Source organism: Sphaerodactylus townsendi, unplaced genomic scaffold, assembly GCF_021028975.2.
Source record: "Sphaerodactylus townsendi isolate TG3544 unplaced genomic scaffold, MPM_Stown_v2.3 scaffold_24, whole genome shotgun sequence".
NCBI classification, from domain to species: domain Eukaryota; kingdom Metazoa; phylum Chordata; class Lepidosauria; order Squamata; family Sphaerodactylidae; genus Sphaerodactylus; species Sphaerodactylus townsendi.
The window spans coordinates 735228-1018072 of record NW_025950407.1 but is presented as its reverse complement, the minus strand read 5'-3'; the positions used below and the strand labels follow the sequence as shown (position 1 = coordinate 1018072).

The following is a 282845-nucleotide window of genomic DNA, read 5'->3' as shown; positions in this document are numbered from 1 at the left end:
CCCATACTTTATAAAAAGGATTTTTTGTGAATTAAAGTTGTCAGTTTGTCCGCTGTTCTGTAATCTTGAACCTTTAACAACCATTCATCATATGATGGCAATTCTTGTGTCTTCCAATATCTGGCTATCACTACTCTTGCTGCTGTCGTTAAATAATAAAGAAGTGTTTTGAGTCTTTGTAGAATAACATCATTAGAGTCCCAGATCGATAGAAGGTATAGGTCAGGTCGTTTCTCAAACTTGTAATTTAATATGAATTCTATGATGTTGTGTATTGTGTCCCAAAATCGTGAGATTTTCGAGCAAGTCCACCAACAGTGGAAGAAGGTGCCATCTCTCTCTGCACACTTCCAACAGGGGCGAACAGTGTTGGTACATCTTGGATAATTGTGAAGGAGTTAGATGCCACCTGTAAAACATTTTCACGTTATCTTCTTTGATTTCAGTAGAAAGTGTCAATTTGATGTTGTTTCTCCAGAGTTTTCCCCAGGTCTCCATTTATATGGTTTTACTGAGATTCCTCGCCCAGAGTATCATATTATCCTTCACTAAATTTGACTCTTGTCTTAGATTCTAAAAGTAGGTTGTATGTTTTCCTGATAGCCATCTTATTTGGTGATTTCTATATAAGGTCCAAAGTCGTGTCTCTTTCTAGAAATGTCCAGCGTTTTTTTTCTTTTTGCAGATATTTTTCTAGATGATAGTAAACGTCCAGTTGAAAGGGAGAATCATTTATCGGTATTTCTAATCTTGGTTTAAGTGTGTAAGTATCCTCTTTCAAAAAAATCCTCTTTCAAAGCAGACGAGAACACTATTAAGTGGCTGATGATTGCCCCTGAGTGGAGGAGGTTACACCTATTGGAAAATACAACTCCAGATCCTCCAATTAGCATTTACCATTTGGAATTGAAGTAAAGCACGGCAAAGACTCCTGCTTGGTTGAAAGCAGATCTCTGGGAAGATGACTGAACAATGATCTCTGCGGAAGGAAGTAGTTTAAATCAAAGTCTTGGAGGTGCCCTTCCAGAGGAGTAGGAACATTGGAAGATCCAGAGCACTGGCATCAATGGTATTAGATTGTTATTCTGTGCATTCTACATTTACAAACCTCTGTTTACACAACAGACACAAAAGAATGCCCAGGGAAGGGAGGGAGTGCTTGCTTCAATCTAGCTGGAGAGGTTCAGGGATGGGTCAGAAACCTTGCCATCTGCCCTGGAAGCCAGCCCAGCCTCTTAATTATAGCTGTGGGGGTGGGCAGCATGGTGTGGAAAGGGTGTTCAGCATGTACTCAGAGATGCTGCTCACAGGCTGATATTGTTCCTATGGCTGCCACTCAATTCGAGGCTCCTTGGCTCACCAATCATATCACCCTCATCAACTCCGGCCTCTGATGAGAAATTTCCTCTTCTTTCATGCCCTCCCCCTGCAAGAGGAAACCTGTCTCCTAATATGATACCCTCTGTAATACATGCAGGGACCACCTAAATTGGGGGAGTGGAAGATCTCCCAGGATTACAGCTGAACTCCAGATGGCAGAGATGAGTTCCCCGGAAGAGTTTGGATTTATACCCCGCCTTTCTCAACCACAAGGAGTCTCAAAGCGGCTTGCAAACTCCTTCCCTTCCTCTCCCCACAACAGGCACCTTGTCAGGTAGGTGGGACTGAGAGAGTTCAAAGAGAACTGTGACTAGGTCAAGGTCACCCAGCAGGATTCGTGTGGAGGAGTGGAGAGTCAAACCCAGTTCTCCAGATTAGAGACCACCCTGGCTGAATGACAAGGCATTTTATCTCACGGTTTCCCCCGCAAAAAAAACACTGCTGTTTTCAGGTGCCATGGCTGAATCTCCGGGAATTTTCCACTTCAGAGTTAGCAACCCTCCTTCCCCCAGATTCATCTACTGAAATCAGTGTCGTGGCGAAGAACTGAAAACCATAATCAGGAAAACTGGGTTTGATTCCCCACTCCTCCTACGAGCAGCAGGCTCTCCTGGTGAACTAAGTTTGTTTCCCCACTCCTACTGGGTGAACCTGGAGCAGTCACAGTTCTTTCGGAACTCTCAGCCCCACCTACCCCACAAAGTGTCTGCTGTGGGGAAAGGAAGGGAAGGAGTTTGTCAGCTGCCGTGAGACTCTTTGTGGCTGAGAAAAGTGGGAGATAAATCTAATTTCTTTTTCAGATTCATTCTGCTCAAGTCAGCTTGGGATTTTTCCTGGATCCAGGGCTGCTGTTGGAGAAACAGATGGCCCCAAATGCTCTTTCCTCACAACCTGTAGTTCAGAAGATGACTCCCAATTGCAAGACCTGAGCAAGGCTGTGTTGAGCCATCTCGGAGGTCATTCATTCACGGGGTTCACCTTCAGCCGGAAGAGGCTCGATGGCACTGAACACGCAAACAGTGGCCTTCAGTGAATTGCCCTACCATTCAAGCCCTCCATGACCTTCCTGGGCCCACATACAGGAGAGGACTGGCTTCCTCCTCAGATTCCCACCTGGCACTTGTGTTCTTCTCAGCATGGTCTGTTCTCAGTCTCCACCTTTTTGAAAACATGTTCTGCCACAATCTGGAATCGAGCCTTTTTGTTGGCTGCCTCCTGCCTCTGCAACGGCCTCCTGGAAGAGGCTGGGGGACTCCAGCCCTCCTGGCTTTCCAGTGAGTCTAAAAACTAGAAATGTTCCAAAAAAGCTTTGTGGGCAGTCTGAGCCTGGGCAAAGTGCAGCACCCGCTGTTGGAAAGCATAAGGTCTTTTAAGTCTGGTTTTAGTGGGATTTTATCCCTGGTTTATAATGGTTGTCTTATGAAATCCTTTTATATTGTTGATTTTTTTCAAAATTGACTTACTGAACGTGGAGAACTTTGACCTCCCAAGTATCTCCTCCCCCCCCCCCCCATTCCATTTGGGTGGACAACCCAGAAAAAGCTGTTGAAGACGAATAATGGGAGGGGCAAAGGTCCATGCAGGAGTAGGGACAGGTGCCATATTCTCGGTCCTGCCCTGCCTTTGTAGATTTTAGTAGCCATTTCCCATTTTCTTCCAAGTAAAAGAAAGAATTGTTTTTCACAGCCATGATCAACCGGACATTGTGGGTTTTCTGAGTTGTGTGGGCATTCCAGGGGTGTGACAGGGTTAGGGTGTTTCGGAGCATTCCAGGGACGTTCCAGGGCAGGGCGGGGGCATGGCAGGGGCGCAGGGTGCACGCATGCCCTGGACAGAGTTTCCCCTTGCTCCGTCCTTGGCACTCAGTCTCTAAAAGGTTCGCCATCACTGCCTTATAGCATTGAATTATTTTGGCTTCTGAGTGTATTGCGCATGTGGTACTTTTTATTGCCAGTTTTTAATTCTTACCTTTAAGCAGGGAAGGGACTTTTCCACATATACCTTTTAATATAATTATTCAGTTTATAAACCATTCTGGGGGTGGGGCACAATGCAGTGTACAACAATATATACAATTAATACAATAAAATATAAAGATTTAAATCTACAATTCCCACAGTATGGCACCCTTACCTTTTTAACCCCTGGAGTAAGATTAATAACATATAAAATATCAATAAAGAGCTGAAACTGTAAAAAGAACGCAAAAGCTTGCGAAACATTTCTTAAACCTCTCTTCCATGAATCTGTCTAATCCCCCTTGAGAGTTAGCATGTTGCAGTGGTTAAGAGTAGTGAACGGTAACATCGGTTTGATTCCCCACTCTTCCACATGAGCAGTGAACTCTTATCTGGTGAACTGGATTCTATGGCTACCCGTCTTGATCCTCCTTGATCTGAGATTGCAAATGCCTTAGCAGACCAGGTGCTCGGGAGCAGCAGCAGCAGAAGGCCATTGCTTTCACCTCCTGCACGTGAGCTCCCAAAGGCACCTGGTGGGCCACTGCGAGTAGCAGAGTGCTGGACTAGATGATCCAGCAGGCTTTTTCTTATGTTCTTATGTGAGTTGGTTGAAGCAGATGGATTTGGCTGAGGAGGACAGAGTTGACTTCTCAATCTTTTAAAAATTATCTTTTGCCAATCATCTTTTAAATTATCTTCTGTACTTAAAGAAGGGAGGTTTTGCAGGGTCATCCCTGAGGGTACATCTGGCTGTTTTGTCAGCATTTCATCAGGGAATTGTGGGCAAGTCTTTCTTTTCACGTGACTTGTCCAAGAGGTTTTTAAAGGGAATGAACAATTTTAATCCTCTTACTTCGGTTCTTACCACAGTGATCATTGCCATTTGTTTCGGCCCATTTGATGACTAAACCATCTGAACCAATAGCTTCAACATCTGTTACCTTTCTGTGAAGCCATGCTTTTAATGGGCATTACCTTGTCTCAAAGAGTCAGTGAATTGGCAGAATTGGGCGTCAACCCACCATTTCTCAAAATATTTGACGAGAGGGTCGTGCTAAGGCCTAGTCTCCCTTTTTTTGCCGAAGTTGGGTGTCCAAGTTTCATTTGTAGTGTTACCTGTTTTTTCCCTAGGCCACAATCAGAGGCAGAAAGAATTTTGCATAGTTTGGATATGAGACGAGCTCTGATCTTTCATTTAGATCAGACTAAATGTTTTGAAAAAGAAGGTCTTCATTTGTTGCTTGTGGAGGCCCCAGCAAGAGATCCGAAGCACCATCTCAGACATTATCAAGGTGGACAACACACAGAGGCGGGGAGGTGGTATCCATAACAGGTGTGGGCGCATTCAACTAGGGCCCAAGCAGCATTTTTGGCATTCCACAGAGGTGTATCGATCCATGACATCTACAGAGCAGCAACACAGCCATCGGCTTTGTGAATAACGCAAACATGAAAAGATCAAAGGTTAATAAGAGAGATACATCTGACCAGATGATTGAAAATGTGTTTTTCTATATTTTAATGAACACTGAAATGATAATGAGATATATACACAACATGTATTCTACTGGAATCACATATTGCCAAAATCATTTTTAACCTGAATGTATGTGAAATCTTTCACCCTGTGAAAGGGAGCTTTCTGATTCTGACCCACCCTCAGGAATGTTAGGAAACGGCTATCTTGATTGAAAACCAGAAAAGCAGAATTCAGTTTATTGCCCTGCCTATGGGAGGGACAAACACAGAAGCCAAAGAGCAGAGGAAAATCCCAGCTTTTGGGTAAGGAAGGGGCAGACTAGCCAGTTATAGACACACACACACACACATAAAAACAACACACAAGCATAGCAAATGAATTTGCTGGGAATAGTCTGTGTGTTTTTGGTGCATCTTTAAGTACACCAAGTAGGCACAAAATGTTGGCGTCAAGTGCAGAACTGAGCTTCATGAGAACCTCAGCTTTAATTCTCTGAAGATAAGATTTTGTAAGGAAGTCTTGCCTGGAGAATAGGATGTATTCCCCACTGTCCTGGGCGATTCACATCAACTAATGCAGGAAGGTGTTTCAGTCATTGGTTCACCTTAGTCTCAGGTGGGGAGCTGTGCTGCTGAAGCGGTAGAAGAAAATCTGAGCCTAGAAGCACATTAAAGCCCAACTAAATATCCCAAGATATTAGCTTCCATGAGCCAAAGCTCACTTCATAAGAACATTAGAAGAGCCCGGCCAGATAAGACCAGTGAGGGTCAATCTAGTGTCTTTTTCTAGTCCTTCATCCTGTCTCACACAGGGCATAGCATCTGAGGCCTTTCCCTAGGATTGTCTTCTGGCACTGTTGTTCATAGGATGACTGCCTCTGAATGAAGTAACAAAAGTAAAATACGGTCCAGAAGCTTTTGCAACTGGCCAAAGTTTTCTGGTTTTAACATAGTTCAGGCAAGAGATACACACACCAAAATAATTAAAGAACCCAGTTGATGTACACCCTTTTGTTTCTGTCTGATAGATAATTTCTCTAAGGAAAGGAGATTAAAATACCAGGTGCAAGCTGTTAGCTTTTTGTAACAAGGTCTGATATAATGTTTAAGGGAGTTGATGAATTTTGCTGAAGGTGTATTAAAATAGATTTAAATAGGTTATAAACAGGTTGTTTAAATAGGTTGTATATTAGGCTTAAAACGGTTTTAGAGAACAGCTATTCAATGTACAGTTTAATAAATATATTAATGGAATGTATATAATATATTCTTCATTATGAATAGAGAAAACTGTGTTCTTTGTGCCTTTAAAAGTTTATAAGTCTCTGGTTCACACAATGTTTTAGAAAGAGCCAAGTTGCCCAGGAAGAATTGGCTTCCTATCTCTCCCAGTCCGACCTGGCCACTGTGATCCATGCGACGGTCACCTCGAGGCTGGATTACTGTAACTCGCTCTACGCGGGCCTTCCCTTGCGACTGATCCGGAAGTTGAAGCTGGTCCAGAATGCAGCGGCACGGCTCTTAACAGGTGGTGGTTATTCAGATCATATCACCCCTGTGCTGTGCCGGCTGCACTGGCTCCCGGTGGAGTTCCGGATCGTTTTCAAGGTGCTGGTACAAACCTTTAAGGCCTTACGCGGCATGGGGCCCACATACCTACGGGACCGCATCACCCCTTATGTCCCACATAGACCGCTGCGCTCGACAACAGCTGAGTTACTGGTGACCCCTGGTCCCGGGACGATACGGCCGGCCTCAACCCGGGCCAGAGCCTTTACGGCTCTGGCCCCTGCCTGGTGGAATGCCTTGCCTCCGGCGGTGCGGGCCCTGCGGGACCTTAACGAGTTCCGCAGGGCCTGCAAGACGGAGCTATTCCACCGGGCCTTTGGGGGGGCCGGCCGCGGATCCACTGCCCCCTACTGAAACTGAAATTGTATTTAAAACCGAAAGTGAGACTGCCATTCCATCTTGCTATGGCCGGGCCTTATTTATTTATGATTCCATCATAGGCCCTGCCTACTTCTTCCCTCCTTTCCCTTTGGCCTTTGATTGGGCGCCTGTTTCAACAATTTTACCCATAAATCGGGCTGTTTAATTTATAGCTTTTATTGTTGTAAACTGCTGCTTAGGTTTTAATGATTTTAGTGTTTATGTGTTGATTTGCTGTTTGATTTAACAGCCATGCTGTGAGCCGCCTTGAGCCCTTCGGGGATAAGGCGGCCTATAAGTTTAATAAAATAAATAAATAAAATAAACCTGCCTGAAGACGCCCACCGAGATTCAGCCACAGTCCCTAAACTCAATATATTACATAAGGTTGAGATGGCCAGAATGGAAGAGAACTCTTAGACGTTTAATTGGAAGTGCGATTGTAACCCCCATGCCCAGAATGGGTTGGCCCAGAATGGGTTGACCCAGTAAGGGGGTGGAGACTCGGAGCAGCAGAGAGGTTGCAAGAGCTCTTTTGCAGAGGACAAGGCTACCAGACTCGGACCTTGATTTCTATAAGCCCTTAACACCTTGTTAAGGTAATTGCAATATTGTTGGGAACTACTGGGAAGGTAGTTGTTGTTTTGCTGTGTTGTAAATGTTGGAGTTTATTGTTTCAGGGTTTTCTTTTGTGGTTGTAATGGGTGAGAGTTCTCCTGGAGACCTTCATCATGTTGCAACCTGTTCATCAAGCCCTTGGAGTCTTCAGGAGCCAGCCAACTTGCAAAGGAGAATTTGGACTTGGCAATATCAGTAGACTGTAAATAGAAGGACTTGAAATGCAACCTGAACAGGACCTTGAATCAGAGGCGTAGCTACCATGGGGACATCCGGGGACAAGCGCCCCGGGCGCCACCTTGTGGTGGGCGCAAAAATTGCAGGTTCGTTAGTGGCTTTTTCTATTTTTCAGGGTTTTTCCCATTTTTGGCCTGCAGGGGGTGCAGTTTTTAGGCTAGCAGCACCAAACTATCAGACTATTATCAGGTGACTCTCCTGATGATACCAGCCAAGTTTGGTGCAGTTTGGTTCGGGGGGTCCAAAGCTATGGACCCCCAAAATGGGTGACCCCATACTCCATTATTTCCAATGGGAGCTAATAGTAAACGGGGCTACCATTTTGAGGGTCCATAACTTTGGATCCCCTGAATCAAACTTCACTAAACCTAGGTGGTATCATAAGGATAGTCTCCTGCTGATACCACCCAGGTTTGGTGCAGTTTGGTTCAGGGGGTCCAAAGTTATGGACCCCCAAAAGGGGTGCTCCATCCTCCATTGTTTCCAATGGGAGCTAATGGTAGATGGGGCTACCCTTTTGAGGGTCCATAACTTTGGGCTTCCTGAACCAAACTTCACTAAACCTGGGTGGTTTAATCAGGAGAGTCTTCTGAAGATAACCTAAAAGTTTGGTACTGTTAGCTTAAACATTGCTCCCCTGACAGGCACCCTCAAATTTTCCCCAGGTTCTCTCTTTAAATCCACCTCCTTTGGAGTGGATTTAAAGGGAGAATCTGGGCTCCCTAGATTAAAAAAAACATTAAAAGTATTGTTGAAGGCTTTCAAAAACCAGATTCAACTGGTAGTTGTGAGTTTTACAGGCTGTGTAGCCGTGGTCTGATAGATCTTGTTCCTAACATTTCGCCTGCATCTGTGGCTGGCATCTTCAGAAGTGTATCACAGAGAGAAGTCTGTTATAAGAGAAGGCTGGACACAGTGTATAATAGACTTCTCTCTGTGATACACCTCTGAAAATACCAGCCACAGATGCAGGTGAAACATTAGGAACAAGATACACCAGACCACGGCCACACAGCCCAGAAAACCCACAATAACCAACATTGAAAATGATGCTGTTTGGGGTGGGGAATCTACCCTGAAACAGCATCACTTTCAATGTTGTTTAAACTAGGGAGCCCAGAGTATCCCCTTAAGGTGGATTTAAAAGGAGAATCTGGGCTTTGTAGTTTAAACAACATTAAAAGTGATGCTGTTTCAGGGTGGATTCCCTGCCTTCAAAAAATAGCATCACTTTCAATGTTGTTTAAACTAGGGAGCCCTGGGTGTGTTCAGATTTGTGTGTTGGGCCATGTTCTATAATGCAATGGTGACTTTGAGATGACCTGGTGCAAAAAATGTTGTTTGGTCGTGGTGGGGGAGGGATGCTGCCCAAATGGGGGGGGGGGGCGCAAAACTCAGATTTTGCCCCGGGCTCCATTTACCCTAGCTACACCCCTGCCTTGAATTGTAACGTTAAATGTTGATGTTTTAAAAGTGTTAATTGTAAAGAAAAGTAAACCATTTTGTTGTTTAAAAATTGTTGTTGCAACTCATTCCAAGTACTGCCCCACAGAACCCACAGTTAGAGGTTACACGATACTGCAGTGTAAAGTTGCCTCATCGTGACGGATGTGAGACTGATGGTTTTGTTTTGAGCAGTGATGTATTCTTAGTCCTTTTCTTATAGAAAAAAGGGACTTTCTTTGCCAGTCCAGCCCTCTCCTGTTTGCTACTAGATTCATCTCTGACGAATAAAATTGATTGTCTCCAGCCTCTTGGCTCCTGGCATGCCTCCCCCCTCCCCTTGCCGGGAGTAAAAGGTAGACTGCAGGTGGCTTCTTGGAGCAACATGAACGCAGAGGCTCCATTGATAGACCTCTCCTCCATGAACCTGTCCCATCCCCCTTGGGAGCTAAGATGGTGCAGTGGTTAACAGCAGTTGGATGCTAACGTGGAGGACTGGGTTTAAGTCCCCTCTCTTGCGCATGAGCAGTGAGCTCTTATCTGGTGAACTGGATTTGCGTTGGGCAGATTCTGAGTAGCTTTTTATATGGGAGCTTGACACGCGTGCATATATTCTTTTTAGACAGTATTTAACATGTGTGGAAGAGCGGGGGGGGGGACGATTAAAACAGCAGCACCCCTGCAGGGAAAGGGACATCTCTGCGGGTCTCCCAGGCGCCCCCAGGCCCCCTCCCAGCTGCTCCCCCTCCCGACCACCTCAGCGGCCCTCGGAGGGTTAAAGGGAGAGAGAGACGCAGTCCCAGAGAGGCCGCGGAGGGAGGGGGAGCCACACTTCCTGCCCCTCCCGGAAGTCTCCTCTGCTCCTCCCCGGATGCCGTTAGAATGGCCGGGCGGGAGGCCGGTGAGCTGGAGGCTGCGGGATGGGGGGGGAGGGGCTGCAAGGCGAGGCCCGCGGCAGAGGTGGGGGTCGGGGGGGGGTCCCTTGGCCCCCGCGGAGGTTTGGGGGGCGGGATCCGAACTCGGAGGGGCTGGGGGTCCCCGTGGCGCTTTTCGGATGGGGGGGGGAGGGGCGACCACAGGGGAGTCTTGGGGGGGGGGGGCGTGTTGAGCGAAGGACCCAGAGAGGTGGGACCGGGGTGGTGGTGGTGGAGGATCAAGAGGGGGAGGCGGGCTCTGGATCATCCAACCGTGGGGGAGACTCCCGTGTGGAAGGGGGCCCCGTTGCTTCTGGAGTGTGCCTGCAAAACAGCCACAGTGGGAGACCACACCAGTCTTTCTGTCTCCTCCACCCCCGTTTCGTTCTCCTTCTCCTTCGCTCTTGTCAGTTTCCTACTGTTTGGGGGCTCTTTTTTCTACTCTGCTGCAGATTCATGGGGAGGACCTTTTATTTCCAGGCCTTGCTAACATAAATGTGCGGCATTGCTTAATGGATGACAGAGATGTGACATATTTAGCTCTTGCTCTGTAGCTTGGCTGTATTCCAAGAGAGCGGGGGCGGGGGGGGGGGAGCATACAGCTGCCTTTGTGGGATAAAAAAAGGTGATGCTTAGAATCCCTCAGTCTTTCCTGGATTTTGTCCACATGTCAAGTTCTCACAGAGACTAACATGGTGGAGGGGACGGGGAAAACATCAGGGCCTTCCTATCTGCTTTTTCCACATATGGATTGAAGGGAGCTTCACCTGAGACTGCGGATAGAGCAGGGGTAGGGAACCTGAGGCTCTCCAGATGTTCAGGAACTACAATTCCCATCAGCCCCTACCAGCATGGCCAATTGGCCATGCTGACAGAGGCTGATGGGAATTGTAGTTCCTGAACATCTGGAGAGCCGCAGGTTCCCTACCCCTGGGATAGAGGAATGCATTTCCCCTTCTGTTAAAATTTCCCTGCCACAGAAACGCATCATGGCCAGTCGAGGTAGGGAGGGCAAGAACTATTTCCTTGGATGGCTAGTTTTCTGTGTGCAGGGAGATAGTCACTCCTAGCTGGCATCTGTCACCTGCAACTTTACGTCAAGCAGTCCATCCTATCTCTCAGGACGCTGCCTGCTCAAAACCAGCATAGCCCCCTGAATGTCTTGGCTACTCTGAGTGCGGGGAGGGTGTGGGGTAGTTTCAGGCATGTCACGGACTCTTTGCCCCAGAGAGGATGTGCAGTGGTTGTGTATGAATATGAGACCACCTCCAATAAACAATGGCTTAGTGGGAGAAAGATGATGGGTCAAACACTCCGGATCCTTCCTAGATCAAAGGTGGTCCCCTCAGTTGTGACCAAAGCCGTTATGCAGAGAGGGTCATTCAAAGAACTGGCACAGGAAATGTGTTTGTAGTGCAAAAAAGGAATTCCCCACCCCTTTTATTTCTCACCCTCCCAGGCAAGAGTGAAAAGTCGTACTTGATGCCTTCTCCACCATCTCCTGCTCTTGGCGGAAGTAAGAGAGCCACCATGCAGTCAGCTCAGGTAAAGGGGGGGAGGGGCCGGGGGCGGGTTACTGGTCAAAAATGCAGGAGAGGGCAGGGATGGTTCAAAACTGGACCATGAATGAAACCAGAGGCCTTTGTAAAGATAGGCGTGAGCGGTTGTTCCCATATTGCAGGGGCAGCGCTTGATGGAATACTGGACAGCACAGAACAGTTACTAACCATATTGTCAGGTGGCCCTCTCCTTCAAAGGAACTGCCAAAGGAACATTCACACCTTCAGTGGGAAAGGGGCACAGATTGGGATATGCTACTGGATCTTTCTCTCACTGCTCTTCCTTTGAGTTTCTTTGATGCTAACTGGGCAAGGACCCTGGCGCTGTCTCCAAAGGGGAGACACTCGCTCTTCTGGTCTTGGGACACTCAGCTCCCTAACGGGCCTTCCTATTCTTTGTTTCTTTCACATTCCTGGGAAAGGGGCAGGGGGAGGGTGATGAGCCTGTGGGAATAAAATCTGTTCCCTGGGCAGGGGTGGCTAGAACTGGCTTTAGCAAAGCCGGGTGCATTCTGCTGCATCAATCGTCTTCTGAGCCCAGAATCCAGAGCCTTGTATTGACTTCAGACATAGAACTTGCCATAAATTCTAAAAGGTCCACCATGTCGTCTTCTCTTCCAGCCGTCACGTTGAACAAGCCATTTTTTATGCTTTTCAAAATTGCAAATCTCGTAAATGAGGGCATAAACTAGAATGTTTAAAAAGACTGAGTTTAATTCTTCGAATATATTTTCTGCATTCATTATTGAGCCAGGTATTTTGTCAGACGGTCCTAGAAGTCACTGTCAGTTTTGTACAGACTGGCTTAAAAACATCCAAAATACCAAACTACATTCCTACCGTTCCGACAGTATTCTTCTGTTTCATAAACCCAATGAGCAGGAGCTTGCAGTCCCCGGAATACATAAAATTCATTGCTGCAGGGATTCTCTCTGGGAAGTATTCAAGTCGCCTCCGGCTTTTTCTCCCTGCAGCAACTGAATTGTAAGGCCAGGCAGCAGGAAGCAAAAGAGCAAATTGCAAAGGAAAATGATCATCTCCAAAATAATCAGCCACATCCTGATCCATTGGGGTGGGTGGGGGTGGGGTGGGGACCAATAGCATGGGCTCAAGACCAGAAGAAAGATGCTTATGAGTTGCTAAAAAAAGGCAGTGATTTCTTGACCCTATCAGAAAGCAGGGCAGGAGGGGGAGAGGAAAGGGGCCACATCAAACCTTCAGAAGATTGTGCAGGTCTCTCTCTTCATATTTAGTTTTAGTTTCACCTGGTTGTTGAACTGTGGAATTCCAGAAGGATCTCTGGAATTTGACCCCCAAATTAACAGAGTCGGAACAATGTGCAAGCACGTGTGTCGGGATGGAGATTGAGATAGAATTGCAGAAGAAAATGCTCATAATGAAAAGGACCAGGTGTTTGTTTAACCCACCTAGGGTCAGTAGAAAATGGACTAGTTTAAGAAAGCAAGCAAGATGTTTGCTAGCTGGATTTTCCTTGGTAAGGGAAAATATTTACAGCCATATAATTTGGCTTATAAATTAAATAAGCAAACCCATTGTTCCTTCTATCAGGAGAAGATTGAAATGTCCATTCAGGCCTCAGACCCGGCTGTCTCTGCTTTTGACTTTTCCGCCCACAGATCAGCTTTCCACTGATGTAAAGAAATGTTTCCTACTCTTCCTCGTTGCAGGGTAGGGTGTCGTTTGAAGAGGTGGCCGTGCATTTCACCAAGGAGGAATGGGCCCTGCTGCGGCCCACCCAAAGGGCGCTGTACAAGGAAGTGATGCTGGAGAACTTTTGGAATGTGTCTTCTCTGGGTGAGGATCCTTTTCTTCTGGACTGATTCCAGTGGCTGATCTTAGCCAACCTCCATTGTTCTTCCTCTGATTTGGGAGGTCTTTTGGGTTTACATTGCAGAGAACCAACCCCTCCCTGGCAATCCTTTTGCTCAATGAGCTGAGATGACATCAGAAGAGGTTAAAGAGAAGGTGCCCCTCCGGTCTTGCCTTACCTGGACTGAGAGGTTGCTGTGGAGGGAACATTGCCAATTATTTAGTTTACAGCTGGCATTTTCTTTTCAGTTTGGCAGGGAGCGCCAAAAAACTGCCAGTTCTGGATGGATGATTCTTGGCTCTCTACTGTCTTCCATTCCTAATACTTGTCTGTTGTGTATTTCTGGATGTGTTGTCAACCTTACTTGGGGAATTTATTTGCACTCAGGATAATTTTGGTGGTGGTTGTTTTTTTCCCTCCTGATCACAAGGTCCTCTGATTGCTAAGCCTGAGCTGATAGCCCATCTAGAAGAGGAAGACGAAGGGTTTCTCAGGATCTTCGATGAAGCGGAGGAACTACCAGGTAGCTACTATATGTTCCTTGGGCCTGTACTTTGCGTGTGCTTCCTTTGAAGAGCAGGTGGATTTTTATGTGGCTTATCCTCACTGTTTGACTTTCCTCAGAGATTGAATGAGGTGTAAATGTGAAGGTGGTGGCTGTAGATCTGGAACCTATGAAAACAGCCTGCTTCCTTGTACCAAGTCAGATCACTTGTTCACTGTCCACCCTGAGTGGCTCTCTGGCAGGGCTGTTTCTCAGGCACCTGACACCCTTTTAGATGGAGATTGCAGGCACTGATCTGGGGGAATCTGTGGACTTTGTGGGAGGCTGCAGTCTGTATCCTTCTGAGATGATACATGATTGAGAACAGCTGCTCTTTCTGATGATGTTTCAACTGAAAGGGAAGGAATGGTGAAGTTATTTCCAAGATTGGACATCCTTTGAATGTAAACGTCTAATTTCTCTAATCCATTTCTGTAATTATTTTCCATTCCTATTTTTTCCCCAGGTTTAGCTGAAATAAAAAAGAGAGAGGGAGAGAGAGAAGGTGTAGTAGTAGCCTTTGAGGGGACTGCTGCTCCTTCATTTTAATAAAAAGCTGGGGGAGAGAATGTGGCTTACACAACTTCGGGGGTGCCTTTCTGAGAATACGAGGGCGATTCATTCATGCTCTGGCCAGGGGGACATTTATGAGTCAAACAACACAAAAATTCCCACAAGAGCCCCAGTTCCATGAACCCTCACTGACCTGGGAACAGAAATCAATTAAGCATTTTTCACTGACTAAGAACAAAATAACATGCCTGTGGCTACATTTGGGGGCTGGTGTTTTGATTTCCAGTTTAGGACAGAGAAGGATCTCTTAGCCAGTAACTTCCCCAATGAAATCCTATGCTACTTTTAATTGACACCAACTAAAGATCAGTCTATATCATGTGGTTTTTCACAGGACCAGATTGCCATCCAGGATTCTGGAAATGGTTTTTAGACACCGGGCGCTCCAGTTCTTGCATGCTGTACAGCAAGTAATTCAGTTCAGTCTCGAACATTCAAACCGTGGGGGTTTTTATACCACAGTTCATACCACAGTTCTCTTCTCTTTCCGCAGGAGATGTGGAGTCAGGGAATGAAATGAAAGAGCATTGTAAGAAGGAAAAACAAGATATATATTCAGATGGAAAAGACAGCACTGAATATTGTGATGCCCTGAAAAAGGAGAGCCCATATAAATATCTGGAGTGTGGTAAAGACTTCAGTGAGAGTGGACACTTTATCTCCCATCAAATCTTTCACACAGGGGAGAAACCTTACAAATGCCTGGAGTGTGGAAAAGGCTTCCACACGAAGGCACACCTCACTTCCCATCAAAGAATGAAATGTGGAAAAGGTTTCAGTAGGAGTGGAAGCCTAACTTCTCATCAAAGAATTCACTCACAGGAAAAGCCATATAAATGCCAGGAGTGTGGAAAAGGCTTATGTCAGAGTGGAAACCTTTTTTCCCATCAAAGAACTCACACAGGGGAGAAACCATACAAATGCCTGGAGTGTGGAAAAAGCTTCCGTCAGAGTGGATCCCTTACTTCCCATCAAGGTATTCACAAAGGGGGAAAACCCCATAAATGCTTCGAGGGTGGAGCAGCCTTTAAGCACGGTGCCAGCCTCAATTATCATCAAATAAGACACACAGGGGAGAAACCATACAAATGCCTGGTCTGTGGAAAAAACTTCCGTCAGAATGGACATCTTACTTCCCATCAAAGAATTCACACAGGGGAGAAACCATACAAATGCCTGGAGTGTGGAAAAGCCTTCAGTCACTGCAAAAGACTTACTTTTCATAAAAGCATTCACACAGGGGAGAAACCATACAAATGCCTGGTCTATGGAAAAAACTTCCGTCAGAATGGACATCTTACTTCACATCAAAGAATTCACACAGGGGAGAAACCATACAAATGCCTGGAGTGTGGAAAAGCCTTCAGTCACTGCAAAAGACTTACTTTTCATCAAAGAATTCACACAGGGGAGAAACCATACAGATGCCTGGAGTGTGGAAAAGGGTTCAATAGGAGTGACAACCTTACTACCCATCAAAAAATTCACACAGGGGAGAAACCATACAAATGCCAGGAGTGTGGAAAAGCCTTCAGTCGCTGCAAAAGTCTTACTTTTCATCAAGGAATTCACACAGGGGAGAAACCATACAAATGCCTGGAGTGTGGAAAAGGCTTTTGTCACAACAAAAGTCTTACTTCTCACCAAAGAACTCACACAGCAGAGAAACCTTACAAATGTCTGGAGTGTGGAAAAGGATTCAGTAGGAGTGATAACCTTACTTCCCATCAAAGAATTCACACAGGGGAGAAACCATACAAATGCCTGGTCTGTGGAAAAAACTTCCGTCAGAATGGACATCTTACTTCCCATCAAAGAATTCACACAGGGGAGAAACCATACAAATGTCTGGCATGTGGACAAGGATTTAATAGGAGTTACAGCCTTACTTTCCATGAAAGAATTCACACAGGGGAGAAACCATACAAATGCCTGGAGTGTGGAAAAGCCTTCAGTCGGAGTGACAACCTGACTTCCCATCAAAGAATTCATACGGGGAGAAACCATAAAAATGCTTGGAGTGTGAACAAGGATTCAATAGGAGTGACAGCCTTACTTCCCATTAAAGAATCCACACGGGGAGAAAACAGACAAATGCCTGGAGTGTCGAAAAGGGTTCAATAGGAGTGACAACCTTACTACCCATCAAAGAATCCACACAGGAGAGAACCCATACAAATGCTTGGAGTGTGGAAAAGCCTTTAGTCACTGTAAAAGTCTTACTTCACATCACAGAATTCACATGGGAGAAACCATACAAATGCCTTGACTGTGTAAAAAGCTTCTGTAAGAGTGTTCCCATCAAAGAATCCATACAATTCCCATCAGAGTGTTCCCATCAAAGAATCCTAAGTTCCCATCAAGGAATCCATAAAGGAGAAACCATATAAGGGCCTGGAGTGTGGAAAAGGGTTCAGTCGGAATGGAAGCCTTACTTCACATCCAAGAATCCACATAGGATAGAAGCCATATAAATGCCTGATGTGTGGAAAATATTTCAGTTGGAGATTAAATCTTACTTTCCATCAAAGTATTCACATATCTTGTTTTACTGTTTGTTGTTAATGTTGGACACTGCCCTGAGCCCTCCGGGGGAGGGCGGTATAAAAATGCAATAATAAATAAAATAAATAAAAAAGAGGGGAGAAAACATATAAATGCCTGTCATGTGGAAGATACTTCAGTCAGAGGGTAAATCTATTTAGAAATGGTCAGTAGCCTTCAAGATAATAAGGGCAAAGACAAATGCATATAAGAATGCAAAGTTCTGAGGAAGACTTTTCGAAAACGCTGTTCATGTACGGAGCTTTCCATCATCTTTTCATTCCAGCATCTTGTCACTGTATCTTTAAGAGCCCATGTGAAACGGGCTGCAGCATGGAACCGTGATTACTCAATTTGTTGGATATCAGTCTTTTCACGTTACTCATGTAATTTATCAACATGTTATTTGAATGTTTATGTGGCAACGTTGCTTTTCATGATGTTATATAAAACTGTATAAGGATTCAAGTCCTAAGAGTAATTTGATTCTTCTACTTTCATTGCCCCAGCCTGGGTGCGACGCATTGTTTTTTCTGTATAGTAAATCTTACTTCCCATCGAAGTATTGACACGGGAGAAACCAAACAAGTGCCTGAAGTGTGGAAATGGTTTGAGCTGGCTTTCACACCTTACTTATCAAAGAAATCACATGGGAGAAATCATAGTAAATACAGCTAATCAGTCTTCATTCTCTGCTGCAATCTCCCTGATAGCATTTGGCTCAGACACTCCTTATTGATGACTGATCCTTTTTTCTGATGAACCCACCCCATGCTCTACATGGGGCTGCCCTTGGAGACAGTCTGGAAACTGCAGCTGGTACACAATGCTGCAGCCCATTTGTTCTCACATGGTGTTAGGGTCGAATTGAAGACACTGATTCTTACCATTCCAGCCCTTCATGACCCTCCTGGGCCCTCATACAGGAGAGGACAGGCTTCCTCTGCAGATTCCCAGCTGGCGCTTGAGTTACATAAGAACATAAGAAAGAGCCTGCTGGAACAGACCAGAGTCCATCTAGTCCAGCACTCTACTACTTGCAGTGGCCTACCAGGTGCCTTTGGGAGCTGAGATGCAGGATGTGAAAGCAATGGCCCTCTGCTGCTGCTGCTCCTGAGCACCTGGTCTGCTAAGGCATTTTCAATCTCAGATTAAGGAGGATCAAATTGTATAGGGTGGTGAGAACTGCAAAGGATTGCGAAGAGCTCCAAGCAGACCTTGATGAATGACCCCTACTTCTAGGTCATTTATGAATAGGTTAAAGAGCACTGGTCCCAAAACAGATCCTTGGGGGACACCACTCCCTACATCTCTCCATTGTGAGAACTTCTCATTTACACCCACTCTTTGCTTTCTGTCCCTCAACCAGTTTTTAATCCATAGGAGGACTTCCCCTCTTTTTCCTTCATTGGTGAGTTTTTTCAATAGTCTCTGGTGCGGAACTTTGTCAAAAGCCTTTTGGAAATCCAAGTAGACAATGTCCACTGGTTCCCCCTTATCCACATGCCTGTTTACACCCTTAAATAACTCTTGCAAGTTTGTAAGACAGGACTTGCCTCTGCAAAAGCCATGCTGATTCTTCCTCAGCAGGTCTTGCTTTTCTACATGTTTTATAATTTTATCTTTAATGATAGATTCTACTAATTTACCAGGAATAGGTGTCAAACTGACTGGTCTATAATTTCCTGGGTCCCCCCTAGATCCTTTCTTAAAGATTGGCCATCTTCCAGTCTTCAGGAATGGAGGTTGATTTCAGGGATGAGTTGCATATTAAAGTGAGAAGATCAGCAATAGCATGCTTGAGCTCTTTAAGAACTCTTGGGTGAATGCAATCTGGCCCAGGAGATTCGGTTGCATTTAGTTTATCAATGGCTGCCATAACTTCTTCCTTGTCTACCACTATCTTCACTAGTTCCTCAGATTCACCTCCTAAGAAGCTTGGGTTCAGGTGCAGGAATTTTCCTCCCCTCCTCTTGGGTGAAGACAGATGCAAAGAATTCATTCAGCTTCTCTGCAATCTCCCTGTCATCTTTTAGTACACCCTTTGTCATCTAACGGGCCTACCGCTTCCCTAGCTGGCTTCCTACTTTTGATGTACTTGAAGAAATGTTTGTTTCCTACTATGACCTGAACGTGCATTTTTCCAGTTTATGTGGGGATAATTGAAATCACCCATTCCCACTACGTTTTTGCTTTTGTTGGCCTCTCTAATTTCTTTTTCCATCTCAGAATCCTCCTGTGCGCTTTGGTCAGGGGGACAATAATATATTCCTAATATTAAACTATCCTTCACACCTGGTATTGATGTCCACAGTGATTCTATAGGGGAATCAGCTCCCCTTGCATTGTCTATTTTATGTGACACTATGCTCTCTTTGATGTAGAGGGCAACCCCACCCCCAATGCGCCCTGCCCTATCCTTCATGTAACCTGGGATAACAGCATCCCACTGGTTCTCCTCATGAATTCTTCCCAGCACAGTCTGTTCTCAGTCTCCATCTTGTCCAAGATGTGTTCTGCCACAGTGTGGACTCTGAGTTTTTTCATTGGCTGCACCCTGCCTGCAACGGCTTCCCAGAGGGAAGAGGGTGGGGGCTCCTGCCCTCCTGGCTTTCCAGTGAGGCTAAAAACCAGATATGTTCCAAAAAAGATTGGTGGGCAATCTGAGTCCGGGCAAGGGATGAGAAGCATAAAGTCTTTTTAGACTGGTTTTAATGGGATTTTATTCCTGGCTTTTAACGGTTTTTATGAAATCATTTTATATTGTTGATAAAAATAGTTGGCTGTCTGAATGTGTGGAGAACTTTGATCTCCCTGTTGACATCCGTATGCGCAGTGTAGCCAGCTACCCAAACTTCTGGTATATCAGGAAGCAACAGTAGGCATGAAAGAACCACACAGAAACACCATGTCTCGTTCCAAACAAAGGAAGGTTTTATCTTCAGTTGCCAAGAGCAAGAACACTGTGCTGTCCAAAGCATTTCTCCCAGTAGAACAGTATTTCCACATAACTCACACTCCATTATAATGCAGGGGTGGAGCCAGGGGGAACTGTGTTTGCCCTGTGCCCCCGCCACGCCCCTGGAACACCCATGCCACACCCCCACACCAGTGCGAGCTTGGCACATCACCCCCTCCCTCCAAGGCAGACAGTGGCGAAGTACCAAGAGGGTGGGGTGTGATACACCAGGTGTGCGCCTGCGTGGGAGAATGGTGGGGACATTCTGGGTGTGGCAGGGGGGCAGGACGCAGGCATGCCCCAGGTGCAGTTCCCCCTCGCCCCCCCTGTTGTGGGGAGAGGAAGGGAAGGAGTTTGAACGCTGCTTTCAGACTCCTTGCCATTGAGAAAAGCAGGGTATAAATCCAAACTACTCCTCCACATGAAGCCTGCTGGTGACCTTGGGTCTAGGCTCAATTCCCATAGAACTCTTCTAGCCCCACGAACCCCACAAGGTGTCTGTTGTGTGGAGAGGAAAGGAAGGAGTTTGCACTGACTACTGACTCCTCACTGAGTGGTTGGAGGGCACATTGTTTACGCTGTTCTGTACAAGGTGGATGATGTAATTTGCAGAAGAGTCTTCTTATACATTTGTTACAGCTGAGAGCAGTCAGACTGGAAGGGAAACTGAATGGATGTGAGGAAGTCACCTTGAGTAATTATCCCGATTAAGATTGAAGAATTGTAATCTGAAGAAGAATCTATCGAAAACGGTTACAGTAGCGCAACCCGTTTATTGACAGACTTGGCTCAGACCGGTCCGCATCATCATATAGACTTACTTCTACTGACTTGAATGCAGTATATGCAGCTATTGATTAGTTATTTCTTATCTTCAAAGAAGCGGTCCAATCCAAGTACCTATAATGGGATCGGGCTATTACAGGACCGAAAGTGAAGAAGACATCGTTTAGTCACCCTTTGACTATGTTGTAGGGTGATGTGATATGTGTAGTACTGTAAAAGTCTAGACTCTGATGTTTGCACTTTTCACTGGTTGCACTTTATGTATTGCACTTCTTTAAGTATGTGGGCTTAGCGAATCTCGATAAAGCAGCTGCTGATGCAGCTGCGCTTGTTAAGTTTTGTAGGAGCAATCAGACTGGCCTTACTTGGTTTACAGGTATACTTTGAGGAAAGAGAGTGTTGATAGGACAATCAGAGGCAGAGAGAAGATTGCATAGTTTGGATGTGAGGCGAGCTCTTCTCTTTCGTTTAGATCGGACTAAAGAGTTTCGGAAAAGTAGGTCTTTATTTGTTGCGTATGGAGGCCCCATCTCGGACATCATCAAGGGTGCATTCAACTAGGAAGGGCTCAAGCAGCATCTATGGCATTCCACAGAGGTGTATCGATCTATGAGATCTGCAGAGCAGCAACACGGTCATCAGCAGATACATTCGTGAGGCGTTATGCGTTAGAGCTGCAAGCAAGAACTGAAGCAGCAGTTGGGAAAGCAGATTTACATTCCACTTTTTAATGTAATGTAAATGTAATGTAAATTTTAATGTAATGTAAATTTTAATGTAATGTAAATGTAAATGTAATGTAATGTAAATTACATTTACATTCCACTCCAAGAAGAAGAAGAGAAGAAGAGTTTGGATTTATATCCCCCCTTTCTCTCCTGCAGGAGACTCAAAGGGGCTTAATAACTTCCCTTTTGCTCCCTTCCCTTCACAACAAACACCCTGTGGAGTGTAGGTGGGGCTGAGAGAGCTTCCTGAGGAAGCTGTGACTAGCCCAAGGTCACCCAGCTGGCATGTGTGGGAGTGCACAGGCTAATCTGAATTCCCCAGATAAGCCTCCACAGCTCAGGCGGCAGAGCGGGGAATCAAACCCGGTTCCTCCAGATTAGATACACGAGCTCTTAACCTCCTACACCACTGCTGCTCCTAATAAGGTTGGTTGAGAAGGAGGCCGTCTCTTCCTGTGTGTCCCTGAGTGTCAACTACTGTTTTCAGACCCTCTGCTGGTTCCTCCTGCACTTGCGCTGGGCATGTCTGGAATCCACAAGAGCCCGGGGCCTTTTCTGTAGTGGCTCCCGGCAGATCTTCAGAAGATGCTGCATGATTTGTTTGTGGGGCGATGAACAGCAGGCATTTTCTGGGGGGGGGGGGAGTTTGGGGTTTTGTTCTTTTGTTTTGGTTTTAACTTGTCATTTTTTTTAACCGCTGGAAGCCGCCTTGAGCCGCCAAGAGGAAAGGAAAGCCAGGAATATCGTAATCGCTACATGCATAAATGATGAAGCCTGCTCCTGTCTGCCTCAGGGTATATCCCATAATAGGCCAGCACAGGGGGGCACAAGAAAGAGGTGAAGAACTGATGCGTTTGCATGCAAGGGAGAGAAAAGAGCTGGAAAATGGAAGAAATAAGCACATTTCAAAGAAACTGGGCAGAATATTAAATAGCAGAAAATGCAGACCCTTTTTGCCTGGCCTTCCAGCCGTGGCTGACACTGGAGGAGGAGGAGGAGGAGGAAGAGAATCCCAGTAATTCCATTAAACCTCCAGTCTTCAGTTTAGCGGGGAGGTTATTCCGTTTCATTTGGACGCATTAAACACGGCAGCAGTCTTAGGCGCAACAGCTGGCCTCTTATCCGCCCCAATATATACATATATTCCATTTATGTGTATTTAGTGCATGTGGAAGAGCGGGGGGAACGATTACAACAGCAACACCCCTGCAGGGAAAGGGACGTTTCTGCCGGTCTCCCAGGCGCCCCCAGACCCACTCGCAACCGCTCCCCCGCCCCGGCCCTCGGAGGGTTAAAGGGAGAGAGAGACGCAGTCCTAGAGAGGGCGCCGTTGAGAGGGGCGCCGGAGGGTGGGGGGCACTTCCTGTCCCTACCGGATGCCGCTGAAATGGCCAGCTGGGACACTTCCTGTCCCTACCGGATGCCGCTGAAATGGCCAGCTGGGACGCCGGTGAGCTGCAGGGGGCGGGGGCTGCAGTGCAAGACCCGAAGCGCCCCTTTCCCCCTTTGGGCGGAGGAGGAGCTGCAGGGCGGGATCCGAACTCGGCGCCCGGGGAGGCTGGACGGTTGCGGGGGTCCCAGAGGCGCCTTTCGGAAGGAGACGCAGGAAAGGAGGGAGGGAGGGGGGGGGGAGCCTCTGGGTTGTTCGGTGTCGCCCCCCAGATGAGGCCGGCGCTGCTGGGCTGTGGGGTGGGGGAGGCGTCTCTGGCGCCCGGAGCAGGAAGGGGAAAAGGGCAGGGGGGGGGTCCCACGCCCTCCCCCAAGATACAGGGCAGGGGCCAGGGGGCCAGCTGACATCCCAGCATATTTTCACCGGACCTGATCCCGCCCCCTTTTGTCTTTGGGGAACCAGAGCAGGGACCGGAGACCCCTCTGCACAGGGGGTTGCCCAAAAGGGGAGGCTTCTGGGAAGTGTCCTTTCTTCCTCCCTTCCCCACGTGGTTGTGGAGCATCGGGGCGCCTCCTCTGATCTCTTGCTTTCCTGCCAAGCTGGAGTCTGCAACTGAGCCGCTTCAGGGCCTCTTTAAAACGCCCCCTGGGGTGGCTTCAGGCAGGGTCAGAAACTCTTTGCCCTGGAGTGGGTGTGCAGAGCCTGGAAGGAGGGGGTATGAATGCGGGACCACCCCCAAATAGAGTGGCTCAATGGGGGAAAGATGATGGATCAAACACTCCGGAGCCTTCCTAGATCAAAGGTAGCCCCCTCAGTTGTGTCCCAAAGCCGTTATGGAGAGGGGGTCATTCAGGGAACTGGCACAGGAAACGTGCTTGTAGTGCAAAAAAGGAATTCCCCACCCCTTTTATTTCTCCCCCTCTCAGGCAAGAGTGAAAAGACACACTTGATGCCTTCTCCACCATCTCCTGCACTTGGCAAAATGAAGAGAGCCACCATGCAGCCAGCTCAGGTAAAGGGAGGTTACTGGTCAGACAAAGGGCAGTGATGGTTCCCTCTGTTCCAGGGCTCAGATTATCAGGATCCTTGCCTTTGGGTCAGGTGATGCTAGATTTCAAGATTTCCCCCCTTCCCTTGTCTAGCACTGCAGGAGCGAAGAAGCCCAAGCAGGAACTATGAAACAAAACTGAGCCACGAATTTCCCATGTCAGTTACCATGTGGACATCAGTGGTCTCTTCCTCACAAGGCAGCTAGTCCCCTGCCAGAGAAGACAGCCCCTCTGGCTCCAGGAGGCCCCCAAAGAGGGGTGGGGGTGGGGGACCAACTGTCTCCCCAGGGCTCTGCTCCCCTATTCTTTCTACAGCTGTTCCACTATTGATTAGCTGTCTCTTAATATTAATCTCATGTGACCACAATTCAGGATATTGACAAGCTGGAGCATGTCCAGAGGGAGGCAACCGAAAGGGCCTAGAATCCATGCCCTGTGAGGAGAGGCTTAGGGGGCTGGGTATGTTTAGTAATTTAACCCCAAAATTAACAAAGTTGGAACAATGAGCTAACACAAGTGTCAGGATCGAGATAGAATAGAATTGCAGAAGAAAACGCTCTTAATGAAAAGGACCAGGTATTTGTTTGACCCAAACCGAGGTCAGTAGAAAATGGGCTACTTTTAAGAAAGCAAGCAAGATGTTTGCTAGCTGGACCAGTTAATGAGCCTTCCTTGAGAAGGGGAAATATTTACAGCCACATAATTTGTCTTATGAATTAAATGAGCAAATCCATTGTTCCTTCTTTCAGGAGCAGATTGAAATTCAGGCCTCAGACCTGGCTGTGTCTGCTTTTGACTTTTCCACCCACAGATCAGCTTTCCACTGATTTCAACAAATGTTTCCTTCTTTTTGCAGGATGGAGTATCCTTTGAAGAGGTGGCCGTGCTTTTCACCAAGGAGGAATGGGCCCTGCTGCGGTCCCCCCAAAGGGCGCTGTACAAGGAAGTGATGCTGGAGAACTTTTGGAATGTGTCTTCTCTGGGTGAGGATCCTTTTCTTCTGGACTGATTCCAGTGGCTGATCTCAGCTACTTTCCATGGTCCTTCCTCTGATTTGGGGGTCTTTTGGGTTTACATTGCAGAGAGCCAACCCCTCCCTGGCAATCCTTTTGCTCGACCACCTGAGAGGACATCACAAGAGGTTAAAGAGAAGGTGCCCCTCTGGTCTGGGTCTTGCCTTACCTGGACTGAGAGGTTGCTGTGGAGGGAACTTTGCCAGTGACTTAGTTTACTGCTAACATTTTCATCTCAGTTTGGCAGGGAACGGCAAAAAACTGCCAATTCTGGATGGAGGATTCTTGGCTCTGTACTGTCTTCCATCCCATTCCTAATACTTGTCTGTTGTGTATTTCTTGATGGGTTGTCAAACTCACTGGGGGAATTTATTTGTACTCAGGATAATTTTGGTGGTTGTTGTTTTTTTTCCTCCTGATTACAAGATCCTCTGATTGCTAAGCCTGAGCTGATAGCCCATCTAGAAGAGGAAGAAGAGGTGTTTCTCAGGGTCTTCGATGAAGCGGAGGAACTGACAGGTAGCCACTACATGTCTCTTGGGACTGTACTTTGCCTGTGCTTCCTTTTAAGAGCAGGTGGATTTCTATAAAGAGCAGGCTTGACTTTCCTCAGAGATTGAATGAGATGTGAATGTGGAGATGGTGGCTGTAGATCTGGAACCTATGAAAACAGCCTGCTTCCTTGTACCAAGTCAGATCACTTATTCCCTGTCCACTCTGAGTGGCATTGGCTCTCTGACAGGGCTGTTTCTCAGGCACCTGACACCCCTTTAGATGGAGATGCCAGGCACTGATCTGGGGGAATCTGTGGACTTTGTGGGAGGCTGCAGTCTGGACCCTTCTGAGATGATACATGATGGACAACAGCTGCTCTTTCTGATGATGTTTCAACTGAAAGGGAAAGAATGGTGAAGTTGTTTCCAAGATTGGACATTCCTTGAATGTAAACGAGACTCTCTAATTTCTCCAATTCATTTCTATAATTATTTTGCATTCCCTTTTTCTTCCCTGGTTTAGCTGAAATAAAAAAGGGACAGGAAGAGAGAGAAAGCGGTGTTGTAGCCTTTGAGGGGACTGCTGCTCCTTTATTGTATTAAAAAACTGGGGGAGAGAATGTGGCTTAAAACAACTTCTGGGGTGGTTGTGGTGGGCTTTCTGGGCTGTGTGGCTGGGGATGGGGCGGTATAAAAATCGAATAAAATAAATAAATAAATAAATACATACATACATACATACATACATACATACATACATACATACATACATACATACATACATACATACATACATACATACTGATTGGCTCCCCATCCGGGGACATGACAATTTCTACCCCACTAAAACATTCCCTTCTGACTGGACACAGTGTGTAACATACTTCCCTCTGTGTTATACCTCTGAAGATGCCAGACACAGATGCAGGCAAAACATTAGGAACAAGATCCACCAGACCACGGCCACACAGCCCAGAAAACGCACCACAACCAGTTGAATCCAGCCATGAAAGCCTTTGACAACTTCTGGGGTGCATTTCTGAGAATAGGAAGACAGGTCATTTATGTTCTGGCCAGGGGGACATTTGTAAGTCAAACACCACGAACAAAACATTCCCAAGAGAGCCCCAGTTCCATGAACCCTCACTGACCTGGGAACATAAATCAATAAAGCAATCAGAGACCTTCATCACTGCGAAACAAAATTTGAGGGCTGGTGTTTTGATTTCATTGCAATCCAGGATTTTGGAAATGGTTTTTAGACACATGCTGCATCAGTTCTTGCATGGTGTACAGCAAGTAATTCGGTTCAGTCTCTAATATTCAAACCGGGGCTTTTTTAATAGTATTCATACCACAGTTCTTCTTTCTTTCTACAGGAGAACTTGAGTCAGTGAATGAAATGAAAGAGCATTGTGTGAAGGAAAAACAAGATACATATTCAGAGGGAACGGATGGCACTGAATACTGTGATGCCCTGAAAAAGGAGAACCCGTGTAAATATCTGAAGTGTGGCAAAGACTTCAGTGAGAGTGGACATCTTATCGCCCATCAAAGAATTCACATCATGGAGAAACCATATAAATGTCAGGAGTATGGAGTAGGCATCAGTCGTAGTAGAAGCCTCACTTCCCATCAAATCATTCACACAGGGGAGAAACCATACAAATGCCATGAGTGTGGAAAAAGTTTCAGTCAAAGTGGGACCCTTATTTTCCATCAAGGAATTCACATGGGGGAGAAACCATACCAATGCCTAGAATGTGGAAAAAGCTTCAGTCATAGTGGAAACCTTACTACCCATCAAAGAATTCACACGGGGGAGAAACCATATAAATGCCAGGAGTGTGGAAAAGGCTTCAATCGGAGGGGAAACCTTATTTTACATCAAAGAATTCACACAGGAGAGAAACCATACAAATGCCTGGAGTGTGGAAAATGTTTCAGTTACAATGCAAGCCTTACTTCGCATCGAAGAATTCACACAGGGGCAAAAGCATATCAATGCCAGGTGTGTGGAGCAGCCTTCAGGCACAGTAGAAACCTCACTTCCCATCAAATAATTCACACAGGGGAAAAACCATACAAATGCCTGGATTGTGGAAAATGCTTCATTTACAACACAAGCCTTACTTCTCATAAAAAAATTCACACAGGAGAAAAACCATATAAATGCCTGGAGTGTGGAAAAGGCTTCCGTGAGAGTGCACACCTCATTTCCCACCGAAGAATTCACACAGGCGAGAAACCATATAAATGTCTGGAGTGTGGAAAAGACTTCAGTGAGAGTGGAAACCTTACTTCCCATCAAAGAATACACACAGGGGAGAAACCATATAAATGCCTGGTGTGTGGAAAAGGCTTCATTCAGAGTGGAAGCCTTACTACCCATCATAGAATTCACACAGGAGAGAAGCCATATAAATGCCAGGAGTGTGGAAAAGGCTTCATTCAGAGTGGAAGCCTTACTACCCATCAAAGAATTCATACAGGAGAGAAGCCATATAAATGCCAGGAGTGTGGAAAATGCTTCAGTCAAAGTGGAACCCTTATTTTCCATCAAAGAATTCACACAGGGGAGGAACCATACAAATGTCTGGAGTGTGGAAAAGGCTTCCGTGAGAGTGCACACCTCACTTCCCACCGAAGAATTCACACAGGCGAGAAACCATATAAATGTCTGGAGTGTGGAAAAGACTTCAGAGAAAGTGGAAACCTTACTTCCCATCGAAGAATACACACAGGGGAGAAACCATATAAATGCCAGGAGTGTGGGAAAAGCTTCAGTCGGAGTGGAAGCCTTACTTCTCATCAAATAATTCACACAGGGGAGAAACCATATAAATGCCAGGAGTGTGGGAAAGGCTTCATTCAGAGTGGAAGCCTTACTTCCCATCAAAGAATTCACACAGGGGAGAAGCCATATAAATGCCAGGAGTGTGGGAAAGGTTTCGGTTACAATGCAAGCCTTACTTCGCATCGAAGAATTCACACAGGGGCAGAAACCGTACAAATACCAGGAGTGTGAAGCAACATTCAGGCACAGTAGAAACCTCACTTCCCATCAAATAATTGACACGGGCAATATTAATGCAAATGCCTGGATTGTGGAAAATGCTTCGGTTACAGTACAAACCTTACTTCTCATAGAAAAATTCACACAGGAGAAAAACCATATAAATGCCTGGAGTGTGGGAAACACTTCAGTGAGAGTGGAAGCCTTATTTCCCATCGGAGAATTCACACAGGAGAGAAACCATATAAATGCTTGGAGTGTGGGAAAGCCTCCAGTCAGAGTAAAAATCTTACTTCCCATCAAATAATTCATACAGGGCAGAAACCGTACAAATGCCAGGAGTGTGAAATAGCCTTCAGGCACAATAAAAGCCTCATAATCCGATCAAGGAATACACATGGGAGAATACATATAAACTCCTTGAATGTGGAAAAGGGTTCAGTGACAGGAGAAGGCTTCCTTCCCATCAAAGAATTTACATGGTGAGAAATGGTGTAAATGTCTGGAGTTAAGTGAAAGCTGCTGTGAGAGTGGAAACTACCCATCCAAATTTTCACACCTTACATGGAGAAACAATATAATGCCTGGAGCATGGAAAAAGGTCTCAGTTGGACTTTGCATGTCAGATATCAAATAATTCACACAGGGATGAGATCATAGTAAATACAGCTGACCAGTCTCCATCTTCAGCTGCAATCTCCGATAAAATTTTCCTCAGGCATTCCTGGATGAATGTATCAAAAAATTCATAACTGCCTCTGAACCTGGCAGTTCATTAGTTCACCTGAAGATTTACAGCTCAATCTAGGACTGATGTGGAGGGGGCCAGCGCTATTCCACCTGCTCCACAGCAGGGTTTTTTAATTTAAAAAAGTCCAACTCCCCCATAGGGGAGAAAAGGAATACATCACAGAAATCGTGGTGTATCTCCAGCAGCAGCTCCACTAGGATACGGGGCCAAGAGGGGTCTGGAGGCCAGCTAAGGTCAATCCCACTGCCTTAAAGGCTGGTGTAGCTGGGGGTGGTGTGCAAGTGCCGGTGCAGCTGGGCATCACCCGTATAAGTGCCCCCCCAAGAGGGCATTTATGCCAGCAGAAGCCCACACTGCATCCAGAGGGGGATTCACACACACACTCCCAGATCGCACTGCCGTTACTCTTTAGTATCAAGCAAGTGCTGTTAAAGACATTCAAGAGAGATGTATTTGTCTTTCAGTCCCTTCACTCTAATAAGTGACATATAAGGGTCTGATCAGACTTTCTGCTGGAGGAGGATTCCAGTTGAAGAAGATATTGCGTTGTGTTTAGCAACGTTTTGAGAAATGCTGGAAAACCTGGGTTTTGTGGCATGATTTTTCTGCACTTGAAGCTGAATTTTGCACTTAAGCATAATTTTCACCTATTTATATTAGTTTTTACCTAATAAAAAGAGTTCTGTTTTATTTTAAATGAAATCATTAGTCTTCTGTTTCTTCTGTTGACCAGTGGTCTGACATCTGACTGATATTATTGCAATCCAAATCATAATCCTTTTTGAAAATATTTTCCTTAAACATTACTGCAATGCCCACTCCTATTTCTTTGCACACACACACACACACATGTCTGTCTGTCTGTCTGTCTGTCTGTCTGTCTGTCTGTCTGTCTGTCTAGTAGATATAGATACAAACACATACACACAAGAAAGATGAGGAAAAGGAAGGAAGGAAAAGGAAAGAAAAAATGTAATGAAATAAAAAAGAAGGGAAAAAAGAAAGGAAGGAGGTGAACAAAGTGGTGCCATGGTCTGTGGTTTCATGAAGAGGGACTGCTGGCAAGGGATGGGTTACACCTCATGCCTGTAGGAAGAAACATCTTTGTCAGGAGGCCCGCAAACCTAATCAAAAGGACTTTAAACTGAGTTCAACAAATGATAGTGATAATAGTCAAAAGGTTATAGAGAGAACTGAGCGAACAGGTCAAGAAGGCAACAGCGGGAGGGCAAAATCCTTAAAGAAGCAGCCAGAGGAAATGCACCATGGCCTTTGATGTCTCTACACCAATGCACAGGGAATGGGAAATAAACAAGACAAACTCTTAACACAGCAAAACAAATATAGGCATCACTGAAACCTGGTGGGATGAGTCTCATGAGAATTGAAGGGTATAATCTATTTTAGAGAAACAGATCAAATAGGAAAGGAGGAAGAGTAGCATACGTACAAGATTGTTACAGCTGTGAGCAGGTCCATGGCTTAAATCCTGCAAGCCAGGTTGACAGCATTTGGGTAAAAATTAAGGGGGAAAGAAACAACACTGATCTTATTGTGGGGATCTCATTGAGCACAAAGGAGAGAAGTAGTAGTAATGGGAGATTTCAATTATCCGGATATTTGCCGGGAGTCAAACTCTTCCAGGAAAATCAGGTCCAACAAATGTCTCACTTGCCTTGCAGACAATTTCATGGTCCAGAAGGTGGAAGAAGCAACAAAGGGAATAGCTGTTTTAGATCAGCTCCTAACCAATAATGATGACCTGATTAGTGGAGTGAAAGTGGTAGAATTCTTAGGTGGGACTGATCATGTTCTCCTGGAGTTTGTTATACAGTGGAAAAAGGGATGCTAAGCAAAGCCATGCACACATTCTAGACTTTAAGAAAGAAGATTTCAGTAAGCTTAGGAATCTACTGGGTGCGATCCCGTGATCAAAAATACTAAAAGAGAAAGGAGTGCATGATGGCTGGGAGTTTCTTAGAAGTGAGATCTTGAGGGCACAATTCCAAACAGCTCGAGGAGGAAAAATCGGAGGTGTCTCAGGAAACCAGGACGGCAGTCTAAAGAACTTTCAATTGACCTAAGATTTGAAAAGGACATATATAAGAAATGGAAAAGGGGGGAAATTACCAAAGAGGAATTCAAACAAATAAGCAGGATGTGTAGGGAGAAAGTCAGAAAAGCTAAAGCTCACAATGAACTGAGGCTTGCCAGAGAGGTTGAAAAAAAAAGGCTTTTTTGGTTATGTCCGTAGCAAAAGGAAGAAAATGATAGGATGGAGGAGATGGCAAAATACTAATGGGATGGAGAAAAGACAGAACTACTCAACACCTTCTTTGCCTCAGTCTTTTCCCAAAAAGGAGACACTGCACATCCAGGAAAAATGAAACAGAAGATGCAGCAAGAGAAATTCAACACAAAATAAATAAAGAGGTAGTGCAGGAATACCTGGCAACTTTAAATGAATTCAGATCTCCAGGGCCTGATGAACTACGTCCCAGGATATTAAAAGAACTAGCAGAAGTAATCTCAGAACCACTGAAAAACAAGTCATGCCAGACCAATGTTCTTTTTTTTTAATATAGAATGACAAGCTTGGTAGACGAAGGAGATGCTGTGGATGTAGCATACCTTAATTTTAGTAAAGTTTTTGCCCCATAAAATTATTTCAAGTAAGCTAGTGAAATGTAGACTAAACAATGCTATTATTAGATGGATTCCTAATTGGTTGACTGACCAAACTCAAAGGATGCTCATCAATGGCTCATCTTCATCCTGGAAAGAAGTGACGAGTGGGGTGCCCACAGGGTTCTGTCCTGGGCCCAGTGCTATTCAATATTTTTATCAACAACTTGGATAATAGAATAGAGGGCACGCTGATAAAATTTGCAGATGACACCAAATTAGGAGGAGTAGCTCATACCCCAGAGGACAGAGTCAGAATTCAACATTACCAGGGCACTGGTTAAAGAGCTGGGCCAAAACACACAATATGAATTTCAAGAGAGATAAATGTAAGATACTACACTTAGGCAGAAAAAATGAAAAGCACAGATATAGGATGGGTGACACCTGGCTTGACAACACCACATGTGCAAGGGATCTGGGAGTCTTAGTAGGCCACAAACTAAACATGAGTCAGCAGTGTGATGTGGCGGCCAAGAAAGCCAATGCAATTTTCGGCTGTATCCATAGGAGTATAGGGTCAAGATCAAGGGATGCATTCTGCATTGGTCAGACCTCACCTGGAGTATTGTGTACAGTTCTGGGCACCACAATTCAAGAAGGATATTGACAAGCTGGAACAGGTCCAGAGGAGGGCGACCAAAATGGACAAAGGTCTGGAATCCATGCCCTATGAAGAGAGACTTCGGGAGCTGGGGATGTTTAGTCTGGAGAAGCGAAGGTTAAGAGGTGACATGATAGCCACGTTTAGATATTTGCAGGGATGTCAGATTTAGATTTCTTCACTTGGCAAGAAGAAGCCCATGAGGCCAAGTTTCCACCATATAGAAAACCAGGTTGTCAATGTTCCACCTAGCTTTCTCCCTAATATTGTAGCTTTCTATGAAAAGGGAATTCATAATGTTGATGGGGGACCATCTGTTATGCAACTTGGCAGTGTTTCTTGGAAACACAAAAGATGAGTTGGATTTTTATCCCCCCTTTCTTTCGTATAGGAGACTCAGTAGCTTGCACACTCCTTTCCCTCCACCCCCTCACAACAAACACCCTGTGAGGTAGGTGGGCTGACAGAGCTCAGAAGAACTGTGACTAGCCCAAGGTCACCCAGCTGGCCTGTGTTGGAGTGCACAAGCTAATCTGAATTCCCCAGATAAGCCTCCACAGCTCAGGCGGCAGAGCTGGAAGGGATCTCAAGGGTCAGCTAGTCCAACTTCCTACACAACAGAGGAAATTTATAACTACCTTTCCCAATGACTCCTGAACTGGCCCTCCGCTTCCTACGGGGAAAACCCACTCTGAACTCTGATTGGCAACCAAGTTAGCAAATCCCTCTGTTATTTTCCCAGGTTTCGCCCATCAAGGTGCTTGTTGAGAACTGGGAAAAGAGGCAGGACCCAATACTGTCCTTTCACTGCCAACAGCTCCCTAAGCCAAAAAAAATCTTGGGATTCTTGAATGGGAGGTGCTAGGAGTGGAAACTGCAAAGCCACTGTGAGCGGGGGGGGGGGGGGGAGTATAAGTATCAACCAACAAACAAGAAAGGTTGCCAACTTTGGTTTGGGAGATTCCTAGAGATTAGGGGCTGAATCATTGAAAGGGTGGGGTTTGGGGAGGGACCTTGGTGGGAGGAAGAGAGAGAGGAGGAAGAAGAAGAAGAAGAAAGAAAAAGAAGAAGAAGAAGAAAGAAGAAGAAGAAGAAGAAAAAAGAAAAGAAGAAGAAGAGTTTGGATTTATATCCCCCCTTTCTCTCCTATAGGAGACTCAAAGGGGCTGACAATCTCCTTGCCCTTCCCCCCTCACAACAAACACCCTGTGAGGTGGGTGGGGCTGAGAGAGCTCCAAGGGACTGTTACTTGCCCAAGGTCACCCAGCTGGCGTGTGTGGGAGTGCACAGGCTAATCTGAATTCCCCAGATAAGCCTCCACAACTCAAGTGGCAGAGCGGGGAATCAAACCCGGTTCCTCCAGATTAGAATGCACCTGCTCTTAGCCACTATGCGAAGAAGAAGAGGAGGAAGAGTAGTAGTAGTAGTAGTGGTGGTGGTGGTAGTAGTAGTAGTAGTAGTTTGGATTTATATTGCCCTTTCTCTCCTGACTCAAAGGGGCTTACAATCTTCTTGCCCTCCCCCCCCAACAAACACCCCATGAGATAGGTGGGGCTGAGAGAGCTCCGAAGAACTATAATTAGCCCAAGGCCACCCAGCTGGCATGTGTTGGAGTGTGCATAAGCTAATCTAGTTCACCAGATAAGCCTCCACAGCTCAGGTGGCAGAGCGGGGAATCAAACCTGGTTCTCCAGATTCGAGTGCACCTGCTCCTAACCACTACACCACGCTGGTAATGTCCACCCTGCATAGCAGGCATCTTCTCTGGGGGAACTGCTCTCTGTCGTCTGGAGATCAGCTGTGGTTGCAGGAGATCTCCAGATCCCATTTGGAGGCCAGGAATCCTAGGTGCTCGACCACTGCATCATGGACTGTCTCCAAATTCCCTTATCCCAAATTAGACCATTTTATCCAGCTATGTGTCATTTAGTGACGGATGTTCCGGTTCTCCGTGGTCTGGTGCTGAGGAGAATCTTTTCAGACCCCCACTAATTGCAGGTTTGAGGATTAAACCAGACAACAAGAGTCGGCTCAGACAAAAAGAAACACTTCTTTCTGCAATGAGCGATCGAATGACGAAGTTCACAGGGGGCCGTCACAAAAGCCACAAGCACAGATGGCTTGAAAGGCGATGAGATAGCTGGGGAGGAAGGTTTCAAGCAATGGCTGCTAGCTGGGGTGACAAAATGGAACCTCCGTGCTCAGAGGCAGTCAACCTCTGAAACCCAGTACAAGAAAGAAGTATCAACAAAGGCCTTGGCCTCTGTGCCTTGTTTATTGCCTCTCTGGGACTCAATGATATGTACCTCTAGACAGCAGATGGAAATCTATGTTCATTGATGTTAGCTATTTATTGTAATGTACTTATTGTCATTGATACTGCTGTTTATGCTATTGTTGTACAACACTCAGAGCCCTTCCGGGGACGGCGGGATACAAATCGAATCAATCAATCAATCAATCAATCAACTGGTGAATGCAATGCAATATTTATCTCTGACTCTGGTCACTGAATAATCTTCTTTTCTCTAATCGAATGTTGCAAAGTCAACTCATCTTCAGAAGGTTTGACGTCTTGGAACTAACCAAGCTCCTTCTCTGTGGATGAAATAAAACTATGAAGAATAAGGGTCACATTACCGGAGTTGGATATTAACATTGGATTACACTCACCTGTTGAATTTCTGACTCCAGCTCATTACTAATTGTTTTTTATTTTTCTTGCATTTTTTTTCTTTTAGGTTAGGTATAGAGTATGAGAGTGGGCAGGTTACCTCCTGAGACAGATTGGACACTGAAATTGCATTATATTAACCTGTTGGATTTCCGACTGTAATTCACAATATGAAAAACATTTTTCTTGGTAATTATTTTTTTTGTACATATTCACTTTCATTAAATTGTATTGGCTCACACTGTTGTATTTCATGTTGGTGGGAATTGTAATACGTTATATTATTGAATATTGTTTTTACTTTTCTGTATTATTTTATGTTTTCACAAGGTCGATTAGCCACCTTACCATTCTCACCTTCATTATCCATGTCAGTTAAAGCCAAGAAGCGGTTCACAGTAGGAACTTGGATGTTATAAAAGTCACAAATTTTGAGTTGTTTGGCTGTTGGGAGAGTATTTTCCTCCGCATCTCTCTGGCTTCCTTTGCCCCATATTCAGTCACTTAAATACTCCTTAATAGCTGCAGTAGATATTTGGGGAGTTGTTTTTACTTAAAAGGCTTTAAAATATGTTTTTAAAGGAAGTTTTATTTATTTATTTATTTATTTATTTATTAATTAAACTTTTATACCGCCCCATCCTCTATTCATTTTAAAATGAATTTATCTGGACTGGAACAGAGCTCATCACTGAGGATTTGCAGACTGGGAGACAAACGGACCTTATGAAGTCACCTGAATTTCTACCACCAGAACATCTAAGATGGCAAGTAATTATAGCACCATATCTGTTCTTCCTTGACAACAATAATATGATAAGATTGTTCACTTTGGCTGGATGCAATTCTCTTCCCCCTTGCTGTTAGAGGGCAAATATAAGAAAATTCCATATGAAAAGACGATTTGCCCCAGTCCCCTTGGTGAAATAGATTCCCGAGAATATATGTTTTTTAGATGTCCTATTTATGAAAAGTTTCATAAGGATATCCTCAGTCCAGTCCTACCAGGCCTGGCTGGCATAAATGACAAAGATATACTGGACTACTATGTTTCCCTGAAAATAAGACAGGGTCTTATATTAATTTTTGCTCCAAAAGATGCGTTAGGATTTATTTTCAGAAAATGTCTCCCCCCCGCCCCCGTGACCAGATCAGCTGCGCAAGGGAATCTGTAACTAGGGCTTATTTTTGGAGAAGGGCTTATATTTCAAGCATCCTCAAAAAAATCCCAAAAAATCATGCTAGGTCTTATTTCCAGGGTAGGTCTTATTTTCGGGGAAACAGGGTACATGCTAATGGGTAGGGATAATAAAATCACATGTGCAATGGCTCTTTTGTTCATTAATTTGTAAACATAAAAAGAGACACCTGACAGTCACACAGTAAAGGATGGGATGCTCTTAAATACGATACAGTTTTAATGTTTAGATTAATATGCTGAAAGTCAGAGTTTTAAGTAGGGCTAACATATCTCTTTTTAAAAAATATTTTATTTTTGCATTTTTAAAATATGATGAACTTTACAAATACTGTCTTGCAAAGTATAACAAAACAAATTTTAACATAGTTGTCTTAGCTAGACTTTCCACATTGTCCAATCTTGATACCATTATTCTTAATCATATTATTACTTATTATTTATTATTATTATAACTTATTGTCCTCAATAGTATCATATCTACATCTAAATTATCAAGAATTTCATTATCGTATATTGTATTTACAAGTTTATCTTTAGCGTATACAAGAAAAAGATGGAAGAGAAAAAAAGAAGAAAAACAGAAGAGAGCAAAGAAAAAAGAGTAAAGAAGAGAATGAAGAAAGAAAAAGGTATATATAGTAATCCAGACGACTTCCCCCATCCTCCTGTACCTTAATTCTTATACAATATAATCTATGTACAAGCAATGTTGTTGTAGACTCACATTTACTTGTTATCTTTTTCAAAAAAAAGAAGAAAAAGAAATTTGCATCTTGTCAGAGTGTCTCAACAATTCATTATTGTAATTCATATCTATTTTTAATAAATAGATCCCAGTTCTCCCATATTGTTTTCTGGCATTTTACTTTGCTAGAATCTTTACTATTAACCTTAATAAAATATGAAATTAGATCAGCTGTGCTTAACTCCTGTACTTTGTGAACCCATTCTTCAATTGTAGGGATTTCTGACGATCTCCACTTTGCTGCTAGAAGTGTTCTCGCTGCCATGGTCAAATAGAAAAATAATCGTTGGTTATTTAGCAGAAAGGAGATGTCTGCCATTGTCGGACTTAGAAGGTAAGTTTCCATTTTAATCTGAAATTTAATTTTTATTATCTTCTGTACATGCACATGTATTTTTTTCCAGAATTTGGCAACTTTTTTGCATGTCACCACATATGTGTGGACATGCCCAGTTTTCCCCCACATTTCCAGCAATCTGGACTGTAGTCTTTGAACATCTTGGATAGTTTGATTGGAGTGAGATACCACCGGTAAAATATTTTAATACTATTTTCACGCATTGCAGTAGATGGTGTAAATGAATATAGATTTTTCCAATATAACGTCCATTTGTCCAATGGTATGGGTCTACCTATATTTTCCGCCCAGGTTATCATGATTTGTTTAACTTGTTCGGGGTATGTTTTAATCTGAAGAAGAACCTTGTAAAAATTACTTCTTTTTGGTCTTAAATATAATTTTGTCAATTGGTGTTTCTTTTAAGTCAAAATCCCAAGTTGATTTGTCTTTTTTGTAGAAACTTAATATCTGGTTGTGTATATATACCATTGGCACTGTTTATCATTAACGATAATTGATTCCCTTTTTTTAAACTGATAAATGGTCTCTTATGAGTATGTCTTTGTATCTTAATATTACTTGGTTTTGTGTAACTGTCTGTAGCTGCAATGACTTTCTTGACACCCAGCCTGGTATTCTAATATATTTTATTTTCTGGTATTTTTGCCACACTTTTATCAACTTTTTCCTTATTAAATGTGTTTTGACTACGCTGGTTCTACTAACTTTCTTAGTTGGGTCTGGCCACAACTGGTTGTGCCAGCCCGATGGCATTCCGTGTCCTTCAATTGTTAGTAATTCCTTATCATTTAACCGTATCCAGTCCCCGAGCCATTCAATTGTGCAAGTGTCGTGGTACAAGTTTAAATCAGGAAGGGAGAGCCGTCCTCTTTGTCTCTTGTCAATCATGTGTATTGCTTTTATTCGTGGTTTTCTCCCATTCCAGATAAAACTGGACAGTTCTTTGTTCCATTCCTCAAAGGGTTTTTTAGTTTCAATTAAAGGTATCTTTTGGAATAGATATACCATTTTTGGCAGAACATTTGTTTTTATTAAGGAGATTTTTCCTAACAGGGATAGATTCAAGTGTTTCCATTTTTGTAAATTACTTTTTATTTCATTCCAAAGAGAGTTATAGTTGTTTTGAAACAAATTATAATTATTATTGGTAAGATAAAGGCCAAGGTATTTTACTTTTTTCTCTATTGTAAACTTTGATAACTTTTGGAGTTCATTTCTCTGATTCTCAGTCATATTTTTAGTAAGCATCTTTGTTTTCTTGGTATTTATAGTATACCCTGCTACCTTCCCAAATTCTGTAATTTTTTGTAATAGGGAATCTATTGTCTCCAAAAGGTTTCCGATAAAAAAACCCATATAATCTGCGAAGGCTTTGTATTTGTAACTTAATCCTTTATATTTCATCCCTTCAATTTGGTTGTCCTCTCTAATTTTCCTCAGCAGAATTTCTGTAATCCAAATAAATAACAATGGGCCCTTGTGCCCTTATGTAAACTGATTTCTTTAGAAAAATTTGAGTTTATTTTTAATTTGGCAGTCTGTTTACTATAAATGGCGGCTATAGCACTCTTAAATTGTTCTGTTACACCAATCTTGGTCAATGCTTCTAACAAAAAAGACCAGTTAACTTGATTGAAGGCTTTATAAATATCTAAGAACAGTAATGAAGCAGGGATGTCTGGTTTATGGTCCAAGAATTCGATGACATTTATTACTGTCCTGACATTTTGTTTAGTTGATCTTCCTGGGAGGAAGCCTGCTTGGTCTTTATGTATTATTTTGTTTAAAATTATTTTCAGTCTGTTGGCCAGAATTATTGCAAAGATTTTATAATCTATATTAAGTAATGATATTGGCCTATATTCGTCTGGCTGTAACACAGAATCTTTGTTTTTAGGTATTAATACTATGGTGGCTTCCTGCCAGGTAGCAGGTAATGAGTTGTCTTCCATAATTCCATTTATTGTTTCTAATAGATATTTGCCAAGGTCTGGAGCAAAAGTTTTATAGTAAGCCGCAGAAAACCCATCCGGGCCCGGCGCTTTATTGTTTTTAAGCTTATTAATAGCTTCTGTAAGTTCCCTATCTGATATTCGCTGGTTAAGTTTGTTTAAATCTTCAGGTGGCAGGGGATGTCTTATTTTTGGGAAAACAGGGGTATATACGCAAGTGTGTGTAAAGAAATAAGAGTGGGCAACCCAGCAATGTTTACAGAAAATATTTTCAAAAAAGATTATGATTTGGATGGCAATAATATCAGTCAGATGTCAGACAACTGGTCAACAGAAGACTTCTTGTTAATGATTTCATCTATATATATAAAAAGCTAACAGTGACTTTGTTAGTCACGCCCTAACACCGAAACGGCTGGACAGATCGCCCCCAAATTTTCACATGACGTCCCTCCCTGTTGCGGGCAGGTAACTGGACCTTCAAATTGCCGAAAGTCCATACCAGAGCCAGGTAAAACGTCTTTTTCCTGGTGCACCAGGCCATGAAGCTGGCTGTGTTTAACTGTCACCCTTAGAATATTTGTGCAGCATGCCTGTGACCTGAGGGCTTGGTATGCCCTTAGAATGTTCGCGCAGATGGGCAGAGATGAGCAGTTAAAACAGTAAATAGGTAATACTGTCAGGTAATACGAGTGGAAGTGAAACACATACACACTTTGCCGTGTGAGACGTCAGGTGGGGTTCCCCCCCCCCCATGCAGGTAGCCATCACTCTCTGTGCCTCACCCACTGCTACCACACAACACACATATTCTCATATACATTCAGCTCATTCTCACATACCTCACTCTGCCCTCCCTCACATCCAACCAACCACCGCGGCACCATGATGTCCAGCTGCACCGTCACTTGCACACCACCCCCAGCTACACCAGCCTTTCAGGCGGTGGGATTGACCTTAGCTGGCCTCCACATCCCTCTTGGCCCCGTATCCTAATGGAGCTGCTGGGGGAGATACACCACGAATTTTGTGATGTATTCCTGTTCACCCCTATGGGGGAGTTGGATGGTTTTTTTAAAAAAACAAAACACCTGCTGTGGAACAAGGGGAATAGAGCTGCCCCACTTCAGATGTGAGGCATTGACTGTGCCTGAAGGGTATTACACACTCCTGGTATTTGTACAGTTTCTGCCCTGTATACATTCTTTGATGGGAAGTAAGATTTCCACTCTGAATGAAAGCTTTTCCACATACCAGGCATTTATAAGTTTTTTCTCCTGTGTGAATATTTTTTATGAGAAGTAAGGTTTGCATTGTAACTGAAACCTTTCCCACACTCCAGGCATTTTTATGGTTCCTCCCATGTGATTTCAACTGAAGACTTTTCCACACTCCTGGCATTTATAAGGTTTCTTCCCTGTGTGAATTCATTGATGGGAAGTTAGGCTTCCACTCGTACTGAAACCTTTTCCACATTCCAAGCATTTATATGGTTTCTCCACCATGTGAATGCCTTGATGGGAAGTAAGGTGTCCACTCTCACTGAAGTCTTTTCCACACTCCAGACATTGATATGGTTCCTTCCGTGTGTATTCTTTGATGGGAAGTTAGGCTTCCACTCATACTGAAACCTTTTCTACACTATAGACGTCAATGTTTTACTGCCTGTGTGAATTCTTTGGTGGCAAGTGAGTTGTGCACTCTCACGGAAGACTTTTCCACACTGCAGGCATTTGTATGGTTGTTCCCCTGAGTGAATTCTTTGATGGGAATTAAGGCTTGCATTGTAACTGAAACCTTTCCCACACTGCAGGCATTTGTATGGTTTCTCCCGTGTGAATTCTTTGATGGAAAATTAGATTTCCCCTCCGATTGAAGTCTTTTCCACACACCAGGCATTTATATGGTTTCTCCCCTGTGTGTATTCTTTGATGGGAAGTTAGGCTTCCACTGGTACTGAAACCTTTTCCACATTCCAGGCATTTATATGGTTTCTCACCCATATGAATTCCTTGATGGGAAGTAAGGGTTTCCACTCTCACTGAAGTCTTTTCCACACTCCAGACATTTATAGGGTTTCTCCCCTGTGTGAATTCTTTGATGGGAAGTTAGGCTTCCACTCGTCCTGAAACCTTTTCCACATTCCAGACATTTATATGGTTTCTCGCCTGTGTGAATTCTTCGGTGGGAAGTGAGGTGTGCACTCTCACGGAAGCCTTTTCCACACTCAAGGCATTTGTATGGTTTCTCCCCTGTGTGAATTATTTGATGGGAAGTAAGGCTTCCACTATGACTGAAGCTTTTTCCACACTCCAGGCATTTATATGGCTTCTCCCCTGTGTGAACTCTTCGGTGTCGAGTGAGGTGTGCACTCTCACGGAAGCCTTTTCCACACTCCAGACATTTATATGGTTTCTCGCCTGTGTGAATTCTTTGGTGGGAAGTCAAATGTGCACTCTCACGGAAGCCTTTTCCACACTCCAGACATTTATATGGTTTCTCGCCTGTGTGAATTCTTTGGTGGGAAGTGAGGTGTGCACTCTCAAGGAAGCCATTTCCACACACAAGGCATGTATATGGTTTCTCTACTGTGTGAATTATTTGATGGGAAATAAGGTTTCCACTATGACTGAAGCTTTTTCCACACTCCAGGCATGTATATGGTTTCTCACCTGTGTGAATTCTTTGGTGGGAAGTGAGGTGTGCACTCTCACGGAAACCTTTTCCACACTCCAGACATTTATATGGTGTCTCGCCTGTGTGAATTCTTCGGTGGGAAGTGAGGTGTGTACTCTCACGGAAGTCTTTTCCACATTCAAGGCATTTGTATGGTTTCTCCCCTGTGTGAATTCTTCGATGGCAAGTAAGGCTTCCACTCTCACTGAAACTTTTTCCACACTCCAGACATTTATATGGTTTCTCCCCTGTGTGAATTCTTTGATGGGAGGTAAGGCTTCCACTCCTACTGAAGCCTTTTCCACACACCAGGCATTTATATGGCTTCTCCCCTGTGTGAATTCTTTGATGGGCAGTAAGGCTTCCACTCCTACTGAAACTTTTTCCACATACCAGGCATTTATATGGGTTCTCCGCTGTGTGTATTCTTTGATGGGAAGTAAGGTTTCCACGCTCACTGAAGTCTTTTCCACACTCAAGACATTTATATGGTTTCTCCCCTGTGTGTATTCTTTGATGGGAAGTAAGGCTTCCACTTGTACTGAAACCTTTTCCACATTCCAGGCATTTATATGGTTTCTCTGCCATGTGAATTACTTGATGGGAAGTAAGGTGTCCACTCCTACTGAAGCCTTTTCCACACTCCTGGCATTTATATGGCTTCTCCCCTGTGTGTATTCTTTGATGGGAAGTAAGGTTTCCACTCTCAGTGAAGTCTTTTCCACATTCCAGACATTTATATGGTTTCTCGCCTGTGTGTATTCTTTGATGGGAAGTTAGGCTTCCACTCGTCCTGAAACCTTTTCCACACTCCAGACATTTATATGGTTTCTCCCCTGTGTGAATTCTTCGGTGGCAAGTGAGTTGTGCACTCTCACGGAAGCCTTTTCCACACTCCAGACATTTATATGGTTTCTCCCCTGTGTGTATTCTTTGATGGGAAGTTAGGGTTCCATTCTTACTGAAACCTTTTCCACACTCCAGGCATTTGTATGGTTTCTCCCCCGTGTGTATGATTTGATAGGTGAGGTGTCCAGTCTCACTGAAGTCTTTGCCGCACTGCAGATATTTACATGGGTTCTCCTTTTTCAGGGCATCGCAGTATTCAGTGCCACGTGTTCCCTCTGAATATGTATCTTGTTTTTCCTTCACACAATGCTCTTTTATTTCATTCACTGACTCAAGTTCTCCTGTAGAAAGAGAGAAGAACTGTGGTATGAACACTATAAAAAAGGTTTGAATATTAGTGACTGAACCGAATTACTTGCTCTACAGCATGCAAGAACTGATGCACCAGGTGTCTAAAAACCATTTCCAGAATCCAGGATGGCAATGAAATCAAAACACCAGCCCTCAAATATAGCCACAGGCCTGTTGCTTTGTTGTTATGCAGTGCTGAAGGTCTCTGATGGAACTGAGGCTCTCATGGGAATGTTCAATTCGTGGTGTTTGTCCCCCTGGCCAGAGCATGAATGAATCGCCCTCCTATTCTCAGAAAGGCACCCCTGCAGTTGTTTAAGCCACATTCTCTCCCCCAGCTTTTTAGTAAAATGAAGGAGCAGCCATCCCCTCAAAGGCTCTAACTCCACTTTCCCTCTCTTTCTGTCACTTTTTTATTTCAGCTAAACCAAGGAAGAAAACGAGGAATGCAAAATAATCCTACTGCTGATTTTTCAGGATGGTTAAGCCGACAGTGTCTTTCATGCTGCTTAATATGAGTCTGAATGCTGCGTTTTGTGGTTCCTATGTAGACCTTTCCACAGCTGCAGGGTATGCGATACTCCTGCAGAAGTGAGGGGGTCTAGCACATGGAAGCCATTGAAATTCACAAAAAGACTTCCCTCCATGATACACCTCTGAAGATGCCAGCCACAGATGAAGGCGAAACGTTGGGAACAAGATCCACCAGACCACGGCCACACAGCCCAGAAAACCCACCACAACCACCCCAGAAGTTGTTTTAAGCCACATTCTCTCCCCCAGTTTTTTTAATACAATGAAGGAGCAGCAGACCCCTCAAAGGCTCTAACTCCACTTTCTCCCTCTCTCTTTTTTATTTCAGCTAAACCAGGGAAGAAAACAGGAATGGAAAATAATTATAGAAATGGATTGGAGAAATTAGAGAGTCTCATTTACATTCAAAGGATGTCCAATCTTGGAAACAACTTCACCATTCTTTCTCTTTGAGTTGAAACACCATCAGAAAGAGCAGCTGTTCTCAACCATGTATCATCTCAGAAGGACTGCAGCCTCCCACAAAGTCCACAGATTCCCCCAGATCTCCATCTAAAAGGATGTCAGGGGCCTGGGAAGCAGCCCTGCTAGAGAGCCACTGCCACTCAGGGTGGGCAGTGAACAAGTGATCTGACTTGGTAGAAGGAAGCAGGCTGTTTTCATAGGTTTCAGATCTACAGCTACCATTTCCACATTCACATCTCATTCAATCTCTGAGGAAGAGGTCAAACTGTGACGATAATCCTCATAAAAATCCACCCGCGCTTAAAAGGAAGCACAGGCAAAGTACAATCCCAAGAGACATGTAGTAGCTACCTGCCAGTTCCTCCTCTTCATCAAAGATCCCGATAAACACCTCTTCTTCCTCTTCTAGTTGGGCAATGAGCTCAGGCTTAGTGATCGGAGGACCTGGTAATCAGGAGAAAAAAACCCCAACCACCACCAAAATTATCCTGAGTGCAAATAAATTCCCCAAGTGAGGTTGACAACACATCCAGAAATACACAACGGGAAAGTAAGGAATGGAATGGAAGACAGTACAGGACCAAGAATCATCCATCCAGAATTAGCATTTTTTGGCACTCCCTGCCAAACTGAGATGAAAATGCCAGCTGTAAACTAAAGAATTGGTAAAGTTCCCTGTACAGCAACCTGTCAGTCCAGGTAAGGCAAGACCCAGACCGGACATTTCCTTGACACCTCTTCTGATGTCCTCTCAAGTGGTCCAACAAAAGGATTGCCAGGGAGGGGCTGGCTCTCTGCAATGTAAACCCAAAAGACCTCCCAAATCGGAGGATGGATAATGGAGGGTAGCTGAGATCAGCCATTGGAATCAGTCCAGAAGAAAAGGATCCTCACCCAGAGAAGACACATTCCAAAAGTTCTCCAGCATCACTTCCTTGTACAGCGCCCTTTGGGCGGGCCGCAGCAGGGCCCATTCCTCCTTGGTGAAATGCATGGCCACCTCTTCAAAGGATACTCCATTCAGCAAAAAGAAGGAAACATTTCTTTGCATCACTGGAAAGCTGATCTGTGGGTGGAAAAGTCAGAAGCAGACACAGCCGGGTCTGAGGCCTGAATGGACATTTCAATCTGCTTCTGATAGAAGGAACAATGGATTTGCTTATAGTGAAATTATATGGCTGTAAATATTTCCCCTTATCAAGGAAGATTTATTAACTGGTCCAGCTAGCAAACATCTTACTTGCTTTCTTAAAAGTAGGCCATTTTCTACTGACCTTAGGTGGGTCAATCAAATAACTGGTCCATTTAATTAAGAGTGTTTTCCTCTGCAATGCTATTCTACCTTGATCCCAACATGCTCATTGTCCTGACTTTGTTAATTTTGGGGTTAAATGACTAAACATACCCAGCCCCCTAAGGCTCTCCTTACAGGGCGTGGATTCTAGACCCTTTCGGTTGCCTCCCTCTGGACACACTCCATCTTGTCAATATCCTTCCTGAATTGTGGTCACATGAAATTAATATTAAGAGACAGTTAATTAATAGTGGAACAGTTGCACAAAGAGGAGGGGAGCAGAGCCCTGTGGAGACATTTGGTCCCCCACCCCCATCCCTCGTTGGGGGCCTCCTGGAGCCAGAGGGACTGTCTTCACTGGCAGGGGGCTAGCTGCTTTGTGACGGAGAGACCACTGATGTCCACATGGTAACTGACATGGGAAATTCATGCTCCAGTTTTGTTTCATAGTTCCGGCTTGGCCTTCTCTCTACTGCCAGTCTAGACAAGGGAACAGGCAGGGGGGATCTTGAAATCTGGGCAGTCTTGAAATCTGGCAGCACCAGAACCAAGGGCAAGGAGCCCGATCCTCTGAGCCCTGGAACAGAAGGAACCATCCCTGCCCTCTCATGCATTTCTGACCAGTAACCTCCCCCGCCCTTTACCTGAGCAGGTAGCATGGCAGCTCTTGTCTTTTTGCCAAGTGCAGGAGAGGGCGGAGGAGGCATCAAGTGTGTCTTTTCACTCTTGCCTGGCAGAGGGAGAAATAAAAGGGGTGGGGAATTCCTTTTTTGCGCTACAAGCACATTTCCTGTGCCAGTCCCTTGAATGACCCGCCCTCCATAACTGCTTCAGGGCAAAACTGAGAGGACCACCTTTGATCTAGGAAGGCTCCGGAGTGTTTGACCCATCATCTTTCTCCCACTGAGCCACTCTATTTGTGGATGGTCCCGCATTCGTACCCCCTCCTTTTAAGCTCTGCGCACCCACTCAGAGACCCTAAAGCGGCTCAGTTGCAGCCTCCAGCTTGGCAGGAAAGCAGGAGATCAGAGGAGGCGCCCTGATGCTCCACAACCACGTGGGGAGGGGAGGGAAAAAGCCCACAAGCCCCTTCTCAGAAGCCTCCCCGCTTGGGCAAACCCCCTGTGCAGAGGGGTCTCCGGTCCCTGCTCTGGTTCCCCAAAGACAAAAGGGGGCGGGATCAGGTCCTGGGAAAATCTGCTGGGATGTCAGCTGGCCCCCTGGCCTGTATCTTGGGGGAGGGCGAGGGACCCTCCCCCCTGCCCTCTTCCTGCTCCGGGCGCCAGAGACGCCTCCCCCACCCCACAGACCAGCAGCGCCGGCCTCATCTGGGGGGGCGACACCGACCAACCCAAAGGCTCCTCCCTCCCTCCTTTCCTGCGTCTCCTTCCGAAAAGCGCCTCCCGCCTCCCTGGGCTCCGAGTTCGGATCCCGCCCTGCAGCCCTCCTCGTGGCTCCTCCTGCGCACAAAGGGGGAAAGGGGCGCTTCGGGTCTTGCACTGCAGCCCCCTCCCCCTCCCCCCCGCAGCAGCTCACCGGCGTCCCGCCTGGCCATGCAAGCGGCATCCCGGGGGAGGGGATCAGAGGCTGCTTCCGGGAGGGACAGGAAGTGGCTCCCCCCACCCTCCGGCGCCCCTCTCGCCGCGGCCCCTCTAGGATTGCGTCTCTCTCTCCCTTTAACCCTCCGAGGGCCGGGGCGGGGAAGCGGTTGCGAGTGGGTCTGGGAGAGCAGCAGAAATGTCCCTTTCTCTGCAGGGGTGTTGCTGTTTTTATCGTTCTCCCCGCTCTTCCACATGCACTAAATACACATAAATGGAATATATGTATATATCTATACATATAGGGGCAGATGAGAGGCCAGCTGTTGCGCCTCGAGATGATCACAAACGGCATAATCTGCCCACTTCTCTGAAGACTGGAGGTTTAATGGAATTACTGGGAGTCTCTTCCGCCTCCTCCTCCTCCTCCTCCTCCTCCTGTGTCAGCCAAGGCACCAAAGGGTCTGCATTTTCTGCTATTTAATATTCTGCCCAGTTTCGTTGAAATGTGCTTATTCCTCCATTTTCCAGCTCTTTTCTCTCTCTTGCATGCAAACGCATCAGTTCTTCACCTCTTTCTTGTGCCCCCCTGTGCTGGTCTATTATGGGATGCCCTGAAGGCAGACAGGAGCAGGCTTCAGGCCAGCTGGCAGCTTCATCATTTATGCATGTAGCTATTACAATATTCCTGGCTTTCCTTTCCTCTTGGCGGCTCAAGGCGGCTTACAGCGGTTAAAAAAATTACAAGTTAAAACCAAACAAAACCCCAAACTCCCCCACCCAGAAAATGCCTGCTGAGGAATTATAGCAACGCTGCAAGTGACCACCCCTCAATGAAACAGTCATTTAAAAAAATCTGTCCTTTTCCCATACTTGGAGATTTTGCAGTGGATGATCACTTAGTTCTGCATGGGGAACAGTTATTATATTTTAAAATGTTTGCTTCACCATTACAGGATAGTTAGGAGAGACATGGAAGAATATCTGACCACCACCTAAAGGCTGACTGGCGTGTAAAGAACCTGCAGAAGTAGGACAGAGTCAGAATTCAAAACGACCTGGACAGATTAGAGAGCTGGGCCAAAGCAAACATGAATGTCAACAGAGGTAAATGGAAGATTCTACATTTAGGCAGAAAAAAATGAAATGCACAGATTGTCAAATCCCCAGATCTGAACCTGTAAAACACTCGAGGTGGTCCACAGGATTTTATTGGCAGGACTCAAGGATACAGGAAAGAAGACAGTTCTGAGGAAAAGAGCGCCAAAACCCCAATAATATGAGTCCCACTCCCCACCCCTACATGAGAGCATAGCCATAGAAAGAAGAAGAGTTGGATTTATATGCCCCCTTTCTCTCCTGTAAGGAGACTCAAAGGGACTGACAATCTCCTTTCCCTTCCCCCCCACAACAAACACCCTGTGGGGTAGGTGGGGCTGAGAGAGCTCCAAGGGACTGTGATTCGCCCAAGGTCACCCAGCTGGCATGTGTTGGAGTGTACAAGCGAATCTGAATTCCCCATATAAGCCTCCACAGCTCAAGCAGCAGAGCGGGGAATCAAACCCGGTTCCTCCAGATTCGAGTACACCTGCTCTTAACCACTATGCCACTGCGTAGATGTGAGCTCTGTGCCAGCACCAGAAACTCAAGGCCAGACTGTAGATAGCCGCACACCTGCAAAAGCAAAAGTTAAGCCTGAACATTCTCTACCTCCCCCCACTCAGCACGCAGACAGGCCCACGCCTCCACCACCCCACAGATGATCCGGGTAGGTGGCATGAAAAGCCTTGATGAGCCGCGGAGCTCTCACCTGACGGGCATCAACCCATTCATTTTGGCTAGGTGGAAAAGGAGTCCAGGACACTAAATATTGCAAGAGTTTGCAGAATGCTCTGGAGTCCAGAAATTTTTTCCAAGAACAACAGTGTACATTTATTCTTGAACAAAAAAATCACGTGACCAGGACAGCCATGCCAGGAAATCTGTAAAATTCCAAAAAATCATGCTAGGTATTGTCGAAGGCTTTCACGGCCGGAATCACTGGGGTGCTGTCTGGTTTCCGGGCTGTATGGCCATTTTCTAGCAGCATTCTCTCCTGACGTTTCGCCTGCATCTGTGGCTGGCATCCTCAGAGGATTTGAGATCCTCTGAAGATCTTCAGATCCTCTGAAGATGCCAGCCATAGATGCAGGCGAAACGTCAGGAGAGAATGCTGCTAGAACACGGCCATACAGCCCGGAAACCAGACAGACCCCCATCATGCTAGGGCTTAGTTTCAGGGTAAGTTTAATTTTCGAGGGATAGATATACACACACACATATATATACATATGTGTGTCTGTGTGTCAAGAAACAAGAGTGGGCATCGCAGCAATGTTTAAAGAAAATATTTTCAAAAAGGATTATGATTTGGATTGCAATAATATCAGTCAGATATCAGACCACTGGTCAACAGAAGAAACAGAAGACTTCTTATTGTTATTGATTTCATTTAAAACAAAGCAGAACTGTCTTAAGCTTCAAGTGCAGAAAAATCATGCAACAAAACCCAGGTTTTCCAGCATTTCTCAAACTTTGCTAAACACAATGCAATATCTTCTTCAACTGGAATCATCCAGCAGAAAGTCTGATCAGACCTTTATATGTCACTTATTAGAGTGAAGGGACTACAAGACAAATACATCTCTCTTGAACGTCTTTAACAGCACTTGCTTGATACCAAAGAGTAACGGCAGTGCGATCCAGGAGTGTGTGTGTGAATCCTCCTCTGGAAGTGGTATGGCCTTCTGCTGGCATAAATGGCCGTTTGGGGGCACTTATATGGGTGATGCCCAGCTGCACCGTCACTTGCACACCACCCCCAGCTACACCCGCCTTTCAGGCGGTGGGATTGACCTTAGCTGGCCTTCAGACCCCTCTTAGTCCCATATGCTGGGGCAGCTGCTGCTGGAGATACACCATGAATTTTGTGAAGTATTCCTTTTCTCCCCTATGGGGGAGTTGGACTTTTAAAAAAAAAATCCTGCATGGAGCAGGTGGAATAGCGCTGCCCCTCTTAAGATGTGAGACTTTTACTGTGCCTGACGGGAATTCCACACTCCGGGTATTTGTACAGCTTCTGCCCTATATGAATTCTTTCATGGGAAGAAAGATTTCCACTCTGAATGAAGGCTTTTCCACACCCCAGGGATTTTTATGGTTTCTCTCCTGAGTGAATTCTTTGATGGGAAGTTAGGCTTCCATTTTCACTGAAGCTTTTTCCACACTCCGGGCATTTATATGGTTTCACTCCTGTGTGAATTTTTTTATGAGAAGCAAGGTTTGTATTGGAACGGAAGCATTTCCCACAATCCAGGCATTTGTATGGTTTTTCTCCTGTGTGAATTCTTTGATGGAAAATAAGGGTTCCACTCCGACTGAAGGATTTTCCACACTCCTGGCATTTATATGGTTTCTCCCCTGTGTGAACTCTTCGGTGGCAAGTGAGGTATGCATTCTCACGGAAGCCTTTCCCACACTCCAGACACTTATATGGTTTCTCCCCTGTGTGAATCCTTTGGTGGGAAGAGAGGTGTGCTCTCTCATGGAAGCCTTTTCCACACTCCAGACATTTATATGGTTTCTCGCCTGTGTGAATTCTTCGGTGGGAAGTGAGGTGTGCACTCTCAAGGAAGCCTTTTCCGCACTCCAGGCATTCATATGGTTTCTCCGCTGTGTGAATGATTTGATGGGAAATAAGGTTTCCACTATGACTGAAGCTTTTCCCACACTCCAGGCATGTATATGGTTTCTCACCTGTGTGAATTCTTTGGTGGGAAGTGAGCGGTGCACTGTCATGGAAACCTTTTCCACACTCCAGACATTTATATGGTGTCTCACCTGTGTGAATTCTTCGATGGGAAGTGAGGTGTGCACTGTCACGAAAGCCTTTTCCACACTCCAGGCATTTGTATGGTTTCTCCCCTGTGTGAATTCTTCGATGGCAAGTAAGGCTTCCACTCTCACTGAAACCTTTTCCACACACCAGGCATTTATATGGCTTCTCCCCTGTGTGAATTCTTTGATGGGAATTACGGTTTCCACTCCTACTGAAGCCCTTTCCACACACCAGGCATTTATATGGCTTCTCCCCTGTGTGAATTCTTTGATGGGAAGTAAGGCTTCCACTCCTACTGAAGCCTTTTCCACACACCAGGCATTTATATGGGTTCTCCGCTGTGTGTATTCTTTCATGGGAAGTAAGGTTTCCACGCTCACTGAAGTCTTTTCCACACTCCAGACATTTATACGGTTTCTCCCCTGTGTGTATTCTTTGATGGGAAGTTAGGCTTCCACTCGTACTGAAACCTTTTCCACATTCCAGGCATTTATATGGTTTCTCCCCCATGTGAATTACTTGATGGTAAGTAAGGTTAACACTCCTACTGAAGCCTTTTCCACACACCAGGCATTTATATGGCTTCTCCCCTGTGTGTACCCTTTGATGGGAAGTAAGGTTTCCACTCTCAGTGAAGTCTTTTCCACACTCCAGACATTTATATGGTTTCTCCCCTGTGTGTATTCTTTGATGGGAAGTTAGGCTTCCACTCATCCTGAAACATTTTCCACACTCCAGACATTTATATGGTTTCTCCCCTGTGTGTATTCTTTGATGGGAAGTTAGGCTTCCACTTGTCCTGAAATCTTTTCCACACTCCAGACATTTATATGGTTTCTCCCCTGTATGTATTCTTCGATGGGAAGTTAGGTTTCCATTCTTACTGAAACCTTTTCCACACTCCAGGCATTTGTATGGTTTCTCCCCAGTGTGAATGATTTGATGAGATGTGAGGCTTCTATTACCACTGAAGGCTACTCCATACCCCTGGCATTTATAAGGTTTCTGCATGATGTGAATTCTTTCATGGGTGATAAGGTAACCACTCTCACTGAAGTCTTTGCCACACTCCAGATATTTACATGGGTTCTTCTTTTTCAGGGCATCATAGTATTCAGTGCCATCTGAATACGTATCTCGTTTTTCCTTCACACAATGCTCTTTCATTTCATTCGCTGACTCCACTTCTCCTGTAGCAAGAGAGAAGAACTGTGGTTTGAACACTGTAAAAAAGCCAGTTTGAATATTAGAGACTGAACCGAATTTCTTGCTGTACAGCATGCAAGAACTGAAACACCAGATGTCTGAAAATCATTTCCAGAATCCTGGATGGCAATGAAAGCGAAACATCAGTCCTCAAATGTAGCCACAGGCCTGTTGCTTCGTTGTTACACGGTGATGAAGGTCTCTGATTGCTTTAGTGATTTATGTTCCCAGGACAGTGAGGGTTGATGGAAAACTGGGGCTTTCATGGGAATGTTCTGTTCGTGGTGTTTGACTCAGAAAGGTCCCCCTGGCCAGAACATAAACGACCCATCTTCCTATTCTCAGAAAGGCACCCCAGAAATGGTTTAAAGCCACATTATCTCCCCCAGCTTTTTAATACAATGAAGGAGCAGCAGTCCCCTCAAAGGCTACAACTCCGTTTTCTCTCTCCTCCTGTCCCTTTTTTATTTCAGCTAAACCAAGGAAGAAAACAGGAATGCAAAATAATTATGGAAATGGATTGGAGAAATTAGAGAATCTCATTTACATTCAAAGGATGTCCAATCTTGGAAATGACTTCACCAATTTTTCCCTTTTGGTTGAAACATCATCAGAAAGAGCAGCTGTTCTCAATCATGTATCATCTCAGAAGGATCCAGACTGCAGCCTCCCACAAAGTCCACAGATTCCCCCAGATCAATGCCTGGCATTTCCATCTAAAAGGGTGCCGGGTGCCTGAGAAGCAGCCCTGTCAGAGAGCCAATGCCACTCAGGGTGGGCAGTGAACAAGTGATCTGACTTGGTACAAGGAAGCAGGCTGTTTTCATAGGGTCCAGATCTACAGCCACCATCCCCACATTCATCTCTCATTCAACCTCTAAGGAAGAGAAGGTCAAACTGGTCAAACTTCCACCCACTCTTAAAAGGAAGCACAGGGAAAGTACAGTCCCAAGGAACGCATAGTAGCTACCTGCCAGTTCCTTCTCTTCATCAAAGATCCCAAGAAACACCTCTTCTTCCTCTTCAAGCTGGGATATGAGCTCAGGCTTAGCAATCAGAGGACCTTGTAATCAGGGGGAAAAAACAACCGCCACCAAAATTATAACTCTCCTCAGTGCAAACTACTAAAGTGCAAACTACTAAAGTGTACATCGCAAACTACTAAAGTGCAAACTACTAAAGTGTACACCGCCCAGAGGGGATAGGGCAGTATAGAAAACGAAACAATCAATCAATCAATCAATCAATTCATTCCTTCATTCATTCTTTGGTCCCAAGGGAGGTTGACAGCCCATCCAAAAATACACAAGAAGTAAGCATTAGGAATGGGATGAGGAACAGTAGAGCCAAGAATTCTCCATCCAGAATTGGAAGTTTTTGGTGCTCCCTGCCAAACTGAGAGGAAAATGCCAGCTGTAAACTAAATAATTGGCAAAGTTCCCTTCACAGCAACCTCTCAGTCCAGGTAAGGGAAGACCCAGACTGGAGGGCCCCCTTCTCTTTAACCTCTTCTGATGTCCTCTCAGGAGGTCCAACGAAAGGATTGCCGGGAGGGGCTGGCTCTTTGCGTAACGTAAACCCAAAAGACCTCCCAAATCAGAGGAAGAATGGAGGTTGGGATCAGCCACCGGAATCAGTCCAGAAGAAAAGGATCCTCACCCAGAGAAGACACATTCCAAAAGTTCTCCAGCATCACTTCCTTGTACAGCGCCCTTTGGGCGGGCCGCAGCAGGTCCCATTCCTCCTTGGTAAAATGCACGGCCACCTCTTCAAAGGATACTCCATCCTGCAAGGAGGAGGAGGAAACATTTCTTTACATCAGTGGAAAGCTGATCTGTGGGCAGAAAAGTCAGAAGCAGAGACAGCCGGGTCTGAGGCCTGAACGGACAATTCAATCTACTCCTGAAAGAAGGAACAATGGGTTTGCTTATTTAATTCATAAGCAAATTATGTGGCTGTAAATATTTCCCCTTATCAAGGAAGGTTTATTAACCGGTCCAGCTAGCAAACATCTTGCTTGCTTGCTTAAAAGCAGTCCATTTTCTACTGACTTGATTGGGTCAAATGAATACCTGGTCCTTTTCATTGAGAGTGTTTTCTTCTGCAATTCTATTCTATCTCGATCCTGACACCTGTGTTTGCTCATTGTCCCGACTTTGTTAATTTTGGGGTTAAATGACTAAACATACCCAGCCCCCTAAGCCTCTACTCAGAGGCCATGCATTCTAGACCCTTTCCGTTGCCTCCCTCTGGACACGCTCCATCTTGTCAATATCCTTCCTGAATTGTGGTCACATGAGATTAATATTAAGAGACAGTTAATCAATAGTGGAACAGCTGTAGAAAGAATAGGGGAGCAGAGCCCTGTGGAGACATTTGGTCCCCCACCCCTCTTTGGGGGCCTCCTGGAGCCAGAGCGGCTGTCTTCACTGGCAGGGGGCTAGCTGCCTTGTGAGGAAGAGACCACTGATGTCCACATGGTAACTGACATGGGAAATTCATGGCCCAGTTTTGTTTCATAGTTCCTGCTTGGCCTTCTTCGCTCCTGCCGTACTAGACAAGGGAAGAAGGGGGTGTCACCATGGGCAGTCTTGAAATCTGGCAGCACCAGAACCAAGGGCAAGGAGCCCGATCCTCCGAGCCCTGGAAAAGAAGAAAAAAATCCCTGCCCTCTCGTGCATGTCTGACCAGTAACGCCCCCCCCCCCCACTTTTACCTGAGCTGGTAGCATGGCAGCTCTCTTCCTTTTGCCAAGCGCATGAGAGGGCGGAGAAGGCATCAAGTGTGTCTTTTCATTCTTGCCTGGAAGGGGGAGAAATAAAAGGGGCGGGGAATTCCTTTTTTGCACTACAAACACGTTTCCTGTGTCAGTCCCTGGAATCACCCTCTCTCCATAACAGCTTCAGGGCACAACTGAGGGGACCACCTTTGATGTAGGAAGGGTCCGGAGCAGTGGCGTATTTACCTAGGGAACATGGGGTACCCTATGTCCCTTGGTGCCCCCTAGTGGGGGGGTGCGCACAAAAATTTCAGGTTCATTTCTGTGTTTATTGTATTTTTTAGTTTTTCAGTTTTCAGCTGGCAGGGGGCACAGTTTTTAGGCTAGCAACACCAAAATTTCAGGGTCTCTCCTGATGATACCAGCCAAGTTAGGTGAGGTTTGGTTCAGGGGGTCCAAATTTATGGACTCCCCAAAGGGGTGCCCCCATCCCCCATTGTTTCCAATGGGAGCTGATAGGAGATGGGGGCTACACCTTTGAGGGTCCAGAAAACGAAACTTCGCCAAACCTGGGTGGTATCATCAGGAGAGTCTCCTAAAGATACCCTGAAATTTTGGTGCTGTTTGCTTAACAATTGCACCCCTGACAGCCGCACCCCCCAAATTGCCCCAAATTCTCCTTTGAAATCCACCCCCTTTGGCATGGAATGTGAGGTCCCCAGTTTAAAGATTGAAAGTGATGCTGTTTGGGAGTGGATTCCACTGGAGGCGTTTTGTGAGACATGATGCTGACATTTGTTTGGTAAATGTTTTGCTGGGGGCGATTTGGGAGAGATTTAGATGCTTGATACCCACTTGCACTGGCTTGGAGTTGTTTCTCAGGCTAATAACCTACCTCATAGGGTTGGTGTGAGGACAAAATTAGGAAATAGAATTGGTGGGTAGAGAGCCATGCATGTTTTACTGGGGGTGGGAGGTGTTTTGTGAGCTGGTGCAAAAAATCATTGTTTGGTCGTGGTGGGGGAGGGTGGCCACCCATATGGGAGCCCCCCCCCTGGCCAAACTCAGGGTTTGTCCCCAAGCTCCAGTTTGCCTAGATACGCCTCTGGTCCGGAGTGTTTGACCCAACATCTTTCTCCCACTGAGCCACTGTAGTTGGGGGTGGCCCTGCATTCATACCCCCTCCTTCCAACCTCTGCACACCCACTCCGGGGCAAAGAGTTCCTGACCCTGCCAGAAGCCACCCCAGAGGGGTTCAAAATGGCAGCCCCCTGAAGCAGCTCAGTTGCAGACTCCAGCTTAGCAGGAAAGAAAGGAGGCGCCCTGATGCTCCACAACCACGTGGGGAAGGGAAAAGCCCACAAGCCCCTTCCAAGAAGCCTCCCCCCTTGGGCAAACCCCCTGTGCAGAGGGATCTCTGGTCCCTGCTCTTGTTCCTCAAAGACAAAAGGGGGCGGGATCAGGTCCTGGGAAAATCTGCTGGGATGTCAACTGGCCCCCTGGCTCCTTCCCTGGATCATGGGGGTGGGGCGTGGGACCCCCCCTGCCCTTTCCCCCTTCCTGCTCTGGGCGCCTCCTCCCCCACAGCCCAGCAGCGCCGGCCCCATCTGGGGGGCGACCCTGAAGCTCTGCCTGACCCCCTCGCTGTTCCCCCCCACTCCAAGCTGGGATTCCCGGGGGGGGGGGAGGGAGGTCGGGGAGCCTTAAGCCCGAAACGCCCCTTTGCATTGCTGCTGCAGGCTCTGCGCCCACCTGCAAGAACCTGAACTCTGCCCACCGGGGTGGGTGGGGGTTAGAGCCTGACCCGGGGCTGGTGGGGGGGGGGGGAGGATGAGGAGGTGGTCTCCTTCTTTCGCGGGTCCAGCGCCCCGCAGCCCGCCTCCCCCACTTGATCTACCCCACCCCCCGGTCCTTTGGTCACTCCCCCGCCCGCCCAACCCAAAGGCTCCCCCTTCCCTCCTTTCCGGCGTCTCCTTCCGAAAGGCGCCTCTGGGACCCCCGACCCCTCCAGCCTCCCTGGGCGCCGAGTTCGGATCCCGCCCTGCAGCCCTCCTCGTGGCTCCTCCTGCGCACAAAGGGGGAAAGGGGCGCTTCGGGTCTTGCACTGCAGCCCGCCCCCCCACCCCCACCCCCCGCAGCAGCTCACCGGCGTCCCGCCTGGCCATGCAAGCGGCATCCCGGGGGAGGGGATCAGAGGCTGCTTCCGGGAGGGACAGGAAGTGGCTCCCCCCACCCTCCGGCGCCCCTCTCGCCGCGGCCTCTCTAGGATTGCGTCTCTCTCTCCCTTTAACCCTCCGAGGGCCGGGGCGGGGAAGCGGTTGCGAGTGGGTCTGGGAGACCAGCAGAAATGTCCCTTTCTCTGCAGGGGTGTTGCTGTTTTAATCGTTCTCCCCGCTCTTCCACATGCACTAAATACACATAGAATATATCTATATCTATAAACGCGAAATACCACTGACTGACTCATCAAAAGAACTCAAAAACCACCGAACCTACAAAGTTGAAATTTGGCACACCGGTTCATTATGTGGCTTAGGTGCTCACTAAGAAAGGATTTTTCAAAATATTCAGTTTTACTTGAGTTACTACACATTTACTGTTGAACTCTGGCCATCTGCGTTACTGTTGAACTCTGGCACAAGCATTCTAAAGGTGACAGTTAAAAGCCTGCTTGCCCAGCTGAAGGATGCAGTACAGGGAGTAAAAATGATTCGTTTCACAGGAGATTTTAATGAAGGGCACTTTGACACTCTACTTCCATGTGTCGAATCGACAAGGTCTGATAATGCCCACCAAACAACAAGCACAATTGAGCCAATAGTGGCCCAACTGGATTCTACCACCGACCTCCTCAACACATACGAACCCGTTCCTTCTGTTGAACCAGCTAAAGGGAGGAGAGGGATTAAACGCAGAAAGCGCTTTACAGATTCGATTAAAAAAGACAAGTAAGGGAAGCTGCTGCAAAATATGCAAAAAACAACCCAGAAGTTCACAGACAGGCTATGATAAGGTATGCTGAATGTCACCCCGAAGTTAATAGAGAGGTTATGATGAAGTATGCTGAATGTCACCCCGAAGTTCACAGACACGCTGTGATGTTGAATGTCACCCTGAAAATCATAGAGAGCCTGTGATGAAGTATGCGTAGCGAAGCACGGGTGCCCTGCTAGTATATACATATAGGGGCAGACGAGAGGCCAGCTGTTGCACCTAAAACTGCTGCCGTGTTTAACGTGTCCAAATGAAACGCCTTGCGATGATCACAAATGGAATAATCTCCCCGCTAAACTGAAGACTTGAGGTTTAATGGAATTACTGGGAGTCTCTTCTTCTTCCTCCTCCTCCTCCTCCTCCTCCTCCTCCTCTTCCTCCTCCTCCTCCTCCTGTGTCAGCTAAGGCACCAAGGCCAGGCAAAAAGGGTCTGCATTTTCTGCTATTTAATATTCTGCCCAGTTTCTTTGAAATGTGCTTATTTCTCCATTTTCCAGCTCTTTTCTCTCTCTTGCATGCAAACGCATCAGTTCTTCACCTCTTTCTTGTGCTCCCTCTGCTGGTCTATTATGGGATACCCTGCGGCAGACAGGAGCAGGCTTCAGGCCAGCTGGCAGCTTCATGATTTATGCATGTAGCTATTACAATATTCCTGGCTTTCCTTTCCTCTTGGCGGCTCAAGGTGGCTTACAGTGGTTAAAAAAATTACAAGTTAAAACCAAAACAAAACAACAAAACCCCAAACTCCCCGACCCAGAAAATGCCTGCTGTTCATCAGCCACAGAAAGCCCTGGCAAACAAATTACAAATCATGCATCTTCTGAAGATCTGCCACAACAAGGATACCTTCCTCGTCACTTTAGACAGCTCCTACTGGACGGGAGCCACCACAGAATAGCCCCCAGGGCTCTGGTGGATTCCAGGCATGCCCAGCACAAGCGGGGGAGGAAACAGCAGTTGACACCCGAGGACATACAGGAAGAGATGGCCCTCCTTGGGCCCTCCTTCTCAACAGTGGCGGAGCTACAAGGGGACATTGTTGAACATGGTACTTTGAAACTGTATTTATTTATGCATTGATTATGTGGCATTTATGCCAAAATGCGTTTTTACTTTCAAACCAATGGGGGAAGCAGGGCTAGGAGGGACTAGGACCCATGCAGAGCATTCTACAATAAAAAAGGTCCGGCATGCTTTGTTCTGTGGCGGAGGAATATACAATCCACTAACATCTTTATGCAAAACAGGGTGTAACAAAGGTGGTTTGCCATTGCCCGCCTCCACACAGCAACCCTGGACTTCCTTGATGGTCTCCCGTTCAAGTGCTAACCCTGCCTAGATTTTATCGGACTCTGAACTTTGAAAGATTTTTTAAAATCCTCATGAAAGTAACCCAGATTATTTAAAAAACACACCTCCTGGAGCAGATTATCGTGTTCTTGTTCATTAGCGTGTCTGCTCTCACTTATTTTATTTATTTATTAGATTTGTTAATCACCCCTCCCCCGTTTGGCTTGGGGTGATGTACGATCAACAGTGTAATACATAAGAGCTGTTTCAACTAGAACAGTGGTTCTCAACCTTCCTAATGCCGCGACCCTTTAATACAGTTCCTCACGTTGTGGTGACCCCCAACCATAAAATTGGTATATATAAAATATAAAAAGACCGTTTTCTGATGGTTTTAGGCGATCCCCGTGAAAGGGTCATTCGACCCCCAAAGGGGTCGCGACCCCCAGGTTGAGAACCACTGGACTAGAACCCATGATTTATAAACGAAACAGTACCCAATTAATAAGATAAAATAGCCATAGTCCATAAAATCAGACGTTAAAAACTGGACTATACTAAAAGCTGTAAAAACTGAAAAGAGAAAAAAAAACCCACCTAGTTATAGGCTAAGGAAACACATAGCCCCAGGGGAGACTGGCAATCAAAAATCGGCCTCAACAAAATGCCTGGCGGAACAGTTCCGTTTTGCAGGCCCTGCGGAACTCCGTGAAATCCCGCAGGGCCCTGATCTCCTCTGGGAGACGGTTCCACCAGGAAGGGGCCAAGGCCGAAAAGGCCCTGGCCTGCACTGAGGCCAAACGGACCTCCCATGAGCCAGGAGTAATAAAGAGTCCCTTGGCTCCAGATCTTAAAGTCCACCGGGGGTTATAATGGTCACGCGGAGGTTATCAGATTTGGCGTGACAAAGAGGTGCCAGGATCAAAGGTTGAAGTCAGATAAGGCAATGCCCTCCCTTTCTGAATAAATCAGAATACTTCCTGATCAATACAAATAGATAAAAAATACCATTGATGGCTTCTGGTAAACAAGGCTGTTCACCTGGCTGCAGGTTGTTCTCTAGGCCAGAAGGTGGCAGCAGTAGTCCAGATCAGAGGTGGGATCCAGCAGGTTCTCACAGGTTCCCGAGAGCGGGTTACTGATTATTTGTGTGTGCCGAGAGGGGGTTACTAATTGGTGATTTTGCCACCTGATTTTTGCCTTAGTTACGCCCCTCCTCTCAGCAGTAGCGCGCAGAACTTGAAGCAGTCTAGCAGGAGGGGCACCGGTGATCGCGCGGCAGCAGCCTGCGCCTTCGCGTGCATTCATTCCCTTAAAGGATCGAGCGCCCGAGTGGCTGCGTCCTTGCCACAGCCAACCGCCCAGGAATGCCCCACCCCGGAATGCCTTCCGGCCACGCCTCTGCTCGTGGCTCCCACCCATCCCCATTGGCTGCTACTTATACAGTTTGAATCCTAATGCACTCATGGGAACCTGTTACTAAAATTTTTGGATACCACCACTGGTCCAGATCATAGAAGAAGCCCTGGATCGGTACCCCCTGTCGAAACTTTGCCTCGGGTTCAACGGCGGAAAGAACTGCACACCCTTGTTGCATCTCTTCCTTGCGGCTGTGCAGAGGTACGTTCTCCCCCCTCCCTCTGTGTCTGTCCAATTACCTGGCAATTCCTGGTAACTTCCAAACTGCTCAAGACAGCTGTCGGAACGGAATAAAGGTCAACCATTCATTTGAAGTGAAGGATGAGATGGGATAGGCATCTCTTTGGCACACCAACCTGCTTCCTATCATTTTGTCTCACCGGGACACACCTCTGAAGATGCCAGATGTCGATGTGGGTGAAATGTTGCGAGCAAAAGCCAGTGTGGTGTAGTGGTTAAGAGTAGGCGAATTATAATCTGGAGAACTGGGTTTGATTCCCCATTCCCCTACCTGAGTGGCAGAGGCTTATCTGGTGAACCAGATGTGTTTCTGCACTCCTATGTTTCTGCTGGGTGTCCTTGGGCCAGTCACAGTTCTCTCAGGACTCTCTCAGCCCCACCTGCTTCACAAGGGGTCTGTTGTGGGGAGAGGAAGGGAAAGGAGCTTGTAAGTCACCTTGAGTCTCCTTACAGGAAAGAAAGGTGAGATATAAATCAAAACTCTTCTTCTTCTTCTACCAGGTCACGGCTGCACAGCCTGGAAAACCCACAACGGCCCCATGCCTCCTATTCATTAAAAATGTTCCAGGGAGCTCACAATGATGGCCAAACACTAGTATCTGCAGTTCTGTTGTTCCGGGGTGCGCTCGGGTGTGGGAAACAGACTCTCTTCCCTTTGGGGACAGGGAAACAAAACAAGTTTGGACAGATTCTCGTGGGGCGTGAATGACTGGGCCCTGTGAGCTCGTGGACAATACAGAAGCTTCCAGCAAAGTCGCATAGAGGCAGGGATAGCATCGCAGACCAGCCAGAGATCAGTCCCGAGCTGAAATCCCAGCAACAATGTACTTTCTGCAGAGGTTTGCAGGGCCACGTCCCTGGGCCACCGCAGGCCCAGTCCCACGTCTCTGGTCCGCGGCGGCCCCTCTGGGTCGCTACAGCCCGTGGCGGCCCGCGCGAGGCACAGCACTACCCTACTACAAGAGCAATGTGCCGTCCAGCCTTAGCTACTGGTTCCTGGAAACGCTCCGAGAGTGCGCCTACATTTTTCTCTGCTGTTGGTGCCTGAAAGAACTGTTTGACTAGAGGACCTCGCGGTGGCCCGCGGTCGTGTGCTGTGCCATGTCGTCCCTCCCAGCCCTGGTCCTGCCTGCCTCAGTGGGGAGGTCTTTGTGTGTTGTGTTTCTCTTCCTCTCCATCCCCCACTGCTGGAGATACCAAGTAAGTCACAAAGATCTCTTCGTTGTCTGGTGAAGAGCTTGTTGTTTGGGGGACAGAAGCAAGAGAGGGGAGAGGATCGCTCCTATTTCATGCCTCGATGATTCCATAATTTTTTTTTCTGTGTTCCATTTCTGGAATCCCGGTTTGACTAGGAAAATGTCTCAAATGGATTCCGGCAAAGGAGCATGTCCAGTTTTTCTTCAGGTTTCGGTGCCTTCCCTTTATCTACACCTTTTCTCTTCCGGCCAACGTGGTGTCGTGGTTAAGAGCGGTGGACTCTAATCTGGAGGAACCGGGTTTGATTCCCCACTCATCCACCTGAGCGGTGGACTCTTATGGATTTAGTTTCCCCCCTCCTACACGAGAAGCCTGCTGAGCAACCTCGGGCTAGTCACAGTTCTCTCAGAACTCTCTCTGCCCCACCTGCCTCTCAAGGTGTCTGTTGTGGGGAAAGGAAGGGAAAGGAGTTTGTAAGCCATCTTGAGACTCCTTACAGATGATGAAGGCGGGATATAAATCCAAACCCTTCTTCCTCCACCTACCGATGCTAATACGTGCAGATGTGTCGATCCAACACTCACACACAACCACGCCCCAGTTGGCCATGACTGTACCCATAATTGCATTAAGAGAAGAAGAAGAAGTAGAAGTAGAAGAAGAAGAAGAAGAAGAAGAAGAAGAAGAAGAAGAAGAAGAAGAAGAAGAAGAGTAGTAGGAGGAGGAGTAGGAGGAGTTTGGATATATATCCCCCCTTTCTCTCCTGTAGGAGACTCAAAGGGGCTCACAAACTTCTTTCCCTTCCCCACTCACAACAAACACCCTGTGAGGTGGGTGGGGCTGAGAGAGCTCCGAAAAGCTGTGACTAGCCCAAGGTCACCCAGCTGGCGTGTGTGGGAGTGCACAGGCTAATCTGGTTCACCAGATAAGCCTCCACAGCTCAGGCGGTAGAGTGGGGAATCAAACCCGGTTTCTCCAGATTAGAATGCACCTGCTCTTAATCTCTATGCCACTGCTGCTCCTTGTTTCCAGCACTGATTGTTTTGTGTGTAGTGTTATACTGTGTGTTTGTGTGTGGTGTTATACTGTGTGTTTGTGTGTGGTGTTATACTGTGTGTTTGTGTGTGGTGTTATACTGATGCACATGTGCTTTCCTGGGCACTAGGGATTTTATTTGATTTATTTTAAACATTTTTATGCCACCTTTCCATCAATCTGGCAGGCACACACAAAAACATTTGAACAGTTAACAACAAATTAAAAAAAAAATTCAAATGATAAAACAATTCAGTCAAAACACATTAACAATCAACACCGGAAACAAGGTGGAGTAAATGTCTCAGACGTGACACAAATGTGCAAATGCGTCAAGATTGTTTTGTATGTGAATCAGTGGTACACAGTAGGAGAAAATATCAGAATTAACTAGAGAGAACTTAAAGCTGTGAGAAACTGCATAACCACAAAGTTCGATTCTAAATTTGGAAATAAACATGGGACGTGGGGGTGGGGGACGGCTTCGGCAAATTGTGCACATATAGAGCTTGGAAGTCAAAAGGAAACAGAGAGAGATGAAAAGTGGCAAACTGCACCCACGAGGCTCTCTACTCAGTACCGAAAATCTGGTGAAGTTGCATTGAATTTTGGAAGCATCACTGTTCAGAATGCAATGAGAAAATGTGTGTTTTATCCACAATATAGAAGAAGAAGAAGAGTTTGGATTTATATCCCCCCTTTCTCTCCTGTAGGAGACTCAAAGGGGCTTACAATCTCCTTGCCCTTCCCCCCTCACAACAAACACCCTGTGAGGTGGGTGGGGCTGAGAGAGCTCCATAGAGCTGTGACTAGCCCAAGGTCACCCAGCTTGCGTGTGTGGGAGTGCACAGGCTAATCTGAATTCCTCAGATAAGCCTCCACAACTCAAGTGGCAGAGCTGGGAATCAAACCCAGTTCCTCCAGATCAGAGTGCACCTGCTCTTAGCCACTGCTCTTAGCCACTGTGGTAGAGGGCCCCGTGCTGTGGTAGAGGGCCCCGTGCTATGGAGGAAGCCCAAACTGGGGTGTAAAATGAATAATCGAGTGTCATATGTCAATAAATATTTGTGCAAGGTTTTCATTTCACTGTGGAATGACAAGGTTTCAAGTGGAGCCAGATACCAAAAAGTTTGTTCAGAGGCTTAGTGAGGGCAGCGGGCCAAGCGCTGTTGCCGCTTTGCCTTCGGCCCAACTCAGAACAGCCTGTTAAGGCACTCACTCTTGGGAAAGGGGAAAAAGTAGAGGTGTATGACCCTCGGAAGCGACTGCCATCAAGTGTTTTTGCAGCATGGCCTATGAGCAGGCGCAGTCTACCTGAACTGTGAAAAATCAGGACGATTTCTCTCAGTCTTGCCAGCTTAGCAACCTCGTTGATATTTCATTTCAGCCCTCCACGACATGAAATTCCAGCGTTCCCAAGGACTGTGACGACCATTTTGGAAAGCACCGCCAAAGGAATTGTGCTCGCCGTTGGGGAAAGAAGGGAGCTCGTGAGAATAGCCACAGGCAAGCTGGATTTTCATCGGTTGCCGGTCTAGACATTTCCAACAACAGCCCTCCGGAGACCTTTGGCCTTGAAATTGAAATTCTGGACTTCTCCTGCAGGTTTAAGAAAACCATCTGCATGTCCAAACATAGAATCTGTTGTGTGGTCCTACTGAAAACAGTTTCACTTTAGAATTGGAGGGGTGGGGGGTGGTGTTGGCAGAAGCAAGGGGTTACACCTTAGACAATCTTAGAATCATAGAGTTGGAAGAGGCCCCCAAGGGCCATCAAGTCCAATCCACCTGCCATGCAGGAACACACAATCAAAGCACTCCCGACAGATAGCCATCCAGCCTCTCTTTAAAAACCCCCCAAAGGAGATTCCACCCCACTCCAAGGTCCACTGTCGAACAGCCCTGACAGTCAGGAAGTTTTTTCCCCCTGATGTTTAGGTGGAATCTCTTGTCCTTCACCTTGAACCCATTACTTCTAGTCCTAGTCTCTGGAGCAGCAGAAAACAAGCTTGCTCCCTCCCCAACATGACATCCCTTCAAATATCTGAACATGCCTGTCATGTCATCCCCTAACCTTCGCTTCTCCAGACTAAACATCCCCAGCTCCCTAAGTCTCTCCTCATAGGGCATAGATTCCAGACCTTTGTCCATTTTGGTCGCTCTCCTCTGGACCCGTTCCAGCTTGTCAATATCCTTCTTGAATTGCGATGCCCAGAACTGCACACAATATTCCAGGTCAGGTCTAACCAGTGCAGAATAGAGAGGTATAATTACATCCCTCGATCTAGACACTATGCTCTTTATTGACACAGCTTAGAATCGCATTGGCTTTCTTGGCTGCCGCATCACATCGTCAAAGGCATAATAATAGCAACGACAAGTTTTCATATGGGGGGGAGAGAGAGAGAGAGAGAAGTTTCAATTCTCTACTTAATACAACTCTACACAAAGACCTATTCTTCTTTTATGCCCCATCATTCCTTTAGCAGAACGACTGCTTCTTGTGTGTAGAAAGCTAGCTCCCCAAGGAGGAGATTCAGTTAGAACTCTTGAGCCCAGTTTTCTTCATGTGAGTAACTTTTTTTTTTAAGGATGGAGGAACATTAGGTGATGGGATTGGGGAGGCCCAGGTTGGCTTCAACCCTCTGCAGCTGTGCTTTTAGCAGTAGCTGAGCTAAATAAACTTTATTGATTTTGATGCCGTGGTATCCCACCCTCAAAGGTGGCGTATGGGGCTCCATCCTCCTTTAATCTTGCCACAGTTCTGTGAGGTTTGTGAGGCTGAGACAGTGAGTGATAGCACAGTAGGTCCCCTCCCTCATTGGCCACCAGCAGGAGATAAGGTTGCCAGATCGAGGCTGGGAAACTGCTGGAGCTTTGAGAATGGAGCCCGGAGAGGGCAGAGACCTCAGCGGGGTACAATGCTGTAGAGCCTCCCCCCCCCAAAGCAGGCGTTTTCTCCAGGGGAACTGGTCTCTGAAGTCTGGAGGTGAGCTGCAATTCCGAGGTGGTGGTGGTGGTGGTCCCCAGGCTGGCACCCCTGAAGAATATGGCTGCTTTGGACTCTTTTATACCCTGCTGAGGTCTCTCCCCTCTAAATCCCAGCCCTCGCCGGGCTCCACTCCAAAACCCTCCGGTTTCTTCCCAACCCTCAGCTGGCAACCCTATTAGCCCTGCATTCCTTCTGCGCTTGACCCTGTCTGCTTTTTCTGAGGTTGTCACTTGGGCTTTCCTGTGCTACACTGAGTGCCTCTTCCCGCAGCACCAGCATGAATGTGCTTTGGTTCTGCTGTGTGGTTTTCAGATGTGCCTTTTTGGGATCTGTGGGCACATAACACTCTTCTGCAAGAAGAAGCCAAGGGAGCGCGACACTCCTGCGTGCTCCTTTAAGTCCCATCAGCATGAATGTGCTTTGGTTCTGCCAAGCGCCTCTCCCAGCATTCAAAAGGAACCTCTGGGCCAAGCTCCCATTGAGAGTCAGTGTGGTGTAGTGGTTAAGAGCAGGTGGATTCTAATCTGGAGTACCGGGTTTGATTCCCCGCTCCTCCACCTGAGTGGTTGATGCTTACCTGGTGAACCGGATGTGTTTCCGCACTCCTACATTCCTGCTGGGTGGCCTTGGGCTAGTCCCAGTTCTCTCTGAACTCTCTCAGCCCCACCTGCCTCATGGTCTTTGGCCTCCCTCAGCCCCGCCCACGTTGTTGTCGGGGCTATGTGGGGGGTGGAGCTATTCAGGGGCGGGGTTAACAACCATCTTGTCACGTAGGGGACTGATTTTACGCCCCCCCCCCCACATGACCAGTTTAGTTACACCCAGGGATACGCCAAAAATTTTAGTAACAGATTCCCATGGTGGTGGGATTCAAACTGTGGCGTAGCGCCAATGGGGCTGGGCGGGGCACGATGGGGGCGTGACCGGGCATTCCAGGGGCGGGGCATTCCTGGGCGGGGCTTTGGCAAGGACGCAGCCACTTCGCCGGTCCTTGGGCGGGAAACGAATGCACGCAGGCGCAGGCTGCCCCGCATGCCGGGGCACCTCCTGCTAGACTGCTTCAAGTTCTGCACGCTACTGCTGAGAGGAGGGGCGTAACTAAGGCAAAAATCACGTGGTAAAATCACCAATTAGTAACCCCCTCTCGGCCCACACAAATAATTAGTAACCTACTCTCAGGAATCTGTGAGAACCTGCTGGATCCCACCTCTGGGGTATGTTCTCCTTGCCCAGTTCACTTCCCCCAGTCCCAACTGAGCTCACCCGCACCCATTACGGAGACAGTTCCCTCTCAACGGCCCACGTTTAATGTCCTTCCAAACTTCTGGCCCTTCCTGTGAACGTTTTGAAATGCTAATTAAAAAAAAAAATCTTCGGATTGGGGTGTGTGTGTCTTTAATCGAGTCCTGTCTTTTTGCGAGGGAGCGTTTGGCCAAAGGTTCAGGGGTGAAGCAATGAACGTTCTTCGTCACAGAATGCTTATGGAACTCCCTGTCACAAGATAAGGCCACAACCGGCACTTGTTTAAGCCGCTTTTAAAAAGAGGTCAGGGGAAAGGGTATGTCTGTGGGTGTCTACTAGTCCCAGTGGCTGAAGGAAACCGTCATTTACAGGGGGCACTTTACAGTCAGAGACCGAATAGGCCCGTGAGTTTCCAGAGGTGTCTGGCTGACTATTGCATGAAACAGGGAGCAGGACTAGACAGTATTCAGTTTCTTATGGGGGACAGGCTAAGTGAAAGTAGTGTAGTAGTTAAGAGCAGGTGCACTCTAATCTGGAGAACCGGGTTTGATTCCCCACTCCTCCACCTGAGTGGCAGAGGCTTGTCTGGTGGACCAGATGTGTTTCCACACTCCTACATTCCTGCTGGTGGACCTTGGGCTAATCACAGTTCTCTCAGAACTCTCTCAGCCCCACTGACCTCACAAGGTGTCTGTTGTGGGGAGAGGAAGGGAAAGGAGCTTGTCAGCCACCTTGAGTCTTCTTACAGAAGAGAAAGGGGGGAATATAATCATCATCATCATCATCATCATCATCATCATCATCATCATCATCATCATCTATATATATAAAAATCTAACAGTGTGTTTGTCTCTGATGGTCTCCCTCAGAAGCTGCTGGACGGATTGCCCCCAAATTTTCACAGGACGTCCCTCCCTTTTGTGGGTAGGTACTCGGACCTTCAAATCACTGAAAGTCCATACCTGAGCCAGGTAAAACGTCTTTTTCCTGGCGCACCAGGCCATGAAGCTGCCTCTGTTTAACTGTCACCCTTAGAATGTTCGTGCAGCCTGTCTGTCTGTGGCCTGAAGGCTTGGAATGAGGGCTCAGAATGTTCTCAGAGATGACCAGAGATGAGCAGTGAAAACAGTAAACAGGTAATACTGGTAGGTAATACAAGTGGAAGTGAAACACATACACACTTTGCCATGTGAGACATCAGGTGGGGTTCCCCCCCCCTCACACACAGGTAACTTTCACTCTCTGTGCCTCACCCACTGCTATCACACAACACACATCCAGCTCTTCCTCACACACCTCACTCTGCCCTCCCTCACATCCAACCACCACTTACCCACTTCCTCACCCATATTCGCCACAGCTCTCTTTTACTAAAAGTGAGCTGCAGTTTGCCTTTTTCTTCTAAGAAAATCCACGGTGTGGGGGGCGAACCAACACTTCTTTTGCGCTTCTTTTGCACGTGGCCCTTTAAGAACCCAGGGAGCTGGCCTCGATCTGAGCACCTCACCACCCTGCCTCTGCTGCCTGACTGGGATAGCCTCCTTGCCCCAGTTCTGCCTTACCCAAGCCAGGACAGTGCGTGTCAACCAGCCTCATGGACAGCGGGATTCGCACTCTGGACAGTTCTGTTGCGGAATGGAAAGGGTTACTTTATACTAAAAAAACAAGACAGCACCATATAACGATGTGCATTGAAAAGGGAAAGAGGGATTCCATTTGACCACCCCAAAAGGCTATGCTGGGGATCATTGGACATGCATGGACATCTGTGTGGGTTGCGGACTGTGATGAGAAGGACAATTGCCACAGCAATGCATGGCTGGGCCCGCTAGTAATAATAATAATAAGCCTTTATTTGGCATAACAATAATCATAACACAATAAAAAACCTGAGATAAAAGGTACACAAATACAAAGGTTTAAGATAGAATATAAATTATTGATTGTGCATCACATCCAGTAAAAAATCGTGCTACCAATTCACAAGTTTCATTGTCGGAATTGTCCAGAAGGAAAGGGAGTCTACCTGATTCTCCCATTTCACTAGGTATCCTAGAAAGAATATTGGAATATTTTGATCTGATATGAAAGGGGGGATATCAATCCAAACTCCTCTTCTTCTTCTTCCAAAGCAGTGTGCCTTTAAATCCAGAGACAGGGTACTAGCAACAGGCTTTGCAGTTATTTACAGGAAGCAGGACTGGGCAGGTCCAGTAAGGCCACCCCTTTACTCTTAAGGAGTCCTGGATGCAGACAGAAATCCCCCATCCCTACCGCTGCGCTAACCACTTCCCCATTCTTGCCCGGGGTCCGGCCTCCGGCATGTCTCCAACTCTCCTCCAGACCGTTTCCTGCCTCCTCCGATAAGATCCTCTCTCTGCACAGGGCCCAGACTGGCTGGAGCTCCCCAAAGGTCACTGGCTGGCCAGGCCGCAGCCGGGCTGAGAATGCCACCAGCCGGTGGGCACTGCCCTCAGAAACCAGGCTGGCATTCCTGGTTGGCAAACAGTGCCAGTGCTAAGGAAGATCTGTGTCAGGCCTTCTTGTTGCAAGTCCCCCTGTGTGTCTTTATACCTGGGTGTCCTAGGGGTCCCAATCCCCTGGTGGTTCTGATCTGGAAGGAGGGGGTAAGCTTGGGTACCAGGGCGCCACCTGACACCTAGGATCCGTATCATGAGATGGTCTTGTTTGAAGGGGATAGAGGGGGCAGCCGTGGCGCCGGCCAAATCGCTCTTATCTTTCTTATCTTTCGGGGAAGTTGGAATAGGAAATGCAAATGTCGGTGGGCTTTGCGCCATCGAAGGGGCCTCTCTCTGTTCTTAAAGGGGCAGCCCGGATGTATCCGGGACGATTGGCATCTCCCCCCCCCCCTTCACTCTTTGGCAGACTTCCTGGGTTTTAAAACAAGATGGAAATCCAGCCATCAGGTTTCCACCCCGCTTTTATTCCCCAGCCTAAGGCAGCGTGTGAAGGCTATACCTGCTGAATTTTTGCCTGTGTGAAGGCTTTACCTGCTGAATTTTTGCCTGTAAGACAAGAGTTCTACCCGGGCACTGTTGCCCCTGCTTGCTCATTGGAGAATGCAGAGTGCTGGCATGCTTCCCAAAGAGTGAGGAAAGAAGAAGAAGAGGAGGAGTTTGGATTCATATCCCCCCTTTCTCTCCTGCAGGAGACTCAAAGGGGCTGACAATCTCCTTGCCCTTCCCCCCTCACAACAAACACCCTGTGAGGTAGGTGGGGCTGAGAGAGCTCCGAGAAGCTGTGACTAGCCCAAGGTCACCCAGCTGGCGTGCGTGGGAGTGCACAGGCTAATCTGAATTCCCCAGATAAGCCTCCACAGCTCAGGCGGCAGAGCTGGGAATCAAACCCGGTTCCTCCAGATCAGATACATGAGCTCTTGACCTCCTACGCCACTGCTGCTCTCTAGAGCAGCACTTATACAACTCTTAGCACAATGTAAAGCAGCAAATTTGTTTTAATTATTTATTTTGTTTATACGTGACCTTTAACGCTTGGCCTGGGAAAGAAGAAGAGAAGAAGAATAGAATTTGGATTTATATCCTCCCTTTCTCTTCTGTAAGGAGACTCAAAGGGGGTTACAAATACCTTTCCCTTCCCTCCCCTCACAACAAACACCCTGTGAGGTAGGTGAGGCTGAGAGAGCTCCGAAGAACTGTGACTAGCCCAAGGTCACCCAGCTGGCATGTGTTGGAGTGCACAAGCTAATCTGGTTCCCCAGATAAGCCTCCACGGGTCAAGTGGCAGAGCGGGGAATCAAACCGGGTTCTCCAGATTAGAGTGCACCTGCTCTTAACTTCCGCTGTTGGTCACCTGATTCTTTTCACAGCACCATGAGAACAAAAGAGGGCTTTGAAGAACCTGTGCTCCAAGATTGCCTTATAAGAGGATGAGCCAGGAGCTCGGGGGTCACGCACTGACTTTGAATGTGGAAGGTCCCAGGTTCAAGACCCAGCAGCTCCAGTCTAAAAATACAGGTGCTGATAGTGGCCGGGGAGAGCCCCAGCTGGTCACCAAGGGTTGGACCCACGGCTTTACTGAGTTGTATTCTCAGACGTTCCTCACCGGGATGGCCCAGGCTAGTCTGATCTTGTTGGAAGCTAACCAGGGAACCGGAGAGGGCTAATAAGAGACCCAGCGTGGTGTAGTGGTTAAGAGCAGGTGCACTCTAATCTGGAGAACCAGATTCCCTGCTCTACCACTTGAGCTGTGGAGGCTTATCTGGGGAATCAGATTATCTTGTGTGCTCCAACACACGCCAGCTGGGTGACCTTGGGCTAGTCACAGTTCTTCGGAGCTCTCTCAGCCCCACCTACCTCACAGGGTGTTTGTTGTGGGGTGGGGGAAAGGAAATTGTAAGCCCCTTTGAGTCTGCTTACAGGAGAGAAAGGGGGAATATTGAGAGAAAGGGGGGATATAAATCCAAACTCCTCCTGCTCTTCTTCTTCTTCTTCTTCTTCTTCTTCTTCTTCTTCTTCTTCTTCTTCTTCTTCTTCTTCTTCTTCTTCTTCTCCTTCTCCTTCTCCTTCTCCTTCTCCTTCTCCTTCTCCTTCTCCTTCTCCTTCTCCTCCTTCTCCTCCTCCTCCTCCTCCTCTCTTCTTCTCCTTCTCCTTCTCCTTCTCCTTCTCCTTCTCCTTCTCCTTCTCCTTCTCCTTCTCCTTCTCCTTCTCCTTCTCCTCCTCCTCCTCCTCCTTCTATTGTCCCCATCTTCAAAGAGAGGGAGGGAAAGGGCCCAAACAATTACTGCCCAGTCATCCTGACATCAACGCCAGGAAAGATTCTGAAGCAGATCATTAAACAGACAGTCCGTAAGCGGCTAAGCGCTTAGAAGGGAATGTTGTGACCACTGAAGATCAACCTGGGTTTCTCAAAAACAAGTCATGCTAGACTAATCTTATCTGTTTTCCTGATAGACTGACAAGCTTGGCGGACGAAGGGAAGGCTGTGGACGTAGCATACCTTGATTTTAGTAAAGCTTTTGACAAGGTGCCCCATAATAAGAGCCCCTTGGGGATTGGGCGGTCTATAAATGTAAATAATAAATAAATAAATAAAAATATTCTCGCAAGTAAGCTGGTGAAATGTGGACTAGACAAGGCTACTGTTAGATGGATTAGTAATTGGTTGATTGATCGAACTCAAGAGTGCTCATTAATGGCTCATCTTCATCCTGGAGAGAAGTGACTAGTGGGGTACCACGGCGTTCTGTCCTGGGCCCAGTGCTATTCAATATTTTTATCAAGGACTTGGATGATGGAATAGAGGGCATGCTAATCAAATTTGGAGATGACACCAAATTAGGAGGAGTAGCTAACACCCCAGAGGACAGAGTCAGAATTCAAAATGGTCTAGACAGATTAAAGAGCTGGGCCAAAACAAACAAAACGAGTTTCAACAGAGATACATGTAAGATACTACACTTAGGCAAAAAAAATGAAATGCACAGATATAGGATGGGGGACACCTGGCTTGACAACACTACATGCAAATGGGATCTGGGAGTCTTAGACCACAAACTGAACATGAGTCAGCAGTGTGATGTAGCGGCAAAGAAAGCCAATGTGATTCTGAGCCTAGTGTCTAGATCAGTGGCTCTCAACCTGGGGGTCGGGACTCCTTTGGGGGTCGAACGACCCTTTCACAGGGGTCGCCTAAGACTCTCTGCATCAGTGTTCTCCATCTGTAAAATGGATAAATGTTAGGGCTGGGGGTCACCACAACATGAGGAACTGTATTAAAGGGTCGTGGCATTAGGAAGGTTGAGAACCACTGGTCTGGATCGAGGGATGTAATACTACCTCTCTACTCTGCATTGATCAGACCTCACCTGCAATACAGTGTCCAGTTCTGGGCACCACAATTCAAGAAGGATATTGACAAGCTGGAACGGGTCCAGAGGAGGCCAACCAAAATGGTCAAAGGTTTGGAGTCCATGCCCTACGAGGAGAGACTTAGGGAGCTGGGGATGTTTAGACTGAAGAAGCAAAGGTTGGGGGGGGGGGCACGATAGCCATGTTTAAATATTCAAAGCATCTTACAAACACCTTTCCTTCCTCTCCCCACAACAGACATCTTGTGAGGCAGGTGGAGCTGAGAGAGTTCTGAGAGAACTGTGACTGGCCCAAGATCACCTAGTAGGCTTCATGTGGAGGAGTAGGGAAACGAATCCAGTTCACCAGATAAGAGTCCAGGTTTGTTTTCCTGCTTCTACCCATGAATTCATTACTCCGTGTCTGAGTCTCTGAGGCAGCAGAAAACAAGCGTGCTCCCTCTTCGACATGACATCCCTTCAAATATCTAAACATGGCTATCATGTCACCTCTTCACCTTCTCTTCACCAAAGTAAACATCCCCAACTCCCTAAGTCTCTCCTTGTAAGGCAGTGGTGGCGAACCTATGGCATGGGTTCCAGAGGTGGCACTCGGAGCCCTTTCTGTGGGCACGCGCAAACAGAGTGTCCCCCCCCCCCCACATCTAGGCTGGCCTGGGCCGTCGGGATCGATTATTAGCATTAAACCTAAGACCTAGTTGTGGGAAAGCAGTGTAGGTAACCCTGTTAAGTGCTGTTAAACCCCACTGATTTTCATGCAAAGAACTAAAGCACAATCGTTTACCTGGGAGTAAGCTCGGTTGCTGGCAATGGGGCTTGCTTCTGAGTCAACCCTCCTAGGGGCGTGATTCACCCGTTGGAAGAGTTGCACAGTTGCTCCAAAGCAAAGCCACCGACTACCCCCAAGCTTACTCCCGAGTAACGCACGCCTCGGAACCCACCGTTTTTTCTAAACTAAAACCTCAGTATTCAAGTTAAATTCCCGTGTTGACACTTTGCGATAAATAAGTGGGTTTGGGGTTGCAATTTGGGCACTCGGTTTTGAAAAGGTTCGCCGTCACTGTTGTAAGGCTCGGACTCCAGACCTTTGACCATTTTGGTTGCCCTCCTCTGGACCCGTTCCAGCTTGTCAATACCCTTCTTGAATTGCGGAGCCCAGAACTGTACACAATATTCCAGGTGAGGTCTGACCAATGCAGAGTAGAGGGGTACAATTTACTTCCCTCGATGAGGGGGAATAGGCTGAGATTCTGTGACTGGTCCAAAGCCCCCCAGTGAGTTTCCATGGTACGGCAGGGATTCGAACTTGGTTTCTCTCAGATCCTAGTCCCACGTTCTAATCTCTCCACCGCACCTGGACTGGGTGAAAGAAAGACATTTTTTTGCCGGAACACTTTTCTTCCATGGGTCCCACGCCTTGCGGGACAGGGTGCTGGGTCGGGAATCTCAGCCCCCAAACTGTCCCCTCTACCCAGCTGCCTGTTCACAGTTGTCCCCAACGCCACTCCCGCCTGCAGCCTCCAAACCAAGGTTTTTCCAGCCCCCCCACCGTCTTCCTCCTCCAACTATTGACTCCCAGACAGAGAGGCTGGACCGGGGAAGGGAGGGGAGGGGAGGGGAGGGGACAGCCCAAGAGAAAAAGGCCCGTCTGAGAGTCTGTGAGCCGAGCCGTCCAGTCTCCTGGCGGGTTCGCGCACGACGGGTGCATCCGCCCACCCCTTGCTTCCACAGTGAGTGAGTCTTCAGATTTGGTGTATTGTTGAAGGCTTTCGTGGCCGGATTCGACTGGTTGTGGTGGGTTTTCCAGGCTGCGTGGCCGTGATCTGGTGGATCTTGTTCCTCACGTTTCTCCTGCATCTGTGGCCGGCATCTTCAGAGGTGTATCGCAGAGGGAAGTGTGTTACAGAGCATAGGAACTCTGGACACAGTGCGTAACACACTTCTCTCTGTGATACACCTCTGAAGATGCTTGTCACAGGAGCAGGCGAAACGTTAGGAACAAGATCTACCAGACCACGGCCACACAGCCCGGAAAACCCACCACAACCGCTTCAGATTTGGCTTTGCGTGGGCTCCCTTACCCATGCGCCGTCACTGGTTATTGGGGTGCGTTGATGCGTTTGCATGTGGTCACTGCACAAGGGAGTGTCTTTGGGGCCCTGATGTGTGTGATTTGCTTGTGTGTATGTGTGTGCGTGGTTGGCCTATCTCTGCGCTTGTTGCGCCAAGGTGGCTCACCAAATAGAGGGGTGTGAGGACAGCTGTAATAGTGTAACCACAATGGGTCTTGAAAAAGACAATAATTGCAAGACAAAAACAATACTCAACTGGTAAACCGTACAGACGGCTAGAGCATGGGGCCTCTCAGCTCAACTATCCGTCTGTATGGTTTACCAATTTATTGTTTAGATCATTAAATTATTTGTGTTTTTCAAGGCTCATCCTATATTGTTCAAATGTTTGTGTTGATTCATCTTTGCTGAACAGCGTGTTTTTTTAATGTTTGAACACCGATTTGCTTGGAAGTACCAATAAATGTTCGTTTAATTTTATTGGCCATTTACATTTTTATTCATGGGAGTGGTTGTGTAGATAAGGGCTTTGGTCAATTGCTTTGCCCAGGGGGCCCTATAATGCTGTTAAGAAAGCCCTGCTTTTCACACATTCCTGAAGGTCCATCTCTCAGCAGTTCAATGCAAGGACTTGGCTGCACGAGAACCAGAGAAATAGTGGGTGTAATGGTCCGTTGGGTAACTATCTCTTTTCTTCCCAGACTCGTAATGCTGAAGATCAGCCAAAAACAATTTGCCTTCTTTTAGCCACAGCTACATTGATTAGCTGCCTCTGCTAGGTGTTATCACAAAATAGAACCTCCATGTTCAGACACAGTCTACCTTTGAATATTAATTGGCTAAAAGAATATTAATTTGCTGGGGAGAGAGGCTACTTTTGTGCCTTCTCAAAGACCCTGGAAGGAAACAGGATGCTGGACTAGGTGGACTTTGGTTCTGATCCAGCAGCGCTTTTCTGATGTTCCAGAATGAATCTCTCTTTTATTCCTGCCGCTAGTGAGACTAAGAGATAGATTTTAAAACGGACTTGCATATACTAGCTGGGAAGGTGACCCCCAAGGGTGAGGGAGTTCCTAGGCTCCGACAAGCTCCGACATCGCCCACTGCTGATAACGGTATGTCTATCGGCACGTTTACCGCTCATGCAAACAAATCTATGTGCGTACCCAGAACCGTTCTGCTGAATTTGCTTATTGCGCTACTCAAGGTACAATCGAGGGATGTAATTGTACATCTCTAGTCTATATTGGTTAGACCTCACCTGGAATATTGTGTACAGTTCTGGGCACCGCAATTCAAGAAGGATATTGACAAGCTGGAACGGGTCCAGAGGAGGGCCACCAAAATGGTCAAAGGTTTGGAATCTATTCCCTACGAGGAGAGACTTAGGGAGCTGGGGATGTTTAGTGAAGAGAAGGTCAAGAGGTGACATGATAGCCATGTTTAGATATTTGAAGGGATGTCATGTTGGTGAGGGAGCAAGCTTGTTTTCTGCTGCTCCAGAGACTAGGACCAGGAGTCATGGGTTCAAGGTGAAGGAAAAGAGATTCCACTGAAACATCAGGAAGAACTTCCTGACAGTAAGGGCTGTTCGACGGTGGAGCGCACTGCCTCGGAGAGTAGTGGAGTCTCCTTCTTTGGAGGTTTTTAAAGGGAGGCTGGATGGCCATCTGTCAGGAGTGCTTGGATTGTGTGTTCCGGCTTTGCAGGGGGTTGGACTGGATGGCCGTTGGGGTCTCTTCCAACTCTATGGTTCTGTGATTCTATGGCCTAAACCCAGTTTGTGAAAGACTGACGTCTGCCTCTTACAAGATGTGCCAGTTGGCAAAAGGTGCCCTTGCATATCACTGAACATGTATCCGACTTCAGACAGATTTTGTGCACCCTTGCTTTCAGATCCCATTTTGTGCGCAAGGGCATGCTTGGGGGCGATTGCCAACATTCCTATCTTTCTGTCCATTTGGGATGTTCACAGCCTTCCCCCTCCTTTCTCAGGATGGCAAGAAGGGGACAGCAGGTATCTCACTTTTATCTGCCCAACAGCCCTGAAAGGTAGACTAGGCTTTATTTCTTCCACTCCTTTGATGATTTATATCCTACCCAAACATGGCTTTGTGGAACTTTCAGAACATCTAGCAGCAGTGGCGTAGGAGGTTAAGAGCTTGTGTATCTAATCTGGAGGAACTGGGTTTGATTCCCAGCTCTGCCGCCTGAGCTGTGGAGGTTTATCTGGGGAATTCAGATTAGCCTGTACACTCCCACACACGCCAGCTGGGTGACCTTGGGCTAGTCACAGCTTCCCGGAGCTCTCTCAGCCCCACCTACCTCACAGGGTGTTTGTTGTGAGGGGGGAAGGGCAAGGAGATTGTAAGCCCCTTTGAGTCTCCTGCAGGAGAGAAAGGGGGGATATAAATCCAAACTCTTCTTCTTCTTCTTCAGCATAATAAACAATGAGTATAAAAGGAAAAGGTTTAGATCCCGCAGATTTGATTTGGTAATTTGATTTGGTAATTTTGGTATTAGTGCTTTGATTGGGTGTTCCTGCATTGCAGGGGGTTGGACTTGATAGCCCTTGGGGTCTCTTCCAACTCTAGGATTCTATGACCCCTTTCTCCATGCAAAGAAAGGGGAAGTATTCAAAGGTATAGTGTGTCTAAACATGGAGGTTCTATTTTACAATCATGTCTAGTGAAGGCAGCTAATCAGTATGAAAGACAGTGATACCCACTTAAAACACGAATCTGCAGGGAATGTCCAAATGAGAGTTACTTTACCCAGTACACAAAGTATGGTTCTCAGAAGTCCTGGCTAACCCACGGGGAAGGGGAATCTCCCATTTTCTAATACACTCTGGATCAGCTAATACAATGGACCCAAGCAGTATGACTTCACCCAATGCTTAATCATGGAGATGGTGAAGGCCACTTTGCAGGGTTGTTGCAGAGAGCCAGAGTGGTGTAGTGGTTGAGAGCGGTGGACTCTTATCTGGGGAACCGGGTTGGTTTCCCCAGTTCCACATGAGTGGCAGCGTCTTATCCGGTGAACCAGATTTGTTTCCATGCTCCTACATTCCTGCTGGGTGACCTTGGGCTTGGGCCAGTTCTCTCAGTACTCTCTCAGCCCCACCGACCTCACAAGGTGTCTGTTGAGGGGCGAGGAAGGGAAAGGAGTTTGTAAATCACCTTGGAGTCTCCTCACAGGAGAGAAAGGGCAGGTATAAGTCCAAATTCTTCTTCTTCACTCCGCCACACGAAGCCTTCTTGGACCTGTCCCAGTTCTCTCAGAACTCTCTCAGACCCCACTGACCTCACAAGGTGTCTGTTGTGGGGAGAGGAAGGGAAGAAGTTTGAGACTCCTTATGGTTGAGGAAAGCGGGATATAAAAAAATCCAAACTCCTCCTCCTCCTCCTCCTCCTCCGTCTTTGTCTTTGTCTTGTTCGTCTTGTTCGTCTTCTTGTTCGTCGTCTTCTTGTTCGTCGTCGTCGTCGTCGTCGTCGTCGTCTTCTTCTTCTTCTTCTTCTTCTTCTTCTTCTTCTTCTTCTTCTTCTTCTTCTTCTTCTTCTTCTTCTTCTTCTTCTTCTTCTTCTTCTTCTTCTTCTTCTTCGAACAGATGTGTAAAGATAAAGCCATTCCCCTTCCACCCATCTCTAGGCAAATTCACAGAGGCGGAGAATAAGTGTATTAATGGCCAATAAGTTTGACAGCTAAAGGGAATCTTCATACTAATACTGCTTCCATCCCTGACTGGGCTAGCTGATGTCATCAGATTTATCTATCTATCTATCTATCTATCTATCTATCTATCTATCTATCTATCTATCTATCTATCTATCTATCTATCTATCTATCTATCTATCTATCTATCTATCTATCTATCTATCTATCTATCCTAACTTCTATCTATCATCTATCTATCTATCTATTATCTATCTATCATCTATCTGTCTGTCTGTCTGTCTGTGTCTCGTCTCTGTCTGGTTCATTGTCTGTCTGTCTGTCTCATCTGTCTGTCTGTCTGTCTGTCATAATCTGTCTCAGTCTGTCTGTCTGTCTGTCTGTCTCGTCTTCGTCTGTCCCTGTCTGTCTGTCTGTCTGTCTGTCTGCCAATGCTGTCTGTTCACTTACTTACTGTCTACTGTCTACTTACTTACTTGCCTTCTACCTTCTACTTACTCTACTATATTTCCAAAATACCACCCACCCACCCCTGAAGGGCTCTTGGAAGGTCTCGGAAGCTAACCAGGTTAACCCTGGTTAGTACTTGGATGGGAACCAGCAAGGAAGTCCAGGGTTGCTACTCTGAGGCAGGTCATGGCAAACCACCTCAGTTTACCTCTTACCTTTAAAAAACCCTATAGGTTTCCATAAGCAAGCTGCAACTTGACTGCACTTTATAGAAGCACTCCTTCCAGGGTTGGGTGGGGGAGAACGACATCCTGAAATCAAAACCATCTGTCTGGTTACTGTTGGAAACAGGATGCTGATTTAGAAGGATCTCTGTTCTGAGCCAGACAGACAGTTGTGGTTAGCCGTGACAGGTCTTCCATATTCAGCTTCCATATTCAGAGGCAGTATACCCTTTAATATCACCTGCTGGTGAATCTAGTTCACCAGATAAACCTCCACATCTCGAGTGGCAAAGGTGGGAATCAAACCTGGTTTTCGAGATTAGAGGGAATGCCTCTTCAAATGCCATTTTTAGGAGAGGCATTCCCCGGTGTGTCACACATTACAGGAAAGACCCCTTTCAAGACGGCACTTGGCATCTACATTGTTTATCACAGGCTGTGTTAGAAGAAGAAGAAGAAGAAGAGTTTGGATTTATATCCCCCCTTTCTCTCCTGCAGGAGACTCAAAGGGGCTGACAATCTCCTTGCCCTTCCCCCCCTCACAACAAACACCCTGTGAGGTAGGTGGGGCTGAGAGAGCTCCGAGAAGCTGTGACTAGCCCAAGGTCACCCAGCTGGCGTGTGTGGGAGTGTACAGGCTAATCTGAATTCCCCAGAGAAGCCTCCACAGCTCAGGCGGCAGTGCTGGGAATCAAACCCGGTTCCTCCAGATTAGATACACGAGCTCTTAACCTCCTGCGCCACTGCTGCTCCTTAACCTCCTGTTAGTTTTGCTGTTAGTTTTGTAAAACCTCAGCCACTCAAGGGCAGGCCCAACAGTGTCTCCAAACGCACGTTTTCAAAGACCACACAAAGGTGTGCGGCGCTTCGAACGGGCCGTCTAAATGCCGACCAATGATTTGTCTTGTTATTGCGATTCCAGCCTCATGTTCCGATCGCGACGAGCCGGCTTAATACAGCGGCTCTGGAGGCTTCGCTGTGCAACGCCCGGCCCGGACGACAGCCACGGGGCCCTGAAGCCGGCCGCCCATGCCCTCTTCAAGAAGCTCAAGGACACCGAACTGGAGCTGCTCTTGCGGGCAGTGGAGGGCAGAGGGGCGGGCCAGTCGGGCTGCATCTGGGTGGAGCCGCGAGGGCCGAAGCCCGGCCTGCCAGCCTCGGTGCTCCTGTGCCGCCTCTACCGCTGGCCGGACTTGCGCCACACGCATGAACTCAAGCGCCTGAGCTGCTGCAGGAGTCCCGGGGGTGAAGGCACCGTCCACTGCTGCAACCCGCACCATCTCAGCCGGCTCGCTACACCTGGTGAGTGAAATTGAGGGGGTGATTGGCCAGCGCCAGTGTCTGGTTTCAGGTGGACTCTACCATAGGGTTTCCCAGCATGGGGCATGTGGGTGCTATGATGCCCACCAACACATTTCCTAGTGCCTGTGTAACCTCTATCTGTGGGTTCTGTGGGGCAGAACATGGAAGGAGTTGCAAAGAACTAAATTTAAAACAAAATGGTTTACTTCCTTAACAAATAACATTTTTTACATTAACATTTAACATTAACAATGTACAGTCCTTTTAGGTTGCATTTTCAAGTCCTTCTATTTACAATCTACTGATAAATGCCAAGTCCAATTCTTCCTGCTGGTGGTTGGCTTATGAAGACTTCAGAGGCTTGGTGAACGGGATCCAAGATGATGAAGGTCCGCAAAAGAACTCCCAACAACTACATACATAGCAAGCCCTGAAACAATAAATTCTAACATTTACAATATAGCAAAAATAAACAACTCCCTTCCCACTAGTTCCCAACAACTTTGCAGTTACCTTAAACAAGGTGTTAATGTAACCCCCATGCCCAGAATGGGTTGGCCCAGAATGGGTTGACCCAGTAAGGGGGTGGAGACTCAGAGCAGCAGAAAGGCTGAAAGAGCTCTTTGCAGAAGACAAGGGTACCAGACTCGGACCTTGATTTCTATAAGCCCTTAACACCTTGTTAAGGTAATTGAAATATTGTTGGGAACTACTAGGAATTCAGTTGCAGTTGTTACTTTGCTATTTTGTTGTAAATGTTGGAGTTTATTGTTTCAGGGTTTTCTTTTGTGGTTGTAATGGGTGAGAGTTCTCCTGGAGACCTTCATCATGTTGCAACCTGTTCATCAAGCGCTTGGAGTCTTCAGGAGCCAGCCAACTTGCAAAGAAGAATTTGGACTTGGCAATATCAGTAGACTGTAAATAGAAGGACTTGAAATGCAACCTGAACAGGACCTTGAATTGTAACGTTAAATGTTGATGTTTTAAAAGTGTTAATTGTAAAGAAAAGTAAACCATTTTGTTGTTTAAAAATTGTTGTTGCAACTCATTCCAAGTACTGCCCCACAGAACCCACAAGCTGAGGTTACATTAAGAGCTTACAAAGAATTAAATCAAGGTCCCAGCCTGGTAGCCTCAGAGCTTCCTCCAACTTCACCAGTTTTTGCAGCCTTCTGCTGCTTTGAGTTTCCACCCCTTTCTGGGTCAACCCATTCTGAACAGAGGGGTTACACCTGCCAATTTTTAAAAAAACGTTGCATTGGAAGCAGCTGCCAGCAGGACACAAGGATCTTCACTGCATGACTGAAGTTGTGGCAGCCATATTGTGATGATGTCGTGATTAAGAGTAGGTGCACGTTAATCTGGAGAACTGGGTTTGATTCCCCACTGTGCCACTTGAACTGTGGAGGCTTACCTGGTGAACCAGATTAGCTTGTGCGCTCCGACACATGCCAGCCGGGTGACCTTGGGCTAGTCACAGTTCTTCAGAGCTCTCTCGGCCCCACCTACCTCACAGGGTGTTTGTTGTGAGGAGGGGAAGGGAAAGGAGTTTGTAAGCTCCTTTGAGTCTCCTTACAAGAGAGAAAGGGGGGGATATAAATCCAACTTCTTCTTCTGTGCTTGCCATTTTGCGCTGATTCTGCCTTCTGTGGCCGCTGTTTTGTGGTTGGCCCCACCTCCTGTGGCAGCCATTTTGCGGCCTCCATGCTGTGTCAGAATTCCAGATGTGCCCTTGGGTTCGAAAAGGTTGTGAACCCCTGCCAAAGCCTAGATTTTCATAGATTTTCAATGTCGGGGGTTTAACCCGCCCTCTCCTCCAAATCTGAACGGGAGCCTTCTTTTTAAAATGTATTTACGTTATTTACAGTGCATCATTCCCACTGAGACTCCAGGCATATTACACAGTGTGAGTCAACAACATGATCAGGATGAAACATCTGAGAAATGATGCAACAGCATTTGGATTGTAGTAATCTGGAGCCAACCATAAATCTCAAAACAGAATTGAAAACAAAGCATAAACATAATAGAATGAACCTGCAATACGAACTATACACGTGTACCTCCAACCCTTTCCCCAAGTATCTTTCTGAACCATTTATTACAGTACTTATGTACAAGAGAGCTAGCATGGTGCAGTGGTTAAGAGCAGGTGAATTATAATCTGCAGAACCGGGTTTGATTCCCCACTCATCCACCTGAGTGGCAGAGGCTTATCTGGTGAACCAGATGTGCCTCTGTAACCTCTATCTGTGGGTTCTGTGGGGCAGAACTTGGAATGAGTTTGCAACAACAAATTTTAAAAAACAAAATGGTTTACTTTCTTAACATATAACATATAACATCAACATTTAACATCACACTTCAAGGTCCAGTTCAGGTTGCATTTTCAAGTCCTTATATTTACAGTCTACTGATACTGTCAAGTCCAATTCTTCTTTGCAAGTGGGTTGGCTCCTGAAGACTCCAAGGGCTTGATGAACAGGATTCAACATGATGAAGGTTTCCAGGAGAACTCTCACCCATTACAACCACAAAAAAGAAACCCTGAAACAATAAACTCCAACATTTACAACATAGCAAAAATAAACAACTACCTTCCCAGTAGTTCCCAACAACGTTGCAGTTACCTTAACAAGGTGTTAAGGGCTTGTACAAACTAAGGTCCGAGTCTGGTAGCCTTGTCTCCTCCAAACTACATAAGGTCTGCAGCCTTCTGCTGCTTTGAGTCTCCACCCTTTCTCGGTCAACCCATTCTGAGCATGGGGGTTACGCCTCCATACTCTTACATCCCTGTGGGGTGACCTTGGGCTAGTCACAGTTCTCTCTGAACTCTCTCAGCCCCACCTGCCTCACAAGGTGTTAGTTGTGGGGAGAGGAAGGGAAAGGAGCTTGTAAGCCACCTTGAATCTCCTTACTGGAGAGAAAGGTGGGGTATAAATCCAAACTCTTCTTCTCCTACCTACCAAAACCCTCTCGAATAATTCAGTTTTGCACTTTGTGCGAAAAACCAAGACAGTGTCCAGACAGGTTGTTGGGTGGCTGAGCATATGCGGCTCAGGGACAAGATCCCTGATGTAGTCATTGGCATGTACCCATGAAAGGATTTGCTGGTGGTCACAACAACTGAATGGGCCAGTGATACTGTAACCCACCATGCTCAGAATGGGTTGACCCAGTAAGGGGTGGAGACTCAAAGCAGCAAGAGGCTGCAGAGCTCATGTAGTTTGGAGGAGACAAGGCTACCAGACTTGGACCTTGATTTGTATAAGCCCTTAACACCTTGTTAAGGGTTCTTTTTGTGGCTGTAATGGGTGAGAGTTCTCCTGGAAACCTTCATCATGTTGAATCCTGTTCACCAAGCCCTTGGAGTCTTCAGGAGCCAACCCACTTGCAAAGAAGAATTGGACTTGGCAGTATCAGTAGACTGTAAATATAAGGACTTGAAAATGCAACCTGAACAGGACCTTGAAGTGTGATGTTAAATGTTATATGTTATATGTTAAGAAAGTAAACCATTTTGTTTTTAAAATTTGTTGTTGCAAACTCATTCCAAGTTCTGCCCCACAGAACCCACAGATAGAGGTTACAATACCAAGCAGCCTTTCTGTTTTGGAAGGGCTCCGTGGCGGAACCCCTGTTTTATGAGCAAAAAGTTTCCAGCTTCAATTAAAGGATCTCAAATAGTAGGTGCTGGAACAATCGCCAGTCAGCAGACAATATTGAGTTTGCTAAGCCCAAGGGTCCAACCAGCTATGTGTTAGGTCTTGAACCTTGAAGCGATAAATGGACTCTGTGTTGCTGATCAGCAGAGTTTATTGGTAGGCATTGAAGCACCCAGCTGGACAAAGCCAGATCTGGTGAACCTGGCGTTTGCTATCACCTTTATTCAGAAGTAAATCCCCTCTCCCATTTCCCCAAAGAATGTGAGAAAGAATTATTTTGGAGCTGAGGTGCCCCGAGGTCGGCGACAGATAGAGATAAAACCACCTGACCTCCTGCCCCCACAGGACAAGAGAAACACCCCGTTTCCCATGGGACCAGAAGTGTCAGGGGTAAGCCTAGTTATCTACTCAGCATATGAAGCCATAAAATAAGATCCTTGTTTATATGTTATATTATGTTGATTTAGATATCAATTAGACTCGGTTGGGTTTTTTAAAATTTAGGTTTCTCCTTAATTACTCACTGGGTGGTGAATATGATGTATTAGAGTGCCAGGGAAATTGTTATTTGTAGTTTTTAATGCATAAGAATTTGGAACGTGTAATATTTGAGACTGTTAGCTGCCCTGAGCTGACCACATTTGTGAGAAGGTGGGATGGTTAGCTAGCTAGCTAGCTAGCTAGCTAGCGGTAGGTAGGTAGGTAGGTAGATAGATAGATAGATAGATAGATAGATAGATAGATAGATAGATAGATAGATAGATAGATAGATAGATAGATAGATAGATAGATAGATAGATAGATAGATAGATAGATAGATAGATAGGTAGGTAGGTAGGTAGGTAGGTAGGTAGGTAGGTAGGTAGGTAGGTAGGTAGGTAGGTAGGTAGGTGGTGTTTGCATTTTGTGGGAAATAAAAAGTGAGAATGTGCATGTTTGAATCCTCAGCCCCCCTGTTTGCAGGATCTTGGGAATGAAATGGTCCCATGGAGCCCATCTGCTTCCAAGCAGCGCCATAAAGCTGTGCCACAGCTCTTCCATGGCAGAGACAGGCTGAGAATTCACACCTATTGCTTGTTTTCCCTTCCAGAGACTCCTCCGCCCCCATACTACAAGATCTCCCCGTTTGGCCTCCCCTTGAAGTGCCCCAGCACCTTGGAGAACAAGCGCAAAGTCTGGCAAGGTAAGGTGGATGCAGGGGAATCATGTAGTTCTTTGCAAGGGAGGGGGGGGGGGGAAACTGTCCCTGGGGCCAATCCAAAGTCTGTTTCCCAGGCTGAAGAAAGTGGACCCGTGAAACGGCCTCCTACTGAATCAGTCAAGTGTTTCATCCAGGGGGAGTATTGCCTAACTTGAGTGGTATCATCAGGAGAGTCCCCTGAAAACTCCCTGAAATTTTGATGCTGCTAGCCTACAAACTGCGCCCACTGCAGGCCAAAAACTGAAAAACACTAAAAAAAATACAAAAAACAAACCTGAAAATTTTGCTGCTCCCCCAGGCGCACCCCTGGTGCAATTTGCACCCCCCCCAGTCCCCTTGCAGTTACGCCTCTGCCTGGCTCTCTTTAATGTTGGTACAAATCCACTGCCAGGGTGGCCTCATGGTAGAGCCAGGTAAAGTTTTGGGGCAACCCTATCTCTTTGCCTTGTGGTCGAGAGCTGTATATGGTGAAACCGCTGGCATCTACCTAGGGTAGCCAACTTTGGGGTGGGAAATACCTGGGGAGTGACCCTGAGGAGGGACTTCAATGGGGTAAAATGCCACAGAGCCCACTGTCTTACGTAACCAAGGGAATTTATCTCAGTTGTCTGGAAATCAGCAGTAATTTTAGGTGCTTTCCAGAGAGGGCTGCCGGCTCTGGGTTCGGAAACACTGGGAGATTTTGAGGGTGGGGCCTGGGAAGGGTTTGGAGGGGGGGGGGTGACATTAGCAGGGTATAATGCCACAAAGCCCACCCTCCAGAAGAGCCATTTTCTCCAGGGGGAACCGATCTTGGTCACCTGGAGATTAATTACAATAGTTGGAGAGCCGAACCAAAACAAACGAAATGAATTTCAGCAAAGATAAATGTACAATACCACACTTAGGCAGAAAAAAAATTGAAATGCACAGATATAGGATGGGGGACACCTGGCTTGACAACACTACATGGGAAAGGGATCTGGGAGTCTTAGTAGACCACAAACTGAACATGAGTCAGCAGTGCGATGCGGTGGCCAAGAAAGCCAATGCGATTCTGGGCTGTATCAATAGGAGTACAGTGTCTAGATCGAGGGCTGTAATTGTACCTCTCTGTTCTGCACTGGTTAGACCTCACCTGGAATATTGTGTCCAGTTTTGGGCACTGCAATTCAACAAGGATATTGACAAGCTGGAACGGGTCCAAAGGAGGGCAACCAAAATGGTGAAAGGTCTGGAATCCATACGAGGAGAGACTTAGGGAGCTGGGGATGTTTAGTTTGGTGAAGAGAAGGTGAAGAGGTGACATGATAGCCATGTTTAGATATTTGAAGGGATGTCGCGTTGGTGGGGGAGCAAGCTTGTTTTCTGCGGCTCCAGAGACGAGGACCAGGAGTCATGGGTTCAAGGTGAAGGAAAAGAGGTTCCACCTAAACATCAGGAAAAACTTCCTGACTGTCAGGGCTGTTCGACAGTGGAATGCACTCCCTCGGAGAGTTCTGGAGTCTCCTTCTTTGGAGGTTTTTTAAGAGAGGTTGGATGGCCATTGGTCAGGAGTCCTTTGAGTATGTGTTCCTGAATTTCAGGGGGTTGGACTCAATGGCCCTTGGGGTCTCTTCCAACTCTATGATTCTATGAGATCTCTGGGTGCCACCTGGAGTTTGGCAACAGTACACCCGGCAAACCTCCGAACAAAACTGAGCGTGTGTCCTGCATGGATGTCTGCAGTGGGTTGTCCTGTGACTCAACACCCCCCCCTCCCAGAAGGAGGAAAAGCCATAAGGGAGGAGGGCGGCAAGAGGCCTTCCTGAGAAGAAGGGGGAGAGAATAAACGGCCGCCCCGGGTTATTTCTGGTTCTCGCCCGCTCAGAGGAAGTGCAGCCCACAGAGCCGCAGACAATGCGCCTTGAAGTATCCAGTGGAGCTGGACGCTGGCACCGGGCCACCCCGCCACATCTGAGCAGCGCCGGCGCCTGCTGGCTCGGCTTTTCCTCCGGCCCGGCTGACGATGTGGCCCCGGCGTGGCGTCCGAGGCCTACGTGCCGCCTCACAGCTCTGCCTTGCAGGCCAGGCTCTCGTGGGAATCCCCGATTCCTTTGTCCCAGGATGTTTTATTTTAGAGCAGCCCTGCTCCCCCCCACCGCCATACACAGGCTTCTGCTGGCGTCTGTGCCCGAGGGTCTGTCTTTGTCCAGATTTCTCTTGGGAAGATTCGATTCAAGAGGGATTTTTTAAAAAGCGTGTTTATGTGCACGCGGCTGACGTCTCGTGCTCGCCCCGACGAGGAAAAAGGACCTCTGGGCTGGTGTGGGAAGAAGAAGAGTTGGATTTATATCCCCTCTTTCTCTCCTGTAACGAGACTCAAAGGGGCTTACAAACTCGTTTCCCATCCCCCCCAACAGGTGGGTGGGGCTGAGAGAGCTCTGAAGAGCTGTGGCTAGCTCAAGGTCACCCAGCTGGCGTGTGTTGGAGTGCGTAAGCTAATCTGGTCCACCAGATAAGCCTCCACAGCTCAAGTGTCAGAGCGGGGAATCAAACTCGGTTCTCCAGATTAGAGCGCACCTGCTCTTAACCACTACACCACGCTGGCTCTCTAGTATGTAGCTTGGGCAGGTGGGCAGAGACCTCAGTGGGTACAATCAGAGGTGGGATCCAGCAGGTTCTCACAGGTTCCTGAGAGTAGGTTACTCATTATTTGTGTGTGCCGAGAGGGGGTTACTAATTGGTGATTTTGCCACGTGATTTTTGCCTTAGTTACGCCCCTCCTCTCAGCAGTAGCGGGCAGAACTTGAAGCAGTCTAGCAGGAGGTGCACTGGCGTGCGTGGCAGCCTGCGCCTGCGTGCATTCATTTCCCGCCCAAGGACCGGTGCAGCGGCTGCGTCCTTGCCACAGCCCTGTCCAGGAATGCCCCACCCCCAGAATGCCCGACCACGCCCCCGTCGTGCCCCGCCCATCCCCATTGGCGCTACGCCACAGTTTGAATCCCACCACCATGGGAACCTGTTACTAAAATTTTTGGATCCCACCACTGGGTACAATACCACACAATCCACCCTCTCCCCCAAAGCATTCATTTTCTCCAAGGTAAATGATATCCGTAGTGCTAAGGGGGAACCAGGCCTCAGTTTTGTATACACGATTTGAAATTGTGAAGGGATAAATTATGAAGGTTGTTTGTAGGGAAAGGGTCTTTATGGTGCCTGCCTGCTGTGTTGTGTGCACCTAGATTCAGGTGGTCCTCAATTTTCCTTCCACAGACACCAGCCTCTCCCAACACTCTCTGAAAGATGGCTACTGGTGCAAACTGGCCTACTGGGAGTACCGTTTGCGGGTGGGGAGACTCTACCCCGTCCATGAAGACTCCGTCGACATCTTCTCGGACCTCCCAGCAGGCAACGGCTTCTGCGTGGCTCAGCTGGCGTCCCGGAATCGCAGCCAGGCTGTCCAGCGCACCCGGGGCAAGATCGGGCGAGGCTTGACTCTCAGCAGGGAAGGGGGCAACGTCTGGGCCTACAACCGCAGCGACCACCCTGTGTTTATCAGCTCTCCCACCCTCGGCCTGGTGGTCCACAAGGTTCTTCCCGGCTACTCCATCAAGGCCTTTGAATACGAACCGGAGAGCAACCTGGACGGGTGGCGGGACCCAAGCGACGGGCCGTACGAAACCCATGCTGTTCGGATCAGCTTTGCCAAAGGCTGGGGGCCCAGCTACTCCCGCCGGTTCATCACCTCTTGCCCCTGCTGGCTGGAAGTCCTGTTGAGCACGCATGGATGAAAAAGCACGGGAGATGCTGGGGAAAGGGTGAAATGGTGGCTTCGGTTCCTGGCCCAGCATCTTTCGAAGGAGAGAGCGAGAGACCTCAGGAGCCTTAATAAATAACTGTTTTTTCCATAAATATATAGACTAAGAAGGTAGCTTTTAGGGTTTTATAGGATGAGAAGGTAGGGTAGATAGATTGAGAAGGTAGCATTTAGGTCATACAGGATGAGAAGGTAGGATAGATACATTGAGAAGGTAGCATTTAGGTCATACAGGATGAGAAGGGTAGGATAGAAGGTAGGGTGTGAATGGTGTGAGGAAGGGTGGGGTAGATGGGTTGAGGGAAGGGTAGCATTTAGTCATACAGGACTGAGAAGGTGGGGTGAATAGATTGAGAGGGTGCATTTAAGGTCGCAAGGGATGAGAGAGAAGGTAGGATAGATAGATTGAGAAGGTAGCATTTAGGTCATACAGGATGAGAAGGGTAGGATAGAAGGTAGGGTAGATAGATTGAGGAAGGGTAGGGTAGATAGATTGAGAAGGTAGCATTTAGGTCATACAGGATGAGAAGGGTAGGATAGAAGGTAGGGTAGATAGATTGAGGAAGGGTAGGGTAGATAGATTGAGAAGGTAGCATTTAGGTCATACAGGATGAGAAGGTAGGGTAGATAGATTGAGAAGGTAGCATTTAGGTCATACAGGATGAGAACGTAGGATAGATAGATTAAGAAGGTAGTGTTAGTAGTTAGTTGTAGATGCAAGGCGAAACTAGACCAGAATCCAACGTGCTCAGGAAACACTAGACGACTAGTAGCTACGTAATGGGTGCAAACAAGGTGTATGCTTTTCAAACCGGTGTAACAGTCCTGTTAGAGGAAGCCTGGGGGCAGAAAATGGGACCTGGATTTCTTCCTACAACAAGGTCCCCAACCCTTTTGAGCGTGAGGGCTCTTTAGAATTCTGACTCAAGATGGTGGGTGCAACCACAAAATGGCTGCCGAAAGAGCCGGAACCAACCACAACGTGTCAGGGAGTGAGGTCACAGAATAGCCACTGGGGGAGGTGGAGCCACATACACAGTGCCAGGACAAGAGGAATTGGTTCAGAGCTTCAATAGGAGAAAAAGTTATGCAACGGCCAAAGCTTTTAAATTTGGAGCCAAAAACAAGAGGGTATCTAAGGCCCCTTCCGCACACGCGGAATAATGCACTTTCAATCCACTTTCAATGCACTTTGCAGCTGGATTTGACTGTGCGGAATAGCAACATCCACTTGCAAACGATTGTGAAAGTGGGTTGAAAGTGCATTATTCTGCATGTGCAGATGCGGCCTAAGTAGCTACGTGTTCAAGATTTGTAACATTATGAATGAGATAGAGGAGGGAGACTGGCATGCAGTGCCAGATGTAGATGGAGAGAGGCCTTTGGCGTATTCTGCTTGTGAGCCCCCCCCCCCCCCCAATCCTCCACCCTCACGACTAGAGGAAAATGCGGCCCACTTCAGTGAAGTCCTGAAAGGACAAAATCAATACAGAAATCAATAGGCTACTGTTGAGTTATCAGCTCAAAACAGTATTACTCTGAAATGGAGTGCCGGGAATAATCACTGAAGGGTTGTTTAGAGGCTGCAGTATGTTCTGGCAGCAGGGGTGTAAGAAAGGCCTCAGACAGCCGCCGAAAAATATAGCTATACCACCTTGGTCGAGGATGCCCCTAGGATTTTTTGAAATGAGCTTAGGCTTCGGCCTGCCAAGCCCACCATCTTTCCCTGAAAACAAGACAGGGTCTTATATTAATGTTTGCTCCGAAAGTTGCGGCCCTTTCCGCACACGCAGAATAATGCGTTTTCAAACCACTTTCACAACTATTTGCAAGTGGATTTTGCTATTCCTCGCTTCAGCTTCCCAAAAGAGCACTGGAAAGCGGTTTGAAAGTGCATTGTATATCTTGAAACCTCGTTGGAATATTATGCGAGCTCCATTGGGCCGGCTGGATCACACTTCTGGGCTGCTGTGCGGTTTCGAATATGGCCGGGATATTCCTAGCAACATTCTCTCTATACAGAACGCTTTCGATGCCTGCATCTGTGACTGGCAGAGGATCCTCTGAAAGATGTAACTGGTACAGTATGGCGAAACGCCAGTAGATAATGTTGCTAGAACAAGGCCATAACAGCTCAAGTCCGCCACAGCACCCAAGTTGCGTTAGGGCTTATTTTCAAGGGATGTCTTATTTTTTTCCATGATTTTGCATCCCCCACGTGACCAGGTCAGCTGCACCAGGGAATCTGTAACTAGGGCTTATTTTTTGGAGTAGGGCTTATATTTCAAGCATCCTCCAAAAATCCTGAAAAATCACGCTAGGGCTTATTTTCAGGGCAGGTCTTATTTTCGGGGAAACAGGGTAGAGGTACATTTGGTACTTCTGGGGGGTCATCGTACCAAGTTCCCCAAGAGGTGTAAGCCCCCCCTCCACACAAAAAAACAGAGAACAGGCTTTCACATATGATGCATATAGATAACTCATGGGTTTCACCACCAGAAGTTACGGGGTGAGTCAAGGACGTAAGGGAGCAGCAGTGGCATAGTGGTTAAGAGCAGGTGCATTCTAATCTGGAGGAACTGGGTTTGAGTCCCTGCTCTGCCACCTGAGCTGTGGAGGCTTCTCTGGGGAGTTCAGATTAGCCTGTGCACTCCCACACACGCCAGCTGGGTGACCTTGGGCTAGTCACAGCTTCTCAGAGCTCTCTCAGCCCCACCTACCTCACAGGGTGTTTGTTGTGAGGGGGGAAGGGCAAGGAGATTGTCAGCCCCTTTGAGTCTCCTGCAGGAGAGAAAGGGGGGATATAAATCCAAACTCCTATTCCTCCTCCTCCTATTCCTGTTACTCCCTCCTCTATTCTCTCCTCCCTCCCTCCCTCCCTCCCTCCCTCCCTCCCTCCCTCCTCCTCCTTCTTCTCTTTCTCTCTTCTTCTTCTTCTTCTTCTTCTTCTTCTTCTTCTTCTTCTTCTTCTTCTTCTTCTTCTTCTTCTTCATATCAGAATAAAGAAAATTGTGGAGTCTATCAGCGTCTAGTAATTTCTTCTTCTTCTTCTTCTTCTTCTTCTTCTTCTTCTTCTTCTTCTTCTTCTTCTTCTTCTTCTTCTTCTTCTTCTTCTTCTTCTTCTTCTTCATATCAGAATAAAGAAAATTGTGGAGTCTATCAGCGTCTAGTAACTAAATAGCTGAATAGAACCCCTATGTATACAGGCAATATAGTATCGTAGCATAGTATTGTATGCTCAATTATAGCCAGCGTGGCGATTAAGAGGTTAAGACTCTAAACTGGAGAACCGGGTTTGATTCCCCACTCCTCCACATGAGTGGCGGACTCTTATCAGCTGAGATGGATTTGTGTCCCCGCTCCTCCACATGAAGCCTGCTGGGTGACCTTGGGCCAGTCACAGTTCTCTCAGAAGTCTCTGAGTCTCACCTAACTCACGGGATGTCTGTTGCGGGGGGTGGGGTGGGGAGCGGGGAAGAGAAGGAATTTGTCAATCACTCTGAGACGCCTTGCAGTTGAGGAAAGCAGGGGATAATCCAAATTCTTCTGAAGACAGTTGGGAGAAGATGGGTTGCTTGGGTTGCCAACTACAGGATGTCCTGTCTCTTTAAGAGAGCCTTAATGTGTGAAAATGGTCGGCAGAAGCTTTTCATGAGATAGAGATACATAACATCTCTTGATGAATAACATCTTGTTAAGCCTCTATTAATAATGGCAAACCGTCTCTGCTTCTCACTTACCTTGGAAGCCCTTTTGTGGGGCTGTCATATATATATATATATACCGTGTTTCCCCGAAAATAAGACAGTGTCTTATATTAATTTTTGCTCCCAAAGATGCACTATGTCTTATTTTCAGGGGATGTCTTATATTTCTGTGTTCCGTTTGTCAGGCATGCTTCCAAACAAAAACTTTGCTACGTCTTACTTTTGGGGGATGCCTTATATTTCGCACTTCAGCCTTATATTTCGCACTCCAGGGATGTCTTATATTCGGGGAAACAGGGTATAAGTCACTTCTGACTTCTGGCTTTCCCCCAATTTTTCTTGCTTCTAAGTTCTTGTTTCTTTGTGTTGTGCTCCCTCTAGTGGCCAATTCTATGTCAAACAAGTTTATATGCCTGCTGTTTAAATCTTCCGGGGGGATACTCTGGATGTAAACCTATAGCGGGGTGTGGTGGTTAAGAGTGATGGATTCTAATCTGGAGAATCGGGTTTGACTCCCTACTCCTCCACATGAGTGGCAGATTCTAATCTGGTGAACCAGATTTGTTTCGCCACTCCTCCGCATGAAGCCTTCTGGGTGACCTTGGGCCAGTCACAGTTCTCTCAGAAGTCTCACAGCCTCACCTATCTCACAAGGTGTGTATTGTAGGGAAGGAATTGTTATTCTTCTTCCCGTCACATCAACCAGTAGAGAGATCAAAACACACGCAGAACTACTCCCCCCCCCCCCAAGAAACAGGAATTTAGAAACACAGAAAATGAGAATAATCTCTAAAACATCCTATCGCCAATAGCGTGGCAAATTGAAAGCCGTTACTTCCTTTATGGAGTCAATCCTTCTCACGTTTGGTTTCCCCTTTTTCCTGTTGCCTTCCACTTTTCCTAGCATTATTGTATTTTCCAATTATTCCTGTCTTCTCGTGATGTGACCCAAGTACAATAGCTTCAGTGTAGTCTTTTTAGCATTCTAGGGAGAGTTCAGGCTTGATTTGACCTACAATCCCCTTATCTTTTTGACCATCCGCAGTACCCATAAAAATCTCCTCCAACATCACGTATCAAATGGAGCAGCCTTCTTCCTGTAGGCCTCTGTTAAAGAGGCAGAGCATTTTATTTCATGCCTGTTAGGCAATCCTACAAGAGAGACATCCCGAGGCGATGGGGAAAAATTGTGCCAGGTGTAGGGCTCAGAAGGTCAAGGGGGTATGTTGCCCGGAATGGTACAATTAGATGGGTAAACCAATTCCTTTTCTAGCAGCAGCAAAATATCAGCAGGTCAGGATATAATGTTGGGGAAGGGGATGGAAAAGCTGGGAAAAGAATTCAGCCAAGATGGGTCACCCAGAATGCTGTGGGAAGATGTGAGTTTGTCCTCAGTGAAAATAACAATTCTCTTGTTGCTCAAAAATACCACATCAGAAAGCAAGAGTTCTTCCAGAGCTTGGGAGATATGTTGGGGGCAGTCGAAGGTGAGGGAGGGAATAGAAAACCCTGCTTGTGGCTGTGTTTAAAATTAAACTGCAGATAAGCGATATCCTGTTGTTGTTTTTTAAATGTCTGTGGTTCTTTTTAAAAACTCTGTTCTCAACACAATCTTGCAAACGTACTTTAAAAACAAACAAACAAACAAGGGATTTGTGCGTTTGATTTGCAGAGCATGTACCCAACTGAACGCTTTGTTTACAGAGTTGTTTGGGGTATAGAACCAGTATGTTGGCTAAGTTGGAGCAGCAGTGGCATAGGAGGTTAAGAGCTCATGTATCCAATCTGGAGGAACCGGGTTTGATTCCCAGCTCTGCCACCTGAGCTGTGGAGGCTTATCTGGGAAATTCAGATTAGCCTGGGCGCTCCCACACACGCCAGCTGGGTGACCTTGGGCTAGTCACAGCTTCTAGGAGCTCTCTCAGCCCCACTCACCTCACAAGGTGTTTGTTGTGAGGGGGGAAGGGCAAGGAGATTGTAAGCCCCTTTGAGTCTCCTGCAGGAGAGAAAGGGGGGATATAGATCCTCCTCCTCCTCCTCCTCCTCTCTTCTTCTTCTTCTTCTTCTTCTTCTTCTTCTTCTCCTCCTCCTCCTCCTCCTCCTCCTCCTCCTCCTCCTCCTCCTCCTCCTCCTCCTCCCCCCCCTCCTCCTCCTCCTCCTTCTTCTTCTTCGTAGAAAGAGAGCAATTTAGTATCTGATTTCTCCCTGGACCTTCATCTAAGGAGCTCAGGCACATGTTAGGATATTATTCAAGAACAACCCTGCGAGGGAGGCTGGCTGAGACAGGTCTTTCAGTGAGTTTTGTGGTTGAGCGGGAAACTGAACACAGGTATCCTCAGCCTTGATTGCATTTAGCCTCAAATTAAGGACGGGTCACAGATCCTAAGCAGCAGCAGCATTTCTTGAAAAGGTAAACAATGATAACACAGAAAAATACATTATCTTGTTGCACCAGAGAAGTTTGGTTCATTCACACATTCATACCGATCGCCTGCTTGCTGGTCGTAAGAACATCAGAAGAGGCCTGCTGAATCAGAGCAGAAATGGAAATTGGTTTCCGATAGCTGACTCAGAGGTCGAATCCCCACTACCGTCTTAGCCAGGTTTCAGAACACAAACGACCTCAAACCTGGTTAGTTTGTGTTCTGAAACCTGGCTAAGACGGTAGTGGGGATTTGACCAGAGTTGACTCAACCTTCTACCCTTCTGAGGTCAGTAAAAAGAGGACCCAGCTTCTAGGGGATAGAGACCCTTTCCGCCGGGCCAATAAATACGTGTTAAATGCAGGAGAAAACCAGGGGTTTTTTTTGAGGGGGGGACTTTGCACGGATCCTGCTCCTAATGCGGATCCACTCCACGTTTCCCCCTCACACCTGGATTATTCAAGAATTGTGATTTTCACAATTCTTTTGTTTTAAAGCGCCTAGCAGCTCTGGCCAACGGAACAGTCGGGCAGGAGGCGTGTTAAAACAAAAGAATCTCGGGTGTGTTTCGTGTTCCCCGGCTCCCGTCTGTGCACCCACAAAGGTACACAGGGCCTTATTGTGGCTCTGGGGGATCGGCCATGCCTGTTTGTGGAGCAACGCATCGGAGGCAGGTAAGAGTCCCCTCAAAAGACACACCTCCATGCAGAGGGACGCGCGCCCTGGCCAATACACTCGCTGTCCACGGGACAGCCAGCTATGCGAATGGGCCGGGCCAGGGACGGGTTCATGTAGCCTGCCTTTCACCTGTGTTTTTTGTCCTGTGCGGAAAGGGCCAAAGTGTAGGCTGGGGAAGGCAATGGCAAACCACCCTCTAAACAGTCTGCCTACCAAACGTCATGATGCACTATCACCCTAGGGGTCAGTAATGAACCAGTGCTTGTACAACCAATGTTAGAACTCCCAGTTAGCCATGGGATTGGGCTACTGGGAGACCTAGTAATAGTCCTTTGCAAAGGGGACTTTGTATATTTCACAAATGATGCAATGAGCCCACCTTGCCTGATGTAAGAAGTATATCCTAGATTGGAGGACATACTTATGTGTGTGCCAATATAAATTGCAAAAAGCAGAGCTTTTGTTACAAATACCTTCCTCCCCACCCCCATCTCACAGTCACGGTGTGGCAGATCCCATAATCTCCGCTGTTTGTGAGAGCGGGCAAAGAGTGACCTTTCCCCTTGCTTCACAGAGAAGGTGAACGAAATGGCCCTGTGTCATTCTTTGCTTTGGGCTTTTTGGCTCCACCACACCTCCCCTACTCTACTTTTGGCCTCCCCGATGATTGGGAAGGTTTTGTGGAACTTGGTTTCGGCTTCAAGCATTTTTACCCTTATTAGATCTATTGAAACCATGATAAATCTAATATTGAAATACCAAGGAATATCAAAATAACAAGTCTCTCTGTCCTCCTATAGCAGTAGCAGCCGCAGGAAGAGAGAGAGAGAGAGAGTGTGTGTAAGGGAGGGAGAGAGAGAGAATATCAGGTCTAGAACATGGTCCCTTTCTTCAACAGAGTGTGGATCAGGGAATTACTTTCCTTGTGTGTGGGGGAGGGTTACAATATTGATATACAGTATTGGAAAGGGGCTACAATATTGATATAACTGCAATAGCAGCAATATTGATGTAACCGCAATTTAAAGGGCTTTCAGAAAGCTAGCAATCTTGTGACTATTTTGTTTGATGAGATCTGTGCCTTTAAGAATGAGTTGATGGGCAAATTTAAGAGAACCCGAAAAGCGGGGACCTGAGAGAGCTCAGCAGGCAAGCCCGCAGAAGTCAGTGGGGTGCCTCCTTGTGGGTAAACGTAGAAACACAAGGAGACCCCACGACAACACCACTCCGCAGCAGAGTCCCGAGGTAAGTGTTCCATGCATAATGGGCCAATCTCAGCAAAATCATTCCAGAACATCGAAATGTTTCTCACTCCAGCACCACTACATAACCCAATTTGCCCTGCTTTTGTGCTCGGAAAAGGTACTAGGGTACACAGAAAGCAATTTCTTACAGAGTCACCTAGTAGAGATCTATTGTGACATGTTTTTTGAGCCCACCTTGCCTGATGTAAGAAGTATATCCTAGATTGGAGGACATACTTATGTGTGTGCCAATATAAAATTACGAGGTTCAACACACGGCTACAGGGTGACATATTTGAGAAGCCCAGGTTGTGAAAATGGAGTAGACATGGAAGGCATTTTTGGCAGGCACAACTGGTCTAAAAAGAGGGAGGAAATTGCTCCAACGGTTTTTACATCATAGTGATGGTTTCGGTCGATACAAGCAATTGCCCCAATTGCTGCAGTCACAATAGACAACGGTAGTTTGAATACTGAATTATTCTACCCTCTGCCAAAAGGATTGCAGCAATATTTGTCGAAGCCACGGCAAAAGGTCCTCTTTTTCTGGTGAACTGTAGGCAAAACCAGATTGATCGCAAACGTCGTACCCAATCTATCTCCTAGGTCGGGACCCAAAACTGTTTCCATTTTAGCCTGACAACAATCCTAAGAGGTAGGTCTGGCTGAGAGGGCGTCCCCCAGCAACCTCCCACGGTGGATTGGAAAACGAGTATTGGAGACCCACGACAGGTTGCTTAACAGCGATCTTATTGCACGTTGCCTATCGTGAAGATAATCTGGTTCACGGTGTTCCAATTCCCTTCATTTTTGGCACCACAGTTCCAGAGTTGCTGGCCAGTTTCCAGCCACATAGCATTATTTTCTGAAGTGCTCGGCCTGCCACCAACAGACACTCTTGGCTTCCATTGTAAATAGCACAGGGAGGGTTGCCTGGAAATTATCTGGGCCAGAATATTCCCATGCGTTTCATTTTTGTCCCTAGAACCCCAATAATCACCCTGAAGCTGGTGGCTAATTTTGAGCTTCCAAGATTTATTTTCCAATGAGTTACGTCCAGTGGTGGGATCCAAAAAATTTAGTAACAGGTTCCCATGGTGGTGGGATTCAAACTGTGGCGTAGCGCCAATGGGGATGGGCGGGGCACAACGGGGGCGTGGCCGGGCATTCTGGGGGTGGGGCATTCCTGGGCGGGGCTGTGGCAAGGACGCAGCCGCTGTGCCGGTCCTTGGGTGGGAAACGAATGCACGCAGGCGCAGGCTGCCACGCACGCCGGTGCACCTCCTGCTAGACTGCTCCAAGTTCTGCGCGCTACTGCTGAGAGGAGGGGCGTAACTAAGGCAAAAATTATGTGGCAAAATCACCCATTAGTAACCCCCTCTCGGCACACACAAATAATCAGTAACCTACTCTCGGGAACCTGTGAGAACCTGCTGGATCCCACCTCTGGTTATGTCTGCCAGAAATGGACAGGGGGATGAACAGGGCTACAGTGGCACCTGGTAATTCTGCAGGATTGCAATCCATCTTCAGACTACAGAGATCACTTCCGAAGAAGAAGAAGAAGGAGAAGGAGAAGGAGAAGGAGAAGGAGAAGGAGAGGAGGAGGAGGAGTTTGGACTTATATCCCACCTTCCTCTCCTGTAAGGAGATTCAAGGTGGCTTACAAGCTCCTTTCCCTTCCTCTCCCCACAACAGACACCTTGTGAGGTAGGTGGGGCTGAGAGAGTCCTGAGAGAACTGTGGCTGGCCCAAGGTCACCCAGCAGGAATGGAGGAGTGCGGAAACACTGGGGGGAAGGGAGGCACCCAGGGTCACACAGGGAGCTGGTGGCAGAGGAGGCCCTTATCTCATCCATAGATCCAGGAGTCCCTCGTGGGGTTCTAGGTGTTGCTCCATAAGAGAGCGAGGGAAGACATTGGGTGGTATCCCATGGGCTTTTCCATCGCTGAAAGGGGACGAAGGCAGTGGCTTCAAGAAGAGAAGAAGAAGAGGAGTAGAAGTAGGAGGAGTTTGGATTAATATCCCACCTTCCTCTCCTGCAAGGAGACTCAAGGTGGCTGATAAGCTCCTTTCCCCTCCTCTCCCCACAACAGACACCTTGTGAGGCAGGTGGGGCTAAGAGAGTTCAGAGAGAACTGTGACCAGCCCAAGGTCACCCAGCAGGAATGCAGGAGTGCGGAAACACATCTGGTTCACCAGATAAGCCTCTGCCCCTCAGGTGAAGGAGTGGGGAACCAAACCCGGTTCTCCAGATTAGAATCCACCTTCTCTTAACCACTGCCCCACACTGGCTCCATCTTTCTCGCTGGAGAAAATGGCTGCTTTGGAGGAGGATTTTGTGGTATTTATACTCACCTGAGATCCTTTCCTGCCAATCGCTGCCCTCCTTGGATTTCGCCCCCCAAATTTCCAGATATTTCCACACATGGAGCTAATATCCATACATAAAATCTTACTTACAGCCCAGAATAGGTCAATAATTTAATGGCGTTCCCACAAATCCCGGAGGTTTATACTGCGAGTTCTATAAGCTTCAAATTTATCAAGGAGCTTTTCAAAAAGGCACCACTTTGCAGACTCAACTATGACTGCCCAAAAGTATGTCAAAGAGACAACGATGACTAAAATTGTTCCCTGCAAAATGGGTGACACCTGGCTTGATAACACTACACAAAGAAGGGATCTGGGAGTCTTAGTAGACCACAAACTGAACATGAGTCAGCAGTGTGATGCAGCGGTCAAGAAAGCCAATGCGATTTGGGCTGCTTCAATAAGAGCATAGTATCTAGATCGAGGGATGTAATTGTACCTCCATTCTGCTTTGGTTAGACCTCACCTGGAATATTGTGTACAGTTCTGGGCACCACAATTCAAGTAGGATATTGACAACCTGGAACGGGTCCAGAACAGGGCGACCAAAATGGTCAAAGGTCTGGAACCTATGCCCTACAAGGAGGAGAGACTTAGGGAGCTGGGGATGTTTAGTCTGGAGGAGAGAAGGTTAAGAGGTGACATGATGGCCACGTTTAGATATCTGAAGGGCTGTCCCGTTGGTGAGGGAGCAAGCTTGTTTTCTGCTGCTCCAGAGACTAGGACCAGCAGAAATGAGTTCAAGGTGAAGGAAAAGAGATTCCACCTAAACATCAGGAAAAACTTCCTGACTGTCAGGGCTGTTCGACAGTGGAATGGACTTCCTTGGAGTTTGATGGAGTCTCCTTCTTTGGAGGTTTTTAAAGACAGGCTATATGGGCATCTGTCAGGAGTGCTTTGATTGTGTGTTCCTGTTTCCGCACTACCAGGGTAACTTTAATGCTTTCAGTGTGATTTCAGCTCTCGGTAGCGCGGAGGAACAGAAATCGGGACTCAACACAGCGAGTATAGTAAACAATAAAGATTCTTTATTGTGATGCTGACCTAAGTGTCAGCACTTTCGTTCCACAGCAACTGCCCTGCCTAGCAGCTTTACAAGGCATTTTAAACACTTTCGCCCGCCAGGAAAACCGGGAGACCACGATACAACCTACCACCATTCATTAACAAAAAGAAGAACCAATCACATTCCAGAGGGCAGTCTCTTCTTGAATTTCCCAGTGGATCCAGAGCGAGGCGCTGACATAGGCGCAGTCAAGTGCAAGGCGGGAAAAATACAAGAGATTTGCTGGGTGACGAGATCAAGAAACGAAACCTAAGGGTGCAGCACCCCTTATCTGCTGGGTGATGAGATTAAGGCAGGCCGATGTCTGTCTTCCGGGGTTTCCTTTTGTTACAAGTCTGGTCTCAGTTTTGTGAATGAAAAGGACATACCAAGGTGGGGCAGGGCTGGGCTATCACCAGCATTTCTGCCTCGAGGAGAAGAGAGTTTATTCAATCACAGAACAAATCCTATCTTCTATCTAGTACAGAAACTATTTCTACCTAAACTACAGAAAAATAAAATAAAGTTTCGTTTTATTTGGAAACTAAGGCCACTTCCGCACACGCAAAATAATGTGTTTTCAATCCACTTTCACAACTGTTTGCAAGTGGATTTTGCCATTCCGCACAGCTTCAAAGAGCACCGAAAGCAGTTTGAAAGTACATTATTCTGCATGTGCGGAATGAGCCAAAGATCAGAAATGGATTTCTTTATTTCTGACACCGCTATCATTCCTGCATTGCAGAGGGAGTTTGACTTGATGGCCCTTGCGGTCTCTTCCAACTCTAGGATTCTATGGAAATGCCCTCCTTTTCAAAACTCATCAATGGCTAATCAAAGTGGAGTTCTTGTAATTGCCAGCAGGGGGCAGTCTTTACACAGTCCCCACACCTGCTCTCTCTATCCAGACTTTCTCACATGGCAGCCTAAGATACACTTTCCAATAGGCCAGGATCACACACAAAAAAGGGCTTTTTAATGCATAGCATTGAGGTAAAAAGCCACCCTGGTTGAATAGCATCTCTTCAGGGCACTGTTAAGGGAATAGGACACTTTCTTCTCTGGGCATGTGGCAATCCTAGCCCAGAACTGCATATGGTTGCCGCCTTCTACTTCCCTTCCTGACCCCGGCTGCTGTCTCGGGATATCCTGTTTTCACATTTTCAGCTGCACGCCTCTGGGAAGCTCACACGCAGAGCAGGAAGGTCCTTGGCCTTCCCTGTTATTTAGTGCCGGTAGCCGTCATTCGGAGATAGACTGCCTCTGAACATGAAGGTTCCACCTTACTATTGTGGCTCATGAACTTTTTTTACATTGCTTGTTGCACATGCACAGCGACAGAATGGAGGTGAAAACCGATTGGGTGTGTTGTTGATTTCCTTCTGCTGCTTTTCAGAGCCAGCGTGGCGTAGTGGTTAAGAGTAGGTGCACTCTGCTCTGGAGAACCGGGTTTGATTCCCTGCTCTGCCACTTGAGCTATGGAGGCTTATCTGGGGAACCACATTAGCTTGTGCACTCCAACACATTACATAAGAACGTAAGAACAAGCCAGCTGGATCAGACCAGAGTCCATCTAGTCCAGCTCTCTGCTACTCGCAGTGGCCCACCAGGTGCCTTTGGGAGCTCACATGCAGGATGGGAAAGCAATGGCCTTCTGCGGCTGCTGTTGCTCCCGAGCACCTGGTCTGCTAAAGCATTTGCAATCTCAGATCAAAGAGGATCAAGATTGGTAGCCATAGATTGACTTCTCCTCCATAAATCTCTCCAAGCCCCTTTTAAGGTGATCCAGGTGAGTGGCCATCACCTCCTGTGGCAGCATATTCCAAACAGCAATCACACGTTGCGTGAAGAAGTGTTTCCTTTTATTAGTCCTAATTCTTCCCCCCAGCATTTTCAATGGATGCCCCCTGGTTCTAGTATTGTGAGAAAGAGAGAAAAATTTCTCTCCGTCGACATTTTCTACCCCATGCATAATTTTATAGACTTCAATCATATCCCCCCTCAGACGTCTCCTGTCCAAACTAAAGAGTCCCAAACGCTGCAGCCTCTCCTCATAAGGAAGGTGCTCCTGCTTGGTTACATTCCTGCTTGGTGACCTTGGACTAGCTAGCCACAGTTCTCTCAGGATTCTTTCAGCCCCACCTACATCACAAAATGTGTTGTGGGGAGAAGAAGGGATAGGAGATTGTAGCCCCCTTGAGTGTCCTTACAGGAGAGAAAGGAGGGATCCAAACTCCTCCTCCTCCTCCTCCTCCTCCTCCTCCTCCTCCTTCTTCTTCTTCTTCTTCTTCTTCTTCTTCTTCTTCTTCTTCTTCTTCTTCTTCTTCTTCTTCTTCTTCTTCTTCTTCTTCTTCTTCAGTTGTTTTCCTCCAGCGAATTTCTGCAGCTATTAACAAAGCATATTTATTCACTTATTTATGTACTTCATTCATACCCTGCTTTTCTCCCCTAATGGGGCCCAACATTATTTTCCGCTCCTCTATTTTATTCTCACAACAACTGTGTGAGATAGGTTGGGTTGAGAGAGTGTGACTGGCCCAAGATCACCAGTGTGGGGATTCGAATCCGGGTCTCCCAGATGCTAACCACTGCACCATCCAGCACAATGCATTTCCTTCCTAACATACTTCCTTCCTAACATACTTCCTAACATACTCTCTTTCTGCATCTGTCCTCGGAAATGACACCCATATTAAATTGCATCATTCCTGTTACTAGCGCCACTCTCGTTTTTTTAAAAATGTTTTGCTTATTTTAAGATTTTTAAAAATTTGTTTATTGTATCATTTGAATTTTACAGTTTATAATAATTTCCTTCTTCTTATATTTTCAAACAATACATTTCCCCCCTTTTCTCCCTCCCCCCGTTTCATCTTTCTCATAGTTTTGTCACACAAACAGCAGTAAGTTCATTCTCTGTAGCCTCTTCTCCCATATTTCTGCATTGACTCGAGCGTCTTTCATCCAGTCCACGTATATTATCCATATCTTCAAATATTTAAAGATATTTATTTGCGGCATTTGCTGGGGTGGAGGAAACCTGAAGAACATTTCAAAAACATCATCTGAACTTGTTTACAGCAACACACCAGTAGATTTTTCCACAGTTTCCACAGCTAGAGATACAGCATCTTCCCCTAGATTAAAAAATAGATTGCACTTTAAAGTAGGGACATACAATACCGCTTCCTTGTCATACATCTCTGGGCTTAGGCCAAATCTGAGTGTTTGTAGGGTATTGTGGGTTTTCCGGGTTGTATGGCCGTGTTGCAGTAGGATTTTCTCCTGACGTTTCGCCTGCATCTTGAAGATGCCAGCCACAGATGCAGGCAAAACGTCAGGAGAAAATCCCTGTATGACTTGGCTCGATTGTTGCCCGGCCATGAAAGCCTTCGACAATACACTGAGTGTTTGTGTTTGTGCGAGAGAGATGGTTTCGTTCCTAGACTACCATATGAGGGGAAATGACGGCTTCCTCCCCAGTTGACTTCCCACCCCCAACCCACACGGTGACTGTTGCGCCTTCAGAGAAACCAACCAATTTAAAAGAAAGCAGGGGTGGGTGGGGGCAGTGGGTGGGTGGGGGGAACAGTCTGGTTCGAGTGAGTTTCTCAGCAGCACCCCATGGCTAAGCAGGAGGGCGAAACTGTGAGGGCCCAGCTGGAAGGCAGGCCCATGTATTACTGCAACAGTGTTAGCCAAACGCCCGGTGGCTGAATCACACGCCCCGCCAGGCCCAAACTGAAGTCCAAGGGTGCTACATCTTTATTTCTATTACTTATTACCAGCCTGTGCTTCTGATTAAGTCACTGCCCTGTGCGCCTCTGTATGAGTCACCGTTCTGGGAATAATTACCAGCCCTCGAAGGAATCCCCTCCCCTGCATTTCTACAGGGGGTTGTCAGCTCTGAGTTGAAGGGATGTCACGTTGATGTCACGTTGGTGAGGGAGCAAGCTTGTTTTCTGCTGCTCCAGAGACTAGGACCAGGAGTCATGGGTTCAAGGTGAAGGAAAAGAGATTCCACCTAAACATCAGGGAAAACTTCCTGACTGTCAGGGCTGTTCGACAGTGGAATCAGAGGTGGGATCCAGCAGGTTCTCACCAGTTCCCAAGAGTAGGTTACTAATTATTTGTGTGTGCCGAGAGCGGGTTACTAATTGGGTCTGCTTTTCCGTTAGAAATTCCATTAGGTCCAAAAATCATAAAGTCCTGTTGTTTCCTATATGGCTGGTTAGCAAAGGTAGAAAACGGGATAATTCTCCCTGTTGGGCTGTTTTAAAAACATGTTTTAGAAATATGGTCAAGTGCCTTGTTTAAGGAAAGTATCCTCCTTTTGATTTCTAGAAATCAAAATTAAGTATTTGAAAGTATTAAGTATTTGACAGGCAGTCAATTAGAGGAGAAGTAGTTGTTTCTGTTGGCAGTAGACGATAGGACTTGCTAGAATGAGTTTAAATGATGGACAGAAAGAGACCAGCTGGAAATGAGGAACTTTTTTTTTACAGTAAGAGTTTTTTACAGTAACAGAGAAATTATGAATGCCCCGCCTCTGGAATGCCCGGCCACGCCCCCCGTCGTGCCCCGCTCAGCCCTATTGGCGCTACGCCACTGTTTGAATCCCAACCACCATGGGAACCTGTTGCTAAAATTTTTGGATCCCACCACTGAGTGGAATGCACTACCTCAGAGTGTGGTGGAGTCTCCTTCTTGGGAGGTATTTAAAGGGAGGCTGCTTTCTGATTTGTTACAGAAAGAGATGAACGATGGGGGTACTATCTATCCTAACACTCTTGGGACCAAACTCAACTTCAGGATTTTTCATATGTGGGCGCAGCCGGATTTACCTGTCGGCTTGGCAGACAGGGCCTCAAAATCTAGGGGGCCTCCAGCCAAGGTGTGTAATATTTTTGACATGTCCTTGTGTCAGGGGGGGATGCTATTTAGGTGACTGAGGTGCATTCCCGAAACTGGGCCACTGCTTAAAATAACAAATTGCTACTTCTAGAAAGATATATGTAACCAGCCTGCTATATATATCCACTGCCATCTGTGCATTCTTTCCTTGATCTTTGCTTTATGGCTTCACATGCTTTATGGCTTCACATGCTTTGTAGACAACTAGACTTCCCCTGATACTCCTGTCTCGTGGGAACTGCAATCTAATTTTAATGGGGTTGTTTATATGGGTTATTGTACACTGTGTAGAGGAAGTTATGTTAAGCATAAGCATAAGCATTTTATTGTCATTGTGCACGTGTAACCCCCATGCCCAGAATGGGTTGGCCCACAATGGGTTGACCCAGTAAGGGGGTGGAGACTCGGAGCAGAGCGGCTGAAAGAGCTCTTTGGAGAAGACAAGGGTACCAGACTCGGACCTTGATTTCTATAAGCCCTTAACACCTTGTTAAGGTAATTTGCAATATTGTTGGGAACTACTGGGAAGGTAGTTGTTGTTTTGCTGTGTTGTAAATGTTGGAGTTTATTGTTTCAGGGTTTTCTTTTGTGGTTGTAATGGGTGAGAGTTCTCCTGGAGACCTTCATCATGTTGCAACCTGTTCATCAAGCCCTTGGAGTCTTCAGGAGCCAGCCAACTTGCAAAGAAGATTTGGACTTGGCAATATCAGTAGACTGTAAATAGAAGGACTTGAAATGCAACCTGAACAGGACCTTGAATTGTAACGTTAAAATGTTGATGTTTTAAAAGTGTAGAATTGTAAGAAAAGTAAACCATTTTGTTGTTTAAAAGGTGTTGTTGCAACTCATCTCAAGTACTGCCCCACAGAACCCACAAGCTGAGGGTTACACACGCACAACGAAATTTACAGCAGCAGTCCACCGATGCACACAATTTCAGACTCATACATCATCCTCACTTTCCCCTTCCTCCACCCATCCCTACACAGCCCCAAATACATCAGTATGAAGCAGCGGAGGTTTGCATAGCCACAGCTCTCTAGAGTAGAAGCTGTCTCTAAGCCTCTTTGTCCTAGTTCTGAGGGCCCTGTAATGGCCCAGGTCTGCCAGATGGTAACAGTTTAAAAAGAGAGTGTTGCTGGATGAGGCCGGGTCCACACCCTCAACAGAATATTTTAGCGGGCTTTATTTGAGGCTTAGGGAATTATAGATTTCTTCCAAGGAGGGAAGAGGGCAGCCGATAATCCTTTGTGCAGTAGTGATCACTTGCTGGAGGCGCCTTCTATTAGCCACTGTGCAACTGGAGAACCATACAGATGCAGTAGGTTGGGACATCTCTCTATAACACAGCGGTAAGGACACCAGAAGTTTTCCATCTAGTTATTGCTTCCTTAAAAGTCTCAGAAAGTACAGTCTTTGCTGGGCTTTCTTAACCACCTTGAGCAGTCTATGCAGCTGGAGTCAAGTCCTCTTCTTAATCATAGCGTATGAAATTTAAAACTAGCTACCCGCTCCACTTGATCTCCATTTATACTCAAGGGCTGAATTTCTGAGCTATTCCTTCTATAGTCCACTATGAGCTTATGTTGTACACCGCTCAGAGCCCTCCGGGGGTAGAGCGGTATAAAAACCCCATAAATGAATAAATAAATAAATAAATGAACGAACGAACGAATGAACGAACGAATTACAGACATCCATTATCTTGTAAGGCAGGAAGCCAGGTGGCTTTCTCTTGCTATCTGCCGCAGAGCTTGGGGCATCTCAGCTCCAGAGACTGTTTTCCACAAACTCTTGGGGAAAACGGGAGGGGGGGTGCTCTACGGGGGATAAAGGGAACAGTGAATGCCAGTTTTATCAGACCTGGCTTTGCCAATTGTGGCGTTTCGATGCCTATTCAATAAACGCTCTGATCAGTACTTATGAGTCTGTTGATTGGCTTAAGGTTACGAGACCTAACACCGTCCAGGCCTTTCTTCCACATGCTGTCATAATTCACTGCCGTCTCTAAACAACCCTTCAGTAATTTCCCTCGCACTCCATTTCAAAACAATAGTGTCTTAAGCCAACAAAGCGACACGAGCATTGATTTCTGTATTGATTTTGTCCTTTGCTGAAGAGGGCTCCATTTTGCGGACTCCTCTAGTCGTGAGGGTGGGGGGTTGGGAGGGGTCTCGCAAGTGGAAGAGCCCACGGTCTCTCTTCATCTAAATCCGGCACTTCGTTTGGGGATCATTAGGAAAGGAATTGAGAATAAAACTGCAAAGATTGTCATGCCCTTATATAAAGCAGCAATGCGACTGCACTTGGAGTCCTGTGTCCAGTTCTGGTCGCTGCATCTCAAGAAGGATATTGAGGAGATAGAAAAAGTGCAGAGAAGGGCAACGAGGATGATTGAGGAACTGGAGCACCTTCCCTATGAGGAGAGGCTGCAGCGTTTGGGACTCTTTAGTTTGGAGAGGAGGCGTCTGAGGGGGGATATGATTGAAGTCTATCAAATTATGCATGGGGTAGAAAATGTTGACAGAGAGAAATTGTTCTCTCTTTCTCACAATACTAGAACCAGGGGGCATGCATTGAAAATGCTGGGGAAGAATTAGGACTAAAAAAAGGAAACCCTTCTTCACGCAACGTGTGATTGGTGTTTGGAATATGCTGCCACAGGAGGTGTGTGATGTGGGAGGCCACCTCACCTGGATGATAGCTTCTTTAAAAGGGGCTTTGGACAAGGATTCTATGGAGGGAGAAGTCGATCTATGGCTGCACCAATCTTGATCCTCTTTGATCTGAGGCTGTGTTGCAAAGGCCTTAGCAGTGACCAGGTGCTCAGGGGGCAACAGCACTAGAAAGGCCATTGCTTTCACCTCCTGCACGTGAGCTCCCAAAGGCACCTGGTGGGCCACTGCGAGTAGCAGAGAGCTGGACTAGATGGACTCTGGTCTGATCCAGCAGGCTCGTTCTTATGTTCTTATGTTCTTAACTTGACCCTCAGACAACAGGTTCCACAGCATTTTGTGGGAATCCAGTTTGCAACCACATAGCGGCTTGGTTTGTTTCTGAGCTAAAACACAGGAGGAGAGCGTCCTTCTTCCTCCAGAACGGCAGCCGTGCTTATATGGCATTCCCTCCGTGACTCCCTTCCCGTCCCATGTTTTGAATGGCCGTTTTTCTCTTTTTGCACGCAAGGTTAGCTCTGATTTTCTTTGTTTTAATAGTGCGGAGGGGGTCTGCAAATCATTTTTAAGATGCGGTTTTATTGTGTGTGTTGTGTTAGCTGCCTGGGGGGGGGGGTTGCAATGCAGGCAGAAAGGGGGGGTATAAATGTTGCAAAATGAACAAATAAATATGGGAATGGGAATTACAGCTGCCAACTCCAGTCTAGGAAATTCCTGGAGATTTCAGGGATTGAACCCGGAGTGGGCAATGTTTGGGGAGCTCAGTAGAGTACTAGGCCCTACAGTACACTAGAGCAGTGGTGGTGAACCTTTGGCACTCCAGATGTTATGGACTACGATTCCCATCAGCCCCTGCCAATTGGCCATACTGTCAGGGGCTGATGGGAATTGTAGTCCATAACATCTGGAGTGCCAAAGGTTCGCCACCACGGCACTAGAGCAACCATTTACTCTAGAGCAACCATTTACTTTAGAGCAACCATGTACTCTAGAGCAAAGGTGTCAAACTCGCGGCCCTCCAGAAGTTCATGAACTACAATTCCCATCAGTCCCTCCCAACATGAGCCTTGGCTATACTGGCAAGGGCTGATGGGAATTGTAGTTCGTGAACATCTGGAGGGCCGCGAGTTGGACACCCGTGCTCTAGAGCAACCATTTACTCCTGAGGAGCTGCTCTCCATTACCTGGAGACAGTTGGATTTCTTGGAGATATTAGGGCTGGGGTTGCCAGGTTGGACTTCAATGGGGTATAATCAGTGGTGGGATTCAATTAATTTATCTAACGGTTCGCCCGGCTGCTGCTTGCCCCCCTGCCCCTGCCCACTTACCTGGCTGCTGCGGAGGAACGTGGCTGGCTCAGCTGGGGCCATTTCCTCCACGAGGGAAAGCGGTGGCTGCGGCCAGCCTCGGAGGGAGCAAGGGGATGGTGAGGGGGCTTTCTGAGCCCCCTCGCTCGCCCTTGCAAGGGGGCTTTCAGAGCCCCGGAGAAGCCTGGTGCCTTTTCACCAAGCTTCTCTTTTAGAGCCCCCTCCCTCGCCCTCCTCTAGGGTGCTGGGCAGTGGTGGGATCCAAAAATTTTAGTAACAGGTTCCCATGGTGGTGAGAGATTCCAAACTGAATGGTATGTAGCGCCAATGGGGCTTCAGAGAGGGGCATGACATTGAGGCGTGGCGGGCATTCCGTGAGCGGGGCATTCCTGAAGGGCTGTGGCAAGGGCCTGGCTTAGCCTAAACCTCTGCGCCCGATCGCAGGCGAGGAAAGCGAGATGCACGCAGGGCCGAGGCCTGCGCATACGCCGAGTGCACCTCCTGCTAGACTGCTTCAAGTTCTGCGCGCTACGAAGTTCCTGAGGAGGAGGGGCGTAACTAAGGCAAAAATCACGGGGCAAAATCACCAATTAGTAACTCCCTCTCGGCACACACAAATAATTAGTAACCTACTCTCGGGAACCTGAAAGAACCTGCTGGATCCCACCTCTGGTGCTGGGATTCAGCCGGTTCGGCGAGCCCAACGAAAATGTAGCTACCGGTTCTGTCGAACCAGTGTGAACTGGCTCAATCCCGCCACTGGGTATAATGCCAATAGAGTTCACTTTCCAAATCCTCCATTTTCTCCTGGCGAACCGCTCTCTGTCACCTGGGGATCACCTGAAATATTAGGAGATCTCTTGAAAATAACAATGGAAAAAAGCCTGAAGTTTTCTATTGGGAGTAATGGGAGATGACATCCCAAATCAATATGGACTGCTTTTCATGTATTTGTGTACAGCAGCAGTGGCGTAGGAGGTTAAGAGCTCATGTATCTAATCTGGAGGAACTGGGTTTGATTCCCCACTCTGCCGCCTGAGCTGCGGAGGCTTATCTGGGGAATTAAGATTAGCCTGTGCACTCCCACACACACCAGCTGGGTGATCTTGGGCTAGTCACAGCTTCTGGGAGCTCTGTCAGCCCCACCTACCTCACAGGGTGTTTGTTGTGAGGGGGGAAGGGCAAGGAGATTGTAGGCCCCTTTGAGTCTCCTGCAGGAGAGAAAGGGGGGATATAAATCCAAACTCTTCTTCTTCTTCTACAGATGCAAGGATGTCGTATGCGCAGAAATGGAGAGATGAAAAAATACCGGCAAAGGAAGATTGGATACAAAAGGTCACGGAATATCCAGAAGTAGCAAAAATAACAACTATACTGAGGGACAGTAAGACAGTAAGTTTGCAGAAAACTGGAAACCTTTTACAGACTTTTATGATCCTCTGAAGATGCCAGCCACAGATGCAGGCGAAACGTCAGGAGAAAATGCTACCAGAACACGGCCATACAGCCCGGAAACCACACAGCACCCCAGCTTTTATGGACTATCTATTGAAAAAATACGGTAGAGAAGAAATAATTGCAGGATTTGAGATTTTTTTTTTTTAAAAACCCAGCTGATTGAAATAGAATATTAGAAATGATAAAATGTGTAACTGATAAATTGTTCCATTTTAAATAGATGCAGGAACTTAAGAATAGATTAGAATTCGACAATGAAATAGCAGGAAGTCATTATTTGTGGCTATGGTGTGTAGTTTAGTCAGTTATAATAGGCTGAGTCTAGTTATTGTAGGAGTTATGTTTTAATTCCTTTGTGTGTGTTTGTTTTTCTTTTCTGTATTTCCTATTTTTGTTTTGTGTTGATGTGGTGGCGGCGTGAAAATGGGTTTTCCTGTATGCTGAGAAAATAAAAAAAAATTAAAAATAAATATCTGGGTAGATGGAGACCCTGGGGGTCAGCAAGCCTAGTGGGAAATTCACACTGAGAAGTTTCATGGGGAAGATTATTGTGGGGAGGAGTTGAAGCAAAGAAATTATTCCTTTCTTTCTCAAGCTCTCCCTCATAATTATGGTTGCCAGCCTCCAGGGGGTGGCTGGAGATCTGCTGGGATCATGAATGAACTCTGGGTGACAGAGATCACTTCGCCTGTACAAAATGGCTGCTTTGGAAGGAGAACTCTATGGCAGTGATGGCGAACCTTTTTGAGACCAAGTGCCCAAATTGCAACCCCAAAACCCACTTATTTATTGCAAAGTGCCATCACAGCAATTTAACCTGAATACTGAGGTTTTAGTATAGAAAAAAATTTGGCTCCGAGACATGCTTTACTCGGGAGTAAGCTTGGTGGTAGTCGGTGGCTTTGCTTTGAAGCAACTGTGCAAGTCTTCCAACAGGTGAATCACAACCCTAGGAGGGTTTACTCGGAAGCAAGCCCCATTGCCAGCAACTGAGCTTACTCCCAGGGAAAGGATTATGCTTTAGTTCTTCGCAGGAAAATTAGTGGGGTTTAACAGTGTTTAATAGGGTTACCTACACTGGTTCCCCAAAACTCGGTCTTAGATTTAAGGCTAATAATTGAGCCCAGCGGCCCAGGCCAGCCTAGATGTGTGTGTGGGGGGGCACTCTGTTTGCGCGTGCCCACAGAGAGGGCTCTGAGTGCCACCTCTGGCACCCGTGCCATAGGTTCACCACCACTGCTCTATGGCATTGTATCACATTAAAGCCCCGCCCCCTGCCCAATCCCCACCCACCTCAGGCTCCGCCCCCCACAAATCTCCAGATATTTCCCACCCCAGAGCTGGCAGTCCTATCCATAATATTCTCAATAAGATTTCCCAATATGGCCATTTCTGCACAGTCCAAATATCCCAGGATGGGCAAATGAAATATCCCGGTTCGTGCAAATTACCCGCACAGTTCTTGGTGCTAAAGCGGGTCTGCCCAGGTGTTGCCCCGCAATATTTCCCTTAGCCCGGGATTTTCAAAAACCGTCAAATTGGCAATTGTTTTCAAATATCCCAGGGCGATCCCACTGCTATGCGAACACCACGAGAGCAGAAACGGTTTATTTTTCCCGCCTCGCCACTCTCGACCAAGCAAGAGGTTTGCACACGCAGGGATGCACTTGCAGTGTAAATACAAAAGACCTGGGCTCGTGCGGAACAAACTGGAGTATTACCTCCCGATTCGAACTCGGCTCCTGGAAAGAAACGGGCGGCTGTGCGGAGAGGACACTGGGATAAAATAGACCCAGGTTTTTTAAAAAAACCCGGTGGTACACAGGTATACGTTTGCCGTGCAGAAACGACTGATGATTTCCCTTCACATATCCAAAGAAATGACTCACAAAAACTCATAAGAACATAAGAACAAGCCAGCTGGATCAGACCAGAGTCCCTCTAGTCCAGCTCTCTGCTACTCGCAGTGGCCCACCAGGTGCATTTCGGAGCTCATATGCAGGATGTGAAAGCAATGGCCTTCTGCGGCTGTTGCTCCCGAGCGCCTGGACTGTTAAGGCATTTGCAATCTCAGATCAAGGGAAATCAAGATTGGTAGCCATACATCGACTTCTCCTCCGTAAATCTCTCCAAGCCCCTTTTAAAGCTATCTAGGTTAGCGGCCATCACCACCTCCTGTGGCAGCATATTCCAAACACCAATCACACGTTGCGTGAAGAAGTGTTTCCTTTTATTAGTCCTAATTCTTCCCCCCAGCTCATCTGGAAATAAACGGGGTGAGTCTCTAAGGTGCCCCTGGCCCCATGTTTCCTTTAGGACTGCATCCACCCCCTTCAAACGTGGCCCTCTTGCCAGAGCTAAGTGGAGATTCGAATGCAGGCCCTCTTGGCTTCCCATCTCTTTCTCTCCCCTTGCTCACGACACAGGTGGAGGGTGAGGCCACGGCTGGGGGAGAAAAATCGAGAGTAGGAAGCCAGGGGTCTCCTTGCCTTCCCCATTTGACAGTAACCATTTCCCTCCCAGAGATCCAAAATTAGCAGTCAGGTGGTGGGCTTGGGTTTTGCTGCCTGCCAGCCTGGGGTGGCGCAGAGCGGTTTCTGACACAGAGCGTGTTGGCTTTCGTGCCCTCTTCCCCCTTTCTCTCCCGGCCCCTCTGAAGTGGTTGACACAGGAAGGCCTCCCCCTTGGCTGATGCCCCCAAAGCCAGCGCAGCGAGAACATCTGTCTGCTCGGGAAGCCGCAAGGTGTTCTTCGCCTGGTGGTGAGGAGACGTTTCAATCAGTGCGCCCCAGAAATGTGTCATGATGCTTCCAGCACCCGCAAGCCGCAGGTCTTGACATACAACTAGCAGGAGTGATTAGCTTCGCCATTCCAAGAGATCCCCCCACTGCCTTGGCCCATAACCCCTTAAAGTCTGGCCCTTCCGGTTTTCTCTCACTGCTCTCTGGACGCAACCTGTGGCACAAGCAAGGTGGAGCGGGGGGGGGGGGGGGGAGCTGGAAAGCCAAGATGTCCTGAGTTCGAATTCCCATTCAACTCGGGAGCAGCAGTGGCATAGGAGGTTAAGAGCTCGTGTATCTAATCTGGAGGAACCGGGTTTGATACCCAGCTCTGCCACCTGAGCTGTGGAGGCTTATCTGGGGAATTCAGATTAGCCTGTACACTCCCACACACACCAGCTGGGTGACCTTGGGCTAGTCACAGCTTCTCGGAGCTCTCTCAGCCCCACCTACCTCGCAGGGTGTTTGTTGTGAGGGGGGAAGGGCAAGGAGATTGTCAGCCCCTTTGAGTCTCCTGCAGGAGAGAAAGGGGGGATATAAATCCACCCTCCTCCTCCTCCTCCTCCTCCTCCTCCTCCTCCTCCTCCTCCTCTTCTTCTTCTTCTTCTTCTTCTTCTTCTTCTTCTTCTTCTTCTTCTTCTTCTTCTTCTTCTTCTTCTTCTTCTTCTTCTTCCACCACAAACAAACTGTATGCCCTTAGTCAAGTCTCCAGCAGCTCTGTCTGAGCACGTGCAAAGGGAGAAGAGGACTGTGTCGGCCTGCCTTACAGGTGTGTCAGTCAGGATTGCTGAACTAATACATGGGAGCGATCTAAATGGGTTTTGTGCCGTTGGTTCATATTAAATGGCAGTCATTGGCCAGTCCCGTGCTGGAAGGAATACAGCCCCAAATTTTATGAAATGTATTAGGCAGATGAGATTCCAGGAAAGGTACAACAGGAGATTATTATTCGTTTCGTTTTCCTAACTGGAGCAGCTCGCTTGAGGCCGGTGTCATCAAAATTGGGTTGTCAACTCCTGCACATTTGGGGGGTGGAGCTTCGGGAAGGCGGGGCTTGGGGAGGGATCATCTCAGCGGGGTATAATGCCATCATGCCAACCCTATGAATTTATCCAGGGAGCCGATCTCTGATGTCTGGGGATCATTTGTCATTCCAGGAGATCTCCAGGCAGCGGCATATCAACAGAAAGTGGAGCCCGGGGCAAGAATTGAGTTTTCCACACCCCCCCCCAAACCTTCTCAAACCGGCCCAAGCTGCCTCTGGGGGGGGGGAGGGCAGGGGAGAGGAGGGGAGGCCAGCTGAGAGCACGCCGAAGCCTTCTCCACCAAAGCCAGGAAGGTCACAGTGGGCTGGGAGAGTCCGGAGGGGGCCGCTACAGCCGGCAGCAGAGGGGGGAGTGCCGGGCAGGGGCGCCTCTCTGCCAGAGGGGTGTGAGGAGCGATTCCTCCCCCGTGATTAAACAGGTGCCACCTGGGGATATTTGCCCCCAAATGTCCCTCTGGGCGGTACACCCCTGTCTCCAGGCCTCGATCCAAATTAAAAATCAACGGGAGCCTGAACTTGAGAGGACAAAATTTGCCGATCTAATTAATTTCACTCTCAAAGGTGTACAGGTCTATCTACACCACAGGTGTCAAACTCGCGGCCCTCCAGATGTTATGGACTACAGTTCCCACCATCCCCTGCCAGCACCATGCTGGCAGGGGATGATGGGAACTGTAGTCCAGATGGGGGGGGGTGGGGGGGGGGGGGGGTGAGGGGGGGGGGGGGTGGGGGGGGGGGGGGGTGGGGGGGGGGGGGGGTGGGGGGGGGGGGGGGTGGGGGGGGGGGGGGGTGGGGGGGGGGGGGGGTGGGGGGGGGGGGGGGTGGGGGGGGGGGGGGGTGGGGGGGGGGGGGGGTGGGGGGGGGGGGGGGTGGGGGGGGGGGGGGGTGGGGGGGGGGGGGGGTGGGGGGGGGGGGGGGTGGGGGGGGGGGGGGGTGGGGGGGGGGGGGGGTGGGGGGGGGGGGGGGTGGGGGGGGGGGGGGGTGGGGGGGGGGGGGGGTGGGGGGGGGGGGGGGTGGGGGGGGGGGGGGGTGGGGGGGGGGGGGGGTGGGGGGGGGGGGGGGTGGGGGGGGGGGGGGGTGGGGGGGGGGGGGGGTGGGGGGGGGGGGGGGTGGGGGGGGGGGGGGGTGGGGGGGGGGGGGGGTGGGGGGGGGGGGGGGTGGGGGGGGGGGGGGGTGGGGGGGGGGGGGGGTGGGGGGGGGGGGGGGTGGGGGGGGGGGGGGGTGGGGGGGGGGGGGGGTGGGGGGGGGGGGGGGTGGGGGGGGGGGGGGGTGGGGGGGGGGGGGGGTGGGGGGGGGGGGGGGTGGGGGGGGGGGGGGGTGGGGGGGGGGGGGGGTGGGGGGGGGGGGGGGTGGGGGGGGGGGGGGGTGGGGGGGGGGGGGGGTGGGGGGGGGGGGGGGTGGGGGGGGGGGGGGGTGGGGGGGGGGGGGGGTGGGGGGGGGGGGGGGTGGGGGGGGGGGGGGGTGGGGGGGGGGGGGGGTGGGGGGGGGGGGGGGTGGGGGGGGGGGGGGGTGGGGGGGGGGGGGGGTGGGGGGGGGGGGGGGTGGGGGGGGGGGGGGGTGGGGGGGGGGGGGGGTGGGGGGGGGGGGGGGTGGGGGGGGGGGGGGGTGGGGGGGGGGGGGGGTGGGGGGGGGGGGGGGTGGGGGGGGGGGGGGGTGGGGGGGGGGGGGGGTGGGGGGGGGGGGGGGTGGGGGGGGGGGGGGGTGGGGGGGGGGGGGGGTGGGGGGGGGGGGGGGTGGGGGGGGGGGGGGGTGGGGGGGGGGGGGGGTGGGGGGGGGGGGGGGTGGGGGGGGGGGGGGGTGGGGGGGGGGGGGGGTGGGGGGGGGGGGGGGTGGGGGGGGGGGGGGGTGGGGGGGGGGGGGGGTGGGGGGGGGGGGGGGTGGGGGGGGGGGGGGGTGGGGGGGGGGGGGGGTGGGGGGGGGGGGGGGTGGGGGGGGGGGGGGGTGGGGGGGGGGGGGGGTGGGGGGGGGGGGGGGTGGGGGGGGGGGGGGGTGGGGGGGGGGGGGGGTGGGGGGGGGGGGGGGTGGGGGGGGGGGGGGGTGGGGGGGGGGGGGGGTGGGGGGGGGGGGGGGTGGGGGGGGGGGGGGGTGGGGGGGGGGGGGGGTGGGGGGGGGGGGGGGTGGGGGGGGGGGGGGGTGGGGGGGGGGGGGGGTGGGGGGGGGGGGGGGTGGGGGGGGGGGGGGGTGGGGGGGGGGGGGGGTGGGGGGGGGGGGGGGTGGGGGGGGGGGGGGGTGGGGGGGGGGGGGGGTGGGGGGGGGGGGGGGTGGGGGGGGGGGGGGGTGGGGGGGGGGGGGGGTGGGGGGGGGGGGGGGTGGGGGGGGGGGGGGGTGGGGGGGGGGGGGGGTGGGGGGGGGGGGGGGTGGGGGGGGGGGGGGGTGGGGGGGGGGGGGGGTGGGGGGGGGGGGGGGTGGGGGGGGGGGGGGGTGGGGGGGGGGGGGGGTGGGGGGGGGGGGGGGTGGGGGGGGGGGGGGGTGGGGGGGGGGGGGGGTGGGGGGGGGGGGGGGTGGGGGGGGGGGGGGGTGGGGGGGGGGGGGGGTGGGGGGGGGGGGGGGTGGGGGGGGGGGGGGGTGGGGGGGGGGGGGGGTGGGGGGGGGGGGGGGTGGGGGGGGGGGGGGGTGGGGGGGGGGGGGGGTGGGGGGGGGGGGGGGTGGGGGGGGGGGGGGGTGGGGGGGGGGGGGGGTGGGGGGGGGGGGGGGTGGGGGGGGGGGGGGGTGGGGGGGGGGGGGGGTGGGGGGGGGGGGGGGTGGGGGGGGGGGGGGGTGGGGGGGGGGGGGGGTGGGGGGGGGGGGGGGTGGGGGGGGGGGGGGGTGGGGGGGGGGGGGGGTGGGGGGGGGGGGGGGTGGGGGGGGGGGGGGGTGGGGGGGGGGGGGGGTGGGGGGGGGGGGGGGTGGGGGGGGGGGGGGGTGGGGGGGGGGGGGGGTGGGGGGGGGGGGGGGTGGGGGGGGGGGGGGGTGGGGGGGGGGGGGGGTGGGGGGGGGGGGGGGTGGGGGGGGGGGGGGGTGGGGGGGGGGGGGGGTGGGGGGGGGGGGGGGTGGGGGGGGGGGGGGGTGGGGGGGGGGGGGGGTGGGGGGGGGGGGGGGTGGGGGGGGGGGGGGGTGGGGGGGGGGGGGGGTGGGGGGGGGGGGGGGTGGGGGGGGGGGGGGGTGGGGGGGGGGGGGGGTGGGGGGGGGGGGGGGTGGGGGGGGGGGGGGGTGGGGGGGGGGGGGGGTGGGGGGGGGGGGGGGTGGGGGGGGGGGGGGGTGGGGGGGGGGGGGGGTGGGGGGGGGGGGGGGTGGGGGGGGGGGGGGGTGGGGGGGGGGGGGGGTGGGGGGGGGGGGGGGTGGGGGGGGGGGGGGGTGGGGGGGGGGGGGGGTGGGGGGGGGGGGGGGTGGGGGGGGGGGGGGGTGGGGGGGGGGGGGGGTGGGGGGGGGGGGGGGTGGGGGGGGGGGGGGGTGGGGGGGGGGGGGGGTGGGGGGGGGGGGGGGTGGGGGGGGGGGGGGGTGGGGGGGGGGGGGGGTGGGGGGGGGGGGGGGTGGGGGGGGGGGGGGGTGGGGGGGGGGGGGGGTGGGGGGGGGGGGGGGTGGGGGGGGGGGGGGGTGGGGGGGGGGGGGGGTGGGGGGGGGGGGGGGTGGGGGGGGGGGGGGGTGGGGGGGGGGGGGGGTGGGGGGGGGGGGGGGTGGGGGGGGGGGGGGGTGGGGGGGGGGGGGGGTGGGGGGGGGGGGGGGTGGGGGGGGGGGGGGGTGGGGGGGGGGGGGGGTGGGGGGGGGGGGGGGTGGGGGGGGGGGGGGGTGGGGGGGGGGGGGGGTGGGGGGGGGGGGGGGTGGGGGGGGGGGGGGGTGGGGGGGGGGGGGGGTGGGGGGGGGGGGGGGTGGGGGGGGGGGGGGGTGGGGGGGGGGGGGGGTGGGGGGGGGGGGGGGTGGGGGGGGGGGGGGGTGGGGGGGGGGGGGGGTGGGGGGGGGGGGGGGTGGGGGGGGGGGGGGGTGGGGGGGGGGGGGGGTGGGGGGGGGGGGGGGTGGGGGGGGGGGGGGGTGGGGGGGGGGGGGGGTGGGGGGGGGGGGGGGTGGGGGGGGGGGGGGGTGGGGGGGGGGGGGGGTGGGGGGGGGGGGGGGTGGGGGGGGGGGGGGGTGGGGGGGGGGGGGGGTGGGGGGGGGGGGGGGTGGGGGGGGGGGGGGGTGGGGGGGGGGGGGGGTGGGGGGGGGGGGGGGTGGGGGGGGGGGGGGGTGGGGGGGGGGGGGGGTGGGGGGGGGGGGGGGTGGGGGGGGGGGGGGGTGGGGGGGGGGGGGGGTGGGGGGGGGGGGGGGTGGGGGGGGGGGGGGGTGGGGGGGGGGGGGGGTGGGGGGGGGGGGGGGTGGGGGGGGGGGGGGGTGGGGGGGGGGGGGGGTGGGGGGGGGGGGGGGTGGGGGGGGGGGGGGGTGGGGGGGGGGGGGGGTGGGGGGGGGGGGGGGTGGGGGGGGGGGGGGGTGGGGGGGGGGGGGGGTGGGGGGGGGGGGGGGTGGGGGGGGGGGGGGGTGGGGGGGGGGGGGGGTGGGGGGGGGGGGGGGTGGGGGGGGGGGGGGGTGGGGGGGGGGGGGGGTGGGGGGGGGGGGGGGTGGGGGGGGGGGGGGGTGGGGGGGGGGGGGGGTGGGGGGGGGGGGGGGTGGGGGGGGGGGGGGGTGGGGGGGGGGGGGGGTGGGGGGGGGGGGGGGTGGGGGGGGGGGGGGGTGGGGGGGGGGGGGGGTGGGGGGGGGGGGGGGTGGGGGGGGGGGGGGGTGGGGGGGGGGGGGGGTGGGGGGGGGGGGGGGTGGGGGGGGGGGGGGGTGGGGGGGGGGGGGGGTGGGGGGGGGGGGGGGTGGGGGGGGGGGGGGGTGGGGGGGGGGGGGGGTGGGGGGGGGGGGGGGTGGGGGGGGGGGGGGGTGGGGGGGGGGGGGGGTGGGGGGGGGGGGGGGTGGGGGGGGGGGGGGGTGGGGGGGGGGGGGGGTGGGGGGGGGGGGGGGTGGGGGGGGGGGGGGGTGGGGGGGGGGGGGGGTGGGGGGGGGGGGGGGTGGGGGGGGGGGGGGGTGGGGGGGGGGGGGGGTGGGGGGGGGGGGGGGTGGGGGGGGGGGGGGGTGGGGGGGGGGGGGGGTGGGGGGGGGGGGGGGTGGGGGGGGGGGGGGGTGGGGGGGGGGGGGGGTGGGGGGGGGGGGGGGTGGGGGGGGGGGGGGGTGGGGGGGGGGGGGGGTGGGGGGGGGGGGGGGTGGGGGGGGGGGGGGGTGGGGGGGGGGGGGGGTGGGGGGGGGGGGGGGTGGGGGGGGGGGGGGGTGGGGGGGGGGGGGGGTGGGGGGGGGGGGGGGTGGGGGGGGGGGGGGGTGGGGGGGGGGGGGGGTGGGGGGGGGGGGGGGTGGGGGGGGGGGGGGGTGGGGGGGGGGGGGGGAGGGGGGGGGGGGGCGTGGGGGGGGGGGGGGGAGGGGGGGGGGGGGGGTGGGGGGGGGGGGGGGTGGGGGGGGGGGGGGGGGGGGGGGGGGGGGGGTGGGGGGGGGAGGGGGGGGAGGGGCGGGGGGCGGGGGGAGGGGGGCGGGGGGGGGAGGGGGGGGTGGGGGGGGGGGGGGGGGGGGCGGGGGGGGCGGGGGGGGGGGGGCGGGGGGGGGGGGGGGGGGGGGGGGGGGGGGCGGGGGGGGGGGGGGGGGGGGGGGGGGGGGGGGGGGGGGGGGGGGGGGGGGGCGGCGGGGGGGGTTGGGGGCGGGGGGGCCAGCTCTCTGCTACTCGCAGTGGCCCACCAGGTGCCTTTGGGAGCTCACATGTAGGATGTGAACGCAATGGCCTTCTGCGGCTGTTGCTCCCGATCACCTGGTCTGTTAAGGCATTTGCAATCTCAGATCAAAGAGGATCAAGATTGGTAGCCATAAATCGACCTCTCCTCCATAAATCTGTCCAAGCCCCTTTTAAAGCTATCCAGGTTAGTGGCCATCACCACCTCCTGTGGCAGCATATTCCAAACACCAATCACACGTTGCGTGAAGAAGTGTTTCCTTTTATTAGTCCTAATTCTTCCCCCCAGCATTTTCAATGAATGCCCCCTGGTTCTAGTATTGTGAGAAAGAGAGAAAAATTTCTCTCTGTCAACATTTTCTACCCCATGCATAATTTTATAGACTTCAATCATATCCCCCCTTAGCCGCCTCCTCTCCAAACTAAAGAGTCCCAAACGCTGCAGCCTCTCCTCATAGGGAAGGTGCTCCAGTCCCTCAATCATCCTTGTTGCCCTTCTCTGCACTTTTTCTATCTCCTCAATATCCTTTTTGAGATGCGGCGACCAGAACTGGACACAGTACTCCAAGTGCGGTCGCACCACTGCTTTATATAAGGGCATGACAATCTTTGCAGTTTTATTATCAATTCCTTTCCTAATGATCCCCAGCACAGAGTTTGCCTTTTTCACAGCTGCCATGCATTGAGTTGACATTCCCATGGAACTATCAACTAAGACGCCCAAATCCCTTTCCTGGTCTGTGACTGATAGCACTGACCCCTGTAGCGTGTATGTGAAGTTTGGATTTTTTGCCCCTGTGTGCATCACTTTACATTTTGCTACATTGAACTGCATTTGCCATTTCTGAGCCCATTTCTGTATTCCAGGGCTAACTTCCTTGTCCCTTAATATCAGCTTCCACAGGCTACTGCTTTTACTAACAAAACACAAATATCTAAAATAACATTTCTAAACTTAAACATTGGGGAAAACCTTAAGACATAAACACATATGCTTATAGGCAAGAGTCTCCTAAATTAACAATAACAAAACCTTAAACTAGCTGGAGAACCTAGCTGGAGTATAACCTTAAATAGTGGGCAAATCATAAATTCAACACAAAAGGGGCTTTCCTTATATCCAAAAGGGGCAAAGGCAAGAGGGAAACCATATAACATTGGCATAATCCTACATATACAACCTTTGTGAACCTCGTGGAGGCTTCTGAACCACACAAGTCTCTGCGTCCTGACATGGAGTCAGTGTATCCATATAACTTGACTCAAGAAAATATTTTGGCTATTTTCTTGGGCGGTAACAGAAACACACCTGGTTCACCGGATAAGCCTCAGCCACTCAGGTGGAGGAGTGGGGAATCAAACCTGGTTCTCCAGATTAGAATCCACCTGCTCTTAACCACACTGGCTCTCATATACACCACACTGTGTCACCACACTGGCTCTCATATAGCATGCTTAGGAGCATGCTGTAAAGTGAGCCAGCGTGGTGTAGTGGTTAAGAGTGGGGAACTCTAATCTGGAGAACCGGGTTTGATTCCCCACTCCTCCACGTGAGCAGAGGACTCTAAGCTTGCGAACTGGGTTTATTTCCCCACTCCTCTACATCAGCAGCAGATTCTAATCTGGAGAATCAGGTTTGATTCCCCACCCCTCCTCGTGAGCAGCAGACTCTTATCTGGTGAACTGGATTTGTTTCCTCGCTCCTGCACGTGAAGCCTGCTGGGTGACCTCGGGCTAGTGGTCACGGTTCTCTCAGAACTCTTTCAGCCCCACCAACCTAAGAAGGTTTCTTGTGGGGAGAGGGTAGGAAAGGAGTTTGTAACCCCATTAGAATCTCCTCACAGAAAAGAAAGGCAGGGTATAAATGCAAACTACTACTCCTCTTTCTTTTCACTCCAAGGAATGGCACACATGGTTTCCTCTTGTTTGTAGTCATTGTGTAGTGGTTAAGAGCAGGTGGATTCTAATCTGGAGAACTAGGTTCGATTCCCCAATCCTCATCATGAGTGGCCAACTCTTATCGGGTGAACTGGATTTGTTTCCCTGTTCCTATACATGAAGCCGGCTGGGTGACCTTGGGCTAGTCATGGTTCTCTCTGAATTATCTCAGTCCCACCTGCCTCACAAGGTGTCTATTGTGGAGAGGGGAAGGGAAGAAAGTTGTAAGTTGCTTTGAGACTTCTTATAGGAGAGAAAAGCAGGGCATAAATCAAAAGTGTTCCTCTCGTCAGCCTCCAGGTGGGGTATAGAACAATATAACGAAATATAGGAATCGTAATGAAATAATCTATGTCTCTCTTATCACCAAGTCAATTTTAGTAGGATATAGTAATGATATATAAAGTATCGCTACCATAAACCAAAATACCATAAACCAGTGTGGTACATAATGGCACTCTGAGAACAAATCAGATTAATTCTCAGTCAATGATGCAGGAATATACAGGGTGCCTATTAGCACTCTAACAATACATAAACTACCCTGTTTCCCCGAATATAAGACATCCCCGAAAAATAAGACATAGTAGAGGTTTTGCTGAAGTGCGAAACATAAGGCATCCCCCGAAAGTAAGACATAGCAAAGTTTTTGTTTGGAAGCATGCCCGACGAACAGAACACAGGAAAAATAAGACATTCCCTGAAAATAAGACATGGCACATCTTTGGGAGCAAAAATTAATATAAGACACTGTCTTATATTCGGGGAAACACGGTAGTAGGATATAGTAATGATACATAAAGTATCACTACCATAAACCAAGATACCATAAACCAGTGTGGCACATAATTGCACTCTGAGAACAAATCGGATTAATTCTCAGTCAATGATGCAGGAATATACAGGGTGCATATTAGCACTCTAACAATACATAAACTATACATTCAAACATCCAAAGTTTATTTACCGGACAAATTCTTTGTTTCCAAATCATCCAGGAAGATTATAAAAATCCTCCTAAAAAGAAGACGATTTCTTTTTTTAATGCACCACATCTAGCATTTGGGATTATAGTAGTGATACTTTATATATTAAAATTGACTTAATGAGAAATAGCCAATTTCATTACGATGCCTATATTTTATTTTATTTTATATTATATTCTGCCCTCCCTGGCCTTAGCTGGTTATATGAAATGTTAAATTACATAAAAATACTTAATACAAACAACAATTTTTAAAAACATATCGTAAAAACCCTGATGACGATTTAAATCGAAATCATTTGATCATGTAAGTTCTGACTACCCAGCTCTTATTTGGGGTCAGGAAGAGTAAATTTTGGGGCCAACAGACTTCACAAAATTTTATCTTGGCTTCAGTTGTATGCCTGATGGAATAGTTTGGTTTAGCAAGCTCAGTGAAATGGTTGAGTTAGAAGAGACCCCAAGGGCCATCTAGTCCATCCCCCTGTCTCTAGTGTCTCAATATGTCTCTAGTGCTTTGATGAATTTTTCTTTGTGTTTTTGCTGATGTACTAATCCAATTCATCAAAGCACTAGAGACATATTTCATAAAGAACTTCAACCCCCTCTTATTGACGATTTTTGAATGCTGCGGAGCAATGGCAGTGCTGCGGGGCGGCAGAGGGGCAACAACGGGGCAGACACGCAGCAGCAACGGGGGGGGGGGGGATGCAAAACTCCCAATTGCATCGGGGCATTCCCAGTGCCAACAGAGGGGCAATTTTGGCGTGCAAAAACAGTTTCTTCAGCACTGAGTATTAACAGTGAAAGTAATTTTTTACCATTCAGTCATTAACCACCTAGAAGAATAAGAGTTTGGATTTATATCACCCCTTTCTCTCCTGCAAGGAGACTCAAAGGGGCTTACAATCTCCTTGCCCTTCCCCACTCACAACAAACACCCTGTGAGGTGTGTGGGGCTGAGAGAGCTCCGAGAAGCTGTGACTAGCCCAAGGTCACCCAGCTGGCGTGTGTTGGGAGTGCACAGGCTAATCTGAATTCCCCAGATAAGCCTCCACAGCTCAGGTAGCAGAGCTGGGAATCAAACCCGGTTCCTCCAGGTTAGATACACGAGCTCTTAACCTCCTACGCCACCTAGGTCAAACTGGATCTGTAGAACTACTACTAATTTTAAAAATCTCACTTTTCTCTATTGGTTGTTATTTTAACAATCCTTAAACTTCAAAATCACTCATCATCAAAAAATGTTTTCCTACTTTATCCAAATACTCTTCTTGAGTCTGTGGGCGGGAGCTGGGTTTCACATAATTCTTCATAGCGGCTCAGCAAATTTGTTCGCAGAAGTTCAGCTAACAGGGTGCCTTTATTTGTTTATATTTATTTATATATATATGCTGGGCAAAACTCCCACCTGGCCCTGCCAACTTTCTCAAAACGTTTGCCAGGATCCAGGAAAAGATGACCTTGGGTAGGCTGACCAGACGTCCCGCTTTTGGCGGGACAGTCCCGCCTTAAAACAATTTGTCCCGCGTCTCGCGGGTTTTTTCAAGTGTCCCGATTTTTGGAAGGCTGCCGCACTGCCTTCTGGGGCGCAAGGCAGTGCGGCAGCCTCCCGCGCACGTGGCCGCAGGAGCACTGCCTTCTGGGGCACTCCTGTTTCCCGCCCTGTCACAGGGCGGGAAACAGGAGCGCCCCAGAAGGCAGTGCGCTCCTGTGGCTGCACGCGCAGCCGCCCACCTACCCACCCATTTCGGTTTACAAAGGTGACCATCTGGTCACCTTATCCTTGGGGCATGGTACTTACAGGCCTCATGTTGGGGAACTATGAATATCATGACACTCTCAGCCTAACCTACCTTGTAAGGTTGTTGTGAGGACAAAATGGGAGAGGAAGCCACATATCCCACCCACCCCCCGCTCCCAGGAGGAAATGTGAGATCAAAATAGACAAACTGACAGGGGGGTGGGGGGAATCTGCTACCGGAACAAAGCTGAAACACGTCACTGTAATAGGCGTGGCCTCCTCACGCTTATCTCCACCCTTGACAGGATTTATGGCAAACTTTAGATTGTAAGTGCCTCGGGGCAGTGACTTGTCTTTGTGTGCTGTGTAAAATGCCTACCACTCTGACGGCGTCATAATAAATTCAGGGGAAAAGGTGGCGGACCTCGTGTTTGTCTCGACTGCACCATCCCAGAGTCTGATGTGTGATTGTGGTTTGAGGGCTGGCTTTGGCAGACTCGCATTCAGTTCCCTGGCCAGGCTACGAAACGCACTTGGGCCAGCCTCACCTTCCTCACAGGGTTGTTGTTAGTGGGAAAAAAAGAGACCCAGAGTTTCTTGGAAGATGGATACAATGAACAATCGGGGGAAGCCCTCTTTCTGTCGCGTTAGGATGTTCTGGGTTTACTGAGCCATTTGTGAAACGCACTCTGCTCCTGCTCAGGGGAACTCTCCTCCCTTCTCAGCTTTGACAAAGCTTTCGCCCTCAGCATGATCTGCACGGGACTGCGTCAACACAGAGACCAATTCTTCTCAGAAAATCGCTTCGACCTCTCTCTCCCTCCCTGTTGTCCTCCCCCTTGCATTGAAAGGAAAACTGTAAGTTCCTCAGGGCAGGGAGTTGCCCCTTGTTTATGTCGCTGTGTGCACCCCGGTGGTGCAACGTGGCATTGCTCTTTGGCAGCATGCGTCGACTCAGAGGGCATTGCTTGTTTGCCGGCTCTCAACCCCTCTGTCCTTTACCCCAGGAGAGTTATATAACCGGGTTACTCCCTTCCTGTCTACCTCCCACCTCTTTCTCCCATAATTGAAACGTGCAATGTAAGCTCTTTGGGGCAGGGAACTGTTTTTCATTATTGCTTTCTGTGACTATGGGAAGCAGGCTGTGTACTGAAGGAGCATTGTGTGGGGCTGTTTTCCCACACTGAGTCTTTCCTCCACCCCGCACTACGCCAGTGTGCCTGGCACTGGAGGAAGCAAATATGCTCAGTTAACTTTCTCAAACTACTACAAGACTAACAAGGTCCCTTGAAGAAGCCTCTTGGTGAAACACCTGGGGCGTAGGAGGTTAAGAGCTCATGTATCTAATCTGGAGGAACCGGGTTTGATTCTCCGCTCTGCCGCCTGAGCTGTGGAGGCTTATCTGGGGAATTCAGATTAGCCTGTGCACTCCCACACACGCCAGCTGGGTGACCTTGGGCTAGTCACAGCCTCTTGGAGCTCTCTCAGCCCCGCCCACCTCACAGGGTGTTTGTTGTGGGGGGGGAAAGGCAAGGAGATTGTAAGCCCCTTTGAGTCTCCTGCAGGAGAGAAAGGGGGCATATAAAACTTTTTTTTACATTGCTTGTTGCGAATGCACAGAGGTAGCAAGGAGGCGAACACCGATTGGGTGCGTTGCTGATTTCCTTCTGCTGCTTTTCAGAGCCAGCGTGGTGTAGTGGTTAACAGCAGGTGCACTCTGCTCTGGAGAACCGGGTTTGATTCCCTGCTCTGCCACTTGAGCTGTGGAGGCTTATCTGGGGAACCAGATTTGCTTGGGCACTCCAACACATTCCTGCTTGGTGACCTTGGACTAGCTAGCCACAGTTCTCTCAGGATTCTCTCAGCCCCACCTACATCACAAAATGTCTTGTGGGGAGAAGAAGGGATAGGAGATTGTAGCCCCTTTGAGTGTCCTTACAGGAGAGAAAGGGGGGGGGTCCAAACTCCTCCTCCTCTTCCTCCTCCTCCTCCTCCTCCTCCTCCTTCTTCATTTTGTACCATCGGTTTTGCTTTTTAATCTCCTGCGGCTGATGCAGCTCTTTTATTTCTCCTTGGAGATTCAGGGGAACCGATTCTGGGAAATTCCTGGACTGGGGCCCAGGGAAGCAGAGGCGGAGCTTCAACGGGGCCAGCTGGGGACAAGTACCCCAGGCCCTCGATCACACGGGGAGCGGAAAATCACCTCCACGCCCCTCCTCCTCCCCCCCATGCCAGGTTGCTCCTTCAGCCAGGCCGAGGGGCGCCCAGTGGAAGCTCGGCCAGCTGAAGGAACAGCCTGGTGGGGCCACTGCAGGGCGCCCTTTGGCCCGGCCTGGCTGCCCAGGACTGAGGAAAGTGGGGCGCGGCCCCCCCCCCCAGAGCAGGCGTTGCCCTGGGCACCATTTTCCCTCCCTCTGTAGAGAAGACTGGGTTTGAGAAGGAGAGGACCCTCACCAGGGTATAATGCCATGGAACCCACCCTCCAAAGCCGCCATTTTCTCAAGGGGGAAGGATCTCTGGGACTAGTTGGAATTCTGGGAACTCTCCAGGCACAACCTGGAGGTTGGCAACACCACAGAGCTTTGTCTTGGCCCCTCTTTGTCTTGCTTCGCCAGCAAGGAAGTTCCCTGGCCAGGCCATGAAATGCACTTAGGCCCGCCTCACCTTCCTCACAGGGTCGGCGTTAGTGGGGGGGAAAAGAGACCACTAACAGTGTCTGGGAGATCCGGATTCGAATCCCCACTTGACATGGAAGTTTGCTGGGTGACCTTCCGTCAGACATCCCCTCTCAGACTAGCCAACCTGGCAGGGTTGTTGTAAGGGAGACACGGAAGAGAGGAGAGCTATGAAAGCCGCTTTGGACTGCAAGGAATTAGTACAAGTTAATAAATAAAATAAATAAAACGAACGCTGCCTTGGCCTGTTGCTAAGAGCCTGGGTGGCATGCATACAATGTAAGCTCCTTGGGGCAGGGGGCTGTTTGCCTTGGCCGGGGGGCACCGGACACCCTTTCCCTTTCCGCCCCGCTAAAAATTGACTTGTGGGTTGCTTCTTTGAGCTATGTAAGGAGGGGGGATAAGAGGGAGCTAGGATGAGGGAGGGGGGAAACGAGGACTCTTGCTTAAGCTAGGTGGGGAGGGAGGGTCCCTGAAGGTGAGGCCAGGTGAACGCGAAGCTTGGAACGTGGCGCTCCGTTCCCACCCGTCAGGCTCAGCCGAACAGGTTGTACCTGTGACCCCACCCAAGTCACCTGCGTGAGGGGGAGTAGGAACAGCCAGCAACCCCACCCTGCTCGGCACAGGCGGGACTCTCCTGCCAGCCGGCTGCTCAGCCGAGTCTCTGCGCTGGCATCCAAATCCGCACCCCCCCCGTCCCGTCTGCCTCCACCTGTGGGGCCGAGGGCAGAGTTTCGTGCCAGGCTTGGCCTCCAGAAACTCCCATGAGGAAGGACGCGGCGCAGGATGTGCATGACAAGATCCCATCAGCGCACGATGAGTCAAATGCGCCCTCACAAACCAGCTGCCAAACCTCTGTGATTTGGGGCGCGCGGTTTCTGGGTCAGCCGGGCCTGGCAACTTTTCCAGAAATCCTGCACCGTCGCTTTGCGCCGAATGCCTCTCTGCATGTGGGAGAAATAACTCAATTCATAACAAACTGTGTGTCAGGGCGCAGTGTTTTCAGTGGTTAAGAAGAGCAGGTGCACTCTAACCTGGAAGAACCAGGTTTTGATTCCCCGCTCAGCCGCTTGAGCTGTGGAGCCTTATCTGGTGAACCAGATTAGCTTGTGCGCTCCAACACACGCCAGCTTGGTCTTGTCACAGTTCTTCGGAGCTCTCTCAGCCCCACCTACCTCGCTGGGTGTTTGTTGTGAGGGGAGAAGGGAAAGGAGTTTGTAGGCCCCTTTGAGTCTCCTTACAGGTGAGAAAGGGGGGGGGGATATAAATCCAACTCTTCTTCTTCTTGTGTTCAAAACACATCACACGGATTCTCGGCTTTTATTCCTGCCAGGCTCCGCACGCCCCAGAAATGCCCTCCCATTCCCAGTTCCTGAACAGGTTGAGAAGTAACCCTGGGTGTGTGTGAAAAGCATACATTTCCCTTCCCATCCCAGGAATGCGCTGGAATCAAAACGAATGTGATTAAAAGGGAATATTCAAGTTTAGATCTGGATACCAGGATCGGAGTTCCGGGAATTGGGCATTATTTCCCACCTGCTCCACACCCCCTCTATCTGCTAAGCTTCGTTCAGCGCCCTCAGGGGAAATGAATTATGCGCACTGCCTTCCCTAGCAATTCCTGATACAGGTAATGGAACCAAACAAATTCCTACTTGGGGGGTGAGACGCAAATGGCATATTCCAAGCGCCCGTTCTCTCTCCCTCTTTCTCGGCGTTGCAAAACACCAGGCCGAGCTCCCTTCACCAAAATGTAAGTCGGATCTGGGAATCTTGCTTTGCTCTCCTGTGTTCCCAGGTATTTTGTTCTTTCCCCCGATGCACCACACTCCTGTGGTTTGCTGCTTGGCTCTTACAAGTCCCATGGGAATGAGGAAGCCGGAAGGGGGGCAGCTGAATGGCGTTTGCCACATCTCATTCCTGGGATGTCTCCCTAATAAACCTCTCTCCTGCTGTTTTGCCTAGGGGGAAAAGAAGCCTTGTTAACATTCTGCAAAGGTGAATTGCTGGCGCGGCCTTTTTTAGAGACTCCAGCGGTCTCCACGGCGTCTCCGAAACCCCATCTGGGAGCGAAGAATGGACTTTGGCTGTACACGGGGGCTGATTCACGCACACGAGCGCTAGAATACCACATAACCTCCATCCAGCCATTTCACACTGGGCAGCCGTGGAGGTATATATTCTTTGATACGAAGAGTTGGATTTAGGAGCAGCAGTGGCGTAGGAGGTTAAGAGCTCGTGTATCTAATCTGGAGGAACCGGGTTTGATTCCCCGCTCTGCCGCTTGAGCTGTGGAGGCTTATCTGGGGTATTCAGATTAGCCTGTACACTCCCACACATGCCAGCTGGGTGACCTTGGGCTAGTCACAGCTTCTCGGAGCTCTCTCAGCCCCACCTACCTCACAGGGTGTTTGTTGTTGGGGGGAAAGGAAAGGAGTTTGTAAGCCCCTTTGAGTCTCCTGCAGGAGAGAAAGGGGGGATATAAATCCAAACTCTTCCTCCTCCTCCTCTTCTTCTTCTTCTTCTATCCCCCCCTTTCTCTCCTGTAAGGAGACTCAAAGGGGCTTACAAACTCCTTTCCCTTCCCCCCAACAACAAACACCCTGTGAGGTGGGTGGGGCTGTGAGAACTCTGAAGAACTGTGACTAGCCCAAGGTCACCCAGCTGGCGTGTATTGGAGCACACAAGGTAATCTGGTTCACCAGATAAGCCTCCACAGCTCAAGTGGCAGAGCAGGGAATCAAACCTGGTTCTCCAGATTAGAGTGCACCCAGTACACCACGCTGGCTCAGGCCCTCTATGCATCGATGACATCAAATACAAAAATCAACGATAACGAATAAGAACATTTTTGTTTCGCACAGCCCCAATAACTATCCCTGGCCCCGTTCCCGAGTTAGGGTGCAATGTGTGTTTATATGTTTTTACTGAATTCATTTATTTGTCTGCATGCGTGCCATTAAACCGCTTTTGATTTCAGGCTACCCAATGAATTAAGGCCTTCTAAAAAAATCCTAACTTTAGCAGCCTTGCTCAGGTTTGGGCGACTAAAGGTAACAGCCGGAGGTGCATCTAGGGAAAATGTAGCCCGGTGCAAAATCTGAGTTTTCCGCCCCTTCCCCCCATATCGGTGGCTACCCTCCCCCACCACGACCAAACAACTTTTTTTGCAGCAGTCTTGAAGTCAGTGTATGGACTTGGGGGAAGGAGGAAGGGTGTGGGGGCCAATCTCCCGCCCCTCACGCAACTAAATGGCCACAGCCCGGGGACATTTGACCCCATATGTCCCCCTAAGCGGTACACCTCACAGCTTCGTCTATGGCAGTGATGTCGAACCTTTTCGAGACCGAGTGCCCAAATTGCAACCCCCAAACCCACTTATTTATCGCAAAGTGCCAACACGGCCATTTAACCTGAATACTGAGGTTTCCGTTTAGAAAAAACGGTTGGCTCCGAGGCGTGCGTTACTCAGGAGAAAGCTTGGGGGTAGTCGGTGGCTTTGCTTTGAAGCAACCGTGCAACTCTTCCAACGGGTGAATCGCGACCCTAGGAGGGTTTACTCAGAAGCAAGCCCCATTGCCAGCAACTGAGCTTACTCCCAGGTAAAGGATCGCACTTTCATTCTTCGCATGAAAATCAGTGGGTTTTGACAGTGCTTAACAGGGTTACCTACACTGCTTCCCCAAAACAAGGTCTTAGGTTTAATGCTAATAATCCAGCCCAGTGGCCCAGGCCAGCCTAGATGTGTGTGTGTGGGAGGGTGCGTGCCCACAGAGAGGGCTCTGAGTGCCACCTCTGGCACCCGTGCCATAGGTTCGCCACCACTGGTCTATGGAGTCACAGGCTCATAAAGTCGGACAAGGCCATACATATCTTCTCAGCCAACCTCAGCTTGATGCGGGATCAGCCTAAAGCAGAGGTGTCAAAACTCATTTGTTAGGAGGGCCAGATAAGACTTGGTTAGGTCAGGGTGGGGTAAGGGGAATGTCTCGCCAAATGGGCATGGGCGGGGGGGGGGGGGGGGTGGGGGGGGGGGGGGTGGGGGGGGGGGGGGGTGTGGGCGGGCTGTTTGGGGGGTGGGGGGGGGGGGGGGGGGGGGGGGGGGGGGGGGGGGGGGGGGGGGGGTGGGGGGGGGGGGGGGGGGGGGGGGGGGGGGGGGGGGGGGGGGGGGGGGGGGGGGGGGGGGGGGGGGGGGGGGAGATAAGGAGTGGAATAGGGTGGCTTGCCAGGCCGGATCAGGGTGGGGGTCTGGACTAACCAGACTGCAGCTGGCTCACCTGACCAAATCGGGACTGGCAGAGGTTTGCCTAAGCTGGCTCGTGAGACAATAAGCCCTCTCAAGGGGGCGGATGTGGCCCCCATGCCGCACGCTCGACACCCGTGACCTTAAAGCATGCTGGACAAGACGGTCCTTAAAATCATCCTCTCGCCTCTGGCTGGGTGTGACCTGCATGCTTTTGTTTAAACTGGTTTTTAATATTTCTATATTTTCGTATTATTTTTAAACCATTATATTCTGTTTTACTTATTTTGGGAGTCGCCTCGAGCCCTCTGGGGGACTGGCGGGAGAAAGAAGGAATAAATAAACATATTGTCGAAAGGCTTTCGCGGCTGGAATCACTGGGGTGTTGTGGGGTTTCCGGGCTGTATGGCAGCCATACAGCCCAGAAACCCCCACAATATCCCGATAAATAAATCCCAGACAACCTGGTCTCTTTTATACCTCTGTTGAATCCACCTCGCTTTAATGCTGACATATTTTCCCTTGACTCCTAGTTGGTCGGAAAGGTGGCACAGATCGATGTGTCTCCATAAGCACAGCATTAACCCCGATTGGGTATGCGCCTCGGGGCAAGGACCTGGCCTCCTTCCCTTTGCCTTCCCCGCCCCTACAAACCCCGGGCAGCCAAGAGATCCCCAAGCCAGGCCGATGGGCCCGGTGCCATTGGCACGAGATGCCCACCCTGGCACCCAAGCGGCCAGCAGGGGGGGTTCAGCAGTCGTGCGCTTCCTGCAACGTGGGCCATGCGCTGCACCGAGGGTGGGGGGGCTCCCCTCGCCCTTCCTCCTCCCCCCTCCCATGGGAAGTCCCCCCTCCCGTCACTGCCGGGGATTGGATCATCCTTTCCACTTGCAAACTTTTCTTCCGGAGCCTTTGATGATTCAGCCCTTCCTCCGCTCTCCTCCTCCCCCCCCCCCCCCCCCGCAATTGACCGGATTCCCGTCCCTCTTGAGCCCCCCCTTCGTTTTAACCCTTGCATCACTCATGAGCTGAAAGATGGCCCTGCCGGCCAATCAGAACCCCGGGATCCTCCCTTCGGCCAATGGTCAGGAGGAGGAGGCGGGACTTTCTCGGCGGCCGAGGAGAACGGGCGAGCGCAGGAGGTGAAGCAAGGTGGGGAGGGGCGGAGCGTTCGGAAGGCGGGGCGTGGAGGCAGGTGGGGGCGTGGCTTGAGGAAGGGGGCGGCCCCGCGGGGCAGGGGGGGGGGCAGGGAAAAAGAAGGGCTGGCCTCTTTTCTTCCCTCGTTGCGGGAGGCGGCGATGGCTGTTGCCAAGCCGGGGGGCGGGAGAGGACAGGTGAGCTGGGGGCGTGGCCAGGACAGGTGAGCGGCGGGGGGAGCTGCAGGTGGGGGGGAAGAGGGAGCGAGCGCCGAGCAGGGCCACCCAGGCAGAAGGGGGGATCGCGCCCGGCACGCACCGCCGCCGAGACCGGCTTGAAGGACCACGCAGGAATCCCCCCCCCCGGACCCAACGCGGCGAGACCTGTGGGGGTACGTGTGGGTTTTTTTTGGGGGGGGGCAGCTCCAATCCACAGGGGAGGGAGTGCGCGCAACCCCTCCTTGCTGACTTTCCAAGGATTCAAGTAACCCCCCCCCTCCCCACTTCAAACTTTCAAGAGGCTTCCCCACCACTTCCTCCTTCCCCCCCCCGCCCGGTAGATTGATCGCAGGATCTACAGGAGCTGAGTTCGAATCCCACGCGCCCGGCTCTATTGGCATTCACCCACCACTTGCCCAACTCTTCCTGCCCCCCCCCCCCCCCTTCCCCCCCCCCCCCCCCCCCCCCCCCTGTCCCCCCCCCCTCCCCCTTCCCCCCTTTTCCCCCCCCGCCCGCGCCCTCCCTTGAGTCCATTTTCCCCCCCCCCCCCGCCCCCTCTACAATTTCCCAGGAGACGTGGACGGAGGCTTGCAGCGGCCTCTGGACCTGCCCTGAAGCAGCGAGTTTATTTGATAACCACCCCCACCCCAGTCTTTTTATATTGGGGGAGCCATTTTCAAAAGGAACTCAGTGTCCATTATGCAGAAAGGGGGGATGTCCCCCCCGAAAAAAAATTGGGGAGACACAAGTGCCCCCCCCGTTTCAGATTATGTTGTCCCAAATCTTGCAATGAGTCAACCCCCCCCCCCCCCGTAATTTGCCTGGGACTCTTGCAGTTTGACTGCCTCTCTATATTGGCGGTTGGCATGGACCGGGGCTGCGAGTGCCCAGGTTGGCATCGAGGGTCCCCCTAGCCAGGCGTGGGGGCCCTGGAAGCTGGGAGGTTAGAAACAGCGTTGTGTGGGTGTTCCGGGTGTGGCGTGGTGCCCGGGGGGCTCTCTCTGCCAAGTCTGGGCCTGGGCTGAGCGGCGTGGGAAGGTAAGTGCCCACCGATTTCCCTTTACCCTTCACGTTGGCAAAACTCTGGCCAAAAAGCTGGGGTGGGCTGGGGATAATTCCCAGACAGTCCCAGCCCTCTTTGTCACCCTGTTCCCAAACTGTCACCCGCTCTGTTGGTGAATGAAAAAGGTGGGCAGATGGTATTTCTGGGCCTGTGTCGTCATTCTCACAGTTGGCCCCAAAAGGTCAGAATTTGTCTGTCTTATTGTCTTAACCGTTTTTAAATAGTATGATTTCTCCCTGCCTTTGGCACAGGCTGAGTTTTGGGTCAAAACTGGCCATATCTGGGAAGGTCTGCCTTTTGGGTCCAATTCTGGCTGCCGCGCTAATGCCAGCGTCCATGTTGGCACATTCTTTGACACATACACAACCCCCCCCCCCCCCGGCATAACAAATAGTGTGCTCTCTCTTTCCCTACGGTCATATATCTCATGTAATTCCAGAACACTTTATAATCAAGTGGGTGGATATTTTTGTGGCCCCGATCCTACTAGAGGGGTGCCGGACGTCGTGTTTGCCTCCCCCCCGTCCCTCAATCCACAAACAGAGAACAAATTGCTTGTCAACAATTATTCTTTCCGTTCATGAATGGCGCCCAGAAACGGGGGCAGTGGAAAGAGAAATTGGCATAAACGTGGAAGCCTTCGGAATAACAACTTTCACGTACCCAGTTGCCTGCAATAAACCCTGGGGTTTTTCCTTGGAGTTTGGTTCCCAGGGCACACCCAGCCCCATTGCTGACTCTACCCTCCCTGGCGGGGGTGTTGATATGTGTGTTTATCCTGGCAAGGTTGGCAGTGCCCCTCTTGACTGTACGCCAGCTATCCTTTGCCACTCTTGCTCAAAGAGTTCCTTCACCCTTCTCCTGAAATGGGCAGAATGGCTCCCCAGTCTAGCATGAATGTCATGTTTAAAACCCACGGGGTGCCAAGTTCCGATCTCGGGAAGTCATTTGGATCAGACTAAAAGCCCACCTCGTCCAGGGTCCTGTTTCAAAGGACGGACCACCAAATGTTTTCAGGAAGCCCGAAAGCTGGGCTTGGAGGCCACAACGCTCACGAGTTGTCGGCCCTTTGACAACTGATATACAGAGGTACAGTGCCTCGGAATATGGAGGCTCGGTTTAGCAGCCACGTGGGAAACACGGTCATCCGTCACCTCCCTCCGAGCAATACGTTGTGTTTGCGGGCTGAGAGTTTAGAAGGGACTAAAGTTTCTTTTCTCTTTAATGTGTATTTCTGGGCGAAAGCAGGACGTACTTTCCCAACGATTCTTATTCGTCTGTATAGTGAGAAATATAAATGAAATGCTTTCCACAGGACTCAAGAGTCAATTCACCCCTTAAGGCTTATAGTGTACTGAAAACCGGGGTGGGGACACAGACCGAAAGAGATCGAGAAGCAGTGGGAAAATGGCATCTTCTTGGAAATTCACAGTCATTGCAATTAAATGGAATGTTCCCGCATTAAAGAAAACAACAACGTTGACATAGTTGTGGATGAAAGAGTTGGCAGATGGCACAGATGCCAACCCACAGAAGCAGCTTTTGGGGCAGGCTGGTACCTTCTTCCAGCTCTGTGCATCCGAAGGCCCAAATTTGGCTAGTGACCAATATTAGCAATGGGGAAATCTGGAACTCGTAGCTGGTCATTACTCCGGAATAATTAAAGCAGGGGAAAGCAGGGGGTGGTCTTGGTATACGGGGCCCTGGGCTGGGCTTTGAAGAGACCCCCAGGGTCTTCTTTCGCCCTTCTCTGCCGTGCCAGTCTCGGTGGAAGTCCCTCCTCCCAAACGCCAGGTGGGCACTGCTGTTTGTCCACCTGCGTGCCAGAGGTGGGTTGCGAGGCTGCTCTGCCTGCCGCACCTATTTGTTTGCCTCGGCCCACCTCCCCGAGGGCTGTGAACCGGCAGCGCCAGGGTGAGCAGGGCGGGGGCGGATGTGTGCCTAAGAATACATCTGCCTCTTGTCCCCAGGTGTCCTTGTGGCTGTGGGGAGAAGGGGATTTAGGGAAGGCAAAGTGGTTAATAGCACAGGACACGGGTGTGGATAGATTGAGGAATTAGCAGTGAACCCGTGGCTTCAGCGCGGAGAAGGTAAGAACGGAGGATTGCAGCTGGTTGGAAATTTAATCCGAGCCCCACGACCTACCCTCGGGGCCGGGCGTCAGCCTTATCGCTCCTATTGGGAATTATGCCATTTTTTTTGTTGATGGGGTGCGATTGCCTCTGAGCATGTGGGAGGTGTTATTTCTTCAGCCCTCCGCTTCGCCCGCAGGTCGTTCTGGGTTGGCTGGCACGGTGGCTGAGTCCGGGTGCTTTTTGCTTCAGAAACGAGGCGCCGATTGTGGTTAGCGCTCGGGGCCTGCGACTCTTCCCGAAGGCAGAAACTCCGCCGGGTCATTTGCATGAGGGCTTTAAGTCATTTAAAATGAGCCGGTTGTTCTCATGCAGTTGGGTGGACGGACAGCAAACGCGCACGCACTGGCTCATGTTGTTTAAATCATCGGGATGTCTCGGAGCACGTGCAAAGTGCCTTTCCCCCCTTTCCTGAGTAATCGCAACCTTCCCATACGTGAGGGGTCTGAAAACTGCGTGAGAAGGCAAAGCGTGAACGCGCTGTGTCTTATCGACATTTTCCCAGAAGTCAAGTTTTATTTAAATGTAAAAAACAAAAAAAATTGGGAGATCCAGATAGTTTGGATAGCACTGATGACTGAAGAGCAAAATGTCCCTGATTGACAGGGCACTTGGGGGGGGGGGACTTTTGGGGGTTTAGCCCCTACCGTGCCCCCTCTTCTGGGAAGACAATGGCTCTCTACCTTTAAAAGCTGTATGGGTGAAAATCCAACAGGAGCAGCAGTGGTGTAGGAGGTTAAGAGCTCGTGTATCTAATCTGGAGGAACCAGGTTTGATTCCCAGCTCTGCCGCCTGAGCTGTGGAGGCTTATCTGGGGAATTCAGATTAGCCTGTACACTCCCACCCACGGCAGCTGGGTGACCTTGGGCTAGTCACAGCTTCTCGGAGCTCTCTCAGCCCCACCCACCTCACAGGGCGTTTGTTGTGAGGGGGGAAGGGCAAGGAGATTGTCAGCCCCTTTGAGTCTCCTGCAGGAGAGAAAGGGGGGATATAAATCCAAACTCTTCATCCATCCATTGTATCACCATGCCAGGAGAAGCTCTACCTGTTGACTTCTGCCTGCTAAGGAGATGTTTTAAGCAGGAGGCAGGGAACGTGGCATTCCAAAAGGCAGGACTTTTGTAACCTTAAAGATGTCAGAAGAGCACAGGATTTTGAAGAGTGATAGAGACCAGCCAGCATGGCTAACCATGTTGCCTTTTTCCTACCCCTTCCTAACCCGAACTGTTTTGGGTTTGCTGAGGAAATGGCCCACAGTGAAGTATTTAATCCAGCGTCTGTCTGAATTTTGCAGAGGGGTGGTTGTGTGATGCATTCGCTTTTGTGTGTTCAGTTACATATATTTTGTCCCAACAGGGACTCAAGATGGCTTAGAACAACGTTCTGGCCTTCGTTTCCTCACAATGTCAACGCCGTGAGGATTCGAGCCTGGGTCTCTCAGGATACTAGTCTCACGCTGCGTCCTGCAGTCCACACAGCTTTGAGCGCTGGACTCAGAGACTACGAGACCCTGGGTCTAAATCAGGCCTGAAGCTCGCTGGGTGATATTGGGCTAGTCACTTCCTCTGACTAAGCACCCTCGCAGGGTTGTTGGCAGAGGGGAAAACCATGCATGCCTCTCAGAACTCTTCAGAGGAAGGAGAGGATTAAACAAAATAATAGATTTGCATGGAGAAGTCTTCTGTTAGTGCCGATGGGCATACTTCTCCCCGCTCCTGACAACCCTGCGAGGTAGACCAGGCCAAGAAAGAGATCGGGCAACCGGCAGCTGAGTGCGAGTTTGAACCCAGGTCTCCTCAGACCTGGCCCGGCCCATTAGCCACTGTATTCCAACCACCACGTTGTGCCACCTGCTTTCCTCTGTCAAGAATCGCAGGACTCTGTGTAGCTCAGACCCAAGTAGGCCACAGCGAGGCCTAGCTGGGCCCGTGGCCCCCATGGCACCGTTGCCGTGGGAGCCTCGGCTGCTGGGAGTCCAAAGCAGCCGTGCCCCTCAGGGGTGGCTGATGAAACTGCTAAGAAACTCTCCTTCCTTGCGGCTGCCGCTCCCTCTTCAGGTGCCCCCCCCCCGCGCCCAGGGTGGGGTCGGCGCTGCCCCTGGGCTCCTGTGCGCTCCATAGCAACCCCGTGGCGCACAACGCCGCCCTGGCAGCTATGCCACAGGTGAGGCCTGAAACAGGAGCTTGCTTCGGCAAGGGGCAAACTGCCGGGAGGCGAGGCCCAGGTGGGCTCCGCGCCAGCCCCTGGCGCTGCCAAGGAGGAGGAGAGCCAACGTTGGCAGGCCTCCCCTCCCCGACCTTTGTGTCAGGCACGGAAGGTAAAATAGGTGGTAGTCGGCCTGGGGCACCATTCCCCGCTTTGTGCCAAGGCAACCGGCGAGTATCGATTGCTGGCTCATGCCACCTCTCTAGTACCTGGTGACCTACTTTGTCAGCGGCAGGGAAGATACACCATCCTTAAAGGTGGAATATGCCCCTTTGTTGTTTTTTCCAGTGGAGGGGGGTTCCGAAGACAAACAGCCCGAGCAGGATCACACTTGGGCCTGCGTGCTGGGGGCACAGCTGTGCCCTCCCCCGAGCAAGTGTGGGCATGGCTTGTCTGAGTTCCCCTCCCCTGGGAGGGAGAAAGAGTAGGTGATGAAAAAGGAAAGAGAAGTAGGTCAGGCCCGGCTGCTTGTGCCAGGCTAGGCAGGGCCGGGTCCTGTTGCCACCGCAGCCGCCACCCTCCCGACAGCCCTCACCTGCTCTCGGTCGGCCACATGGGCAACGGAGGGGTAAGAAGCGGGGAGCCCGTTCCGAGGGCACAGGAGGCAGGTGGCAGCCGGTCAGTGCTGCTTAGAGGATCACTTCATGTGAATTAGGTCAGCCTGATCCTTCGGGCAGCTGTAATTGCAAAGAGCCGGGAAAGGAATGGACTGTTCGTTTCACCTCCCTCTTTTAATTGCAGAAGGGGGGGGGTTGAAAGGGGGGTTGTGGTGCCCAGGGAGCATGCCCGGGCGCGATGCGGGGTGGCAGAGTTGCCGAGAAAAGACTTTCTTGGGTGCACACGTGGCAGAAGACGACAGCAGTGTGCCCAGGAGAGATATAACAGAAGAAGAAGAGGAGGGGGAGGAGGAGTTTGGATTTATATCCCCCCTTTCTCTCCTGTAGGAGATTCAAAGGGGCTTAACAATCTCCTTTCTCTTCCCCCGCCCCACCCCAACAAACCCCCTGTAAAAGGGGTGGGGCTGAGAGAGCTCTGAAGAACTGGGACTAGCCCAAGGTCACCCAGCTGGCATGTGTTGGGAGTACACAAGCTAATCTGGTTCAGCAGTGGCGTAGGAGGTTAAGAGCTCTTGTATCTAATCTGGAGGAACCGGGTTTGATTCCCAGCTCTGCCGCCTGAGCTGTGGAGGCTTATCTGGGGAATTCAGATTAGCCTGTGCACTCCCACACACGCAGCTGGGTGACCTTGGGCTAGTCACAGTTCTTCGGAGCTCTCTCAGCCCCACCCACCTCACATGGTGTTTGTTGTGAGGGGGGAAGGGAAAGGAGATTGTAAGCCCCTTTGAGTCTCCTACAGGAGAGAAAGGGGGGGGGGGATATAAATCCAAACTCTTCTTCTTCTTCTCCTTCTTCAGAAAGCAACCTCTGGCGTAGTGGTTAAGAGCAGGTGCACTCTAACCTGGAGAACCAGGTTTCATTCCCCCGCTTTGCCACTTGAGCTGTGGAGACTCATCTAGTGAACCAGATTAGCTTGTGTACTCCAACGCATGCCAGCTGGGTGACCTTGGGCTAGTCCCAGTTCTTCTGAGCTCTCTCAGCCCCACCCATTTTACAGGGTTTGTTGGGTTGGGGCGGGAGAAGGGCAAGGAGATTGTAAGCCCCTTTGAGTCTCCTACAGGAGAGAAAGGGGGATGTAAATCCAAACTCCTCCTCCTCCTCTTCTTCTTCTGTTATATCTCTCCTGGGCACACTGCTTGATCGGCACATCAGGAATGGTACACTCTGGCAGCGTGGCCTGGTGGTGTTCAGGGTTGCCGTGGGAGGCTGTAAACTGAAGTCCGTGGGTGGGATTGAAGCTGGCAACCCCCCACCCCCACCCCGGATTAGACTTGCTGTCTCCTTCCCGGCTCAGTGCTTAGACTGGGCAGGGGGAGGGGTCATGTCAGGTCACGCCAAGTGGGGAGGGCACAGAGCCCGCCTGTTTTCACAGGCCTTGGGGATTTCCCCCAAATTACTGATATTGAGGCGTAAACCTGTGTCCCCTTTGTGGCTGGAATCGTTCCCCTTAATCTGGCTATGATTATTCAGTGGGGAAGGCAGTCTGCATATGGTCAGAGGCCTGGCCTGGGAAACAGACCCTGGTTTGTACTCTGATTTAGGTCTGAATGTTGTGCAGGCTTATTGCCCCCAAAGAGATTGGAGGTGGGGAAAGAAATACTCGGGGCTTTAGAAGAAGAAGAAAAAGAAGAGTTTGGGTTTATATCCCCCCTTTCTCTCCTGCAGGAGACTCAAAGGGGCTGACAATCTCCTTGCCCTTCCCCCCTCACAACAAACACCCTGTGAGGTGGGTGGGGCTGAGAGAGCTCCGAGAAGCTGTGACTAGCCCAAGGTCACCCAGCTGGCGTGTGTGGGAGTGCACAGGCTAATCAGAATTCCCCAGATAAGCCTTCACAGCTCAGGCGGCAGAGCTGGGAATCAAACCCGGTTCCTCCAGATTAGATACACGAGCTCTTAACCTCCTACGCCACTGCTGCTTAGGTCTAAATGTTGTGCAGCCTTATTGCCCTCAAAGAGATTGGATGGGGAAAGAAATACTCGGGGCTTTACCCCTGCCACCTCAGCACATGCAGAATAATACGCTTTCAATCCAGTTTCGCAACTGTTCGTAAGTGGATTTTGCTATTTCGCACAGTGAAATCCAGCCGCAAAATGCATCGAAAGGGCAGAAGGGGCCCGAGACTTACAGCATCACACTTCTTTCTCGACAGAGGACATGTGCTGATGTGTGCCAGGCAGAAATCCAACAGGTACATTATTCAGCAACGGGTCGAGTTTCCTCCGTTCACTGTCTGCCCGTTAGGAAGCAGCTGAGCCCAAAATGAGCCCACGCAGACAGAGAAAAGGCACGTTGGTGTCGAGGCATGAATGGTCTTGCTCTTCCCTTGGCACTGCCAGGCAGGTACTGGCCACTCACCTTGGCACTGACCTGGCTCAAGCACCCAGAAAGTCCTCTGTGATCTGAGCCGAGGGCATCAAGCGGGTTTTTCAAGCGTCTACCCGCTCGCTGCTGAACTGTAGGGCAGCGCCAACTTAATTTGCACAGTCCGGGCCAAGCAATCAACCGTATAGTGTGAGGTTGGGTTGCAAGATTTTCGGGCGCCTGGCGTCTTGTTCTCTCTCTTCCCCCCCCCACCCCCCACCCCGTTGTGTTCCAAGCTTGCCCCTTTCTGCTCCCGGCTTCCGCCCACTCAAGGAACTCCACCCAAGCTGCTTCCCCCCTCCCCCCGCCCCGCACACCCAGCCCCGTAGGGCTGTGTCCCACCCTGTAATGTTCCTGCAGTGGCGCCTCCTCTCCCTTTTCTCCCCCCCATGTTCTGGCTCCGTCTCGCCCGTTGCTGTCTGTCTCTCCCAGAAGCTGGGCCCAGCGTCTGTGGAAGGATCCTCAGCCAAGGAAACTTCTGGGCTCCCTGTGCTGTCCACAGAAGGCCAAGAGACAGGGCAGTGCAGTGCTTAAGAGCGGCAGACTCTGGACCCTTCCGCACGTGCAGAATAATCCGCTTTCAATCCGCTTTCAGGGCACTTTGCAGCTGGATTTTACCGTGTGGAATGGCAAGATCCGCTTTCAAACCACACTGGAAGTGGGTTGAAAGTGCATGATTCTGCTAACCTGGAAAACCGGGTCCGATTCCCCCGCTCCTGCACATGAAGCCTGCTGGGTGATTTTGGGCTAATCGCAGTTCTCTCAGAACTCTCTCAGCCCCACCTACCTCGCGAGGCGTCTGCCCGTGGTTAGAGGAAAGGAGTTGGTAAACTGCTTGGAGACTCTTTCCAGTTGAGAAAAGTGGGGTATAAATCCAAACTCTTCTTCGTTTTATTCCAAAACTCTCTTCTGGAGATAGGACTATGCCGGGGCTCCCAGGGTTGCCAATTCTGGGTTTGGAAGTTCCTAGAGCCGTGGTGGCGAACCTTTGGCACTCCAGATGTTATAAACTACAATTCCCATCAGCCCCTGCCAGCATGGCCCCTGCCAGCATGGTCCATAACATGTGGAGTGCCAAAGGTTCACCACCACGGTCCTAGAGATTGGGGGGCATATTCTGGGGAAAGGGGGTGGGTCTGAGGAGGGACCTCAGCAGGGAAATGACGGCATAGCGCCCGCCCCCCCCTTCTGATATTTCCTCCAGGGAAGCTGATCTCTAAAGAAGAAGAGAAGAATTTGGATTTATACCTTACTTTTCTCTCCTGTAAGAAGACTCAAGGTGGCTGACAAGCTCCTTTCCCTGCCTCTCCCCGCAACAGACACCTTGTGAGGCAGGTGGGGCTGAGAGAGTCCTGAGAGAACTGTGACTAGACCCAAGGTCACCCAGCAGGAATGCAGGAGTGCGGGAAAAAACATCCGGTTCACCAGATCAGGTGGAGGAGCGGAGGATCAAACCCAGTTCTCCAGATTAGAATCCACCTGCTCTTAACCACTACACCACGCTGGGCTCTCTGTTGTCCGGGGATCATTCATAATTGTGGGAGAACTCCAGACCCCGACTAGATACGAGCCGTTCTGCTAAGCAGGGGGGGGGGGGGCTTCCTGCCCTTTTCCTTGTCTAGGCCGGATGTTTGGGGTTGAATCCTGACTCCTTGCACAAATAGATGGGAGGAAGAAAAAGATTTGCAATAGTGAGAGGCCGCCCCTCCCTCCAGCCCTGGGGGTTTGCGGCTTCTCGAATCGTTCCTTCCTGTTTCCTCGTCGGTGTGTTGTTTCGCCAGCGACTTCCTTTCTCCCCTCTTCCTGCCTTCGGCCTTCTGCTTTTAAGCCTCTTCGAAACTTCCTTTAAACCCCCGACTGGGGCGAACCCATCCACCTCCCTCCTTTAAGATTGGAGGCCAAGTCCCCCCCCCCCCCCCCCCCCCAGATAATGGGGTCAGATGGGAAATTGGGTTGCCAGACCCAGTTGGGAGATTTGGAGACAGAACCTGAGCAGGGCAAGATGCTCAATCCCTTATGGCACAGGTGTCAAATTTGCGGCCCTCCAGATGTTATGGACTACAGTTCCCATAATCCCCTGCCATGCTGGCAGGGGATTATGGGAACTGTAGTCCATAACATCTGGAGGGCCGCAAATTTGACACCTGTGCCTTATGGGGTCCATCCACCAAAGCGTCCGTTTTCTCCAGGGGCTCTGTAATTTGGGGGATCCCCCTTAACCCCCTGGAGGCTGGCACTCCTGAGCAGTCAACCCCCCCCTCCCCTACGTGTCCTGACCTTCGGCCTTTCGAAATTTCAAGAATTACTCTTATTGGCTGTTGTGAGTTTTCTGGCCGGCGTGGTCCTAGTCTGGTAGTTTTTTTCACTTGACATTTTGTTATCGCGGCTTCAAGGCCACAGCATCTTCAGAGGCCCGCTGTTGAAGAAGATGCTTTTCTTTCTCCGGGCTGGCACAGTCTCGCGGAGAGCCAGCGTGGTGTAGTGGTGAAGAGCCGGTGGATTCTAATCTGGAGAACCGGGTTTGATTCCCCACTCCTCCGCCTGAGCGGCGGAGGCTTATCTGGTGAACCAGATGTGTTTCCGCACTCCTGCGTTCCTGCTGGGTGACCTTGGGCTGGTCACAGTTCTCTCAGGACTCTCTCAGCCCCACCTGCCTCACAAGGTGTCTGTTGTGGGGAGAGGAAGGGAAAGGAACTTGTCAGCCACCTTGAGTCTCCTTGCAGGAGAGAAAGCGGGGTATAACCAAACTCTCCTTCTTAGTGTGATATTCTTCTGAATACGCCAGCTGTAAATGCAGGCAAATGTTGAGTAGCAAACCCTACTAGACCACGGCCACACGGCTCAAAAAGCCCACAACAGCCTGTTGATTCCGGCTGTGAAAACCTTTGTCAATAACATTACTGTTACATTATTTTTTTTTTAGAAAGATTGCATCCCATAGAAGCTGCTATAAAGTTCTTGCTGGATCGGAGGCAGGTTAAAACTCTCAGTCCCTTCCGCACCTGCAGAATAACGCGCTTTCAGTCCACGTCCACAATTGTTTGCAAGTGGATTTTGCTAGTCCGCACAGCAAAATCCAGCTGCACAGTGGATTGAAAGTGGGTTGGAAGTGCATTCTGCATGTGCGGAAGGCGCCGAGGTCCGTCAGCCAGCAACAAACCAGATGTCTTCAGTCCAGGTGCACCCATTGGGCTGTACCAACCTCACAGGGTTGTTGTGAGGATAAGATGGAGGACAGAAGGAGCAATGTAAGCCCATTTGGGTCCCCACCGTGGAGACAGGCAAGGTATATGGCTCCCAATCTTGATCCTCCTTGATCTGAGATTGCAAATGCCTTAGCAGACCAGGTGCTCGGGAGCAGCAGCAGCAGCAGAAGGCCCTTGCTTTCACCTCCTGCAGGTGAGCTCTCAAAGGCACCTGGTGGGCCACTGCGAGTAGCAGAGTGCTGGACTAGATGGACTCTGGTCTGATCCAGCAGGCTAGTTCTTATGTTCTTATGTTCTTATAAATCAGTGCTTCTCAACCTTCCTAATGACCCCCAGTCCTAACATTTATCCATTTTACAGATGGAGAACACTGATGCAGAGATTCCTAGACGACCCCTGTGAAAGGGCCGTTTGACCCCAAAAGGGGTCCCGACCCCCAGGTTGAGAACTGCTGGTATAAGTAAAGAAAAAAATAAAATTTAAAAATGCAGAAAGAACAGCCTTCCTCTTGGTGTGGTTCGTTGGAGGAACAGGTGTGTTCTTTTCGGCAATTGCTCCTATGTTCCCAGGGTGGGGAGGTTTCCTCTCTAGAAGAAATTGGCTGTTCGCGATTTCCCCAAAGAGGGGTAGTTTTCTGACCTGCCGATCTTGCCCTTGGAGGCGTTTCCACGTGGTCACAACCTTGTGCAGATCTTCTTTGGGTTTTGAATTGCTCCCTCAAGACTATCCAGGATAGTGGGGTGCTGTGTGGTTTCCGGGCTGTCTGGCCGTGTTCTAGCAGCATTCTCTCCTGACGTTTCACCTGCATCTGTGGCTGGCATGTTCTGAAGATCCTCTGAAGATGCCGGCCACAGATGCAGGCTTAAAGCATGTCATCGAGAAAATACTCCTAACTAACAAACCAGACAGCCCGAAACCACACAGCACCCCCCAGTGATTCTCAACAGTGAAAGCCCAACCGACAATACACTATCCAGGATAATTGGGGCGTGTGAACCCCATTCTGTGGTGTAGTTAGTGCGACATGACTGTTTATCAACTTCAAGGCAGGGGGGTGGAGAACTCACAAAATTGCAGCTTCTCTCCGGACAACTTACATATCTATATTTATTATTTACTTAAAACATTTATTCCGCTTCAGTTGGAGGAAACGGCTGCTTTGGGAGGTGGGCTTTATTGCATTGTAACATTCCTCTGTACTCTAAGCTCCGCCCTCCCAGGCTCCGCCTTCAAATCTCCGGGTATTTCTAAAACTGGAGTTGGCAACTCTAAGAGTTGTAGGGATGCCAATGGGACCTTCAGGTGGGACCTGTGGATCTGGGCTGGATCAACAGGAGTAGAGTGTCTAGATCGAGGGATGTAATTGTACCTCTCTATTCTGCATTGGTCAGACCTCACCTGGAATATTGTGTCCAGTTCTGGGCACCACAATTCAAGTGGGATATTGACAAGCTGGAACAGGTCCAGAGGAGGGCAACCAAAATGGTCATAAGTCTGCAATCCATGCCCTATGAGGAGAGACTTAGGGAGCTGGGGATGGTTAGTTTGGAGAAGAGAAGGTTAAGGGGGGACATGATAGCCATGTTGGCTTTGTGTTGATGTGTCTGGGGCTGTGTCGGGATGGGTGGAGGAAGGGGAAAGTGAGGATGGGGTGTGAGTCTGAAATTGTGTGCATCGAGGAATGCTGCTGTAAATTTCATTGCGCGTGCACAATGACAATAAAATGCTTGTGCTTTAGATATTTGAAGGGATGCCATGTTGGTGAGGGAGCGAGCTTGTTTCCTGCTGCTCCAGAGACTAGGACCATAGAAGCAGTCTGCCCTCCCTGACCTTGGTCCTGTGCCCCAGTGTCAGCTGTGCCTGGGTGCAATGGCCGGGGGCGTGGGCAAAATTGCCCCCATCCCCCTCCTCCCCTGCGCCAACTGGGTTGGCATGGGGGAGCTGGCCTGCTGCCGTGAGAAGCGTCTGGTCCGGAGTGGGCAGGGGAGGCCGGTGGAGGGACTCAGGGGGCCGGAGGCACAGCTCTGGCTGGGGTGCCCTGTCTGAGCCACCCCTGAGTCCTAGAACCCCACCACACGCCGGGGCTTCAGGCAGGTGTTTTCCTCAGAGCTCCCATTTCCCCCTATATCGCTTGCCTGGAATATAAGGGGGGGTTAAGTGAGTGGTCACATTAGAAGAAGAAGAAGAAGAGTTTGGATTTATATCCCCCCTTTCTCTCCTGCAGGAGACTCAAAGGGGCTTACAATCTCCTTGCCCTTCCCCCCTCACAACAAACACCCTGTGAGGTGGGTGGGGCTGAGAGAGCTCTGAAGAACTGTGACTAGCCCAAGGTCACCCAGCTGGCGTGTGTGGGAGTGCACAGGCTAATCTGAACTCCCCAGATAAGCCTCCACAGCTCAGGCGGCAGAGCGGAGAATCAAACCCGGTTCCTCCAGATTAGATACACGAGCGCTTAACCTCCTACGCCACTGCTGGAGTGACTGGAGAGAGGCGCGATAGAGTCAGGTGACTCTACTTTCGGCCACGTCAAGCTGCCTGCCATAAAATCCTTCCTAGAGACTTCTGAGACATAAGCAGTGGTGGGATTCCTCCGGTTCGCACCACTTCGGCAGAACCGGTTGTTAAAATGGTGCTTGTAAACAACCAGTTGTTAGATTATTTGAATCCCGCCACCGGAACCGCTTGCTAAATTATTTGAATCCCACCACTGGACATGTAGTTGGCCATGCCCCACTGGCATCTGTTTCCTCCTACGAAACGAGCGTGCCGTTGAGAATGCAACGCAACCTCTGCACCCTCAAGAGGGTGGTTGTGTGGCGAATTTTGTAATCTCGGTGAGGAAATGCTGAGAGACTTCTCCAGAACCTCTGGGATTCCTTGGAAGACACCCGGTGACCTGCTGATCTTGTTTTGGGGGACCCCGGCCAAGCTGGCTGATCTGGATTGCTGCCTCTGCATTGTTGGATGATACCACGGCTCTGGACCAATCAGGCCTCTCTGGCTTGTGGGAGTGGCCGGGGCTCGCTGGTAGAGCATCCGCTGAGCACGTGGAACATCCCAAATTCGAATCCCCTAGCATCTGCCATTGTGAAAAAGATCGAGGTTCTAGGGAAAGAGCCTTGCAACCTGCGGTGCTTTCCTCCAGGATGTTCGCGGACCATGGACCCATTGTTTCCATCAGGCCCTCCCTGCCGCCATGGGGCCATGGTGGCAGGGGCTGATGGGAATTGTAGTCCATGAACATCTGGAGAGCCACAGGTTGCACGACTCCATGCTCTATACCGGTCGAAATTTAGGGTAACCTGCGGCTCTCCAGATGTTCAGGAACTACAATTCCCATCAGCTCCTACCAGCATTGCAGCCACTGGCCATGCTGACAAAGGCTGATAGGAACGTATGTTCCCCGGAACATCTGAGAGCCGAGGTGCTCCTCACCCTGCTCTAGGATCATTTTGGCAAACGCTCCAGATGTTATGAGCTACAATTCCCATCAGTTCCCGCCAAGCACTTGGCCATTGACCATGCTGGCAGGGGCTGATGGGAATTGTAGTTCCTAACATCTGGAGTGCCAAAGGTTCGCAACCACGGCTCTAGGTGTTGTGAAAGATTCATTTCTGGATGAAATCCTGTGCAACTATTGCCAGTCTTGGGCCTATTATACGCTGGCGTTCTGCCCCGCAGAAGATCCTTGTACTGACGCCATTGGGCTGGGTTACGGTAAGCAGAGATCCTTGTACTGACAGCCATTGCAGGTTGCGTGGCGGCTGTAGATCCTGGAAGCACCCACCGTTTGGCGCAGGGAGCAGGGAAGCGTAAGCGAGGTTTCCCTCTCGCTGCGGGTCTCCCTCCTTCCGGGCCGCTGCAGTCAAAAACCAAGATGCCCGCTTTGTTTCTTTAAAGCCCTTTGGCCATATTGATATTGCTTTTATCGATATTGTTGAGGCGGCTTTTCGTTGCTTTTGCTTTTTAAGGGAAAAGTTGGTCATGGCTTTTCCCCAAAGCAACTAAAAGCAGCTTCAACAGTATTGACATATCGATATAAACAATATTGATACTGTATTGTCGAAGGCTTTCATGGCCAGAATCCTCTGAAGATGCCAGCCGCAGATGCAGGTGAAACCTTAGGAGAAAATGCTTCTAGAATACGGCCATACAGCCCGGGAACCCTACAACACCCCAATTTTGATATTACCTTCTAAGGCAGTGGTGGCGAACCTTTGGCATTCCAGATGTTATGGACTTCAATTCCCATCAGCCCCTGCCAGCACTGCCAATTGGCCATGCTGGCAGGGGCTGATGGGGATTGTAGTCCATAACATCTGGAGTGCCAAAGGTTCGCCACCATGGTTCTAAGGTAATATCTTGCCTTTGAGTGGGGCAGGCAGAAAGTGCGTTTAAACAGGGAAACACGAGGAGACCCCACTGCGAAGGGACCACGGAGGTACGAGCACCACGGAAAGCACTTCGTGCATAAGTGGCTTTAGACAACACAGACCTCAATTGACCAATGGTGTGATTCCGTTTAAGTCCGCTTCCTGTATTCACGTCTGTTCACCATTTGCGCTATTTTGTCTTGTGCAGAGTTGGGAAGAGATGCTTGTGGGGAGGGGATCCTCCTCACAATTTCTTTACGTCCACCCATGTACGTGTACCCCATTGCAGAAATTATAGTTAGCTTGCTTTGAAGGATCAAAGGAGTTGGGTCCCTGCCCCGAGGAGTTTACAATCTAATATTTGGCACCAGGCTGCAGGGGAAAGAAATGGATAAATCGAGAAAGGGGATGTGTTCATTTTTCCTGAAGTTAACTTTTAATTATCAGGGTCGATTTCAGGAACAAGAGGTTCCTGAGCCAGACCCCAGGTTACTCCGGGAAACTTGGAAATCCTCGTGTTTAGAGAGTTGGTCTGGAATCTGGGTTTGAATCCCCGCTCTGGTATGAAAGCATGCCTTGGGCCAGTAATGGATTCAAGGGGCAGAAAAGAAGCAGAAGAGGAGTTTGGATTTATCTCCCCCCTTTCTCTCCTGCAGGAGACTCAAAGGGGCTGACAATCTCCTTGCCCTTCCCCCCTCACAACAAACACCCTGTAGCCAGGGTCAGGTGGGGCTGAGAGAGCTCCGAGAAGCTGCGGTGGCTAGCCCTAAGGTCACCCAGCTGGGCGTGTGTGTGGGAGTGGGGTACAGGCTAATCTATGAATTCCCCAGATAAGCCTCCACAGCTCAGGCGGCAGAGCTGGGAATCAAACCCGGTTCCTCCAGATTAGATACACGAGCTCTTAACCTCCTACGCCACTGCTGCTCCTCAAGGCATCTCACTGGATGCCAGAACCTCCATTTTCAAAGGCAGTCTACCTCTGCCGGCTCGGCACAACAGAAAAGGAGATTCCACCAAAACATTGGGAAGAACATCTTGACAGTAAGAACTATTTGACAGTGGAATTCGCTGCCTCAGAGGGCGGTGGAGTCTGGAGGTTTGTAAACAGAGGCTGGATGGCCACCTGTCAAGGGTGATTTGTTTTATTGTCAGAGGCTTTCACGGCCGGAATCGCTGGGGTGTTGTGGGGTTTCCGGGCTGTACGGCTGTGTCCCAGTAGCATTTTCTCCTGACATTTCGCCTGCATCTGTGGCTGGCATCTTCAGATCCAGGCGAAACATCGGGAGAAAATGCTACTGGAACACGGCCATGCAGCCCGGTGCTTCCCATACACCTCGGGCTGCTTGTACGTTGCACGCTTCTGCTGCATGGCAGGGGGTTGGACTGGATGGCCCGGGGGGTCTCTTCCGTGATTCTGTGCTACAGGGCAGCTGGTTATAGCCGTGCAGTGGGTGGAGGAATGCACTTTGCATGTGCTCAGAGGCCTTCTTGCACGCCATCCTCAGTGTCTGCAAGTTGACTGAGTAAAAGCAGCCTCTCGGGAGGCCTCGTTTCTTCCTGGTTTTTTCCTCATACATATATTGGGGCTGCTTGCATTTCAGGGGTGTGTTTGTGTGCCTAAGGGCTTCTGTAAACACAGACTCCTGGGGCCCTCGGCTGAGCTCGGAGGGAAGCTGGGATGGGGGGGGGGTGCGTTCTGGCTCCGTCACCCCATGCCTCTTCCTCCCCCCCCCCCACTTTAATAACCACTTGTGGCTTGCAAAAGAGGGCCTGCCGCTTGCAACACCCGCGCGCCCCTCCCAGCCTGGGTGAGTCACTCCCCTCCCGGCAGGCCCTCCCCCCCCGTGCCACCAGCGAGCCCTTCTCGCCGCACAAGATGCCCGCGCCCCTCCCAAGCTGCCTCGCCCACCTTATCTCCCCGTTGGTACACCTGGCCCAGCAGGAAGTGGAGCGACCTGGGTGGCGCTGCTGTCGGTAGGGGAGCCGCGTCAGGCCAAAGGACAAAGGGCCGCGCCTTCGTGTTTATTGGCATGCCACTCTTGTCTTTGAGAAAAGGCTGGGCAGACCCATGCGCAGAGGAGGCGGTGTGGAGCCTCCATGTTCAGTGACAGCCTGTGTGGCTTTCGCGCTCTACCTTATGTACTCTTCACTGGATGCCAGAACCTCCATTTTCAAAGGCAGTCTACCTCTGCTGGCTCGGCACAACAGGGAAGAGTGTGGCTTTCGCACCCTGCCTTAAGTAAGCGGGGTGTCTGACTTGTCGGTAGATGTTAGAACCTCCATTTTCAAAGGCAGTCTACCTCTGCCCACTTGGCACAACAGGGAAGGCTGGCTTTCGCACCCTGCCTTAAGTAACTGGGGTGTCTGACTTGTTGGTAGATGTCAGAACCTCCATTGTCAAAGGCAGTCTACCTCTGCCGGCTCAGCACAACAGGGAAGACTGTGGCTTTCGCACCCTGCCTTAAGTAACCGGGGCGTCTGACTTGTTGGTAGATGCTGGAACCTGCATTTTCAAAGGCAGTCTACCTCTGTCTGAGCGATCCCTAGTTGCCGGAACCTCCATGTTCGGAGACAGTCTACCCCGTGTACTTGGTAGATGCTGGAACCTCCATTGTCAAAGGCAGTCTACCTCTGCCCACTTGACACAACAGGGAAAACTGTGGCTTTCGGCCCCTGCCTTAAGTAATTGGGGCATCTGACTTGTCGGTAGATGCTGGAACCTCCATTTTCAAAGGCAGTCTACCTCTGTCTGAGCGGTCCCTAGTTGCCGGAACCTCCATGTTCGGAGACAGTCTACCCCCGTGTACTTGGTAGATGCTGGAACCTCCATTGTCAAAGGCAGTCTACCTCTGCCCACTTGGCACAACAGGGAAGACTGTGGCTTTCGCACCCTGCCTTAAGTAATCGGGGCGTCTGACTTGTCGGTAGATGCTGGAACCTGCATTTTTAAGGGCAGATCCTACTCTCTGTCTGAAGCTGGGTCCCCTAGTTGCGGAGACCTCTTATGTTCGGAGACAGTCGTACCCCTGCGTACTGGAAGTGCGAAGCAGATGTAGCCAGGGATAAGCAGTATTGGACGACTGTTGCTTTCCTGCCTCGATCGGGCGTTTCTGGCTGCCAGATGTGGGACTCCGGAGATCTCTGGTCCGATCTGGCGAGACATTTTCGAGGCTTCTCTGCTTTGAACAGTGGTGGGAGCTGCGCGCCGTCCTTCCGCCTCGCCACACTCGGTCCCTGCAGAACATGAGACCCGCTCAGCTGCCTGTGCATGACAGGAAGTCATTTGATAGGAGCAGAGGACAGAACTGTGACCTCGCCGGGGTCAAAACTAGGACTGTTGGCGGCAGAGCAGACAAGAGGACATTGGGGAGGTGAAACGTAAACTGGACCCTCAGACGTGTACCGTAGCGAGGGAACGAGTCAATGGCCAAAGCTGCAGAGGATTCTTTTCCGCCGCGCTCTTTTTACTGCTCCTCTGAGCATGCATGTGTGCAGAGGCCTACACGCTACCGGTTCTGCCGGTACTCTGCAGCCCACCCAAGTGCGAGAGCCAGCGTGGCGTCGTGGTTAAGAGCAGGTGCGCTCTAATCTGGAGAACCGGGTTTGATCTTCCGCCAGCTCTGCCCAGCCCAGGCTGCTTGGAGGCTTTATCTGGGGAACTGGACTAGCTTGGGCACTCCAACACATGCCGGCTGGGTGACCCTAGGCTGGTCACAGTTCTCTCAGAACTCTCAGCCCCACGTACTTCACAGGGTGTTAGTTGTGGGAGGGATGGGAAGGGAAAGGAGATTGCAAGCCCCTTTGAGTCTCCTTGCAGGAGAGGAAGGGGGGGATATAAATCCAAACTCTTCTTCTTCCTAAAGTAAGTGGTGAGGGTCGCTGTTCTACGGGGTCTGTGGGCTGCCCCCTATGCTGTCTTTGCTAATTTATGACCCTGCACACGAGCATGCGAGAAGGGCAGAGACAGGACACCAAAGGAGGAAGAAACCGAAGCTTAGAGGATTGCGACAAACCCCTTAAGGAGACCTCGCTGAGAAACAAATAATTCCTGGCGACTTTATTCCAGCTCCCACCTTTGCTTGCGATCGGATTTATTTCATTTACTTCCCACTTTGCTCCCCAACGGGGAACGAAAGCAGTGCGTGACGTTTCCCCCTCCCCTGTTTTATCTTCACAAGAACCCTGTGAGGTTGGCCACCTGGTCTCCAACCTTTCCCAATCTGATACAGAGTGCCATTAAGAATCCCGCACTGCGGGCGTGGCGGAGCTTAACGCCAAGCGTCTGCCGGGCCAACGTCTGCACCGCCAGAAGGGGGAGCAGTCCCCGAAAACGGTTGCCGCGGCTTGCCTTCCACGAAGATCCCAGAGCAATGTTTTTATCAAGTCTGCACAGCCAATCTGAAGCCCTGCTAGGCGAGATCCGCACCTGGCCCCACCCCTTTCAAAGAACCCTTGGGTTCCAGGAAAGGAGTCGGCGTCGCATTTGGGATCCTGGTTCTAATCCAACCCTGTCGACTCTGTGCCACGCCGGCTGTCGTCAGGCATATGTGCGCCTGACAGCAGGACAGTGTCGAGGCTGAGGGTTCCCGTTGCTGTCCTGGGGGAAGGGTTGGGCGGTTTTGCTGCAGCGAGGCTGAACAGGGCTTGCTTCTGAGCCAGGCCCGACCCAGAGGGCACCTGGACTCACCTTGGGGGGGGGGGGGGGCTCCATTCCACTAGCCAGAGCTCTCAGCTCTGGAACGTCGCTCGTGTCAAGAGCAAACACTTTGAGCTCCGTGCCCTGCCGTTGCAACCAAATAACCGGAATGCCAGCCAAGGGAGAGGAGCATCGTGTTGGGGGGAGGGGGAGGAATTGAGTTGAAGGACCCTTGGTACCTCCCCGTACGGAGTGGTGGGGCCGAGACAGCATGGCTCACTCGAATTGGGTGGGAGAGCCTTGAGATAAAAGTGCTCTGAACAAAGGGGCTTCCTCTGGATCTCTCTTGCCAGGGGGCGACGGTGGCGATGTCTTTGTGACCCCCCCCCCCCCCCCCACTTGGCACGGCTTTGCACGCCTCGCTCGGGTCTGGAGAGCTGGCCGTTTCCCCAAGGAACAGCAGGGGCAGACCCCCACCCTGGGCAGCCCAGACGTCGCTCCGGGGCACGCTGGTGCCGCCGATTCTGTCTCCTCTCCTGCTGCCGACCCCACCCGGCTGCCACCCGTTTCCCCCAGCTGGCACGGGGAGGCCGCTTGCGCAACAAGGTGTGTTCCCTTTCTGAGAAACGCCAGGCCCCCTTCTCAGACCCGTCCCGGCTTGGCAGAGCTCTTGGGCAACTCCCGCCGCTGCCCCGCTTCCGTTTTCTTGCCAGCTGCGCGGTGCAAAGCCAGGCCTTGTGGATTCTCTCGTTCCCGGCAGCCAGGTCCTTTCTCTCTGCCCGTCTCAGCTCCTCCCAATGTTCTGTTTGGGGGTGGGGAAAGGCTGTTGCTCTGTGCTAGAGTAGCTGCTAAGCGTACAGAGGGTCCCCGGTTCGATTCCCTGCATCTCCGGTTAAGAAGAGTTTGAAGAAGAGTTTGGATTTATACCCCCCCCCCTTTTTCTCCTTGTAGGAGACTCAAAGAGGCTGACAATCTCCTTGCCCTTCCCCCCTCATAACAAACACCCTGTGAGGTGGGTGGGGCTGAGAGAGCTCTGAGAAGCTGTGACTAGCCCAAGGTCATCCAGCTGGCGTGGGTGGGAGTGCACAGGCTAATCTGAATTCCCCAGATAAGCCTCTCCACAGCTCAGGTGGCAGAACGGGGAATCAAACCTGGTTCCTCCAGATTAGATGCACGAGCTCTTAAACCTCCTACGCCACTGCTGCTCTTAAAAAGCTCACGCGGCAGGTGACGGGAAAGACCTCTGCGAATCTGGAGAGCTCCGGAGCTGCAGGCAGTCTAAGTGAACTTCATTGATTTTGATAGCACAAGGGGTCTATTCGTAGAATCATGGACTCATAAAGTTGGAAGAGACCTCTAAGGGCTATCCAGTCCAACCCCCCTGCCATGCAGGAACACACAATCAAAGCACTCCTGACAGATGGCCATCCAGCCTCTCTTTAAAAACTCCCAAGGAAGGGAGACACCCCCACACTCTGAGTGAGTAGTGCCTTCCCACTGTCGAATCAGCCCTGACAGTCAGGAAGTGCTTTTTCCTGATGTCGAAATCAGGGTAGGGAACTCCGACGTTTCTCCAGACGCTTCAGGGAATTCAGCACTTCCCATCAGTTTTCACCAGCATGGCCAATTGGCCATGCTGACAGAGGCTGATGGGAATTGTAGTTCCTGAACATCTGGAGAGCCGCAGGTTCCCTACCCCTGGTCTAGGTGGAATCTCTTTTCCTTCACCTTGAAAACCCATGACTCCTGGTCCTAGTCTCTGAGGCAGCAGAAAACAAGCTTGCTCCCTCACCAACATGACATCCCTTCAGATATCTAAACATGGCTATCATGTCACCTCTTAACCTTCTCTTCACCAAACTAAACCTCCCCAGCTCCCTGAGTCTCTCCTCCTAGATAGGACATGGATTCCAGACCTTTGGCCATTTTGGTCACCCTCCTCTGGACCCGTTCCAGCTTCTCAATATCCTTCTTGACCTCACGTTGGTGCCCAGAACTGGGCCTTGTTATTCCAGGTGAGGTCTAGCTCCAGGAAAAGAAGCCTCCGCGAACTCCAAGCGGCCAGTCGCAGAGGAATCAAACCCGGTCTCCAGATTAAAGTGCACCTGCTCTTAACCACTATGCCACCGCTGCTGCTCAGCCCTACAACAGCCCTACCGAGCCATGCGGCTTCTTTGGTCTCCCATTTTCGAACCACCTGCCCAGTTTTTAGGGAAGGAACGCTTGAAGTGTTTATTGCTGGCATCGCCTGGCCTGCATGGTGCCCCGCTCCTTTGGCCCCTGAAGCTGTTTGGCCTTGGCCGCTCGGGGTTTCACCCGGCCCCTGGTGCAGCTGTACCCTCGTCGGTTTGGGCATGTCAAGAGATCGGCGGGCCAGGCTACCTGTCCCGGCATCCCCGGCTCTCTGGTTGAGTCAGGTCGGCACTTTCGGGGTGTGACTTCAACAGGCCTTGGCAGCGCCCACCTTGCCAGGCCGAGCAGCCAAGCAGGTCGGGGCATGCCAGCTCCGGCCCAGCCCTGGTGGGGTGACACAATCCGGTTTGGAGAACTGGGGCACGCAGAGAAGGAGTCGGGCCAAATGTATTATCTCCTGGCTGTGCTAGCGAGAGTCTCTGGTTGCTTCTCTCTGCCTTTTGTTGCTTCCTTACTCGGTCCAATGAGATCATAGAATAGAATCATAGAGTTGGAAGAGACCCCCCAAGGGCATCCAGTCCAGCCCCCTGCCATGCAGGAACACACAATCAAAGCACTCCCGACATAGGTTTATCCGCCGCCCCCCCACAAAGGAGGCTCCACCACCCTCCGAGGTAGTCCATTCCACTGTCGAACAGCCCTTACGGTCAGGAAGTTTTTCTTGCTGTTTAGATGGAATCTCTTTTCCTGCACCTTGAACCCATGACTCCTGGTCCTAGTCTGTAGAGCAGCAGGAAACAAGCTTGCTCCCTCACCAACATGACATCCCTTCAGATATCTAACATGGCTATCGTGTCACCTCTTAACCTTCTCCTCACCAAACTAAGCATCCCCAGCTCCCTAAGTCTCTCCTTGTAGTAGCGCATGACCTTCCGTGACCTTTGACCATTTTGGTTGCTCCTCCTCTGGGACCTCGTTCCAGCTTGCGTCAATATCCTTTTCTTGGAATTGTGTGCAGTGCCCAGAACTGGACACAATATCTCCAGGTGAGGTATGACCAGTGCAGACTAGAGAGGTGCAATCTATCCGAATAGGTCCTTGATTTAGACTGGGAGTGGGGAGCCTGGCGCCTATTAGATGTTCGAGACTACTGAGCCCCATTTCCTACCAGCATGGCCAATTGGCCATGCTGACAGAGGCTGATGGGAATTGTAGTTCCTGAACATCTGGAGAGCCGCAGGTTCCCTACCCCTGATCTAGACACTATGCTCCTATGGAATCACATTGGCTTTCTCGGCTGCTGCATCGCACTGCTGACTCATGTTCAGTTTGTGGTCTACTGAGACTCAGAGGGGATTTTGGTGCATGGGCAGAGTTAAATTTCCCTTCACTTCTAAGAAGCCACGATTAGTGGCTACGCTTCACTCTTTGTGTAGCTGGATCCCTGGAGCAGCGTGGGCATCCTTGCCTTCTGGGAGTGTGCTTAGGAATCCCAGGGTTTGCACTCTGCACATGCTTTGTGGCTCTCTCTCTGCAAAATTGTGCTTGAAATTGATACTTTAGAATAATGTCCACCGGGGGTTCAGCCTACTTGAAGGCCTTCCTTGTCTCCAGAGTGGCTGGCAATGGGGAGGTTTTTTGTCAAATCAGACCACTGAAATCGAAGCAGGTAAAACAACTAACATCTTTCCAGCATTACATGAGTAAACTTGGATTGTTTTTGTGCACTCCGCGGCTGAAAATCATGAGTCTTCGAACCAGGATCCGAGGGGGCATGTGGGCAGCGGCATCAAATAGATGAATGAGGTGGTGGGTGCCCCCCAAACTCTGATGCGCCTGGGGCGATGCTCAGTGGTAGCAGCTTTAATGTATTGTCGAAGGCTTTCACGGCCGGATTCAACTGGTTGTTGTTGGTTTTCCGGGCGACGTGGCTGTGGTCTGGTAGATCTTGTCTCTGTTTTCGCCGGCATCTGTGGCCGGCATCTGCAGAGGTGTGTATCACAGAGTGAGGTGTGTTACACACTGTGTCAGACTTGTTACACAGTGCATCACGCACTTCTCTCTGTGATACACCTCTAAAGTTGCCGGCCACAGGTGCAGGCGAAACATTTGGAACAAGATCTACCAGACCATGGCCACACAGCCCGGAAAACCCATCGTAGCTTTGTTTTAAGACTGTGCCGGCTCATTTTGCAATGGGACAGGGGGGAAATGTTGGGCATCGTTTTCTCTCCAAAATCATGGATGGCTTGGCGCATCGTTTTCTCTCCAAAATCATGGATGGCTTGGGCATTGTTTTCTCTCCAAAATCATGGATGGCTTGGCTTGGCACTTCTCACGAGGGAGTGCCTTTGAGCATAACCTGGAGTTGAAAGAATTAGATGCGTTTGTGGCAGATGGGTCTCCTCATGGCCATTTAGGGGTGACGATTGGAACTGTGGAGTATCCATGTTCAGAGGCAGCCTACCAGAAATGGGGGAGTGATGGCGGTTAGTGATGGCAGCTGAAACGTCGAACCTCCATATGCTGTGGCAGTATACCTGATGTCAAGGGCAAGGGATGACTGATAATGCTGACAGCTAAGATATGGAACCTCTATTTAGAGGCAGTGTACCAGATGCTGGGGGCAAGCGATGGCTATTATTGATTACAGCTAAACCATGGAACGCCTGTATTCAGAGGCAGTATATTAGATGCTGGGTGCAAGCGATGGCTATTAGTGATGACAGCTGAAACATGGAACCTCCATATTAAGAGGTATTATACCAGATGCAGAGGACAAGTGACGGCTGATAATGATGACAGCTAAACCATGGAACGCCTTTATTCAGAGGCAGTATATCAGATTCTGGGTGCTAGCAATGGCTATTAGTGATGACAGCTGAAACATGGAACCTCCATATTAAGAGGTATTATACCAGATGCAGAGGGCAAGTGACGGCTGATAATGATGACAACTAAACCATGAGACATCTATATTCAGAGGCAGTATATCAGATGCTGGGTGCAAGCGATGGCTATTAGCGATGACAGCTAAAACATGGAACCTCCATATTAAGAGGTATTATACCAGATGCAGAGGGCAAGTGACGGCTGATAATGATGACAGCTAAACCATGGAACGCCTGTATTCAGAGGCAGTATATCAGATTCTGGGTGCTAGCAATGGCTATTAGCGATGACAGCTGAAACATGGAACCTCCATATTTAGAGGCACTATGCCAGATGCAGAGGGCAAGTGACTGCTGGTAATGATGGCGGCAAATAGTGTGAAGCCTCTGTATCCAGAGGCAGTATACCAGATTCAGGAGTGGTGCCACCTCTTTGGCCTGTTCAAGAGCTCACAGGCAGGGACGTGGCCACCCCTGCCGCTTGCACTCTGCACCAGGTACACTGCCTCTGAACGAGGAAGCTCTGTTTAAGAGGGCTCCAGTTGGAGGCAATGCTAGGTGAGCGAGCTTCCTGCTGTGATCCTGCCCAGGCAGCTGTGATCTCTCCTCCCCAACCTGGATTAGAGGCAAGGCCTTTCGCGGCGGCGTGAGACTTCCAGATAAACTATCTCTAGCCTTGGCATTTCTGAAGGAAGCCCGAGTTGTGGGGGTGGAAGGGGGGGAGCCCCCGGCCCTGGGAGAGAGCGTGACAAACAGTTCATGGTAGGGGGAGAAACGAGGGGAGGGAGGCAGGGTGCAGCGTGACCCGAGGTGTGGGCGTTGCCTCCTTTTGAGGTGGGATCAACGCTCAGAGCAGAGCGGGCGGGTGCCAGGTGGTGGCTTCAGACCTGCTCGGGCTCCTTGTGGAGAGACAGACGGAGAGGAAGCGAGGTAATCTCAGGGCAGCCATGGCAAAGGGGGGGGGGAGTAAATTGTGTGTGTGTGTGTGTGGGGGGGGGTAGCAGTGATGCCTCGCTTCCTGAGAGGCCGTGGCAGAGCCCCGCCAAGGTGAGGCCTCTTGGAGTCTACCTGTGCCAGGGACCTGTGCCCGCTTGAAGGGCAGCCAAGGTAGGGCAGCCAAGAGCCCCTGGCACTCGGAGTCAGGTTGTCTCGGATCCTCTGGCGGTTCAGTGCGAAGGGCCCCAACTCTTTCTGACTCGCAGGCCGAGACGCAACCGGGAAACGTCTTTGCCAACATGGTGGTGCGGCCAGGTCTTCTGTAGAGCTTGGCGAGGCTTGCCTGCCCTGTAGCCGGGCTCGGTGGTTGTGGGGTTCTGCGGTTGAAACAATCCTGCGTTCCGTGTATCGTTGAAGGCTTTCGTGGCCGGCATCACTAGGATGTTGTGGGTTTTCCGGGTTGTATGGCCACGTTCCAGTAGCATTTTCTCCTGACGTCTCGCCTTGGAGATGCCAGCCACAGATGCAGGCGGAACGTCAGGAGAAAATGCCACGGGAACACGGCCGTACAACCCGAGAAACCCACAACACCCTAATCTTGTGTTCCGACATCTGCCGTTCTTCTCTGAACCCCGTGAGTTTCCCCCTTACTGGCACAGGAGAGATGAAAAACAGCTCTGCCTTATCTTTTTCGAGGTGTGCTTAGGGGAGAGTTCTTCTTTCTCATCCTCTTAAAGATGCTTCCTTCCACTGCTCAGTTTGCAAAATATGGTTTCCTTCAAGTTTCTTCTTTTTCCCCCCCAAAAGGGCAGTTTGTTGAAACCCTTTTAGAGGTTCTGAGAAGCCTGCCAGGATGGTAATTCTCCTCCTCTGCTTTTCCGTCTTCGGTTATGTCACTCTTTAATATTCGAAAGGCAAGGTCTTTTTCCCCTCTGTTTGCATGCAAAATGCAACATCGAGAACATCCTATTTGCAAACGGGTAGGGGGAAAAAAAACTAGCCAACTGGGTCCGGAAATCGTCACCGATATGGCAATGTTGTCTTTCGGGCTTTGTGGAACAGACCTGGCACGGTTGCTAAGAATGCGTAGCATCCGTGCTGGAATTAAGAATCCCCATATGTTTCTAGTCCTTCGTGTTGCAAAGGGAAAGATCAAACCGTCCCGGAGTTCTGTGGCTGTTTCTTTGTGCTGAAGGTTTGGAAAACAGTGAAGAAACCTATATATATTTTCACAACTCCATAGTGAACCCCCGGTATTGACTGTTTTGGCGTGACCCACACGGTTACTCTGGTTCTCGGAGCGGTCCTTTCCTTCCCAGCTCTCCAGACTTTGGCAAAAGATGATTTTCAAAATTCAGGTTTTTGTACAGTTGCAATCTGGGCGAACGGATCAAGGAAGTAGAAGGGCGTACCTTTGTTTCCGATTGGCACTGTTAGAGTTCAGAAAGCCGCACGCCCATAAATCTTCTAATCTTCACGGCCGCTCTGCAAAATCGAACAGCAGCAGCATCCCAAATGTCAGATGGTTGGGGGGAAAGGGGCGTAAGAGCCGTTGTGGTGTAGTGGTTGGACTCTAATCTGGAGAACAGGGTTTGATTCCCTGTTTGTCCACATGGAGCCTGCTGGGTGACCTTGGGCCAGTCACAGTTCTCTCAGGACTCTCTCAGCCCCACCTGCCTTGCAAGGTGTCTGTGGTGGGGAGAGGAAGGGAAAGAGTTTAGTCTGTGTTTAGAATGTAGAGAGTTTAGAACGTAGAGAGCAGCTGCCAGTCAGGGTAGACAGTACGGACTTGGATGGACCAGTGTATGTCAATTTCATTTGTTCACTACACTAACCCTTTTAAGAGCCCAGAGAGAGTTCTTCTAAAAACAGGAAAAGTAATTTGAGAAAGGCCGTCCAGTGAATCTGTGCCAGAGGCAAAAAAAGCGGGCTAGGGGTATCCTGGAACGTGGCTCAGTCTCTTTGCCACCGGGCCTAGAGTGCCCGACTAGGACAGGGAAGCCCTGGATTCAAATCCCGACTCTTCCACGAAGATTGCTTTGTGACTATCACGCTCTCTCAGCCTAATGTACCTTGCAGGGTTGCCGTGCGTACCATGTCGCCTTAAACTCCTCGGAGAAAGAGCGGGATTCAAGTCGACTGCACAGGCGCACTTGCTAGCAGTCGTTGAGGCTACAACTTCTGAAGCCTGATGAATGATTCAGCTTCGTGTTCCAGGCCGGGGTGTCCAGTTTGCTTTTGGGTTGGTGGAGGAAAGGGATTTTTTCCCTTTCCCCTGTGGCTGACGTGCTGCTGCTGCTGCTGCCCTACAAACTCTTGACCCGAACAGCCACGTTCCCCATGAATAGGGCCCGGCTTGATGGGGTCCCCCCCGCCCCATACAGGTTTGATTCCAAGGCGTGCCATATATCCATGAACATAAATAAATAAATGTGTAGAAAAGACTAAGGGACACCCCCCCGACCCCTGGCTGGGAATTTGCAGCCCCCAATGGGATATATTGCTGGTTCAATTACCCTGCTGAATGATACTGAATGCCCTTCTGTTGGTTTGCTTTCATCCTCTGGTATTTAGACCTAGACTGCCTCTGTCTATGGAGGTTTCACTTAGGGGTTGGTGGGAACCAATTCCATAAATGAGATGTAAGAAGGCGCAAGGAAAAAAATGTTTTCTGCATAGCTGGTAAAAACCCAGGCTCCCTTTCCACTTCTCTATCTGCTCACTCTAGCGAAGCTATCCAAAGAGCCAGCGTGGCGTAGTGGTTAAGAGCAGGTGGATTCTAATCTGGAGAACCGGGTTTGATTCCCCACTCCTCCACACGAGTGGCAGAGGCTTATCCTGTGAACCAGATGTGTTTCCGCACTCCCACGTTCCTGCTGGGTGACCTTGGGCTAGTCACAGTTCTCTCAGGACTCTCTCAGCCCCACCTGCCTCACAAGGTGTCTGTAGTGGGGAGAGGAAGGGAAAGGAGCTTGTAAGTCCCTTTGAGTCTTCTTACAGGAGAGAACGGTAGGGTATAAATCCAAACTCTTCTCTTCTTCTCTTCTACTTTGAATCACGGGCTTTGTGTGTTGGAGGTCTATAGAAAACCAAGGATTTATTAAGTGGGTGGGCTGGCCTTTGAACTAGGGGTGAGTGCTTTCATTCCAGACTCTGTGCCTGAGTCCACAGATATGTGCCATGAGAAATCAATCTATGCTTCTGTGAGCTCCCAGTGACCACCCAAAGAGGCTGCCTACTGCAACTCTGCATGATTTCACCACTCTGGATGGTCAGAGTTCCCGCCAGGCATGAAAAACCCTGTCCAGTCTTTTCCCTGGAGTGTTCTGCCTCTTCCCGTGCAGAGACGCAATACCATCCCTCTGCCCTCAAAGGAGGCTTCCTATCGCACCTCTGTGTGAGTCCCTGCTTTGGCTTTACCTCTTTCCAATCCCACGGACAACGGTTCATGAAATGTAGAGAAGCCAGATCCTTTGGGGTCAGGTCGCTTTTGTCTTTCGCCTTCTGAAAGGTAACCTTTACGGGCGTAGAAGCAAAGGCAACTTTTATGGGGGTTTACAAGCATCTTTATTTTAATTCCAAGCGGAGAAAAGGAAGGTGTGCGTCAGTCGTCAGAATGGTTGTGAAAGGCTCTGTTTTGATTGCTTAATTAGCCGAGGATCAGGTAGCCGGTTTTTAAACGTCTGCCAGTTCAGTGGGCTGCCGCGTGGACGAGAATCGGTGTTGCCCAATTTCGTTCGGCTCAGGAGCCTGCGGTGAACACACCATGCCTGCGTTGCGGCCGGTGTGCTTCAGGCACGGTTGCGCGACTGTGTCTAGGAGACCCCAAACGCAGCACTGTGCATTCCCATTGTTGCGAGAGCTCGCTGTTCAAGTACGATACGCCCCCTCCGCCACGAAAGAACAAAACCCCGTGTTCTTCTCCTCTTTTTCCAAGCGATTTTATTGTTTAAAAAAACTGTCCCTGGACGCGAAACTGATTTGGGACTTTAAAAACAACGACGAGACACTTTGGAGTTGCAAAGCGACCTTTTAATGTGACTTAGCTCTGAGCTAGAAGACCTCCAGTTTTATGTATTGTCGAAGGTTTTCACGGCCGGAAACCACACAACACCCCACCTTCAGTTTTGTGATGGCGTCGGTATGAAATTGGGTTGGATGCAGGGCCGGTCCTGCAGTGTTGGAGATCTGAGGCCGCCTAGCCCCTCAGGCCATCCAGATAGGAGGGGCGGGGTTCCTATATTGGAGAAGTCGATCTATGGCTACCAATCTTGATCCTCCTTGATCTCAGATTGCAAATGCCTTAGCAGACCAGGTGCTCGGGAGCAGCAGCAGCAGAAGGCCATTGCTTTCATATCCTACATGTGAGTTCCCAAAGGCACCTGGTGGGCCACTGCGAGTAGCCGAGTGCTGGACTAGAGGGACTCTGGTCTGATCCAGCAGGCTTGTTCTTATGTTCTTATAGGGTAGATCCACGCAGATCCCACTGTGGATAATGGGTGTTTTGAGAAACAGGAGAAGCCAGAAAGGGAACGTAGTTCTTTTTCTTGTCATTCCTGCAATGCTGAGTACTAGTAGCACATAAACCTCCAATTTTCTACAGGGGGTGTGTTTGTAGGCACCCAGTCCTTACCAGAATGGGTCCAGAGGAGGGCAACCAAAACGGTCAAAGGTCTGGAATCCATGTCCTACGAAGAGAGGCTTAGGGAGCTGGGGATGTTTAGTTTGGTGAAGAGAAGGTTAAGGGGGGACATGATAGCTCTGTTTAGATATCTGAAGGGATGCCATGTCGGTGAGGGAGCGAGCTTGTTTTCTGCAGCTCCAGAGACTCGGACCAGGAGTCATGGGTTCAAGGTGAAGGAAAAGAGATTCCACCTAAACATCAGGAAGAACTTCCTGACAGTCAGGGCTGTGTGGAATGCACTCCCTCGGAGTGTGGTGGAGGTTTTTAAAGGAAAGCTGGATGGCCAACTGTTAGAAGTGCTTGGATTGTGTGTTCCTGCATGGCAGGGGGTTGGACTGGATGGCCCTTGAGGGTCTCTTCCAACTCTAGGATTCTGTGATTCCCATCCTGCTTTGTACTGCTGTGGACTCCAGTCTCCTGGGTTTATGCTCTTCAAGAGTCTGCCTCCTGCTGATTTAAGAAGTCGAGAGGAAGTTTGCTCTTAGGTACCCCACCCCCCTTCAATATTATGGAGATGTTTATTGATGCTGGAGGACCCCCGCAATTACAGCTGACCTCCAGATGATAGAGATCCGTTCCTCTGGGGGGGAAGAATGGGTGTTTTGGAGAATGGGCTATTATTGCACTGTGCCCCACTGAGATGGCTGTCCTCCCCAAACTCCGCCCCCAGGTCTGCAGGAGTTTCCAAATCTGGATCTGGTAACCCTCCCCCCCCCCCATCCCCTGCCAGTGTCCAGGGTGAACAGAGCAATCCTAATTTGCTCAAAACCCAGCCGGCGAGCGAGCATCCCCATTCGCACTCGCTGCCGGGAGAGATGCAAACCCGCCCCTATTTAGGGCTCTAACGTCACAGAATCTGGAGAAATGAGCTGAATGTGTCTTACCAGAGACAGGGTTTGTAGAACAGGGGAAGTCCCCGGTAAACAGGCAGAGCCGGTGTGGATGGCAGCCCGCTTTCTCTCTGTCTGACTGGGCCACAGCAGACAAGTTGGAGCGGGACTGGGTTCGAACTCCCCCTGTCGTGAAGTTGAGTTGCACAAAGGACTTTCCATTCCCCTATGAGGAGAGACTTAAGGAGCTGGGGATGTTTAGTTTGGCGAAGAGAAGGTTAAGAGGTGACACGATGAGATATCTGAAGGGATTTCATGTTGGTGAGGGAGCAAGCTTGTTTTCTGTGGCTCCAGAGACTGGGACCAGGAGTCATGGGTTCAAGGTGCAGGAGAAGAGATTCCACCTAAACATCAGGAAAAACTTCCTGACAGTAAGGGCTGTTTGACAGTGGAATTCACTACCTCTGAGTGTGATGGAGGTTTTAAAAGAGAGACTGGGTGGCCATCTGTCGGGAGTGCTTTGATTGTGCGTTCCTGCATGGCAGGTGGATTGGACTGGATGGCCCTTCCAACTCTATGATTCTTTGATTCTATGACTTGGTGTGGATTTGGGGTTACAGTTCTGGGGAGCAGGGTGGGTTGCATGTCATTTCCTGGTTGATGCCCACACACACACATCTGGCTGCGGTAAACCCCATTTTTAAAACCCCTGGAACTCAAAGCAGATGGAGAGGGGGCATCTAAGGCCCCTTCCGCACATGCAAAATAATGCGTTTTCAAACCACTTTCATAATTGTTTTCAAGTGGATTTTGCTCTTCCGCACAGCTTTAAAGAGCACTGAAAGCAGTTTGAAAGTGCATTATTCTGCATGTGCAGAATGAGCCTAAGTTTGGAAACAACCCACAGTGAAGAGCGAGGAGTTAATTGCCATAGCTCTGACCCACGTCGTCCCCAGTGGCTCCTTTTGACAGATTACTGCGCATGTCTTTGACAATGAACCCAGATTCCCAACCTCGCCCGCCTAGTTCAGCCTTGCTGGCATTTGCCAGTTCTCCGCCAGCTGGTACCAGTCTTTTCTTTTTAAAGATAGTTTTTTCGACCCAGCATGTGGAGTTTGGCTTGATGTACTGTCGAAGGCTTTCACGGCCGGAATCGCTTGGGTGCTGTGTGGTTTCCGGGCTGTATGGTCGTGTTCTAGTGGCATTTTCTCCTGACGTTTCGCCTGCATCTGTGGCTGGCATCTTCAGATGCAGGCGAAACGTCAGGAGAAAATGCTACTAGAATGCGGCCACACAGCCCTGAAACCACACCAAACCCTGGAGTTTGGCTTTCCGGCGAGCCCAGCTAGGCTCCCTGGGCCTCGTGGCATCTTCGTCCACAGCCGGGCGGTCTGGTTTGCACAGGGGCTGGGAACTCTGTGCCCACGGGGCCCCTCCCTTCCTCTGGGAACCTGCTGCCAGCCAAGTCACAGCGAGGCAGCGGTGTGGTTTGCAGGGTTCGTTCCTTCCCCTCCCAGCCCCGCTTAGCTGGCGGGCTGGGTTCGCGCCGTGCCAGGGTCGTCCTGACCCGAAGGAGAGGCCCTCTGTACCAGGGGCTGTTTTACCAGCCTGCCTGGGCATGCAACTTTCCCACCCACCACCTGACTGGCACCTCCTGGGAGCCGCCGTGTCCCCTGCTACCCGGCCTGGTTTGCCACAGAGGGATTTATGGGCATCGAGCCCAGAAGCACGGCTGGTGCCAAGTCCGCCTCCCTTCCCGGTGCCCGGGCGGTGCCATTCTTCTGCAGTTCTTTGGCCTGGCATGTGCCTAAGTAACAGGTGCCAGGGGGCCAGGGGGCGTCCTGCGTTCAGGATTCTAGAAGCCCAACGGTGTGTCTTTTGGTCTGTGTTCCTCTTTGATTCCTGGCTTTGGTTTTCAACTGTTAGAATCTTGGGGCTGAAACCAGGGAGGCCCTGCGGTGTAGAAGAAAAGAAGAAGAGTTTGGATTTGTATCCCTCCCCCCTTCTCTTCCGTAAGGAGACTCAAAGGGGCTTACAAGCTCCTTTCCCTCCCCCCCCCCCACAACAAACACCCTGTGAGGTAGGTGGGGCTGAGAGGGCTCCGAAGAACTGTGACTAGCCCAAGGTCACCCAGCTGGCTTGTGTCGGAGCGCACAGGCTAATCTAGTTACCCAGATAAACCTCCACAGCTCAAGTGGCAGAGTGGAGAGTCAAACCCGGTTCTCCAGATTAGAGTGCACCTGCTCTTAACCACTACACCACTGCTGCTTCTTGTGTAGTGGTCAGAACATTCGAGGGTAGGGCGGTTTATCAAATCAAATCAAATAAATAAATAAATAAATAAAATAAACATCAGACTGAGTTAGAATCCCTGCTGTTTCCTGAAATTTGAAGGCTGCCCTTCGCTCAGTCTCTCTCTCTCTCTCTGTGTGTGTGTCCGGTTCATGGAAACTTCCACTACGATCAGTCTGTTGTTCTCGAAAGTGTCCCAGAACACATTGGTTTGGTTCTTTTGAAGTTATATCTTCCGTGAGGCATCTGGGCTTGACCGGCGCATGAACAGTGTGCGTGAACACCCGGCTCTTTGATTCACGGCCGCTCCCGAAGTATATTTCGAACCGTCGCAAACACCTTGCGAGACAGGTCATGGTTTTCGAAGTATGGTTTTCGCCCACAGCGTGGTAGCTCTTCACAGTTTTAAATCCCCGGGACGAAGGCAGGTGAAAGGAACCCACCTGAAGGTGGAAGCCTGTTCATTCATTGTAAGGGGCCGAAAGTTTGACTTCACAGGGTGTTCTTTGATAGGAGTTGAAACGCTTGTGCATATTTTAATCTGGGAGACGCTGGAAGGCGTGGGCACGAAGAAAGCTCCGTGTGCAAACAGCCACGCCAGTGTGGCTCTCGAGACGTTTCATGCTCGTCCTGCCCTTCCACCAGATCTGGCTTACCTCTACTCTGGTTTCTGCTGCCACTGCCAATCTGGGAGAGCCAGTGTGGTGTAGCAGTTAAGAGCAGGTGGACGGTAATCTGGAGAACCGGGTTTTTTCCCACTCCTCCACCTGTGTGGCGGACTCTTATCTGGTGAACTGACTCCGTTCCCCCCGCTCCTGCACATGAAGCCTGCTGGGGCGACCTTGGGCCAGTCACAGTTCTCTCAGAACTCCCTCAGCCCCACCTGTCTCGCAAGGTGTCTGTTGTGTGGAGAGGAAGGGAAAGGAGATTGTAAGCCGCCGTGAGTCTCCTCACAGGAGAGAAAGGCAGGGTAGAAATCCAAACTCTTCTTCTTCCTCTCCTCACAGCAACCCTGTTTTGAGGTACCGTACCTTTTTGAGGTAGGTATGAGGTGGGTTACTGAGAGAGGGAGGGAATGGTCCATGAATACCCAGCAGGCTTTGCGACTGAGCTGGAACCTGAGCTTGGGTCTGCCTCGTCCTAGTCCAACACCCTATCAATCCACGTCGCCACGGGATTTAGGTGGCATCTAGCATAACATCCCCTGCCTTGTGATAGCACTAAACCAGGGGGTCTGCAACCTGTGGCTCTCCAGATGTTCATGGACTACAATTCCCATCAGACCCCTGCACTAGACACGTCAGTCTCTGGGTTCTACCGAGAATCAGTCCTGTCCAGGCGAAACCTGTATGTTTTGGAGTTGGAAGTGTTAGAAAAGCAGAAGGCCCTTCTGGGGTTAGAGGGGTTGTGACTCATCGGCAGAGCACCCGCTTGGCGGGCAGAAGGTCCCAAGCTCAATCCCCAGCATCTCAAGCTAAAAGGACCAGGCAGGAGGTCACGTGAAAGGCCTCAGCCGGATGAGACCCTGGAGAGCAGCTGCCAGTCTGAGTAGGCAATTCTGACTTCCATGGACCAAGAGGCTGATTCAGTACAAGGCAGCTTCATGAGTGTGTTCATGTGTGTCTGGTGGTTTTCTTTCTTTCTTTCTTTCTTTCTTTCTTTCTTTCTTTCTTTCTTTCTTTCTTTCTTTCCTTTCTTCTTTCCTTTCTTTCTTCTCTTTCTTTCTTTCTTTCTTTCTTTCTTTCTTTCTTTCTTTCTTTCTTTCTTCCTCTTGCTTTCTCTCTGTCTCTTTCTCTCTGCCTCTTGCTTTCTTTTTTCTCTCTCTATTTTTCTTTGTTTTCTTTCTCTCTGTGCCTCTTTCTTTCTCTCTCTCCCTCTCTGTGCCTCTCTCTCTGTGCCTCTTTCTTAATTTCTTTCTTTCTTTCTTTCTTTCTTTCTTTCTTTCTTTCTTTCTTTGTCCGTCCATTGTCCGTCCGTCCGGTCTGTCCGTCCGGTCTGTCCTCATCTCTTCCTTCCTTTCCTTTCCCTTTCCTTCCTCCCTGCGCCCCTCCTTGCGGCCCTTCCTTTCCCTTTCTTTCTTTCTTTCTTTCTTTCTTTCTGTCTGTCTGTCTGTCTGTCTGTCTGTCTGTCTGTCTGTCTGTCTTTCTTTCTTTCTTTCTTTCTTTCTTTCTTTCTTTCTCTCTCTCTCTCTCTGTGCCTCTCTCTCTCTGTGCCTCTTTCTTTCTTTCTTTCTTTCTTTCTTTCTTTCTTTCTTTCTTTCTTTCTTTCTTTCTTTCTTTCTTTCTTTCTTTCTTTCTTTCTTTCTTTCTTTCTTTCTTTCTTTCTTTCTTTCTTTCTTTCTTTCTTTCTCTCTCTCTCTCTCTCTGCCTCTTGCTTTCTTTTCTCTCTCTCTCTCTCTCTCTCTGTGCCTCTTTCTTTATGCCTCTTTCTTTATTTCTCTTCCTTTCTTTTCTCTCTTTCTCTCTCTCCCCCTTCTTTTTTAGTGGCCAAACAAACTTGTGTTAACTTTGTCCACTCATCTTTTAATTTGCCAAAGATTTTACACTCCCGGTGCTTGCTTTAAACTGGTGAGGGCTGATCGCCTCGGTGGCTGGTGGCTTCTTGGGGTTCTGTGTAGAGTCGCCAAAAAACAGTTATTTCATTTATCTGACCAGGGAACAGCGATTAGGCGGGAAAACCTGTCCACTTTGGAGCTGGGAAGTCAGCCAGTCTGGCGTAGTGGTTAGAGTGCCAGGCTGGGATCTAGAAGACTCAGGTGTGAATGTCCACTCTGCTGTGGAAAATAGCTAGGTGATTTTGGGCCAGTCACCTAAACTACATCGCAGGGTAGGTTAGGACGTGAGAATAAAAGCGAAGAGGAGAAACTGTTGTGAACTGTTTTGGGGGTCCCCTGGGGAGAAAGTTGGGGTGTAACTGAAGGAAATGAATAGAATATTTTACAGTTTCCATGCCAGCTTGCTGGGTGACCTTAGCCAGTCTGCATATTCTCAGCTTAGCCTGCCTCTCATTTGTTGTGAGAGTCAAATGGAATCATAGAATCACAGAGTTGGAAGAGACCCCAAGGGCCATCAAGGCCAATCCACCTGCCATGCAAGAACACATAATCAGAGTACTCCAGACAGATGTTAATCCAGACTCTCTTTAAAAACCTCCCAAGAAGGAGACTCCACCACACTCCAAGGGAGTGAATTCCACTGTCCAACAGCCCTGACAGTCAGGAAGTTTTCCCTGATGTTTAGGTGGAATCTCTTTCCCTTCACCTTGAACCCATGACTCCTGGTCCTAGTCTCTGGAGCAGCAGAAAACAAGCTTGCTTCCCTCACCAACATGACATCCCTTCAGCTTTCTAAACAGGCTATCGTGTCACCTCTTGACCCTAAATGGAGGCAGAGAGAATGTTATAAGCTGGTTTGGGGTCTCCATTGGGGAGAAACTCAGGGCTGCATAAGTTGTTATTAATATTTTGCTATTGACTCCCTCCTTACGCCGGGATCTGTTCCGGCTCGGCCGTGACCTGTGAAATTCTTCCCAGTTCTGTTCTACCATTACCCAAAGCAGTTCCTAATTCTGCTACCCAGAATGCAAGGCATGGAGGGCTGGCGCCCGCCACACTAGCCACAATAGGAAGCGTTGACAGCGCTATTATCCCCGCCCTGCGGAAGTTGTGAGGGCCTCGGGGGATGCAGGAATCCTGGGCTGCAGTCAGGGAGGTCTGGGTTCAAATCCCCACTGCGTCAATTACATGACCTTGAAGCGACCTGTCTGTCGTAGCCTGCCTCGCAGGGCCGTCGTGAGGGCAAAGCAGAGGCGGGAGGTGTTGCCTCGAGCTTTTTGATGGGGGATTGGGGTTTAAAATATAATTGACGAACGCGAGGGGGGGAATTTCGGTTAAGGGCAGCTCTGCCTGCGAAAGTTCCCCCTGCCCTTGACCCAAGCGACGAGAGTTTCGTTCTCCTTTGCATCTGGTCACCGTAGTACTTGGGTTTTCCAGTAAACGCACAGCCCCGGCACCCAAGTCTCTTTCTTCTTCGCCTCCCGTCGCCACCTCCCCGGCTTATCTTGTCAGCATCTCCCCCCCACAACTGTAGGGGTGGAAAATCCCCTCCTCCACTCCCCGCTGGGATAGCTCAACCCCACTGCTGCATCCGGCCCGCTACCCGGTGCAAAATGTTCTGCCGTCAGCAGGGCTGCGGTCAAAAGTTTGGCGCTGGTGCCACCCTCCCGGTTTGGAAGCTGTTTGGTCGTGACCCACCGGAACGGGAAAGGCCCTCTAGATTCTTGTACCCTTTGATATTTCACAGGTGGAAACAGGAATGTGGTTTGGGGGGGGGATTTTTTTACTCAAGGAAGCCCCATGGCCACCGCCACGGCGTGCGCAAAGCTGTCGAAGGGCTTGTCTGTGGCTTTGCTTTGCGAACACGTCTTTTTCACCGTTTTTCAAAACCAAGAAAGAGACGCTAGAAAACGGTTTTCCCCACGATCTGTAATCGGCCCCTCAAAATGAGCTTCACTGGTGTATAAATACTCACCCAGGGCATTAAACACAACCTAAATGTGCCCATGCGCACAGTTCTATGCAGTGGTGGGATTCAGCCGGTTCGCACCACTTCAGCAGAACCGGTTGTTAAAATGGTGCTTGCAAACAACCAGTTGTTAAATTATTTGAATACCACCACTGGTTCTCCGCATGTATGTACATTAGAAGAAGAAAAGGAGTTTGGATTTCTACCCCCCCCCCTTTTTCTCTCCTGTAAGGAGCCTCAAGGTGGCTTACAAGCTCCTTTCCCTTCCTCTCCCCACAACAGACACCTGGTGAGGCAGGTGGGGCTGAGAGAGTCCCGAGAGAACTAGGACATTCCCAGCAGGAATGTAGGAGTGTGGAAACACATCTGGTTCACCAGATAAGCCTCTGCCACTCAGGCAGAGGAGTGGGGAATCCAACCCAGTTCTCCAGATTAGAATCCACCTGCTCTTAACCGCTGCACCACGATGGCTCCAAATGGCACCCACTGTCTGTCTGTCTGTCTGTCTGTCTGTCTGTCTGTCTGTCTGTCTGTCTGTCTGTCTGTCTGTCAAATCCAACATGGGGCCCATGGGCACCCGGACATTCGCCAACACCTTTCTGAGTGCCCACCGAGTGTTTTTAGAAAGTGTGCGGAGACAGGTGAGGCACCTGTCGAGCAGGGCGTCCAATTGGCCACCTGGGATCCGATTCGCTACGCAGATTTAAAATAGTTTTCTATTTCCTCTATCAGTGAAATAGTTTTCTTTTTCCTCCGCCGTTGTTTGGTTCTAACATGGGGTTTTTGGGTCATTTTTATTAAGCTTTATATTATACCGTGCCAGCACAGATGCATTGATAGTCTCTCTGAGCCTGCTTTGGTGGGGAGAGCGGGATGCCGGTCCAACCAATAAATAAATAATATTGTTTGGGCGGCAGCTTCCGCCGTAGGGTTGATTCTGTTCTCTTCCATTCCACTTTGCAGTGCGTTTGAAATATATCTCTTCGGGTTTTTTGCGCCTTGGCTTCCTCTGTATGGTTAACTCCTCCTCTTACAGTAGCCATTTTATGATTAGGGTGTTGTAGGTTTTCCAGGCTGTATGGCCGTGTTCCAGTAGCCTTTTCTCCTGACGTTTCACCTGCATCTGTGGCTGGCATCTGCAGATCCTCTGAAGATGCCGGCCACAGATACAGGTGAAACGTCAGGAGAAAGGGCTACTGGAACACTGCCATACAACCCGGAAAACCCACAACGCTCCAGTGATTCTGGCCGTGAAAGCCTTCGACTACACATTGTATGATTGTGCTTCCAAATGTGCCCGCAGGATCGGAGAAAGGTCTGAAAACCCCCGTCTTTCGGTCCATCTACTAACTTGGCTTCACAACATTTCATTCCTCAAAAGCAAACAGCTCTATATTGACTTACAAAGGGTGTGAGCTAGAAAATTGAGACAGTTCTGGTATATAGAGGCAACTGAAACCTAATGGCATTTATGCCGCCGCTGCCGCTGCCGCCGCCGCCTCCTCCTCCTCCAGGCCTCCTCCTCCTCCTCTTCTTCTTCTTCTCCTCCTTTTCTCCTCCTCCTCCTCCTCCTTCTCCTCCTCCTCCTCCTCCTCCTCCTCCTCCTTCTTCTCCTTCTTCTTCTCCTCCTCCTCCTTCTCCTCCTTCTTCTCCTTCTCCTCCTCCTCCTCCTCCTCCTCCTCCTCCTCCTCCTCCTCCTCCTCCTGCTCCTTCTCCTCCTCCTCCTCCTTCTTCTCCTCCTCCTCCTCCTCCTCCTCCTCCTCCTCCTCCTCCTCCTCCTCCACCTCCTCCTCCTCCTCCTCCTTCTTCACCACAGAAATGCCTTTCCCCCCATGGTGTTAGGAGCCCAAAGGCCATTTGGGGGAGCAGCAGGGGGTTCAGGTGTGTCCTTCTGGAAGCCTTGGGCCCTGGCACCTGCCCAAACTCAGGTGTATGCCAGTGCCATCGCCGTGCCACGTTTTTGACGACCAGTCCCCATTATCTGCAGCCCCCACAGGTGTGGCACAATCGGGCTTCTTCCTGGGCCGTTGGTGGTTGCCGCGTTGTTCAGTTCAGTGCTGTGAAAACGTGGCCTGCGATACACCCACTGCTGGGAATGGACCCTCTGAACCGAGAAAGCCGCGGCTGTTTTGGGCTTTCAGTTTTTTAACCCCCTCTCCGGCAGGGCATGCCCCCAGCGCTCAAGGAGGGGGCGTCTGGCCTGCCCGTCGATGCTTTGCTAGGACCGCTGATTGTTTTTGTCAAGCGCAGGGAGGGCGGACGGCCACGCGCCTGGGATCCGAAATTGCGCTTTTGGGTGACGGAGCGATGACTCTGGGAGGGCGGGCGGTTGTGGGTTTCTCGTCGCCCCCGTCACTGGCCCGTTGGTTGCCAGCGCACAGATCTTTCTCTGAAAACAGGAAGAAGAACCTGAACTCAGAGCAGCCATGGTGAACAGCAGGGGGTGGAAAGAGAGAGCGTGTGTGTGTGTGGGGGGGAAGGGGTGGTTTGACAGAGACGCGGCCTCCGTGTCTCTACCGAGAGGAGTCAGAAGTCTCATTTTCAAGACGGCTGCTCCTTGTTAAGGTTCAAGTTTGCTCTTTTGTAGCAACCGGGGGAGGGGGGGTAACAGATTTCAGCACAAATGGCTGCCCCCCCCCCCCAATTATCTTTTTGCACAAGCTCTATCAAACAAAAGAAAACTTGCTAATGCAGCAAGTATGTGCCCGGGATTAACCCGCGGAGTGATTTTTAGCAGAACGGGGTGTCTGATTATCAGGACTGAGTCCTAGGGCGCGGGAAAGACGGGAGCAAACTGGCAGTGTCTCTGAGGAACTGCAGAGTGTTTTCGCCCCACCCGGTCATTGCTGCAGAACTGACCCCTGTCTCCATGGCTAGCATTGCCAGTTGGATTCCCTGTGCCATTAAAGCGGTGCTTGAAATAGTGAATTTGTGGCAAAAAAAAAAATTACACTTGAATGCTTCGGGGAAGATAGTTTCAGAGAATATCTGTTGTCGGTCTGTAGTTGAAAAGCTCGATTCGACTCCTGGGGCACATAAAGGCCGACGAGATTTTTTGGGCATAAGTTTTTGAAGAAGAAGAGGAGGAGGAGTTTGGCTTTATACCCCACCTTTCTCTTCTATAAGGAGACTCAAAGTGGCTTACAAGCTCCTTTCCCCTCCTCCCCCCACAACAGACACCTTGTGACGCAGGTGGGGCTGAGAGAGTTCTGTGACTAGCCCAAGGTCACCCAGCAGGAATGTAGGAGTTGGGAAACACATCTGGTTCACCAGATAAGCGTCCGCCACTCAGGTGGGGGAGTGGGGAATCAAACCCGGTTCTCCAGATTAGTGTCCACCTGCTCTTAACCACGACGCCACGCTGGCTCTTTTCACCATGCTGGCGACTTTCGTCAGATGACTTTAGAACCCTGCCGGCTATCTCCAAGGCCCGTGGGTTGGAGTTCTAGCCCACACGGATGCGGGAACAAGGTCTTCCTTTGGTCTCTGGGCACGGGTGTGTTGTTGACACGTTCTGACAAAGTGGCATCGGATAAGGCGTTGCTGCCTCGCCTCAGTTTCCCTGTCGGTGAAACAGGCATCTTGGCACCGTGACCAGCTGCTCGGCCGGCTGTCCATAAAGGAATCCGCTTAAACTCGCACCGCCCGTCCGCGCCAACATCGATCTGGGACGGCTGATCCGCCTCCCTCTGTTTGCAAACGTTCCGCAACCCTTCCGTTGCCCAAGAGAATCTCGAATGCCTCGAGACTATCGATTCATCTAGCGCGGTGTTACCTGCTCTAATTGGCAGCTGCGGCCCAGAGTTTCAGGCAGAGGAGCCTCTTTCTCAACGCCTCTTGCCCGAGAGCCTGGAACTGGAGATGCCAGGATGAGAACCGGGGACTCTGTGTACGCAAAGCAGACGGCCGCTCCACCGTGGCCCACCTGCAATAATGAAGAAGAAGAAGAAGAAGAGGAAGAGGAAGAGGAAGAAGAAGAAGAGGAGGAGGAGGAGGAGGAGGAGTTTGGATTTCTATCCCCCCTTTCTCTCCTGCAGGAGACTCAAAGGGGCTTACAATCTCCTTGCCCTTCCCCCCTCACAACAAACACCCTGGGAGGTAGGCGGGGCTGAGAGAGCTCCGAGAAGCTGTGACTAGCCCAAGGTCACCCAGCTGGCATGTGTGGGAGTGCACAGGCTAATCTGAATTCCCCAGAGAAGCCTCCATAGCTCAGGCGGCAGAGCGGGGAATCAAACCCGGTTCCTCCAGATTAGATACACGAGCTCTTAACCTCCTACGCCACTCCTGCTGAATATACGACATGCCAGAGGTGTCCAAGTCTGGCGCTTCAGATGTCCGTGGACTACAATTCCCATCAGCCCCTGCTGGTTGGACACCCCTGCCTTTTGCCATAGGTCCGCCTAGCTTAGCGTTGCCTCCTCGAGCTCGGTTAAAAGGGGTGGATTCTGATCTGGAGAACTGGGTTTGATTCCCCACTCCTACACATGAAGCCTGCTGGGTCACCTCAGGCTAGTCACAGTTCTCTCAGAACTTCCTCAGCCCCACCGACCTCACAAGGTTCCTGTTGTGCGGAGAGGAAGGGAAAGGAGTGTGTAAGCCCCCTTTGAGTCTCCTTACAGGAGAGAAAGGCAGAGTATAAATCCAAACTTTTCTTCTTCACTACTCCACATGAAGCCTGCTGGGTGACTCTCTCAGCTGCACTTCACAGGGTGTCTGTTGAGGGGAGAGGAAGAGAAGACAACTGAAAGCAACTTTGAGGCTCCTTAAAGGTCGAGAAAAGTGAGGCATAAACCCAAACTTTTCTTCTTCTTCAGTTCCTGGGGGGTCCCTCATGATTCTAACTAGGCCTTTCTAATCCCTAGCTAGTTGCCCAACCCATGGCGCCATAGAAACCATTCCCAACTGTTTTGTCTTCTCCTAGTAGGATAATTTAGTTGCAAATGAATAAGCAAGTGTAAAGAAGAAGAAGAGTTTGGATTTACACCCCACCTTTCTCTCCTGTAAGGAGATGTACAGGTGGTTTACAAGCTCCTTTCCCTTCCTCGCCCCACAAGAAGAGAAGAAGAAGAGTTTGGATTTATATCCCCCCTTTCTCTCCTGCAAGGAGACTCAAAGGGGCTTACAATCTCCTTGCCCTTCCCCACCCCACCCCAAACACCCTGTGAGGTGGGTGGGGCTGAGAGAGCTCCGAGAAGCTGTGACTAGCCCAAGGTCACCCAGCTGGCGTGTGTGGGAGTGCACAGGCTAATCTGAATTCCCCAGATAAGCCTCCACAGCTCAGGCGGCAGAGCTGGGAATCAAACCCGGTTCCTCCAGATTAGATACACGAGCTCTTAACCTCCTACGCCACAGACACCTTGTGAGGTAGGTGGGGATGAGAGAGTTCAGAGAGAACTGTGACTAGCCCAAGCTCACCCAGTAGGAATGTAGGAGTGGAGAAACACATCTGGCTCACTAGATAAGCCTCTGCCACTCTGGCGGAGGAGTGGGGAATCGAACCTGGTTCTCCAGATTAGAGTCCACCTGCTCTTAACCACCACACCACAGTGGTTCCGCCAGGTGTCTGTTTGAGGGCAGTAATGTCACTGCCCTCAACCATCTCAGCTGGCCTCCCTACTCCCCCCCCCCCATCCTGTTGAGTTCAGTATTGCTGGCTGCGGTCTCTAATCTGAAGCCGATTTCAAATCGGTAGATGGATATATCGTTTTATTGCCGCGGGATTGTACGTTGAACGACGTGAACCACCCTCAGCCCGCCTTGATGGCAAAGGGCAGCTTGAAAATCTTTTCACATAAACTAAAATAAAAAAATAAGTTGATGTAAAGTGCTGTCAAGTCATAGCAAGGGGGCGTTCAAGGCAGGTGAGGAGGTGGTTTGTCATCATGTTCCACCACTGAGCCTTCTTGATGGTCTCCCTTCCATGTAGTGAACCTCATTAGCTTCCAACATGAATTGGCCCCAGAAAGGGGTTTTCAAAAGCTAGTGAGAAGCAGAGGTGGTTTGCCACGGCCTTCCTCTGCACGACGTTCCTTGGTGGTCTTCCTTCTTAATGCTGACCCTGCTTAGCTTCCAATATATGATGACCCCCAGCAAGGGGCTTTCAAGGCAAATGAGAAGCTGAGGTGGTTTGCCACGGCCTTCCTCTGCAGAACCTTCCTTGGTGGTCTCTCTTTCAAATACTGACCCTGCTTAGCTTCTGAGGCCCGACAAGATTGGGTTATCCCATGCCCCCTTCCCTCCCGCACAGAGTGGAAGGAGCCCCTGAAATTTCAAGAATGGAACCGGCCATCTCCTGTTTGCCGGTCAAATGCTCTAACACTGACACAGCCCGTCAGCCACATAAGAACAAGCCAGCTGGATCAGACCAGAGTCCATCTAGTCCAGCTCTCTGCTACTCGCAGTGGCCCACCAGGTGCCTTTGGGAGCTCACCTGCAGTAGGTGAAAGCAATGGCCTTCTGCGGCTGTTGCTCCTGAGCATCTGGTCTGCTAAGGCATTTGCAACCCCAGATCAAGGAGGATCAAGATTGGTAGCCATAGATCGACTTCTCCTCCATAAATCTGTCCTTTTGAAAGCTATCCAGGTGAGTGGCCATCACCACCTCCTGTGGCAGCATATTCCAAACACCAATCACACGTTGCATGAAGAAGTGTTTCCTTTTATTAGTCCTAATAAGTCCACAAGATGATTCCTTCCCGAACTGGTGGGGTCTCCACCCCTCCCCCATTAATGCTGGCATAATGATCAAGAGCCAACAAATAGTGGCAGCTGCCGTGTGTTTCATGGGGACCAACCAAACGTCTGTCGCCTCTTGCGCCCCTGTGCCTTCGTGAGACGCGATTGATTCCTTCCGTCCTCTGGATTGGAATGAGCTGAAATAGGGTTTGTCGGCCAGATTTTATCCGTTTGCTTGTAACAGGATTGTAACAGGATGCCGTTTGAACCTTGCCGGTGGGAGGTGCCCCCAACAATTCTCACCCTGGATCATTTCAACTCCCAGCTTTCTGCGATCCTTCCTTTCTATTTCACTGTCCATTTGGGGCTGTGTAGATATTTGACGAGAATGAAGAAGGATTTATATCCCCCCCTGTCTCTCCCGTAAGGAGACTCAAAGGGGCTTACAAGCTCCTTTCCCTTCCCCCGCAACCACAACAAACACCCTGTGAGGTAGGTGGGGCTGAGAGAGCTCCGAAGATCTGTGACTAGCCCAAGGTCACCCAGCTGGCATATGTTGGAGTGCACAAGCTAATCTGGTTTTCCAGATAAGCTTCCACAGCTCAAGTGGCAGAGCGGGGAATCAAACCCGGTTCTCCAGATTAGCGCGCACCTGCTCTTAACCATTACACCAGTGATGGTGAACCTTTTCGAGACCGAGGGCCCAAATTGCAACCAAAAACCCACTTATTTATCGCAAAGTGCCAACATGACAATTTAACCTGAATACTGAGGTTTTAGTTTAGAAGAAACGGTTGGCTCTGAGGCGTGTGTTACTCGGGAGTAAGCTTGGTGGTAGTCGGTGGCTTTGCTTTGAAGCAACCATGCAACTCTTCCAACGGATGAAACACGGCCCTAGGAGGGTTTACTCAGAAGCAAGCCCCATTGCCAGCAACCGAGCTTACTCCCAGGTAAAGGATCGCGCTTTGGTTCTTCGCATGAAAATCAGTGGGGTTTAACAGTGCTTAACAGGGTAACCTACACTGCTTCCCCAAAACTAGGTCTTAGGTTTAATGCTAATAATTGAGCCCAGTGGCCCAGGCCAGGCTAGGTGTGCGTGTGGCAGGGTGAGTGCCACCTCGGGCACCCGTGCCATAGGTTTGCCACCACTGCGTTACACCATGCTGGCTTTCTACTAAACTCTTGCCTTTGGTGGGGCGGGATTGGTGAGACTTGGCCCTTCAACCCCTTAAGCTGGTGGTTTTCGAGTGAACACTCAAGCCCTGATGCCTGCGCAAGACCACAGATGTGCGGGGTATTGTGCTGCTGGCCATTTCATACCCCACTGCTGCGGGAATGGATTTTGAGCCGACTATATTGACGGTTGTGGTCTGATTCTGGGGTATCCTTAACCCAGGGTGTCCTTAACCCGAACGGCCCCTTAGTGTTGGAAACAGCACGAGAGACGCCGATGCAGAGGAGAGAAACGGCGCCCCAAGAAGCAATCTTACTTGGGTCTTTACCAGTATATGTGCGCAGATGTGCGTTTTTGCATGGGGATAAGAACATAAGAACGAGCCCGCTGGATCAGACCAGAGTCCATCTAGTCCAGCATTCTGCTACTCGCAGTGGCTCACCAGGTGCCTTTGGGAGCTCACCTGCAGGAGGTGAAAGCAAGGGCCTTCTGCGGCTGTTGCTCCTGATCACCTGGTCTGCTAAGGCATTTGCAATCTGAGATCAAGGAGGGTCAAGATGGGTAGCCAGAGATCGACTTCTCCTCCATAAATCTGTCCAAGCCCCTTTTAAAGCGATCCAGGTGAGTGGCCATCACCACCTCCTGTGGCAGCATATTCCAAACACCAATCACACGTTGCGTGAAGAAGTGTTTCCTTTTATTAGTCCTAATTCTTCTCCCCAGCATTTTCAATGGATGCCCCCTGGTTCTAGTATTGTGAGAAAGAGAGAAAAATTTCTCTCGGTCAACATTTTCTACCCCAGGCATAATTTTATAGTCCCTGAAGATTGGGGTGTCTTTATTTTCATCTGTTGGCAGGTGTGCGTGTGTGTCTGGGGGGGCACGCACCCATTTCAACTATGCCGTGAGAGATGACCGTGTGTCTGAAACCCCTGTTTTGAGGGTGCTTGTTCACTCGGCGTGGGAAGGGGCAGTACTCTGTGCATGCCCAGAAACGCTCTTCTTGACACCCAGTAGTGAAAAAGCAGGGATTGGAAAGGGTTATGGAAAGAGGTGCTCCAAACAGATCATACGCTGGAATGCTGTGCATGACTCCTTGTTCCTGAGCGTGGCTTCCCTCCCTCCCTCCCTCGCCTTTTCCGTCCCTTCCCCCTTCACCTGCCAAACCATCTTCCACTCCCGCCTGTGGCGGAACAGCCCTCTCTAATCCCAGCCTCGACTCTTCCTCCTAATCCTCCTCTAATCTGATCGGGGTTTTGTCAGGGTTGGGAGACTCGCAGGGGGCCTGATGGTTTAATTGTGGCTAAACCGGCCTTCCTACTTCCCACCTGGGGCCGCGAGGCCGGGCACGGAGCCCTTGTGGGTAATCTCAGGACTCCGGGGTTTTGTTGTTCCCAGAGCAGGGTGGGGAGCTGAGAGCGAGGCCTTCTCTCTCTCTTTTTTTTTTTGCTTTCCATGTTCAAAGCCGGCCTGCCACTTTTCCCCTCGAGCCGTCAAGCAGAAATCTGCCTGGCGGAATTCAACAGGTGAAGGCTCCCCCAACCCGACAGGTAAACCCCCCCAACCCTGCCTGGTCTCTGTACCAGGAAAATCCACACTTCTGCCTGGGGGCTCGATAGGACAGTGATAGATCCAGAGATGTTTACTGCAAACAGGAGCAGAGGCAACACTCAGTTTTGATCAGAGCTATTGAGTGTGTGTGTGTGTGTGTGTGTGTGCGCATTTTTAAGCCCTTCTGGTCGTTTGTGCGATACCAGTCTCCTAACTCCCGCAATGCCGATTATTTTGCCGGACAAACGAGTGCATTTTTGCCCTGCCCACCCTCTTCCTGCCCCCAAAAATAACAACCCAGAAGGGTGGTTATGGAAACAGTGCAGAGATGAAAGGGTTAATTGCAAGCATGCCCGGAAGCACGCCCCCCCCCCCCGCCTGAATTGGGGCCCTCACCCATTCTTTGCGATTGAAAATGCCGCAGGTGAGCCATCGCCAGATCTATAGTTGTACAAAGATCGAAGAATCTGTGCTGGGAAAGGTGGAAGCCTGAATCTTGGGGCGGGGGGGGGGTGTTATGGATGTGCGGGGGGCGGGGGGAGGCAGGGATTTGCCTTCAGTGTCCAGGTGTGGTGCAGAACGCAGGTGGAGGAGCCAGGCAGCCTAGGGCAGCTGCCATCCTGGGAAAAGAAAAGAGCTCGGTATGGTTGGCTTCCCCCAACGCTGCCCCGGGGGGGAGGCAGCCGGCTCTGAGAAATGCCCCTTTCCTCCTCTCCAGTTCCGGCTGAGCTGGCACCCTGGCCAGGCTGCTGTCATGACGCCGCCACACCCAGCTCCCGGTCAGAGTGCTCCAGCACAGCCACGCCTGGCAGTTTCCACGGAGCCTGCCCGTCGCCTCGCCCGGCCGGTTGGGCCTGCTTGGCAGAGAGGGGCGCGGTTGCCCCTGCCAGAGCCCGTTCCCACCCACCCCCTGCCCCTGAGAAGGCGAACGGCTCCGCTGGCGGGCACCCAAGGCGGGCAGGGAGCGGCCAGAGTGCTGTGCTCCTTGCCCGGACAAGAAAGGGCATGCTGTATTCTCTCTGCTCCCCTCCCCCCGCAGCTGTGCCCATGGGCACCCGAGCTATCTGGGGTAAAGGTGTTCCGTGCCACAGAAGGTGGCGCTTCGAGACCTGGGCGATTCAACTGGGTCAGCGTGTGGCTAAAACGAGGGAAATGGAGCTACGTCCTTGCGCTCCTCTGTAGAAGCGCGGAGTAGTGTAAACACGTCGTCGTAGCAGGGCCAGTTACGATCCCTGGATTATCCTTTCTGGGAAACGAATCCTAAAATTATTTGCAGAGACACGGCGCTTAATGGAACCCAGCAGAATGGGGAGGGAGCCGTTGCCCCACTGGCGTTGCCAACATATTCTTAGAAGGGCTGTTGTGCGTTTTGCGGCTGACTGGTGAGGCCGTACCCTGTCGCTTGGCCCCTGACAAGGAAAATCTGTACCGGTTAAATTTCTGCCTGTTGGGCCCCTGTGGCCCTGAATTCCTCTCTGGTCACCCAGCAAATGGAACACTGGTGTGAGGAACGGGCTTCGTAAGGAACAGGGGCCCAGGAAGGAACGGAAGTTGGCTGCGTCATCGTAGAATCATAGCGTTGGAAGAGACCCCAAGGGCCATCAAGTCCAATCCACCTGCCATGCAGGAACACCCAATCAAAGCACTCCTGGCAGATGGCTGTCCAGCCTCTCTTTAAAACATCCAAAGAAGGAGACTCCACCACACTCTGAGGTAGTCCATGCCACTGTCGAACAGCCCTTACGGGGGACGGCTTATGGCTCAGTGGTAAAAGATTTGCTTTGCGTGCGGAAACTCCCAGGATTGATCCCTGGTATCTCCAGTTAAAGGGATCAGACTATTGGCTATGGGGCACGTCAATTATACATACATACACCATACCTGGTTCTGCTTGAGGACTGGTTCTCATTGGCACAGCCCTGTCCCCGTTTAATAAGCATCGTGTCTCTCTCCCTGCCTCTCTAAATTACAGGCTTGTTCTGATTCTTGTCTATAATCCTGGGTCCTCACGTACGGTTCCTGGTTTTGGCTGCCAGCCCACTGTCTGCCACAGGGTTGTGCGTTGCAGAGAACAGTGGAGTGGGTGGGTGCCAGTCCAAATGGCACAATTGAGCAGGAAGAGGTATGGGCAACCACCATAGCCTGGGCTGAAATCCAGCTGGTGAAGCTGATCTGTTGGAGATCTGAAGATCTGTTGATCTGTTGGATCTGAAGCTGATCTGTTGGAGAAGAAGAAGAGTTGGATATACATATATCCCCCTTTTCTCTCCTGTAAGGAGACTCAAAGGGTCTTACAACCTCCTTTCCCTTCCCCCCTCACAACAAACATCCTATGAGGTAGGCAGGACTGAGAGAGCTCCAAAGAACTGTGACTAGCCCAGGGTCACCCAGCTAGCATGTGTTGGACTGCACAGGCTAATCTGGTTCCCAAGATAAGCCTCCACAGCTCAAGTAGCAGAGCAGGGAATCAAACCCGGTTCTCCAGATTAGAGTGCACCTGATCTTAACCACTGTGCCACGCTGGAGGAGCTTTACCTGTTGCATTTCTGCCATTGGGAGGCACGGGGGTCGGGCAAGGAATTACAGGCAGTTATAGGGGCAGGTCAGAGTTCGAAGGATCTGCATGTCAAGCTGCAAGAAGCTGCGTTTCTTCTGTCGAGACTGATGCGCTGTGGGTGCAAACTGTGCTTGCAAAAGTTAACCTTTCCCCTCTCTTGGTGAGGGGTGGGGGGTGGGACGACGGCCGTGGGTGGCAGCAGGGAACATCTATATCTTTCCTAGGAATCTGCCACAGCTAGACCTCAACCAGCTGATATCTGGGCCCCCAATCTGCTTTGCATTGTCTGGGGGCGAGAGGACTTCCTCTCTCGGCTGAGATGAAGGTGCTGCGTTCTGTCGATGTGCGTATGCTTCCTTTTTAGCCGCTCTGGAGCCCTACTTCCTCCTCCTCCTCCTCCCTTCGGGTTCGGAGTGGGTAGGGAGAGCGAGTCCAGTTTGCGCGTTGGCGCTGAGCCGAGAAGCCCCCAGTTCAAATTTTGCGGGTGCCATAAACCCGCTTCGAGGCCTGAGCCGGCGGGACGCTATCAGCTTCAACTCTCCGTTACCTGCAGAGGGGAGATAACCATGCAGCCCCTTTCAAAGGGTTTCAGACATATTCTCTGCTTTTACTGTGCTCGACAGCCTTGCAAAGAAGGCCAGAGTTGTTATCTTTGTAAGACAGATTGGGGAAGGCCTAGGACATGAGGCAAATTTATGTAAGACAAGATACTTCGACCTGGGAATTTACGAGACTTCATTTCTTCAGTGCGGTGCTCCGTCAGCTCACGATGATAATATTGGTTCGCCTTTATTTTATTTATTTTTAAATTTTATTTGATTTATATCCCGCCCTATCCCCGCAGGGCTCAAGGTGGGTCATCACAGAAAAACTCAGCAACAATCATTAACACTTTAAAATATAACGATTTCCAACATAAACATTAAAAACAATGATGCTGAATGCCAAACAACGAATAATAAGTTTTAAAAATCCCACGGCAATAAGTAATCCTCTCCACCTCCACGTGAAAAGACCCTTGGGAGGATTCATTGATGTTAAGGGTTCTGAATGTACTCGAGCGTCCCGTGTAAATTTCGGTTTTCTTCGTTTAAAAATAGCTTGACCCTTTCTCCTGACCTACTTAAGCCTTCTTATGACATAACATATAAAAACCATCAGTAAGCAAAACCATCACTCACCCGGGAAAATACGTAGCAGCGTCCGATAACCAGTCGAACTTGTCAGAAGTTAATCATCCACAGTTGTAACAATCAAAATGCCACTGATCAGAGGACTTCCGGTGGCATCTAGGACCGTTTTCAGCCTGTTGTCGAAAGGGTCATGGGGAATGCAACGAATGAGTATTGCTCAAAAAGGACTTCCCCGACTTTGGTGCCACTTCCGAAAAGGTCCTGTCCAGTATAGCCATGTAAGGGTTCTCAGTGGGTGACTTCGATATATGTCTGACCTTATGCGGGAGAGGGCAGTCTTTGTGGTATCTGTATCCTTGCAGGAGTTGGGGGTAGTTCTTTTTTCCAGAGGGATAAATAGAACTGGGAGAGTGACTAGTCCGTGTTCACCTAGGGAGCTTTGTGGTTGAATGGAAATTTGAACCTGGGTCAGGGCCCCCCCTATGCCCACAGGGACAGGGTTAGGGCAAAATTGCCCCCCCCTCCTCCCCCATGCTGACCTGACTCAGAAGAGGTGCCTAAAGACAGAGCTGGCCTGCTGCCTCAGTGCCTGTCCAAGTTACTTCCTTCCCTCCCTAGGCCCTCAGGGGTGGGGTGGTTTGGACAGGCACCGCGGCAGCAGGCCGGCTCTTGGGCTGCTCGCTGCGCCGCCCTGCCCAGCTTCCACCTCCCTGCATGCCGGCTTCTGCCCTTCCTGGGGCCTGAGGAGGGCAGGAGGCAGCCTGCAGGGAGGTGGCTCAGATGGGCTGCTGCAGTGCCCATCCGAGCCACCCCCACCCAAGCCCTGCCCCCAAGCCCCACCCCTAAGAATGGGGGGGCAGGGCAGGGGGGCACCTGGAGCAGGTGTCCCTTGCATCATTTCCCCCTGATAGCCTCTCCCTGGGTCTCCCCAGGGTTAGTCTTAACTCTTCCACCTCTACACCTCACTGGCTGTAGTAGTGTCTGGTGCTCACATCCCCGCTCTCTTTGTTTCCTACAGGTGAGGCAATGGGCAGCCCTGAAGACGACTTGATTGGGATCCCTTTCCCAGAGCACAGCAGCGAGCTCTTGGGACGCCTGAACGAGCAACGCCGGCGGGGGGTGCTGTGCGACGTGACCCTGCGGACTCAGGGCTCGGAATACCGGACCCACCGAGCTGTGCTGGCTGCGTCCAGCCGCTACTTCCAACGGCTCTTTGCGGGGCCAGGCATGGGGGTGTGCGAGCTGGATTTTGTGGGTGCCGAGGCTCTGGGGGCCCTCCTGGACTTTGCCTATACTGCCACACTGACCATCAGCACAGGAAGCCTCGGCGAGGTGTTGCGTGCCGCCCGCCTCCTCGAGATCCCTTGCGTCATCGCGGCCTGCGTGGAGATCTTGCAAGGCAATGGCCTGGAAGCCCCCGTCCCTGACGATGCTGCCCGGGAGCGTGCCCGCCGATATCTGGAAGCCTTTGCCACCCTGCCCAATGTGGAAGGGGACTTGGCCGAGCCCCCGGCTTGTCCAGCCCCCCGCCGCAGCAAGAAAACCCGCAAGTTTCTGCAAACCAAAGGCTCCCGCCTCAACAGTCATGTGGCGGAACAATCGCTTTCTCCGTCCCCGTCCTCGACTGGGACGCAGGAGCGCCCAAGCCCCCCCAGCCAGGCCTCTCCTGTGCCCGCCTTTGGCCTCCCCAGAGAGGACGAGGAAGAGGTACTGCAACCCTCTCGCATGTATCCGTACATATACGCCAGGGGACTCTCGCCCGAGGATCCAGGTTCGGACGAAGAGCCGGTTGACCCCAACAGCATGAACTGCATGCGCTCGTTGATCACACATGGGCTGGCTCCGGGTCTCGACGCTCCTGACAAGCTGGTGCGCAAGCGCCGCTCACAGATGCCGCAGGAGTGTCCTGTCTGCCACAAGATTATCCACGGCGCCGGGAAGTTACCCCGCCACATGCGCACCCACACTGGGGAGAAGCCATTTGCCTGCGAGGTCTGTGGGGTCCGCTTCACTCGGTGAGTGCTGTCCTTGAAATGATGCCCCCCCAATTGATTTGGCGCTGTCCCATGCTGCCCCGTGCGCCCCCAAGATTTCATTTATAATTTGAGGGGTACTGGGGATTTTGCTGATGTGTAAATCATGCTCGGGTTGTCTTGCCAGCATGGGGTAGTGGTTAAGATCAGGTGGATTCTAAATCTGGAGAAACGGGTTCGATTCCTTACTCCTCCACCTGAGTGGCAGAGGCTTATCTGGTGAATCAGATGTGTTTCCACACTCATGCATTCCTGCTGGGTGATCTTAGGCCAGTCACAGTTCTCTCAGCCCCTTCTACCTCACAAGGTGTCTGCTGTGGGGAGAGGAAGGGAAAGGAGTTTGTAAGCCACCTTGAGTCTCCTTACAGGAGAGAAAGGTGGGGTATAAATTCAAACCTCCTCCTCCTTGTGTTCATGTGCGTGATCTTTAAGGATAGTTCCTTTCCCGGCCATTCCCTCATTTAAATTGCACAAAGGGCCAGCGCGGTGAACTGATTAAGAGCAGATGGACTAATCTCGTGAACTAGATTTGTCTCCTTGCTCCTCCACATGAAGCCTCTTGACATGCCTCTGAAGATGCCAGCTGCAGAGGGGGCGAAACGTTAGGCGCAAAAACTACCAGACCACAGGCACGCTACCCGGAGAACCCACAACAGCCAGTTGATTCCGGCCATGAAAGCCTTTGACAACACCTAAAACTTATTTCAGTGTGAGCTTTCATGGAGTCACTGCACATTTCTAGATATGTGATGGGAACTGTCTGGCAAAGTGGACTGTGACACCCCCAAAATTCAGTTTAAATAAGTGTTAAGACTTTTTAGATGCCACTAAGTTTTTGCTTTATTTTGCTAGGACAGACCAACTCAACCACCTTTTTGCAATCATCCTATTTCTACAAATGATTTACCAATTGGAAAATAGGTTGTCAGGGAAAAAGCTAGGCCAAAACTTCATTCCCTGGTTTGCTAGATACCTGTGTGTGCCGCTCCGCCCTGCCTTACTGCTGGAAATGGTGGTCAACCTTACCACTGGATTCTCTTGTTGGTATAGCCTTGATATTTTTTATTCATGTGGTTGGTGCTTGTTTTCCCAAAAAAATTATGCTGTTTTCTGTATTAAGGTGTTGTTTATTGGCACAACTATTGGTACGAGTGCAATTTTTCTTCGTTAAACATAGAGGTATAAACCCAGCGTATATTTTTTAGCGTTTTCTGATGCTTAAAAGCTGTTTAGCATTGGTGTGGCCCAAATCTGTGGATTTAGGTATCCGCAGATCAGAGCTACACATTGCCATTAGATATATAAATGTTTTAGTATTTTGGATTCTGTGCTTGTCAGAACACTTCTGTCTGCAATCCCTTACTCTTTGGACTGACCAGCGCCTTCTGCTTCTCCCCCCACCCCCCCTGCCCATTTTTTTTGTTTGGCAGGAATGATAAGCTGAAGATCCATATGCGGAAACATACAGGCGAGCGCCCCTATTCTTGTCAGCACTGCCCGGCTCGCTTCCTGCATAGCTACGACCTGAAGAACCATCTCCACCTGCACACGGGCGCTCGCCCCTACGAGTGCTGCCTTTGCCACAAGGCCTTCGCCAAAGATGACCACCTGCAGCGCCACCTCAAGGGCCAGAACTGCCTGGAGGTGCGGACGAGGCGCCGGCGTCGTGGCGGCGACCACGAATCCGAGTCTTTGCCCACTGCAGGGACGCCCCCGTCCGCTGCTGACCTTGAGTTGACCAATGGGCAAATCGAGGGGCTCCTCTCGCTCACCCGCTACTGGAATCATGACCGCGCCCATCAGGCCCCGTCTCCTGTTCCCAAAGAGGAGGAGGAAGAGGAAGAGGAGGAGGAGGAAGAAGGCGTCCTGGAAAAGATGCAAACCGACGGGCCAGAGGCAGTAGAAATGGCGTAAGGCCGAGGCCTAGGCCTCGACCCTGCCTTGCTTAGACTGTTGCCATGGTGACTCTGTAGGGACTAGATGCACTATTTCCCCCCACCTCCCAGCCTGTGCTATGCTGTTGTTATGGGGAAGGTATCATGGTACCAAGCTGTTGCTACGGCAACGGGATGCACTATGCCCTACCCTCTCCCCCGGTTGGGCTGCCTCCGTGCCTTTATCGGCCTCTAAGGGGAGCGGGGAGAGGTAATTCTGAACCAAAGTGATCCCCAACATGGGACGAGGTGGAGTGGGAACAAACATACGAAGAATGTGTGTACTCAGGATTGGGGAAAAAAGCAGTTGTGTAAGGGCAGAACGGGGGTCCCTACTTCCTGGGGGGAGGAACCCACAAAAAGCAGGTGGGCTACATTTGGGGGAGAGGTGGTGGCAGCTGGCGTACCATAAGCCTCAGACCCTGCCTTTTTAGGTTGTATCCCTCCCCACCCTTGTGGAAGGTTGGGGCCGGGGCTAAGGGGAAGAGAGACAGCCAGACTCCCTGGGGAAAAAAAGATGGCGCCAAAGAGGCTTGGAAGAGTGCCAGGACTCCTGGGTTCCATGCCCACTTCCGGGTCACGTTGCCCTCTTCCCGTAGGACTCCTATGAAGCAAAAAAGGAGAGGGGGGGGGGAAGGCTTTGGTGATATTGTTCTCTCTCTCCCTTCCCCCTTTGGGACATGGCGGCTGATTTTCGGGATCCGTGCCAGGCTTGGAGGCTTTGCCTGGTGTCAGGCTGGGGGGCGGGGGGCGGGGGGCGGAGGCGTTCTCCCCACCCAGGGCAGTCCCTGTCCTGACTGGAGTAACAGGCCGTGCCCGGGGCCGTTGCTGCTGCACCTTGTTCTTTGGCACGGCCAAGGCCGGGGCTGTGTCAGGCTGGGCTCCTGCTGCCCCCTGGTGGGTCTCTCGCACACTGCACCTGGCCAGATTCTCCGCCACCCTTAATTCACCCCAAGGGGTTGGGAGTGGGGGAAATGCCACTTCGCGTGTGGGCCTCTGCCCCAATGTCCTTGCAACGCCTGCGGGCATACCCTTCTTGACCAAGAATTTAGCACTTGGAGGTGAGGGTGAGGGGAAAAGGGGGTCCCGTCTGTTCCCGAATCATAGATTTATGCGATCTATGTGACCTTTTCGCAGGAAAATTTACACTGTGCATCAATCGGAGTGGGCACGAGGGTGGCACAAAACGGCACAAATTCTTGTGCCTTCCCTCGTCTTCAGCTTTATATGCACCCCGTTCTATTCTCTACCACTCTGTTGCACTAGAGTATGCCAGTCAATGGGGGTGTGGGGGGGTCACCAAAGTGGGGATTGGGCTGGCATACAGCTGGGTGGTGGTGGGCGGTGGGGAGCAGGCCCATGTGCCCCTCCCGCCTGTTTGCACATTCCTTGGGTTTCCAATTCCCCTCACCCATTTGGAGGGGGCAGAGTAGCTTTTTTGTTATTGGGGGGAGGGGAGGGGAGGTGGTCACGGGTAGGCGAGGGACCTCCTCGAGTATTAATTCAGAGTTTATATTTAAGAGATGATGTAATATATTATTTTGTGCTCCGCTTTCTTCCGAACCACCCGAATCCTGTTCCCGACCCTTTAGAAAGTGGCCCCGGGGGCGGGGGGCGGGGCTCTCCCCACGGAGGAGGTGGCAGAGGGGGTGGTATCGGACGTCTTCCTTGGCTTTAAAGTGCCTGTATGTTTAAACTTGAATTTTTAGCTACTTGAAAACCCGTAATTGCAGTGTAGGGCTCCGCTGGCAGGCCTTTCCCCCGACGGGCCTGATCCAGCCTGGCTTATCCTTCATGCCCCTTTCCCGTCGTATCCGCCCCCCCCCCCCCCGGTCTTCTTTAGAACTTCCCCCTCCCACAGTTGCTGCTTCTCAGTCCCTGAAGAAAATATGCTCTTGGGGATGCTAGATAAGACGCATATTGGAGGAGATGGGGGGCACTTCCCTCTCCCCCCCCCCCCCGGGTATTGTTTCTCCTGGTGACTTGTCCAATGACGCTGCTTCACAATAAAATGGAAAGCAGGGAGCCTGTGGCTTACAGTACCGTCTCTGGTGTCCGTGTGTGTCTGTGTGTTTTGTTGGTTTGGGGGGGGGAAGGGGTGGGAACTGCAAGGGAGTGGCGGTAATGGCCCAGGGAGGGGCCGTGACAGTGAAGAAGAGAAGAGGAGTTTGGATTTATATCCCCCCTTTCTCTCCTGTAAGGAGACTCAAAGGGGCTGATAATCTCCTTGCCCTTCCCCCCCTCCCAACAAACTCCCTGTGAGGTGGGTGGGGCTGAGAGAGCTCCAAAGAACTGTGACTAGCCCTAGGCCACCCAGCTGGCATGTGTTGGAGTGCACAAGCTAATTTGGTTCGCCAGATGAGCCACAGCTCAAGTGGCAGAGCGGGGAATCAAATCCGATTCTCCAGATTAGAGTGCGCCTGCTCTTAACCACTACACCATGCTGGCTCTCAGTGGTAGAGTATCTGCTTGGCAAGCAGTGAGGTTCCATGTTCGGTCCCAGGCATCTCCAGTTAAAGGGTCAGGTGATGTATGGGACCTCTGCCTGAGAGCTTGGAGAGCAGCTGTATGCAGAAAGCCCCAGGTTCGATCCCCTACACCTCCAGTTAAAAAGAACTAAAGGGTAGGTGCTGTGAAAGAGCTCTGCCTGAGACTCTGGATAGCAGCTGCCAGTCAGAGTAGACAGTACCGACCTTGATGGTCCAATGGTCTGATGCCATATAAGGCAGCTTCACGTAAGCTTCATGTAAGCAGGTCCTTTGGGTGAATGGCAGATCACCTGCTTGGCATGGAGAAGGTTGCAGGATCAATCCCCGGAATCTGCAGTTTAAAAAGGACCAGGCAGGAGGTGATCTAAAGGATCCCAGCCTGAAACCCTGGAGAGCCACTGCCGGTCATAGAGTAGACCATACTGGATTTGAGGGACCAAGGATCTGATTCCGTAAGAGGAAACGCCGCGCGTTCGTGGGTGCGTGCTCCAAAGTCGTCACCAGTCATAGCTCCCCAGTGTTTGTACTAGCAGTGACAGGCAGGCAAGAATGACTGCCGTTTGCGTGCGCATGCAAATTCCCGCACGGGAGCAAGGAACAGTGTGAAGTGTGTGCAGGCCTTCTCTATCTCCTGCGCTTTGAAACTGCGGCCAACTGCGGCCAACTTGGTGTGTGCCTGCAGTGAAAAGTGCACGGTTTTGTGACCGCGCACATTATTGTGCATTCAGCTGACACTGTATATGACGCAATTTTAATATCTAAGTATCCCTTTTAAAGGGGAGAAGAGGCAGGCGTATTGGTTGGGCATCCATCCCTGCCAGTCCTATTAAACCCCTTGGTTTCGCAAGCCCTGGCAACCCGACTGGGCCCCTTGGTTGTCTTTCTTCCATTTCTTGCTTGGGACCCCTGTCAGATTTCTCTTCCTTGTTCTCCTCCTGCCGGGGTCTTTCGTCAGATTTGGCTTCCTTCTGCAGGGGTGGTGCCTCTGATTTCAGCTCCTCCTGCAGGGGTGGCGCTTCTGATTTCAGCTCCTCCTGCAGGGGTGGCGCCTCTGATTTCACCTCCTTCTGCAGGGGTGGCGCCTCTGATTTCACCTCCTTCTGCAGGGGCGGCGCCTCTGATTTCACCTCCTCCAACTCCTCAGATTCCGGCGTGGGTCCCTCACTGCCGCTCGCCTCTGCCTGACCTTGGTAGGCAAAATCCAGGCTGTTAAAAAATGATGGGAGATCTTGTGTGAAACTCGGCCAGCCGCCTCCAGCTTTATAGAATTATAGAATCATAGAGTTGGAGGAGACCCCAAGAATGGCCATCAAGTCCAATCCACCTGCCATGTAGGAACACACAATCAAAGCACTCCTGACAGATGGCCATCCAGCCTCTCTCTAAAAAAACTCCAAAGACAGAGACTCCACCACACACCGAGGTAGTGCATTCCACTGTCCAAGAGCCCTGACAGTCAGGAAGTTTTTCCTCAATTGGAATCTCTTCCTTCACCTTGAACCCATGACTCCTGGTCCTCGTCTCTGGAGCAGCAGAAAATAAGCTTGCTCCCTCTTTAACACGGCATCCCTTCAAATATCTAGAAAAGCCTCCTCAGCTCAAGTGGCAGAGCAGGGAACCAAACCTGGTCCCCCAGATTAGAAGGTACCTGCTCTTAACCACTACACTACGCTACCCCCCGGATGTTGGTGTCCTGAGCCAGGGATCCTCGATGCATTACCAGCGGCCGCCGGCGCCATGACATCTGCCAACACCTTTCTTGGCACTTGTCAAGGGTTTTTAGAAAGTGGGTGGGGCAAGGTGCAGCTTCTGCCCAGGAAAGCTTCTAATTGGTCGCTGGAGACTTGATTGGCTGTGCAGATTTTTTTAAACATTCCTTTGGCAGCAGCTGCCTCCAGAGCACAAGGATCCTTATTGTGTTAATGTCTGATGTTTGCTGCCTTAATGACCCTACGTGGGTGGTAAGGAGGCATATAAATATTTAAAAGAAGAAGAAGAAGAGGAGGAGGAGTTTGGATTTATATCCCCCCCTTTCTCTCCTGTAGGAGACTCAAAGGGGTTTACAATCTCCTTGCCCTTCCCCCCTCACAACAAACACCCTGTGAGGTGGGTGGGGCTGAGAGAGCTCTGAAGAACTGTGACTAGCCCAAGGTCACCCAGCTGGCGTGTGTGGGAGTGCACAGGCTAATCTGTATTCCCCAGATAAGCCTCCACAACTCAAGCGGCAGAGCGGGGAATCAAACCCGGTTCCTCCAGATCAGAATGCACCTGCTGTTATGCCACTGCTGCTCCAATAATAAGGAATACAGTAAGTTGCGGCAGCTGTCGCACGGCTTCCTTTATCTCCTGCGGCAGCCCTTTACGTTTAGCGCGCTGAGCCGGAAATTTAGAGGACCCACGAGCTCAAAAGGGTTGGGGATCAATTGCCTAGTTTTTTCAGGGGATGCCAATAAAATTTAAGTACCCCAAAGTCAAGAAAATGCAAACGGAAGGTCCGCTGATTACAAAATTATAAAAATATAGAAAATTACTAAGTATGGAAAATTATGTGGGAAATGATTAATTATTAATAGTTACGGTCATATACATCCTTGTTAATTATTAATCATTATTAATTACATTAAAATTATTAAAGATTAACAATTACAGGTTAAAACCCTCAATACATGCCAAGGCAACATTGCGGATGCTAACGGGGAACGTTACAAATATTCACTGATGCATTACACAAGTAGGGACAGCTGGACAATTTTTGACGGGCCAACCAGATGTGTTTCAGACAAATGGCCTTCCATAGTGGTCAAAAACGATAAACACCTCACCTCCAGACTAGAAATAACGTTTCTTATCATCTTCATGACTGGAATGAATTGGGAGTGTACAGGCTAATCTGAATTCCCCAGATAAGCCTCCACAGCTCAGGCGGCAGAGCGGGGAATCTAACCCGGTTTTCCAGATTAGAGTGCATCTGCTCTTAACCACTACACCACGTTGGTTTTAGTCCAGGCACCCACATGACACCGTGAGTGACCAACCTCCAGTTACCACCTGGAGATCTCCCACCGTTACAACTGATCTCCAGACCACCAAGATCAGCTCGCCTTTGGAAAATGGCTGCTTTGGAGGGTGGGCTCTACGGCATTGGCCGCTGCTGAGGTCCCTCCCCCTGCAAACCCCGCCCTCACAAGGCTCCACCCCCCAAATCTCAAAGTATTTCCCAAAGCTGGCAACTCTACACAATCAGGGGGGTGCTGGATGCTACCAGGGGCGTATCCATAGAAAATAGCACCTAAGGCAAGCACTGAAAACTCCTCTACGTCTCTCAAGTGCAGCTTGGCTGGGTTCAGCATTCAATTGTGATGCGGCGGCCAATAAACTCAGTGCGATTCTAGGCTATATCAATAGGAGCATAAGAAGAAGAAGAAGAAGCGAGTTTGGATTTATATCCCCCCTTTCTCTCCTGCAGGGGACTCAAAGGGGCTGACAATCTCCTTGCCCTTCCCCCCTCACAACAAACACCCTGTGAGGTGGGTGGGGCTGAGAGAGCTCCGAGAAGCTGTGACTAGCCCAAGGTCACCCAGCTGGCGTGTGTGGGAGTGCACAGGCTAATCTGAATTCCCCAGATAAGCCTCCACAGCTCAGGCGGCAGAGCGGGGAATCAAACCCGGTTCCTCCAGATTAGACACACGAGCTCTCAACCTCCTACGCCACTGCTGTGGGTGGGGCTGAGAGAGCGCCGAAGAGCAGTGACTAGCCCAAGGTCACTCAGCTGGCATAGGAAGATAGATAGATATTTATTATTACGGCCTTTTGGCCAGCCAACAGCTGGCATAGGTTGGAATGCACAAGCTAATCTATTTCACCTGATAAGCCTCCACAGCTCCAGTGGCAGAGCAGGGAGTCAAACACAGTTCTCCCGATTAGAGTGCACCTGCTCTTAACCACTACACCACGCTGACCTTGTCTTCTACCCTCTGGTGGTAGGCGGTGTGAAAGACTCCCTCCCCCCCAGCCCAACCAGGGACCCTGGAAAGCTACGGCCCACCAAAGCAGAACAACTCTGTGTGTTCAGGTAGTTACACCCAGGTAACCCAGGCTCACCTGGAGGAAGAGCCCGAGCTGGGGGCACTGCTGTCACCTGCGCTGCTTTCTTCGCTGTCCTCGCTGGAGCTGCTTCCTTCCTCCTTCAGCCGGTCAAGCATTTTCTGGGCCACGTCGGGGGGCAAGCGGCGCCCGGCGCCCTGCCCTTTCGCGGCCCGCTTAATCCGGTGCTTCAGCCGCCGCCGCTGCTCCTGCCGTTCCTCACTGGGTACCCCCCGGAGTGCCTTGATGGCCCCCATCTGCAGGTCCATGGCTTCCGAGTCACTGGAGTCACTGGAGGGGGAAGACACAGGCCTTGCCACCCTGGCCGCCAGGCAGAGGCGTATCTAGGGGAAATGTAGCCCGGTGCAACATCTGAGCTTTCTGAGCACCCCCGTATGGGTGGCTGCCCTCCCCCTCCACGACCAAACAACTTTTTTTGCACCAGGTCTTGAACAGGCTGACCAGACGTCCCGCTTTTGGCGGGACAGTCCCGCCTTCAAACAATTTGTCCCGCATCCCGCGGGTTATTTCAATTGTCCCGATTTTGGGAGGCTGCCGCACTGCCTTCTGGGGCGCAAGGCAGTGCGGCAGCCCTCCCTCGCGTGTGGCCACAGGAGCACGGCCTTCTGGGCTTGCCGTTTCCCGCCCTGTGACAGGGCGGGAAACGGTAAGCCCCAGAAGGCAGTGCGCTCCTGCAGGTGTGCGGGCATGTGCGGCCACCTACCCCCCATCCCGGTTCATCTGGTCACCTTAGTCTTGAAGTCAGTGTATGGACCCGAGGGGAAGGAGGGGGGGTCTGGGGGCGATTTTCCACCCCGCACGTAACTAAATGGCTGCATCCAGAGGTGGGATCCAGCAGGTTCTCACAGGTTCCCGAGAGTAGGTTACTCATTATTTGTGTGTGCCGAGAGGGGGTCACTAATTGGTGCTTTTGCCCCGTGATTTTTGCCTTAGTTACGCCCCTCCTCTCAGCAGTAGCGCGCAGAACTTGAAGCAGTCTAGCAGGAGGTGCACCGGCGGGCGTGGCAGCCTGCGCCTGCGTGCATTTGTTTCCCCGGGCTTAAGCGACTTCAGCGAGCGGCCAAGGCCCTGCTAGCAGCCCTGCCCCTCGAATGCTCCTGCACCCTCAGCCTCTTATCGCACTCTCCCAGCCCCATTCTACTCTAGAGCTGTGGCTATGCTAAACTCCGCTGCTTCATATTGATGTGTATTTGGGGCTGTGTAGGGATGGGTGGAGGAAGGGGAAAGTGAGGATGTTGTATGAGTCTGAAATTGTGTGCATCGAGGAATGCTGCTGTTAATTTCGTTGTGCGTGCACAATGACAATAAAATGCTTATGCTTATGCTTATGCTTGTCGCTACGCCACAGTTTGAATCCCACCACCATGGGAACCTGTTACTAAAATTTTTGGATCCCACCACTGGCTGTATCCCAGGCCCATTTGACCCCATAGGTTCCCTGGATTATATGCCTCTGCCGCTAGGACCGCCTACCTCCAGGTGGCGCTAGAGATCTCCCATTCTCAACCGGTCTCTTGGCAACCAAGACCATCTCCCTTGGAGAAAATGGCTGTCTTGCACGTTGGATTCTGTGGCATTACTTATTTTATTAAACGTGATATCCTGCCCTTTCTCGGCAAAAGCTGGGCTCAGGGCGGCTTCCACTTAATCACACTGAAGTGTCATAAAGCCTGGTGTCAGGTGATATGTAGTTCCACCAGGCCGGAACCAGGGTGACTTTGGTTGAGGCTAACCAAATGTCCTTGGGACTGGGAACCACCTGGAGGTGATTCCTGGAGGAGGGTCCTGCATGAGCATTACGGGAAGAAGTGGTCTGAGGATACTAAAGTCCTAGACCGCTCAAGGCCTTAGAAGTTAACCTTGAACATGATCCACAAGAAGTAAAACCTGGAACATGATCCACAATTTAACTGGCAACCAGGGCGGGAGATGGAGCACAGGCGTAATGGGAGCTCGTACGGGAGTTCCAGTAAGAACGCTCGCCGCCCCTTTCTGGACTTGTTGCAATTTCTGGAGTGGTCTCAAGGGTAGGCCAGCATGAAGCGAGCCACAGTAGTCCAGCCTGGAGGTGACCATTGCATGGATCACGGTGGTCAGGCCTGTGTGGGACAGAAAGGGGCCCAATTGTCCAGCCTGGCAGAGATGGGAAAAGGCTACTCTGGTTATATGTGGGACCTGGGCCTCCATAGATAGGGAGGACACCAGAGCCATGACCAGGCTTTAGCAGAGGAGGCAGGAGGTGTTAAAGCCATTCTCTTCAATTTTGGCAGCTGGACTTGCCCCCCTCATTCCAGCCACACAACCTCTGTCTTTGATGTCGCTTCCTTCTTCAAAACCTTCCCCTCCTCAGGTTCAATGCCCAAATTCTCCAGGTATTTCCCAACTCATCCTGACCACTGTCTATTCATCTGTCACTGGAAAATCTAGAGGAGGTAGTTAATGAGTCTTTCTCCCCCACTGCCCCTGGGGCACCCCCAAACAGTTCTCCTTTTCCCCCATACCGTGCCTTGGTTCCCGCACATTTTGAAAGCGTTGAAAAACATCTCTGTCGAACATCTCAACGAATCTTGGCCTCCTGAGGGGTTTCTTACTCCCTGCAAGTTTCCCTCCCATCCTCCAACCTCTTCCCCTGGGCCTTCCTCCTGCAGCACTCCTTTCTGTTCTGGAGTTCCTCTACCGGTGAGGTTTCCCCCTCAAAAATCTTTTCAGCATCCCTTATGTAACTGGCCCCCTTTTCAACACGCTGAGGAGGATGGTATTCCCCTGAGAAGGTGGGATGTTTCTGAACACTCCGTGACACCCGCTCAGCCTGTGGGATCTTGCACTCTGCCACAGAATGAAAAGGTGTGTAGAACTTCCTCGTTTGCACAATTAATCCTCAGATCTTGAGGCAGGGGGATTCCGCAGCAGCCGGCCAGGAATGTTCCTTTTCTAAGGAACTCACGTAGCGCATGTTAGAGTGTGAATGTAAACATTTATGTAAATAGATCAGAGTTTTTTTCTGTTTCTCTGGAAGTCTCTCTCCTCTTGGTTCACAGGAAACAGCTCCTTCTTGCTCGCTGGATTTGGATTACCTTCTCCATGCTCCTAGAGACACCCTCGCTATTTTCTTTGTTTAAGCCTCAGTTAGACCCTTAACTAGGATGGGCTTAGTTGTTTTTGTACATTATTCTGAAGGAACATTAGTTAGATCCTGTCCCTTTAAGAAGCCCTCTAGAGGCAAGAGTGCTATAGTATTCTTATTGGAGTGTTATGAGGTTACCGGGCTGTTTGGCTGTGTTCCAGTAACATTTTATCCTGACATTTCGCCTGCCTCTATGGCTGGCATCTTCAGAGGAAACCCCATAGCACTCCAGTGATTCCGGCCGTGAAAATCTTCGACAATGCAGTATCTCTTATCAGCTAGCAGTCCCTTTTTACAGTTTTGTTTTAGTTTCAAGTGTCTGGAAAGCTGGAAACAGCAATATCCCAGGCATCTAAGATGTTACACATAAGATGTTAGAGACCCATAGCATTTCAAGTAATTAAGTTTCGATAGAATTGCAGGAAAAACAGAGTCCAGTTAGAGGACACCGTGGCGAACTCAGAAGCAGCAAGAAGCAGAGCAGACTGTCTTGGAAGCAAGCAAGGAAGAGCTGGTGGCTGCAAGCTCTTCAATAATCACCAATCATCTCCAGCATCGCAAGTATTTTTTGTTAGTTGGATTTCATGGGAGGAGTCAGAGTTCTAAACTTTCAATATTATCAAACCGTTTTTGAATTACTCATTTGTCGGCGGGTCTTACGCTCCGTTCAGGCCAAGTGCAAGGCACCTGAATTTAGTTTGCTCAGGGAACAGAACAGCCTTGCTTTGCCCTCTGACGCCCCGTGATCCTGGCACCAGCCGGGCAAAGAACGCCAGCCTGCCTCTCTCCATTGCTGGCATTTCTGTGCCAGACCCACTGGTTTTGTCAATATCGTCCCGAGATTTGTTCACTCACATCTCCTCATCCATATCTCCCTGAAAAGTGAGGGGCCCCATGCAGACAGAGCAGACGTTGTTCAGCAGCTGGTAGCATTTGGGGCAGTAGATGCCTGTGGAGGAAGGGCAAAGGTTACAAGACGTCATCCTGATGGGGATCCCCCCCTCCCCAGCAGACCCTAAATCTGAAGATAAGGGCTCTCCTTTCTCAGGCTCAGTGGCAGAGCATTTCCTTGCCATGCGGAAGGTCCCAGGCTCAATTCCCAGCATCACCAGCTAAAAGATCTGCCAGTAGGACCTGTTTATGGGCCTGCATATCTGGGGGACCGTGTCTCCCCATATTGCCCTGCTAGGTCCCTCCGCTCCTCGGAGGAGAACCTATTGGAGGTTCCTGGTCCGAAAGACATCCAGCTGGCCTCTATGAGGGCCACGGCTTTTACCTAGTGCAGTGATGGCGAACCTTTTCGAGACCGAGTGCCCCAATTGCAACCCAAAACCCACTTATTTATCGCAAAGTGCCAACACGGCCATTTAACCTGAATACTGAGGTTTTAGTTTAGAAGATATGGTTGGCTCCGAGGTGCACGCTACTTGGGAGTAAGCTTGATGAAGCCATTGTGCAATGCTTCAAATGGGTGAATCACGACCCTAGGAGGGTTCACTCAGAAGCAAGGCCCATTGCCAGCAACCGAGCTTACTCCCAGGTAAAGGATCGTGCCCAGGCTAGCCTAGATACGTGTGTGTGTGTGATTTTCTGCCACCCCCCCCCCACATGATGAACTCTGTGCACGTGTGCCCACAGAAAGGGCTCTGAGTGCCACCTCCGGCACCCGTGCCATAGGTTCGCCATCACTGACCTAGTGGAACAGGCTCCCTAGAGAGACGAGTTTCTGCAGGGCCTGTAAAACGGACCTGTTCTGCCAGGCATTTGGGCAGCCAGGCTGATCGGATAGTGCCGTGGTGGCGAACCTTTGGCACTCCAGATGTTATGGACTACAATTCCCATCAGCCCCTGCCAGCATGGCCAATTAGGGGCTGATGGGAATTGTAGTCCATAACATCTGGAGCGCCAAAGGTTCACCACCACTGGTATAGTGCATTTCCATCAAGGCCTCTTGTGGGCACGGGGGTGGGGTGGGGGGTGTTTCGCACCATCTGTTGTAGTGTCGCTCCTATTTTATGGTACTGTTTTATCTTGACTGGTTTTAGCCGGTTTGATTTTTATGATTGAGTTTGTTGTTTTACCTCTGTTGTTCACCGCCCTGAGCCCTCCGGGAGAGGGCAGTTTCTAAGTCTAACCCTAATTCATAAACAAACAAACAAATAAATAAATTGGTGATAGAAACATAGCTTTAAAAGGCGCTTGGACAGATTTATGGAGGAGAAGTCAATTTATGGCTACCAATCTTGATCTGCCTTGATCTGAGATTGCAAATGCCTTAACAGACCAGGTGATCGGGAGCAGAAGGCCATTGCTTTCACCTCCTGCACGTGAGCTCCCAAAGGCACCTGGTGGGCCACTGCGAGTAGCAGAGCGCTGGACTAGATGGACTCTGATCCAGCAGGCTTGTTCTTATGTTCTTATGTTCTTAACCAGAAGGGTTCTCGTGGGTCAACTAGTCCAACCCCCTGTACAATGCAGGACTACCTTTCACAACTACCTTTCTTCCTGCGCCCCCACTCAGTGACCCCTGCTCCATGCCCAGAGGAAGGCAAAAAACCTCCTGGATCCCCGGCTGATCTGGCCTGGAGGGAAACCTCAAAGTGGTGATCGATTGGCATGACCCTGGGCATGTCAGGAAGGGCCGTGAGAGACAACCCTAAGTTCACAGAACCAGCCTTGCTATCAGATGGCCATCCAGCCTCAGCTTAAAAACCTCCGGAGAAGACGAGCCCCCCCCCCCCCCCGAGGAAGCCTGTTCCACTGAGAAACTGCCCTAACTGTCAAGAAGTTCTTCCTAACCTTTAGCTTAAAAAAAATCATTTGATTTAATTTCAGTCTGCTGGTTCTTAAGAACATAACATAAGAACAAGCCAGCTGGATCAGACCAGAGTCCATCTAGTGCAGCACTCTGCTACTCGCAGTGGCCCACCAGGTGCCTTTGGGAGCTCACGTGCAGGAGGTGAAAGCAATGGCCTTCTGCTGCTGCTGCTGCTGCTCCCGAGCACCTGGTCTGCTAAGGCATTTGCAATCTCAGATCAAGGAGGATCAAGATTGGTAGCCATAGATCGACTTCTCCTCCATAAATCTGTCCAAGCCCCTTTTAAAGCTATCTAGGTGAGTGGCCATCACCACCTCCTGTGGCAGCATATTCCAAACACCAATCACATGTTGTGTGAAGAAGTCTTTCCTTTTATTAGTCCTAATTCTTCCCCCCAGCATTTTCAATGGATGCCCCCTGGTTCTAGTATTGTGAGAAAGAGAGAAAAATTTCTCTCTGTCAACATTTTCTACCCCGTGCATAATTTTATAGACTTCAATCATATCCCCCCTCAGACGTCTCCTCTCCAAACTAAAGAGTTCCCAAACTCTTCATTCATTCATTCATTCATTCATTCATTCATTCATTCATTCATTCATTCATTCATTCATTCATTCATTCATTCATTCATTCATTCATTCATTCATTCATTCATTCATTCATTCATTCATATCCCACCCTCCCCAACAGGGCTCAGGGTGGCAAACAGTAAAAGAACCATAAAACCATTTAACAATCATAAAACCAATAGACCAACCACAGATGGCAAAAAACCTCCCCCCTTCCATACCACGGGAGGCCAAAGAAGAAGAGAAGAGTTTGGATTTATATCCCCCCTTTCTCTCCTGTAGGAGACTCAAAGGGGCTTACAATCTCCTTGCCCTTCCCCCCTCACAACAAACACCCTGTGAGATAGGTGGGGCTGAGAGAGCTCCGAGAAGCTGTGACTAGCCCAAGGTCACCCAGCTGGCGTGTGTGGGAGTGCACAGGCTAATCTGAATTCCCCAGATAAGCCTCCACAGCTCAGGCGGCAGAGCGGAGAATCAAACCCGGTTCCTCCAGATTAGATACACGAGCTCTTAACCTCCTACGCCACTGCTGCTCCAAAGATGACAACAGGCTGGCCAGATGGAAATGCCTGGCGGAAAAGCTCCATCTTACAGGCCCTGGGGTAAAAATTTGTCCCGCAGGGCCCCGATCTCACCCGGGAGCTTATTCCACCAGGTAGGGACCAGGGTTGTAAAAGCCCTGACCCTCGTAGAAGCCAGCCGAATATCCTTTGGGCCAGGGAGCTCTAACAGATTTCCCTCCGACGAGTGGAGAGACCTCGTGGGGCAATTCGGGGAGATGTGGTCCTGGGGACTTTTCAGAGACAGAAAACTCCGTGCCCCGGGTTTTCTGTCGGTATTTTTCACATTCGAGTTTAATGGTCTTGGAAATTTTCCAAAAAAGCCAGATCCCCATATCAGCTTTCTTTTTTTAGTTAATTCAAAAATCTTCAGGACCATTAAACTCAAACCCTAAAAAATCCTGCTGCCTTTGAGCTTCACACAGAGTAGGGAAACTGCACTGAACTCTGCACCTGCTGCCTTCGAGCCCTTTTCAAAACCCAGAAATACACCTGAAAACAAAGGACCAGTTTCAAAGAATTAGGCAGACAGAAAAAGGTGCTCCAAGTGGGGCGTTTCGCCCATGGACTTCCTTCTCTCAGCCCCACTAGCTGTCAGGGCTGACCCACCCCGTCCTCCACACAAACGGAAAGGCACCCATTTGGATCAGGTGGTTTTCTTTCCGCTCTGGCTTACCCAGTCAAACTGCTCTCCGCTGTCCTCTGAGAAAAGAGCTCCTCCTTCACGTGGTACTAACCTCGGCAACCCGGCGTGCTGCAAGTGACAAAATCCTCGCTGTCTGTGTCTTTGCGGACGCTCCCGCATCCCAGGCAGTAAGACTGGTGGACACCGAGGCGCTTCACTATCCAGTTGAGCACAGGTACCCTGCAAAGGGGAGCCGGGGTGAGATTTTATAGTCAGCCTGTGCTGGGCCCGTGCCCTGATTTTGCGAGAAGAAGAAGAGTTTGGATTTATATCCCCCTTTCTCTATTGTAAGGAGACTCAAAGGGGCTTACAATCTCCTTTCCCTTCCCCCCCCCCCCTCCACAACAAACACCCTGTAAGGTGTGTGGGGCGCTCTGAATCTTTTCTACATACCTGACGGATCCCTAAATGTGCAGAAATTCCACCTCTTTGGTCGTTTCCGCATGGCAAAATTATACCTGTGCACCACTTTATATTTAAAACCTGGGTTTATTTTATCCCGGGGTGTCCGTCCGCACGGCTGCCCACTTTTTGAAGGGATCCACAGCACCCGGAACCATGTGGAATTCTCGGCTGCACAGGGATATTTTTCAAGCTCAACCCAGGATATTTTGACCGTGCGGAAACGGCCTCTGAGTGGCCTTATTTGACTTCCTTATCGATAGGCAAATGGTAGGGTCACCAGCTCTGTGTTGAAGAAGTCCTGGAGATTTGGGAGGAGAGAGCTGGGTTCACAGAGGGGAGGGACATCAGCGGCTATAAAGCCATAGATCCCACCTTACAAAATGGCCATTTTCTCCAAGGGTTAGTCTGGAAATTAGCTGTAATTCTGGCAGATTTCCAGGTGCTACTTTGTGTTTTGTGACCCTGTATTTTGGGGAGCCCTTGAATACATTTAGACCGCAACCTTGGCTTAAGGGGGAATGGTTGCCAGGACAGTCACAATCTGATAGCAACATAAAACCAAACAATCCAGGGCAACATGAAGAAGAAGAAGAGCTTGGATTTATATCCCCCTTTCTCTCCTGTAGGAGACTCAAAGGGGCTCACAACCCCCCCCCCCCAACAACAAACACCCTGTGAGGTGGGTGGGGCTGAGAGAGATCCGAAGAGCTGTGACTAGCCCAAGGTCACCCAGCTGGCGTGTGTTGGAGCGCACAAGCTAATCTGGTTCCCCAGATAAGCTTCCAAAGCTCAAGTAGCAGAGCGGGGAATCAAACCTGGTTCCTCCAGATTAGAGTGCACCTGCTTTTAACCATTACGCCACTGCTGCTCCTGAATCTGAATCGATCGGATTGTGGAATTCTCAATCCATAAGGAGCAGAAAACATATTCTAGATGGAGCTGGACAAAAAGTTACTTTTCGAAGACAGAACAGGGTGGTGAATTTCCAGCAATGCACGAAAACAGTATCCGGCTTACTTAGCTGCCAAGATGAGGAAGAGGTTGGTGTGACCTCCATCCGCCGAGTTCCTCCTCACAGCTTTCAGAACAGCGCCCAGAAGTGTTGTCCTTCGTGTCAGGATGGTGTTGTAGAGGTAGCAAATCCTCTCCTAAGCACAGAGAGTCCAGGGTGAGTGGAGGGTGGTGCCCGGCAAGAACACAACACCCAGCGTGGTGTCGTGGTTAAGAGCAGGTGCGCTCTAATCTGGAAAACTGGGTTTGATTCCGTGCTCTGCCACTTGAGCTGTGGACGCTTATCTGGTGAACCAGATTAGCTTGTGCACTCCAGCACATGCCAGCTGGGTGACCTTGGGCTAGTCACAGTTCTTTGGAGCTCTCTAAGCCGCCGCCTTCCCCCCTACCTCACAAGGTGTTTGTTGTTGGGGGGGAAAGGAGATTGTAAGCCATCTTGAGTCTCCTTACAGGAGAGAAAAAGGGGATATAAATCCAAACTCTTCTCTTCTTCTGTTCTAAACAAGGTGAATCTGGCATGTGAAAGAGTTCCCAGCTCCCCCTTAGGTAGGGTTGCCAGCTTCCAGGTGAGATATGGGAATTCCCTGGAGTTACAGCTCATATTCTGACTAGAAAAAGAGAGGAGGTGTTTGAATTTATACCCCCCCTTCTCTCCTCTAAGGAGTCTCAAATTGACAAACTCCTTTCCCTTCTTCTCCCCACAACAGACACCTTGGGCTGAGAGAGTTCAGAGAGAACAAGGACTGACCCAAGGTCAACCAGCAGGCTTCATGTGTAGGAGCAGGGAAACAAATCGCAGTCACCAGATTAGAGTCCGCTGCTCATATAGAGGAATGGAGAATCACCACTGGCTATAATGGCCAGTCCACCCCAATTCCAGGCAAAACAAAGGAGCAATTCAGCCATGGCATGGTCATTGGCCAATCCGACCTGGAGAAAATTTCATTCCAGTTCCCAAACTGGCATATGAGAGATGGGGGTGGGGCTATTCTCTCACCTGCTCACGGGATGGGTAATACCAGGCACACACAGCCCGCCTCAGACGCTGCACGTAGCTGCCACAGACGGCGATGAATAGGCAGGTCCCGTACATGACACCTGAGGAGGAGGAGGAGGAGGAGGAGGAGGAGAGTTTGGATTTATATCCCCCATGTCTCTTCTGTAAGGAGACTCAAAGGGGCTTACAAACTCCTTTCCCTTCCCCTCCCCCCAACAACAAACACCCTGTGGGGCTGAGAGAGCTCCGAAGAGCTGTGACTAGCCCAAGGTCACCCAGCTGAGCTGTATTGGAGTGCACAAGCTGATCTAGTAACCCAGATAAGCCTCCACAGTTCAAGCGGCAGAGCTGGGAATCAAACCAGATTCTCCAGACTAGAGTGCACCTGCTCTTAACCACGACACCACGCTGAGGGAGAAACAGCAGTCATCTTTGCTGTCTTTGCTGGACACAGCATACAGCAAGATTTATGTAAGAGTGGCATCTTGGGGGGCTCCCTCTCTCAGGCAGTTTTCAAGCACCGGCCAGACCAGGGGTCTGCAACCTGCGGCTCTCCAGATGTCCATGGACTACAAACCCCATCAGCCCCTGCCAGCATGGCCATGAACATCTGGAGAGCCGCAGGTTGCAGACCCCTGGGCTAGACAAACACTTGTAAGTGTGCTTTGGGCTAATCCTGCATTGAGCAGAGGGTTGGACTAGATGTCCTCTACAGACATTCCGACTCTGTGATTTGACAATTCAGTACAGCAGGAACGAAGGAAAATTGGCCTGAATCTACCGTGTTTCTCCGAAAATAAGACAGTGTCTTATATTAATTTTTGCTCCCAAAGATGTCTTATTTTTCCTATGTCTTATTTTCAGGGATGCGCTATGTCTTATTTTCAGGGGATGTCTTATTTTTCCGCTCCACAGCTACATGCTCTGGTGTTCTGTTCGCCGGGCATGCTTCCAAACAAAAACTTTGCCACATCTTACTTTTGGGGGATGCTTTATATTTAGCACTTCAGCAAAACCTCTGCTACGTCTTATTCTCAGGGGATGTCTTATTTTTGGAGAAACAGGGTAGAATGTATTTATTTTATTCACTATCCCGGCCTCCCCGGCTTAAGACGGGCTCAGGGCGGCCAACACACATGATTAAATAGTCATACAAAACTCCTTACATAAACAGCAAAAACATAACACAAAATACCCCCTGATGGTGGTTTAAATCGCCTATGTGTTTTGTTCCGCTCCCGTTTCCTCCGCTCACCAGTGAAATGGATAAGATCAGGGGAATAGCCTTGTCCCGTTCACCAGAGTTGAGAGAAAAGTAGACAGTGAAGGAAATCAGAAATTAAATGGACATGGCTCTTGGGAGGGAAGATGTATTTCAGAGACATGTGGTAAGCGCGTCCTTTTCCAGGAGGGCCCGAGCAAGTCAGTGTTCGGCAGGAATCTCTTGGGAAGGTGTTTCTCAAATGGAAAAGGACTTTGGCTGTTTACCCATTTAATCCCCATCAAAAAGTCCTCTTAGATCGATTGCGCACCGGCGCTGGGGCGCGCGGTGGGACCGGAAGCGTATCGGGGCAAGAAATCTTGACCTGATGCAGAGGTGGGATCCAGCAGGTTCTCACAGGTTCCCGAGAGTAGGTTACTCATTATTTGTGTGTGCCGAGAGGAGGTTACTAATGGGTGATTTTGCCACATGATTTTTGCCTTAGTTACACCCTCCTCTCAGCAGTAGCGCGAAGAGCTTGAAGCAGTTCCAGTTGCGAGGTGCACCGGCGCGCATGTTCTGCGCTTCGCGTGCTTTCGCTTTCCCGCCTGCGATCGGCGCAGCGGCCAAGGCCCCCTTGCCCCAGCCCTGCCCAGGAATGCCCTGCCACGCCCCGTTGTGCCCCGCCCAGCCCCATTGGCGCTACGCCACAGTTTGAATCCCACCACCATGGGAACCTGTTACTAAAATTTTTGGATCCCACCACTGACCTCATGTGCTTCCTTTTTGCGGCGACTGAGAGAGGAGGCGCGACGGGGCAAGACTTCCCGTCCTGACGCGCTCCCTCTGGCCCCGCGTGTGCTTCTTGCTTTCCCTGGGAAAGTGAGAACGCTTCGGGCGCAACTTTTTACGCCAAAGTGGGGCAAGGGCAGGAAATAGGCCTCAGTGGGTAACTAGCCTCAAAGACTTTGTAGCTTTGTACAGGAGGAAACGGGACTTTAGATATCCCAGTCCTGGGCTGGCAATGCCTGCATTTTGCATGTATTTATTCCTTTTTTTTAAAAAAAAAAAATATTTTTATTGTATAGTTTGAAATAATCATTCTGTTTACATCTTTCTGATATAATTTCCAAACGATACATTTTCTTTTTTTTTCCTCCCACCCTCCCCTAATATTAGGTTTTACTTTTCTTTAACCAAACAGCAGTAAGTTCATTCGTTGTTGTCTTCTTATCCATATGTCTTCTTTGACTCTCGTCTCCTTCATCCAATTCTCATAACTTGTCCATATCTTCATTATTTCATTCTGTTTTTCTTGCCATGTGTTATTCTTTGATAATATTTCAAAAATGTCTAATGTCACTTGTTCCCGTATATATTCCAACCATTTCTGAATCGTCCATTTTTTCTTATCTTTCCATCCAAACGCTATCCCTGCATGTATTGCTCTAATCGACGTTTTGTACATATTTCTATATTGTATTTATTCCTATCCCACTTTTTTTGTGTAGCTGGAAACCAAAAAAAACTCTCACATTTTCTCACAATGACAAACCTGTGAGGTAAATCAGGCTGAGAAGGGGCCAAGATTATCCAGTGAGCTTCCGTGGTAGAAGCGGGGATTCGAACCCAGGTCGCCCAGGGATCCTAGCCTAACCCTCTATCCACTACGCTGCACCAGTTCTCCCAGAGGACTCGATCAGCATGCGAACTGAATTGTGCTATGTATTGTCGAAGGCTTTCACAGCCGGAATCACTGGAGTGTTGTGGGGTTTCTGGCTGTAGGGCCGTGGTGGCGAACCTTTGGCACTCCAGATGTTATGGACTACAATTCCCATCAGCCCCAATTGGCCAGGCTGGCAGGGGCTGATGGGAATTGTAGTCCATAGCATCTGGAGTGCCAAAGGTTCGCCACCACTGCTGTAGGGTATGCTACTGGAACACAGCCATACAGCCCAGAAACCCCACAACAATCCAGTGAATTCTGCTTCTTCATGCGCCAGAACTTACCGATAACGATGTAGCCGCCGTAATCGGGTTCAGAGGGGTGCAAGTGGCATTTCTTGGACAGCACACTGATGTTCCCACGCTGCAAGACATCGAAGGCCGAGACCATGTCCCGGTACATCTCCCCCGAGTAGCCAGTCCCGGTCACGCTGACGCTCATGGTCACAGGGGCTGCGAGGGGGGAGGATTACTGATTAAGCACCAAAAGGTCAAGAATAGATAAGGGACACTAAATTAAAAAAAAAGCGGCTGCACATGGCCAAAAAAAAAAAATACATATGTATTTAATTTCAAGAGATTAAGAATCCCCTCTCTTATCATAGCAAAGGCTGACCCATGATAAGCCTGCCTTATGTGTGCTCCTAAAATCTCAAGCCGAAGTTTAACACAAAAAGATCAAATGTCAGACTTTATGATCCTAAAGTGGTCAGAACTGATAATACAACGTGTACGCTGTCCAACTACAAGTACAAATGTATGGTTTCAATGACTTCGATCAATTGAAGAAGAAGCAGAGTTTGGATTTATACTCCACCTTTCTTCCTTGTAAGGAGACTCAAGGTGGCTTACGAGCTCCTTTCCCTTCCTCTCCCCACAACAGACACCTTGCGAGGCAGGTCGGGCTGAGAGAGTTCTGAGAGAACTGTGACTAGTCCAACATTACCAAGCAGGAATGTAGGAGTGTGGAAACACATCTGGTTCACCAGATAAACCTCCGCCACTCAGGTGGAGGAGTGGGGAATCAAACCCGGTTTGCCAAATTAGAACCCACCTGCTCTTAACCACTACACTGCACCATTGGCACCCAGGTCTTCAACATGAGGCAAGTCCACTCAAAAGATATAATACAGTGTGTCAGTCATGCTCATGATGCCAAATTCTGTTACGGCAGGATCCTTTAATACCACAGTCAAAAAGGGGCTCTTTAAGTCAGGAGCAATAGTGTTGTTACCCAATGGGGACCCTGCTTCCCACAATGCCCTGCTGTGCCTCCCAAGGGCGTTATTCTTGTTAGGGCAAAACCTTACTACAGAATTCCATGTGTGTAATACTCAGACCCTCCCACCGGGGTATCATGGGAGTTGTAGTTCTGGGGGAAGGGTGTGGAGAGGCGAGGTGGGGGTGAGAGCATTATGAGCACCCTTGTAAAACAACAACTTCCGGGCCTTTCATGTGAACAGTACACATATGCTGATGCACAAGGACTGCCCAGACACATAAACCCTGGATCCATCCCCTTGTGACTGGGATTCCCACAATTTCTCATGACCGGGAGCATTTAAGAACATAAGAACAAGCCAGCTGGATCAGACCGGAGTCCATCTAGTCCAGCACTCTGCTACTTGCAGTGGCCCACCAGGTGCCTTTGGGAGCTCACCTGCAGGAGGTGAAAGCAATGGCCTTCTGCTGCTGCTGCTGCTCCCGAGCACCTGGTCTGCTAAGGCATTTGCAATCTGAGATCAAGGAGGATCAAGATTGGGAGCCATAGATCGACTTCTCCTCCATAAATCTGTCCAAGCCCCTTTTAAAGCTATCCAGGTGAGTGGCATCACCACCTCCTGTGGCAGCATATTCCAAACACCAATCACACGTTGCGTGAAGAAGTGTTTCCTTTTATTAGTCCTAATTCTTCCCCCCAGCATTTTCAATGTATGCCCCCTGGTTCTAGTATTGTGAGAAAGAGAGAAAAATTTCTCTCTGTCGACATTTTCTACCCCATGCATAATTGTATAGACTTCAATCATATCCCCCCTCAGACGTCTCCTCTCCAAACTAAAGAGTCCCAAACGTTGCAGCCTCTCCTCATAAGGAAGGTGCTCCAATCCTTCAATCATCCTCGTTGCCCTTCTCTGCACTTTTTCTATCTCTTTTTGAGATGTGGCGACCAGAACTGAACACAGTACTCCAAGTGCCATGCCATTCCAGCTGTGACCACAAGGGGCCACTAGAGAATGCTGGACATTTCCATAGCTGGAATCAACATGCTAACTGAAGAACATCATAAGAGCCCTGCTGGATCAGGCCAGCGGTCCATCTATTCCAGCATCCCGTCTCACACAGTGGCCAATCAGGTCTTCCGGAGGGCCGACAGCAGCCTATAGAGGCCAAGGCCTTCCCCTAACAAGAACATCAAAGAACAGTGGTCCGTCTACTCCAGCATCCTATCCTACGAAGTGGCCAACCAGTTTCTCTGGAGGTCCAACATCAGGGCTTAGAGGCCGCGGCTTTCCCCTGATGTTGCCACCTGGCACTGGGATTCAGAGGTTGACTGCCCCTGAATGTGGAGGTTCCCTTCAGTCATCCTGGCTAATGACCTATTCCCTCGTGAATCTGCCGAACCCCCTTTTAAAGTCATCTCTGCCTGTGACCGTCACTACGTTTATGGGCAGGGAATTCTACAGTTTAATTACTCACTGAGTAAAGAAGTATTTCCTTTCGTTCATCCTATTTTCCACTGACTTTGTTCTAATATTATGGGAAAGGGGCTGGCTACAGGATTACAACAGTGTAGACCAGCTCGGACAGGGGCTCCTTCAGAAGAAGAAGTTTGGATTTATATCCCACCTTTCTCTCTTGTAAGGAGACTCAACGTGGCTTACAAGCGCCTTTCCCCTCCTCTCCCCACAACAGTCACCTTGTGAGGCAGGTGAGGTTGAGAGAGTCCTGAGAGAACTGTGACTAGCTCAAGATCACCCAGCAGGAGTGCAGGAGCGGGGAAACACATCTGGTTCACCAGGTAAGCCTCTGCCTCAGGTGGAGGAGTGGGGAATCAAACCCGGTTCTCCAGATTAGAATCCACCTGCTCTTAACCACGACACCACCTTCCGCACCGTTCTTCATCCCCACGGGTGTCCAGACTTACCCCTAGCGACAATCTCGCCATGCAGCTGATACCGCACCAGGTCAAAGAGCCAGAAGACGGAGTAGTCGCCGACAATCAGGAGGACCACGATGATGAGCTGGCGGAAGATGGAGGCCAACGCCAGGGTGTAGCGGAGCCGTTCGTGGCGGGGCAACACGAGCGAGGCTGCGTGAGGATGCAAATATGGGAAGCGGAAGCAGGGGTGTTTTTAACTGATGGGCAACAGGGGTGGTTTTAACCCTGGGCCCCACACTTGGGGGGCAACTGATCATGGCCAGACCACAATGTGGTGGAGGGGAGAAGAACAGTAGGCTCATGCACCCACTTGCCCCAGTGCTATTTGGGGCTTGGACTGCTAGTTCCTGGAAGCAGAGGTGACTCTTCTTCATCTTGCTACGGCCGCCAGCCCCGGATCTGTGGACCAATAGGAGGCTCTGGATCTTTTGCCTCAGAAGCCATTATTGACAGACATCGGATGGCACAGCTACAGGAAGCCAGTTCTAATAAACTGTCTTCAGGTACAACAGTGGTGTACCGCTAATGGGGACATGGGGTATCCCATGTCTCTGGGCACACACCACAGTGCCCCACCCCCTCTCTGCAGGCCGGCTCATGCTCCCCCCCAGGCCCTGGGGAGAGTATGAACCGGCCTGCAGGAACATGGGGGGAGGGGGTGGGGCTCTGCGGCGGGCAGTGGTGGCACCCTGCCCTCCTGGGCTCCCTGCAGGCCGGCTTCTGCCCTTCCCCCTGAGCCCCCCCTCCCCTGGCCTCCCTGCTGGCTTCCATAAGTGGGGCGTGGGGAGCCAGGCGTGGGGCGGCACAGAGAGGTGGGGGTGTTGGGAGGTGGTCATGCCCCCAGGCAGAGGTGGGATCCAGCAGGTTCTCACAGGTTCCCGAGAGTAGGTTACTAATTATTTGTGTGTGCCGAGAGGGGGTGACTAATGGGTGATTTTGCCACGTGATTTTTGCCTCAGTTACACCCCTCCTCTCAGCAGTAGCGTGCAGAACTTGAAGCAGTCTAGTAGCAGGAGGTGCACCGGTGTGTGTGGCAGCCTGCGCCTGCGTGCATTCGTTTCCCGCCCAAGGACCGGCGCAGCGGCTGCGCCCTTGCCACAGCCCCGGCCAGGAATGCCCTGCCCCCGGAATGCCCGCCCACGCCCCCATCCAGCCCCGTTGGCGCTACGCCACAGTTTGAATCCCACCACCATGGGAACCTGTTACTAAAATTTTTGGAGCCCACCACTGGCTGCACTGTTTTAACTGTTTTAAACTGATTTTATTCTGTTTTAAATACTGTTGTTGCCGCCCTGAGCCCCTTGGAGGAGGGCAGGGTGTAAAAATAAAAATAAATAAATAAATAAATAATCTGCATAACTGGCACAAAAAAGGAAGGAAAAAACGTAGAAGTGTTATATATAAATAAACAATGATATTTACTCACCTTTTGAATTTCAGTTCAATAATATATACTCACCTGTTGAATTTCTGACTACAGCTCATTAGTAATTTTTAGTTTTTCTTGCATTTTTTTCCTTCAAGGTTAGATATAGAGTCTGAGAGTATGATGATTACTTCATGAGTAAGATTGGAGCCGTGTGGCGTAGTAGTTAAATGCTTGCACTGCCACTCACACGGTCAGGAGTTCGAGCCCCCTGTGGGTCAGATTTCCTGGCAGCTGGCTCATGGTCAACTCAGCCATCCCTCCATTTCTTGGTCGGTAAATGAGTACCTAGCTCATAGCTAGGGGGTAAAGAATAGCCGGGGAAAGCAATGGCCAACTACCCCACAAAAACGGCTTGCCTATAAAATCACTGCTTGCAGTGGTACCCCAGGGTTGGACACGACTGAAGGGGGAACTTTGCTTTTTTAAGATTGGACATTGAAATTATATTGAATTTCCCTGTTTGATTTCTGACTGTAACCCACAATATCAAAAACATTTTTTCTTTGTATTTATTTACATGTTACGTTGGAGGCTTCATTGTACCTATTCACTTTCGTTAAGTTGTAATGGCCCACATTGTTGTATTTCATGCCGGCGGGAATTGTTGTAATACTTGTTATATTATTGAATATATGTTTATTTATCACGTTTACATTTTTTTCCCTTCCTTTTTTGGTGCCAGTTATGCAGATGTGGATCAGATAGATCGTTCTTTTTGTTGTGAACAAAGGGCAATTCCCCTGGGAAAAAAATGACTGCTTTGGAAGGTAGACTCTACCCAGGTTGAGGCCCCGCCCCTTCTCAAACCCCGCCCTCCTCAGACTCCTCCCCCAAATCTCCAGGTATTTCCAGAGGTGGGATCCAGCAGGTTCTCACAGGTTCCCGAGAGTAGGTTACTAATTATGTGTGTGTGCCGAGAGGGGGTTAGTAATTGGTGATTTTGCCACGTGATTTTTGCCTTAGTTACGCCCCTCCTCTCAGCAGTAGTGCACAGAACTTGAAGCAGTCTAGTAGCAGGAGGTGCACCGGCGTGCGTGGCAGCCTGCGCCTCGTGCGTAATTGATTTCCCTTGCCTAAGGACCGGCGCAGTGGCTTTCGTCCTCTGCCACAGCCCCCCACGCAGGAGGAATGTCTCCCGCCCTGGAATAACACCTTCCGGCCATGCTCCCCGTGAGTGCCCCCGCCCCAGCCCCCCATCATTGGTGCCTCACATGGCCACAGTTTGAATCCCACCACCATGGGAACCTGTTACTACAATTTTTGGATCCCACCACTGTTTATTTCCCAACCCAGAAAGAGCTCATGCTAAGCAAGGGCCAGTGGTGTAGTGTGAAGGAGGTGGGGTGGAGGGGTGCATGGCAGTGGGTGCATGGCAGTGGGTGCATGGCAGGGGGCGCACGTGTGCCCCCTAATCTCTGGCCCTGGTGAGGGCTGCTCCTTCCTTGTCCCTGGAGGTGGGGAATGGTGGTGGGAGGGTCCTTGGCTCAATGTTAGAGCATCTCCTTGGTACACAGAAGGCCCCCAGTTCAGTCCTCAGCATCTCCAGCTAAAAAGGACCAGGTGATATGAAAGACCTTCACCTGCACTTCTGAGCAGACAGTGCTGATATTGATAGATCAATGCTAGGCACGGGCGTGTTTTTAAGGGGAGGGGTTGTGGCTCAGGGATAGAGCGTCTGCTCAGCACACAGAAGGCGGCAAGTTCAATTCCTGGCGTTTCCATTTTTGTAAAGAAACACCAGGCAGTAGGTGATGTGGAAAACACTTGAACGGTGATGGAGTCTCCGGAGAGCCAGCGTTGTGCAGTGGTTAAGATCAGGTGTATTCTAATCTGGAGAACCAGGTTTGATTCCCCACTCCTCCACATGAGTGGAAGAGGCTTATCTGGTGAGCCAGAGGTGTTTCTGCACTCCTTCCTGCTGGGTGACCTTGGGCCAGTCACAGTTCTTTGGAACTCTCTCAGCCCCACCTGTCTCACAAGGTGTCTGTTGTGGGGAGAGGAAGAGAAAGAAGCTCGTAAGCCACCTTGGGAGAGAAAGGTGGGGTGTAAATCCAAACTCTTCTTCTTCTTCATGTGGTTCTGGGGTGTGATCCTGGAATTTTGCCCAGCGTCTCAGAATCACTAAGATAGCTGGCGGCAGAATCTGCCTCTCTGGGTTCACTTTGGACACATTCTCCTTGATCTGGCTAAGCTGCGGCTGGATATTGCTGCTGTGTGTGTGTGTGTGTGTGTGTGTGTGTGAGGGAGGGAGGGAGGGAGGGAGGGAGGGAGGGGGCTCAAATGTCTGAATGTAAAAAAAAAAGTTTAAAACTCCCAGCATTGGAAAATGAGCTGGTCAAGGGTTTAACCTGCCCTGCTAGTTTTCTAGCTGCAGGGAATTATTCCCAGACAAAAGGATGCTTAATCCTCTGAGATCAAGAACAAAAGAAACAGCCTTTCGGAGGCTTGGCAGAACTGGTTTAACCGGACTGTTGAGTTTTTAGCTTGGCAGCCCCTAAGGAGAACTTCGTTTGGGCTCCAGCAGTCTACGGACGGGACAATTAGCCAATTTTTTTTAAAAGGCTGAGTGCTTCTGGGCTTATACATAATACACCTTTCAAAGGAACAGGCAGGCTTTGGACAAAAGGCTTCTCAGCGTGTCCAGAATGCTCTCTCCTTTCGAAATTGCTTTGATTGAAAAGAAAGGTCCTAAAGCTATTGTGACTCTACATTAAATAAGGACAGAGTATTTTTTGAGCAAGCACAGAGTATTCTGATAGATATTATCTTTTTTTAAAAAAAATCCTTCCTTCCTTCCTTCCTTCCTTCCTTCCTTCCTTCCTTCCTTCCTTCCTTCCTTCCTTCCTTCTTCCTTCCTTCCTTCCTTCCAGCAGTGGCGTAGGAGGTTAAGAGCTCGTGTATCTAATCTGGAGGAACCGGGTTTGATTCCCAGCTCTGCCACCTGAGCTGTAGAGGCTTATCTGGGGAATTCAGATTAGCCTGTACACTCCCACACACCCCAGCCAAGTGACCTTGGGTTCACAGCTGGAGCTCTCAGCTCCCCATCCACTTTCACAGGGTGTTTGTTGTGAGGGGAAGGGCAAGGAGATTGTCAGCCCTTTGAGTTCCCTGCAGGAGAGAAAGGGGATATAACCAAACTACTCCTCCTCCTCCTCGCCTCTCCTCCTCTTCTCTCCTTTTCCTTCCCTTCGCTAGCCGCTTCCTTCCTTCCTTCCTTCCTTCCTTCCTTCCTTCCTTCCTTCCTTCCTTCCTTCCTTCCTTCTTCCTTCCTTCCTTCCTTCCTTCCTTCCTTCCTTCCAGCAGTGGCGTGGGAGGTTAAAACTCGATATTATCTAATCTGGAGGAACGGGTTTTGATTCCCAGCTCTACTGACTTTAGAGGCTTATCTGGGAATTCAGATTAGCCTGTGCACTCCACACCCAACTGGGTGACCTTGGGCTAGTCACACAGCTTCTCAGACTCTCTCAGCCCCATCACCTCACAGAGGGCCAGCTTTGTTTGAGGAAGGGGCAAAGGAAGTTATCAGCCTTGAGTCTCCTGCAGGAGGGGATACTCCTCCAATCCAAAACTTCTCCTCCTCCCTCGCCTCCTCTTCTCCTTTGTTATTCCTTCCTTCCTTCCTTCCTTCCTTCCTTCCTTCCTTCCTTCCTTCCTTCCTTCCTTCCTTCCTTCCTTCCTTCCTTCCTTCCTTCCTTCATTCCTTCCTTCCTTCCTTCCTTCCTTCCTTCCTTCATTTTGTTACTTTTTTTTTTTCCAGCTGCACCCTGGTCCCGAACTCCCAATTCTGATAAGCCCGAGGCACCACTTTACAGTCTCTGCCTGTATTGCCCCCGAAGGCCCGTCCAATCCATGGAGCAGAATTTATTGGTGGTCCCGGGCCACAGGGTTGTCTGGCTGGCTTCAACACGGGCAGGGCCTTTTCGGCCCTGGCCCCAACCTGGTGGAACCCTCTTCCTGCTCTGTAGGGCCTGTAAAACAGAGCTGCGCCTCCGGGTCTTTCCTGCCGGGCATCTCCCTCTCTAAAAAGATCTTTCCGGTCTTCGTCTAGGCACGTCTATACATTTATCTTTTTTGTGCTCCTTGCATGGCGACGCCATCTGTTTCTAAATTATTGTTTACTATTGTAAGTGGGTTTTAAGTGGTTTTAATTGTATTTATGATATTTTAAATATTATTAATTATTGTATTGTTGAAGGCTTTCACGGCTGGACTCAGAGGTGGGATCCAGCAGGTTCTCACAGGTTCCCGAGAGTAGGTTACTCATTTGTGGGTGCCAAGAGGGGGTTACTAATTGGTGATTTTCCCACGTGGTTTTTGCCTGAGTTACACCCCTCCTCTCAGCAGTAGCGCGCAGAACTCGAAGCAGTCTAGCAGGAGGCGCACCGGCGTGCATGGCAGCCTGCGCCTGCGTGCATTCGTTTCCCGCCTAAGGACCAGCGCAGCGGCTGCGTCCTTGCCACAGCCCCACCCCGGAATGCCCTGCCCCGGAATGCCCAGCCATGCCCCCGCTGTGCCCTGCCCAACCCCATTGGCGCTACGCCACAGTTTGAATCCCACCACCATGGGAACCTACTAAAATGTTTGGATCCCACCACTGGTATAAATGTAATAAACTAAATAAATAAAGCTACATCCCTGCCTCCAGGCCAAATCTAAGTGTCTCCAATCCATCCTCCTAGGTTGACCAAGTCCAAGTTTGGAAATTCCAGTAGATTTGGGGTATAGCCAGAAAAGGGCAAGGCTTGAGGTGGAGAGAGGACTCTACTCTCCTGCACAGCTATTTTCCCCAGGGGGACAGATCTCTATCACCTGGAGATTGGAGCTAACGCTAGAGGATCTCCAGGCCACACCTGGAGGTTAGCAACCTTATGTCCTACCTGGGCGGATGTATTTAGCACTCTCCTTTGCAGACAAGGGCAGGACGGTGGGCCTTCGGTGCTTCCTCCGCATCGTATCCATTTCCACAAACTGTCGCGTGATGTAAATATTGTCAAAGCTCTCTTCGTGCAAGTAACATTTCCGGTAGAGAAGAGCCCTGTAGGGGACAGAGGAGCTCGCCAATTTTTCAGGAGCAAAATTAAAGTGTGTTTTTCTGTGTGTGGACAGGGAACACTCCAATATTTCTCTTGTGGCTCACCTCCCTCTGTTCCCTCCGTTGTTGTATATTCTGCAAGGCTTGACTCTCTCAGCCGCCCGCTCTCTCCCTGCTTTTGATTCCCTGAAAAGATTTTTATCCTGCCTTTTGATTTGTTCCTTCCTCGGGGTGGCCGATAATAGTCTCGGCGGCTTTCAAAAGCGAAAACCTTTTTCAAACGCGGCGACAAAAGCGAAGCGCAGCACGTCCCCGGCCGTATCAAAAGCCACACGTACCCGACTATCTGACTCGGCGGAATGAAAACAGGCCTGCTTGGCCCTTAAAAAAATTGGAACGATTGCCGCGTAATGGCCTCTCCGTCGTTCGTTGAAAAGCCGAGCGGGTGTCGGTTCGTGAGGTTAAAGATCGGCTAGAACGAAAAGCCGTTGCCCTAATGAGACGTGCAAAATGTGGCTCAGCTGCCGCAGGGTGCAAAGCGGCCAGCTGCTCGGTGCATGGTGCCTTAGCGATCATGCGTGCATGTTGACATGGATGTACTCTAGAGGGAAGATGCACCCATTCTCCAGGTGGAGATTCAACGCTTAGAGACGCTGGGGGTTCAAGTGGATTGGTGTGGGATAGAACCAGCCCATGTAAGAGTCTACACTTACCGTGTTTCCCCGAAAATAAGACAGTGTCTTATATTAATTTTTGCTCCCAAAGATGCGCTATGTCTTATTTTCAGGGGATGTCTCATTTTTCTGTGTTCTGTTTGTCAGGCATGCTGCCAAACAAAAACTTTGCTACGTGTTACTTTTGGGGGATGCCTTATATTTCGCACTTCAGCAAAACCTCTACTACGTCTTATTTTCCGGGGATGTCTTATATTCGGGGAAACAGGGTAGGAACGCTTCATCCATAATTCCGTCAGCATGGCTAATTGGCCATGCTGGTAGGCTGATGGGAATTGTAGTTCCTGAACATCTGAGAGCCGCAGGTTCCCTAAATTCCCTGGGGTGGTAGGAACCTGCAGCTCTCAGATGTTCAAGACTGTTATCAGCCCAGCCTCAATCAGCATAGCCAATTAGCCCATGCTGGAAGCTGATGGGATGGTACAAATAGATGAAACAGAAAGAAAACAGCCCTTACTGTCAGGAAGTTTTTCCTGATGTTTGGGTGGAATCTCTTTTCCTTCACCTTGAACCCATGACTCCTGGTCCTAGTCAGCAGAAAACAAGTTTGCTCCTTCACCAACATGACAGCCCTTCAAATACCTAAACATGGCTATCATGTCACCTCGTAACCTTCTCTTCGCCAAAGTAAACATCCCCTGCCCTGCATCTGACCAATTTCATACCGATGCCCTCACAAAACTGAAGGTGGGGTTCAAATGAAACATCCCCAGCTCATAAGAACATAAGAACAAGCCTGCTGGATCAGACCAGAGTCCATCTAGTCCAGCTCTCTGCTACTCGCAGAGGCCCACCAGGTGCCTTTGGGAGCTCACATGCAGGAGGTGAAAGCAATGGCCTTCTGCGGCTGTTGCTCCCGAGCACCTGAACTGTTAAGGCATTTGCAATCTCAGATCAAAGAAGATCAAGATTGGTAGTCGACTTCTCTTCCATAAATCTGTCCCAGCCCCCTTTAAAGCTATCCAGGTTAGTGGCCATCACCACCTCCTGTGGCAGCATATTCCTAAGTCTCTCCTCGTAGGGCATGGACTCCAGACCTTTGGCCATTTTGGTTGCCCTCCTCTGGACCCATTCTGGTACGAACTGGGTGGCGACAAACACACTCCCTGTAGAAAATTGGAGGCTTATGTGCCACGAGTACTCAGCATTGCAGGAGAGACAAGAAAGAGAACTAAGTTCCCTTCTGGCTTCTCCTGTTCTTCAAAACTCCCATTATCCACAGTGGGATCTGCGTGAATCTACCCTATAGGAACTCCACCCACTGGCGTAATGCCCATTGGGCAAGGTGGGCAGCTGCCCAGGGCATCACCTTGTGGGGGGCATCAAAATGCTGGGTTCGTTTTGGGGTATTTTAGTGGTTTTCCATTTTTGGCCTGCAGGGGGCGCAGTTTTTAGGCTAGCGGCACCAAAATTTCAGCGTATCATCAGGAGACGGTCCTTATGCTACCCCCCAAGTGTGGTGAGGTTTGGTTCAAGGAATACAAAGTTATGGACTCCCAAAGGGGGTGCCCCTATCCCCCATTGTTTCCAATGGGAGCTAATAGGAGATGGGGGCTACTGTTTTGAGGGTCCATAACTTTGCCTCGAATTGTATTCAGTCTTCAGCCGTATTGCAGTCTTCTCGATGAGACTTCTGAAAGCCGACTGTGCCTTCAGAAATGCCCACAGCCTGCAACCCCCATTGACAGCAATGCAGAAAACTCAATGCAGAACAAAGATTCTTGGGCAAATTTCTAGGATGTTCCTGCAGGGGGGTGCATTTTTGGATGTATCGGCACCAAAATTTCAGGGTATCATCTGGAGATGATGGCACCCCCAAAGATTGGTGCAGTTTGGTTTAGGGGGTCCAAAGTTATGGACCCTCAAAGGGTAGCCCCCATCTCCTTAGCAAAGAATGGGGGATGGGGCCTTTGAGGGTCTATAACTTTGGACCCCCTAAACCAAAATGCACCAAACTTTGGTACCATAAAGACAGTTTCCAGATGATACCCTGACATGTTGGTGCTGATACATCCAAAAATGCGCCCCCTGCAGGAACATCCCAGAAATTTGTCCAAGAATCTTTGTGCTGCATTGAGTTTTTTGTATTGCTGTCCATGGGGGTTGCAGGCTGGGGGGGGGGCATTTCTGAAGGCACAGTCTCAAAACTTTCAGGGTCTCATCAGGAGACTGCCCTGATGATACCCCCCAAGTTTGGTGCAGTTTGGTTCAGGGGGGCCAAAGATATGCACCCTCAAAACTGTAGCCCCCATCTCCTGTTAGCTCCCATTGGAAACAATGGGGGATGGGGCACCCCCTTTGGGAGTCCATAACTTTGGACTCCTTGAACCAAACCTCACCAAACTTGGGGATTAGCATAAGGATAGTCTCCTGATGATATGCTGAAATCTTGGTGCTGATATGTCTAAAAAAGGGGGGGGCATCCAACTCAGGTTTTGCCCAGGGCTACAGTTTGCCCAGGGCTGCCTCGTTACGCCCCTGACTCCACCTCTCCTATTTGGATGGCCTCAGTGGGCTAGGCGGCCTCAGTTGTCCAATACTGCAGGACCAGCCCTGCATCCGACCAATTTCATACCGATGCCCTCACAAAACTGAAGGTGGGGTTCAAACGAAACATCCCCAGCTCCCTAAGTCTCTCTTTGTAGGGCACGGATTCCAGACCTTTGTCCATTTTGGTTGCCCTCCTCTGGACCCGTTCCTGCCTGTCAATATCCTTCTTGAAGCATAAGCGTAAGCATTTTTATTGTCATTGTGCACGCACAATGAAATGTACAGCAGCATTCCTCGATGCACACAATTTCAGACTCATACCCCATCCTCACTTTCCCCTTCCCCTCCCACCCCAGCTCCCTACCACGAAGCCCCAAACACGTCAACACAGAAGCCATCAGGAGTTCAGCATAGTCAGCAGCTCTAGAGTAGAAGCTTTCGTCTCTAAGCCTCTTTTTGTCCTAGTTTTGATAGACCTGTACTTCGTCTCGCCGGATGGTCAGCTGGAAGTTCAAAAAAAGAGAGTGTGCTGGATGAGACGGGTCTCTCAGAATATTTTGGGCTTTCTTTAGGCTTCGGGAATTATAGAGTTCTTCCAAGGAGGGGAGAGGGCAGCCGATAATCCTCTGTGCAGTAGTGCTCACCCTTTGGAGCGCCTTCCTATCCGCCACTGTGCAACTGGAGAACCATACACAGATGCAGTAGGTTAAGACACTCTCTATAGCACAGCGGTAAAAGGACACCAGGAGTTTTCCATTCAGTTGTTGCGGTGCCCAGAACTGTACACAATACTGATGAGGCGCTGTAAGTTGTTACAGGCTACATCGACACACTGCTATTTGATTTTATTGTTGTTAATTCACGTTGGAAGCCACAATGAACCTGCAAGACGAAGGGCAATCTAGAAGCAGAATAAATTAAATAAATACATAGAATGGTGGGATCAGCCACAGCTGTGGCAAAGAGCAGCCCTGGGCCACGCCATGTTGAGAAGGCGGTGAGTAGACCTTTCTCCATTGCTGTAGCTCCAGCCCCAATGAGCAGCTTGGGTTAGGGGGGTTTTATCTAGAGGGTGGAGTGACAGTCATTTGCCTAAGGAAGCAAAAACCTTCCAGCCAGTTTTGTTGTGGAATAGCTATTTTGGTAACTCGCATAAACATCTTAATACCTTCCCCCCACATTTAATGCCTGCAAAAAGCAGACCAACAAACTACCAGAGATGCACCGCAAAATCTTTTGATCCGTGCATTATGCGATCTAATGCCCGTTAACATTTGATGTTTATTCTGCTCGGCTGCTGTTGGCTGTCAGGGTCCGATTTCTCTTTTGATCGGATCTTGTTTCGCATCCGCCTCTTTTGCAACGTTCTCCCCGCTGGATATTTAACGGGGAATAAAAGTGCATGTTTGTGAGCTCTGACTTAGGACGGCCAGGCAGAAAATAGATTCTGTTTAGTCTTCTAACGGGCCACTCAACAGAGCGGAATATGGGAACTGTCCCAGGTGAACAGGGGTCAGAAGGGGAAGAAGAAGAAGAAGAAGAAGAAGAAGAAGAAGAAGAAGAAGAAGAAGAAGAAGAAGAAGAAGAAGGAAGAAGAAGAAGAAGAAGAAGAAGAAGAAGAAGAAGAAGAAGAAGAAGAAGAAGAAGAAGAAGAAGAAGAAGAAGAAGAAGAAGAAGAAGAAGAAGAGGAGGAGGAGTTTGAGGAGGAGTTTGGATTCATACCGTGTTTCCCCGAATATAAGACAGTGTCTTATATTAATTTTTGCTCCCAAAGATGCGTTATGTCTTATTTTCAGGGGATGTCTTATATTTCTGTATTCTGTTCGTCAGGCATGCTTCCAAACAAAAACTTTGCTACGTGTTACTTTTGGGGGATGCCTTATATTTCGCACTTCACCAAAACCTCTACTACGTCTTATTTTCCGGGGATGTCTTATATTTGGGGAAACAGGGTACTTCCCCTTTCTCTCCTGTAAGGAGACCCAAGGGGGCTTACAATTGCCTTCCCCTTCTCTTCCCCACCCCACAACAAATGCCCCGTGAGATGGGTGGGGCTGAGAGAGCTCCAAAGAACTGTGACTAGCCCAAGGTCACCCAGCTGGCATGCGTTGGTGTGCACAAGCCAATCTGGTTCCCCAGATAAGCCTCTACGGCTCAAGTGGCAGAGCAGGGAATCAAACCCAGTTCTCCAGATTAGAGTGCACCTGCTGTTGACCACTACACCACTTGTTCTTCTTCTCCTAGGGCTCTACCTCCAAAATCTTCAAATATTTCCCAACCGAGCTAAGGGAACCCTACAGGAGTCTCATCTGTATTTGTTCTGCTTTCTGTGTTCTATGGTGCTTTTTGAAAATGCAGACATATTGCTGGATTAAGATGGTTTTATCACCGGCTGGGCTAAAACATGGAAGGAGCAAATAATCATGTTTGGTCTTTTATAGCTTGCTCATCGTTTATGACTTCCAAAGGTCATGCTCTGTAGATTATCGATGCGCTGTTTATTTATGAAAGGGCATTTAACTTGTTTCGGCAGTATTGATTCGGATTTTATTCCTCTGTTTGCTCGTCAACATTTTCTCCGTCGGCTCGGTTTGTTGGTGGGCTGCGGGTTTACACTCCCCCGTCCCATGTAATTCGATCACAATCTGGCCTAGTTTTACTAGGGGTAGTGGTTTTAATGTTTTATTTTCCACGTTTCCAGCACATAAATCCTTCCAAATAAAAGCCCGCTGTGGTTCAGACGACTCACTTTGTAAAGTAGGGGCTGATGGGAAGTGTAGTCCACGAACATCCAGGAGGGTGACCCCCACACCTGGATGCTCATGGACTACACTTCCCATCAGCCCCTGCTTTGGGAGACGTAACTGACCATGTGTGGCTTTGACACTCGGTTCTTCAAGTCACAGGGACTGCTGGGAATTGCAGTGCGTTACCACCCAGAAGGCTCGGGGGTCTGATAATGCACTACAATTCCCATTAGCCTCTACAACTTGGGCTGCCGGTTCTGACGGTTTGTGTCTACTAAGAAACATTTCAGTGTTCATGACTAATTTGGAGTGATCCTAGCTTCCTGCTGCGCCCGCCACCAAAGTTTCTCCAGAACCCGTTGTATTGTTTTGCACAACGGGCTTTATTGCTAGTTGCCTAATAACCCTGTCGAGGAGCGGATCGCCTTCAAAGGTTTGGAGCATCAGTGGCGTAGGAGGTTAAGAGCTCGTGTATCTAATCTGGAGGAACCGGGTTTGATTCCCAGCTCTGCCGCCTGAGCTGTGGAGGCTTATCTGGGGAATTCAGATTAGCCTGTGCACTCCCACACACGCCAGTTGGGTGACCTTGGGCTAGTCACAGTTCTTTGGAGCTCTCTCAGCCCCACCCACCTCACAGAGTGTTTGTTGTGAGGGGGGAAGGGCAAGGAGATTTTAAGCCCCCTTGAGTCTCCTGCAGGAGAGAAAGGGGGGATATAAATTCAAACTCTTCTTCTTTTGGTATTAACCTTTAAGGCCTGTTAGTAGTCTTGGGCCTGCATATCTGCATGATCGTCTCTTCCCATATTGCCCTCGGAGGTCTCTCCGGTCTGCGAAGGGGAATTTATTAGTGGTCCCAGGCCTCAGGACCATTCGGCTGGCTTCTACACGGGCCAGAGCTTTTGCGGCCCTGGCTCCAGCCTGGTGGAACCCTCTTCCTGGTGAAATCCAGGCCCTGCGGAGTCCGGGTAAAACGGAGCTCTTCCGCCGGACCTTCTCTGTCGAGCCAGTCAGACGTTCTTCCTCTTTTTAAACCATCTCTGGTCCTCACTGGGCAAGGCGCAAGTGTAACCCCCATGCTCAGAACGGGTTGACCCAGAAAGGGGTGGAGACTCAAAGCAGCAGAAGGCTGCAGAGCTCGTGTAGTTGGGAGGCTACCAGACTTGGACCTTGATTTGTATAAGCCCTTAACACCTTGTTAAGGTTACTGCAATGTTGTTGGGAACTACTGGGAAGGGAGTTGTTTATTTTTGCTATGTTGTAAATGTTGGAGTTTATTGTTTCAGGGCTTCTTTTTTATGTTTGTAATGGGTGAGAGTTCTCCTGGAAACCTTCATCATGTTGAATCCTGTTCACCAAGCCCTTGGAGTCTTCAGGAGCCAACCCATTTGCAAAGAAGAATTGGACTTGGCAGTTATCAGTAGACTGTAAGGACTTGAAAATGCAACCTGAACAGGACCTTGAAGTGTGACGTTAAATGTTGATGTTATATGTTAAGAAAGTAAACCATTTTGTTTTTAAAAATTGTTGTTGCAAACTCATTCCAGGTTCTGCCCCACAGAGCCCACAAGCTGAGGTTACTCAAGCATCTGTTTCTCTGTGCTCCCATGTTGGGAGTTTTTACACTACATGTTGTATTTGGCTTTTTAAACTTAATGTAATGTTGATGTTTTAACTGTTTTCAATATTTATGACATTTATTGTATTGGTTTGTGTATTTTACAGTGAGCCACCTTGAGTCCTTGGAGATATGGCGGCAGTGGTGGGATTCAGAGGCGTAGCTGGGCCAGAGTGTGCCCGTTGCGCACTCTGGCTTTTTCAAGGGCCCCCCCACGCCACTCCCCCCCACACTTACTTTAGAAACCAAGCAGGCCGGGAACTACATTTCCCACCAGGACCTTTGAAGCCTGGAACGGAACAGGCCTGTTCTCCAGACTGCTCGGTTTCGAAAGTAAGTGGGGGGTTGGTGGGGGGGGTTATTTTCATCCCCCCGCAGCACCCCCCCATGGCGCCCTCCCCATACTTACTTTAGTTCCCACCAGGGCCTTTGAAGCCTGTTCTTCAGCCTGCTCGGTTTGTAACGCAAGTGAGGGGATGCCGTGGGGGGGGAGTGCCACGGGGGGAAGGGGGAGGGGTCTGGCGGGATTTTGTGCCCCCCACGTGACCCAAAACCATGCGCCCGGTGCATGGCGCACCCCCCCGTCCCCTGGTAGCTTCGCCACTGGTGGGATTCAAATAATTTAACAACCGTTTCCGGTGGTGGGATACAAATAATTTAACAACCGTTTCCGGTGGTGGGATACAAATAATTTAACAACCGTTTCCGGTGGTGGGATACAAATAATTTAACAACCGTTTCCGGTGGTGGGATACAAATAATTTAACAACCGTTTCCGGTGGTGGGATTCAAATAATTTAACAACTGTTTCCGGTGGTGGGATACAAATAATTTAACAATTGGCTGTTTACAAGCATCATTTTAACAACTGGTTCTGCCGAAGTGCTGCAAACCTGCTGAATCCCACCACTATATGGCGGGATGCAAACGCAAAACTCAAATAAATTAATAAACCTGACCGAGGAGACTGACGGGTTTCCCGACTCCTGTAAAACAGAGCAAAAGATAAAACAGTTCCCAGATGAACAGATGCAGCTGTCAGGAATGGGCCTCGGTGTTTTACTCCTCTCGCCTTTTTTACTTACCTGACGTAGACGTAAAGAATAGCCAAGGTGGACATGTAGCCGAAAAGCCCCACGGCCTCCCGCACTGGCTGCAGGCGCAAGGAAATGTCCTCCATGATGTCAAAGGCCACTTGGGAGAGGCTCTTGCTGGCGTTGACAGTCACGTCGTAATTGTGGATGGTGGTGATGTTGAATTCGAACTCGCGGCGGATGCGGCCGAGCATGTTGGAGATGGCTGGGGTGAGAAGCATGAAGAACAGAGGAGGCAGTTTCTAAATGTCATCTTTGCATTTTGAAGCACCACATCATTGAGACTGCACATTAGAAAATGTCTTTGGGAAAAAAAAGATTGGACCATTCTTTTTGGCCAGGAGCTGAGAGTACAAGATGGAACCTCCATGTGCAGGAGCAGTTTATCTCTGGACACCAGTTGCTGGGGACAAACCACAGAGCTCGACTCTGCTGAGGAGCTTTCCAGCGGCATCCCTCTTGTTGACAATTGAGACCGAATGGTGGCCTTGATAGACCCATGGAAATGCAGGCATTAACCGGGACAATCCAATCAATCCTACTATACATGACAACCCAATGGAACCTCCATGTTCAGAGGCAATATACCTCCAAGTACCGAACACTTTACAACTGGGAGGACTTTTGCTTTCACACCCTACCTGGGGGTTCCAAAAAACCCCACAAACATTTAAGCAGCTGTGACTGTAAATAGATCCAAAGATTCAGTGGATTTGGATCTGATCCAGCAAGGCTGTGTTCTTATTTCTTTTCAGGGGAAGCCAGGAAATTGTTGTGTCACTTTTGTTTTTCGCTCATTCGTAGATACGAGTCAGCCTCACCCTCCCCTCCCAAACCACACCAAAGTTCTCTGATTTGAGACCGGCGCGTTAGAAAAGACCAGAGAACACTCACGGGCTCCGACGTTGCGGCGAAGGAACGGCACGATATATTGCGGGATGATGCAGAATACCAGGAGGACTGTGGGAAAGGGAAAAACCAACTGGTAAAAGGGCAATGCCCCGTTGCCACCCCAGGTGAAAGCCTGTGTGCTACCAAGATCCCCATCTATCACTGTGCATGTGCATGCGGTGATAGAATTAAACTTATGTATTTTAATTTTTTATTTCTCACATTTGATATACTGTCCCATCCCCTAGGGCAGGGGTAGGGAACCTGCAGCTCTCCAGATGTTCAGGAACTACAATTCCCATCAGCCTTCTACATCAGCATGGCCTAATGGTGGCCATGCTGGTAGAAAGGCACTGGGATGGAATTGTAGTTCCTGAACATCTGGAGAGCCGCAGGTTCCCTACCCCTGCCCTAGGGGCTCTGGGCGGTGTATAGATCAGTAACAACAAACCAACAAGCCCACACACACAAAAACAATAAATAACAGTTAAAATCATTCTAACATTCCAGTAACTCCAAGAACATTACAATTTCAGTCGTTTCAGTATTTTGGTAGCCCAGCTCAACGGCGGTCGCTTATAGATATAATTCCAAAGATGGAATGGAATATAGGGGGCAGCACCTATATGGGGGAGGGGAATTGGGGGGAATTGAGGGAAGAGATAATATTTTGAACACCCCCCCCCCAATATCTCCTTTCAGGATTCTTTTCCTCTCATGGACTTAACCAGGACCGTTTTTGCACAGGTGTGAGCACGGAAAATATCCCTGTGCAGCCGGGAATTTTGCACCGCTCCTGAAGCTGCAGCACTGGGTCTGGCCTCCCGGCAAGTTAAGCCCCGTGATATTTTACCTTTTAGCCTGGGAGTTTTCAAAAATCCACGCAGTTTGGAGAGAGTTCTTTTAAAAAAAATCCGGGTGTGACCCTGCTTTGTGCCAGCCTGTGCCGGGCAAAACCCAATCAGGAGTAGGACTGGTTTATTTTTCCCACCCAGCTACCTGATCGTCCATTTAAGCTGCCACTCAAAAACACCAGCCAATCAGAGTGCAGGATACCGGGCAAGCTGATAGGTGCTTGCGTGCTGCCACTCAAAAGCAACAGCGAATCAGAACAATCACTCGGCCTATTTTCCTCAGTACAAACTTTATTTTAAATCAATTAGCAGACCTATTCTACTTTGGCTTTCTCCCCCTAACAGAAAAAAAATCTTATTTTAAACCACATTAAAAAACACAGATCAATTTCTTCCATTCCTGCAGCACCTACACAAAAACACCAATCGGGAGCAGACCAAGTTTATTTTCCCCGCCCAGCAGTCTCATCTCCCTGCCTGACGTCCATTCAAGCTGCCACTCAAAAACAACAGCAAATCAGAACGCGGGATACTGGGCATGCCCAGATATATCTCTGAAGTGAATACTGAAGTCCGGCTCGTGCAGAACAAACTGGAGCATTTCTAACTCTGCTCCCTGGAGCGAGAAGCGGGAAGCCGTGCGAAGGCAGGAACCGGGATAAAATAGCCCAGGTATATATGATCCCAGCTCAACCTTGGTGCAATTGTGCCGTGCAAAAACAGCCCAGATTTGGTTCCCCAATCTTCCAGTTTCACCATAGAGTTTCCTGAAATTTCCATAGCTTCACTTTTGAGTATCTCTGGGAATTTCCATGAACTCTATGATAAAAACTTTGTGTAAGTAAGTAAGGCCTTATTTTTAATTTTTTTTCCACAGAAAGTCACCCTGCCAGTTGTGAGGCACTACCTGGGACCCCAGGTCATGCTAAATCAAGGGTGGCCAACTCTGGCGCTTCAGATGTTCATGGACTACAATTCCCATCAGCCCCTGCTGCCATGGCCAATTAGCCATGCTGGCAGGAGCTGATTGGAATTGTAGTCCATGAACATCTGAAGTGCCAGAGTTGGCCACCCCAATACTAAATGCAAACTAAGCTGGAGAGAAACAAAACGTTAGGGGTGGATATGTTATGCCAGTCAGGGAGTCATGCTAAGCGGTGGCCTACAGCAGAGGTCAGGGGTCACGCTGAGCCATGGGACAGGCAGCAAAGAAGAAGAAGAGGTTGGATTTGTATCCCCCTTTCTCTCCTGTAAGGAGACTCAAAGGGGCTTCTCTCCTTTCTCTCCACTCCCCTCTCCTGTAAGGAGACTCAACCGGGCTTACAATCTCTTTTCCCTCCCCCGCCCCACAACAAATACTCTGTGAGGCAGGTAGGCTGAGAGAGCTCTGAAGAACTGTGACTAGCCCAAGGTCACCCAGGTGGCATGTGTTGGACTGCAGAAGCTAATCTAGTTCACCAAATAAACCTCCACAGCTCAAGTGGCAGAGCGGGGAATCGAACCAGGTTCTCCAGATTACTCTTAACCACTACATTACGCTGGGTCTCAGAGGGGCGTCGGGGGCTGACACTCACTATTCGCCAGGCCACAGAGAGGTTTGAAGAGCAGCACAATGTAGCAGAAGAGGTAAAGGAAGGGGATCGCCCGTTCACATTCCTCCTTGGCGTTGTCAAAGACGCGGACGCATTTGCGGTAGGGCGTGCCCAGTTCGTGGTTGCAGATCTCCCCCAAGTTCACCAGCCAGTACCAGACGTTCCGGAGACAGTGAGCTGCGGGACAGGGAAGGGAAAGAGGGACAGCGCCAAGTCAGGGGGAATCATCAGCCCAAATGTCCCAGACGAATTACAATCTCTAGATGGCACGAATTACCTTCCTCTTGCCTGCTTCCAGGTATCAAGACCATTGGTCTGCAAAGGGATCTAGTACACATTGTATCTTCTTCGGAGTATATTTTAAATGTATTGTCGAAGGCTTTCCTGGCTAGAATCAACTGGCTGTTTTGCATTTCCCACTGGGGTGTTTCTACAAACTGTCAAACTGCGTCTCTCCCGACTTCTGGTGAACTGGATGTCGGGCCTCTATTGATACACCCCAAGATCGCATTAGCCTATTCTGTCGCTGCATCGTACTGGAAGAGGAAGGCGGGAGAAAGAAAGCAGGGGGGAGAGAGCAGTGGCGAAGCTCCAAGGGGACAGGGGGGTGCGCCATGCACATGATTTTGGGTCACGTGGGGAGCGCAAAATCCCCCTCAGACCCCTCCCCCCTGCAGCGCTCCCCCCCACGGCGCCCCCCACACTTACGTTACAAACCGAGCAGGTTGGAGAACAGTCTTCAAAGGCCCTGGTGGGAACTACATTTCCCAGGGTCTCCCACCAGGGTCTTTGAAGCCTGGAAGGGAACAGTGGTCGGTTTCTAAAGTAAGTGTGTGTGTGGGGGGGGTGGGGGGTGCCGCAGGAGGATAAAAATCACCCCCCTGCGACCCCTCCTCACTTACTTTAGAAACCGAGCAGGCTGGAGAACAGGCCTGTATTTCCCAGGGTCTCCTGGGAAATGTAGTTCCCACCAGGGCCTTTGAAGCTTGGAAGGGAACAGGCCTGTTCTCCAGCCTGCTCAGTTTCTAAAGTAAGTGTGTGTGTGGGGGGGGAAACGCCGTGGGCGGGGGGGGGGGAGCCAGAGTGCGCACCAGGTGCACTCTGGCCCAGCTATGCCTCTGGGAGAGAGAAAGAAGGTGAAGAAAGAGAAAGGGAGACTTCCCTACTTCCCTCTGTGATACACCTCTGTGATACACCCTTCTCCAGACTTCCCTACTTCCCTCTGTGATACACCTCTGAAGATGCCAGCCACAGATGCAGGCGAAACGTTAGGAACAAGATCTACCAGACCCCGGCCACACAGCCTGGAAAACCCACCACAACCAGTTGAATCCAGCCGTGAAAGCCTTCAACAATTCAATTTCTGACAGTTTATCTCATCACCATTTCCCACATTTCGTACACGCACATGCACAATATTACTTAGAGGGTATTTGAGGAGTTTCCTCCCATTCTTCCCTCCTTCTTCCCCCAACTTACCAACATGTCGCACAGAGTCCATGACGGACCGGAAAAGCTTTCGCACACGATCGCCGACCACTTTGGCCTTCTTCGCAATATCCTTGATTTTCTGTAATGCAGCTAGGCAGAACGTGAAATAGATGGTAGATAGTAACAGGAACCTGGGTTTCGATAGGGACTAAGAACTTGTTTATAGTACCATGAACATAAGAACATAAGAACTAGCCTGCTGGATCAGACCAGAATCCATCTAGTCCAGCATTCTGCTACTCGCAGTGGCCCACCAGGTGCCTTTGGGAGCTCACGTGGTCAAACCCATGAATATGGGAAGCAATCATAACCTAAAAAGGGGCCACTGGGCATGCACAGAGTGTTTTGCAATCACCATGGAGTAACCTTAAGCATAGAGCCTTATGTCTGATATTAGGGTGCTCAGATATCAATGGGTGCTTTTTATGGTTAGATAGCAGCTGTAGGAGATCCTGTTTCAAGGTAGGGTTGTGATATTTGGGAGGCTATTTTTTTTAATGGCTGCTCTCCAGCCATTTCAAAGTGTGCTGCAGATTGGTTTATGGATCTTCCAGAATGTCTCCTAGGACAGCGATCACTTCCTTTCCCTGTTTTTATTTTTATTTATCAGTTACCCCTGCCTTCCCAGTCAGGATGCTAAGAGTAGATGTAACCCCCATGCTCAGAATGGGTGGACCCAGAAAGGGGTGGAAACTCAAAGCAGGAGGAGGCTGCAGAGCTCATGTAGTTTGGAGGAGACGAGGCTACCAGACTCGGACCTTGGTTTGTATAAGCCCTTAACACCTTGTTAAGGTAACTGCAATGTTGTTGGGAACTACTGGGAAGGGAGCTGTTTATTTTTGCTATGTTGTAAATGTTGGAGTTTATTGTTTCAGGGTTTCTTTTTGTGGTTGTAATGGGTGAGAGTTCTCCTGGAAACCTTCCTCATGTTGAATCCTGTTCACCAAGCCCTTGGAGTCTTCAGGAGCCAACCCACTTGCAAAAAAGAATTGGACTTGGCAGTATCAGTATATAAGGACTTGAAAATGCAACCTGAACAGGACCTTGAAGTGTGATGGTAAATGTTGATGTTTGATGTTATATGTTCAGAAAGGAAACCATTTTGTTTTTAAAATTTGTTGTTGCAAACTCATTCCAAGTTCTGCCCCACAGAACCCACAGACAGAGGTTACATAGACGTATAGTCCCAGGGCGGGATCCAAAGGTCAGTGGTGCTCCTAATCAAAATGGTGCCCGGGGCACGAACTAAAATGGCACCCCCTGGCCTGGGGCAAGAACTAAAATGGCCCCTCAAATTTGCTCCCTCCCCACAAATTGTGCCCCTACCTCTCAGGTGGCCAATCAGCAGGGCAGGGGCTTGCGAGGAACCGTGCAGCCTCATCCTCCTCCACCAATGGGAAGAGAGCCTGGAGGGAGCTGCTACAACCAGCGGAGGGGGGAGCACCGGGTGAGAATGCCTCTCCGCTGGAGGGGTGTAGGGCAGTGGTGGCGAACCTATGGCATGGGTGCCAGCGGTGGCACTCAGAGCCCTCTCTGTGGGCATGCGCGAACAGTGTCGCCCCTCCCCCACACACATCTAGGCTGGCCTGGGCCTCTGGGCTGTATTATTAGCATTAAACATAAGACTTAGATTTCTGGAAGCAGTGTAGGCAACCCTGTTAAGCGCTATTAAACCCCACTGATTTTCATGCGAAGAACTAAAGCACGATCCTTTACCTGGGAGTAAGCTCGGTTGCTGGCAATGGGGCTTGCCTCCTAGGGTCATGATTCACCCATTGGAAGAGTTGCACGGTTGCTTCAAAGCAAAGCCACTGACTACCACCAGGCTTACTCCCGAGTAGCACACGCCTTGGAGCCAATTGTTTTTTCAAAACTAAAACCCCAGTATTCAGGTTAAATTGCCGTGTTGGCACTTTGTGATAAATAAGTGGGTTTTGGTTTGCAGTTTGGGCACTCGGTCTTGAAAAGGTTCGCCATCACTGGTGTGGGAGTAAGCTTGGTGGTAGTCGGTGGCTTTGCTTTGAAGCAACTGTGCAACGCTTCGAACGGGTGAATCACGACCCTAGGAGGGTTTACTCAGAAGCAAACCTCATTGCCAGCAACCAGGCTTACTCCCAGGTAAAGGATCACGCTTTCGTTCTTCCCATGAAAATCAGTAGGGTTTAACAGCGCTTAACAGGGTTATCTACACTGCTTCCCCAAAACTAGGTCTTAGGTTTAATGCTAATAATCTCCCTGAAATAATTACACTATTATCACATGACAAACTGTGCACGTGTGCCCACAGAGAGGGCTCTGAGTGCCATCTCTGGCACCCGTGCCATAGGTTCGCCACCACTGACCTTGAACCAGAAAACCAATTCAATGTAAGGGCTAGGGCACGGGTCTCTAACAGGGCGCCCGTGGGCATTTATCTCTGCCACACATTTTCTGGCCCCCAGCGAGTGTTTTCTGCCTTGGAAGTTCACTGGGTGACTTGGCCTAGTCACACCTTCTCAGCCCACCCTCCCGCACAGGGTTGTTGTGAGGATAAAATGGAGGAGAGGAGACCGGCAGACGCTGCATTGGGTTCCACTGGGGAGAAAGGCAGGGTATACATAAGGTGACCAGATGGTCACCTTTGTGATCCGGGATGGGGAAGCGGCCCCACGCGCGCAGCCGCAGAAGCACACTGCCTTTTGGGGCTTGCCATTTGCCGCCCTGTCACAGGGCGGCAAACGGCAAGCCCCAGAAGGCAGTGCGCTTCTGCGGCTGCATGCACGGCCTTCTGGGGCTTGCCATTTCCCGCCCTGTGACAGAGCGGCAAACGGCAAACCCCAGAAGGCCGGGCGCTCCTGCGGCCACCGCACTGCCTTGCACCCCAGAAGGCAGTGCGGCAGCCTCCCAAAAATCGGGACAATTTGCAGAACCCGCGGGACGCGGGACTAATTGTTTAAAGGCGTGACAGTCCCACCAAAAGCGGGACGTCTGGTCAGCCTAGGTATACATGAAGCCAAAAAGTAAGCATATAAGTCAATCTGTCTCACTGAGCAGCGGCTGGCGGGCTCTCTGCAGCATCTCCGCCGTCTGGTTGAGAGCGAGCTCGGCACCGCACGACACGGCCTCGGCCGATCGCGAGAAGTTCCGCACAATGTTGGCGAACGGTCCCTGCATGGCGAGGCCAAACGCCAGGACCAGCAAGATGGCTTTGGTCTCTCCTGTAAGAGACAATCAGAGGTACGTGCCTAAGACCCCTGTCGCAGAGGGGTAACCTCTTTGCCTCGGGGCTTCTGACCGTAGCCAAGTTCACATTCCTTGCCACTGGCACAATGTAGTGGTTACGAGTACAGCGAACTCGAAACCGGGCAACCGGGTTTGATTCCCTGCTCCTCCACATCTGGTGAACCAGATTTCTTTTACCGCTCCTTCACACGAAGCCTGCTGGGTCAGTCACAGTTCTCTCAGAACTCTCTCAGCCCCACTTGCCTCACAAGGTGTCTGTTGCGGGCAGGGGAAGGGAAGGAGTTTGTAAGCCGCTTTGAGACTCCTTCAAGTTGAGAAAAGCAGGGTATGAAAACCTTCTCGTAGCGTGGGAGGTGAAGAGCTCGTGTATCTAATCTGGAGGAACCGGGTTTGATTCCCACCTCTGCCGCCTGAGCTGTCGAGGCTTATCTGGGGAATTCAGATTAGCCTGGGCACTCCCACACATGCCAGCTGGGTGACCTTGGGCTAGTCACAGCTTCTCGGAGCTCTCTCAGCCCCACCTACCTCACAGGGTGTTTGTTGTGAGGGGGGAAGGGCAAGGAGATTGTAAGCCCCCTTGGGTCTCCTGCAGGAGAGAAAGGGGGGATATAAATCCAAACTCCTCCTCCTCCTCCTCCTCCTCCTCCTCCCTCCTCCTCCTCCTCCTCCTCCTCCTCCTCCTCCTCCCCCTTCTTCTTCTTCTTCTTCTTCTTCTTCTTCTTCTTCTTCTTCTTCTTCTTCTTCTTCTTCTTCTTCTTCTTCTTCTTCTTCTTCTTCTTCTTCTTCTTCTTCTTCTTCTTCTTCTTCACCAGCTCCCTCCCTTTTGTTGATGGTGACCGCTCAGATAATTACTTGTAGCCAGAATGATTCTGGCAGAATCGTCTCTCTGGCTGTGTATTTGGGAAATGGCGATCGTGGGGAAAGAGCTGTCAAGTCTCAACTGACGTGTAGGCAGAGGCATATCAGGGGAAACACCTGGGGACAACACCTGCTCTGGGCGCCCCCCCACCCCCCCGTGCTTGGGGGCGGGATTCAGGGGCTGCTTGGACGGGCACCGTAGTGGCAGGCTGGCTCCTGATAGCAGACCAGCTCTGTCTTTAGGCGCCTACCCCTAACAAGCAGCAGTGGCGTAGGAGGTTAAGAGCTCGTGTATCTAATCTGGAGGAACCGGGTTTGATTCCCACCTCTGCCGCCTGAGCTGTGGAGGCTTATCTGGGGAAATCAGAATAGCCTGTGCACTCCCACACACGCCAGCTGGGTGACCTTGGGCTAGTCACAGCTTCTCGGAGCTCTCTCAGCCCCACCCACCTCACAGGGTGTTTGTTGCGAGGGGGGAAGGGCAAGGAGATTGTGTAAGCCCCTTTGAGTCTCCTGCAGGAGAGAACGGGGGGATATAAATCCAAACTATTCTCTTCTTCTTCTTTCTTTATATGGAACAGTCCTTTAAACAAATCAAAATGTCTGTTTTGAGCATTAAACTCTTAGATGGGGGTAAGTCACTCACAGGAGGACAGGAACCCTACCATCTTTGACTCAATGGCTACCCAACTTCTGCCTTGCTGGCCTGCTCTGCGTTCTTCCATATATCTTTTGGTAGTACCCTCACCAGGAAGCAAGACAGCACGGTGTAACCTGATCTCATCGGTTCTCAGAAACTAACATCAGTAATAGGACAGGAGATCATCAAGGAAGGCTCTCCAGAGGAAGGCCGTGACAAACCACCTCTGCTTCTCTCCTGCCTTGAAAGCCCCTTGCGGGGGTAGTTATATGTTGGAAGCTAAGCAGCGTTGCTACTTGGATGGGAGACCACCAAGGAAGGCTCTGCAGAGGAAGGTCATGACAAACCACCTCTGTTTCTCACTTGCCTTGAAAGCCCCTTGCTTGGGCAAATTTATGTTAGAAACTAATCAAGATCAGTATTTGGAACGGAGGCCACCACGGAAGGCTCTGCAGAAGAATGCCATGACAAACCACCTCTGCTTCCCAATTTCCGTGGAAAGCTCATTGCTGGGATCAATTTATGTCGGAAGCTAATCAAGATCATTATTTAGGAGGCCACCAAGGAAGGTTCTGCAGAAGAAGGTCATGACAAACCACCTCCATTTCCTACTTGACTTGAAAGCACCTTGGCTGGGGTTACCACAGAGGTGGGATCCAGCAGGTTCTCACAGGGACCCGAGAGTAGGTTACTAATTATTTGCGTGTGCCGAGAGGGGGTTACTAATGGGTGATTTTGCCACGTGATTTTTGCCTTAGTTACGCCCCTCCTCTCAGCAGTAGCGCCTAGAACTTGAAGCAGTCTAGCAGGAGGTGCACCGGTGTGCGTGGCAGCCTGCGCCTGCGTGCATTCGTTTCCCGCCCAAGGACCGGCGCAGCGGCTGCGTCCTTGCCACAGCCCCGCCCAGGAATGCCCACCCACGCCCCCGTCGTGCCCCGCCCAGCCCCATTGGCGCTACACCATAGTTTGAATCTCACCACCATGGGAACCTGTTACTAAAATTTTTGGATCCCACCACTGGGTTACCATAAATGAGTTGCAACTTGGCTGCACTTATGTATCCAATAGACTTTCCGGTTAACTAGTCAAGCCGTGATCTGTTGAGTGGCCACAGTTTGGCGGGTCTCAAAAGCCCAGTCAGCAATCTATTGGGGTCTGCCTTACTAGGCTTCTCCCAGCATCGGCACTTACTCGAGAACATCTGGGGCACCACAAGGAGAACAGTCACCCGCACTTTGTATGAGAAGGCCATGCCGAATCCGAGGCCGGCCGCTAGGCTGATGGTCGACACCAGACAGTACCAGATGTTGTAGCCCTGGACAAAAATGACCAGTGCGCCGTACAGTGCGGCGATGGTCATCCCCAGGGCAAAGCCCCCCACACTACGCATCACTCTCCGTCCCATGGTGTCTTCAGACACCTGAAGGCCCAGTGGTTTCTTTTTCCGTCTCTTCTTTCCCAGGTGTCTCTGCAGCATCTCCTTAGCCTGTTCCATGGAGAAATTGGACAGGAGGCCCATAGCTACGGCTGCTCTGAATGGGCTACTTGGCCTCTGCCCCAGAAAGCTAGATGAGGACTGTATGGAAGAGCGTTAGTTCCTGATCTAAGATAGATCCTGGCTCCCGAAGTTCTGAAATGAAGCCCAAAGAGCTTCGGGGAATTATGGGGGTACCATAAAGAGTTCTTAGCTGGCTGGGGTTTCTTCACTTGAGTGCCACCTTCTGTCAATACAGTGGATCTCAAAAACAGGTGAAATCCAGTTGTTGCTAGGCCATGGCCAGATTCTGTCATGAGCCACGCCCAGATTCTATCCCGACTCCGCCTTCGACTTGGAAGGATCTTTCCGGTTTCCGGTTCTCCCACAATACTCAAGCAAGCTGATTTGGGTCAGATCGAACGGTAGCATCACAAACTTGGAATTAAGCTTGCCCTATTGGAATGTATTTAATTTTTGAAGCATGTTTTGATGTATTATGTGCCAAAAAAAAAATAAAGGTTGCTTCTCGGCATCAGTCCAATGGCCATTAAATCAATTCAGTTGAACTTTTGCTACCGTGATCCCAGTCAATACTGTATTCTCCGACTTCTGGTGGAATGGCATTTAATCTGGTTGAGCCTCTGGATTCTTCCAGACTACCCATTGCGCACAGGGGCTACTTTGTTGGCTGTAGAGCAAGTTTTTTTTAGCTCTCATCTCCCCGGATATTGGGGACCTTAAATCTGACAGGTGGACTGGAAGGGTCTGGATTTTGGATGCACCAGTTCTGAAAAAAATCAGGATCAGTGGTGTGAGCAAGCCATTGAGCTCTTGGGAACAGCTTTTCCTTTTCTGCGTCTGTCTGTCTGTCTGTCTGTCTGTCTGTCTGTCTGTCTGTCTTTCTTTCTTTCTTTCTTTCTTTCTTTCTTTCTTTCTTTCTTTCTTTCTTTCTTTCTTTCTTTCTTTCTTTCTTTCAAAGGAGCAGCAGTGGCATAGGAGGTTAAGAGCTCGTGTATCTAATCTGGAGGAACCGGGTTTGATTCCCAGCTCTGCCGCCTGAGCTGTGGAGGCTTATCTGGGGAATTCAGATTAACCTGTGCACTCCCACACACACTAGCTTATTTGAAAAGAACCAGCCAGCAACAATGTCTTCGCTGAACCAAACTGGAAGAGAACGAATTCTGAGAAAGATGAACAAATATCCCCATCGGAACCCCATCTTTTATCTGTAAGCCGCCCTGAGTCCATTGGGAGAATTGGCAAGGTATAAATACAACAAACAAACAAACAAATAAACAACCCCCTGATCCAGAGCTTTCACTTGTGACCTTTTATACCATATTGCCAATATCAAGTCCTTCAGGTTGGAGAGTTGTGGCCCATTTCGATAACCATACTCTCCTGTTTGGTTAGCACATCAGGTTCACAGTTGCTTTTAAGTGTGTGAGGAAAACGGATGTCTTGGTGGTGTTACACACAGAAAATTCCTTGATCTTATACCAGAGATCCCATCAGCTACAAATCCAAACCCCTTTTCTCTGGGTCCTACAGCGTGTGCCGTGGCTTACACTAAGGGAGGATAAAACAGGAGTTGCAAACATATAATAAAACACATCAGTTTATTTAATTTATGAGAGTTAATTTAATTGGTGAGCCTAATAGGCTTAGTTACCAGAGCTGGGAGATGTATTGTTATAACGTTGGTTATAACGTTGGTTCCTTCAATATGTCAGGTTTAAAGATAATAACTAGACAGCTTTTACAGTTCACTGATGGAGAAACGTACATAACCCTTGCTTGTCTAAAATGATACACTACAGTCTCTATCTAGTCCATGATACCTCATACCCCTTTCCCCGCCAAAACCTCAACTCTCGTGACAGTTGACAGTTAAAACTCTGTTTTTACTTCAGTGTTCCACTCAGCTTGCTTGAATCCAAATGGTCTGCTCTGACCATGTTGAAAAGAGGCCACAATCTTCCACTATCTTGCAGTATGATGCAGTAAACAAGCGTCTGTCTATCCAGCACATTTCAAGACACCCTTTTTTCAAGGAGCATTCTCCTTCCTCCCCCTCCCTTTTCCTTAAAACAACCCTATGAGGTAGGCAAGGCTGAGGAAGAAGAAGAAGGATTTGGATTCATACCCTGCCTTTCTCTCCTGTGAGGAGACGCACAAGGTGGCTTGCAAACGCCTTTCCCTTCAGGATCTATCATGATTTTCACGGCCGTCGAGGGCCAAAGATGTGTATTGCCATGGTACTGCAATTCAACAGATACTATCAGGGCCCCTACAAGTCAGCTGCGACTTGACAGAGCTTTCCCCACCATGGAATATGCTGCCACAGGAGGTGGTGATGGCCACTAACCTGGATAGCTTTAAAAAGGGCTTGGACAGATTTATGGAAGAGAAGTCGATCTATGGCTACCAATCTTGATCCTCCTTGATCTGAGATTGCAAATGCCTTAGCAGACCAGGTGCTCGGGAGCAGCAGCAGCAGCAGAAGGCCATTGCTTTCACCTCCTGCAGGTGAGCTCCCAAAGGCACCTGGTGGTGGGCCACTGCGAGTAGCAGAGTGCTGGACTAGATGGACTCTGGTCTGATCCAGGAGGCTAGTTCTTATGTTCTTATCTCCATGTCTCAAATACACAGCCAGAGAGATGATTCCGGCTACAAGTAATTATCTGAGCGGTCACCATCAACGAAGGATGGGGAGATAGTGAAGAAGAAAAGTTGGTTTTAATACCCTGCTTTTCTCAACTGCAAAGAGTCTCAAAGGGGCTTACAAACTCCTTCCCTTCCTCTCCCCACAACATGAGGCAGGTGGGGCCGAGAGAGTTCTGAGAGAACTGGGACTAGTCACCCCAGCAGGCTTCATGTGGAGGAGAGGGGAAACCAAACTGGTTCACCAGATAAGAGAGTGAAGAATCAAGCCCAGTTCTCCAGCTTAGAGTCCATCTCTCTTAACCACTACACCACACTGGAAGAGAAAGCAACTGACCCAAGGTCACCCACAGAACTTCATGGCAGAATGGGAACTCGAATCCAGGTCCTAGTCTGATACTCTTAACACCTACACTATACCAGCAGTGGCGTAGGAGGTTAAGAGCACATGTATCTAATCTGGAGGAACCGGGTTTGATTCCCAGCTCTGCCGCCTGAGCTGTGGAGGCTTATCTGGGGAATTCAGATTAGCCTGTACACTCCCACACACGCCAGCTGGGTGACCTTGGGCTAGTCACAGCTTCTTGGAGCTCTCTCAGCCCCACCTACCTCACAGGGTGTTTGTTGTGAGGGGGGAAGGGCAACGAGATTGTAAGCCCCTTTGAGTCTCCTGCAGGAGAGAAAGGGGGGGATATAAATCCAAACTCTTCTTCTTCTTCTTCTTTCTAACACTGTAGAGTCAGTGTTCCCCAAAGTGGTGCCAGTGGGCACCGTGGGGCCTGGAAAAACTTTTTAGAAAGTGCCAGCAGGGCTCTGATCAGCTTGCACAGATTTTCAAAAGTTATTTTGGCAGCGGCTGCCACCACATAACAAGAACCTTCACGAATGACTGCATTCAAGCGGTGTGCGGGCAAGAAAATATTTAAAAACAACACGTTCCTTTTCGAAAGCATCCTGTTAAACAGAGTTTCTTTCTGAAATGTTGAAGAGTTACTGTTGGAGTTGCACATGACCTAACTTTTTCATATTTGGCGGCCGGTGCTGCCTCTTGCGGCAGCCGTTTTGAGGTTGGTTCTGCCTCTTTCGGCAGCCATTTTGTGACGGAGCCTACCGTCCCGCATCAGTGTCCCAAAGGCTCAAAAAGCTTGGTGATTCAGCTGTAGAATGGGGATTGTGATGTCACAGAGGCACCTATCTCTGTGGAAGGCCATCCTGTGCTGAGGCTATACCACTTCAGATTGCAGGAGGGGCTCCAACGGGAAAAAAACCTGCCCAATCAAAAACGTCCTCCCATGCAGAAAACTAGCACACCAGTGACAATTCTAAATCATGGCACTTATCCCTGATGGACTAGCTTTCTCTGTGTGGGGGATTGGTTAGTATGAAGAAGCCTACAGTTGGGTGCACTGCACCCTGGAGTCTAAGGTGGTACAGTCTTACTATAGGTTTACTGCTTCTAGGCCAATAAGACCAGGTTCTGATTATTTGCATTAGAAGTAGCTGGGGAAAATGGGACGCCACGTCTCCAAAGGGAAGTATCAAGCAGTTAGAAAGAGCCGCTGGCAAAAGCCCCCCAATACCTGTGAGGCCCCCCTTTCTGTCCAAGGGCAATCAAACTTCGTGTATTGAAGAAAGGGCGAATGTATGGGAGGGACCGCACTTGGAGTACTGTGTCCAGTTCTGGTCGCCACATCTCAAAAAGGATATCGAAGAGATAGAAAAAGGGCAGAGAAGGGCAACGAGGATGATTGAGGGACTGGAGCACCTTCCTTATGAGGGGGGATATGATTGAATTATGCATGGGGTAGAAAATGTTGACAGAGAGAAATTGTTCTCTCTTTCTCACAATACTAGAACCAGGGGGCATCCATTGAAAATGGTGGGGGGAAGAATTAGGACTAAGAAAAGGGAACACTTCTTCACGCAACGTGTGATGGGTGTTTGGAATATGCTGCCACAGGAGGTGGTGATGGCCACTCACCTGGATAGCTTTAAAAGGGGCTTGGACAGATTTATGGAGGAGAAGTCAATCTGTGGCTCCCAATCTTGATCCTCCTTGATCTGAGATTGCAAATGCCTTAGCAGACCAGGTGCTCAGGAGCAGCAGCAGCAGCAGCAGGCCATTGCTTTCACCTCCTGCACGTGAGCTCCCAAAGGCACCTGGTGGGCCACTGAGAGTAGCAGAGAGCTGGACTAGATGGACTCTGGTCTGATCCAGCAGGCTCTTGCTTAGGTTCTTATGATTTACTTCCTTACTCGATTAGTAATGATTCCCTGCCAGATGGTGTCGTGATGATTACAAGTGTGCAGAGGCATAGTGAGGGGAAATGGCACCAAGGGCAACATCTGCTCTGGGTGCCCCCCTGTGCCCCCCTCCCCCGTGCCCCTCTTATCTTAGGTGATGGTGGCCCGGGCAGCCTGGCGGGGCGGGGCCTGGTAGGACGGGGCCGAGGGGCGCCTGGCAGCGGCCCTGCCAGGCTGCTCTTTCAGCCAGCTGAGGCTCTGCCATGTGAAAGAACAGGGCAGGGCGGGGCCTGGGCCGAGAAGGGAAGGGAAGGAGGAGGAAGAAGAAGAGTTTGGATTTATATCCCCCCTTTCTCTCCTGCAGGAGACTCAAAGGGGCTGTCAATCTCCTTGCCCTTCCCCCCTCACAACAAACACCCTGTGAGGTAGGTGGGGCTGAGAGAGCTCCGAGAAGCTGTGACTAGCCCAAGGTCACCCAGCTGGCGTGTGTGGGAGTGTACAGGCTAATCTGAATTCCCCAGATAAGCCTCCACAGCTCAGGCGGCAGAGCTGGGAATCAAACCCGGTTCCTCCAGATTAGATACACGAGCTCTTAACCTCCTACGCCACTGCGTAGGTGTAGGGACGAATGGCTGAGAGAGGTGTAGGGACGAATGGCTGCCCGCCCGGGGCATATGTCCCCTAACCTACTGCATCTGTGTATGGTTCTCCAGTTGCACAGTGGCGAATAGGAAGGCGCTCCAAAGGGTGATCACTACTGCACAAAGGATTATCGGCTGCCCTCTTCCCTCCTTGGAAGAAATCTATAATTCCCGAAGCCTAAATAAAGCCCAAAATATTCTGAGGGACCCGTCTCATCCAGCACACTCTCTTTTTAAACTGTTACCATCTGGCAGACGATACAGGGCCCTCAGAACTAGGACAAAGAGGCTTAGAGACAGCTTCTACTCTAGAGCTGTGGCTATGCTAAACTCCGCTGCTTCATATTGATGTATTTGGGGCTGTGTAGGGATGGGTGGAGGAAGGGGAAAGTGAGGATGATGTATGAGTCTGAAACTGTGTGCATCGAGGAATGCTGCTGTCAATTTCGTTGTGCGTGCACAATGACAATAAAAATGCTTATGCTTATGTCCCTGTGGAAACTCTGCCTCTGCAAGCGGGGATAACTTTGAGAATGCATTGGATTTAGGAAGGAGAGCTTTTTAAAGAGAGGCTGGGTGGCCATCTGTCAGGGGTGCTTTGGTTGTCTGTGCCTGCACTGCAGGGAGCTGGACTTGATGGCCCTTCAGGTCTCTTCCAACTCTATGGTTCTTATAGGATGGACAAATACTAGCAAACGTTTTATCTCTGCACAGCTCTCAAACACTTCGTTGGACTCCTGCTGCCCGCCTTCTGTTCCCGTTTCCTGTGGAGCCAGCCGGAGGAATTCAGACTCTCCAAGTTTTTCCTGGGGGCCGGACTTGGAAGCTTATTTGCTTTGGGTGAGCTGACTTTGTGCTGGACCGGTGGGGAGGGGAATATAGACCAGATCTGGGTGGTGCTGGGATCCTATGGAAGGATCCCTGCCTTAAAAAGGTCTATAGGGCAGATCGCAATGGGGGAGGGGAGACCTCTGTTTCAATTAAGTCCTAGCTGAAAAACAGGGTTACCAACTCCAGGGTGAGAAAATTTTGGAGATTTAAGGGTGGAGCTTAGAAAGAGTGGGATTTGAAGAGGGGGGTGTGACAACTCAGGGCGCGGCCCACGTCTGAGGCGATTGTTTGTCCCAAACTTCCAAGCCACCCTTATGTCACCAATGTTAACAAAAGCACAAACGGGGGCAAAGGAGAAGGAGAGAAAAAGGAATTCCCCTTTCCCTGACACCTATTTCGAAGTGCCAAGCCCCAGGGAGATATTCCCTCAGGAAACTGGTTTCTCTCTAGCTGAAGGGATCTCCCCTACTAAAAACAAAAATATTAAAGTTCGCTGCCACCCAAAATATAATCTGTTCTGTAGCCCATAAACTGATAAATGGACACCACTCTTTCTAGGAACACACGCAGACAAAATAGACTGGAACGGTTGTAACTTAAACAAGACTTGAAAAGTTTATTACTGGCTTAAATGTAGGATTCTCAGGTAACCTGAGAGGATTTTAAAGCCTTATTAGGGCATTCGTCACATGGAGGCTCTTCATTGGGGTATAATCAGAGGTGGGATCCAACCAGTTCTCACCACTTCTCTAGAAGTGGTTACTGATTTTTTTCTGAGTGCCGAGAAGGGGTTACTAAAGCAACCTCCCTGCCCAATAGGGACTGGAGGTGCGTGTGTGCGACGGCGCCACTGTTTGAATCCCGCCACCGTCGGAACCTGTTATTAAAATTTTTGGATCCCACCACTGGGCATAATGACATACAGTCCACCTTCTAAAGCAGCCATTTTCTCCAGGGGAGATGCTCTCTGTCATAGAACCATAGAGTTGAAAGAGACCTCAAAGGGCCATCAAGTCCAATCCACCTGCCATGCAGGAACACACAATCAAAGCACTCTGGTCAGATGGCCACCCAGCCTCTCTTTAAAAACCTCCAAAGAAGGAGACTCCACCACACTCCGAGGCAGTGAATTCCACCGTCCAACAGCCCTGACAATTAGGAAGTTTTTTCTGATGTTTAGGTGGAATCTCTTTTCCTGCACCTTGAACCCATGACTCCTGGTCCCAGTCTCTGGAGCCGCAGAAAACAAGCTTGCTCCCTCACCAACATGACATCCCTTCAAATATCTAAACATGGCTATCATGTCACCTCTTAACCTTCTCTTCACCTAGGCTCATTCCGCACATGCAGAATAATGCACTTTCAAACTGCTTTCAGTGCTCTTTGAAGCTGTGCGGAATAGCAAAATCCACTTGCAAACAGTTGTGAAAGTGGTTTGAAAACGTATTATTTTGCGTGTGCGGAAGGGGCCCTAGTTAAACATCCCCAGCTCCCTAAGTCTCTCCTCGTAGGGCATGGACTCCAGACCTTTGACCATTTTGGTCGCCCTCCTCTGGACCTGTTGCAGCTTGTCAATATCCTTCTTGAATTGCAGTGCCCAGAACTGCACACAATATTCCAGGTGAGGTCTGACCAAAGCAGAATAGAGAGGTGCTATTACACCCCTCGATCTATGGAGCTCATTTGTAATTCTGAATGAATCTCCACCTATAGGAAGTTTCCCACCCTATTAAAAACACCAAAAATGCTGATGGCCTTAGGGCAGGGGTCCCCAAACTTTTTAAACAGGGGGCCAGTTCACTGTCCCTCAGACTGTTGGAGGGCCAGACTAAAAAAAACTATGAACAAATTCCTATGCACAAATGATTGTAAAATGTTTGATTTCACCTTTCAGCCTTTCTGTCGTAATCTATTTTTAGAACAGTGACCAAAGTATGTCAAGTACAGGGTGGGCTCCAAATATTGTTGGGGAGGCTGTGGAATACCTTCCCCTGTAAAAAAAACACAGAACTTTCCCAATGAAGCATTCCATCTAACCCAGGATCAGGTATCTTCCTGGGTTCTTCCTCCCTAGCAGCCAGCGAGCGATTCGCCAGCCTGGCTGATGCCAATGGGAGTGAGGCGGAACAGAAAGCCTGAGAGCAACACATGGAGTAGCCGAGAGGGAAGGGCAGAGCAGGAGTTGCCATGTGTAAGGTTTCCAACTCTGGGTCAGAAAATTCATGGAGATTTGGGGGTGCCATCATGTAATTGCAATCAACAGCCGTTGGGGCCGGTTCCTCCTCTCCCTCGAGCCCCCACTGCACATGAATGGAGCCATCGCCGCCATGCCTGGCGGGCCGGATAAATGCCTTCAGGGGGCCACATTTGGCCCCCGGGCCGTAGTTTGGGGACCCCTGCCTTAGGGCATTGCCCAAGGCACTGGAAACCGAGGAAAACCCCTTGCTTGAAGTCTGAAAAGATCGAGGGCAGGCAAGGAGGGCATATTTTTAGATTTGAATTGTGACAACTGTGAATTATTTTAATTTGTTTCGATGGGAGCTGTTGCGGCTGAAAGGAAGCCTAGAAATATAGTAATTTTCTCTCGCGTTCTTTGCATTTATCACAGCCTTAGCGTGGCTCTGCCTTTTTTTGCTGATTTTGCTTGTGTTTTGCTGCGGATTTCGGACTAGGGGTTAGTTCCTTGCATCCTACTGGGCTCATGGCCTCTTTTATGCCACCTTGTCATTTACTAATTGGAAACTATCATAGGAGTTCATAGAATCATAGAGCTACATGGAGTTTGGGAGTGGGGGGCTGTTGTTCTCACACTGGGTGGGAGGGAAGGAGGGGAGGAAGAATTAGGGGGGGAGAATTGGGACTAATAAATTAGGACTAATAAAAGGAAACACTTCTTCACGCAACGTGTGATTGGTGTTTGGAATATGCTGCCACAGGAGGTGGTGATGGCCACTCACCTGGATAGCTTTAAAAAGGGCTTGGACAGATTTATGGAGGAGAAGTCGATCTATGGCTACCAATCTTGATCCTCCTTGATCTCTGATTGCAAATGCCTTAGCAGACCAGGTGCTTGGGAGCAAAAGCCGCAGAAGGCCATTGCTTTCACCTCCTGCACGTGAGCTCCCAAAGGCACCTGGTGGGCCACTGCGAGTAGCAGAGAGCTGGACTAGATGGACTCTGGTCTAATCCAGCTGGCTTGTTCTTATGTTCTTATGTTCTTAGGTGTTGAAAAATGGTCAAAGGTCTAGAATCCATGCCCTACGAGGAGAGACTTAGGGAGCTGGGGATGTTTACTTTGGTGAAGAGGTGAAATGATAGCCATGTTTAGATATTTGAAGGGATTTCATGTTGGTGAGGGAGCGTTTTCTGCGGCTCCAGAGACTGGGACCAGGAGTCATGGGTTCAAGGTGAAGGGAAAGAGGTTCCACCTAAACATCAGGGAAAACTTCCTGACCGTCAGGGCTGTTTGACAATGGAATGCACTACCTCGGAGAGTTGTGGAGTCTCCTTCTTTGGAGGTTTTTAAAGAGAGGCTGGATGGCCATCTGTCAGGAGTGCTTTGATTGTGAGTTCCTGCATTGCAGGGGGTTGGATGGGATGGCCTTTGGGGTCTCTTCCAATTCTATGATTCTATGATTCTATGATTCTATAACTAAACGCACCCCTACATGACCCTCTCAAACGGTGCCTGCTTACGCCCCTAATCAGCAATTTTTTGTTTCCAGCCCTTTCCCACACCCTGATTTTCCCAATGAGCATCACCGAGGACCACAAGATCCAGCTAATGTACGGCATGGCAGGTGAGCACGGGGTTGAGTGGGGAGGCAGGGATGGGACAGGTCCAAAGGGGGCAGGGGGCAGAAGGGGACAGAGACCCTGCAACCCATTCTCAGTTCTGATTGCCTCCTCTGCCCTTCTAGGTGTGGGGGCTCTAGGATGGGGCACCTCCCCACACTTCCGCTGTACTAGCCTCTTGGTGATACCCAAGTTCATGGGCAAGGAAGGACGGCTGTACGTGCTCACCTATGTTCTGGCTAGCATTTACAACGGTACGAGAAAGCACCCGTTCCCAAGGATGACTTCTCTTCTCCCTAATTTTTTACTGCTCTCATTGGGACCCCAGGGTATAAGCCCCTGGGTAGGTGTCAGACTCGGAGCTGTCCTGCCATGGGGCCACACTGCTACCCTGTTTCCCCGAATATAAGACATGCCCGGGAAATAAGACGTAGTGGAGGTTTTGCTGAAGTGCGAAATAGAAGGCATCCCCCGAAAGTAAGACGTAGCAAAGTTTTTGTTTGGAAGCATGCCCGACGAACAGAACTCAGAAAAATAACAACAGCAGCAACCTTTATTTGGCATTTAAAAATAGGTTCTAGAGCGTTGCCAGACATTTTTGAAATACAAATCAAGAGTACATTCAAAGTGCAGACAGGAAGACTGTATATAGCAGTATACGTTACTTAGAAAGTTCTGTCACTTGTAAAAGAAATTTTGCTACTTTTTCCAACACAGAAATATAAGACATCCCCTGAAAATAAGACATAGCGCATCTTTGGGAGCAAAAATTAATACAAGACACTGTCTTATTTTCGGGGAAACATGGTAGCATGCCTGCATTCTCCCCCAAAACCCGGAGCCCGCAACTCCAGTCTCAGAGGGGCGGGGCCAGAGGCAGAGACTCTTGGCTCCACAACAGAAACCGATGACCTCTCTGCTCCTGCCAGGCCCCGTGGCCAACATCCGGCACAACCTGGGCGAGGTGGTGCGCTCCATCAGCTGCACGGTGGAGCTGCAGATTGATAATGCCAAGCGGAGCTGGAAGGTGTCCACGGCCCCCCTGCGCAAAGTCCTGACGGACATGGTGGTGAGTCTGCAGGAAACGCGTTGTTCTCCTCTCTCTCTCTCTCTCTCTCTCTCTCTCTCTCTCTCTCTCTCCTTTATCCTCCTAACAACCCTGCGAGGTGGGCGAGGCTGGGAATATGCAACTGGCCAGAGGTCACCCAGCAAGTTTCCACAACCAAGTGGGGATTTGAACCCGGGTCTTCCAGCTCCTAGTCTGATACTTACCCAGGGGTGTACTGTGCCCCCCCCCCAAAAATCACCCCCACCCTCATCCCCCACGGTGACCCGACTCGGAAGAGCTGGGGCAGTGAGGGGAGGCGCCTAAAGACAGGCACCTGTCCGAGCCACCTCTTTCCCTCCCCAGGTCCTCAGGGGCAGGACTCAGAGACTTGGGGGTGGGGGTTCGGGGTTAGGGCCACCTCCTGGGCCACCCGCTGCAGTGCCCTGCCCCTCCTCCGCCAGCAGGAGCCAGCCAGCAGGGAGACAGGGGGCCTTGGGGGGGGCGACTCGGACGGGTGCCGTGGCACCAGGCCAACCCAGGAGCCAGCCTGCTGCTGCGGTGCCCGTCTGAGCTGCCCCACCTGGGCGCCATTTCCCTCCATACACCTCTGCACATACACCTCTGCACTTGCATCACATTCTCCCAGGACTGCCATGTCTTTTCACTGGATACCACCAGCTATCCTAATTCCAGGATTATTTCTGTGGCAGAGAAGTGGGAAGAACCTGAGAAGCGAAACCCGAGAAGTATCGCGCTCCTTCTTGGCCCTGAACGAGCAGGTGGCCAGTCAGTCAGGCTACAGCGTGCGCTCGGCGAGGGACGAGAGCGAGAAACGGCCGCATTCCACCCAGGAACTCTTCGAGGGCAGAACCCGGATGCGCTGCTCGTGTGAGTGGGTGAAGAAGGGCAAGGTTGCCCTGTAGGGGTGGTGGGTCCACCAATCAGACACAAGCAAGGCCGTCTTAACAGCATTATAGGCCCCTGGGCGAAGCAGGGCACTGGGGGTCCTACCTACACAACCAGACACGTTATGCAGTGTGTGCGATAGATACACACGCACGCCACCCAGGAAGGCCCTGTCCTATCGACTGGTTTGGCTGCTACCTGAGGGGCGGGCAGAGCCCAAGGGGGCAGAGCAGTGTGCATGCCCACGGCCCACCAGGCAGACCGACAAGCCAAGGCCTGCCCAGGCAGCGTGCACAGCAAGGCCAGAAGTGCAGGGGCAATTTTCCCCCTCGCATGTGACTCAACGGGGACCGCCCGAGGCGTTTGTCCCCAGATGTTCCCGTTGTAGCTACGCCACTGCTTGAACCGCTGCACTTCAGCTTACTACTCTGCGCCACAGAGCTCCTAGGTCTGTGGTGGCGAACCTTTGGCACTCCAGATGTTATGGACTACAATTCCCATCAGTCAACTAAGAAACAGCCACAAAACGATTAGTTTATAGCAGGGGTCCCCAAACTATGGCCCGGGGGCCAAATGTGGCCCCCTGAAGGCATTTATCCGGCCCGCCAGGCATGGCAGCGATGGCTCCATTCATGTGCAGTGGGAACTCGAGGGAGAGGAGGAACTGGCCCCAACGGCCGTTGATTGCAGTTACTTGATGGCACCCCCAAATCTCCATGCATTTTCTGACCCAGAGTTGGAAACCTTACATGTGGCAACGCCTGCTCTGCCCTTCCCTCTCAGCTACTCCATGTGTTGCTCTCGGGCTTTCTGTTCCGCCTCACTCCCATTGGCATCAGCCAGGCTGGCGAATCGCTCGCTGGCTGCTAGGGAGGAAAGAACCCAGGAAGATACCTGATCCTGGGTTAGATGGAATGCTTCATTGGGAAAGTTCTGCTTTTTTTTTTTTACAGGGGAAGGTATTCCACAGCCTCCCCAACAATATTTGGAGCCCGCCCTGTACTTGACATACTTTGGTCACTGTTCTAAAAATAGACCATGACAGAAAGGCTGAAAGGTGAAATCAAACATTTTACAATCATTTGTGCGTAGGAATTTGTTCAGTTTTTTTTAGTCCGGCCCTCCAACAGTCTGAGGGACAGTGAACTGGCCCCCTGTTTAAAAAGTTTGGGGACCCCTGGTTTATAGCATACCTTGGATCAAAACAAGAATCCTTTCAAAATCGCCTCTCCATAAATATGTGCAAAAATGTACAACAGAAAGGACGTGATATACTGTACAGTGGTGGGATCCAAAATTTTTAGTAACAGGTTCCCATGGTGGTGGGATTCAAACTGTGGCGTAGCGCCAATGGGGCTGGGCAGGGCATGACGGGGACATGGCCGGCCATTCCTGGGTGGGGCTTTGGCAAGGACGCAGCCGCTGCGCCGGTCCTTGGGCGGGAAACGAATGCACGCAGGCGCAGGCTGCCACGCACGCCGGTGCACCTCCTGCTAGACTGCTTCAAGTTCTGCGCGCTACTGCTGAGAGGAGGGGCGTAACGAAGGCAAAAATCATGTGGCAAAATCACCAATTAGTAACCCCCTCTCGGCACCCACAAATAATTAGTAACCAACTCTCGGGAACCTGTGAGAACCTGCGGGATCCCACCTCTGGATATACACATTCACAGATATCGCAACAGTAGAAAGTCAGTCAAACGTGTACATTTTGAACGCCCACATCAAAAGCAGTGCCACCTCCAGATTATGTCAATCAGATCTTTTCCAAGCTTCGAAACTGTAGAAAAGAAAAATCGTAACCAAAACAAACGTGTAATTAGCGCAAACAATACGAAAAGGACAACCTGGGCCGCGTCCTTTCGGTTGTACATTTTTGCCCAGATTTATGGAAAGGAGATTTTGAAAGGATTCTTGTTTCGATCCAAGGTATGTGATAAACCAATTATTTTGCGACTTTTTCTAAGCTGGCCCTCCACTATTTGAGGCTGGTGTTTGCGTTTGGCGCAGAGGTGTTCCAGGTTCTCTCTAGCTGCACCTTCCCCTTTATCTTGTTGATACGGTTGGCTCACATACGGTGCTCAGACAGAGCATTTTCCTCCTCCTCCACCTGAGTGGCAGCGGCTTATCTGGTGAACCAGATGTGTTTCCACATTCCTGCTGGGTGACCTTGGGCTCTCTCAGAACTCTCTCAGCCCCACCTGCCTCACAAGGTGCCTGTTGTGGGGAGAGGAAGGGAAAGGAGTTTATCAGCCACCTTGAGTCTCCTTACAGGAGAGAAAGGAGGGATACAAATCCAAACTATTCCTCCTCCTCCTCCTTCTTCTAGGAGCAGCAGTGGCGTAGTGGCTAAGAGCAGGTGCACTCTGATCTGGAGGAACCGGGCTTGATTCCCAGCTCTGCCGCTTGAGCTGTGGAGGCTTATCTGGGGAATTCAGATTAGCCTGTGCACTCCCACACACGCCAGCTGGGTGACCTTGGGCTAGTCACAGCTTTTCGGAGCTCTCTCAGCCCCACCCACCTCACAGGGTGTTTGTTGTGAGGGGGGGAAGGGCAAGGAGATTGTAAGCCCCTTTGAGTCTCCTGCAGGAGAGAAAGGGGAGATATAAATCCAAACTCCTCCTCCTCCTCCTCCTCCTTCTCCTCCTCCTCCTCCTCCTCCTCCTCACAGGTAGGGTCTATTGAGGAAACACCTGTCAGAATTCCAAAACGGGAAATTCTATAGCCTCTGGGCTGACCACCCCACTCCTTGGGTAGACCCCTTTAGGCCAAGTCTGGGCCCCTTCCTAAGAGCCAGACTAATGGCTTCCTTGAAGATCGGACCTCTCTTTCCTGCAGACATCATAGATGAGTCCATCACCCGCTGCAAAGCCTGGTTCGAGGCCAAGTACCAGTCCTGCCTGAACAAGATCGCGGTGCCCGTCATCAGCCACCTGCTCTGCATCCCGATGAAGTTCAGCTTCATCTGCCACCTCGCCAAGAGTGAGTCGCTGCCAATGAGCTGTTGTCCTGCCAGCAGGGGCTGGCCGCGGTGTAAAAATAGCTTTGTGGGTCAGAAAGGCCAGGAACGTCCACGCTCTTGTTCTTAGCTTGATGGCACGGAACACTGAAATACATGTAGCTTCAAAATGAATCATAAGAACATAAGAACGAGCCAGTTGGATCAGACCAGAGTCCATCTAGTCCAGCTCTCTGCTACTCACAGTGGCCCACCAGGTGCCTTTGGGAGCTCACCTGCAGGAGGTGAAAGCAATGGCCGCCTGCTGCTGCTGCTGCTCCCGATCACCTGGTCTGCTAAGGCATCTGAGATCAAGGAGGATCAAGATTAGGAGCCATACATCGACTTCTCCTCCATCAATCTGTCCAAGCCCCTTTTAAAGCTATCCAGGTGAGTGGCCATCACCACCTCCTGTGGCAGCATATTCCAAACACCAATCACACGTTGCGTGAAGAAGTGTTTCCTTTTATTAGTCCTCATTCTTCCCCCCAGCATTTTCAATGAATGCCCCCTGGTTCTAGTATTGTGAGAAAGAGAGAACAATTGCTCTCTGTCAACATTTTCTAGCCCATGCATAATTTTATAGACTTCAATCATATCCCCCCTCAGATGTCTCCTCTCCAAACTAAAGAGTCCCAAACGCTGCAGCCTCTCCTCATAAGGAAGGTGCTCCAATCCTTCAATCATCCCCATTGCCCTTCTCTGCCCTTTTTCTATCTCTTCGATATCCTTTTTGAGATGTGGCGACCAGAACTGAACACAGGACTCCAAGTGCGGTCGCACCACTGCTTTATATGAGGGCATGACAATCTTTGCAGTTTTATTATCAATTCCTTTTCAAAGCCTTTTCAAAGATTGTCAAAGCCTTTCATAGCCGGAATCACTGGGATGTTGTGGGGTTTCCGGGCTGTATGGCCGTGTTCTAGTAGCATTTTGTCTTGACGTTTTGCCTGCATCTGTGGCTGGCGTCTTCAGAGGATCATCTTCAGGGGATCGTCTCTTGTTGTTCAGAACTACAGCTGGTCTCCAGACAATAATCAGCCCCCCCCCCCGGAGAAAATGGCTGCTTTGGAGGGTGAACTCTATAGCATTGCACCCTATTGGTATCCCTCTGCTCCCCAAATGCTGCGGTGGTTAAGAAGGCCCAGCAAAGACTGTACTATCTGAGACTTTTAAGGAAACAACAACTGAATGGAAAACTCCTGGTGTCCTTTTGCCGCTGTGCTATAGAGAGTGTCTTAACCTACTGCCTCTGTGTATGGTTCTCCAGTTGCACAGGGGCGGATAGGAAGGCGCTCCAAAGGGTGAGCACTCCTGCACAGAGGATTATCGGCTGCCCTCTCCCCTCCTTGGAAGAACTCCATAATTCCCGAAGCCTAAAGAAAGCCCAAAATATTCTGAGGGACCCGTCTCATCCAGCACACTCTCTTTTTGAACTGTTGCCATCCGGCAGACGACACAGGTCTATCAAAACTAGGACCAAGAGGCTTAGAGACAGCTTCTACTCTAGAGCGGTGGCTGTGCTGAACTCCGCGGCTTCGTGTCGATGTGTTTGGGGCTGTGTCGGGACGGGTGGAGGAAGGGGAAAGCGAGGATGGGGTATGAGTCTGGAACTGTGTGCATCGAGGAATGCTGCTGTCAATTTCGTTGTGCGTGCACAATGACAATAAAAAATGCTTATGCTTATGCGTTGTCCCCGGATTCCCAATCTGAAACTGACGACCCTTGGTGGGAGATGATGTGAAAGATGACCCCAAGAGCGAGGCCTTCTAACCCTTCCCTCTTCCCCCACCACTTCCTCTTTGCCAGTTATGAACGCCTGGTGTCGCGACAAGATCCCCGTGGACGGGAACTTTGGCCAAACCTTTGACAACGTCAACGGCTCCGTCGACAACCTAAACCAAGACTTCACGGCTGACTTGGTGATCAAGGTGCGGAGGTCCTTTGCCTGGTGGCTAAACTGTGTGTGGCTGAGAATGGGTACCGCAGCTGAAGGAGACACCCTTTCCTTCTGCCTCTTCCCTCATTCAGGAAGAACACCAAACGATGCTCGTGGGCGCCAACATCTCCCACGAACACCTGGTGGACGAGGTCAACGAACAGGTGGCCCTGCATGGCGGCCGTATCAGCACCTCCATGTCTGTGCTCCGCGTCTTGCTGTCCTGCACCTTCGTCATGATTTTCGCCTCGTGAGCAGGAGAAGGGCAGGGACGGCGGGGCCTCCACACGGCGGGCCCCTCCACAGGGAGGGCTTCAGTCCATGGCCTCTCTAGGTTAAATGACCTCAAGGGCCGAGGGTGGCTATTGGCTGGCCAAATCTTCAGAGACTCAGGGAAGGAGCAGTTTGGGAGATAGGGGGCAGTATTGCGAAGACAGGGAGGAGCCCAGCGAACTGGGGTGGAGCCTCATGGAATAAAATAGTGTCAGGCAAGACGGGGCGCAGCCTATCAGAAGTGGTATCTTTCAACTCAGAGGTGGAGTCTAGTAGAAGGGAACAGTGTCATGAAGGTCAGGGGTGGAGCCTAACGGGATGGAATAATATTGGTCAAGTCAGGGATGGAATATAGTAGAAGAGAATAGTGACAATTAAGTCGGGGAAGAAGGGAACAGAATAATAGAATCATAGAGTTGAAGTGACCACAATCATAGAGTTGGAAGAGACCATCTAGTTCAGGAACTGGTGTTTCTTCCAGATACCAGGAACTACTCCCTATCAGCTTCACCAGCATGGCCAATTGGCCATGCTGACAGAGGCTGATGGGAATTGCAGTTCCTGAACATCTGGAGAGCCGCAGGTTCCCTACCCCTGATCTAGTCCAACCTGCTGCCATGCAGGAACACACAATCAAAGCACTCCTGACAGATGACCATCCAGCCTCTCTTTAAAAACCTCCAAAGAAGGAGACTCCACCACACTCTGAGGCAGTGAATTCCACAGTCAAACAGCCCTGACAGTTAGAAAGTTCTTCCTGATGTTCAGGTGGAATCTCTTTTCCTGCACCTTGAATCCACTATTCCTTATCCTAATCTCTGGAGCAGCAGAAAACAAGCTCACTCCCTCTTCAGTACCAATCAAGTTCAGGGCAGAGTCTAACAGATGGGAAAAGTTGACTGTTGTGGGTTTTCTGGGCTGTGCGGCCTAGTGACCAGGGCCTTCCCTGATGTTGCTTCCTGCCCCTCACAGGAAGCCACGCCCAATATCCTTGCAGGCTTTGGCAAAAATGGCCTGTCAGATCTCACTCCCAAAGCAAGAGGGCTTGGTGCATGCTTTTTTTGTTTTTCAATGCAGCCTTGGTGGAAGGGGCTTGTCAGGATCAGCAGGTGGAATTTGGTCACACAAGGCTGGAGTCGTTTCTCACCCCTCTGCTCTTGTAGTGGGTCGACGTGGTGTAGTGGTTAAGAGGAGGTGCACTCTAATCTGGAGAACCGGGGTTGATTCCCCGCTCTGCCACTTGAGCTGTGGAGGCATATCTGGTGAACCAGATTAGCTTGTGCCAGCTGGGGCTAGTCACAGTTCTTTGGAACTCTCTCAGCCCCACCCACCTCACAAGGTATTTGTTGAAGAGGGGGGTGGGAAGGGAGAGGAGTTTGTAAGCCCCTTTGAGTCTCCTTACAGGAGAGAAGGGGGGGGGTATAAATCCAAACTATTCTTCTTCCTAGTACTGACCGGTCTTCACGTGTGTGTCTCCCCCCCACCCCCCAATCTCTTCCCAAGGGCCCACTCCTACACAAACAGTTTCAACCAGGACGTCCGCTTCGACAACATTTACATCACACGCTATTTTCGGCAGATCGATGCCCGGCGTCGGAAGCAGGTAAGAGCAGCCAGCGACGAAGGGACAGGGCACCAACAGAGTCACAATTGCACAGCCCCAATGACCTTGGTCAGCAGATGTTGAGAGAGAGGAAATGGGAATCTAGGCACCCTATTATTTGGGGTGGATCTCCCCCTTCCTGTGGGGGGGCTAGGTTGCCTGGGGAAACGGATTCTTAATTTATGCTTACTACGCTGTGCAAACAGCTCACCCAGCCTTCTTTGTTGGCTTGTTTATCTAAAAACTCCAGGGCAGAATTGGGCAAAAACAAATGCCAAAATACTTAAGCTCTTTCCAATGTGTTGTTTTTTGGCTGTAGCTCCTCTGGTGTCCTTTCAGAGGAAACGGCAACTGGCTTCTGCCTGAAAGCATGTGCCTCCCTCATGCTGGAAAACTGTTGTAAATCTGCCAAAGTTTGGATCAGGGGCCCTGAAACAAAGCCAAATGGAACTGACTGAAGTTATGGAGTACGAAAGGATTGTTTGAGTCTAGCAGTGAGATCCCGAGGAGTGTTATTTTGGTCTAAACCCAATGAAATGACGTGGCTTAGGCTGGAATAACTGGGATTGCCGTATAAATTGTAAGGGATCCATCCGTCTCCCCATCAATTCCTCTCTTCCCTGTCCTGTCTTTTTCCCTGGAATGTTCCAGAAGAAACGGACTCTCCTTCCTCTGCGCCGCGCTGAGATTCCTGGCTATATCGATCCGTGCCATCTCAAGTTCCAGCCGGCGGAGGCCAAGAACGTGGTGAATTGACGGGGTACCCGGGAGGAGGTCTACGTCGCTGGTGGGGAACTCCGAGTTTGGTGACACGGGCTTTTATCAGACTGCGCTCACCCAGCTCCCACCTCCCGAGCAATTATGAGGCCCTTTCCCCATGGACCCATAAACTCGGGCTGCAGACAGTAAAAAAAACCCATTTCGGGGGGGAGGGGTCTTTGCACGGATCCTGCCCCTAAAGCAGTGGTGGTGAACCTATGGCACGGGTGCCAGAGGTGGCACTCAGAGCCCTCTCTGTGGGCACGTGCAAACAGAGTGCCCCCCCCCCACATATCTAGGCTGGCCTGGGTAGCTGGGCTCAATTATTAGCATTAAACCTTAGTTTTGAGGAAGCAGTGTAGGTAACCCTGTTAAGCGCTGTTAAACCCCACTGATTTTCATGCAAAGACCTAAAGCGTGATCCTTTACCTGGGAGTAAGCTCAGTTGCTGGCTATGGGGCTTGCTTCTGAGTAAACCCTCCTAGGGTCGTGATTCACCCGTTGGAAGAGTTGCACGGTTGCTTCAAAGCAAAGCCACCGACTACCACCAAGCTTACTTCCGAGTAACGCATGCCTTAGAGCCAACCATTTTTTGTTAACTAAAGCCTCAGTATTCAGGTTAAATTGCCGTGTTGGCACTTTGCGATAAATAAGTGGGTTTGGGGTTGCAATTTGGGCACTCGGTCTCGAAAAGGTTCGCCATCACTGGACTAGGACCAGGAGTCATGGGTTCAAGGTGAAGCAAAAGAGATTCCACCTAAACATCAGAAAAAAATTCCTGACAGTCAGGGCTGTTCGACAGTGGAATGCACTCCCTCGGAGTGTGGTGGAGTCTCCTCCTTTGGAGGTTTTTAAAGAGAGGCTGGATGGCCATCTGTCAGGAGTGCTTTGATTGTGTGTCCTTACATGGCAGGTGGATTGGACTTGATGGCCTTTGGGGTCTCTTCCAATTCTGTGCGTCTATGATTCATGTCAGGCACTTCTCAGCTCCCAGCTCAGTCCCCTAACCCCTCTACAATGCCAACTTTTCAACCCCGTTTCCTACGAACTGCCCCCGGAGTTGGCCTTTTCCCTATCAGGCCCCCTCCACCTTTTTCCCACCCCGCCTCTTTCCAGATGTCGGAGCTGCTGGGCTGCCTGCCGTCCCTGATCTTCCTCCTGCTGGCGTTCTGCCTCGATTACTTGCTCTACAACATATTCAGCACCATACGACACCATTCCTTTGTGGAGTACTCTTTCAGCAGTAAGTGTGTGCCCCTTGGCTGGGCGCTCTTCCGCCCTCCCTGCTCTGTAGAGCTGGCTGCCCTTTGAAGGACAGCCAGGTGTCAAGGTGGTGAGCAGAAAACTCTGTCCATTCATTGTTCACCTCTCTGGGACAGCAGAAAACTTCAGCGCACTGCCGTGACTCCAATTTGCTTTGAGTCCCCACCCCCTGTCAAATCATAGCTGATGTATAGCAACCTTCCAGGGGGGTCAAGGCATGCGATCTCCAAAGGTGGTTTATTACTGCCTGTCTCTACATCACAACCCTGGGATTCCATCAATAAGAGTATAGTGTCTAGATCAGACCTGGGCATTATACGGCCCGCGGGCCACATCCGGCCCGCCGGATGACCCTGACTGGCCCCCCTGCCTTGCTGGGGAGTGAGGCGTCTTTGAAAGCCCCTCAGAAGCCGGTTGCCTTGGCTGCCTGCTTCTGCGGGGCTTTCAAAAGCACCAGTCGATGAAAAAAGTAGGTCAAGGGACTTAAGTCTCCCTACTTGCTTGATTGTCACAGTGGACAACTATGCAGCCTGTGATTCTTTGTGTCAAATAGTGTTGTATGCAGAACTGTTGCCCCTGATTCCAAGTTGATCGGTGCACCTGTCTGTCACTTATCAGCCCCTATTATGCAGAATTGAGTTCAGACTTTTGGCCCGGCCCTCCACAATATTTTCTGTTTCTTATGCGGCCCCATGGAAAAAATAATTGCCCACCCCTGGTCTAGATCGAGGGAAGTAATTGTACCTCCCTACTCTGCGTTGGTCAGACCTCACCTGGAGTATTGTGTTCAGTTCTGGGCACCGCAGTTCAAGAAGGTTATTGACAAGCTGGAATGGGTCCAGAGGAGGGCGACCAAAATGGCCAAAGGTCTGGAATCCATGGCCCGCGGGGAGAGACTTAGGGAGCTGGGCGTGTTTAGTTTGGTGAAGAGAAGGTTAAGAGGTGACATGTTGAGATATTTGAAGGGATGCCATGTCGAAGAGGGAGCAAGCTTGTTTTCTGCTGCAGAGACTAGGACCAGGAATAATGGGTTCAAAGTGAAGGAAAACAGATTCCACCTAAACATCAGGAAAAACTTCCTTACATTAAGGGCAGTGGAATGCACTACCTTGGAGGGTGGTGGAGTCTCCTTCTTTGGAGGTTTTTAAACAGAAGCTGGATGGCCATCTGTCAGGAGTGCTTTGATTGTGTGTTCCTGCATTGCAGGGGGTTGAACTGAATGGCTCATGGGATGGGGGGGCCCCTCGAGGTGTCCTGTGTACTCCTTCCTCATTTGGGGGTGGTTGGGGTGGGAGTTTTAACATTTAGAATGTCTTATGGTTTTAGGATTGGTTTTCATTCTAGGGGATTTTATTATGGCTTTTATTGTGAGCCTCCCTGAGACTGTAGTAAAATCATATTTAACCCTCCCCCTCCCTCCCCCTCCCTCCCCTGACCCTAACCCCTCCCTCCCTTTCTCCATCCCTCCCCTTCCCTCAGGGTGGGTGGGCCAAGACCAGATGCCGGGCCCCCTCCCTCCCTTAACCCTAACCTTAACCCTAACTCTCCCTTAAACCTAACCCAGGGAATAAATCTAAATAATAATAATCATAAATGCCATGATTTGAAAATTGAGATTCAGCGCCTATGGCACAAACCAGCTGAGACTATCCCAGTGGTCATCAGCACCCTGGGCGCCATTCCGAAAACACTGGGGTGGCACTTGAAACATCGTCGAATCGACAAAATCAGCATCTGTCAGATTCAGGCAGGAGCCCTGCTGGGATCCCACATGAATACGCCGATACATTACGACATCCTAGGCCAGTGGTGGCGAACCTGTGGCATGGGTGCCAGAAGTGGCACTCCAGGAGGCACTCTCTCTCTGTGGGCACACTTGGCAGCGCCAATCAGGAGTGCCCCCCCCCACATCTAGGCTGGCCTGGAGCCACTAGGGCTGGATTATAGCATTAGAAACCCTAAGACCCTAGTTTTGGGGAAACGCAGTGTCAAGTGCTGTTAAACCCCAGCTATTGATTTTTTCATGCGAAGAACTAAAGCATGATCCTTTATCTGGGAGTAAGCTTGGTTGCTGGCAATGGGGCTTGCTTCTGAGTAAACCCTCCTAGCGTCATGATTCACCCGTTGGAAGAGTTGTACGGTTGCTTCAAAGCAGAGCCACTGACAACTCGAACTAACTCCCAAGAAACATACACCTCGGAGCCAACCGTTTTTTTCTAAACTAAAACCTCAGTATTCAGGTTAAATTGCCATGTTGGCACTTTGCGATAAATAAGCAGGTTTTGGGTTGCAATTTGGGCACTCGGTCTCAAAAAGGATCGCCATCACTATCCCAGGCCTCTGGGTGAAACTCAGATTGTAATGAAAGGCCAACAACCAGCTAAATAATGGGCAGCTGTGATATTAAACAAAATTAATAACAACAATATGGCAAAAAAGCAAATGCAAGAACTGAAATAACAACTGATATGATAAAAAAATAACAACGGATATGATAAAAAACTGATATGGCAAAAAACAAAGGCAAGAACTGGAAATAACAACTGGTATGATAAAAAAATTGAGTCAAGAAAGTGAAAAACTGAAAGTCATCTGGACATGATCAACTGCAAGGTTTCTGGCTGAAATACCTGACCAGTTTACACCTGACAATGGCCAAGCAGTTCAGTGAAACCATCCAACATGATAAAATTGATGAATGGTGAACAGCTGGGAAGACATACTTGATTCAGAAAGATCTGGCCAAAGGGACAACTCTTGAAAACTACAGGCCAATAACATGCTTGCCCACGATGCTCAAACTGCTCACCGGCATAATAGCGGATAACATCATGGACTACTTGGAAGTGAATAACATCCTGCCGTTGGAGCAAAAAGGGAACAAAAGGAGGAGCAGGGGTACAAAAGATCAAGTCCTGATAGACAAAATGATAATGGAGAACTGCAAAAATCGAAAAGAAAATTTGCATTTACAAGATTACAAGAAGGCATTTGACTCACTGCCCCCTAGTTGGATCATGAAATGCTTGGAAACAATTGGTGTCAGCAGAAACATTCGAGTATTCACTGAAAAAGCGATGAGACAGTGGAAAACTGAACTGACAGTCAGGTATGAAAACTATGGAATAGTCGACATCAAGCGAGGAATTTTCCAAGGTGATTCTCTATCACCTTTACTGTTTATCATCGCCATGATCCCACTAACAGTGATTTTAAGGAAAACGAAGTTAGGATATCAAATGGCCAAAGACTCAGGAATTTTTTTTCACATTTGCTGTACGTGGATGATTTGAAGCTGTATGGGAAATCCGATGGAGAAATCCAGTCGCTAGTGAAGCCAATGCGATTTTGCGCTTTATCGATATGAGTATAGTGTCAAGATGGAGGGATGTAATTGTACCTCTCTATTCTGCATTGGTTAGACCTCACCTGGAATACTGTGTACAGTACTGGGCACCGCAATTCAAGAAGGATATTGACAAGCTGGAATGGGTCCAGAGGAGGGCAACAAAAATGGTAAAAAGGTCTGGAGTCCATGCCCTATGAAGAGAGGCTTAGGGAGCTGGGGATGTTTAGTCTGGAGAAGTGTAGGTTAAGGGGGGACATGATAGCTATGGGCCTTTCCCCACTTACCTTAAGCCCCGCGCTACTCTCCTCAAGTAGCAGCAGGGTCCCCGGCCTCCCACGACAGAGGCGGCGGTACAAGCGCAACCGCCCTAGCCAGCTGCCCTGTCAGCGTCCCCTCAGCCTTGGCGGCATCCCTGGCAAAGCTCACAAGCTATCTTTAAATGGCACCTTGTGATGACCCCACGGGGTCGTGGGGATGCCCAGGCGCGTGCCAGGGAGCAGCGCGCGGCATAGGGGGGATTAAGGTAAGTGGGGAAAGGCCCTATGTTTAGTTATTTGAAGGGATATGTCAAAGAGGGAGCAAGCTTGTTTTCTGCTGCTCCAGAGACTAGGACACGGAGTAATGGATTCAAGGGTGAAGGAAAAGAGATTCCATCTAAAAATTAGAAAGAACTTCTTGATCGTCAGGGCTGTTCGAGAGTGGAATTCACTCCTTCTTTGGAGGTTTTTAAAGAGAGGCTGGAAGAACATATGTCAGGAGTGCTTTGATTGTGTGTTCCTGCATGGCAGGGGGTTGGCCTTGATGGCCCTTGGGGTCTCTTCCAACTCTATGATTCTATGAACACAAGCTGAATATTTAGCACAGACATTTCGACGGAGTTTGGCCTGGAAATGTGGGCCTCTGTGGCGATAAAGAGGGGCTAGATCACCGAGAGCGATGGCATAGAAATGCCTGATGGCCAAAAGGAACCAACCAAAAGGAAGCCTATAAATACCTGTGCACTTTGCAGCTGGATAACATCAAGCACGGGTCAAGTGACAGACTATATTTTCCCCGGAGATCTGGTGGCAGAGGCTTACTGCAAGTAAAGCAAACAGTGGAGGAAGAGAAACATGGGCTGGGCAGTTATGCGAATGAATGTCAAGGACAGGCATTGATTGAAGTGAAGAACAGACGTTTACCAAAATCCCAATGAGATTAAAACAAGGCCTGAAAGAAGAAGAGGAAGAGGAAGAGTTTGGATTTATACCCCCCTTTCTCTCTTGTAGGAGACTCAAAGGGACTTACAATCTCCTTGCCCTTCCCCCCTCACAACAAACACCCTGTGAGGTGGGTGGGGCTGAGAGAGCTCCGAGAAGCTGTGACTAGCCCAAGGTCACCCAGCTGGCGCGTGTGGGAGTGTACAGGCTAATCTGAATTCCCCAGATAAGCCTCCACAACTCAGGCGGCAGAGCTGGGAATCAAACCCGGTTCCTCCAGATCAGAGTGCACCTGCTCTTAGCCACTGCTCTTAGCCACTACGCCACTGCTGTCACAACAAAGCATTGCATGATCAAGGACAGGGTGGACAATGAAAAGATCTGACTGTGGTTCAGCAAACTATGGCACAAACCAGCTGAGACTATCCCAGTGGTCATCGGCACTCTGGGCGCCATTCCAAAAACACTGGGGTAGCACGTGAAACATCGTCGAATCGACAAAATCAACATCTGTCAGATTCGAAAGGCAGCCCTGCTAGGATCCGCACAAGTGCTACGCCGACACATTAAAACATCCTAGGCCTCTGGACGAGACTCAAATTGTAATGAAAGGCCAACAACCAGCTAAAGAACTGGCAGCTGTGAAATCAACCAATAATACAGTAAAGTGACCATCGTCGACATAGCAGTCCCCGGTGATGGCAGGGTCATTGAAAGAGAACATGAGAAGGTCACTAAATACTATTATTTGAAAATCGAGCTTCAGCATCTATGGTACAAATCAGCTGAGGTCGTCCCAGTGGTAATTGGCACCCTGGGTGCCATCTCGAAAACACTAGGGCAGCACTTGAAACATCTTCTAATCGACAAAATTAACAATGGTTAGTTTCAGAAGGCAGCCGTGCTAGGATCCGCATGAATACTACGGCAATACCTTACAACTTCCTAGGTCTCTGGGTGAGGCACAAATTGTAATGAAAGGCCAACAACCAGCTAAAGAACTGGCAGCTGTGAAATCAGCCATAATCGATACATTACAACTTCCTAGGCCTCTGGGTGAGGCGTCAGTTGTAATGAAAGAAAGACAACCAGCTAAAGAACTGGCAGCTGTGAACTCAACCATAATCGATACATTACAACTTCCTAGGCCTCTGGGTGAGGCGTCAATTGTAATGAAAGAAAGACAACCAGCTAAAGAACTGGCAGCTGTGAACTCAACCAAAAAGATTGCCCAATCTGAGTACAGACAGAGCCACAACTCAGTAGCCAAGATGATCCACTGGGATTTATGTAAGAATTACAACATCAGAGCGGCTAAAAACACATGTGAACATTGCCTAGAGAAAGTCATAGAAAATAAAAAATGTTAAGTTCTTGTGGGACTTTCGAATCCAAATGGACACAGTTTCGGCATATAACACACCGGACATCACAATGATTAAGGATAAGAAAGTGACAATCATCGGCATAGCAATACCTGGTGACAGCAGGGTCGTTGAAAAAGAACACGAGAAGGTCACTAAATACCACAATTTGAAAATCGAGCTTCAGCACAAACCAGTGGTAATTGACACCCTAGGCGCCATTCCGAAAATGCCAGGGCAGCCCTTAAAACATCTTCAAACTGACAAAACCAACATTTGTCAGATTCAGAAGGCAGATCTGCTGGGATCCGCACGAATGCTACGTCAATACATCGCAACATCCCTGGCCTCTGGGTGAGCCTGGAAATTGTAATGAAAGGCCAACAACCAGCTGAAGATCTGGCAGCTGTGATATTAAACAAAATTAAATAATTATTTTAAAAAACCCAGGGGCAGGGCTAGCCATTCCAAAGTGGGCCAGGAGTTGCGAGGACGTGGATTTTTCTTTCCTGAAGAGGGCAGCAACTTTGCAGTTTTATAGATGCTTTACAAGTCGTGCTTTATTGAAAAACATTGCTTCAGTGGCGTATCTGCCAGAAGGAGGTGGGGGGTTCAATTGACCCCGAGCACCACCCAGTAGAACACATGGGGCGATTTTGTGCCCCATACCCTTCCGCAGAGAGGTGACCCCACCTGGGCTAGGAGCCTGCCGCAGCCTTGCCGGGCGCCCATTGGCCCGGCCAGTGGTGGGATCCAAAAATTTTAGTAACAGGTTCCCAAGGTGGCGGGATTCAAACAGTGGCGGAGCGCCAATGGGGCTGCGCGGGGCACGACGGGGCCGTGGCCGGGCATTCCAGGGGCGGGGCATTAATAATTTCTCTGTTACTGTGAAAAACTCTTACTGAAAAAAAAAAGTTCCTAATTTCCAGCTGGTATCTTTCTGTCCATAATTTAAACTCATTATAGCAAGTCCTATCGCAGTGATGGCGAACCTATGGCACGGGTGCCAGAGGTGGCACTCAGAGCCCTATCTGTGGGCACGCACAGAGTTCATCATGTGGGGGGGAAATCGCCCCCCCCCCCCAACACACATCTAGGCTGGGCTCAATTATTAGTATTAAACCTAAGATCTAGTTTTGGGGAAGCTGTATAGGTAAGCCCGTTAAGCACTGTTAAACCCCACTGATTTTCATGCGAAGAACTAAAGTGTGATCCTTTACCTGGGAGTAAGCTCAGTTGCTGGCAATGGGGCTTGCTTCTGAGTAAACCCTCCTAGGGTCGTGATTCACCCGTTTGCATGGTTGCTTCAAAGCAAAGCCACCGACTACCACCAAGCTTATTCCCGAGTAACGCACGCCTCAGAGCCAACCATTTTTTCTTAACTAAAACCTCAGTATTCAGGTTAAATTGCCATGTTGGCACTTTGCGATAAATAAGTGGGTTTTGGGTTGCAATTTGGGCACTCGGTCTCGAAAAGGTTCACCATTACTGTCCTATCGTCTGCTGCCAACAGAAACAACTACTTCTCCTCTAATTGACTGCCTGTCAAATACTTAATACTTTCAAATACTTAATTTTGTTTCTAGAAATCAAAAGAAGGATACTTTCCTTAAACAAGGAACTTGACCATATTTCTAGAACATGTTTTTAAAACAGCCCAACAGGGAGAATTATCCCATTTTCTACCTTCGCTCACCAGCCACATAGGAAACAACAGGACTTTATGATTTTTGGACCTAGTGGAATTTCTAACGGAAAAGCAGACCCAATTAGTAACCCCCTCTTGGCACACAAATAATTAGTAACCCACTCTCAGGAACTGGTGAGAACCTGCTGGATCCCACCTCTGGGCCTGGCCCCCCCAGGCTGCTTGGGACCGTTGTCACCATCCTCCGCCAGCTGAGGTAAGTAGGGCATGGGGGGCGAGGGGGCGCCCTGAGCAGGTGTTGCCCCGGGCACCATTTCCCCCCGGTATGCTTCTGAATCACCTTGAGCTTAAAGAACAGGCCATTCCTGCAAGGATGCACAGTATCTGTTTAGGGTTGCCATTCTCCAGCTGCAGCCTGGAAATCTCCAGGAATTAGAACTGGCCTCCAGACTACAGAGACCAGTTTCCCTGGAGAAAACAGTGACTTCGTAGGGTGGACTCTACTCCCATCATGCCCCTCCTGAGCTCCATTTCCAAATCCTGCCCTTCCAGGCTCCACCCCAAAACATCCAGGAATTTCCCAACCTGGAGTTGGCAACCCAATTTTGCAATTCCTGTCCCCCTGAAATTACCAACCTTTCCCCCCACTTCGGGAAGCTTTGGGGCATCCTGTAAAAACACGTTGCTCCCGTTTCAGTTTCTTCCTCTGGGCCTCCAGAGATTACATCTTTTTGAATGGGCTGGAAACGTCTGCAGAGCGCGTGCAGAAAAGCAGGGGCTGGCAAATTAACCATCTTTTTTTTCCAAAGCAGCCCCTGAAGGGCCTCCTAATTGGAGCAAAGGGGAGCCGTTGCTCACGCCATTCACCCGCCTCATTTCTGTTGACCTGCTTCCAGTCCTGCAGACAAAACTCCTTCCTTTGTTGGCTGCCCCAATTCCCTTCTCAAGCCAGACTAGAGCTCAGGGCTTCCCCCTGAATCACATGGGAATCCCAAAATCTCGTAAAAGGCCAGGAGAACCTCGTAAGAATAATGCAGTGGCATAGTGGTTAAGAGCAGGTGCATTCTAAGCTGGAGAACTGGGTTTGATTCCCCCCTCTGCCACTGGAGCTGTGGAGGCTTATCTGGGGAACCAGATTAGCTTGTGCACTCCAACACACGCCAGCTGGGTGATCTTGGGCTAGTCAGTTCTTCGGAGCTCTCTCAGCCCCACCCACCTCACAGTGTGTTTGTTGTGGGAGGGATGGGAAGGGAAGGGAGATTGTAAGCCCCTTTGAGTCTCCTTACAGGAGAGAAAGGGGGGGATAAATACAAACTCCTCTCCTCCTCCTCCTCCTCCTCCTCTTCTTCTTCCTCTTCCTCTTCCTCCTCCTCCTCCTCCTCCTCCAATGCTGGCTGTGTCGCCACATTGGGCAAGGGGACTTGATACAGTTTCCCAATGCAGCCACCCAGCAGGGTGAGTGTATAGATTTACTGTCTCCAGGTTGAGAAATCCCTGGAGGTTTGGGGGTGGGGCGGGGCCTGGGCAGGGAGGGGTTTGGGACAGGGAGGGACCTCAACCATTTTTATCAGGGGAACAGATCTCAGCCTGAGACCCTGCTTGGCATGCAGAAGGCCCCTGGTTCAATGCCCGGCATCTCCACTTAAAAGGCTCAGAGCAGAGGTGCTGTGAAACCGCTGTGCCTGATACCCTGGAGAGCAGCTTCCAGTCTGAGCAGGCAATATGCACTAGCATTGATTCAACATAACACAGTGTCATGTGTTCATAGAATCATAGAGTTGGAAGAGACCCATCAAGGGCCATCAAGTCCAATCCACCTGCCATGCAGGAACACACAATCAAAGCACTCCTGACAGATGGCCATCCAGCCTCTCTTTAAAAACCTCCACAGAAGGAGACTCCACCACACTCCAAGGGAATGCATTCCACTGTCAAACAGCCCACAGTCAGGAAGTTTTTCCTGATGTTTAGGTGGAGTCTCTTGAACCCATGACTCCTGGTTCTTGTCTCTGGAGCTGCAGAAAACAAGCTTGCTCCCTCACCAACATGACATCCCTTTCGATATCTAAACATGGCTATCAGGTCACCTTTTAAACTTCTCTTCGCCAAACTAAACACCCCCAGCTTCCTAAGTCTCTCCTCAAAGGGCATGGATTCCAGACCTTTTACCCTTTTGGTTGCCCCCCTCTGGACCCGTTCCAACTTGTCAATATCCTTCTTGAATTGCGGTGCCCAGAACTGTACACAATATTCCAGGTATGGACGGATTCACCTCCCTTCTCCTCATTCTCAGGCTGGGTTGTAGCTCTCCCTTTCCACTGTTCGCTGGATCACTATGACCACATGGTCTGCTTTCTGCATGCCCCGCTTGGCCCACAGACTAGGATCACGCTCTTTTACTGCAGCTGGTGAAATTATGGGAAGTATACAGCATCCTCCGCTGCATTTCTGAATGTCAGGCGCAGGAGCACAGTAGGTCCAAAACAGTGGCAACCCCACTTAGAAAGGGCAAAAGGTTCGAGCCAAAGGATTGATGTAAGAGGAGGTATTTGAGGGATGGAAAGAGGGGGGGACCAGGCATAGGGGGAATTTATTTATTTACGGTATTGTCGAAGGCTTTCACGACCGTAGTTAACTGGCTATTGTGAGTTTCTGGCCTGTGGCCTGGTAGTATCAGCTCCTAACATTTCACCTGCACCTATGGTGGACAAAACAGAAACCCAACTAGACAAAACACTGAGCACTGTGCCGCGCAGAGAAACACATCTTACTGGGACATGCCTCTGAAGATGCCAGCCATAGAGGCGGGTGAAACATTCGGAGCGAAAACTACCAGACCACGGCCTCACAGCCGGGAAAACCCGCAACAGCCAGCATTTATTTATTTATTTATTTATTGTTATTAATTTATAGTCCTCCCAATGCATTAGGATTGTGGAAGTGTGGGATTATCAGAAAGAACTGAAGTGCAGCATGAGTATTCACATGAGAAATTAAGCGGTGGAGGAATTACATAATAGGATCCTACTTACAGTAAGCTGTACACAGCAGTACAGACCACAGTCCCTAATAATTTAACAGTTCTTAATGTTTGACAAGTAAGTTTGTAAACCATTTTGTAATGCATAAGTCTATTCCCTGTGCCGAACAGCACTCTTGAATAGTTCAGTTGTGCCGAAAAGCACTCTTGAATGGTTCAGTTGTGCCGAAAAGCACTCGTGAATAGTTCAAGTTGTGCCGAAAAGCACTTGTCAGTAGTTCAGTTGTGTCAAACAGCACTCGTGAATAGTTCAGTTGTGCCGAATAGTTCAGTTGTGCTGAAAAGCACGCTTGAATAGTTCAGTTGGGCCAAACAGCTCTCATGAAAAGTTCAGATGTGCTGAAAAGCACTCGTGAATAGTTCAAGTTGTGCCGAAAAGCACTCGTGAATAGTTCAGTTGTGTCAAACAGCACTCATGAATAGTTCAGTTGTGCCGAATAGTTCAGTTGTGCTGAAAAGCACGCTTGAATAGTTCAGTTGGGCCAAACAGCTCTCATGAAAAGTTCAGATGTGCTGAAAAGCACTCGTGAATAGTTCAAGTTGTGCCGAAAAGCACCTGCGTTAGACGGATTCTAGTTGTGTCAAACAGCACTTCGTGGAATAGTTCAGTTGTGCCTCTAATAGTTCAGTTGTGCCGAAAAGCACGCTTGAATAGTTCAGTTGTGCCGAAAAGCACGCTTGAATAGTTCAGTTGTGCCGAAAAGCACATTTGAATGGTTCAGTTGCATCGAAAAGCACTTGTGAATAGTTCACGTTGTGCCGAAAAGCACTCGTCAATAGTTCAGTTGTGTCAAACAGCACTCGTGAATAGTTCAGTTGTGCCGAATAGTTCAGTTGTGCCGAAGAGCACTCGTCAATAGTTCAGTTGTGTCAAACAGCACTCGTGAATAGTTCAGTTGTGCCGAATAGTTCAGTTGTGCCGAAAAGCACGCTTGAATAGTTCAGTTGTGCCGAAAAGCACGCTTGAATAGTTCAGTTGTGCCGAAAAGCACATTTGAATGGTTCAGTTGCATCGAAAAGCACTTGTGAATAGTTCACGTTGTGCCGAAGACCACTCGTCAATAGTTCAGTTGTGTCAAACAGCACTCGTGAATAGTTCAGTTGTGCCGAATAGTTCAGTTGTGTCGAAAAGCATGCTTGAATAGTTCAGTTGGGCCAAACAGCTCTCATGAAAAGTTCAGATGTGCTGAAAAGTACTTGTGAATAGTTCAGTTGTGCCGAAAAGCACTCGTGAATAGTTCAGTTGGATTATGTGAGGAGTTTTGGTCGGGGAGCTATTATCTGTAAACCCCCCCCCCCCATTTCTACAGGCAGCCACCACCTTGAAGTGATCGTCGGCGGGGAGACGATGATGGCGCGACTCCTCCGGAGCACCATTGGAGCCTTGAATACTTCCTCAAAGATGGAGATGGAGGCTACCAACATCCGTAAGTTGGGAAGGGCACGGGAAGAGGCTGCTCTTTTACGAGTGGATCCTGCAACCAGTGGGAATTGTTTTTCTCCCCGGTGCCTAGTCCTCCGGCTATGCTGGAATCAGGGTGACGAAGGATCTTAATGTTGTCAGTTCTGGGTTGGGAACTTCCTAGAGTTTTGGGCATGAACCTTAGGGTGGAAATGGCGAGGGGTCCAGTGGCCAACCTCCAGGTGGGGCCTGGAGATATCCTGCTATTATTGCAACTGATTCCCAGATAGTAGAGATCAGTTCGCCTAGACAAAATGGCTGCTTCAGAGGCTGGGCTCTTTGGCTTTGTCTGTGCTGAGTTGCCTCCCTTCCCTTCCCTAAACCCCTCCCTCCCGCAGCTCCGCCCACCCAAACCTCCAGGTATTTCCCAACACAGAGCTGGCAACCCTACTTGGAGACCTCCTAGGACTGTGGGGGCGAACCTATGGCACTCCAGATATTCATGGACTACAATTCCCATCAGCCCCTGCCAATTGGGGCTTGCTTCTGAGTAAACCCTCCTAGGGTCGTGATTTACCCGTTGGAAGAGTTGCATGGTTGCTTCAAAGAAAAGCCACCGACTACCACCAAGCTTACTCCCGAGTAACGCACGCCTTGGAGCCAACCGTTTTTTCTAAACGGAAACCTCAGTATTCAGGTTAAATTGCCGTGTTGGCACTTTGCGATAAATAAGTGGGTTTTGGGTTGCAATTTGGGCACTCGGTCTCGAAAAGGTTCGCCATCACTGCACTACTACATGCGGAGGGTTTCTGAGGATCTTATTTTTATATTTATATGGTTCATTTTGGACGGGTGGTAAGCAAAGCATTTCTTCTCGACTCCCCGCTTTTCTCTCTTTTGAAAGGGGCGGGATGCCAAAGTCCTAGTCCACTTAAAGTGCCAAAAAACTTTGGCCAGCTCTGGTCACCCCCTGACTGCTTTAATTTACCCCCGAGTGCTGAGGCCCCTGATCCACACCCTGCCTTTCTTCCCACCCGCCTTCTGCAGAGTGTCTGCCCGAACCTCGGGGCATGTCCAGAGTGCAGTACCAGGCCTCCTGTATCTCTCTGGGCGCCTTGTTCCTGCTGTGTCTCGTTCAGGTTTACGCCTACCGTATCCGGAGAGTCATCGCTGCCTTCTATTTCCCCAAGGTCAGTGTTTAGGGTTGCCAGATTGGGAAAGATCTGGAGATTCTTGGGGGGGGGGCTGGTGGGGTTTGGAGAGGGGAGGTTCTTCAGTGGCATATACAGTTATCCCTTCACGTTGCAACTTTCCATATTGTGGTTTTATTTATTGCCAGAGTGGTGAAGTGGTTAGGAGCAGGTGCACTCTAATCTGGAGAACCGGGTTTGATTCCCCGGTCTGCCACTTGAGCTGCGGAGGCTGATCTGGTGAACCAGATTAGCTTGTGCACTCCAACACATGATCAAGAGATTGTACAAACCATATACAACACTAAATTAACCAAACTAGGAAGAAATATGAGCAACAGCACCAAATGTTGTATGTAAGCAGGCAAGGTCTATATTATGAAAAAATTCAAATATATACGATAGTTAGTAACGCTCTATAACTCTCAACCTCGCAGGGTTGTTGGGAAAGTTTTTTGTGAATACTGCTATTTGAATTTTATTCATAATATAGACCTTGCCGGCTTATATACAACATTTGGTGCTGTTGCTTATATGCACTCCAGCACATGCCAGCTGGGTGACCTTGGACTAGTCACAGTTCTTTGGAGCTCTCTCAGTCCTTCCCGAAAGCTCCGAAGAACGGTGACTAGCCCAAGGTCACCCAGCTGGCATGTGTTGGAGTGCACAGGCTAATCTAGTTCCCCAGACAAACCTCCACAGCTCAAGTGGCAGAGTGGGGTATCAAATCCAGCCCCCCAGATTAGAGTGCACCTGCTCTTAGAAGAAAAAGAAGAAGAAGAGTTTGGATTTATATCTCCCCTTTCTCTCCTGTAGGAGACTCAAAGGGGCTGACAATCTCCTTGCCCTTCCTCCCTCACAACAAACACCCTGTGAGGTAGGTGGAGCCGAGAGAGCTCCGAGAAGCTGTGACTAGCCCAAGGTCACCCAGCTGGCGTGTGTGGGAGTGTACAGGCTAATCTGAATTGCCCAGATAACCCTCCACAGCTCAGGCGGCAGAGTGGGGAATCAAACCCGGTTCCTCCAGATCAGAGTGCACCTGCTCTTAGTCACTGCTCTTAGCCACTACGCCACTGCTGCTCTTAACCACAAGTCCAGTGTGTATCCTGTGTGACATGTTGGGTCCCTATGAACCAGGGAGAGTCCCAGTGCTGCCACGGAAGGTACCACATCCACTACTTGAATGGATGAGGCCGAGTCTACGTGGACGTTGAAATCCCCCAAAACAATAAGCCTGGGAAACCTCAAGGCCCACTCTGACTCGACCTCCTGCAGTTCGGCAGGTCTTGTGCTGGCGCCCTTGGCAGCCGGTACACCAGCGGAATATATCGCGGGTCAGCATAAGAAATTAAAAGGGAATATTTTGGGAGTTTTAAGGAAGCCACGGATGACATGTGCAGGCCAGCAGACGACACAGGAAAAGTTCAGGAAACTCAGATATGCGTAAATTATATGTATAGTATTGTATAATATCAACATATTTTTTAAAAATTCTGTAAATATACACCATTTATTTTTAAACATTAAAGTAAAAGGAAAATATCAGACTTCTCTGGGTGACCTTGGGCTAGTCACAATTCTCTCAGGATTTTCTCGGCCCCACCTTCCTCACAAGGTGCCTGTTGCATGGAGTGGAAGGGAAAGGAGTTTGTAAGAAGAAGAAGAAGAGTTTGGATTTATATCCCCCCTTTCTCTCCTGCAGGAGACTCAAAGGGGCTGACAATCTCCTTGCCCTCACAACAAACACCCTGTGAGGTGGGTGGGGCTGAGAGAGCTCCGAGAAGCTGTGACTAGCCCAAGTTCACCCAGCTGGCGTGTGTGGGAGTGCACAGGCTAATCTGAATTCCCCAGATCAGCCTCCACAGCTCAGGCGGCAGAGCTGGGAATCAAACCCGGTTCCTCCAGATTAGATACACGAGCTCTTAACCTCCTACGCCACTGCACTGCACTGTAAGCCCATCTGAGTGGGCGGGGTATAAATCCAAAGTCATTATCTTCTTTTGCCAAGGAAGAGCCAAACTTTTTTACACATATTTTCAGATTGCAGGGGGCTCTGCACCCCTAACCCCTGTGATGGGGAAGGGATTACTGTAATGCCCTGGACTCCACTTTCCATAGCAGCCGTTTTCTCCATGTGAATGGATCCCTGTCCTCTGGAGATCCGCTGTAATCCCAAGAGATCTCCAGCCACCACCTGGAGGAGGGCCAACCCTATCAAGATGCGAGGCCTCCAAGAGGCCCCTACAGAGGCGTAGCTACGAGGGGGCCGGGGGTGCACGCATTGCACCGGGCGTGCGCCTGAGGGGGGGGGAGCAAAATTTTTAGGGTTTTTTTTGTATTTTTAAGTGTTTTTCAGTTTTTGGGCTGTAGGGGGCGCAGTTTTTAGGCTAGCAGCACCAAAATTTCAGGAAGTTTTCAGGGGACCCTTCTGATGATACCACCCAAGTTAGGGGAGGTTTGGTCAAGGGGGTCCAACGTTATGGACTCCCAACGGGGGTGCCCCATCCCCCATTGTTTCCAATGGGAGCTAATAGGAGATGGGGGCTACACCTTTGAGAGTCCATAACTTTGGACCCCCTGAACCAAACTTCGCCAAACCTGGCTGGTATCATCAGGATAGCCTCCTAAAGATACACTGAAATTTTGATGGTGCTAGCCTAAAAACAGCGCCCCCTGCAGGCTGAAAATGGAAAAACACTAAAAAATACAAAAACCAAAACGAACATGGGGCAGCAAAACTCAGATTATGCACCATTTCCCCTAGCTATGCCTCTGGGCCCCTAGCCCCACCAGGGCTTCTCCTATTACTACAAGAACCTCTGAAATGGGGCAGCTTCTCCTTCAGGCCTTATAGTTTTTTCCTGACAAGGATTTTGACCATTTCTCAAATGGGTAACAAGATCTGGTTAGCCTGGGCCATTCTGTCATGTGGTGTGCAAACCTCATTCTGGGGGTTCAGTGCTGTCAATTTCATGAAAAGGACCGCAAAATCTCTGTTTTCCTAAAAAAACAACAACCCTGTACTTTCTTACTAGCATGCTTGGGTTTCCCTGAGCCACAGCTGATTGGGGCTAAGCACAACACCCTAATGGTCTCCCCCCTGGTCCCCCTTTTGCGCAGCGTGAGAAGAAGCGCATCCTCTTCCTCTACAACGAGATGCTGCGGCAGCGGGTGGCCTTCATCACGGTGCAGCGGAAGCGCATCATCCAGAGATCCCGACGGCACAAAAGACTGGTGAGTTTTGCATTCCATAAGACGGGACACGGGGGCTTCGGGTTCCCTTCTTGTTTAGCTCCCGGGGTTTGCTGAGTTGGATTTCCTGGGCTTGCCTTGCCCCCCCCCCCCCGCCCACTGGCAGGGAATGGGGGTAGCATTTCTAGATCAAGGTGGGGAAAAATTCCTGGGGATTTAGGGGTGAAGCCTGGGGAGGTCAGGGCTTGGGAAAAGGAGAGGGATTTAATCATAATGCCTCAGTGGGGTATAACGTCATAGAGTCCACCCTCCAGAGAGCCAGTGTGATGTAGTAGTTAAGAGCAGGTGCGCTGTAATCTGGAGAACCGGGTTTGATTCCCCGCTCTGCCGCTTGAGGTGTGGAGGCTGATCTGGTGAACCAGATTTGTTTGTGCACTCCGACACATGCCAGCTGGGCGACCTTGGGCTAGTCGCTGGAACTCTCTCAGCCCTAGCCGCCTCACAGAGTTTGCTGTGTGGGGGGGAGGGAAAGGAGATGGTAAGCCCCTTTGAGTCTCCTTTTCAGGAAGAGAAAGGGTGGGATATGAATCCAAACACCTCCTCCTCCTCCTCCTCCTTCTTCCAAAGCAGTTATTTTTCCCCCAAAGGAACTGATATCTGCAGTCTAGAGATCTATAATTCTGGGCTCCTACGGAGGCCTCCCGCTCACGCAGCAGTGAATAAACCCGTGGCATTTTTGTAGCGGAGGCTCGCCCCGGTTTCCTGCTCGTTTCTGTTTACTGTGTTCTGGCTCCCCACCCCCGTGGCCGCGCGCGGACCCCAGGGCAGGGCTTCCTGTTGGCTCCACAAAACAGCCTCGGACCCTCCCTTCCCACAGGGAACTGTTCGGTCGACCTCCAGCCAAACCCAGCATCTGAAAGGGGCTCGATTGCCCCGGAGGGTTTCGGCCGGTCCGGTTCCTGTCCCGGCCCTTGCCGAGCATCTGTGCTTTTGCTGAGTTAAGCTCTTGCCCTCTGACCCGGATGACCCGGGCTGGATCTCGTCAGATCTCAGAAACAAAGCAGGGGTGACCTTGGCTAGCATTCGGTTGGGAGACCACCAAGGAAGTCCAGGGTCACTGTTAAAGTGATAAATCACCTGTGGAAGCCTCTTGCCCTTGAAGACCCGACAAAGCCGTGACTTGATGGTTTTGTCCTGACCTGGGTGGCCCAGACTAGCCTGATCACATTAGATCAGTGGTGGCGAACCTGTGGCACGGGTGCCAGAGGTGGCACTCAGAGCCCTCTCTGTGGGCATGTGCAAACAGAGTGGCCCCTCCCCACACATCTAGGCTGGCCTGGGCTACTGGGCTCGATTATTAGCATTAAACCTAAGACCTAGTTTTGGGGAAGCAGTGTAGGTAACCCTGTTAAGCACTGTTTAAACCTCACTGATTTTCATGCAAAAAAAGAACTAAAATGCCGCGATCCTTTACCTGGGGTAAGCTTGCGTTTGCTGGCATACATGGGGCTTGCTTCTGGCATGTAAATGCAAACCTCCTAGGGTCGTGATTCACCCGTTGGAAGAGTTGCACAGTTGTTTCAAAGCAAAGCCACCGACTACCACTAAGCTTACTCCCGAGTAACGCACGCCTCGGAGCCAACCATTTTTTCTAAACTGAAGCCTCAGTATTCAGGTTAAACTGCCATGTTGGCACTTTGCGATAAATAAGCGGGTTTTGGGTTGCAATTTGGGCATTCGGTCTTGAAAAGGTTCGCCACCACTGCATTAGATCTTAGCAGTTAAGAGGCTCTTGGTTGGAACTGTGTGCAGGCAAGGGTGGACAGGGGGTAGCTGGCTGCTTCCTGGCCAACCAGTGGAAGCGGGAAGGAGGGACTCACTTCTGGAGCTGTATTCCAGCATGATGGACAGGTGGTCCCTGGCTGCTTCCTGGCCAACCGGTGGAAGCAAGAGGGAGGGGCTCACTTCTGGAGGTGTATCCTGGCATGATGAACAGGGGATTCTTGGCTGCTTCCTGGCCACTTTCTGATGGCTTCCATTAGGAGTCATACCCGACCACAGAGGTGGGATCCAACTTGTTCTCACCACTTCTCTAAAAGTGGTTATTGATTTTGTTGGAGTGTAGGGCCAGCATGGTGTAGTGGCTAAGAGCAGGTGGATTCTAACCTGGAGAACCGGGTTTGATTCCCCACTCCTCCACCTGAGTGGCAGAGGCTTACCTGGTGAACCAGATGTGTTTCCCCGCTCCTACATTTCTGCTGGGTGACCTTGGGCTAGTCACAGTTCTCTCAGGGCTCTCTCAGCCCCACTTGCAGAGGTGGGATCCAACCAGTTCTCACCACTTCTCTAGAAGTGGTTATTGATTTTTTTTGGAGTACCGAGAAGGGGTTACTAAAGCAACCTCCCTGCCCAATAGGGACTGGAGGGGCGTGTGTGTGGCGGTGCCACTGTTTGAATCCCACCACCATCGGAAACCTGATTAAAATTTTTGGATCCCACCACTGCCCGACCACCATTTTTTCATACAGCACGGTCTGAAAGACAGATTTCAGCCTCAGAGAATGGACATCTTCGCCCTCAGCCGGCTCTCTGTGGCTGGCACTGAGGACCTCCCTCCCTTTCCTTTGCAGGAAAAGCCCCTCGTGGACCGGCTCGGCCATTGGTTCCCGTTCCTGAAGCGTTTCCTCCGCCTGCGTTGCATTCTCTGCGGCTTGCCCGAAACCCCCAACTCGGTCCTCTGTGCGACCCCCGAGTGTGGCACCATTTACTGCCGCCTGTGCTGGAAAGACATGGGCGAGGTCTGCTTCGCGTGTTGCCACGACGACGTGATCTCCGATGACGTCACCAGCGAGGGGGAGACGGGCTACGCCCACTGAGCTGCCAAGGGGCGGGGCTGCTCCGAGTTCCATTATTAAATTATCACTTTGATCCTTTCGAATCTTCTAGTTGTCTTGAATCGCACTATGTGTGGAGGAAAGTACGAGCACCAAACATTATATTGTCGAAGGCTTTCACAGCTGGAATCACCAGGGCGTTGTGGGTTTTCTGGGTTGTATGGCTATGTTCCAGTAGCATTTTCTCCTGACGTTTCACCTGCATCTGAAGATGCTACTGAAACACGGCCATACAACCTGGAAAACCCACAACACCCTACAACATGTCTACCATGCCTCTTTCCCCATTGGGGACCCAAATTAATTTACATTGTTCTCCCCCACATTTTTCTTCACAAGAATCCTGCAAGGGTGGCTAGGCTGCGAGTACGTAACTGAACCAAAGTCATCCCACTCGCCTCTGTGACAGAGCAGGAATTAAAACCTGGACCTTCCAGATTCTAGTGTAACGCTCTGCCGTCACCAGAGGTGGGATCCAGCAGGTTCTCACAGGTTCCCAAGAGTAGGTTACTAAGTATTTGTGTGTGCCGAGAGGGGGTTACTAATGGGTGATTTTGCCATGTGATTTTTGCCTTAGTTACGCCCCTCCTCTCAGCAGTAGCGGGAGAACTTGAAGCAGTCTAGCAGGAGGTGCACCGGCGTGCGTGGCAGCCTGAGCCTGCGTGCATTCGTTTCCTGCCCAAGGACGGCAGCGTAGCTGACTGCGTCATACCACAGCCCATAGGAACACCCGCCCGGAATGCCGACCCGCGCCCGTGGAGTGCCCACCCAGTCCCATTGGCTACATACAGTTTGAATCCCACCACCAGGGAAACCTGTTACTAAAATTTTTGGATCCCACCACTGGCCGTCACGTGTAGTTTGGCTGTGTGGACAGATACTTCTGCTCATATTTGCACATCTAACTAAATGCCATCCTTTAAACCCTTGATCCCTAGAGCCTTTTATGGCTTGGCACAAGGTGATCTAATGGATCACCTGATCCCGTTGGAATCTGACATCTTTTTCAGAGGCGCTTTTCTCCCTTTTGAAGTCAGGCAGGCAATGGTCAGAAACGGGGTCTTGCTTGGGGAATATCCTTCCTTGCTTGGGGAATACCTTTCCCAGAGACACCAACTTTGCTTCGAGGCACTGAGTCGAAACACGTGTTATTCTTCTGAGCTTTTAATGGGTGATTTCTTTGTCACTGTAACAGTTTGTCGTGTTTTAATTGCGGCTCCAATTGGTATTTTAAATACCCGGGGCTTTATAATGATAGCTTGACTTGGTTCTGTAATTTGCGGTTTAGTTTGTTCTCTGAGTGACAGGAGGACTTTTCTCCCTATTTAGACAGGCCAAGGTGGAGGAGTGGGGGGAACCAAACCCGATTCTCCAGATTAGAATCCACCTGCTCTTAACCACTAAACCACGCTGGCTCTCTAAGAGGTCGTCCTGGAGCTGTGCACCAGATAAACCACACCAGAGAATGGTCAAAGGCTTTCACGGCTGGAATCAGCTGGCGGTTGAGGTTTTCCGGGCTGTGGGGCCTCGGCCTTCCTTCCTCAGGCTCTATTCGCAAAATCTCCGGGGATTTCCCCATGTGGACCTGCCAGCCCTGTTTCTGAAGCACATTTAGGATTTCAGGCAAAAGATACGTTAGCATCGCAGTCTTTCGAAGTGTGGAGAACTTCGCCATCAGCCGTGGCAAGATACCTTCTCAGATCTCAAGGCCCTGATTGGATCACCTGGCTGTTTCCTGGATTTTCCACGCTTTGTGGCTGTGATCTGGTAGTTTTTGCTCCTAACGTTTCACCCGCATGTACAGCTGGCATCTTCAGGGGCATGACACAGTAAGATGTGTACCTCACTGTGCGTTTCTCTCCTGTGCCATGGAGAGAAACACATCATACCATGACATGCCTCTCAAGATGCCAGCCACAGATGCGGGCAAAACATCAGGAGCAAAAACTACCAGACCACGGCCACATAGCACGGAAAACCCACAAAGGCCAGACACCAGGAAACAGTGAGATGATCCGATCAGGGCCTTGAGCTCCAAGAAGGTACCTTGCCATGGCTGATGGTGAAGTTCTCCACACTTTTTTGGCTCCTTCCGCACATGCAGAATAATGCACTTTCAAACTGCTTTCAGTGCTCTTTGAAGCTGTGCGGAATAGCAAAATCCATTTGCAAACAGTTGTGAAAGTGGTTTGAAAATGCATTATTCTGCATGTGCGGAAGGAAAGACTGTGATGATGTATCTTCAGCAGCAGTGGCGTAGGAGGTTAAGAGCTCGTGTATCTAATCTGGAGGAACCGGGTTTGATTCCCAGCTCTGCCACCTGAGCTGTGGAGGCCTATCTGGGGAATTCAGATTAGCCTGTGCACTCCCACACACGCCAGCTGGGTGACCTTGGGCTAGTCACAGCTTCTCAGAGCTCTCTCAGCCCCACCTACCTCTCAGGGTGTTTGTTGTGAACGGGGAAGGAGCCCAAGGAGATTATGTAAGCCTTAGCGAGAAGGGGATATAAATCCAAGCTCCTCTCCCTCCTCCTCCTCCTCCTCCCCTCCTCTCTCTCTCTCTCTTCTTCTTCTTCTTCTCCTTCTTCTTCTTCTCTCTCTCTCTCTCTTCTTCTTCTTCTTCTTCTTCTTCTTCTTCTTCTTCTTCTTCTTCTTCTTCTTCTTCTTCTTCTTCTTCTTCTTCTTCTTCTTCTTCTTCTTCTTCTTCTATCTTTTGCCTGAAATCCCAAATGTGCTTCAGAAACAGGGCTGGCAGGTCTTAAGGTGAGGGGGTCTCAGCGGAGCATAATGCCAGCGTATAGTTTCCCCTCCAAAGCAGCCCCCTTCTCACAGGGAACAAATCCCTGTTGCCTGGGGATCATTTATAATTCCAGGAGATCTCCAGTCACGGCCTGGAAGTTGGCAGCTCGAGTGCAGCATGTTTTCCAAAACCATAGGCGCAGAAGGAGGAGGGTGGGGCTTAGCAGAGTCATGGGCGGAGTGTTACAGAACATTGAATCTTGTCTAACAGGTTTACTAGAGGGAGCCGGCAAAAAGCTGCCCGACGGGTGATTTCAGACAGGCGCTCCTGAATACTTTTAATCCTACTCCGGCCTGTGCAAACCTGGTCTAGGGCCAGGCTCAGTAGGAAATGTAGGCGCCCTTTCAAACTGCCCACAAAGTATTTTTGTAATCGCTTCTAAATACAGATGATTGATGTATTACACCCTTGGATATTTTTTACATTGTCCCTGTGATATTTTTTTCATTGTTAGAAAAAGACAAAAGTAAGACGATATGGACTCCTTTTCTGGCTACTATGGCTACCAATCTTGATCCTCCTTGATCTCAGATTGCAGACCAGGTGCTCAGGAGCAGCAGCAGCAGAAGGCCATTGCTTTCACATCCTGCAGGTGAGCTCCCAAAGGCACCTGGTGGGCCACTGTGAGTAGCAGAGAGCTGGACTAGATGGACTCTGGTCTGATCCAGCAGGCTAGTTCTTATGTTCTGGATTATATGTTGAAGTGATTATCAATTAAAACTTAAGGATAGAAAATTTAACAAGAATGAAGATAATATTAGAATATTTTATTTATTTATCTATTTATTGTTTAGTTTTATATACCGCCCTATCCCCGAAGGGCTCTGGGTGGTGTACAACAAAGTTAAATCATAATTCAGCTAAATACAATCAAAACTAAACAATTAAATTCCAATATAAATAAATTACTAAATCCCCATTAAAACAGCGGTTAATACAAGGTTTGAAATCGAAATCGGGCGCCCAGCAGAATAGAGAGATAATGAACGATTATATATCCCTGTTTC

General features: G+C 50.2%; 6 protein-coding genes, 1 long non-coding RNA gene and 1 pseudogene across 38 annotated transcripts in view; 6 read left to right on the top strand and 2 right to left on the bottom strand.

Annotated features, from left to right (window-relative positions):
- The window catches only part of LOC125425246 (zinc finger protein 420-like), a 92261-nt gene extending 63733 nt beyond the window's left edge, over positions 1-28528 (top strand). For 5 of the 26 annotated variants that reach the window (XM_048482813.1, XM_048482812.1, XM_048482817.1 and 2 more), the window contains 3 exons: positions 14962-15186; positions 15325-15913; positions 27205-28528. In XM_048482813.1, the coding sequence (XP_048338770.1) occupies positions 14962-15186; positions 15325-15913; positions 27205-28459 (2069 nt within the window). In that variant the 3' untranslated portion in view covers positions 28460-28528. Of the gene's footprint in view, positions 1-9840; positions 9949-11278; positions 11298-11322; positions 11507-13208; positions 13336-13781; positions 13875-14840; positions 14879-14961; positions 15187-15324; positions 15914-22874; positions 22936-23169; positions 23888-24780; positions 24908-25363; positions 25457-26810 lie in introns of those variants that run through there. The other 21 variants (XM_048482814.1, XM_048482816.1, XM_048482831.1 and 18 more) reach the window with 18 other exon arrangements.
- Positions 28526-29900, top strand: LOC125425267 (zinc finger protein 626-like; the record flags this gene model as incomplete). The annotated part of the gene is made up of 1 exon (XM_048482866.1): positions 28526-29900. A coding segment is annotated over one exon (408 nt), but the record flags the coding sequence as incomplete, so codon positions are not given.
- Positions 29901-34973: 5073 nt separating this feature from the next.
- Positions 34974-45028, top strand: LOC125425260. Of its 3 annotated transcripts, none has more exons than XR_007243340.1 (4): positions 34974-35350; positions 35844-35932; positions 36889-36991; positions 37324-38139. It is a non-coding gene; the product is annotated as an uncharacterized LOC125425260 (long non-coding RNA). The 3 variants fall into 3 exon arrangements; XR_007243339.1 differs by having other exon boundaries at positions 34978-35350; positions 35867-35932; XR_007243338.1 differs by lacking the exons at positions 34974-35350; positions 35844-35932 and adding an exon at positions 44159-45028 and having other exon boundaries at positions 36429-36991; positions 37324-37441.
- Positions 40113-57174, bottom strand: LOC125425244 (annotated as a pseudogene).
- A 17666-nt stretch (positions 57175-74840) lies between these two features.
- LOC125425253 (mothers against decapentaplegic homolog 6-like) lies at positions 74841-89650 on the top strand. Of its 2 annotated transcripts, none has more exons than XM_048482851.1 (4): positions 74841-74915; positions 80529-80908; positions 85664-85756; positions 89012-89650. In XM_048482851.1, the coding sequence occupies exons 2-4, from the start codon at positions 80533-80535 to the stop codon at positions 89527-89529; spliced, it is 987 nt and encodes a 328-aa protein (XP_048338808.1). In that variant the 5' UTR covers positions 74841-74915; positions 80529-80532; the 3' UTR covers positions 89530-89650. The 2 variants fall into 2 exon arrangements, with proteins under 2 accessions (XP_048338808.1, XP_048338807.1); XM_048482850.1 differs by having other exon boundaries at positions 74862-74919.
- A 43897-nt stretch (positions 89651-133547) lies between these two features.
- ZBTB7B (zinc finger and BTB domain containing 7B) lies at positions 133548-191073 on the top strand. 3 transcript variants are annotated; one of them, XM_048482847.1, is made up of 3 exons: positions 133548-133642; positions 186836-187832; positions 189281-191073. In XM_048482847.1, exons 2-3 carry the CDS (start codon positions 186844-186846, stop codon positions 189762-189764), a joined length of 1473 nt encoding a protein of 490 aa, XP_048338804.1. In that variant the 5' UTR covers positions 133548-133642; positions 186836-186843; the 3' UTR covers positions 189765-191073. The 3 variants fall into 3 exon arrangements, with proteins under 3 accessions (XP_048338804.1, XP_048338803.1, XP_048338802.1); XM_048482846.1 differs by lacking the exon at positions 133548-133642 and adding an exon at positions 133764-133824; XM_048482845.1 differs by lacking the exon at positions 133548-133642 and adding an exon at positions 133879-134018.
- Positions 189888-238840, bottom strand: DCST2 (DC-STAMP domain containing 2). The gene is made up of 18 exons (XM_048482864.1): positions 238513-238840; positions 235628-235798; positions 232590-232691; positions 231093-231287; positions 228668-228733; positions 227765-227978; positions 218939-219096; positions 212618-212782; positions 209758-209925; positions 206547-206647; positions 205556-205686; positions 204186-204313; positions 200357-200450; positions 198999-199235; positions 196375-196647; positions 193132-193479; positions 190510-190838; positions 189888-190123 (listed from the first exon to the last, which is right to left on the bottom strand). The coding sequence occupies exons 1-18, from the start codon at positions 238838-238840 to the stop codon at positions 189888-189890; spliced, it is 3444 nt and encodes a 1147-aa protein (XP_048338821.1).
- A 6246-nt stretch (positions 238841-245086) lies between these two features.
- DCST1 (DC-STAMP domain containing 1) lies at positions 245087-279526 on the top strand. 2 transcript variants are annotated; one of them, XM_048482843.1, is made up of 15 exons: positions 245087-245187; positions 248904-248978; positions 249099-249227; positions 249903-250042; positions 250732-250909; positions 253765-253908; positions 255734-255855; positions 255956-256113; positions 257640-257739; positions 258391-258486; positions 259615-259741; positions 271672-271788; positions 272811-272953; positions 276074-276187; positions 278776-279526. In XM_048482843.1, exons 2-15 carry the CDS (start codon positions 248930-248932, stop codon positions 279019-279021), a joined length of 1863 nt encoding a protein of 620 aa, XP_048338800.1. In that variant the 5' UTR covers positions 245087-245187; positions 248904-248929; the 3' UTR covers positions 279022-279526. The 2 variants fall into 2 exon arrangements, with proteins under 2 accessions (XP_048338800.1, XP_048338801.1); XM_048482844.1 differs by lacking the exon at positions 249099-249227.
- Positions 279527-282845: the final 3319 nt, after the last annotated feature.

Coding starts and splice junctions, on each gene's coding strand:
- DCST2 (XM_048482864.1), bottom strand. CDS start 238,840: ATGGGCCTCCTGTCCAATTTCTCCATGGAACAGGCTAAGGAGATGCTG. Junction 232,692..235,627: donor AGCCCGCCAGCCGCTGCTCA/GTGAGACAGATT, acceptor CGTTCTGCCTAG/CTGCATTACAGAAAATCAAG. Junction 227,979..228,667: donor TCGCCGCAACGTCGGAGCCC/GTGAGTGTTCTC, acceptor TTCTCACCCCAG/CCATCTCCAACATGCTCGGC.
- LOC125425253 (XM_048482851.1), top strand. CDS start 80,533: ATGTTCCGATCGCGACGAGCCGGCTTAATACAGCGGCTCTGGAGGCTT. Junction 80,909..85,663: donor CAGCCGGCTCGCTACACCTG/GTGAGTGAAATT, acceptor TTTCCCTTCCAG/AGACTCCTCCGCCCCCATAC. Junction 85,757..89,011: donor CAAGCGCAAAGTCTGGCAAG/GTAAGGTGGATG, acceptor TTCCTTCCACAG/ACACCAGCCTCTCCCAACAC.
- DCST1 (XM_048482843.1), top strand. CDS start 248,930: ATGAGCATCACCGAGGACCACAAGATCCAGCTAATGTACGGCATGGCA. Junction 250,910..253,764: donor AACCCGGATGCGCTGCTCGT/GTGAGTGGGTGA, acceptor TCTTTCCTGCAG/ACATCATAGATGAGTCCATC. Junction 257,740..258,390: donor ATGCCCGGCGTCGGAAGCAG/GTAAGAGCAGCC, acceptor GGAATGTTCCAG/AAGAAACGGACTCTCCTTCC.
- ZBTB7B (XM_048482847.1), top strand. CDS start 186,844: ATGGGCAGCCCTGAAGACGACTTGATTGGGATCCCTTTCCCAGAGCAC. Junction 187,833..189,280: donor TGTGGGGTCCGCTTCACTCG/GTGAGTGCTGTC, acceptor TTTGTTTGGCAG/GAATGATAAGCTGAAGATCC.